This window comes from Somniosus microcephalus, chromosome 9, assembly GCF_052327205.1.
Source record: "Somniosus microcephalus isolate GS21.2 chromosome 9, FLI_Smic_1.0, whole genome shotgun sequence".
Taxonomy (NCBI): Eukaryota; Metazoa; Chordata; class Chondrichthyes; order Squaliformes; family Somniosidae; genus Somniosus; species Somniosus microcephalus.
Window position 1 is genome coordinate 216,082,196 of NC_140995.1, and position 288,358 is coordinate 216,370,553.

General features: G+C 45.6%; 1 protein-coding gene and 2 long non-coding RNA genes across 3 annotated transcripts; 1 reads left to right on the forward strand and 2 right to left on the reverse strand.

The window, feature by feature from the left end:
• Positions 1 to 3,502: 3,502 nt before the first annotated feature.
• Positions 3,503 to 28,075, reverse strand: LOC147113023 (uncharacterized). Its single transcript, XR_015079458.1, has 3 exons — positions 27,964 to 28,075; positions 7,087 to 7,234; positions 3,503 to 3,616 (listed from the first exon to the last, which is right to left on the reverse strand). It is a non-coding gene; the product is annotated as an uncharacterized LOC147113023 (long non-coding RNA).
• Positions 28,076 to 38,606: 10,531 nt separating this feature from the next.
• rmdn2 (regulator of microtubule dynamics 2) lies at positions 38,607 to 237,205 on the reverse strand. Its single transcript, XM_085997891.1, has 10 exons — positions 236,634 to 237,205; positions 150,563 to 150,782; positions 143,956 to 144,058; positions 128,636 to 128,696; positions 83,802 to 83,877; positions 80,237 to 80,314; positions 69,099 to 69,197; positions 58,907 to 58,960; positions 58,694 to 58,771; positions 38,607 to 39,266 (listed from the first exon to the last, which is right to left on the reverse strand). Exons 1-10 carry the CDS (start codon positions 237,110 to 237,112, stop codon positions 39,213 to 39,215), a joined length of 1,302 nt encoding a protein of 433 aa, XP_085854017.1. The 5' UTR covers positions 237,113 to 237,205; the 3' UTR covers positions 38,607 to 39,212.
• On the forward strand, positions 107,547 to 115,616 carry LOC147113025 (uncharacterized). Its single transcript, XR_015079617.1, has 2 exons — positions 107,547 to 108,196; positions 113,507 to 115,616. It is a non-coding gene; the product is annotated as an uncharacterized LOC147113025 (long non-coding RNA).
• Positions 237,206 to 288,358: the final 51,153 nt, after the last annotated feature.

Sequence of the window (288,358 nt, forward strand, 5' to 3'; positions counted from 1 at the left end):
AAAATGAACACTAGAATGGCAGAAAAGATCCCTATTGGACTCGATTGTTTTCTTTCCCCCATCAGACAAAGCCTTTTCCATTTATCAAAATCTTATGCTCTCAATAAATCGTTAATCCAGCTAGCCAACTTGGCAGAAGTTCCAAACAACTTTAATCTCCTTGATTCCTTCTGTTGTGGAAGTTTATCAAATACCTTCTGCAATCCAATTATAGCCCTTGTCCACCAGTTAGTTATCTCAACAAGGAATTTAGCTGAAATGAAACACCTCCTACCCCTTGCTAAAGCTACCTCTAAGTAACTTGGTTTCCACTTTCATGCCAAGCACTTTATTCCCTCCTCAACAACCCTTCACAGCCACTGCTAATGGTGAAAACTGAAGTCATCAAAAATTCTACTGGCAAAATAACAAGAGGTGACATGCGGAAACATTTTTTTACACAGCGGGTTGTTGTGATCTGAAAGGGTGGTGGAAGCAGATTCAATAGTAATATTCAAAAGAGAATTGGATATAAATATTTGAAGGGAAATAAATTACAGGGCTATTGGGAAAGAGCAGGGGTGTGGGATTGCCTCCTTCTGTGCTGCATTATTCTATGATTCTATGATCTAACTCAGAGGTGGGATGCTAGCACAAAGCCAAAGGCTCACTCCTCACACTGCTGGTACTATGCTGAAGTACTGCCCCAAGTTTATCTGCAGCAGAAATGAGCATGTATGAGCATTTCACGTCAAATATTAATACCATAAATTTTTTTATTTATTGCCGTTAATCTGTTTGACCAAATGATGATTTGGTATTGGAATAAATTCAAGGATTCCAGTGCGGGTAATTCACTTCACCATGGCTAATCAGCCAATCAGATACCCATTGCTGTCAGGTGGCCTATTGTTGTAAAGACATGCATTGAACCCAGTGATGCAACAGTGGGCAAAGGGAATGTTTGAAAGAATGTTGCTGGAGCGCAGATAGTTCCAAACAAACCTCTGTTCAACAGAAAAGTTAAAGCCTTGACCAAAGGAGCTCACTGACAGCTCAAGTGAACACCTTCAGGATGGGATGACCATAATACTCTCTAATAAAGAGTTATTGCAGTATCTGATATCTTTAAACCTCAGACTGAAAGCTGGGAGGTTTGGTGCGGTGGTGAAAAGGACCACTTCTAAACCTGCACAGGTTTATTTTTAACTGTGATGTGGAGATGCCGGTGTTGGACTGGACTTCACCTGACGAAGGAGCAGCGCTCCGAAAGCTTGTGATTTCAAATAAAGCTGTTGGACTATAACCTGGTGTTGTGTGACTTCTTACAATTATTTTTAACTATTTCTGAAATTACAGGTTATTTTTGAATACCCCAGTAGAGAGCTATTTAATGAATTGGTACTTGAGATACTTGTTAACTAAAATAATGTGGAAATTAAATGGATATATGGCTTGTGACTAAAGTGAGTTACTATCTTGAACTGTGTCGTGCAGCTGTCAGTTTGTAGCAGTTATGTCATTCTATGTCACCTGCTTAATATAGATATGGGGGTTCCAATTTTGGATTGTTGTAAAGTGCAAAATGTGTAATTAGTTTTAAATTAGCTAATTAGTTTTTTTAATTAAAAGTGAACCATACATCTTTGCGCAGATCCTTTCCTTATTCAGTAAATATATTTATATTTTACTGAAAACTAGCCTCCATTCAGAAAATGAATGGAATATGATTAGAAGTTGGGCAAAAGAGAGAGTAAAAATGAGGTGGGGTGTGTATATGTGAGCTAACTAGCCACCATTTTATAGCCTGAATTTGTATAGTGCCTTGCACATAACAAATGTATAGGCGATTAGAGGAATATTAAGCAGGAAACAGGAGAGTGAGTATGGGAGCCCTTGATTGTTCCCAGAATGTGAGTGAAGGTGCAAAGGCTGGATTTATTGGCCATCCTTAGCTGCCCCAGGAAGGTAGAGTTGGAACGCTTTCTTACACTGCTCCAGCTCCTGTGGACGATGGTGCTGCTGCGATGGTGGTAGGTAGGAAATTACAGGATATTAACCCAGCAGAGATGAAGGAACAACTGTGGCAACAAGAACAGGTCAGAGGCTAGGTATTCTGCGGTGAGTGTCTCACCACCTGACTCCCCAAAGCCTTTCCACCATCTACAAGGCACAAGTCAGGAGTGTGATGGAATACTCTCCACTTGCCTGGATGAGTGCAGCTCCAACAACACTCAAGAAGCTCGACACCATCCAGGACAAAGCAGCCCGCTTGATTGGCACCCCATCCATCACCTTAAACATTCACTCCCCCCACCACCGGCGTACCGTGGTTGCAGTGTGTACCATCTACAGGATGCACTGCAGCAACTCGCCAAAGCTTCTTCGGCAGCACCTCCCAAACCCGCGACCTCTTCCACCTAGAAGGACAAGGGTAGCAGGCGCATGGGAACACCACCACCTCCAAGTTCCCCTCCAAGTCACACACCATCCTGACTTAGAAGTATATCACCGATCCTTCATCGTCGCTGGGTCAAAATCCTGGAACTCCTTACCTAACAGCACTGTGGGAGTACCATCACCACACGGACTGCAGCGGTTCAAGAAAGTGGCTCACCACCACCTTCTCAAGGGAAACTAGGGATGAGCAATAAATGCTGGCCTTGCCAGCAATGCCCAGATCCCATAAGCGAATTTTTTAAAAAATGCCTAGGTCAGGATGGTATGTGACTTGGAGGGGGAATTGGAGGTATGGTGATCACATAATCTTGTTGTTCAGAGGTCTTGAGGCTATCAAAGTAAGCTTGTGGAGTTGCTGCAGTGAATTCTGTAGATAGTACATACTGCAGTCACAGTGCTGGGTGTGAATTTGAGTCCAATAGCAACGGTGCAGATCAAGCAAACTGCTTTGTCCTTGATGGTATTGAACTTCTTGAGTGCTGCTGCAGTTGCACCCATTCAGGTAAGTGGCGAGTCTTCCATCACACTCCTGACTTGAGCCTTGTAGATGGTGGAGAGGCTTCGAGAGGTCAGGAGGTGAGACACCTGTTGCAGAATACGTAGGCTCTGCCCTGCTCTTGTAGCCACTGTGCTGATATGGCTGGTCCAGCTGAGATACTAGTCAGTGGTGACCATCAAGATGTTGATAGTGGAGAAGTTAGTGGTTCCTTGAAGGAAGTGAGAGAGTTGGTTGTACTTTTTTGTGTTGGAGATGGTCAAAGCCTGGCAATTATGTGTTACGAATGTCGCCTGCCACTTGTCAGACCAAGCCTGGATGTTATCCAGATCATGCTGTAGTCTGGTATGGGCTACTTCATTATTGGAGGAATTGTAAATGAAGCTGAACCCTGTGAAATCATTAGCGAACACGCCCATTCCTGACTTTCAAACACGTTTCTTCAGAACAAGTATTTGGATTATCTTAGTCCACACACACACATAGAACTTGACAAGCTTACACGAGCAGTTTCCACTATAAACACGGACATAGGAATTTATAATGGGAAAAATTGACAGGGAGCGCTTACAGATGTAAATCTTTTACTATATTATAGCAAATAGATAGATTGTTGATAAAATGAATATCTTGTTGATTGCTTCATCTTCTGTGCATTGCTTCGTTTATTGCCAATACAACCTAGTTGTAAAAGGAAAGATAAACATTAGCGACTGTACATTTACTACAACCTAACATTTTACCAGATTCAGTGTTACAAGGTTTGTGACCTCATAGAAACATGGAAACTTAGAAAAATAGGAGCAGGAGTAGGCCATTCGGCCCTTCGAGCTTGCTCCGCCATTCAATATGATCATGGCTGATCCTCCATCTCAATACCATATTCCCGCTCTCTCCCCATACCCCTTGATGCCTTGTGTGTCTAGAAATCTATCTATCTCCTTCTTAAATATATTCAGTGACTTGGCCTCCACAGCCTTCTGTGGTCGAGAATTCCACAGGTTCACCACCCTCTTGAGTGAAGAAATTTCTCCTCATCTCAGTCCGAAATGATCTACCCCGTATCCTGAGACTGTGACCACCCCAGCCAGGGGAAACATCCTCCCTGCATCCAGTCTGTCTAGCCCTGTCAGAATTTTATACGTTTCAATGAGATCCCCTCTCATTCTTCTAAACTCTAGTGAATACAGGCCTAGTCGACCCAATCTCTCCTCATGCGACAGTCCTGCCATCCCAGGAATCAGTCTGGTGAACCTTCGCTGCACTCCCTCCATGGCAAGTATATCCTTTCTTAGGTAAGGAGACCAAAATTGCGAATGGTGCCAGGAAAATAAATGAGATTCAGCACCCTTAAGTACAGATTCTGTGAGGTTGTGACACAAACGCCCAATGGTATATTCTAGAGTAGGTAAGACCCATAGCTTTTGTAACAAATCTTTTGCTATACTTTAACTCATCCCACATGAACTGAGAGAGGGATTTTCATGGGAGCTAGTTCTAGTGCTGAAATGAATGTGTAATGTAGACAGGTTATTGAGCTGACAATTTATAGGGCATCACCTGGCACTTGCAGGTCGTGACTTCATGTTGCATGGAGTCACTCCTTATCATATATAAATAATAGTCCCTTTAGATTTGCAGTGAACAGCAAATACCTTGCAGATTTCTGGGGGTCATAGTTAAGCACCACCAGATGTACCCAAACACCTCCAGCTATGTTTCAACATTTCAAATGTGCCCTCTATAACTGATGGGAAGTGTGGTTTTACAGATTGATTATAACGCTTCTCATCCTGTGTACGGTTGGTGTCAATAGCCGTAGTTTTAGTAAATGTATTTAATCCACAGGAGCCATCCAGTCAAATGGTTGTCTTTCTTGAATATAGATAGCAATCAAGGATGAATTCATTGTGCAAAGTGGCAGTAACATTATAATGTTCTGTACGTAACACACGATTTGTGTGTTCATGAAGTGGAATAATTTCTTGTTGAAGTAGAGGGGTGCCCATATCTGAATATATGTGCAGTCCCAGACTCCCTGCACTCGAAGAAATCCTGCAAGTGCATGAAAGTTTTGCTGCTTTACTACCTGTCAATCGTCATTCTTTGAGAAGCGAACAAACCATGAAGAATGCACTATTAGAGCTTCAATCACCTGCTATATACACCAAAACATTGTGCATCTTGTAACTCCAGTATAATCTTCTCTAGTAGCTTGGTTGGACCTTTCATAAAGAAACTGAGTGACAGCTGCAACCTTACCTGCCACAAGTAGACCTGTGGAGTTGATAGAAATAGTGTTAAGCTCTGTAGAGCTCTGTGATGATCCCCCACCCATTCCTTGACTATAGCAACCTACTCTTTGTAGAGGCCAAAATGGTTCATTGCTAGCTAATATATCTTTTCACCTGAAATATTTCTTGCTATCTCTGTGCGCCAATGGATTGCAATGCTCCTCCTCAACAAGAACAATCCCAGCAGCAATCCCATTGATGGCATCTCTCCAATGGCAAGAATGAAGGTGGAGATTTGTCTGTGTGGGTTTTTCTTTGGAAAAGCTTAGTCATTCTGGATCATTAGCTTGAATATAAAGTAGACTGGATCCATCCCTTAATAATTGGCTTAATTGGCAGATTTTATGACTGTACATTAAAATATTTCTGCCTGGTTTCACATTGGGTAGACGATATGGACTGGAAATTTGACCAAAATCTAAATTTCTTCACAAAACTTGCTTTGCCCCATGGAAGGTGCGTGAGTCACTGAGAGCTGGGTGATTTCCACCCCCCACCCCTGCATATGTGTCTCATGTCGGCGAGGGTCTGGAATGGGTTAAAAATATTTGTGTCACAGGAAAGGCTCTCCATTATAAGAATTGGTCGATGCAGCAAGTTCAACAGCTGATGACATGTAGCCTGTGTGTAAGTACACACTTTTACTGTTTATTCCAGTGCAGGATTTTTAAATAGTTTCATGGCCAAACAAAAGATATACAGTGCATGTTTTGCATTTAAGAAAAGTGCACAGGTGGGTGTTGCAATGGTAAGCTCATGTTGGTACCTGTTTTCCATATAATCATGCTTCTAACGCATGTGTTGCTTTATCTACACTACAGCAAGTGTGCCCAGCAGGGGCATAATTTGGATAGGCTTTCCAAATGGCACGGGAACAAAAAGGAAATGTTTAAGATTACCTCCCTTGTATAATGTATTATCTTTTTTGTTCAGTACATCCTGTACATTATCAACACGATGCTCTAAGCCAACCATCAGACTCCAATTGCGTGACAGAAGGCGATGCAAGCAAATACAGATAAGCTTTAAAAAACTTTTTCCCAACCTTTGTTTCAGAATAGTCATTGTGAACAGCATTGAGGGCAATAAAAGTTATCACAGACTTGAAAGCCTGCAACTATAAGTATTATACAAAAGGGTGTTTGCATGTGCAGTCAATTAGTCTGCAAACATTTGTTAATGATCTAGACCTCTTAGTAGTTTGACTGTTTGAGGTACCCATAGAACATGAATCTAGAGTCACTAGAAAATACTTAACATATCATATAGTTGCAGTAGGCACCAAGTAGTGTGAACTTTGCACTATTACTGAGCTAGCTTGCTTTCAAGATTACAGGAACAGGATTTTGCAAGCTTACAATATAACAAAATATGTGACCAAATTGTTCTAGAAAAATCTTTGTAACTTTTAACATTTCATAAAGGATTGTAGAATACTAGATTTAATTGCATCTTAAAAGCATGCTTTGTAAAATTCAAGGTTGGAGGATAAATCAATGCACAAGTTTGCAGAGACAGAGTGCTTAAGGATAAGAAGCTTTGGTGATTATTCAAACCTTGTTTGAGATTAGATAAGGGGGGTGGGGAAAGAGAGAGAGAGAGATAAATAGAAGGGCAGACAATTTCTCCCCATTAAGCCTGAGAATATTGACTCCTTCTTGGGGTATACTTCCATCGGCCATCCTCAGTGGTTATTACTCCTGTATAAGCTTAGACACAGGCCTAGAAATGCGTGGCCGCCACGAGAGTTGCCAGTGTCACCGCGGCCTCGGGTTAACGGCCACTGAAAATGGTCGCGGCGGTAAGAGAGAAAAATTTGCGCTGGGGATTAAGATTTTTAGCCCAGCACTAGCTCACCATGTAACGCCCTCCTTGTGGCGTTAGTGCAGGTATCGGAGGCGAAGTTGCTGTCCAGAAGCGGCGTTCCATCTTCCAACAGCCTCTGGAAGCGACGCAATGAGTTCGCTAGGCATTGTAGGACATTAAAAGGGCAATGCCTTCTGAACTAATAAAGAAAAAATGAAGTAAGAAGATGCAGTTTTCAGCCCTTACTGCCTTTTAAAAAAAAAATTAAAAAGACCCAATTGGGAGTCTTCAGCTCTTAAAGCAGAATTCCTTTTCGCACCTCAAAAAATGGGAAAAGTGCTTCAGCACCAGCACAAATGGCTCAGCAAGCCAGGGAAGAGGCACCAGGGTCTCGCACGCAGCACTCCAGCTTTGTGCAGGGTGTCAACACTGCAAGAGAGGTCCTCTACCCACAGGGGCCAGGAGGCCCTCCAGAAAGAACGATATGGGACCACATCACCAAGGCCATCACTGCCAACAGTGTTGCCCCCACCACCTGGCTCCAGTGCCCAAAGAAGCTTCATGACCTCAGACCATTGGTCAAGGTCAGTGAATGTATCTTCAAAAGCCATCTCCTACCAACTGAATCACTAGCATCACACACTTCTCAATGCATGACTCCCCGCTCCCACTCACCTACGAGCAATCTGTACCAATCATGAGGCACACCTCCCATTCCTAGCCTCACCTCACCCCCCTAGAGGAGACGGTGCTGGCCATTTTTGTCAGGAGCATGGCTGAGCCCTTGGCCAGCGGCGGGGCTGAAAGGATACAAGATGCTGGTATCCTCATACATTATCCTCCTTCTGGCATGCACCTCTTGCTTTCCTGCCCTCCCCTCACCACAACTCCACCCTTGTGCCTTCCTGATTTCACACACCCAAGAAATGCAGCCTGCCCAGCCAGTGGTTGACCAAGAAGAGGGAGAGGAGAGTGAAGAAGAAACACCAGCACTTGATTTCACACTCCCAGCCACCAGCTCCTCAAGGTCAAACAGCAATGCCATTTGCAGTGTCTCCCACTGAAAATCAGCAGCCTTATACCAGCCATGCTGCAGCCACTGGGGTAGCACTGCATGGCATCAGTAAAATAGGCAAAGGCACATACAAGACAGTCACTAAGACAATGCATAAGTGTGATGAGTTGATTTCTTGATATCATATTGGATGGATAGATGTATAAAGTTGGATTGGAAAGTTTGCTTTGTGGTGGCTTTTATTTCAGCATCGTGGCCAAGAGGATGCTGTGATGGTCAGTAACAGAGGGAAGGTAAGGTGTGGGACTAATGTTGAAAGGGGAATTGGGGTTGTGGTCACTGGGACCAGAGGCGGATCAATCCATCCTGGATATCCTGGCCAGAAAGTTGCTGTCTGGGTTGCATCCTTCCTTTTGTACTCTTCCTCCTCTTCGGCGTCTTCCTCTTCTGCGTCTTCCTCTTCCCTCTGCGAGCGGATGCTGTAAATCTGAAATTACATCATAAAATGCTGGAAATACTCAGCAGGTCAGGCAGCATTTCGACCTGAGATGTGAACTCTGTTTCTCTCTCCACGAATGTTGCCTGACCTGCTGAGAATTTGCAGCATTTTCTGTCTTCCCAGTGGCCTTCCTTTACCATCTGAGGCCTTGCAAGCATCCAGCAACACTCCCTACACACTTAAAAAACCTTTAACATGAATTGCAGCAAGCTACCATTTCAATAAAATCAAAAAAAATCCAGTAAGAAGCTTAAATGCAAACTTACCTGAAAGATGTGTGTGTCCCTTTAAGAGGTGCTGACAGGGCGAGATTAGGACCCAGCGCTGAACTCAGCGCTAGGGTCAAAGTTTGCCACGGTGACATTAAGTCGGTGTTGCACGCCGACTGACGTCACCTCTCCCTCATTCAAATCCACAGGGCCAGCGATCTTACCGGCAGCGCTGCAGGGTCTCGGAAAATGGAGGATGCCGCGGGAACTGCCAGCAGCTGGCAAAAGAGCGACGGCCGCCCTCTTTTCACTATTTTTTTACCGGTAACGGGTGGCGTAAAGCCCCTGAATTTTTAGCCCACAATTTTGATTGGCTATTCTACCACATGAAGCATCACAACTAAGTCTAAACCTATCATTATTTGACCTCCAACACTCCCAGCAGGCAGGGATTATGGCTAGTGATTGGCATCGAGAACCCTGACCGATTCTCCTCACCCTAACTCAGAGATACTGAGGCCAACTATAGTTCCCACTACTGCAGGGTTGAGCTGAGATCAGCTAACAGACTGGGAATTGATTCTGCCTTTTCCTAGTCTTTACATAGTATTTGCAGCACAGAAACAGGCCATTTGGCTCAACTGGTCTATGCTGGTGTTTATGCTCCACACGAGCCTCCTCCCACCTTACTTCATCTCACCCTATCAGTATAACCTTCTATTCCTTTCTCCCTGATGTGCTCATCTAGCTTCCCCTTAAGGTGAGATAGGAGGTTGAAGGAAAGGGGGATAAAGGGATAGGGATATGGGAACAGGATGGGCCGAATGACCTGCGTCCGTGTTGTGATTTCCACGTAAGACATGGCTTTACAGTTCAGCTACTCACTGGATAAGCTCACCAAGCTACGATTTACTTTCGTTAGTGAAAATGGCAAGTTTAGCAAGTCTCATTTTTCTCTTCCAACACAACGCAACACATGGTTGTTAATGAGAGAATTAAACCGTTGAACTACCATACCCATGATTAGCATATGGCATTTACAAAACTTTATAAAAGTGATTCTGTGCTGATATTATCGTAACACAGCTTTTGGTGGCACTTCTATGAACTAAATGCCACAAACAATTACCTTCTAATAAAAATAGAAGTACTCTGTCCCAAAATATTTCAAGAATCTAACTATCACCTTTAATTATGGCCTCTTGGGCATTCGTGATTCCTTTGCTCTGCCATTGATGGCCGTGCCTTCAGCTGCCTCGACTCTAAACCACCCCGCCTCTCTACCTCTCTCTCTGCCTTGAAGCGCCTTGGGACAGTTTTGAACATAGAATCGTCATAGAATAAAATCACTTATGTTCAATCTAAAACACTTCAATAAATTGTCAAAACCCCAAGCCTTCAAAATTGGATCAACCTTTCAACGTGGACTTGCTTAAGTGCAAAAAACACTGTATGATCATGATTGCTCTGATCCACACCTTCCTCGCTGTCTCCATTATTTCAGATATTGCTCCAATGCATGGAGAAGGCAGTATCAACAGAGAGGGATGCTATTTAGCATCTGCGCAGCTAAAAGATGACTTGCAATGTAAGTAAGTCAACAGTTATCTAATTTATCCCTTTGTTTTGATGATGTTGGTTGCAGATTCCCTTGAGACCATTCAGTTCTGCATCAAAACTTTGTTGTCACTTAACAGTTCTATTGAGTTAAGTATGTGTAGTTAACATTGACTCCCCAATAGTCTACCTTTGGGGAGGAGGGTGATGCATGAAGTTGCAGCATCGTCTAAGAGGATAGGATGAGCATTAATGGTCTTTTCTGGCTCTTCTTTTCATACGTCCGTATGTACAGAACTCCTTCAGTTCCTCCTCCACTCAACACCGAACATCGGAAAATACAGAAATAGAAAAGGCTCTGCAGTTAATCTGGCTGGTTCCAGAAACTGATAACAGCCTCTGGGAATAGTCTCCTTCACTAGCCACAGCGATTCATCAGTTAGCACCTCTAATCCTCTTTAATCTTGACTTAACATCAGTCTTCTAGGTTTGTCTTTTACCACTCCTACTGTCAGGCCTTTCGTCAGCTTTTGTGATGGCTTCTCTATTTAGGGCTGATATTAAATGGTAACACGGTTATTCAGCTGGCTATATCCAAGTTTCACAATTGTGCTGCTGAAATATCCATCCCGATATCTTCTGGCTTATCCTGCTTTAGTTTCAACAACTGTTTCTTCTCTCCTGCATAGCTGGATATCTGCGCCCCTCCAATTCTGGCCTTTTGCGCATCTCCGATTTTAATCGCTCCACCATTGGTGGCCGTATCTTCAGCTGCCTGGACCCAAAGCTCGAGAATTCCCTCCCTAATGCCTCTTCGCCACTCTAGCTCTTTTGCCCCTCTTCCTGTCCTAATATATCCTTATGTGGCTCAGTGTCAAACTTTGTTTATTAATGCTCCTGTGAAGCGCCTTGAGACGGTTTACTACATTAAAGGCGCTTTATAAATGCAAGTTATTATTGTTGTAGTTAGTTAACTCACATTTGATCTCAGTCAAAAGTTTTGAAGGACACTAACGTCTTATTAGTCTCAATAAACTCATTAGTTTTAAAAGAACTAAGGGCATACAGGGCAAATTTGCAGATGACACAAAACTTGGAAGTATAGTGAACAGTGAGAAGGATAGTGATAGACTTCAGGAAGACATAGACAGGCTGGTGAAATGGGCGGACATGTGGCAGATGAATTTTAACGCAGAAAAGTGCGAAGTGATACATTTTGGTAAGAAGAACGAGGAGAGGCAATATAAACTAAATGGGACAATCCTAAAGCGGGTGCATGAACAGAGTAACCTGGGGTATATGTGCACAAATCGTTAAAGGTGGCAGGGTAGGTTGAGAAAGCGGTTAAAAAAGTATACGGGATCCTGGTATAGAGTACAAAAGCAAGGAAGTTATGATGAACCTCTGTAAGACACTGGTTCGGCCTCAACTGGAGTATTGTGTCCAGTTCTGGGCACTGCACTTTAGGAAGGATATGAAGGCCTTAGAGAGGGTTGAGAAAAGATTTACGAGAATGATTCCAGAGATGAGGGACTTCAGTTACATGGATAGACTGGAGAAGCTGGGGTTGTTCTCCTTCAAGCAGAGAAGGTTGAGAGGAGATTTGATAGAGGTGTTCAAAATCATGAGGGGGCTAGACAGAGTAGATAGAGAGAAACTGTTCCCATTGGTGGAAGGGTCGAGAACCAGATGACACAGATTTAAGGTGATTGGCAGAAGAACCAAAGGCGACATGAGGAAAAACTTTTTTTTTTACGCAGCGAGTGGTTAGGATCTGGAATGCACTGCCTGAATGGGTGGTGGAGGCAGAGTCAATTGTGGCTTTCAAAAGGGAGTTGGATAAGTATCTGAAGAAAAAAAATTTGTAGGGCTACGGGGAAAGTGCGGCGGATTGGGACTAGCTGAAGTGCCCTGCAGAGAGCTGGCACAGGCTCAACGGGCCGAATGGCCTCCTTCTGTGCTGTTCCCATTCTATGATTCTGTGATTCTAAGAATTTTAGACTCAATTATATATTGGTGCAGTTGTCATATGTTTGTAAGAACCATAAATTACTGTCTGAGTAAGTGGGTATGGTAGTGATTATGGTGGTAAACTAGCGACCCAGAAGTTGTGAGTGCTAATTCCACCATGGCAATCTGTGAAACTGAATGACATGAACATTGCCAAACTGTCTGGCTTACCTGCCACCCTGATCCAGTCTGGCCTACACGTGATTCCAGTCCCAAACAGTTGCTACTCGGTTGTAAAAATTCCATCTGTCACACCTGGTGTTATCAGTCTGAAGTATCCTAAGCCAATGTTATGTCTGCTTGTAATTTCTGTAGATCTGCTATAACAACAACAACTTGTATTTATATAGCGCCTTTAACATAGTAAAACGTCCCAAGGTGCTGCACAGAAGTATTTTAAGACAAAAAATTTGACACTGATCCACATAAGGATAAATTAGGGCAGGTGACCAAAGCTTGGTCAAAGAGGTACGTTTTAAGGAGTGTCTTAAAGGAGGAAAGAGAGGTGACGAGGCGGACAGGTTTAGGCAGGGAATTCCAGAGCTTAGGGTCTAGGCAACAGAAGGCATGGCCACCAATGGTTGAGCGATTATAAGCAGGGATCCTCAAGAGGGCAGAATTAGAGGAGTGCAGATATCTCGGGGGTTTGTGGGGCTGAAGGAGATTACAGAGATAGGCAGAGGCAAGGCCATGGAGGGATTTGAAAACAAGGGTGAGAATTTTGAAATTGAGGTGCAGCTTAACCGGGAGCCAATGTAGGTCAGCGAGCACAGGGGTGATGGGCGAACAGGACTTGGTGTGAGTTAGGACACAGGCAGCGGAGTTTTGGATGACCTCAAGTTTACGTAGGGTGGAATGTGGGAGGCCAGCCAGGAGTGCATTGGAATAGTCAAGTCTAGAGGTAACAAAGGCATGGATGAGGGTTTCAGCAGTGGATGAGTTGAGGCAAGGGTGGAGACGGACGATGTTACGGAGGTGGAAATAGACGGTCTTAGTTATGCTGCGAATATGTGGTCGGAAGCTAATTTCAGGGTCAAATATGACACCAAGGTTGCGAACAGTGTGGTTCAGCCTCAGACAGATGTTAGGGAGAGGGATGGGGTCAGTGGCTAGGGAATGGAGTTTGTGGTGGGGACTGAAAACAATTTATACACCGTGGAGGGGTCAAGAGAAGAAGTAGTGAGGTAGAGCTGGGTGTCGTCAGCGTACATGTGGAAACTGACACTGTTTTCGGATGATGGCGTCAAGGGGCAACATGTAGATGAGAAATAGGAGGGGGCCAAGGATAGATCCTTGGGAGACACCAGAGGTAACAATGTGGGAGCGGGAAGAGAAGCTGTTGCAGGTGATTCTCTGGTTACGATTCGATAGATAAGAATGGAACCAGGCGAGTGCAGTCCCACCCAGCTGGACGATGGTGGAGAGGCGTTGGAGGAGGATGGAGTGGTCAACCATGTCAAAGGCTGCAGACAGGTCGAGAAGAATGAGAAGGGATAGTTTACCTTTGTCACAGTCACAAAGGATATCATTTATGACTTTGATGAGAGCTGTTTCGGTACTGTGGCAAGGGCGTAAACCTGAATCACTAAACACAGTTTTATTGAAAAGAAGTAGCAGCTGTTATCTTCCTAATCCTACAGTGCAACAGAGATAGAACACTACTGACATGTGCAATATTTGGGGCAAGTTTACTCCAAAACTCCTAAATCTGGAGTTAAGGCTTAACCTGACTTTGGAGTGATGTGGACTGAAGACGCCCCTCCTCCGATTAGATCCTGACCCTGGACTTAAGCTGCATTTAAACTATAGGGTAAAGTTGGAAGGGCCAGTGTTGCTGGCGAGAGCTTGCAGAATTTACCATTATAAGTGTCGCATTAATATGAAGTGAAATTGTAGTTGTGGCGTAAATCAGCTATAAAACTCCAGGGCCTAGAAATTGAGTTGACGCCGCGCCAGGGCTTTAGCGCCAGAAATTTAGCGCCGGCGCTAATTCCCTTGCGCGCGCCAAAAATTCAGTAGCGCCGCGCCCAGACGGCTGCCGGCGCTACTGGCGGGCGTGAGTGCCTCCCAATGGGCGCTGAGTGCCGCATTGCGGTGCTAATCCGGCGCTGCGGCACCCGATGCGGTGCGGCAGGCTGGGGAAGTGCAGGCCTCCTCCTCCCGTTAAGGAGGCGCTGCCTTCACCCGATCGCTGGCCGTTTGATTTTTTCAAAAATGAGCCCGGCACCTCGGACAAGTGCCGGGCTTGCAGGCCAGACGCATCTGTTCCGCGGGGGGGGGGGTGGAGGAGTCCGGGGAGGGAGGTGCGGGCAGGCGGCTGGCGGGAAAGCGGCCGGCCGCCGCGCGACCTTAATGCGCCGGCGCTAACTTGTGTAAGACTCGGTTGCCAGAGTCTTAGTTGCGGCTGCCACAGGCGAGGCGGCCGCAACTGAATTTCGGCGTTCGGGCGCGTTGCCACGGCAACCGGGACACTGCGCACACCGATGACGTCATCGGTGCCGGCGCAGCGCAACCGGCTAACGCCGATGGCAGCGCCGAAGTGAATTTCAGAAACGGCTATCATTGCGGCGCTAGGCCCTCTAGCGCCGCAAAATGGGCGCTAACCCTACTGAATTTTCAGCCCCAGTTCTCTTAAAGTTGTGTCTACAGGTTAAGACGTAACCATTTTCAGACATGCATTAAGCAAGTACTTGTTAATTTTCAATTCATAATTTCAGAAAACCTTCAGAATTTATTTCAAAAAGACAGTAACAGTATGCAACAGTTAACAATATTATATGAGTTAATTTATATACAAATACCACCCACTCAGTAATTTAACAGAAAGTTAAGTAGAGCAGGCGTTATTTTCAAGCAACCTATTTTCTCTTATTTTGAAGCCTGACCTGATCAATGCAATTCCCTTTCTCCCCCCTTTCTTTCCTTTCGCTCAATCCCTCTTCTGAAAGTGCTAACTCAGGCAGGGGTGTGATTCCACGGGGGTCAGCAGTCCTTCAATAGCTTGCCTAAGTGGCAACTCTTCATGTGTGAGAATAGAGAGTAATTGTTGACAGTCTTTTTTAAATACAAGGGGAGGATTGCAGCTCAGGTGAGCCGCGCACCTGCACTTTGCAGCAAGTGTCACCGAACAGTTATCGGGGCGGACTCCCGAGCTGGATTCTCCCCCTTTAACCCACAGGCACTGAGATCAGCTAAGGGGTCAGAGAGGGGAAGGCCAGGAATTAAACCGAGGACATTGATAGCCCACAGAAAACGCTGGAAAAACTCAGCAGGCCAGGCAGCATCCGTGGAGAGAGAAACAGAGTTAATGTTTCATCTTCATTCCTTTCAGTTTCCCTTCTCGTGTTTGATCAGGTATCTGCCAAGGCTCGGTTTCACAGCCACATCTCTTTCCTCAGCAACTGTCTCCGGTTCTGAATTATTCCACGTGAATTCCAACTAAACTTCCACCCTTCGTGTTTCGGATCCATCCAGGATTACAAATATCTCCAAGATATTCATCGTTCCTCGAACTACTGCTCTCGCCGCATCTTGAGATCCACGCTCAACGCCATGTGGCGCCACATGAACACTCTCGACCTCTCTCTTCAGCAGCACTGACGCACTCTATCTCAAAGCTGTCCGGGTCCACAGTTCCATTTCATCCTTCGACTCATCCGACGCTTCAACAAAAAAACTTTTTTTCTTCCTTTCTGATGTCAAGGATCGCAAGCTTCATCAGCTCTTGGACACCAATGCACCTCCGGAACCTTCTTCCCCATCACTTTCCTCTGACCCCATTCCTTCTTCCAATCTCACCCCCTGCCGTGTTTTCACTATCCCCTCTGACCTTCCCCTCTCTGACCCCGAACGATCAGTCCTCAGCAAAGGCCTGAGCTTCATACCCTTACGCCCCCATCTCAATGAATTTCAAGCTGGGCACGATGCTGAGCTCTTTTTCCGTCACCTTCATCTCCGTGCCCACTTCTTGGGCCAGGAGTCATCCCCCCACACAACAGACCCTTTCTCCGGCTTTCAAAATTCTCATTCTACCTGACGGTTTGCACCTGGGCAGGACCAGGACCGATGTCCTAGGGGGAGCGTTTGCTAGTGCTCTGGGGGAGGGTTTAAACTAAAATGGCAGGGGGTTGGGAACCTGAGCAGGGAGACAGAGGAAAGGGAAACAAGGATAGAAGCAAAAGACAGGAAGGAGAAAAACAAAGGTGGCAGTCAGAGAAATCAAGGGTTTAAATCAAACATGGCCACAGTAAATAATAATTCTAAAAGGTAAGAGTGTTAAAAAAACTAGCCTGAAGGCCTTGTGTCTTAATGCGAGGAGCATTCGTAATAAGGTGGATGAATTAGCTGCACAAATAGAGGTAAACGAATATGATATGATTGGGATTACAGAAACATGGTTCCAGGGTGACCAAGGCTGGGAACTCAACACCCAGGGGTATTCAATATTCAGGAAAGATAGGCAAAAAGGAAAAGGAGGTGGGGTAGCATTGCTGGTTAAAGAGGGGATTAACACAATTGAAAGGAAGGATATTAGCTCTGATGATGTGGAATCTGTATGGGTAGAACTGAGAAATACCAAGGGGCAGAAAACATTAGTGGGAGTGGTATACAGACCTCCAAACAGTAATGCGGAGGTTGGGGATGGCATTAAACGGGAAATTAGAGATGCGTGCAATAAGGGCACAGCAGTTATCGTGGGTGAATTTAATCTACATGTAGATTGGGTTAAACAAATTAGTAACAATACTGTGGATGAGGAATTCCTGGAGTGTATACGGGATGGTTTCCTGGGCCAATATGTCGAGGAACCAACTAGAGATCAGGCCATCTTAGACTGGGTATTATGTAATGAGAAAGGATTCATTAGCAATCTTGTTGTGCGAGGCCCCTTGGGTCGGAGCGATCATAATATGATAGAATTCTTCATTAAGATGGAGAGTGAAGTAGTTGACTCAGAGACTAGGGTCCTGAATTTAAATAAAGGAAACTACGATGGTATGAGGCGCGTATGAGGTAGGATTGATTGTGGAATGTTACTCAAAGGGTTGATGGTGGATAGGCAATGGCAAACATTCAAAGATCGCATGGATGAAGTACAGAATTTGTTCATCCCAGTTTGGCATAAAAATAAAACAAAAAAGGTGACTCAACCATGGCTAACAAGGGAAATTAAGGATAGCATAAGATCCAAGGAGAGGACATATAAATTGGCCAGAAAAAGCAGTAAACCTGAGGATTGGGAGCAGTTTAGGATTCAGCAAAGGAGGACAAAGGGATTAATTAAGAGGGGGGAAATAGAGTATGAGAGTAAGCTTGCAGGGAACATAAAAACTGACTGTAAAACCTTTTATAGATATGTGAAGAGAAAAAGATTGGTGAAGTCAAGCGTAGGTCCCTTGCAGTCAGAATCAGGGGAATTTATAATGGGGAACAAAGAAATGGCAGACCAATTAAATACATACTTTGGTTCTGTCTTCACAAAGGAGGACACAAATAACCTCCCAGAGATGTCAGGGAACATAGGGTCTAATGAGAGGAACTGAAAGAAATCAGTATTTGTAGGGAAATGGTGTTAGGGAAATTGACGGGATTGAAGGCCGATAAATCCCCAGGGCTTGATAATCTACATCCTGGGGTACTTAAGGAAGTGGCCCTAGAAATAGTAGATGCATTGCTGGTCATCTTCCAAAATTCGATAGACTCTGGAACAGTTCCCATGGATTGGAGGGTAGCTAATGTTACCCCACTGTTCAAAAAAGGTGGTAGAGAGAAAACGGGGAATTATAGACCGGTAAGCCTGACATCGGTAGTGGGGAAAATGCGAGAGTCCATTATAAAAGGTGTAGTAGCAGAGCACTTGGAAAACAGTGACAGGATCGGACAAAGTCAGCATGGATTTACAAAAGGTACATCGTGCTTGACTAATCTACTGGAATTTTTTGAGGATGTAACTGGTAGAATAGATAAGGGAGAACCAGTGGATGTGGTGTATTTGGACTTTCAGAAGGCTTTCGATAAGGTCCCGCATAAGCGATTAGCGTGTAAAGTTAAGGCACATGGGATTAGGGGCAAGGTACTGACTTGGATAAAGAACTGGTTGGTAGACAGGAAGCAAAGAGTTGGAATAAACGGCTCTTTTTCCAAGTGGCAGGCAGTGACTAGTGGGGTACCGCAGGGATCGGTCCTGGGACCCCAGCTATTCACTATATCTATAAATGATGTAGACGAGGGAACTAGATGTAATATCTCCAAAATTGCAGACGACACAAAGCTGGGTGGGCGTGTGTGCTGTGAGGAGGATGCCGAGAAACTCCAGTATGATTTGGACAGGTTGGGTGATTGGGCAGAAGCATGGCAGATGCTGTATAATGTGGATAAATGCGAGGTTATCCACTTTGGTGGCAAAAACAGGAAGGCAGATTATTATCTGAACGGCAATAGATTGGGAGAAGGGGAAGTGCAACGAAACCTGGGTGTCTTTGTGCACCAGTCGCTGAAGGTAAGCATGCAGGTGCAGCAGGCGGTTAAGAAGGCAAATGGTATGTTGGCCTTCGTAGCGAGAGGATTTGAGTACAGGAACAAGGATGTCTTGCTGCAGTTGTACAGGGCCTTGGTGAGACCACATCTTGAGTATTGTGTGCAGTTTTGGTCGCCTTCTCTGAGGAAGGATGTTCTTGCCATGGAGGGAGTGCAGCGAAGATTCACCAGGCTGATACCTGGGATGGCAGGAATGACGTATGAGGAGAGATTGGGTCGATTGGGCTTGTACTCACTGGAGTTTAGAAGAATGAGAGGGGATCTCATTGAAACTTATAAAATTCTAACAGGACTAGACAGACTAGATGCAGGAAGGATGTTCCCGATGGTCAGGGAGTCCAGAACCAGGGGTCACAGTCTAAGGATAAGGGGTAAGCCATTTAGGACAGAGATGAGGAGGAATTTCTTCACCCAGAGAGTGGAGAACCAGTGGAATTCACTACCACAGAAGGCAGTAGAGGCCAATTCATTAAATATATTCAAGTAGGATAGCAAAATACTGCAGATGTTGGAAATCCGAAATAACAACAGAAAATGCTGGAAAAACTCAGCAGGTCAGGCAACATCCGTGGAGAGAAATTTGAGTTGACGTTTCGGGTCGAACCCTTCTTCAAAACTGGAAAGAAAAGAAACTAGATCGAAGGCAGGGCTGCGATCGGACAAAAGAATAAAAGAAACAAAAGAAGTAAAAGGTATTAGAAGCTAGACGAGATGGTAATAGGCTGAGATTAGGTGTAAAGTGTACTGGCAGGGCAAGAGATAGCTGCCAGGTGTGAGAGAGAAACAAAAGGAAAGGGGGGGGGGGGAAAGGAGTGGAAAAATTACAAGAAAAAATGAAATAGGGGCCGAGCTTATGATCTGAAATTGTTGAACTCGATATTGAGTCCGGAAGGCTGCAGAGTGCCTAATCGGAAGATGAGGTGCTGTTCCTCGAGTTTACGTTGAGCTTCTGTGGAACAATACAAGAGGCCAAGGACGGTGAGGTCCGAGTGGGAATGGAGTGGTGAATTAAAATGACAGGCGACCGGAAGCTCGGGGTCACCCTTACGGACTGAATGGAGGTGTTCCGCAAAGCGGTCACCCAATCTGCGTTTGGTCTCCCCAATGTAGAGGAGACCGCATCGTGAGCAGCGAATACAGTATACTAGATTGTGAGAAGTACAAGTAAATCGCTGTTTCACCTGGAAGGGGTGTTTGGGGCCCTGGACAGTGGGAAGGGGGGAGGTATAGGGGCAGGTGTTACATCTCCTCCGCTTGCACGGGAAGGTGCCAGGCGAATGGGAAGGGCTGTTTGGGGTGATAGAGGAGTGGACTAGGGTGTCTCGGAGGGAGCGGTCCCTGCGGAATGCTGAAAGGGGAGGGGAGGGGAAGATACGTTTGGTGGTGGGATCACTTTGGAGGTAGCGGAAATGCCGGAGGATGATCCGTTGAATGTGGAGGCTGGTGGGGTGAAAGGTGAGGACAAGGGGAACCCTATCGTGGTTCTGGGAGGGAGGGGCAGGGGTGAGGGCAGAAGTGCGGGAGATAGAACTGACACGGTCGAGGGCAGTGTCAACCACGGTAGAGGGGAATCCTCGGTTGCGGAAAAAGGAAGACATGTCGGAAGCACTGGTGTGGAAGGTGGCATCGTCGGAGCAGATACGGCGGAAACGGAGAAACTGGGAGAATGGAATAGAGTCCTTACAGGAAGCGGGGTGGGAGGAAGTGTAGTCCAGGTAGCTGTGGGAGTCAGTGGGCTTGTAGTGAATATTGGTTGATAACCTATCCCCAGAGATGGAGACGGAGAAGTCGAGGAAGGGAAGGGAAGAGTCAGAGATGGACCATGTGAAGGTGAGGGAAGGGTGGAAATTGGAGGCAAAGTGAATGAAATTGTCAGGTTCAGGGCGAGAGCAGGAAACGGCATCGATACAGTCATCAATGTATCGGAAAAAGAGGTGAGGGAGGGGACCCGAGTAGGACTGGAACAAAGATTGTTCCACATAGCCCAAGAAAAGGCAGGCATAGCTAGGACCCATGCAGGTACCCATGGCAACACCTTTGATTTGGAGGAAATGAGTGGAGTTAAAGGAGAAGTTGTTCAATGTGAGAACAAGTTCAGCCAGGCGGAGGAGGGTCGTGGTGGATGGGGACTGGTTGGGCCTCTGTTCAAGGAAGAAGCGGAGCGCCCTCAGGCCATCCGGGTGGGGGATGGAGGTGTAGAGGGATTGTACGTCCATGGTGAAAAGGAAGCAGTTGGGGCCAGGAAACTGGAAACTGTTAAAGTGGCGGAGGGCGTCAGAAGAGTCGCGGATGTAGGTGGGAAGAGACTGGACAAGGGGAGAAAAGATAGTGTCAAGATAGGAAGAGATAAGTTCCGTGGGGCAAGAACAGGCTGAAACGATGGGTCTACCAGGGCAGTCCTGTTTGTGGATCTTGGGAAGGAGGTAGAAGCGGGCTGTGCGGGGTTGGGGAACTATGAGGTTGGTGGCAGCGGGGGGAAGATCTCCAGAGGAGATGAGGTCAGTGACAGTCTTGGAAATGGTGGTTTGATGTTCGGTAGTGGGGTCATGGTCCAGGTGGAGGTAGGAGGAGGTGTCGGAGAGTTGGCGTTCAGCTTCCGCTAGGTAGAGGTCAGTACGCCAAACAACAACAGCACCACCTTTGTCAGCGGGTTTAATGACAATGTCAGGGTTGGATCTAAGAGAATGGAGTGCTGCAAGTTCAGAGGGAGGTAGGTTGGAGTGAGTGAGGGGAGCAGAGAAATGGAGACGGCCGATGTCACAGCGGCAGTTAGCGATGAAAAGATCTAGAGAGGGTAAGAGGCCAGGGGGAGGGGTCCAGGTAGAACGGGAATTCTGCAAGCGGGAGAAAGGGTCAGTTGTGCGGGGGGGAAGACTCCTGGCCAGAGAAGTGGGCACGAAGACGAAGGCGGCAGAAAAAGAGCTCAACATCGTGCCGAGCTCGAAATTCACTGAGGTGGGGGCGTAAGGGGATGAAGCTCAGGCCTTTGCTGAGGACTGATCGTTCAGGGTCAGAGAGTGGAAGATCAGAGGGGATAATGAAAACGCGGCAGGGGGTGAGATTGGGAGAAGGGGGGTCAGAGGAAAGTGAAGGGGAAGAAGGTTCCGGAGGGGCGTTGGTGCCCAAGAGCTGATGAAGCTTGTGATCCTTGACATCGGAAAGGAAGAAGAAAAGTTTTTTGTTGAAGCGTCGGATGAGTCAAAGGATGAAATGGAACTGTGGACCCGGACAGCTTTGAGATAGAGTGCGCCGGTGTTGCCGAAGAGAGAAGTCGAGTGTGTTCATGTGGCGCCACATGGCGTTGAGCATGGATCTCAGGATGCGGCGAGAGCAGTAGTTCGAGGAACGATGAATATCTTGGCGATATTTGTAATCCTGGGTGGATCCGAAGCACGAAGGGTGGAAGTTTAGTTGGAATCCACGTGGAATAAGTCGGAACCGGAGACAGTTGCTGAGGAAAATGATGTGGCTGTGAAACCGAGTCTTGGCAGATACCTGATCAAACACGAGAAGGGAAACTGAAAGTAATGAAGATGAACAAGTTTGAAGAGCCAAACGGAGATCCTGTCGAAGAGAAGAGCAGAACTTCTTCAAGGTAGGCATTCCTAGAAGAGGTGTGGCAGTGAACCAAACACTAGTACGATAGCAAAATACTGCAGATGTTGGAAATCCGAAATAACAACAGAAAATGCTGGAAAAACTCAGCAGGTCAGGCAACATCCGTGGAGAGAAATTTGAGTTGACGTTTCGGGTCGAACCCTTCTTCAAAACTGGAAAGAAAAGAAACTAGATCGAAGGCAGGGCTGTGATCGGACAAAAGAATAAAAGAAACAAAAGAAGTAAAAGGTATTAGAAGCTAGACGAGATGGTAATAGGCTGAGATTAGGTGTAAAGTGTACTGGCAGGGCAAGAGATAGCTGCCAGGTGTGAGAGAGAAACAAAAGGAAAGTCGGGGGGGGGGGGGGGAAGGAGTGGAAAAATTACAAGAAAAAATGAAATAGGGGCCGAGCTTATGATCTGAAATTGTTGAACTCGATATTGAGTCCGGAAGGCTGCAGAGTGCCTAATCGGAAGATGAGGTGCTGTTCCTCGAGTTTACGTTGAGCTTCCGTGGAACAATACAAGAGGCCAAGGACGGTGAGGTCTGAGTGGGAATGGGGCGGTGAATTAAAATGACAGGCGACCGGAAGCTCGGGGTCACCCTTATGGACTGAACGGAGGTGTTCCGCAAAGCGGTCACCCAATCTGCGTTTGGTCTCCCCAATGTAGAGGAGACCGCATCGTGAGCAGCGAATACAGTATACTAGATTGCGAGAAGTACAAGTAAATCGCTGTTTCACCTGGAAGGGGTGTTTGGGGCCCTGGACAGTGGGAAGGGGGGAGGTATAGGGGCAGGTGTTACATCTCCTCCGCTTGCATGGATAGGGTTCCCCTTGTCCTCACCTTTCACCCCACCAGCCTCCACATTCAATGGATCATCCTCCGGCATTTCCGATACCTCCAAAGTGATCCCACCACCAAACGTATCTTCCCCTCCCCTCCCCTTTCAGCATTCCGCAGGGACCGCTCACTCCGAGACACCGTAGTCCACTCCTCTATCACCCCAAACAGCCCTTCCCCTTCGCCTGGCACCTTCCCGTGCAAGCGGAGGAGATGTAACACCTGCCCCTATACCTCCCCCCTTCCCACTGTCCAGGGCCCCAAACACCCCTTCCAGGTGAAACAGCGATTTACTTGTACTTCTCGTAACCTAGTACACTGTATTCGCTGCTCACGATGCGGTCTCCTCTACATTGGGGAGACCAAACACAGATTGGGTGACCGCTTTGCGGAACACCTCCGTTCAGTCTGTAAGGGTGAGCCCGAGCTTCTGGTCGCCTGTCATTTTAATTCACCGCTCCATTCCCACTCAGACCTCACCGTCCTTGGCCTCTTGTATTGTTCCACGGAAGCTCAACGTAAACTCGAGGAACAGCACCTCATCTTTCGATTAGGCACTCTGCAGCCTTCCGGACTCAATATCGAGTTCAACAATTTCAGATCATAAGCTCGGCCCCTATTTCCTTTTTTTCTTGTAATTTTTCCACTCCTTTTTCCCCCCCGCCCTTTCCTTTTGTTTCTCTCTCACACCTGGCAGCTATCTCTTGCCCTGCCAGTACACTTTACACCTAATCTCAGCCTATTACCATCTCGTCTAGCTTCTAATACCTTTTACTTCTTTTGTTTCTTTTATTCTTTTGTCCGATCACAGCCCTGCCTTCAATCTAGTTTCTTTTCTTTCCAGTTTTGAAGAAGGGTTCGACCCGAAACGTCAACTCAAATTTCTCTCCACGGATGTTGCCTGACCTGCTGAGTTTTTCCAGCATTTTCTCTTGGTCTATTCAAGTAGGAGTTGGATATATTTCTTAAGGCTAAAGGGATCAAGGGATATGGGGAGAAAGCAGGGACAGGGTACTGAGTTTGGATGATCAACCATGATCGCATTGAATGGCGGAGCAGGCTCGAGGGGCCGAATGGCCTACTCCTGCTCCTATCTTCTATGTTTCTACGTTGAAGTAAATATCTCACCGTAGCATTTTTCCAGCTGTAGCCTAAACTCAATATAAAACATTAAGGCCTAGAAATTCAGTTGTTTGCGCCAGCCGCTAGTGCCTTATGAGGAGGAGATGTGGGGCGCTAGGCGGCTAGCGGCCGGGCGCAGCGCGATCTGCACCTCTCCCCAACTTCAGTAAAGATTTAGCGGCGGCGCAAAGCCTTTGCGAGCGCAGCTGAGCGCGCAGATCCTGACGTCATTTCATCGTGCAACGCCCTTTGTGCGCCCCGAACCGGAAATTCAGTGGCGCCGCCCTTCTTTGCGCCTGGCGCCCACAGCGACTGGTAGAGGGGAACGGTTCCCAGTCGCTGCGGGGCACGGGGCGCGCTATTTAAAGGGGACTCCTCCTGCAGTATAAGTGGCAGCCATTTTGTGCCAATCCCTCTGTGTGAGAGGCGGATATTTGGAGAGAGACAAAGGCAGAGAGCTTTCTGCTTTGACTCAGCACTTGCACAGGTACTTGTGGCTTCAGGCCAGAGCTTTGCACTTGAATTTCACTTTCAGTGCCATAGCCTTGAGTCGCCACAGAAAATGGGGGCTGCAATGGGTGGAAACGTTGGCTTTCTGCATTGCATTCAAAGGGATCAGAGACGCCGTGAGAGAGTGCCAGTCATGGCCAGATGGAGATTGGCCAACAGGCGTCGGCACAGGAGGCCTTACCCACCCAGGGTATACCGCCAGCAGTTCTCATATCTGAACATGTCTGAGGAGCAGTGTGTTCGGAGGATGCGATTCAGAAGGGAGGTGGTCACTGAGATCTGCCACCTGCTTCGCAGAGATCTGCAGCCACAGCTGAGGAGCAGGACGTCTCTGTCAGTGGCAGTGAAGGTGGCTCTCAACTTCGATGCCACTGGCTCCTTCCAATCCGCTACTGGGGACATTGCCAACATCTCCCAGTTCGCGGTACATTGCTGCATCCGCCAGGTGAACAATGCCCTTTTCAGAAGGAGACGTCAGTACATCTCCTTCCCCATGACCCTGGACAAGCAGCAAGAGTGTGCAATCGGCTTTGGAAGAATAGCGGGCTTCCCCATGGTTGAGGGCGTAGAACTGATGAACCAGCAATGGTCAGGCCTTGCTTCAGGGCTGCAGTGCGCAGGGCATGGCAGCCAAACAAGTCGACCCTTCCCCTTTAAGAGCTGACCGGCGCCAGCGTGTCTGCCTTCATTGAGCAACTCGCCGCACCTGCGCTGTGCCCGTCCTCGGTGTTAGCGCCCCGGATCGCCGGCTTAGCGCCTAATGATAGTCGTGCATCGCCTGCTTTAGCGCAGCAGCAACCTCTTGGGGCGATGCCACTGAATATCGGCGAAGGTGGCGCGAAGTTGCGCCGGGCGCAAACTTTAGCGGCCGCCCGGCTGTAGCACCCCAAACGTGGCTATACTGAATTTCTAGGCCTAAGACTGAACAGTACGGTTCAATTGAGAATGCAATTGGAGTTTGCACATTCTCCCCGTGTTTGCGTGGGTTTCCTCCGGGTGCTCCGGTTTCCTCCCACAGTCCAAAGATGTGCAGGTTAGGTTGATTTGGCTATGATAAAATTGACCCTTAGTGTTAGGGGATTAAATACGTGGGGTTACAGGGATAGGGTGGAATATGTGTTGGTGTAGGGGTTACGGGGATCGGGTGGGATATGTGTCGGTGCAGGCTCGATGGGCCGAAATGGCCTCTATCTGCACTGTAGATTCTGTGAATCTGTGAAAAAAAAAGGAACAGACCAACCCAACATATCCGAGTATCGTCTCTCTATTTCACGGCTGTATTTGTCCAGTAATTCCAGCAGCCGGCACCAACAATTCAGTGATTCCTGCTGTTTCTCCATTATTTATGCAAACAGCACTCCCGTAGCCAATCCCTGGCTTCCAACATTATAAACATCAGGCCCTAACGTAACATTTCTGACAGAGAAACTTTAGGTGCAAAAGACCATATTAATTTGAAATTTAGTTTCACCCCTTCTATCAGTTTTCCTCATCTTTTGATTCGATTGCCCATAAATTTACAACCATTTTACAATCAGCGCTTGAAATCTGCATTTCTAGGACACTCTTATTTATGTCTTCTATTCCAGAACACAAAAGCGATGGCCTCCGATGCAAAATACTGAATTTGGCTAGAAATTGTTACCAATGCTTCTAATAAAAGAGCAGATAACATGGTATGGGAGACAGAAGAAATAGGAGCATTTTTGAATTTATGCAGTGTTTAACAATAATAATAAAACCAGAATATAAACATGAAACTCACAGAAGCGTAGAAATTACAACGCAGAAGTACAGTTGGTTATCCAATTGTGCCTGTGCTCTCCTGGCCGGCTTTCCATCTTCTACCCTACATAAATTTGAGCTCATCCGAACCTCTGTTGCCCGAATCCTAACTTGCACCAAGTCCCGTTCACCCATTACCTCTGTGCTCGCTGATCTATATTGGCTCCTGGTCGGGCAATGCCTCAATTTTAAAATTCTCATCCTGGTTTTCAAATCCCGACATAGCTTCGCCCCTCCCTATCTTTGTAACCTCTCCAGCCCTACAACCCTCCAAGATCTCTGCGCTCTTCCAATTCTGGCCTCTTGTGCATCCCCGATTTTAATCACTCCATCAGTGGCGGCCGTGCCTTCAGCTGCCTAGGTCCTAAACTCTGGAATTCCCTCCCTAAACCTCTGCACCTCTCTCACCTCCTTTAAGACAGTGTCAGTGTCATATATGTCTGATAATGCTTCTGTGAAGCGCCTTGGGACGTTTTACTATGTTAAAGGCATTATATAAATGCAAGTTGTTGTTGTTGTTGCTAGCTCTTTAATTGTGGCTTGTATTCTAATCCCATTTCTTTACACATTCCCCATGACTTTTATTTCTCCCTTTTCAGATACTTACTCAGTTCCTTTAAAATTATATTATAGTTTCTACCTCAATAGCCACTCGTGGTAAAGCACTGCACATTCTAATAATTTTCTCAATACATAAAATAGGAATTCCATTTGAAATCTGCATCCACTGTCACTGGAACCATTGTGGTTTCTGGGCATCAAATATAGATTCAAACTGCAATGACACTGTACTGTGTGACTTCCTATAGTTCCACTGTTTTATTTTACTATACAGGGTAATAGCACACCTTGTGCTTATTACATGATGATAAACCATCTTGATAACAAGTAGTCAGGCACAACAGTTCTTTGAAAATAATTTTCATGTAATACCTAGGCACTTAACTGCACATTAAGCTTTTGAGGACTGAGCAGTGGGCTTTCAAATTAACCATTTGAGCCATTTTCGAAATACTATATTACATCTGCAGAAATATTCTGAGAATTTCTATTCTGTAGAGCTCAAGAAACATATGGAGGCAACAAATCTGCCTTTATGTTTAACATTCTCTGAATAAACAGGAAAAAAATGTAATCTTATTCAATTCACTATGTTGGTGTAAAAAAAGTTACTGTAGTGTCCAACCATTTTCCATGGTTTCATGTCTAATTTGTTTTTATCATGTCTTAACACAAATTTTTACCAGTTACTTTATATTTCTTCCAATGTAAGTCGGCCACGATTTTTTCGATCGATGCAGCTTGGGAGCGGTTCAGGTGGCTTCCGGGTTCCAATCCCGCCCCCAACTACATCCAGCCCACAGAAGTGATTTAATGTAAATTGGCCTTGTTAAGCCTGCCCTGCAGGCTTGCTGGCTAATTAAGATGAAGCCGGTCAGATGACGTCATTTCATGACGCATCATCTGCTGGTTTTCTTAAAGGGAGCACGCACAATTTTTTTTACAGATGATTTCTCAGTGTTTGACAGCATTGAAGTGCTGCAAACACTGACAATCATTGTACAAAGGTGAGCTCTTGCACCCAGGCTCTCCAGTGACTCCCTCCTTAGGCTAGAACAGATGGCAGCTGCAAGTGAGGTTACAGAAGTGATCTGTCACTGGTGAGAGAGGTTCTCCCAATGAGGTGGGACTAGACATACAATTCAAAACTTGTTACCTACAGAAATGTCTAAATGCATTAAAAATGAATTTCCCAACATATTCTTACCTCTGAAACTCACCAGTGCACCATTGGATCCTTCACACCACTTCTGCAGATGTCATCAGTGTAGAAACACTACAGCAGACTCACAACACACCACACTTACCTGGCATGATGTCCGGACGTCAGGAAGCCCGAAGTAGAAGTGTCAAAATTGAAAAAGAGCCTGTTAACCTTTAACAGGCAGTTAAGTGGATATAATCCTCTTCCCGCCACTAGGTGTCGGGTCCATGCGCAAATCGGGGACCCGACACTTGGGAAGATTGATTGGAGGTGGGTTAACAGCGGGTTTCCTGCCCGCTGTCAATCTTTGCGATTTTGCCAGAGGTCCCACCTCCAAACCCGCCCCGAGCGCTGGCAAAATTCCAGCCTATTATAGTGTTTCACCTGCTTGTCCAGTCATTTTCATTGCAGCCATACAGTGCTTCTCTGCCTCCTTTCTATAATGACCATCATTGAGATTGACTTTAGGTGAACCCCTAATGCAGATTCAAGTTTTGTTTATTTATTTATGGCTAAGATTGATATTACATAGTCTATGTGCAAGTGGTCATGTTCTTCTTTCTGGCATTTTGCAGCATAAGTGAAATACATTGCCCTGATTTTAACCTAACCTGCCCAGCAGGAACCAGGTGGGTTTGGGTTGGACGCCCGTTTTACACCCTGCCTGATTTTACGTTCCATTGAAGTCAATTGGGCGAGATCTAAAATGGCCATCCAACCTAAACTATCCCCATTCCTGCGGCGACTTTGTAATTGACAATAATGGTAATGGATATTGGTTAGTGCTATTTGCTCAATTTAAACGATTACCTGATTTAAACGTGGGCGGTTTAAGTGATGGGGCGGGACTAAGATACTCACATGACTTAGTTCAAGGTATGATATAACAGAAACCATCACATTGCCTGGGGAACAAAATATGACACAAAGACATCAATCATAATTTAATACTTCAAAACAACTAAAGTTGTCAGTTTTTATTCATAGGATATTTGCAATACTAGACAATAATACTTGTTCCAGGTTATTAGCAATATTTTATTCCCACTATCGTTTACACTCTTAGAAAGGGAACATAAGAAAATACACTTTAATTAGTTTATTTCTTTGAGATGAAAACAATGGCAGGAGAATACGATCCAGGGCTCTCCTGTTACCAAGAACAAACCTTGTTTGAGCACATTGTGCTGTAGCGATGGCAATTAATGCAATCGTTTGACACACATGCAGGTCCGAAACACAAAGCAATGCAACATTAGCAAAAGTTTCTTAGTTATTACCTTGGGAATTGTTTGACACTTTTGTACCTAAACATTAAAAATTCTATTTTTTAATCATTTTAATTTTACTATACAGTTTATTTTTACTTTCCAATTTTTTTTCTTCTAAATATGCACCTTTTAAAGGGCGGATTTAACATAATACTACCAGGAGACATCTGGAGAATTACACTTGTGATTATAAATTTAGGATTAGTAATAGAAGCAAAATTGAGGGAGGATAGAAGAATTGTTTTCATGCAAATGGTAATTAGAATTTCGGAATGCATTACTAAAAATGACTATTGAAGCCAAGTCGATCACAACATTTAAGGAGAAATTATATTCTTCAACACACATGAAGAAAAATATTGCAGGATACAGGGAGAGAAATTGGATTAGAGTAGCTCGCTCAACTGTGGAGCTAGCGCTGGCAGTGATAAAATGGAGCCAACAGTTTCCTGCGCTGAAATTTCTACAAATATTATAGGGCCGTTGTACTAGTTTGCACCAATGATTCAGACTTTGCATATAGATAAAAAAAAATGTGCAACTTATTTGGATTTAGATGCTAAATCATCCAAATCCAGTTTACTGAAGTGTGAGGCTCCCACGAGGAGGTAAGCTCATGTCACTTCAACTTTTCGACAATATTCTGCAGTCCTGTTCCAAAGAAAGTTTAAAACGTTTGCAGGTGATCCATTGGGAACTTTAAAAAGATTTAAACTTCATTTTAATCATATCAGACACCAATAGGGCTCACTGCTGGTAATAGTATATAACTAGAGTTTAGAATGGCAGTAAATCGTCTTGTTTGTCGCAGCCCGAGAGCAAAGCAGGAGGCAGACCAGTTGCTGTATTTGGCATTCTGTTCGTAATATTATGTAACCAGATTTTAGAATGGCAGTGAGTGGATTCTACTTTTCATAGCCAGAGAGAGACACAGGAGGCAGGCCACTATCTGAAAACAATGGCAGGAGAATATGATCCAGGGCTCTCTTGTTATCTGTAGTATAATAAACGCCTTGATAATTGTCATTTCTTCCAGTTACCTATAAGCTGACAGCCAGGACAATAGATGGTTGCTGGCACTTTACATTTCTATTGGGACGGTTTAACAACTCTGTATTTTCCCTCAAACTCACTGGATCCTTCAGACTGTGTTGAGGGGGTAGGCAGGTAACGTACTCCCAAGTAACAGCCAGTGCTGCTCAGAGCCGCCTGCCAGGAGGAAGGTGAGAGCAGTCTAGGATGAGTCTTTGTGTTCTCTTCTCCCCAGAACAGCAGTGTCGAGATCATGGGGGTGAATCAAACTTTCACTCCTCCACTTCATGATGCTACTGATTGATATTCTAACCAGTGGTGTTAATTTAACAGTGTACTGACAATTGATACCAAAGTTTTGTAAAGAAAAACACCCCAGTCTTCTATTACACAAAGGTACTTCCTCATTACCATTTATAAAATGAAACTATAATCAGTTCAGTTTGCTATCAAAGCTATATTTCAAGCAGCACTCCAGCATTGCATGGAAGAATGAGATTTGAAATAATCAGCCATTGAAAATGATCACTTTCCTACATTTAATCTTCAAAGCACTACTTCATTCGATTCTTTGTAGCCTTTATGGAAAGAGGTTTATTTTCATAATTAATGTCATAAATGTTTCATGTGGCACACACAGACATCTGGGATTACCTCACTTCACAACTATTGTGAAAAGATGTTTTAAATACTGATCGTGTTGCACCATACCCACTGCACTAGTTGTGTAACTATGATCTAAGTTTTGTGCTTTGCTCATCATGTTGTTCTGCAGAGTTAATAGTGGGCTGATCCACTGTTCAGTTCTCTGTGTGAATCAAGACTCAAAACGATAAAAGGATACAACAGTATGCAGAACTGAATGGTTAATTCTAACTATTGTACAGTAATAATCAAAGCAATTTCCATTTACACAATGAGGAGGTGTTTCCACATTGTGTGCATTTTAAATTACTGATGCTCAGATTTATAGAGTATCTGCCCAGTGTGCTACAGATAGTTTGATAGCAAAATACTGCGGATGCTGGAAATCCGAAATAACAACAGAAAACGCTGGAAAAACTCAGCAGGCCAGGCAACATCCGTGGAGAGAGAAACAGAGTCAACGTTTCGGGTCGAAACCCTTCTACAGAACTGTAGAAGGGTTTCGACCTGAAACGTTGACTGTTTCTCTCGCCACGGATGTTGCCTGGCCTGCTGAGTTTTTTCCAGTGTTTTCTGTTGCTAGATAGTTAATTGATAGCCACTAATTACTTGTCTGCAGCCTTGCCACCACCCCTGAAGTATGTGATAACGTCATTGTTCTATGCGGATTACAAATGGTGCGTCATTAATTTAATAATAAAGTTTGGTTTGTAGTCAATGAATTGGAATTTAACAGAGGGACAGACTTCAATGCTGTAAATCCGCAACTGTCCTCAGAACCCTTGGGCAAGGGATGGGAAAATCAGCCAGTTAAAATTGATGTGGATGGTAGCCATTATTGACATTTTTTAGGAGAATAATTTTGAGAAGATTCAAATCACCTAATAAAATGCCTGATGAATGCTGAAAAAAACTTTTTTTAAATTTGGATCTATTGGTACCATAATTAACCTTTTTGTTCAAATTCTAATTTACTGATTAGACGTGAAAGGCAAACTCAATGATAAAGTTATTGAGACTTGCAAGAAAACAATTGTTCAACCATGACTGCAAAATACGAAGGGGCATTCTGTGGCGGGGGGCTTTGGACAGACCCCTTCGCACTGTTCGGGAGCAGGCATGCTGCCAATGTTGAACATTGCAAACTGTCCTAAAGGGTTTGACCCTTATGTAATTTTTGGTAGTAGAATGTACCCCAGTCAAACCCACACTGTATGGTGGATAAGATATGGAGAAAAAAGTGATTCTGCTTGTGCTGGTGTTAAGAAGAGGCACTGCCTTAGCAACCAGTACAAATCTTGATATGTGCCCAGAGACTTCACAGCTGAAGATATGGATTCAAAGTCAGGCTTTGAATCCATAAGTAGGTTCAGAAGAGAATATTTTTGATTCACAAATTCACACTGTGATTCCAATGGTATGTTGACAGTATAATTTACTAAGGCGCTGCTGATCCTTATCCTGGGATTCCTATATGATGGTTATTTCAGGAGCACAATCAATTATGATTGCAATCTTGATCTGCTGCTGACTGCATTGGAGCAGCACAATGATTACATGCAGGTTAAAGACTTTGGTGCTTTAGCCACTTTCTACACTAAAGGTCTATTGGAGCCATGAGTCTCAATAGATGTGTGGTTGCAGCTGTAGTAGGTCATTGGAAGTCAGGGAAATTCTGATGTCTTCTCTCCAAAACTTTGGAGACAAGTTCAGTTCAGTTCAGTTCAGTTCAAATGCTTTATTGGCATGAAAGTTTACAGAGAACCATATTGCCAAAGCTTACATAGCAAAAAGGTACAGTTTTCCAACATTCTGTAGGTGTCAATCGATTTGACATTTGTTGGGTATATACAATATTACTTTTAAACAATATTAATTTTAAACAGTCTTTCTACTTCATTTGGTATGTTCAATATTAATTTTAAACAGTCTTACTTTTAAACAGTCCTCAGGTTGTGACATGTTGTTACATATTTAGCCCCAAGGTATGGTCTGTCTCCTTCTCCTAGGACTAATCTCAATTTTGACAGATCATCCAGTTCCTTGAAATCTGGGGTTGTTTGGCTTAGCTTGTTGAATAATATGTTTCTTGATGTGTTGAATTTTTCGCATTTTAGGAGGAAATGCATTTCTGTTTCAACCTCGCCAGCCAGACATTGATCGCATATTCTATTCTCTCTAGGCTGCCAGGATTTCTTGTATCTGCCTTTTTCAATTTCCAGTTGGTGGTCGCTTAGTCTGTACCTGGTGAGGGTCTGTCTCTGTTTTGTGTCTCTGATGGTCGTGAGGTAGTCTGCCAGTTTATATTCTCTTTTTAGGGCCCGGTAACATTCTAATCTGCTTTGGCTTTCGGTTATTTTGTTCCAATGTTCCAGGTAGGTTTCTTTGCATTTTTTAATGATTTGGTTCACTCGGATTGGTGTTTGGACGGCTGTGTTGGTCTGGGGCTGGTCAGGGTCCGGCTGAGTACTTAGTTTCAGTAGCAGCTGACTCAGGGGACTCTTTTCTGGGTTTAGCTCTTGGGTCTGAAAGGCTTTGAAATGAAGGGTGTCTGGGGAGCTAGATTTGAGGTGATTTAGGAAGTTTAGTGCTCGTTTTTGGATGTTTATTATCAGTGGGTATCTGCCTAGTTCGGCTCTGCATGCATTTGTTGGCGTTTTTCTTTGGGTGCGAAGGATGCTTCGGCAGAATTCTGCATGTAGGGCTTCTATTGTGTGTTTTTCCCATTTAGTGTAGCTTTGGTGATTTAGCGGGCCCCATACTTCACTACCGTACAGTGCAATGGGCAGGATTATGCTGTCAAAAATTTTGAGCCAGATTTTGATTGGGATTTGGATGTTGTAGAGTTTTCTTTTTATTGCATATAGGGCTCTTCGGGCTTTTTCTTTTAGTGCATTCACTGCTATGCTGAAGCTCCCTGATGCTGTAATAGTTAGACCAAGGTAGGTGTAGCTCATAGTGTGTCCTATAGTGGTATCACTGAGGGTAAACTGGTATTTGTTTTCCTGACATCTGGGTCTTTTCTGAAAAATCATGATGTTGGTTTTCTTTAGATTTACTGTTAGAGCCCAATTTTGGCAGTATTTGTCGAGTAGGTCTAGTTGTTGCTGTAATCCCTGTTCTGTGGGAGACAGCAGAACCAGGTCGTCCGCATAGAACAGGGACTTCACTTCTCCATCCAGGAGACGGAGACCTGGTGACTCGCTTTGCTCCAGCATGTCTGCTAATTCATTTATGTATATGTTGAACAGGGTCGGGCTCAAATTGCAGCCCTGCCGGACGCCTCTTCTCTGGGTGAAGAAATATGGGCTCTATCGATACTACCTTTTTAAAAAAAGTCCTCACCTGCACTGGATTCACTTTTTGATGCATATCGGAGGTATAGATGAATACTCAAAAGTAAGTTTTCCATATTGTTAGATACCGTGTCATGAACTTGACTTCCCACATACAATATAAATATCCTCATTCCACGCATTTTTTTTTGAGCAGCAGAGGGAAAAATCTATCATGATTACTAATCTATGCAATAAAGAGCTCTTCCAATTCATGAACATAGGAACAGGAGTAGGCCATTCAGCCCCTGGAGCCTGTTCTGCCATTCACTGAGATCATGGCTGATCTGCGACCTATCTCCATATACCTGTCTTTGGTCCATATCCCTTAATACCCTTGGTTAACAAAAAGCTATCAATCTCCGATTTAAAATTAACAATTGATCGAGCATCAATTGCCGTTTGCGGAAGAGAGTTCCAAACTTCTACCACTCTTTGGCCGTGATTTTATCGGCACTGAGGGGGCGGGTTTGGAGGCGGGTCAAAGGTTAAAATAGTTTTGATTGATGGCGGGGTCCAATCCCGCCATCAACCTGCCTCCAAATAATTTTCCCAATTGTCGGGTCCCCGATTTGCGCATGGACCCGACACCTAGCAGCGGGAAGAGGATTAAAGCCACTTACCTGCATGTTAACAGGTAGTTGAGAGTAGTTAACAGTCTATTTTTTAATTTTGCTGCTTCTGCCTTGGGCTTCCCGACGTCTGGACACCACACCAGGTAAGTGTGGCATGTTGCGAGTCTGCTGTAGTGTTTCTGCATTGATGACAGCTGCAGAAGTGGTGTGAAGGATCCAATGGTGCACTGGTGAGTCTCAGAGGTAAGAAAATGTTGGGAAATGCATTTACACATTTATTTAGGTAACAAGTTTTGAACACGATGTCCAGTGCCACCTCATTGGGAGAACCTCTCTCACCAGTGACAGAGCGCTTCTGTCACCTCACCTGCAGCTGCCATCTGTTCCAGCCTATGGAGGGAGTCACTGGAGAGCCTGGGGGCAAGAGCTCAGCTTTGTACAGTGATTGTCAGTGTTTGCAGCACCTCAGTGCTGTCAAACACCGAGAAATGAGCTGTCAAAAAAAATTGTGCGTGGTCCCTTTAAGAAAATGACGCGTGATCAAATGACGTCATCTGACCGGCTTCCTCTTAATTAGCCGGCAAGCCCGCAGGGCGGGCTTAACAAGGTCAATCAACATAAAATCACGTCCATGGGCCGGATGCAGTTGGGGGCAGGACTGGAAGCCAGAAACCACCTGACCCACTCCCAAACGCATTCATTGACAAAATCACGGCCTTTGTGTGTAGAGGTGTTTCCTAATTTCACTCCTGAAAAGTCTGGCTATAATTTTTAGACTATGTCCCCTAGTCCTAGAATCCCCAACCAGCAAAAATAGTTTCTATCATTTCCCCTTAATATCCTGAAAACTTGGATCAGATCACCCCTTAACCTTCTAAATTCTCGGGAATACAACCCTAATTTGTGTAATCTCTCGTTGTAACTTAATCCTTGAAGTCCAGGTATCATTCTGGTAAACCTACGCTGCACTCCTTCCAAGGCCAATATATCCTTCCTAAGGTGTGGTGCCCAGAACTGCTCACAGTACTCCAGGTGTGGTCTAACCAGGGTTTTGTATAGCTGCAGCATAACTTCTATCCCCTTTTACTCTAGTCCTCTAGATATAAAGGCCAGCATTCCATTAATTTTTTGATTTTTTTCTGTACCTGTTCATGACATTTTAATGATCTATGTACCTGAACCCCCAAGTCTCTTTGAACATCCACTGTTTCTAGCTTTTCACCATTTAGAAAGTACCCTGTTCTATCCTTTTTAGGTCCAAAGTGGATGACCTCATATTTGCTTACATTGAAATCCATTTGCCACAGTTTTGCCCATTCACGTAATCTATCATTATCCCTTTGTAATTTTATGCTTTCATCTACACTGCCTACAACACCGCCTATCTTTGTGTCATTGGCAAATTTGGATATATGACTTTCTATGCCATCATCTAAGTCGTTAATACATTGTGAATAGTTGAGGCCCCAACACAGATCCCTGCGGGACACCACTAGTCACATCCTGCCAATTTGAGTACCTACCTATTATCCCTACTCTCTGTCTCCTGCCACTCAGGCAATTTCCTAACCAGGTCAATAATTTGCCCTCAACTCCATGGGCTTCTACCTTAGTTAACAGTCTCTTATGTGGGACTTTATCAAATGCCTTCTGGAAGTCTGTAAAGATAACATCCATAGACCTGTCCACTACTTTAGTCACCTCTTCAAAAAATTCAATCAGGTTTGTCAGGCATGACCTACCTTTCACAAATCCATGCTGGCTTCCTCTGATCAACTGAAAATTTGAGGTGTTCAGTCACCCCATCCTTAATTACAGACTCTAGCAATTTATCCACAACAGATGTTAGGCTAACTGGTCTATAATTACCTGGTTTCCCTCTCTCACCATTCTTAAAAAGCAGAGTGACATGTGTAATTTTCCAATCTAAAGGAACAATTCCTGAATCTAGAGAACTTTCGAAGATTATAGTTAGGGCATCTGCAATGTGCTCACCTACTTCCTTTAAAACTTGGGATGGAAACCATCTAGCCCTGGGGATTTGTCGCTCTTTAGTGCCATTATTTTCTTCATTACTGTTATTTTACTTACGTTAATTTTATTGAGTCCCTGTCCCCGATTCAATATTAGTTTTTTGGGGATTTCTAGCATGCTATCCTCTTCTACTGTAAATACTGACACAAAATAATTATTCAACATGTCCGCCATTTCCCCACTGTCATTGACAATATAACCACTTTCAGTTTTTAAGGGGCCAACATTGCTCCTGACCACCCTCTTTTTCCTAATGTAATTATAAAAATTCTTTATATTAATTTTGATATCCCTTGCAAGTTTCTTTTCATATTCTCTTTTTGTAGCTCTTACTATTGGTTTTGTGACCCTTTGCCGTTCTTTGTATCTTTCCCATTTGCCAGGATCTGTGCTATTTTTTGCATTTTTGTATGCCCTTTCCTTTAGTTTTATGCTGTCCCTTACCTCTTTAGTTGTCCATGACATTTTTTTGGGGCAAGTAGAGCTCTTGCCACTCAGGGGTATAAACTGGTTCTGTATCACGTTAAATTCTTTTTTAAACATCTCCCACTGATCTTCTGTCATTTTACCCATCAACAGATTTGCCCAATTTACTTTGGACAGTCTCTGCCTCATCCAGTTGAAGTCGGCCTTACCTAAATCTAGAATCTTAGTAGCTGTTTTGCGTTTCTCCCCTTCAAACACTACTTTGAACTCGATCAGGTTATGATCGCTATTGGATAAATGTTCATGCACAGTTAGGCTGTTAACTAAATCTGGCTCATTACTCATTACTAAATCTAGTATGGCTTGCCCCTTTGTTGCCTCTAGGACATATTGTTGTAGAAAACTATCACACACTCAAGAAATTCACTACCTTTCTGATAGGTGCTAGTCTGCTTTTCCCAATCTATATGAAAGTTAAAACCCCCCATTAAAACCACACTGCCTTTACTACATGCTTGTCTAATCTCTGCATTTATACAATCTAGCACTTCAGAGCTGCTACCAGGGGGCCTATACACAACTCCCACTACAGTCTTAGATCATTTCCTATTTCTTAATTCAACCCATAAGGTCTCCATTGGCTGCTTATCTCTTTTTAAATCCTCTCTTTTCATTGAAGTGATTTCATCCTTAATCATGAAGGCTACTCCTCCCAAATGACAAATTTGTATTTTACCTTCTCTAGTACGGAAGTGGCCATAATAATTTTTTGTAACTCAGAAAACAGAAACTTCACAACCAGTATACTTTGATACTTTTTTATTAATCTTTGGAAAAACTGATCAAATATTTATATACTTTTAATGCAGCATGCTTGTAGCTAAATGTAGTTCTTTTGAAAATCCATTATACATGTTGATATTCATGCCTTTCTTTCCATCAAATGTAAAAAAAGGTCAATATTTGAGTCACCTTTACTGTCTTTGGAACTCGTAATATTTTTGGTAAAAGACTCAAGTACTGTAGTGGTTTCTGTACATTACTAAAAATAGCCATTTCTTGGACTTTGTATAGATATTATAGAGATCATAAATCTACTTAAAAAAACTATATTTGCAGACATAACCCATCATCATTTTTTAAATTATACAATTAGGTACCATTGATATTTTCAGTGTTAAGAATCTTAACTAGATTAACTTCAGAATCTGTGAACTCAACATGATTCAATGAATAAATCTATTGAAGCAAAATTTGAGAGAATGTCAGAAGAAATGGTCTTCAGTGCTTGTTCTCAATGTCATTTGTCATGTTCCTTTTCTCAAACAAATATTACAGTGCAGTTATGTCACTCATGAGCACATTCAAATGTTTAAATCATTTTCATAATTGGAAGGAAAGAAATAAAATTTATTGCTTCAGGACAGAGAGCAGGTTTTCTAATTCTTCCTGAGTTTCTTGTTCCTGCAGAGAGGAAAGGAAAATGTACATAAGCATATTTTATAAATACTCCTTCCCTTTAAACTGGCATCTTTTATATACCAATAATTATTTTTGTCATGCTCATGTACAGGAAGATGTCTCAAAGTGCTTAATATTGATAAAAAGCAGTGGACATTTACAGGATGGAAAAAGCGAAAATGGAGAGGGTGGGGTGGGCAGTGAGAGAGGGAGCATGCAGAGGGATCTAGAGAAGGAGTTGCAGAGAACAGAAAAACTGTGGCTGAAATAGCAGCTAATGGTGGAGCAGAGGGAGTAACCCAGTGTCAGAGGAGCTGAAGGTTTGTGTGTAGGCAAGCAAGCCTGGAGGACATTGCTGAGGCAGGGCAGGGCAAGACCATGGAAGGATAAAAGTCAATTTTCTTGAACCATTCACATGAAAAGTTCAAAAGTCTCCAAAGTTTCTGCAACATTCTTTGACTGACACATTGGAAGGAACATTGGATGCCATATGTATACAATGCATGGTCTAGAAATAGCTAAAGGTGAAGTGGAAAGGGATCTGGGGGATAGATTCAGCATGACAAGAAATCTATGGAGCAAAAATAAACAACATGAACAGAATGGTTAATTATATTTCTAGGTCAGTTGATTAATCAGAAGATGCCAAATTAAAACTGTACAGTCGTCTGGTCAGACTGCACCTTGAGAGCTGCGTTCAGTTTTGGTCACCAAGACATAAGGGAAATATTGAAGCAACGAAGACAATGCAGAAAATAGCCATGAGGTTGATCCTAGAGTCAAATGATTGAGTTACGTGGAAATACTAGTAAGATTGAGGTTCTTTAGTCTTGAAAGAAGGTAACTGAGAGGGCACCTTACAGACATGTATAAGCTATTACATAGCATAGATATGGTTAATTGGGAGTACTACTTCAAGGGGTGCCAAAATACCAGAATAAAGGGAACATTAATTAAAACTAGTGAAAGGAAAATTTGGGAAAGATGTCAGGAAGAACTTCGCGCAAAGACTGATCAACAGTTGGCCTTTTGATTAGGGTCGCGGAAGTGAAAACCACAGCCCCATTCCAAATACAGCAAGATCATGTGAAGGGAGTAAAGGAAGTTTTTCTTTATTCTGGATGGATGAGCTAAGATTGACTGAGTGGCCTCTCTCAAGAATATTGTGTCAAAAATCTACACTATAAATAGTAAACAGTTATATTGATACCCGTTTTCCAAGTGTTTCCCATTGTGGACCCAACAACAAAGTTCATGCTATCTCTTCCCATCACTGCATTTTTATATAAGCGCAAAATACTGTGGATGCTGGAAATCTGAAATATATATACACATCAGTATCAGGTCACAAGGATAAATATACTTCAATCATCCATCCTTTATTTTATACACAGCATTTTAGATTTGTAGCAAGTTACATTATTTGGTTTTGTACTGTCAATGTCATAAAAAAGGATGGGTGAGTCAGCTCTTTCAATTTGACACACAAATGTTGTCATGTACTTTTAAAAAGGGTCAATTATTCACCTGAGGATCCTCATTCACCAAATCAACGTCACCTCTATGTAGCATGGGTTAATCCCTAAAATCAATACTCCAAATTGAAGAAATTATACACAGAACTCTTCAAACGTTGTACCAAAATATCCCTAGGCTATTACAATATTTCAGGCAATTTCCTCGTGTACTTCATATTCACCTTTCCACACCCACACAGAGTCCTATTTCAGTCAGATGTGAACATTTGATATCACTGGTGTTAATGATGAACCTCCAGCACCAACACGTGATGCTGAGGAAGCCAAATGTAAGCACACATTATGCTGCTCCTTGTTCTCAGCCACAGAGAAATAAAGATACAAATAGTGGATTTAATAGGCGCTCATTTCCTTATTACAGATAATAAGCACTTTTTAATTCAACTGCTCATAACCACTCCCTGATGACAGGGATATAAACCAGTGAAAGTGTCCTTCAGTATAGTGCACAGGCACAGCATATTGTTGCTGTTCAATACTTTCTAAGAGCTGTCAAATAGTAAAGCCTAACATTGGCTATGGTACACTATATGGCATATTAATCTGAATGTTTCCATGTTATAAATTAGTTTTATGAGTTCCATTTCTCTTTCTTGCTACAACAGTGACTATACATCAAAAAGTACTTCATTGGCTATAAAATGATTTTGGGACATCCGGTGGTCGTGAAAGGCGTTATATAAATGCACAACTTGCTTTCTCGCCTATCTTTGTATCATCAGCAAATTTGGCTACATTACACTCAGTCCCTTCATCCAAGTCATTAATATAGATTGTAAACAGCTGAGGCCCCAGCACTGATCCCTGCGGCACCTCACTAGTTAGTTTGCCAACCTGAAAATGACCCATTTATCCCGACTCTGTTTCCTGTTAGTTAGCCAGTCCTCTATCCATGCTAACATATTACCCCCAACCCCATGAGCTCTTATCTTGTGCAGTAACCTTTTATGTGGCACCTTATCGAACACTTTCGGGAAATCCAAATACATCTACTGGTTCCCCTTTATCCACCCTGCTCGTTACATCCTCAAAGAACTCTAGCAAATTTGTCAAACATGATTTCCCTTTCATAAAAGCATGCTGACTCTGCTTGACTGTATTATGATTTTCTAAATGTCCTGCTACTACTTCCTTAATAATGGACTCCAGCATTTTCCCAATGACAGATGTTAGGCTAACTGGTCTATAGTTTCCTGCTTTCTGTCTCCATCCTTTCTTGAATAGGGGTGTTATAATTGCGGTTATATTACCAATCCACTGGGACCTCTCCAGAATCCAGGGAATTTTGGTAGATTACAACCAATGCATCCACTATCTCTGCAGCCACTTCTTTTAAGACCCTAGGATGCAGGCCATCAGGTCCAGGGGATTGTCCATCTTTAGTCCCATAAGTTTGCCTAGTACTTTTTCTCTAGTGATGGTGATTGTTTTAAGATCCCCCCTCCCTACAGCCCCTTGATTATCTATTATTACTGGGATGCTTTTAGTGTCTTCTACCGTGAAGACCGATACAAAATATGTGTTCAAAGTCTCTGCCATTTTCCTGTTTCCCATTATTAATTCCCCAGTCTCATCCTCTAAGGGACCAACATTTACTTTAGCTACTCTCTTCCTTTTTATATACCTGTAGAAGCTCTTACTGTCTGTTTTTATATTTCTTGCTAGTTTACTCTCATAATCTATCTTCTTCCTCTATTATTTCTTTAGTCGTCCTTTGCTAGTTTCTAAAAATGTCCCAATCCTCTGGCCTACCACTAATCTTCGCATCATTGTTTTCAATTTGATACCATCCTTAACTTCCTAAGTTAGCCACAGATGGTTCATTCTTCTCTTAGAGTCTTTCTTTCTCACTGGAATATATCTTTGCTGAGAGTTATGAAATATCTCCCTAAATGTCTGCCACTGCTTATCTACCATCTTACCCTTTAATCTATTTTCCCAGTCCATTTTAGCCAACTCTGTCTTCATACCTTTGTAATTGCATGTAATTAAGTTCAGGACCCAAGTTTCTCACCCCCAAACTGAACTTGAAATTCTAACATGCTATGATCTTTATTCCCTAGAGGATCCTTTACTATGAGATCATTAATTAATCCTATCTCATTACACATTACCAGATCTAAAATAGCCTGCTCCCTGGTTGGTTCCTCAACGTATTGTTTTAAGAAACCATTCCAAATAGACTCTTATGAACCCTTCCTCAAGGCTACATTTGCCAATTTGATTTGTCCAATCTATAAGAAGATTAAAATCACCCATTATTATTGCAGTACCTTTCTTACAAGCCGCCATTATTTCTTGATGTATACTCTGTCCTACAGTGTAGGTACTGTTAGGGGACCTATAGACTACTCCCACCAGTGACTTCTTTCCCTTATTATTTTTTATCTCCACCAAAACTGATTCTACAACTTGATCTTCTGAGCCAATATAATTTCTCACTACTGCACTGATCTCATCCTTTATTAACAGAGCTACCCCACCTCCTTTTCCTTTCTGCCCATCCTTCCGAAATGTCAAATACCTCTGAATATTCAGTTCCCAACCAGGATCGATGTCCTAGGGGGAGTGTTTGATAGTGCTCTGGGGGAGGGTTTAAACTAAAATGGCAGGGGGTTGGGAACCTGAGCGGGGAGACAGAGGAAAGGGAAACAAGGATAAAAGCAAAAGACAGGAAGGAGAAAAACAAAAGTGGCAGACAGAGAAATCAAGGGTTTAAATCAAACATGGCCACAGCAAATAATAATTCTAAAAGATCTAAGAGCGTTAAAAAAACAAGCCTGAAGGCTTTGTGTCTTAATGCGAGGAGCATTCGGAATAGGGTGGATGAATTAGCTGCACAAATAGAGGTAAATGAATATGATATGATTGGGATTACGGAAACATGGCTCCAGGGTGGTCAAGGCTGGGAACTCAACATCCAGGGGTATTCAATATTCAGGAAAGATAGGCAGAAAGGAAAAGGAGGTGGGGTAGCATTGCTGGTTAAAGAGGGGATTAACACAATTGAAAGGAAGGATATTAGCTCTGATGATGTGGAATCTGTATGGGTAGAACCGAGAAATACCAAGGGGCAGAAAACGTTAGTGGGAGTGGTATATAGACCTCCAAACAGTAATGCGGAGGTCGGGGATGGCATTAAACGGGAAATTAGAGAAGCGTGCAATAAGGGCACAGCAGTTATCATGGGTGACTTTAATCTACATATAGATTGGGCTAACCAAATTAGTAACAATACTGTGGAGGAGGAATTCCTGGAGTGTATACGGGATGATTTCCTGGACCAATATGTCGAGGAACCAACTAGAGATCAGGCCATCTTAGACTGGGTATTATGTAATGAGAAAGGATTAATTAGCAATCTTGTTGTGCGAGGCCCCTTGGGTCGGAGCAATCATAATATGATAGAATTCTTCATTAAGATGGAGAGTGAAATAGTTGACTCAGAGACTAGGGTCCTGAATTTAAATAAAGGAGACTATGATGGTATGAGGTGCAAGTTGGGTAGGATTGATTGGGGAATGTCACTCAAAGGGTTGACGGTGGATAGGCAATGGCAAACATTCAAAGATCACATGGATGAACTACAGAATTTGTTCATCCCAGTTTGGCATAAAAATAAAACAAAAAAGGTGACTCAACCGTGGCTAACAAGGGAAATTAGGGATAGCATAAGATCCAAGGAGAGGACATATAAATTGGCCAGAAAAAGCAGTAAACCTGAGGATTGGGAGCAGTTTAGGATCCAACAAAGGAGGACAAAGGGATTAATTAAGAAGGGGAAAACAGAGTATGAGAGTAAGCTTTCAGGGAACATAAAAACTGACTGTAAAAGCTTTTAGATATGTGAAGAGAAAAAGATTGGTGAAATCAAGCGTAGGTCCCTTGCAGTTAGAATCAGGGGAATTTATAATGGGGAACAAAGAAATGGCAGACCAATTAAATACATACTTTGGTTCTGTCTTCAAAAAGGAGGACACAAATAACCTCCCAAAGATGTCGGGGAACATAGGCCTAGAAATTCAGTGGCCTGCGCCACCAGTGTGCGCCCAAAGAGGGCACTCAGTGGCTTTTGCGCCACTGGCCACACCTACCGCGATATTTAGTGGGGCGCTAATGGCGGCGTTAGCCTGTAGCGCTGCGCCGCCACCGATGACGTCATAGGTGTGCGCAGCGCCCCGCTCCGATGACCATATTTGGTCGCGCCCGCCTCTTCAGCGCCGGCCGCAAATAGCGACCGGTACACAGGGGCCTACCTGTGGCGGTAGTGGCGCTAGTTAAGGTGGAGGTGCGGCCGGCCGCTTTTTTGGCGGCCGCCTGCCAGCACCTCCGTCCCCGTCCTCCTACATCCCCCCCCGCGGCATTGCCAGCTGTTTCCCGAGAGCCCGGCACTTCTCCTTGGTGCCGGGCTCTTTTGCCGGCACTCGCGAGCGCAGATCGCGCTGTTGCAGGCACCTCCCCCTTAACAGTGGGAGGAAAGCCTGCAGTACCGCAGCGTGCCGTGCCGCAGCGTGTGGCGCTGCGGCCCTTAGCACGCCGATATTCAGTTTCAGCGCCCCAAGCGGGGCGCGGGAAGCCTCAATTAGCGGCCCGCTTCCATTTGGGGCGCAGAAACTGAATATCCGGATGGCGCAAGTGGCTCCGCTCGCAGCGGTAATTCCGGCGCCCAGGCGAGCTTGGCGCCCCAAACGGCGCCCAACTGAATTTTTAGCCCATAGGGTCTAATGAAAGGGAGTATTTGTAGGGAAATGGTGTTAGGGTAATTGATGGGATTGAGGGCCGATAAATCCCCAGGGCCTGATAATCTACATCCTAAGGTACTTAAGGAAGTGGCCCGAGAAATAGTAGATGCATTGCTGGTCATCTTCCAAAATGCGATAGACTCTGGAACAGTACCCATGGATTGGCGGGTAGCTAATGTTACCCCACTTTTCAAAAAGGGTGGTAGAGAGAAAACGGGAAATTACAGACCGGTAAGCCTGACATCGGTAGTGGGGAAAATGCTAGAGTCCATTATAAAGGATGCAATAGCAGAGCACTTGGAAAAAAGTGACCGGATTGGACAAAGTCAACATGGCTTTACAAAAGGTAAATCGTACTTGACTAATCTACTGGAATTTTTTGAGGATGTAACTGGTAATAGATAAGGGAGAACCAGTGGATGTGGTGTACTTGGATTTTCAAAAGGCTTTCGATAAGGTCCCGCATAAGAGATTAGCATGTAAAATTAAGGCACATGGGATTGGGGGCAAGGTATTGACTTGGATAGAGAACTGGTTGGCAGACAGAAAGCAAAGAGTTGGAATAAACGGCTCTTTTTCCGAGTGGCAGGCGGTGACTAGTGGGGTACCGCAGGGATCGGTCCTTGGACCCCAGCTATTCACAATATATATTAATGATCTGGACGAGGGAACTAGATGTAATATCTCCAAGTTTGCAGACGACATAAAGCTGGGCGGGCGTGTGTGCTGTGAGGAGGATGCCGAGAAACTCCAGTATGATTTGGACAGGTTGGGTGAGTGGGCAGAAGCATGGCAGATGCAATATAACGTGGATAAATGCGAGGTTATCCACTTTGGTGTCAAAAACAGGAAGGCAGATTATTATCTAAATGGCAATAGATTGGGAGAAGGGGAAGTGCAACGAGACCTGGGCATCCTCGTGCACCAGTCACTGAAAGTAAGCATGCAGGTGCAGCAGGCGGTTAAGGCGGCAAATGGTATGTTGGCCTTCGTAGCAAGACGGTTTGAGTACAGGAACAAGGATGTCTTGCTGCAGTTGTACAGGGCCTTGGTGAGGCCACATCTTGAGTATTGTGTGCAGTTTTGGTCGCCTTATCTGAGGAAGGACGTTCTTGCCATGGAAGGAGTGCAGTGAAGATTCACCAGGCTGATACCTGGGATGGCAGGAATGACGTATGAGGAGAGATTGGTTCGATTGGGCTTGTACTCACTGGAATTTAGAAGAATGAGAGGCGATCTCATCGAAACTTATAAAATTCTAACAGGACTAGACAGACTAGATGCTGGAAGGATGTTCCCGATGGTCGGGGAGTCCAGAACCAGGGGTCACAGTCTAAGGATAAGGGGTAAGCCATTTAGGACAGATATGAGGAGGAATTTCTTCACCCAGTGAGTGGTGAACCTGTGGAATTCTCTGCCAAAGAAGGCAGTAGAGGCCAATTCATTAAATATATTCAAGAAGATCGAAAGGCAGGGCTGGGAGAGAACAAAAGAAGTGAAGAGACATTAAGAGGTATTCAAAGCGAGACGAGATGGTGATAGGACTAGTGGGGACAAAAGACGGCTCCAGATTAGGTGTGAAATGCTCTGGCAGAATGAGAGACAGCTGCCATGTGGGAGAGAAAAAGAGGGGGGAGTGGGGGCGGGAAAGGGCCAAAAGAAGATGTGGATAAAATATAAGCAAAAATGAAATTAAACAGATTGGCCTGTAGTTGCTGGGTTTATCCTTACACCTTTTTTTTTTGAACAAGGGTGTAACATTTGCAATTCTCCAGTCCTCTGGCACCACCCCCGTATCTAAGGAGGATTGGAAGATTATGGCCAGTACCTCTGTGATTTCCTCAACTTCACTCAGCATCCTAGGATGCAGCCCATCCGGTCCTGGTGAATTATCAACTTTAAATACAGACAGCCTAGTTAATATCAGAAATGGCTCCTTCGCCTCAGATGCTTTCCCGCTCCCTTTCAAATCTGCCGCCATCACCCCCTTCCTCAAAAAACCCACACTTGGCCCCTCTGTCCTTGCAAACTACTGTCCCATTTCCAACCACTCTTTGTCTCCAAAGTCCTTGAATGTATTGTTACCTCCCAATTCCATTGTCATCTTGGCGAGGGGCACAACTACTTCTGGAGTACACTGCACCCGGATGCTGTGGAGGTCACTAGGCTTTGCTGGGTCCAGTGTACTCAGCTGTTCCTTGATATCAAGTGGAGTGAATCGTATTGGCTGAAAACTGCCATCTTATGATGATTGGGACCTCAGGGGGAGGCTGAAAAGGATCATCTACTCGGCACTTCTGGCTGAAGATGGTTGCAAGCGCTTATCGTTTCCACTCACGTGCTGAGCTCCACCATCGTTGAGGATGGGGATGTTCATAGAGCCTCCTCCTCCAGTTAGTTCTTGATGAGTGCAGCTCCAACAACGCTTAAGAAGCTCGACACCATCCAGGACAAAGCAGTCCATTTGATTGCCACCCCATCCACCGCCTTAAACATTCACTCCCTCCACCACCGGCATACCGTGGCTGCAGTGTGTACCATCTACAAGATGCACTGCAACAACTCGCCAAGGCTCCATCGGCAGCACCTCCCAAACCCGTGACCTCTACCACCTAGAAGGACAAGGGCAGCAGGCTCATGGGAACACCACCACCTCCAAGTACCCCTCCAAGTTACACACCATCCTGACTTAGAAGTATATCACCATTCCTTCATCGTCGCTGGGTCAAAATTCTGGAACTCCCTCCCTAACAGCACTGTGGGAGTACCTTCACCGCACGGACTGCAGCGGTTCAAAAGGGCAGCTCACCGCTACCTTCTCAAGGGCAATTAGGGATGGCCCAGATCCCATGAATGAATAAAAAAAGTTACGTAATTGTCCAACCACCATTCACAACTGGAAGTGGCAGAGCTGCAGAATGTTGACCTCATCTGTTGATTGTGTGATCCCTTAGTTTTGTCTATAGTATACTGCTTTCCCTGTTTAGCATCCATGTAGTCCTGTGTTGTAGCATCACCATTTTCATTAAACCAGTGTTGGTCATCTGGATTGATGTTGGAAGAGCGAGGGATATGCCGGGCTATGAAGTTACAGATTGTAGTGATATATAATTCTGCTGCTGCTGATGGCCCACAGTGCCTCATGGACGCCCAATTTGAACGGCTAGATATGTTCTTATTCTATCCCACTTAGCACGGTGGTACTGCCACATAACACAATGGAAGGTAATATCTGTGAAGATAGGACTTGGCCTCCACGAGAACCTTGCGCTGGTCACTCTAAACAACGCTGTCATGGACAGACGCATCCGAGACTGGTAGATTGATAAGGATGATGTCAAGTAGGTTGTTCCCTTGTGTTGGTTCTCTCACCATCTGCTGCAAGCCCAGTCTGGCAGCTATGTCATTCAGGACTTGGGCAGCTTAGTCAGTGGCGGTACTACCGAGCCACTTTTGGTGATAGGCATTGAAGTCCCCCACCCAGAGTATATTCTGTGCCCTTGATGCCGAGTGGTCTCCAACATGGAGGAGTATTGATTCATCAGTTGAGGGAGGGTAGTAGGTGGTAATCAGCTGGAGATTTCTTTGCCCATGTTTGACTTGAAGCCATGAGACTTTATGGGGTCCAGAGGCAATGTTGAGAACTCCCAAAGCCATTCTCCAGCCCCCTCCCCCCAACTATATACCACTGTAGCCTATCTCTGGTGGGTCTACCCTGCTGATGGGACAGGACATTGTAATGGAAGAATCTGGGACAGCATTGAAAATCTTGTTGGCATTGCTCAACCATGGGTTGGGAACTGAAAATATTATCTCCTCAATAGTGGACCAGGTATAAAAGGAAGCATAACTTTAAAACAACATTTTAACTTTGCACTCCACTGAAATAATTGACTAGTTGCAGTAGAGGCATTAATATAAGGGTGGGGAAACACTGTGTGTATGTAGCTAAACCTGTATAATCCCCTTTTAACTGCTGTATTCCCCTCCCCCCGCAAGACAGCTGCAAGCTGAGAGGAATAAGGCACGTTCAGACTTGCCTGCTGCTGAGAGAAGGAAAACCAATCAGGTTCCAGCAGGTGACCAATCCGTGAGTCATCACAGGTTCACGGGCTTCACGAATTCAGTACTGTATTGTGAGAGTTGGAGTAAAGACCTATTTCTTGTAGCTCGCTGTGTTGCCTATTTCTTTACGCGGGAGACCGTAGTCCCCCACATTGATGACCCCGAATGTCGGCGGCCGAAGCCCCCGACTCACGCAGCCCTACAGAGGCCAGCAACGACCCGATGGCAACCAGCAGCAGCCTGATGTCGGCCGGCGCCGCGTCCTTGAAGCTCCCCACTTTCTGGGAACACCAAGCATCAGCTTGGTTCGCGCACTCGGAGGCCCAATTCACCCTTCGCAGGGTTCAAGACGATGAAGAAAGGTACCTCCACGTAGTCTCAGCACTAGCAAGCTCTACCGCCGCTGAAGTTCTCGACCTGCTGGGGAACCCACCACAGACCGGCAAGTACTCAACCATTAAGGGCCGCTTGCTGCAGGCTTACGGCCTGGCCGGGGAGGAGAGGGCCCGCAGGCTTCTCTCACTACCAGGCCTCGGCGATTCTACCCTGACCCAGTTGATGAGCCGGATGCTTGCGCTCCTGGTCTCTGAACCGCAGTGCTTCTTGTTTCGGGCCCTTTTCCTCAGCCTGCTTCCTCAGCAGGTACAGACTGCCCTCGTGGGGTCCCCGATCACGGACTGCGTACAACTGGCAGCCGCCGCGGACAAAGTCTTCGCTGTCGCCCAACTCGGCTGTGCAGCCGCGAGGCTCCCCGACACCACCGAGCGCGCGCCGCCATGCCAGGCCGCAGAACTATGCTACTACCATGCGCGTTTTGGCCACAAGGCCCAACGCTGCAGAGTACCCTGCTCTTTCGATCAAACCAAGATGGCCGCCCGGGCCAACGCACAAGCCCCGTGCCGCCGACTAGGCCCGCTTGACCGCACCCCCGCCGCCACAATGGCCATCGGCACCGCAGGTAAACTGCTGTACATAACCGACTCTCGGGGCGCAGATTCCTTTGCGACACCGGAGCCCAATGCAGCATAATTCCTGCCTCCCAGCTCGACATCCAGGCAGGCCGCAGCGGCCCACCCCTCGTGGCGGCAAATGGCGCAGCCATCGCTACTTTCGGAAAGCGACGGGCCGAGGTTTGTTTCAACGGCCAGCGATTTACGTGGGATTTCGTGACGGCCTCGGTGGCACATCCCTTGCTGGGCGCCAATTTTCTTTGCGCCCACGGACTCCTGGTCGGCGTCCGCGACAGGCGCCTGATCGACGCAGCAACTTTCGCTTCACTGGCCTGCCAGCAGAGCAACAGCCCGGCCCTCGTCGGGTCCTGCTCCGCCCCGGCGCATGACGACTACGCCCACCTACTCACAGATTTCCCGAGGCTCACACAGCCGACCTTCTCAGCCGCGACAGCCAAGCATGGGGTCGAGCACCACATCGCCACTACGGGACCACCAGTGTTCGCTCGAGCCAGACGCCTGGACCCAACCAAGATGGCGGTGGCCAAGGAAGAATTCGCCACGATGGAAAAACTGGGCATTATCCGCCGCTCGAACAGCTCTTGGTCGTCCCCCCTCCATATTGTGCCCAAGCCGGGCGGTGGCTGGCGCCCCTGCGGCGACTACAGACGGCTCAACGACGCCACCACGCCCGATAGATACCCCATTCCGCACATCCAAGACTTCTCGGCACACCTAGCAGGAAAGTCCGTCTTTTCCAAGGTCGACCTGATTCGCGGCTACCATCAGGTCCCCATCCACCACGCAAACGTCCAGAAGACGGCGGTCATCACCCCCTTCGGACTGTTCGAGTTCCTGCGCATGCCCTTCGGGCTTAAGAACGCCGCACAGGCCTTCCAACGGCTCATGGACTCCGTCCTACGGGACCTGAGCTTCCTGTTCGTCTATCTGGACGATATCCTCGTGGCCAGCACCAGCAAGGCCGAGCACATCGCGCATTTGCGCTCCCTTTTCCAGCGCCTCAGCCAACACGGGCTAATCGTCAACCCGGCCAAATGCCAGTTCGGAGCAGCCCAAATTGACTTTCTCGGCCACAGAATCTTGCCAAGGGGAGCCATTCCCCTACCTTCCAAGGTGCAGGCGGTGGCGGACATTCCCCAGCCCACCTCGGTCAAGGCGCTGCAGGAATTTTTGGGGATGGTCAATTTCTATCACCGGTTCGTGCCCAAGGCCGCCGCACTCATGCACCCCCTGTACGAAGCCACCAGGGGCAAAACGGGTAAAGAGCAATTCACCTGGTCCAGCGAGATGGCGACAGCCTTCCACCAGACCAAAAGCGCCTTGGCCAACGCCACACTACTGGCCCACCCCATCCCGGGCGCCAAGACCGCCCTCACCACGGACGCCTCGGATTACGCCGTCGGCGCCATCCAGCAACAGTGGGTCGAAGGCGCGTGGCAGCCACTGGCATTTTTCAGCCGACAGCTGCGCAAGAACGAGCAGGCCTACAGCACGTTCAACAGAGAGCTCCTGGCCCTGTTCCTGGCAATCCGGCACTTCCGTTTCCTCCTGGAAGGCCGGCCGTTCACCGCATTCGTGGACCACAAGCCGCTCACTTTCGCCATGGCCAAAGTAACCGAACCCTGGTCAGCACGCCAACAGCGCCAACTCAACTTCATCTCGGAGTTCACCACGGACATCCGCCACGTCGCCGGCAAGGACAATTTGGTGGCCGACTGCCTCTCAAGACCCTCGCTCCACGCAGTGCACCTGGGCGTCGACTACGCCAGCATGGCGAGAGACCAGGCCGCCGACGCGGAGATCCAGGCCCTCAGGACGTCAACTACCAGCCTCACCCTGGCCGACATCCACTTCCACGCAGCCGGCACAACCCTCCTGTGCGACGTCTCAGTCCCCTTGCCTAGGCCGGTCATCCCATCCGCCTGGCGCAAGCGAGTTTTCGACATCATCCACGGCCTCTCACATCCAGGGATGCGTGCGTCTCAGAAACTTATGTCCGCCAAGTTCGTCTGGCCTGGACTCCACAAGGATGTGAGAGACTGGACCAACACATGCGTGGTGTGTCAGTGCGCTAAGGTCCAGCAGCACACCAAGGCGCCATTGGAGTGTTTCCCGGTGCCCGAGAGGCGTTTCGACCACGTCCACGTCGATCTGGTAGGCCCCTTGCCGCCATCGCACGGTTTTACACACCTGCTCACGATCGTCGACCGCACCACCAGATGGCCCGAGGTGGTTCCCCTCGCCTCCACCACCACGACCGACGTCGCGCGAGCATTCGTCTCGACATGGGTGGCCTGGTTCGGCGTGCCGACCGACATATCCTCGGACAGAGCCCCCCAGTTCACCTCCCACTTGTGGAATGCCATCACCGCCGGCCTCGGCACCAAGTTGCACAGGACAACAGCCTACCACCCGCAGGCCAACGGGCTCTGCGAGCGCTTTCAGCGTTCTTTGAAAGCCTCCCTCCGCGCCAGCGTGGCCGACACCAGCTGGATCGACAAACTACCCTGGGTTCTCCTGGGATTGTGCACCGCGCCCAAAGAGGACCTCCGCGCCTCCGCGGCCGAGATGGTCTACGGCCAACCGCTCAGAGTACCAGGCGACTTCCTCCCCCTGACAACGGAGCCGTGGTCGGCCGCTAGACAGCTTTCCCTGCACCAGGTCGTGGCCCAGCAATTCTGTCCAGTGCCCACTTCGCAACACGGCCCGCAGCCGTCCTACGTGCCTCGAGACTTACGACATGCGGAGTTCGTCTTCGTGCGCCGGGACGCGCAAAGAGGCCCGCTGCAGGCACCATACACCGGCCCCTTCCCAGTATTGGAGACGGGGGACAAAGCTTTTCTTATCGACATCGGCGGGAAGCCGGACCTTATTTCAGTAGACCGCCTCAAACCGGCGCACCTGGACCTCAGCGTCCCATTTCGGCCGGCTCTTCCCCCACGGCGGGGCAGACCTCCCGCGTTGGCGGCGGCCCCACAAGAGGGCCAAGACACGCCAGAACCTTACTTCCCGGGCACCGACCCACCTTCGCCGGCAGCCAGCCCACCGGCAGACCAGCCGCCAGACCAGCCGACGAACCAACCGGCCGACCTCCCAGACAGCCCTCCTCACACGCCAGATGGCTACTACAGCCGCTTGATCAAACCTCCGCAGAGACTGACTTTTACAGTTAACGAGGATTCTGGGGGGGCGTATGTGGCGTTGCCACATTGGGAAAACACTGTGTATGTAGATAAACCTGTATAATCCCCTTTTAACTGCTGTATTCCCCTCCCCCCGCAAGACAGTTGCGAGCTGAGGAATAAGGCACGTTCAGACTTGCCTGCTGCCAAGAGAAGGAAAACCAATCAGGTTCCAGCAGGTGCCCAATCCGTGAGTCATCACAGGTTCGCGGGCTTCACGAATTCAGTACTGTATTGTGAGAGTTGGAGTAAAGACCTATTTCTTGTAGCTCGCTGTGTTGCCTATTTCTTTACGCGGGAGACCGTAGTCCCCCACAAGGGGATCTTTTCAGTCAAGAAAGAGATTAAAATAAACCTCTCCAGTGCACTTATAAAATCTGACTGTCCGCTGTTAAATTGTTTGCTATTGAAACTTCAGTAGAGTACTGATTCTTCTTCTCCTTCAGGGTGATAGAAAAAAACTACAGATATTTTACACTGATAAGAAGTCCTTAGGAACAGGATTAGGCCATTCAGCCCCTCAAGCCTGTTCTGCCATTCAGTTAGATCATGGGTGATTATCTTAACTCCATTTACCTACATTGGTTCCATATCCCTTAATAACCTTACCTAACAAAATTATACCAATCTCAGTTTTCAAATTTTCAATTGATCCCCAGCTTCAACAGCTTTTTGGGGCGAGAGTTCCAGATTTCTGCTAGTTTAGGGGATTTAACCTTCTGACCTTTTTTGCTGTACTGGTAAATGAAAGACAAAACCACCACATTGGCCACGATTTTGTCATTGGATGCGGGTTGGGAGCGGGTCAGGTGGTTTCCAACTTCCAGTCCCGCCCCCAACTGCATCTGGCCCACGGTCGTGATTTTGCCTTGATTGACCTTGTTAAGCCCGCTCTGCGGGCTTGCCGGCCAATTTAGAGGAAACCTGTCGGATGACATCATTTGATGATGCGTCATCTGCCGGTTTTCTTAAAGGGATCATGCACAATTTTTCTTTGACAGCTCATTTTTCAGTGTTTGACAGCATTGAGGTGCTGCAAACACTGACAATCACTGTACAAAGGTGAGCTCTTGCACCCAGGCTCGCCAGTGACTCCCTCCATAGGTTGGAACAGATGGCAGCTGCAGGTGAGGTTACAGAAGCGATCTGTCGCTGGTGAGAGAGGTTCTCCCAATGAGGTGAGACTGGACATCGATTTCAAAACTTGTAACCTACATAAAAGTGTAAATACATTAAAAATGATTTTCCCAACATTTTCTTACCTCTGAAACTCACCAGTACACCACTGGATCCCTCACACCACTTCTGCAGCTGTCATCAATGCAGAAACACTACAACAGACTCAACACGCCACACATACCTGGCGTGGTGTCTGGACGTCGGGAACCCCGAGGCAGAAGGGGCAAAATAGAAAATGAGCCTGTTAACTACTATCAAGTACCTTTTAACAGGCAGTTAAGTGGCTTTAATCCTCTTCCCACCGCTAGGTGTCGGGTCCATGTGCAAATTGGGGACCTGACACTTGGGAAAATTGTTTGGAGGCGGGCTGACAGCGGGATCGAAAGCCGTCGTCAATCAAAACAATTTTGACCCTTGACCCACCTCCAAACCCGCCCTCTCAGTGCCGATAAAATCGCGGCCATTGAAACTGCAGTACAGATCATAATGGAAAAGAATCACAAACGGTTAAAATAAAATGCACCTCAGAAGTATTTTTTATTAAAGACGAAGGAGAACAACAAAAGAAAGCTCATGTAAGTGCCAGTGACGGATTAAAGATTAGGAAAAGCGAAGAAAGACTAAAAGCAGGAGAAAGAGGCAAAAAGAAGTCTAATGTCAGGTATATATTTTTCCTCCTCCTCTGATGTTGACACCGTGCCACTGGTGTTGGTAACTCTCAAATTCACACAAAAGTGCCCATTGTTCATGTGTGAATTTGACTACAAGTGATGTCACAGCCAAGCTAGAACCTATCCACTCCTGACATCCACATTTATACACTTCCATAGTTATTAGGAACCGGAATCTTGGACAATTTTCCCCTCCCTAACTTAAGGACCCAACGATACAAAAGCCAACTGTAACACCCTTATTGCCACCCAAGTGCAGAGGATGTTACAGCCAAGCCAGATCCTATCCTGCCCCTCCCTCCCGGAACCACGATAGGGTTCCCCTTGTCCTCACCTTTCACACCACCAGCCTCCACATCCAACGGATCATCCTCCGCCATTTCCGCTACCTCCAAAGTGATCCCACCACCAAACGCATCTTCCCCTCCCCTTTCAGCATTCCGTAGGGACCGCTCCCTCCGAGACACCCTAGTCCACTTCTTTATCACCAACAGCCCTTCCCCTTCGCCTGGCACCTTCCCGTGCAAGCGCAGGAGATGTAACACCTGCCCCTATACCTCCCCCCTTCCCACTGTCCAGGGCCCCAAACACCCCTTCTTGGTAAAACAGCGATTTACTTGTACTTCTTGCAATCTAGTATACTGTATTCGCTGCTCACGATGCGGTCTCCTCTACATTGGGGAGACCAAATGCAGATTGGGTGATCGCTTTGTGGAACACCTCCGTTCAGTCCGTAAGGGTGACCCCGAGCTTCCGGTCGCCTGTCATTTTAATTCACCGCTCCATTCCCACTCGGACCTCACTGTCCTTGGCCTCTTGCATTGTTCCACGGAAGCTCAACGTAAACTCGAGGAACAGCACCTCATCTTCCGATTAGGCACTTTGCAGCCTTCCGGACTCAATATCGAGTTAAACAATTTCAGATCATAACCTCGGCCCCTATTACATTTTTACTTATATTTTTTTCCACCCCTTTGTTTTGGATCTTCCCTTCCCCCCCCCCTTTCCTTTTTTTTCTCTCTCCCACACGGCAGCTGTCTCCCATCCTGCCAGTACACTTCACACCTAATCTTGCCGTCTTTTGTCTCCACTGTCCTATTACCATCTTGTCTGGTTTTGAATACCTCTTAATGTCTCTTTTACTTCTTTTGTTCTATCGCAGCCCTGCCTTCGATCTATTTTATTTCCTTTCCAGTTTGAAAAAGGGTTAGACCCAAAACGTCACTCTAATTTCTCTCCACAGATGTTGCCTGGCCTGCTGAGTTTTTCCAGCATTTTCTGTTGTTATTTAAGATCCTATTCTTATCTGACATCCACATATGCACACTTCCAGGACAATGTCCCCATCCCCAACGCAAGGTTACTGAAGCCAATTGTAATACCTAACTACCACCCATCTCAGCCCACACTGGGGTCAGTCTCAGCTATTCACAGGAGAAATTCACTGAATCACTTGGTAAGTGCTTTGTAAGCAATGTTAACCAAAGATTAAATTCTAACTGCAAAATAAAGTCACGTGAACAGATAGGCAGTTCATGGCCCAGAAATTCGGGTCGGGGGCTTCCCGCGGGTGCAAGCCCCCGACCTGCACTTACCTTGCGTGCCGGCAGTTGAGCTGTAGGGCCCCGTGGAATTCCGATCTGGGGCCTGACCCAACTGCCGGCGCGCAGTGCTTGCGTGTCCCAGGGGCGCAGTTAGTTCGATGCGTCCCCTGGGATCACGTGGGCCATGGGCAGCCAATCGGAGGAGGGAAAAGCCCATTCATAAGTTTCGACAGGAAGAGCTGTCAAGACTTATAAATACTACGGCCCCAAAATAGCAGTAAACCTTCAAATAAACTTTAAAAAAACCCACACTTTTTAAATAAACTATAAATTACATTAAATAACTATTTTAAACAATAATTTAAATTTTTGAAAAAAATAATTTTATATTCTAACGGGGCTAAAAATAAACTTACCTTGCTTTAAAGTATTTAAAAATAATAAACCTGTGGAAAAAATGTTTTAATTTTAATTAATTGACCACTTACCTTGTAAAAAGCAGGCCTTACGCCTGATTTTTAAATTTCTAAATTCTAAAGACTTACCCTCACGGAAAAACCTGTAAAAAAAAACGTAAGTTCAAAGCGCACGCGCAGACTCCCCTGCGCACGCGTTTGACCTCTGAACCCCTTCGTTCAGAGGAACGGAAGTGCCGGTTTCCCGTGCATGCACGAAACCGGCACTTCCATCGGGCTTACAGGTGAGTACCCAGCGCGTACTCACCCGTGGAGACCCGAATTTCTGGGCCCATGTGTTCTCCACAATGGTTCTATATATATAATAAAAAAGAAAAATTGGTGGTCTGATGATACTTTCGGGGAAAAATTCGGTTCATTTGCGCCTCCCTAAGAGGGCGCCAACGGGGCGCAAAGCAACTAGCGCCTGGGCGCGGCGCTGCCAACGCCTCCCGCAAAATTCAGCGGTGGCGGTAACCATTAGCGCCCCATGGCACTGCCCCTCCGGCGATGACATCATCGCTGTGCGCAATGCCCCGGCTGCGATCTTCGGTTGCGCTCCCTGATTTACCACCGGACGCTATGTCCGACAGGGTCAGGGGAGCCTACCTGCGGCCAGGGCAGTGCAGATTAAAGGGGAGGTGCCGGGCGGCCATTTTTGTTGCTGGCCACCTGCCAGCACCTGCCCCCCGCTGCTGTCCTCAGCCTTATGTGCAGCACCCCCGCGGGGTGCCAGCTGCGCTCTTTTGCCGGCACTCCGATCCCTGGTGGCCCAGCTGGGCCCCGGGTTGTGCTGCGCAAAGCCTCTCCCCTTTAATAAGGGGAGGAAGGCCTGCAGTACCATGGTGCTACGTGGTGCTGCGGCACGTAGCACCGTGATATTCACTCGTAGTGCCCCAAAGAGGGAGGCGGGCCGCTTCCAGTAGCACCCCGCCTCCCTCTTGGGGCACTACTAATGAATTTCGGGCGCGGGGGTGCTTATTTTTTCAGGCCCGGCGAAATTAGCGCCCCAAAGGGGTCGCGACCCCATTTTCCCCCCTTTAATTCTTAACTGCATGAATTTCAAAGATGCCGGTTAAGTACCTCTGTAGTGTCAGGAAAGGATGCCGCCACGTCATACCACATTTGTGCATTGGTGTTCTGTCCAAGTTCTCTGTAACACTAAAGGTAAAACAATGGAATTTGCAGAAATGGAACTTAAACAGCTTTGAACATCATAACTCAGAAATTGTTTTGTGCTTTAAAAACAAAACTGCTTATAATATTTCTAAGGGACAATGAAGACATAGTACCTACCTTTGTTAAATATACACTATTAGCTTTGGAATACCTTGGGTGTATTTCCTCTACCTAGAAAACAGGAGATGAATACACAGTTACATACAAGTTAGACTCAAGAATTACTGTAAGAAGTCACACAACACCAGGTTATAGTCTGGGAGTAGATTGAAATGGGGTGGCATTCAGAATTCAAACCCAGCATGTAGCAGCTAATTTACAAGGCAGACCATGCGACTCTGCTACAGAAGTAAACAGACTGATTAGCAGATCTCCCATGGTGCCGCTCATGGATCTGAAGGTTGGCTGAATTGCATTAGAGAATACAGGCCTAGAAATTCGGTGGAGGCCCAAACGGGGCGCCAAGCTCGCCTGGGCGCTGGAATTACCGCTGCGATCGGAGACGCTGTGCCCGCCGGAAATTCAGCTTGAGCGCCCCAAGAGGGACGCGGGGCGCTGTTTGAGGCGCCCCGCGTCCCTCTTGGGGCGCTGAAACTGAATATCGCAGCGCAACGTGCTGCAGCGCCACACGCTGCAGCACGGCGCGCTGCGGTACTGCAGGCCTTCCTCCCCTTCTTAAGGGGGAGGGGCCTGCACCAGCGCAATGACCGATCGCGAGTGCCGGCAAAAGAGTCCAGCACTGAGGAGAAGTGCCGGGCTCTCGGGACACAGCCAGCATTGCCTGGGGGGGTGGGGTGGGGGGAGATCAGGAGGCCGGGGACGGAGGTGCTGGCAGGCGGCCACCGAAAAAATGGCCGCCCCGCACCTCCACCTTAATTTGCGCCACTACCGCCACAGGTAGGCCCTGTGAACCGGGCGCGATTTGCGAACGGCGTTACAGAGGCGGGCGCTACCAAATATCACGATCGGGGTGGTAGCGGGGCGCTGCGCACACCGATGACGTCATCGGTGGTGGCGCAGCGCTACAGGCTAACGCCGCCATTAGCGCCCCGCTAAATATCGCGGGAGGCGTGGCCAGTGGCGCTAAAGCCACTGAGTGCCCTCTTTAGGCGCTAACTGGTGGCGCAGCCCACCGAATTTCTAGGCCACAGTCTTTAGTCATTCCACCATTGGTGGCCGTGCCTTCAGCTACCTAGGCCCTAAGCTCTGGAAATTCCTCCCTAAACCTGTCTGCCTCTACCTTTCTCTCCTCCTTTAAGACACTCCTTAAAACTTACCTCTTTGACCAAGCTTTTGGTCACCTGTCCTAATATCTCCTTATGTAGCTGGGCGTCAAATTTTGTTTGATAACGCTCCTGTGAAGCGCCTTGGGTTGTTTTACTACGTTAAAGGTGCTATATAAATACAAGTTGTTGTTGTAAATTGTTTGGGCTAAACCCAAAATATTGTTTCAATGTAAGGGAAGCTAGTAAGACCAGAAAACACAGGTTTGAAGTAAATTTAAAACAGTTAATATGAATAATTTATTTTCATTAATGCCTGGGATAATTAGCCAGGCAGAATGGTAGAGATTATGGGCTGGTCAAAATGCTGTTGCATGCTGAACTAGTAAGACAAGATGGGTTAAATTAGAGTCGGGAGAGCGAGGAGCACCACGGGAGCGGCCTTGAGAATTTAAACCGAAACACGGCAGAGCAGCAGCAGAGAGTCGGGAGAGCGAGGAGCACCACGGGAGTGGCCCCGAGAATTTAAACCGAAGCGCGGCAGAGCAGCAGCAGAGGTGAACTGCACAGAAAAATTAAAATTGCAAGTGATGTCATAGCACAAGAGCGGTGGTAAGTTTACAGGTAAACATTTTAGTTAACCTACCTATAACTTAAACTAATTGAGTAATTAGCTTAAAAAAATAAAAAATAAGCCAAATTGAATAAATAAACTTTATTTAATTAACTAAATAAAACAAGTTTAGATAGAGATCGCAGTGCAGGTGGTCTGCCGCAACTGTAGCATGTGGGAGTTTGTGGAGAGCATCGCGATCCCGGACAACTACATCTGCAGCAAGTGTCTGCTCAGAGTTGTTGAGCTGGAATCCAAGGTGCAGACATTGCGGGGCATTAGGGAGGGCGAGAGTTACCTGAACACTTTAATCCAGGAGGCACACCCCTTAGGTTAGGTATTGGTACAGGTCTGGTTACTGGTTAGGGACAGGAGGGTGTGACTGCAAGTCAGGCAGGAATGGGGACCCCGAGTGCAGTGCTGGAGGGGCCTCAGCCTTTGCCTTTATCCAACAGATACGAGGTTCTTGCTGCCTATGTGGATGGGGGCAAACTCTGCAGGGTGGATGAGCAAACTGACAACGGAACTGTGGTGCAGGAGTAAAAACAGAAAATGCTGGAGATACTCAGCAGGTCAGGCAGCATCTGTGAAGAGAGAAACAGAGTTAACGTTTCAGGTCAATGACCTTTTGTCAGAACTGGAAAAAAGCAGGAAATGGAACAGATTTTAAAGCAAGTGCAGGGGCTGGGAAAGGGGGAAGGGGATGAAAGAACAAAAGGGAAGGTCTGTGATAGGATAGAAGGCAGGAGAGGTTAAGAGACATTAAGAGATATTCAAGGCAAAAGGAGATGGTAATGGGACAGGTTAAGAAACAAAGGATGGCTCTAGATGAAGTGTGAATTGCGCTGGCAGAATGAAAGACAGCTGCCATGTGGGAGAGAAGAAAAAAAGACACAGACAAAAAGTGTGGATGAAAAATATATATATGATAGGGGCCGAGGGTATGATCTGAAATTGTTGAACTCTATGTTGAGTCCAGAAGGCTGCTAAAGTGCCTAATCGAAAGATGAGGTGCTGTTCCTCGAGCAACCGCTGAGCTTCAGTGGAACAATCCAAGAGGCCAAGGACGGTGAGATCTGAGTGGGCGTGGTGCAAAGAATTAAAGTGACAGGCGACCGGAAGCTCGGGGTCCCCCTTACAGACTGAACGGAGGTGTTCCGCAAAGCGGTCACCCAATCTGCGTTTGGTCTCCCCAATGTAGAGGAGACCGCATTCTGAGCAGCGAATACAGTATACTAAATTGCAAGAAGTACAACTAAATCGCTGTTTCACCTGGAAGGGGTGTTTGGGGCCCTGGATGGTGGGAAGGGGGGAGGTATAAGGACATGTGATGCATCTCCTGCGCTTGCACGGGAAGGTGCCGGGCGACGGGAAAGGGGTGTTGGGGGTGATAGAGGAGTGGACCAGGGTGTCGCGGAGGGCACGGTCCCTTCGGAATGCTGTTCCATTTCCTGCTTTTTTCCAGTTCTGATGAAAGGTCATCGACCTGAAAGGTTAACTCTGTTTCTCTCTTCACAGATGCTGCCTGACCTGCTGAGTATCTCCAGCATTTTCTGTTTTTATTTCAGACTTCCAGCATCTGCAGTATTTTCTTTTTGTATTAGTGGTGCAGGAGGTCATTCAAGTGGGGGGAGTGAAAAGGAATGTGGCAGTGGTAGGGAACAGTATAGTCAGGTGGATAGATATTGTTCTCTGCAGCCTCGTCCGGGAGTTCCAAAGGCAGTGTTGCCTGCCCGGTGCCAGGGTTAAGGATATCTCCTCACGGCTGGAGAAGAACGTGGAGTGAGAGGGGGAGGATCCAGTTGTCGTGGTCCACATAGGAACCAATGACATAGGTAGAACTAGAAATTAGGTTCTGCTGAGGGAGTTTAAGGAGCTAGGGTCGAAATTAAAACAAAGAACCTCACAGGTAATAATCTCTGGATTCAGGAAAGAGTAAATTCAAAAGCAGTAAGGGAAATGTCAAGGCTGTAGAGTAGAGTAGCGATTTGGGTAAAAATAAGCAGAGTGGTACAGGAAAGGACAGAGAGCTTAACAAAGGTAAGAGGGCATTATTGATCAGGGAAAAATAGAAAAAGTTAAAGCTAAAGGCACTATATCTGATTGTGCGAAGCATTCACAACAAAATAGATTAATGAATTAATAGCTAGAAATAAATGGGTTTGATCTAATAGCCATTTTGGAGACGTGGTTGCAGAATGGCCAAGGTTGGGAACTAAATATTCCAGGATACTTGACTTTTAGAAGAAATAGGCAAAATGGAAAGCAGAGGGGAGGGACAGCTAGCCCTGATAATAAACAATGGGATAAAGACAGTAGAGAGAAAATAAGGATGTAGAATTACTTTGGGTGGAGCTAAGAAACAACAAGGGGCAGAAAACACTGGTGGGAGTAGTTTATAGGCCTCCTAACAGTAGTTGTAGTGTCGGGCACAGTATAAATCAGGAAATCAGAGGTGCAAGTAACAAGCAGCATCGGGGGGGCCGGTATCGGGCGGGGGGGGCGGTGGAGATCAGAGAGGGTCTGGAGGTAGAGTCGGGAGTGAGTTTGGAGATGATTATCATAAGTACTTACCTTTTTTTCCATTTGGTGCTATTTAACGTTTGTTTTCCCGGGAGTAAACATCGCTGGCTGTCTCAGACACAAGCCAAATTTGCAAGAGGGAGCAGCAGCAGCCGTTAGGTCATTAACATATTCAAATAAGGGGCCTAAGGCCTGCTTCAGACAAAACTATACATCGCCTCTTTTTTGTCCTCACCAATATGGCGTTCGGCGCATCCAGAAGTGGGCGGAAGCAAGGTGGACGCCATTTTTCCTACAAAACTGGTCTTAACAGCCGGCGCTAAATCTCCGAAGTTCTAGGTCATATTCCCTTAAGGAGTAAGAACCCCATGGGAAAAATGGTCCAACCGTGGTTAACAAGAGAAGTTAAAGATAGTATTAGATTAAAGGAAAAGACTTATAATACTGCCAAAAAGAGTAGTAACCCTGAGGATTGGGAGGATGTTAGAATTCAGCAAAGGAGGACCAAGAAATTGATAGAGAGAAAATAGAATACGAGAGTAAACTAGCGAGAGACATAAAAACAGATTGTTAAAGCTTCTATAGGTATGTAAAAAGGAAGAGATTAGCAAAAGTAAACGTGGGTCCTTACAGCCAGAGACAGGAGAAATTATAATGGGGAATTAAACAAATACTTTGTATGTCTTCATGGAAGAAGACACAAAAAATATTCCGGAAATAGTAGGGAATCAAGAGTCTAGTGAGAATGAGGAACTTAAAGAAATTAGTATTAGTAAATAAATAGTACTGGAGAAATTAATGGGACTAAAAGCCGACAAATCCCCTACATCCTAGGGCATTAAAAGAGATGGCTACAGCGATAGTGGATGCATTGGTTTTGATCTTTCAGAATTCCCTAGATTCTAGAACGGTCCTTGTGGATTTGAAGGTAGGAAATTTAACCCCGTTATTCAAGAAAGGAGGGAGAGAGAAAACAGGAAACTATACATCAGTAGTGGGGAAAACGCTAGAATCTATTATTAAGGACATGGTAACAGTGCACTTAGAAAATCATATGATTGGGCAGAGTCAACACGGATTTAGGAGAAGGAAATCATGTTTGACAAATCTACTAGAGTTTTTTGAGGTTCTAACCAGCAGAGTAGATAAGGGGGAACCAGTGGATGTAGTGTATTGGATTTTCAAAAAGTATTCAATAAGGTGCCACACAAGAGGTTATTACACAAAATTAGGGCTCATGGGATTGGGGGTAATATATTAGCATGGATTGAGGATTGGTTAACGGATAGAAAACAGAGAGTAGGAATAAACGGGTCATTTTTGGGTTGGCAGGCTGTGACTAGTGAGGTACCGCAAGGATAATGCTTGGGCCTCAGCTATTTACAATCTATATCAATGATTTAGATAAGGGGACTGAGTGTAATGCTACAAAGCTAGGTGGGAAAGTAAGTTGTGAGGAGGATGCAAAGGGATATAGACAGGTTAAGTGAGTGGGCAAGAACGTGGCAGATGGAATATAATGTGGAGAAGTGTGAAGTTATCCATTTTGGTTCAGAAAAATAGAAAAGCAGAATATTTTTTAAATGGTGAGAGATTGGGAAATGTTGGTAATCAGAGGGACCTGGGTTATCCTTGTATAGGAGTCACTGAAAGTTAACAATACAGGCACAGCAAGCAATTAGGAAAGCAAATGATATGTTAGCATTTATTACAAAAGGATTGGAGTATGAGTAAAGATGTCTTACTGCAATTATATAGGGCCCCGGTGAGACCACACCTGGCGTACTGTGTACAGTTTTGGTCTCCTTACCTAAGAAAGGATATACTTGCCTTAGAGAGTGCAACGGAGGTTCACTAGACTGATTCTTGGGATAAGGGGATTGTCCTATGAGAAGGGACTGAGTATATTAAGCCTATATTTCCTAGAGTTTAGAAGAATGAGAAGTGATCTCATTGAAACATATAAAATTCTTAAGGGGCTTGACAGGATAGATGCTGAGAGGTTGTTTCCCCTGGCTGGGGAGTCTAGAACTTGGGGTCACGGTCTCAGAATAAGGGGTTGGCCAGTTAGGACTGAGATGAGGAGAAATTTCTTCACTCAGAGTTGTGAATCTTTGGAATTCTCTACCCCAGAGGGCTGTGGATGCTCAGTTGTTGAGTATATTCAAGACAGATTGATAGATTTTTGGATACTAAAGGAAGGGATATGGGGATAGTACGAGAAAGTTCAGTTGAGGTAGAAGATCTTATTGAATGGCGGAGCAGGCTTGAAGGGCCGAATGGCCTACTCCTGCTCCTATTTCTTATGTTCTTAAATGGCCTTTTCTTGTCCTAGGCTTTTCTATGTTATTACAATTAGAAAATTAAGACAGCCAAAGTTTCTATTCTTGATTGCTCTCCAGTAACCCTTGCTGGAATATGCATTTGGGGAACTTGGGCAAGGACATCTGAAATGCCTCATCGCTGAAATTGCCGGCACTTGCATTTTAAGTTGACACGTAAACTTGGAAGGTTGACAACACCCAATGAACTGTATTCCAGAATGTGACACCACCTTCAGAAAAGGAAGGTTGAGAACCAGGGAAAAATGTAAATATTAAAAGTTGGGTCAAAGTAGAGTCATAGAGTTTTACAGCACAGAAAGAGGCCCTTCGGCCCATCGTGCCCGCGCCGCCCATCCACCCCTGTCCTGTCTAATCCCATTTTCCAGCATTTGGTCCATAGCCTTGTATGCAATGGCATTTCAAGTGCTCATCCAAATGCTTCTTGAATGTTGTGAGGGTTCCTGCCTCTACCACCCTTTCAGGCAGTGAGTTCCAGATTCCAACCACCCTCTGGGTGAAAAAGTTCCTCCTCAAATCCCCTCTGAATCTCCTGCCCCTTACCCTGAATCTATGCCCCTTGTTATTGACCCCCCTACTAAGGGGAAAAGTTCCTCTTTATCTACCCTGTCTATGCCCCTCATCATTTTGTACACCTCAATCAGGTCCCCCCTCAGCCTTCTTTGCTCCAAGGAAAACAACCCCAGCCTGTTCAGTCTTTCTTCATAGCTGAGGCGCTCCATCCCAGGTAACATCCTGGTGAATCTTCTCTGCACCCTCTCCAAAGCAATCACATCCTTCCTATAGTGAGGCGACCAGAACTGCACACAGTACTCCAGCTGTGGCCTCACCAGCGTTTTGTACAGCTCCATCATAACCTCCCTGCTCTTATACTCTATGCCTCGGCTAATGAAGGCAAGTATCTCATATGCCTTTTTAACCACCTTATCTACCTGTTCCGCTGCCTTCAGAGATCTATGTACATGTACACCAAGGTCCCTCTGACCCTCTGTACTTCCTAGGGTCCTACCACTCATTGTGTATTCCCTTGCCTTATTTGTCCGTCCAAAATGCATCACCTCGCACTTTTCAGGGTTAAATTCCATTTGCCACTTTTCCGCCCATCTGACCAACCCGTTTATATCGTCCTGTAGCCTGAGGCTTTCCTCCTCGCAATTTACCACCCCACCAATTTTCGTGTCATCTGCGAACTTACTGATCATACCTTTTACATTCTCATCCAAATCATTTATGTAGATCACAAACAACAAGGGACCCAGCACCGATCCCTGAGGTACCCCACTGGACACAGGCTTCCAGTCACAAAAGCATCCTTCGACCATCACCCTCTGCCTCCTGCCACTCAGCCAGTTTAGGATCCAACGCGCCAAGGCACCCTGGATCCCATGGGCTCTTACCTTCTTGACCAGTCTCCTATGCGGGACTTTGTCAAAAGCTTTACTGAAGTCCATGTAAACCACATCCACAGCATTTCCCTCATCCACCCCACTAGTCACCCCCTCGAAAAATTCAATCAGATTTGTCAGACATGATTTACCCTTGACAAAGCCATGCTGACTATCCCCGATTAATCCTTGCCTCTCCAAGTGGAGACTAATTTTGTCCCTCAGAATTTTTTCCAATAATTTCCCTACCACAGATGTTAGGCTCACTGGCCTGTAATTCCCTGGTTCATCCCTGCTACCCTTCTTGTATAATGGTACTACATTAGCTGTTCTCCAATCCTCTGGTACATCCCCTGTGGCCAGAGAGGTTCTGAAAATTTGTGTCAGAGCCCCTGCAATCTCCTCCTTTGCCTCCCACAGCAGCCTGGGATACATCTCGTCCGGGCCTGGGGATTTATCCACTTTTTGGCCTGCTAAAACCGCTAGCACCTCCTCCCTCTCGATGCTAATATGTTCAAGTATGTCACAGTCCCCTTGCCCGATTTCTATGTCTGCATCGTCTCTCTCCATAGTGAACACAGATGCAAAAAATTCATTTAACACCCCGCCTACATCATCTGGCTCTACACACAGATTGCCACTTTGGTCCCTAATGGGCCCTACCCTTTCCCTGGTTATCCTCTTGCCCTTAATATACTTATAAAACATCTTAGGATTTTCCTTTATTTTGCTCGCCAGTGTTATTTCATGGCCCCTCCTCGCCCTCCTAATTTCTTTTTTAAGTATGCCCCTGCACTTTTTATACTCCTCTAGGGCTTCTTCCGTCTTTAGTCTTTTGTAACTGCCAAAAGCCCCCCTTTTATTTCTAATGCATTTTTGTATATCCCTTGTCATCCAAGGTTCCCTTTGCTTGTTGGTCCCACCCTTGACCTTTACAGGAACATGTTGGCGTTGTACTCTCTCTATTTCCCTTCTGAAAGTCTCCCACTGTCTTGATGTGGATTTTCCTATAAGTAGCTGCTCCCAGTCCACTTTGGCCAGATCCTGCCTTATCATATTAAAATCGGCCTTCCCCCAATTTAGAACCCTTATTTCCGGGCCGTCTTTGTCTTTTTCCATGACCACCTTAAATCTCACCGAATTATGGTCACTATCGCCAAAATGCTCTCCTACTGACACTTCCACCACTTGCCCGGCTACATTCCCCAGAATTAGGTCCAGTATCGCCCCCTCTCTTGTAGAACTTTCTACATGTTGGCTCAAAAAGCTCTCCTGGATGCACTTTAAGAATTCTGCACCCTCTAAGCCTTTCACACTCTGACTATCCCAATTTATATTGGGGAAGTTGAAATCCCCCACTATTATTACCCTATTATTTTCGCACTTTTCTGAGATTTGCCTACATATCTGTTCCTCTATCTCCCCCTGACTGTTTGGGGGCCTATAGTACACTCCCAGCAAAGTGCTTGCCCCCTTTTTGTTTTTAAGTTCTACCCATATGGCCTCATTAGAGGAACCCGCTAATATATCATCCCTCCTTACAGCAGTAATTGACTCCTTAATTAATATTGCAACACCCCCTCCCCTTTTACACCCCCCTCTGTCTCGCCTGAAGATTCTATACCCCGGAATATTGAGCTGCCAGTCCTGACCCTCCCTCAACCACGTCTCCGTGATAGCAACAATATCGTACTCCCATGTGTTCAACAACAACTTCAGTTCGTCCACCTTATTTGCAAGACTCCTTGCATTAAAATAAATGCCTTCCAGCCCTGCCATATTCCCTTTTGCCTTCGCATATTTGCTCTGCCTTGTTTTTTTCTCTGTATTTGGCTGTAAATCACCCCCTGCTATAGCTCCACTCTGTACCCCACCCCCCTGCCAAGTTAGTTTATGCATTTCTCCACTTCACCTGAAGAAGGAGCAGCGCTCCGAAAGCTTGTGATTTCAAATAAAGCTGTTGGACTATAACCTGGTGTTGTGTGACTTCTTAAGTTAGTTTAAAGCATTTCATCCTATCCTTGCTAACTGTATCAATCGATCCCTGTCTCTATACCTGCCTAATACAAATGATACATGATAGTGAGGGATAAATGCAGTATTCAAATGACCTGAGGTCTCTGCTTCACTCCAAAATGTTTTAAAATAAACACCTCCATCTGATTCAACAACTATACAGCAAGCAGGATACTTAAAACTGAATAACTGGCAGAAGTTTATTACCTTGAGGAAACATTGCAAAGCATCCTGTATGGTTGAATTTGGTGGCTCTTCAAACAATGTTGCAGCTACCTTTCTTTCAATCCATGACAACTGAGAAGCCTGCAAACCAAGGTACTCAAACATTATTAGCAAGTATAACACTGAGACCAAATATAGATTCACATTTCAGAATCAGTTTAGTGTGACAAATTAATTTCAGATTTTGAAAACGCACAGAACCTTTTCCATAAATATGGGAGTAATTTTAACTCTAAAAACAATTAACAGAGGTAAACCTCAAAATGTGTGAACTTTATTCTGTTTTAGATGTAGTTTAAATGGTTTGAAAATAGTTTGACTTACATTTGTTTATGTAAAATCGTTTTTTTATATATAATTTAAAGGAATGCATCAGGTAACATGAAAGAAAAAACTTTGCATATATTAAGCAGCTGCTAATACTTTAAGACAGTGAAAGGTTTCAGTGAAGGGAGATGCAAGGTGTACAAAAAGTGGTAGCTATCATATGCACATATCTAACTTCAGCACTCTTGTTCAGCTCATTTTTAAACCAGTACTATTGTGGTAGAGGGCTTATAGCAAAGCAATAAAACGTTTATTTCCCAAAGACGGTCAGCCACGGTCCGCTTCTGGGTGAGTTATCAGTTCTTGGCTGGGCTACCAGATGGAGTGTTGCATTGAAGTGAGGCATTCCTTGTTTTGTGAAGGTGGGGGAGATAAGAAAGGGAGTGAGGAGAGGCAGTCTGGTTACTCTAATTGCATGTTTCTCTGCTTGGCTAGCCAAAGAGCAACACTGATGGTACTTGTCAGAAATAGTAAATTACACCACCAAATGAAGGATACACAGTGAGCAAGAGTTCTGGAAACATTAATGAAGCAAAAGAAACTCAAAGCAAAAACAGTTCCATCAGTAAAGCTTTCCAGGACACATTCTTAAAACATGATTTCTACTTTTTCACGTGTAGAAAATGTTGTTGTTCTTGATTTAGCAAGTTATTACCTTACTGTGTAGTAAGAACAAAGAGAAGGCAGAAAAAACATATGGGAGTATCAGGTTGTTTTACCTAACTACTTTGATGAAGCCACATTTCTGGTACATAAGAGGTTGAAAGGTGTTCTCCTCTAATGTAAATTAATATTACTTGTAATGACTCAGAATTAGACATCTCTAGTACTGAAACTTCTCTTTCTCATGCCTACAGTGAGATTACAAAAAATATTTAATGGGTGTTTAATAGCGTAAATAATTCACAAGTGAGTTGCTGATAACTTATTGGTGCAGGAGTTAACTTGGCAGAGTTATTTGCAATTTATATAAAGAATGCGAAGAGGGAGAAAAAAGCTTGGCAGTACATTTAAAAAACATTTCCAAAGCAAAAGATAATGAACACATTAAAGAACAGAAAATATTAGAATCAAGAATCTTACATCACAGAAGGAGGCCATCCGGCCCATCGTGCCTGTGCCGGCTCTTTGAAAGAGCTATCTAATTAGTCCCACTCCCCTGCTCTTTCCCCATAGCCCTGCAAATTTTTGCAGCCAGGAAAGTTCCAACGTCCTGAAGCGTGGTTGCTTCAGTATTTTTATATGAAGAAACCCATTCCTTAGCGCATGTGGTGAAGCCCTAGTTGCATATTAACTTCTGGCAATCATAGTCGTGTTGAGAGAAGCATATCACAGCACCTGGGGGTGTTGGACCTGGCAGTTGGAGTCAGGAGTGCTCTGGGTGTGAGGAGTCAGTTGCATGAGTGGGGATCACAGAATTATTGAGCGGAGGGAAACGAGGACAGCACAATGTACTTTGATCATCAGAGGTCTAATGGTGTTCATTATGCTGTTTGTGGAAAAGGAGTATTAAATGGAGATGGATGAGGAACTGTGATAGCAGTTGTAAGATTTTTCTGTGATTGGGTGTTTTGTGATTGGGGGAAAAATTGAATTTGGTGAGGATATTTCTGCTTCCTTTGTGATTATTGAACAACAAATCAAGAAATAACCAATTAGAAAAGGGACAATCAGATTTAAACAGAACGAATGAAGAAAAAGAAAATGGATCACTAGCTTAATAGTCAGAACATAGATGACAGACAAGAAATTTTATTATAAAGATTGGGTACCTTTGTTGAAATTAATGTGGGAACACAAAAAAACAGTTGCACAGATTGGTGAGCTACAAGCACAATTAGCCGTGTGGCAATATGATGTTGTGGCAATAACGGAAACGTGGCTTAAAAACGGTGAGGACTGGGCACTTAATAGTCAAGGGTACAAGGTGTTCAGAAAAGATAGGGAAAGGAAAAAGGGAGGTGGGGTGGCAGTGCTAATCAAGGAAGACATTGTAGTGTTGGAAAGGGAGGATGTTCTTGAGGGGACAAGGACAGAATCCATTTGGTTAGAGTTGAGGAGCAAAAAGGGTATGATCACGCTACTGGGGGTATTCTACAGACCTCCAAATAGTGAGAGGGAGGTAGAGGAGCAAATCTGCAGGGAAATCGCAGAGATATGCAAGAGCTATAGAGTGGTGATATTGGGGGACTTTAATTACCCAAATATCGATTGGGATAATGCTAGGGTAAAGGGAATGGAGGGGGAGGAATTTCTGAAATGTGTTCAGGAGAATTTCCTTGACCAGTGTGTTCTTGGCCCAACTAGGAAGGAGGCATTGCTGGATCTGGTGCTGGGGGATGAGGTGGGCCAGAACAACCAAGTGTCTGTGGGAGAACACTTGGGTACGAGTGATCATAGAGTCACAGAGTTATACAGCACAGAAAGAGGCCCTTCGGCCCATCGTGTCTGCGCCAGCCATCAAGCCCTGTCTATTCTAATCCCATTTTCCAGCACTTTGTCCGTAGCCTTGTATGCTATGGCGTTTCAAGTGCTCATCTAAGTGCTTCTTGATGTTGTGAGGGTTCCTGTCTCTACCACCCTTTCAGGCAGTGAGTTCCAGATTCCAACCACCCTCTGGGTGAAAAAGTTTTTCCTCAAATCCCCTCTAAACCTCCCGCCCCTTACCTTGAAACGATGCCCCCTGGTTACTGATCCCTCTACTAAGGTGAAAAGTTCCTTTCTACCTACCCTATCTATGCCCCTCATAATTTTATACACCTCAATCAGGTCCCCCCTCAGCCTTCTCTGCTCTAAGGAAAACAACCCCAGCCTGTCCAGTTTCTCTTCATAGCTGAAGCGCTCCAGCCCAGGTAACATCCTGGTGACTCTCCTCTGCACCCTCTCCAATGCAATCACATCCTTCCTATAGTGTGGCGACCAGAACTGCACACAGTATTCCAGCTGTGGCCTAACTAGCATTTTGTACAGCTCCATCATAACCTCCCTGCTCTTGTATTCTATGCCTCGGCTAATGAAGGCAAGTATCCCATATGCCTTTTTAACCACCTTATCTACCTGTCCTGCTGCCTTCAGGGATCTATGTACATGCACACCAAGGTCCCTTTGATCCTCTGTCCTTCCTAGGGTCCTACCATTCATTGTGTATTCCCTTGCCTTGTTAGTCCTCCCAAAATGCATCACCTCACACTTTTCAGGGTTAAATTCCATTTGTCACTGTTCTGCCCATCTAACCAACCCGTCTATATCGTCCTGTAGCCTGAGGCTTCCCTCCTCGCTATTTACCACTCCACCAATTTTTGTGTCATCTGCGAACTTACTGATCATACCTCCTATAATCATATCTAAATCATTAATGTACACTACAAACAGCAAAGGACCCAGCACCGATCCCTGCGGTACACCACTGGACACAGGCTTCCAGTCACAAAAACAACCTTCGACCATCACCCTCTGCCTCCTGCCACTAAGCCAATTTTGGATCCCATGGGTTCTTACCTTCTTGACCAGTCTCCCATGTGGGACTTTGTCAAAAGCCTTACTGAAGTCCATGTAGATTACATCAACTGCACTACCCTCATCCACACACCTAGTCACCCCCTCGAAAAATTCAATGAAATTGGTTAGACATGATCTCCCCCTGACAAAGCTATGCTGGCTATCCTTGATTAATCCTTGCCTCTCCAAGTGGAGACTAATTCTGTCCCTCAGAATTTTTCCCAATAATTTCCCTACCTATCATAAGATTTAGATTAGCTATGGAGAGGAGCAAGGAACAATCTAGAGTGGAACTTCTAAATTGGAATAGGGCTAACTTCAATGGGATGAAACAGGATCTAGCCAGAGTAAAATGGAACCATTTGAGTAAATGTTTTAGAAGTAACTAGAGTTAAGACAGTACTGTATTATCTTTTCTTAGTAAAATTTTAAATGTAGACTGAAGTCCAGCTGTTCTAAGACATAGGCAGGTTCTTTGATCTGTAGATTAGTCAGTATGCAAAAACATGGTTCTAGGCACTAATCAAATTATTGGTCCTTGGAATGGCTTAAATTGGACTGTACAAATAACATACCCACTAACCTTCAGGTAAGTGTCAAAGTATGTAAGCTTACAAACAAATGCATTACATCCTAAATGACCAACAAGGGGACTTTGTTCTAGAGTTCAAATATATACATTAGTTAAAGCATTAACAACCCATAATAGGTAGCTGGTGCATGAACCCTAATTCCATTTGTATCGAATGCAAACATATCCTATCATTGTGCCTTTGAAATGAATTGATTGACAGCTTTTTTATTTGAAGCCCTTTTGGTCGAGAACATATATATTGAAGACATTTCTTAGTATCTTTACTTCAGTTCAGTTTCTAGAATTGATGTGTGGACTCTGTAGGCAAGCACAGGAATTGCATCACTCATGTCTTGTACTGCATTAGTAAAGTTTTGTGAAAGACTTTCACCCAAAAGCTTTATCACTTAACCGACAGTTTAAGAAGTACATTCTAGAATGGGGTACTGTAGTCCTTGTTTTCTAAGTTTTTTTAAAATTCGTTTGTGAGATGTGGGCGTCGCTGGCAATGCCAGCATTTATTGCCCATCCCTAATTGCCCTCGAGAAGGTGGTGGTGAGTCGCCTACTTGAACCGCTGCAGTCTGTGTGGTGAAAGGTGCTCCCACAGTGCTGTTAGGTAGGGAGTTCCAGGATTTTGACCCAGCAATGATGAAAGATCGGTGATATACTTCTAAGTCAGGATGGTGTGTGACTTGGAGGGGAACTTGGAGGTGGCGGTGTTTCCATGCGCCTGCTGCCCTTGTCCTTCTAGGTGGAAGAGGTCGCGGTGGGAGGTATTTGTATGATCAGTATCTGGTTGTGACTCACTGCTTCTATGTAATTAATTTACTTCTAAATAATTTTGATTATTAATTTTAGTCTTATGCATTGGCCTGATGTTGTACTTACCTCCTCTTGGGGTAGACAGATGTGGTACCGTGCAATGTGGTTTCTGATGTAATATACCATAGACAAGGGGTAATTGTTAGTTCTGTGGAATGCCTTCCCACTACAAATACTCTTAAAGTTACAGATTTTGGTTCATAGGAGTTTGATCCTGTAGGAGAAATGCTGTAAGAATTGTCTTAAATCTGTCCTCAAAATGGAGTTAGTTGTCTGAATTCTGGGAAAGGGATAATGCTAATTAAAGCATCAAGACTTATACAAACAAAACATTCCATACCAGTAATAGTATACAAGCCATCAATACTACAGGCCAGGGGACAGCTCATTAAGGTAGTAAAGATGTCCTGACTTATCTGAATTGTGTGCAACCCCTTTGTTAGCCAAGACTTGAGAACCTAGACAGGCAGTAAACAACCATGTCTAAGTGCCAAAGCTTCATTTATTTGGAGGTCATCAAAGGTACCAATAGGGTTGTATGAGGTGATTGACACCAAAAAGGCTGAATTCTCTATCACTCAGATTGGTCAATAGAATTGAAGTTTAAAAAAAAATTAAGGATATATATTACCACTAAAGTTCAGTCTTCAATCCTTTGTTTTTAATTTGGAACTAGTTATTTTACTAATTCCTGCAATAGTCTTTGTAGCAGAAGGTGTCGGAATTTTGTAGAAGGATATCTCTGTCAAATCGGAAAGTGTATCCCCGGCAATGAAAGCAAAAGGTTACAGAAATTAAGATTTTATGACTACCAGCCAGATGTAAATGTGTCACATAGATGCACAAGTTTCCCCGAGATCAAGAGAGGTGAGATTTAAACCAGCTAGTCCAGATACAGCTAGCAGCACAAGGTGAATTTACCCAGATGTGGAGGATCCAGAAGGAATGGACAGCACTGTTACAGAGAGGATCATCACTGACTTCTCAGAAGGCTAACACCATCCTCCCAGAGGAAGGTGAGACAAGCATGTTCATCCACGCCAGTACATAGGGACGAGGTTGTATATGTTCTGGAAACATTGCAAATACAAGCATAGACTTTAATCTATTCAATAAACTGACTATCTAATACGAAAATGACCAGCTGGTCCACAACTTGTCAGCTATCCAAGAAGTCTAATCCTAAATTAATCTCACCAATTTTTTATCAATCTCAGACACTGATTTTAACTCTAAATTTATAATCAGCAAGCAATTGCTACTGAATTGCTGTGACATAATTGAACTTTGTGTCCTCTTATTTATTTAATCATTTAACCCTATTTACTAATTACTGGCATAATCAATGTTTAAATGCTGCTAATGATGATTCAAAGGTTAATAAACAATTGCTAGTTCATGACTTTTGTTATCTGACTTCTTTGACAATTGACGAGAAAGGGTTAATTCATTCACTCAGTAGCTTGCGCAGATCCTCATAAGAGGTTGGTTGTGTAAATACTAATACAACAGTCCAAAGATGTGTGGGTTAGGATGATTGGCTATGATAAATTGACCCATAGTGTTAGTGGGATTAAATACGTGGTGTTACGGGGATAGGGTGGGATATGCGTTGGTGTAGGGGTTACGGGGATCGGGTGGGATATGTGTCGGTGCAGGCTCGATGGGCCGAAATGGCCTCTATCTGCACTGTGGGGTTTCTGTGATTCTGTGAATCCAAATTGGTTGATATAACAGTTCAGCGAGCCAAATTTAAGCATCATTAACTCCTAGGCATAAACTGGGTGATAAACCCCAGACAGTTCCTTGACAAGGAGTTAAGTAAAAGGGGTTAAGGATTTGTCTGGTGCTCTTAATGAATATTCGTGTCATGGTATCGATCCAATATTCTTATAGATTTCTACCAAAAGTGATGAGAGACAGCATGCCTGTAACAGCTACTATGTGAAGAGGAACTACAGTAATTAGGGTTGCAAAAACACATGGCTTGGTATCGCTAATCCACTCAAAATTTCAGGTCAACTATCTCCTGGTACATCATTAAAGAATGATTAAACTCAATCAGTTCTGTAACGACAGGATACATGGATTCTGGCCACATATTCCAAACTGAACTATAAAATACAGTAAAGAAGAAGTGGCATAACTGCTACATATTATTTTCCTTAAATATTTCACTGTAATTTAATAATTCTGACAGACTTTTTTAAAGAAAAGATTACACAGATATCTTTACTTACATCCTATACAGAAGTAAAGTTTAGTATGACACAACAGGGAAGCGGGGCAATGCACTAAGTTAATTAATGTGAGCGGATAATAGAGCTGCAAGTAAAAATGTTTTAAAAAGCCCTACTGAAATGCTAACCTGTCTTTTCTCTTTTCAGATGCTGATGGATTGACCTGGTGTCTATTTCCTTTTTGATCGTGGCCTCAATTCCAGTTATATTGTAGCGCTTAAGGACATCATTGTTAGGCACCCTGACTTGCTACTTGATGCCAGTGATACGTCATAAACAGTGCAAGTGAAAATGATCAAGTTGCTTGATGTGACAGCAGTAACAGATCCATGACTCTAATCCATATAGTAGGGCAGTGAGAAAACAGCTTGGTATATAGTAACTTTTGTTGGCAGAATAATCCCCTGTTTTTGCTAGAGTCTTTGCTCGAGTTTGCCAAAGATGGAGCTGCCAATCTGATGAGTGACATCATCATCAAGTGTGGAGTTGTGCAAGAGAATGATACCGAGGTAGCAGAATTTGCCCATGATCTTAAGTGATACTTTATTGATCATAACCACTTGGGTGTGACTGGATGGCCAGGTATGGGTGGTACAGGGTAGGAATGGGCAATTCCACCAGTATTTAAAGGGGCACTCACCTGCTATAATTTAAATCGATATAAACGCTTAGCAGACATATTGCTTGTATTTCTCAGTCATTTTTGGTGCAGAATGACTGTTTTTGTGTTTTTGGTGGCTGGACAACCTTCAGGAAGATTCAGGGATACTGGCCACAATCTCTGAAAATGGAAATCCTTTTGGCCAATCAATTCTTGCTAGAGGGAGGAAAAGGAGCAACAGGTGGAAGGACCACATGGAGCTACAGCTACATGGAGACTACTGAGGAGGAGCAGAGCTCGCAGATATCTTTACCCTCCTAAAAGAGTGTATAGGCCCAGGGTTACATACTTGCAATTCTCAGAGGAACAGTGCATAGAAGGCTGCACTTTTCCAGAGTGACCGGCACAGATCTGTGTTGCCTCCCGATGTTGCTGTTATCCTCTGTTGCAGCGGAGAAGGAGCCAGAGCAAAAATGTTGAGGGTATAATAACTGTGCCTGTTGCAGTCAAGGTTTCCACGCCAGCAGCCTCTTTGCCTCCGTTTCCTTCCAGCAGAGGATAATAGCAACATCAGTCAGTCTGCAGTTCATGTTTGAATTAAGCAGGATGCTATGTTTGCTACAGCAAATGATTTCATCACTTACCCATGGACAAGTGGAACCAGCTCTACTTATAGGGCTCTGGGGTTTGCAGCGATTGCAAACTTCCCCCAAGTCTACAGTTTCATTGACTGGATACACATAGTGATGAGCTCTCTTGCAAATGAGCCACTGCCTTCATGAATTGCAAGGGCTTCTATTCCATTAACGTACAACTGGTGTGTGAACATTGCAACATGCAGGTCTGGGCCCAAGATACTTCCACATTCTTTGTCCCAGGACAGTAGGGCTGGATTTTCTCAATGGAGATGCACTGGAGGCGGGACTTCTGGTTTCCGGAGTTCAGTCCCGTCCCCAGCGACGTCTGACCAACCCACGCTATTTTCCCTTGATTGGCCTCGTTAAGCCTGCCCCGCCCCTGCGGGCTTACCAGCCAATTAAGGGAAAGCCAGTGACAGATGACGTCTGCATATGACGCTTCATCTGTCGAAAATGTTTTGACAGATTAATTGAGAAGCTGTCAAACACTGACAATCTCTGTTCTAAGGTGAGCCCTTGCACTCAGGCTCACCAAGACCTCTCTCCTCAGCAGAAAGCAAATGGCTGCTGCATCTGAGAATGCAGCAGCCATTCTGTCATCTCTGCTGTTGAGATGAGGCACCACCAGATCCTCAAAGGTTGAAGCCTGCAGAAAGAAGCAAAGGTAAGGAAATTTTTTCCAACACTTTACACTCACCTCTCATACTCACCTGTCCACACTTGCACCCATCACTCACCTCTGCTGCTGACATTTCGACCCCTCTCACCCCCGCAGACCCACTGCTCGCCTCACTGACCCTGGTGAGGTTCGCAGCCGTCGGAAAGCCCGCAATTGCATGCGTAAAATGGGGAAAAGCCTCAAAACTGCCTGTTAACTACCTGTTAACAGACAGTTAATTGGCTCTAATCCCCTTCCCGCTTTGAGGAGATGGGTCCCTGCGCGGCTCGGGGATCCGCCTCCCGGGAAGATGGCACGGAGGTGGGTTGGGAGCGGGGTCGGTTCTCGCTCCCAGTTTCTGCCATTTTCCCGGCAGTCCCGCCTCCTCGGGGCTGGGAAAATTCCCCCCTAAGTGAGAGGTTGGCTGCTTATGGACAAGGGGTTTCCCTGAACACTTGATCCATGACTCCTTTAAGAAACTCATGCTTGCTGGCTGAATTGCACTACCAGCAGATCAACATCAACTAGAGCCCTCATTAAGCAGACCATTGGAGTGCAATGCTTCTGCTGTCTGTACAGATTAGTGGCTTTATCTAATAGAGGTCAGAGAGTGTCTCTACTCATAGTATTTGCTGCGTGCTGCATAAGATTGCTGTGCAATAGGGAACAGCATATGGAGACACCATTGGGCGAGGACCTTCAACCAGATCACGAAGATGACGAAGACGTGGGACGGCATCACAGTTTATAATTTTACTGGCTTACACAAATGCTATCGAACTAATCAGCCTGCAGCCAGTACTCTTTGGCAGCAGAACATAAGAATTAGGAGCAGAAGTAGGCCATACAGCCCTTCGAGCCTGCACCGCCATTCAATAAGATCATGGCTGATCTTCGACCTCAACTCCACTTTCCCGCCCGATCCCCATATCCTTGATTCCCCTAGAGTCCAAAAATCTATCTATCTCAGCCTTGAATATACTCAAAGACTGAAGCCCCTATTCATTCCGTCTCCCAGCCTATCCATGGCTGGGGAGATGGTGCAGTCCAGAGTATAAATCCATGTTTCTAATAACTTGTGATGTAAGAAAAAGGAGACTTACCATCAAGTAACTTTAAAGTAAGCTTTAAGTAACTTATAAACACACTATATACACAAGAGAGGTCTTTACCATGCCTCTGGTAGAAGCCTCTTACAATACTGAACAGACCAGTATTTATACCAGTCCAACAGGAAGTGACATATGACAGGAAGTGAGGTATGTACACCGTTCATAGTTCATAGTTCACAGGAAGTGATGACATAACTTCCCGGAAGTTATCATTTTTATCACAACTTGCATATCTCAGGTTGCTGATACCAACAGAGCTCAGTGTTCTGATTTAGGATTTATCCACCGATGATGCAACAGCTTTAAAAATAGCCCTTTCCAATTCTCCAGGCCCACAAAATTTAAACAGGACAAACCAGCAAATAAGAAACTTAAACTCAAGTATTATTCATATTATTATTCATATGATGGAGAGGAAATGGGATCATAAACTCAGCTCTGGGTTGAGTGGAGGCTGAGGTTGCGAACAGTCACTGTTCTCACTCTAGAGTTTCTTGTGTATGTTCCTGGAAGAGACAGTCTCTCCATGATAGAGAAGCCATAGGTAGTGTGATGCAATAACCTTGAAAATTATCAAGATAATTTGGATGGAAAGAACATTCCACCTCTTCCCCGCCCAGCGATACTTTACAAAATTCACCAACTTACTGCATAGCACCATCTTCCTAGTAGGTAATACAATTTGGGATCTTGTGGCCTCAGTTCAATTGCTTTGTCTATATGATCCTATATAAAAAAAAGAAACAGTAATTACAGCAATTAGTCAGTACAGAATATCACTGTGTAAATATTGCTTGAAATATAAAAATAACTTTCATAATTTCAAAAAATGTGTATAATTATTCACTTTTCAAAATCCTCCTCTGTTTAAAAATTCTTCGATGTCCTTGCCCCACATTCTCTTCTCGTCTGTGTCTCCCTTCCCTTTCTCCAATATCGGTGGCATAGCCTTCAGTCATCATACGCAGGACTCTGGAATTTTCTTCCTAAATCCTCTATTTTCAAAAATGTCTTCAAAATCTACTTCTTAAAATGTGCCTTCAATCACCTTGCCTAACCCTTCTTTGGTAGAAATTGGAGTGGGCCATTCAGTCCCTCCAGCCTGTTCTGCTGTTCAATTAGATCATGGCTGATTTGTATCTTATTTCCATTTGCCCGCTTTGGTTCCATATCCCTTATACCCTTACCTAACAAGAATCTCTCACACTCACAAACCAGCTAAACATACCTTTTTGAAAACCTCACTCATAACTAAGGAGTGACTTTGAAAATGTGCTCGTTTTATACAGGCTATCAACGATGAACCATTTTTGTACCAAACCATGCAAAATGATGGGTAAAGAAGTCCTACCCTGATCAACATAATTTTTGAATTCATAAGCAAAAATTGGAAATTGTCTTTAACAAACATTTTCCAACCTTTCACTCTGACAATATCCAGTACAATATTCCAATGTTTTCTTTAATACTCAAAACTACATCAGTTGTAAAAACTTGGGTTATACAGTCTTGGTGCTGTGTAGGTACAAAGCCTAGTACTGTAATATGATTTTCTGGACAGCTGCTTTTCACCAGTCACGTCATTCCCCGGGGATAGGTTGCATCACATTGTAACATTTACTTATGCATCAAATTTATTAAGAAGCAAAATTAACAGAAACAAGATGAAATAAAATAGCAGATTTAGCCAACAAAGCTCTAGCATAAGAACATAAGAAATAGGAGCAGGAATAGGCCACTTGGCCGCCTGAGCCTGCTCCGCCATTCAATAAGATCATGGCTGGTGGGCTCAAAGCCACTTCCCTGCCGGCTTCCCATAATCCTTCACTCCCTTATCTTGCAAAAATGTGTCTATCCCCACCTTAAATGTATTTAATGACCCAGCCTCCACGGCTCTCTGGGGCAGAGAATTCCACAGATTTATGACTCTCTGAGAGAAGAAATTCCTCCTCATCTCAGTTCTAAAAGGGCGACCCGTTATTCTGCAACTATGCCCCTGAATTCTAAATTTCCCCACGAGGGGAAACATCCTCTCTGCATCTACCTTGTCGAGCTCTCTCGGTATATGTTTCAATAAGATCACCTCTCATTCTTCTAAATTCCAATGAGATTAGGCCCAAACTGCTCAACCTTTCTTCATAAGCCAACCCCCTCATCTCTGGAATTAACCTAGTGAATCGTCTCTGAACTGCCTCCAGTGCAAGTATATCCTTCCTTAAATAAGGAGACCAAAACTGTACACAGTACTCAAGGTGTGGTCTCACCAATACCTTGTACAGTTGTAGCAGGACTTCCCTGCTTTTATACTCCAACCCCCTTGCAATAAAGGCCAACATTCCATTTGCCTTTTTGATTACTTGCTGTACCTGCATGCTAACTTCTTGTGTTTCATGCACAAGGACCCCCAGGTCCGTCTGAACTGTAGCATTTTGTAATCTCTCCCCATTTAAATAATAATTTTCTTTTTTATTTTTCCTGCCAAAGTGGATAACCTCGCTCTTTCCCACATTATACTCCATCGGCCAAATGTTTGCCCACTCACTTAGCCTGTCTATATCCCTTTGCAGATTCTTTGAGTCCTCTGCACAACTTGCTTTCTCACCCATCTGTGTATCACCACAAACTTAGCTACATTACACTTGGTCCCTTCATCCAAGTCATTAATGTAGATTGTAAATAGTTGAGGCCCCAGCACCGATCCCTGTAGCACCCCACTAGTTACCGTTTGCCAACCGGAAAATGACCCATTTATCACGACTCTCTGCTTTCTGTTAGTTTGCCAATTCTCTATCAATGCTAATATATTACCCCCAACTCCGTGAGCATGTGGTGGTAGTACTTTTAGTTTGGACCAGCGAACTGGTGAACTGGCAAAACCATATCATGATTATATCCAGTTTCAAGCAGCTTCTGCCTGGGGAACTGTCAATCAATAAATTTCAAAAGCTACCAAGGCTGCCCTCTCAGAAGTTGGTCTCAAGCCATTCATCAACCTTCAGAACAAAGCAGGGCTGCTAACAGGGCCCACTGTGAAGATGGGCATCACAGCAAGTTGTCCTTCAAAGGCTTGGTACAATATTAAATTAAACAGATTAAGTAATGGAATATTACAGTCCGGTGATCAATATTAAATTTCTACCATTTAGGTAAACTATGTGTTTTTATTCTCACTATTTAAATAATAGGATGAGAACTTCCATTCCTTATACTGTAGCTGATTCCAGTCTTAAATATTTCCTCAAAGGTAATAAAAGCATCCCAAAGTCCCACTATTGAAATGGCTGTGACCCAATGATGCCTGGAGGGTAATTCGGACCGTATGATCGTGTAAAGCGGTCGATAGTGAATCAGCAGACCGGTTTACATCTCTCCCCATTTTCTTTTCATTGATGTAAAACAGGCTGCCGAATTTCTATCACCTATTTTACACTATCGCACAAGGTCAAAATGATCCCCCTGAAGTCCTGTTCTAAATAAGACGTGCATTCCATCTTTTTTTTATATTCATTCATGGGATGTGGGCATCACTGGCAAGGCCAGTATTTATTTCCCATCCCTAATTTCTCTCGGGAAGGTGGTGGTGAGCCGCCTTCTTGAACTGCTGTAGTCTGTGTCGTTAAGGTACTCCCACAGGGAGTTCCAGGATTTTGACCCAGCGACGTTGAAGAAACGGTGATATATTTCCAAGTCAGGATGGTGTGTGACTTGGAGGGGAACTTGGAGGTGGTGGTGTTCCCATGCGGCTGCTGCCCTTGTCCTTCTAGGTGGCAGAGGCCGCGGGTTTGGGAGGTGCTGCCGAAGAAGATTTGTCGAGTTGCTGTGTTGCATCTTGTAGATGGTGCACACTGCAGCCACGGTGCGCCGGTGGTGGAGAGAGTGAATGTTGGAGGTGGTGGATAGGGTGCCAATCAAGCGGGCTGCTTTGTCCTGTATGGTATCGAAATTCTTGAGTGTTGTTGGAGCTGAACTCATCCAGGCAAGTGGAGATTATTCCATCACACTCCTGACTTGTGCCTTGTAGATCTAGACAGGCTGCTGCCAGCAGTGCAATACCCAGTTTCAGGGGGCCATAATACTGGCATAACTATAAGCTTTAACCACTGCGCCCCCTCCCCCCCCAAAAAATGATTGTGCTATTAAACAGATAGCCTGCTGATCTCTTGTCATAAAAGTATTGTAACATTTAGTCAACTGACATAACTGCCTAACTTACCCTGAACAGAGAGCCATTCTTGATTTTGGTCTGTACACTTCCATACTCCGAAAGATGGCCACAAATAATTGCAAGCCTGCATATAACAGAAATCAAAATCATTCTATTGAAAAACACAACCATAACAATATTTTGGTAGTCTGATAAAGAGAACAATGAACAGGAAAGAGGAAAATATAACCGTAAACACACAAATTAATGCAAGCACATGGCAATATTTTTTCCATTGATTGTTTACAGGCATTACATTAATATAACTTGGAATTCATGAGCAATAAATTAAAATTACCATTTTTGAACAAACAATATTTCACTATTTTCCTTAAATATCCAAATTATATCATCACTCAAGAATGTAATGCTAGTCAAATATTACCAGAAGTGCTGACTTGGGGGAAGCTATTCTCTGATGACAACCTTGAGAGTATAATGTCCCAATTTACAACTTGTGCAGTCCCGATCAATGCAAAATAACGAGTGCCATCTTTCGGCGTACGGAAGTGTACAGACCAGAATCAACATCTATGAGTACTAAGGGTCAATATGCTGCATTAAAGGGGAACTATATTTGCTTGAATTACTAAATAATCCTAAAATTCATAACAGGAGATTGCTGTGCATTTTTCAGTGGCCCTCAAGCTTCACCTGTTCCTCGATCTCATTCTTAAACTACTGATTGAATGCTGTTGCCACCAAGATACATTTGTACAGCACACCTTATGTAACAAGCACCTTATAATTAGATGCAGGGCAGGATGTACAGGAATTTGGTGAAAGTGGGAGAGGGAGAAAAGCTTAAGGTTCAATCAATGAGGTTTTTGAAGATAGGGACAAGACAAAAGGGTTTTGGATAAGTATTCTGGGGCAGGTCTGAGACGGAGTCCAGCGTTGCCTCGCAAGGGGTTGGAGGACAGGCTCGATGAGGAGTCAGGGAATACGAGCTGGGAGATTATCCAAATGGTACAAGACAGTAAAAGGATTTGTGAAAAAGGGCAGGAATTTTGAGGTAGAATCTCAAAGCCAGACGAGGAAAGGGCTGATGGATGTACAGGAGAGAATTTGGATCAGAGTTCTGGATAAGCTGACGTTTGTGAAGGTGGAAATAGGAAGGCTAGTCAGGAGAGCGTTCGAGAAACTGATCCTCGAGGTGAATATAACATAAATAAGTGTTTTGGCTCAAGAGAGGGCATGAGACAGTAGCGTAAGCATGTAATGTTCTAGAGGTCGAAGGCACCAGTTTTGGCAAAAGATCAGATATGGGGTAGAAAGCTTAGTTCAGAGTTCAACAGAACTCAGAGGCCATACGTTTTCTGATTTTTCTTTGAAGCTTGGTCCCTGGAGTCCAGTTTAGATTGAGTATTTTGTGCTTTACATAGTGGACATATTTTCTTGCCTTATTAGTCTTGGGTAAGCTAAAAGTTTGATTTATTTCAAATGAATTGCCAATGGTAGAACCCCAAAGGAATATATCATTAAGTTATTTACTTAAAATGCCTGCATTTGTGGCATTTTGGGAAAACAAGAACAAAAAACAGAAGAAAACCATAACTATTCACAGAACAGCTGACTTCACATGAAAGGAACCTTGAAGTAGAAACTGGATGTAGGAGTCTGAGTGGACCCACAATCCTAATTTCCAATAGCAGGACTATCTGAAGAAAACATTTGTATAAAGCAATAGCAGTAATGTGCTAGCATACTGGAAAATACAGAAACCTGATGAACCTCAGGGACTGGCTTGCAGATCCCCATGGGTCCCAGGACTCAATTTGATCAGCTATAATGTAAATTTTAAGGGGTAATTTTGTGAATTTGAGCTCTCAGTGCAGAGCTTCACCCATAAAGCCCTGAAGTAAAAACTCTCAACAGCACAATTCATATTTTTGAATCTTTTGCAATTCCCATTCATACTCAAAGATTTAAGATTCAACGGTTTCATATCCATATCCTTTCAATGTGAAAGTGGGATACAGTTGATTCAGTAAAGACAAGAAAAGAATGAACATTCAAGCTTTAATAATTTTATAGTGTACAATTAGTACAAGAAATAACTCAATTTTTCTGCTACAGAACTACAATTTATTCCAGCACCTTACATTACCTTAGCTGATTTTGACAAAACTGAACTGCACAGCTAGTGGTGCCGACTGTTGACATATCAACAGGCTGCACCATGGCATGTAAGGAGCATCTATATTCTGATAGGGTGTGTTGGTATCACAGGTTCTGATTGGGAAAGTGGGATTATACAGAATTAGGGGAGTAGACCTGATTTGTACTGCATGCAATATCCCAATGGATAAAGGGTGCTCTCTCACAAATCATGCGAGAGCCAGATTAAAGCCCTGAAGTTCATGTAAATGAATGTAAATTGTTGACAGCTGCAATTTCTTGAGCCTTTTGTCAGGAATATGTTGACAACTTGGCTCGCCCATATAAAATAGATGCTGAAGTGAAGGCCCGTACTGGCTCGAGAGTTGGATTCTTAAATGTGTGTTGCTGTGCTTCCTGTTGGAGTTGCAGTTTATTTTGCTTTTTGGATTCTTTATGCTGCATTTTCATTGTTACATCACTTGCAGTTTTTGCTTATAGACTTTTTATTGAAAAAGCATTTTCCCCCCACCACAGTACAGATGCCATTTCAGTTACAGCAACCAAATAATCGGAGGATGGAAATTCCTGTTGTACGTAGAGATTTGGAGAAGAGGAGTTTCTGTGGACCATAGGAACATTAGCAACAGGAGTAGGCCGTTCAGCCCCTCGGGCCTGCTCCGCTATTCAATTAGATCATGGATGATCTGCATCTCAACTCCTTTTTCCCGCCTTTACTCCATATCCCTTGATACCCTTATGCAACAAAATTCTACCTATCTCAGTCCTGAAAGCTCCAATTGACCCAGCATCCACAGACTTTTAATGGAAATAGTTCCAAATTTCTATTACCATTTGTGTGAAAAAGAGCTTTCTAATTTTGCTTCGAAATGGCCCAGCTCTAATTTTAAGTTTATGACTCCTCGTTCTTGATTCGCCCACCAGAGGAAATAGATTTTCCGTATCTACCCTATCAAATCCTTTTAACATTTTAACACCTTGATCAGATCATCTCAATCTCAAACTTAAGGGAATACAATGCAATCTGTCCTCATAATTTAACCCTCTTAGCCCTGGTATCATTCTGGTGAATCTGCGCTGTACCCCTCCAATATACCTTTTGAAAAACCTTTGAGCTCTTCTCTCTCTATTTTATCAATGATCTCCAGCCCATGATTTAAAGGCCAAGCTCCTTGAACAAAGTCAAGAAGCCCCCCCTCTGGTAGGCTTTCACTCCTTCTGGAGCAATTTAAGGTTAAAAGCAGATACAAAAATTGCAGATGTTGAAATTTGTAAATGTAGAGAGACAATGGCCTAGAAATTCAACTGCGTGTGAAACATGTGCCATGGGTGGGGGTAGGGTTTTTAAAATTTGTTTTATGGGATGTGGGCATCGCTGGCAAGGCCAGCATTTATTGCCCATCCCTAATTGCCCTTGAGAAGGTGGTGGTGAGCCGCCTTCTTGAACCGCTGCAGTCCGTGTGGTGAAGGTACTCCCACAGTGCTGTTAGGGAGGGAGTTCCAGGATTTTGACACAGCGACGATGAAAGATCGGCGATATACCTCCAAGTCAGGATGGTGTGTGACTTGGAGGGGAAATTGGAGGTGGTGGTGTTCCCATGCGCCTGCTGCCCTTGTTCTTCTCGGTGGAAGAGGTCGCGGGTTTGGGAGTTGCTGCAGTGTATCTTGTAGATGGTACACACTGCAGCCACGGTATGCCGGTGGTGGAGGGAGTGAATATTTAAGGTGGTGGATGGGGTGCCAATCAAGCGGGCTGCTTTGTCCTGGATGGTGTTGAGCTTCTTCAGTGTTGTTGGAGCTGCACTCATCCAGGCAAGTGGGGAGTATTCCATCACACTCCTTACTTGTGCCTTGTAGATGGTACAGGAAACTTTCGATTAACCGGCCCCTAAATAACCAGAACGCTCTATCCACCGGCAAAATTCAGGAGTCGGTTCAGGTAACTTTTTTTTACTTTTAGTTACTTTTTTTTTTAATTGATTTGTTGCTGTGCAAGGGTGTAGCTGAAGCTGTTGCTAAGCTACAGAGACGCTTGCAACTTGTGCCGATTGTTTTGAAGCCAACAGGGTTTGTTGCTTTATACGGAGCTCTGAGCTCCGTATCTTTTACTATAGCGTTCGGTTATCTGGAATTGTTGATGAACCGGCAACACGTCGGTCCCGTCCGTGCCGGATACCAGAAAGTTTCCTGTAGTAGGGTTTGGGGAGTCAGGTGATGAGACACTCGCCACAGAATACTTAGCCTCTGACCTGCTCTTGTTGCCACAGTATTTATGTGGCTGGTCCAGTTAAGTTTCTGGTCAATGGTGACCCCCAGGATGTTGATGGTGGGGGATTCGGCAATGGTAATGCCACTGACTGTCAAGGGGTGGTGTTTAGATGCTTGCTTGTCGGAGATATCATTGCCTGGCACTTGTGTGGCGCGAATGTTACCTGCCACTTATCAGCCCAAGCCTGAACGTCGTCCAGGTCTTGCCGCATGCGGGCATGGACTGCTTCATTATCTGAGGAGTTGTGAATGGCACTGAACACTGTGCAGTCATCAGCGAACATCCCCATTTCTGACCTTATGTTTGAGGGATGGGTGCATGGTCTATCCGTGCCAGTTGGGATACCTAAAGGCAGCACGTAATATCTGTGCTGCCTGCTTATTATAATTATTTGTGCATGCCAGCCACCACTATCCACACTATTCATGGGCTGTATGCCTCTCAGAAGGGCCCTATGTCGGGAGGTCAGGATGCTACCTACAGGCAGCCAGCACCTCTCACAGAGGAGGGGCATTCTGGCTGCAAGACCTGTTCTGCAAGTACTTGTTAAGGAAATGGCTGAAGGAGGGAGAGAGTGGGCACCAAGGTTTTCTGATACTGCACTGGAAGCCTTAGTGCAGGCAGTGGACAGGAGGAAAGACAGCCCATTCCCCCCAGGGGGAAGGAAGTCCTCCAGGCATCTGATGAGGAGGAAGTGGGAGGAGATTGCTCACACCATCAATGCCAGAAAACATTGCTCCAAGAACATGGATGTAATGCAGGAAAAAGTTGAATGATTTGACTGGAATTATCAGTTGAAATACTTTGTCATCACAGCTGCACCATTCACAGTCTCATTAATTGCAACACTCAACACTCCTCTCCCCCGCCAACCTGCACTGTGCTGCAATCAGTGCACCACACTTCACTAAACAGTCTTCTCCTCATCTTCACATACTCAGCACTATTACAAACTTCACTTACCCACAAGTCACATCTCACACACACACAATCCGCTATTCGACCATGACAACCACATTCCTCAAACACCTCAAGACTCTCAACAAAACACCTTCCTTTTTCTTGCAGGAGTAGGTGGCATACAACACCAGGCAACAGGCTGCTACTGAAGAGCGTCCTGGCGATAATAGTAAGGGGCAGAGTGGAGGCTATGGCCACTGGCAACGCTGAAGGAGACACCTGACTTCTCCCTCACCCTACACAGTCTGCATGACAGAGAAAGAAGTGGGTGTTGAAAGCATCTGCAGCTGGTCATGCAGAGTGAGAAGCTCTGATACTCCTCCTGTACTTGCTGGTTCCCAGAAGGTGGTAAGGGTTGATCCTTCATGATAGAGCATTCAGCACATAACCACAAATCTGGATACCCGGAGGTGTATGGCAAAGCTACTTTGGAACAGTCCGGACAGCGGAAGCATTGCTTAAGCACTCCGATTGTTTGCTGGATGATGTTCCTTGTGGCACCATGGCTTTCATTGTAGCCATGCTCTGGAGCTGTGTGCAGGCTCCTAACTGGAATCATGAGTCATGTCTAGAAGAGATAACCTGTGTCGCCCACTAGCCAGCCTGTAACTGGGCAGCCTGGTTGATATAAAGGCGGCACAGAGGACTGGTGCAGAATGAAAGAGTTGTGACTGCTGCTGGGATAGTGGGCAGATCTGCGTGATGTGCTGCCTGTGGCCGCAAACCAGTTGTACGTTAAGACAGTGGAATCCCTTTCGATTGGTAAATATTCCAGGCTAGTTATAGGGAGTAGGCAAGGCAATGTGCATGCAGTCAATGGTACCTTGCACCATGGGTAAGCCTGCCATGCGGGTAAAACCACATGCTCGCTCGTCCTGCTTCGCTTTGTCAATAGGGAAGGAGATGTAAGTGTTTCTCCTGGTGTAGAGCGCCTCGGTGACCTCCCTGATACATTGGTGAACTACAACCTATGAAATGTTGCTGATGTCATCTGTTGCAACCTGAAAGGCGTCTGTAGCATAAGAGTTGAGGGGGATGGTGACTTTGACAGTACAGGCAGTGTATCTTCTGTGGATATACTCTACTCTTCTGGCAGTTTCTCCTGCTGTGTGGTATCTTCCTCGCTGTTCCCAATCGTCGTCTATTCCCAAAGGCAGCTCTAGCAGACCATCCATGTTTGTAGCCAAACAATTTGTGGAACAAAGGAACAATGACAGTGAAAAAGCAGCAAAACCTATCTCTGTGCATACAAATTGAACTTTCAAGAGTGCTAGAACTCAGCAAAAAAAAACTAGAAGTCAAATATTAGCCAGAAATTGTAAACCAGCAATCTGTAAGTACTGCATGATACCTTTAAATAGTGCTGGCGAGAGGGCCTTCATGCCGGTTAGCGTTATGTTCTGCTGAGCGAGGTCAGCACTTGGCGCGTGAAGTGCTGGGGTGGTCCAATATGGAAAATGGGTCCTGTGCGAAGCAGAAACAGTTTCTCCACATCCACCCTAGTGAAGCTCTTCAACATTTTAAAGACCTCTATCAGGTCTCCTCTTACTCTTCTCTTTTCCAGAGAAAAGAGCCACAGCCATCTCAATTTTTCCTGATAGTTACATACCTGAATATCTACATTACTGATCCATGTTCACAACGCCACGCATGTGGAAGATTCTAATCTAAGCTAGGTTCTTTGGAGCAGAGTCATGCATGGAAAGTGCTCACCCACAAAGAATTAAATAACAAAAGGGCAAGTTAGCCCAGAACTTTTTGCATATCTAGTAATGAAAGAAAAACAGATAGACTTGCATTTATATAGCGCATTTCACGACCACCAGACATCCCAAAGCGCTTTACAGCTAATGAAGTACTTTATGAAGTGTAGTCACTGTTGTAATGTAGGCAACACGGCAGCCAATTTGCACACAGGAAGCTCCCACAAACAGCAATGTGATAATGACCAGACAATCTGTTTTAGTGATGTTGATTGAGGGATAAATATTGGTCAGGACATCAGGGATAACTCCCCTGCTCTTCTGCAAAATAGTGTCATGGGATCTTTTATGTCCTGAGAGCAAACGTGGCCTCAGTTTAACGTCTCATCTGAAAGACGGCACCTCCGACAGTGCAGCACTCCCTCAGCACTGTAATGGATTGTCAGCCTAGATTTTTTGTGCTCAAGGCTCTGGAGTGAGACTTGAACTTGCAACTTTCTGGCTCAGAGGCGAGGGTGCTACCAACTGAACCACAGCGGACACCAATGGGTCACAGTGGCTCTGGTAGGGGTCACCTGTCAACCTCCTTCCACTGGGCAACAACCTAAACAGATCACTTTTTAGTTAACTGACATAAAGTTAAGTTTCACCTGCAACACAACTAAGTATTAAATATATACATTGAAGGGAGGAGAAAATAGATCAATTATAGCATAATATTCCCTTATGTTGGATAGTCTTGTCTTCCTGCCTCTTACATTCACTTCTGTTAATTCTGACAGGAAAGTTTGTCTTTTCCTGGTTCTAACATGCCAACAAACCATTATATGTAAAATTAAACAATGTAATCTGCCAGCTCAATGTTAGTACACATTAAAACTAATCAACATTAATTCTGTTGTTTTTACAAGCTTTGATCTGCAGTTGAAAATGGCAAACTCGATATTTTTTTCAAAATTTATTTTGGCACTCAGGAAATAAATCGCTATGTAAAGTTCATAAAGTAAACACAGTAGTTTGGTTTGCGTGAGCCTGTGGTAGTTTGTTAAACAATGTCAAGCAAGATGCACGATCTGATCAAAGCAGTGAAAAGAATCTAGCTAATCCTGCTGGCACTCTTGTCAACTGCAGCAGCAGGGCACAAGTACCTCTTATGCAACGGCTTGAGTTCAGAAGGTCACAAAAGGTCATTTGGATGGATGGTTGGGGGGGGGGGGAGGGAAGGAAGAAGTTATCTAAAATCCAATTTGCCAGACATAGTCCAGAGTAGCAAAATCTTTTTTTTAAACTTATTCACTAATTTACTTTGTACTTCTACCAGATTTCAAGCCATTTGAAAACAAAAAATATATACAAACATAAATCTTGAATGATAGTCAGGCCAAAAATGTACATTGTACAATGTTTGCCACAGCACAGATAAATGCTCTTGGTATAGTAGGAACAATAACTATTTTTTAACTCTAAAGAGTAGAGTGCAACAATCAAAACCAGCTCTATTTACAATACAGTCACAACAGGGCAAGTCTCCTCAATGATAACAGTGCATGAGCACACAAGCAATTACAATTAAAATGCAGCATACTAACCATGGAGTGTGCTAGTGCTGGTTAGATGGCAACGTGTAATGCCCTATTGGTTTAGTCAGCACACTAGATTCCTTACTTCCACAGCTGTGCAAGGGATAGTTTCACATTATTTGTCTGCTTATATTTGTGTATTTTTAATACAATTTTTGTGATGCATTTACACATGTATAAGCATAAAAATGCAGTGCTAAAATTCTAGTAGAGCTTCTGAATCCCAAATTACTGCACTTGCATTTTGTCCACAAAGACTCAACCAAGGTGATGGCATGACAGTGCAGTAATTTGTAGGTTCTAGTGTAGTAGGTGAATCCAATACTGTACAAAGTTTCAGAATCCAAGGGCTTATGGCCCACTTTGATATTGCCTTGTTCCTACCAATTGGCATGATTTCAACCTTAGGCCAGGAGACTTACACCACTAGGTAGATAACCTGTAGACAATTGTTGTTGTTGCACTTAATAGGTGCTTGGAATTCCACTGTGCATGGCCAAAAGCAATAAAGTGACATGATGCAGTAATGCTTTGGGTGTTGAAGGAAACCCAAACACTTAATTCTGTGTAATGATAATAATCTGGCCAGCTTAATTGTGATGTAGTATTTTGCATGGCTCACTTGGAATGGGCAGGTTAGACAGGGCAGCAGCATTGGAAGATAGCTACATGAAACCCAGGGCCCAGAGGAGATATTTTGTCCTGGCTTCAGATGGTTGGGAGGTTTACACCAGAGTGCATTTCAATGTGCTTTCATGCCAGTGTAAAACTGTTTGCAGTATAAACTGTGCTGATAGGTAATCAGACAAAAAAAATGTGCCATGGCTAAGCAGACTGCTTGCTGTCTGAAAAGCTAAATGAAAAATAAACTAGTTCACCTAGTCTCTTACAGTACATGCATGACAAAATTCTGAGTTGAACTGTCAATTGAAAAGCTAGAGTGCTTTTCTGCTATGTACAGTATGTGTGAAATTCACATCATGCATTAATGGATAAATCTTAGATGTGATTAATTTCATTATTTTAGAACTACAGCTACAGGTCTCACTTTTAAACATTGCCAGAGATAATTTTTTACAAGAAATTGGTTAGGCCACAATTAGAGTACTGTGTGTAGTTTTAGGATCCCCATTTCAGAAAGGGCATTAAAGCTATAGAGAATGTACAGCGTAGATTCACCAGGATGATGCCAGAGATGGGAATCTATAGTTATGAGTAAAGTCTTGAGAAACTGGGACTATTTTCACTGGAGCAGAGAAGGCAAAGAGGAGTTTTAATAGAGGATTTTAAAATTATAAAGAGTTTTGATAGAGTTAAAAAGACTACTTTCTCTGGTTGGCGAGTCGGTGATAAAACTGTTGTGGAGAGTGAAAAAAGAGGGGTTAGGAGTCTAGTGGGTTGTTGGAACATGGAATGCTTTGCCACAGGGAATGACTGTGGCAGAGGCCATTGCACTTGTACTAAATAAATATTTGAAGCAGAGTACGATACAGGGCTATGGAGAGAACACAAGGCAGTGGGATTAGTTTTGGATTGTTCTAGCATAGAGCTGGCACAGATAAGATGGACTGAATGGTCTCTGTCTGTGCTATCAAGTTCTATAGTTCTAGGGATGGGCAATAAATGCCAGGCTTGCCAGCGAAACTCACATCACAGAATGAATAAAACAAAAGAATCAGAGTGAGCATAGTTATACCTCTGTCCCTTTGTGTTTATATGTTTCTATATTAAATTTTTATTACTTTTAAATTAATATTGGAAATGAATTTCTCTTCACATGACAGGCATTTGCCAGATCTATCTCTTGTTCCCTTTTCTTTGCTGGAATTTCAAGTTACTTTTGCTTGTCCTTTATGATCACTTGTGCGACTCTTGAATATTTTTTCTGTTGGTCTTAGTGAACCTTTTTACTAACCCCTTGTGTTTGTACAGCAGGCCCACTGAACCATGCATCATTGTATCCTGTATAGTTCTGCTGTACTGGCCCCATGGATGCTTATAACACCTTGAAACGCCCATTTTTACAGGCATAGATGTCTTAGAATGTTATATTTTCAAAGTTAGCATCTCTACACGGAACTAAACGAGCACAATATGTGCTCGAGTTCCACTATGTTGTTTTTGAACCCTCTCGATATTAACCCCACGACGGGCAGGAGAAGGTCACGGGGTGGGAGGTCAGGGAGTTAAAGAGTTAAATATGGGGAAACGTGATCCCAACATACCGTGCACCTACCCACTGCCTTTTTTATGATGGCGGATGTCGAGGCGTCCAAGTGTCTCATTGTTGGGGGGGGGGGGGGGGGGTGGGAAGGGGGACTTAATTATCGTATTTAAATTGGGCTCCCACACTGCAATTGGGAGCCCAATTTAAAATTGACTGTTGCTGTATGGGTTTCCCAGGCATCTGGAATTTGCAGCATTTTCACATCTTTATGTCGTCCCAAACCGCTTTAGAAGAAATGGATTACCTTTTTTGAAGTGCAGTTACTTTTGCTATGTCGGCAAATATTGTAGCCAGATTTTGCACACAGAAAATTAGATAAATGACCAGTTATTCTGTTTTTTATGTTGGTTCAGGGATAAATGTTGGCCATGAACATACGGGAGACTCCTTGCTCTTGTTCAGTTTCATGTCTCATCTGAAAGACAACACTCGCAATAATGCAGCCTCCTTCAGTACTGCACTGAACCGTCAGACTAGATTATGTGATCAAATCTCTAGTGGAGCTTGAACCCATAATCTTTTTAAAAAAAAACTAAGTGAGCCAAGCTATTCCTAATACTGCAATATACCATTTCTTTTAAGAGGGAACAAAGAAGTTTAACTCTATCTCAGCTTTTACAATCTAATAATTTGTTTAAGGCCATCATTGACTCAGAATTGTGTTATGCCATCACTCTATTTTGAGTAGATAGAATTACATGATTACGGGATATCTATTGCAAATTTATTTGGTACTGTATTAATTTTTCTGTGAAGTATATTATTTGTTTTACAGTGCAAAGAAATCGTTTGAATAAATTGCCCTGCAATTATGGATAACTTTAGGCAGTACTTCTCCACTCCTCAGTTGCTCTTGCAGTAGTAGTTTGCCTTAACTGTCACAGCTATACCAGTAGAGGGCGAGTTTTACCAATCTCATTTGAATTATCAGAAGATGGAGACAGAGGCCTGGGGGGAAAAATTTGGTTGATTTGCGCCTCCCATAGGGCACTAACAGCGAAATCCAGCGGGAGGTTAGCGGTGGCGGTAACTGTTAGCGCCCCACAGCGCTGCACCTCCGGCGATGATGTCATCGCCGTGCGCAGCGCCCTGCTCGCACCCTGGCTGCGATCTTCGGTAGCACCCCCTGACTTACCACCAGACGCTATGTCCAACAGGGTCAAGGGGGCCTACCTGCGGCCGGGGCGGCGCAAATTAAAGGGGAGGTGTCGGGCGGCCATTTTTGTTGCTGGCCGCCTGCCAGCACCTGCCTCCATTGCTGTCCCCGGCCTCCTGTGCAGCCTCTCCCCCCCCCCCCCCCACCACACGGGGTGCCGGCTTCGCTCCGTGAGCCCAGCACTTCTCGAGTGCTGGGCTCTTTTGCCGGCACTCCAATCCCTGGTGGCCCAGCTGGGCCCCGGGTTGTGCTGCGCTAGGGCCCTCCCCTTTAATATTCAAGGGGGGGGGGGGCGCGCTTCCAGTAGCGCCCCCCCTCCCTCTTGGGGCGCTACCAGTGAATTTCGGGCACGGGGGCGCTAACTTTTTCGGGGCGCTAGGTTGCTCTGTATTTTTCAGCGCAATTCGCCTGAAATTGGCCAAACCAGCGGAAATGATTGCAGAATTTCAAGCACAAATTATGTCCAGCGCAAATGGAGTTGTTGCAATCTTTTGCACTGGTTTAAAAAACATCATGCGAGATGCCGGCCCCGCCCACAAAACTGGCCACGCGCCCAGATTGAATTAATCACCATTGCGAGTTTCCGCAAATTGCGCCGGTTTACGGAGGCTCTTAAACTGGTTCTTTTGGGCGCAAGGACTCTAATAGGCATGTTTTAAAAGCTTTTGAATATAATCCGGAGCCCCACCCGATCCATTTACCTGACTGCCGCGGAACGATCGCGTGCATTTCTGGCAGCAGCCTCCTGTGGGTTGGCACCGCTCCAACCTTCCAGCCACCTCGTCATTCTCACCGCGTTCAGGCGGGAGCTGGACCTGGGCTATGTTAATAAGGTCCGGGAGTTAAAATGGCCTGGGCCTCATGTTGATGAATCAGGACGAGCCTGCCACTTGCTTCGCCGGCACCATGATGATCTCTCATCTCAAGTTAAAATTGGGGCTTTAGAGGATTCTTTAATTGTACAATTACTTAAGAGTGAAATCACGTTCAGGGTGTTATGAGGCATTTAACAACTCCCATGAGCTGAAAACAGAGGGTGCAAGCTATTTATTTTGAGTAACCTTTCGACCTCACGCATATGTTAATATTACACTTTGTGGTGAGAATATTAAAAACATTCTAGAGGTAATGGACAAGAATAACAACATCAGTTTAATCCCAAGTAACTCCAAACTGTAACCTGAACACATTAGAATATATTTTTACAATATTGAAATATATTTAATTGATTTAGTGTTTTTGAGTGAAAATTTGAATAAATGAGCATACAGGAAACTTTCGATTTACCGGCACCTAAATAACCGGAAATCTCGGTTAACTGGCAAAATTCAGGAGTAGGTTCAGGTAAGTTTTATTACTTGCCTTCCTCGATCTGTTGCTGTGCAAGGGTGTGGCTGCAGCTGTTGCTAAGCTACAGAAACGCTTGGAACTTGTGGCCATTATTCTGAACCTGTTGCTAAGTAACAGGGTTTGTTGCTTTATACGAAGCTCTCAGCTCCGTACCTTTTACTATAGCTTTCGGTTATCTGGAATTTTTGATGAACCGGCACCACGTCGGTGCCGGATAAAAAAAAGTTTCCTGTAATTAGTGGCATGGAACCACAATTTACAGGCCCCGATTTTAATCCTCCCGCCTAGTGGTAACTGGACTGGGGGGGGGGGCGGAAATAAGGGGCGATTAAAAAAAAGGCCAGTCACTTAACCCCTCCGCCACCACTACCTTCCCGCCATATCCCAATCTTAACCTGCTCTTTTGAGCAGGTGAGTGGGACACTCAGTGGATGGCCTCACAAGGAAGCCTTGGGGCTCCCTTGCCCCCGGCTTCCCCTTCCCTAACCCTGATCACGACCAGAAAGCCCACCCAACTGATCGCAGCCAGAAAGCTCCCCTCTGATCGCAGCCAGAGTCCCCTTCCCCATCAACTGTTTGCTGGCGATTGCTCCCTTAAGTTACTGGCTGCGTCCTCCTACCAATGAACTCCTGCTCCTACCCACCAGCCAGATAGTGGATTTGGTTGGTTTTAGGCAGGACTCCAGGAAAATCTATTTAAATGAGGCACAGCCATTAAGATTGGCCGGGCTTCCACGTCCCCAGACTCCCTGGTTCGCTGTCCGTTCAAATTAGGGCCTGTATGTCCGGTCAATGGTCATAAAACTAGTGAGTTAAATTAATAGGTAAATTCACAATTATTCTACATCTGTAATTCTATTAGAGGACTGCTTTAAAGAGATCTGAATGGCTAAAATTTGCATCCCTTCCCAAGATCGTCTCGCCCCTCCTGCCTTTAAGAGACTGTTTCCTTGTGTCCCTGACGGCGGTACCCTGATGCATCACCCAGCTCCCGCCTGCCTGCCTCACATCATTCCAGCCTTGTTTGGGTGGGAGTTGGGCCTAGTTTATGTTAACGAGGCCTGGGAGTTAAATTGGCCCGGGACTCACGCAGGTGAGTCACAAGCGTACTGCTTGCCACACCAGCCCCACACTGACCTCTCACCCAGGTTATAAGTGGGGCTCGTTTTTGCTAGGACTAGAGAAAAGTGTTGTAACAAGAAGTTTCTATCAAAGTTTAATCATCAAAAGTCAGTCAATTTCACTGACTACATATGAAACTACTTCAGAACCAGGAAGTGGTTGAGGCAAATAGCTTAGATGCATTCAAAAGGAAACTAGATAAGTACATTTTTTTTATTTGTTCATGGGATGTGGGCGTCGCTGGCAAGGCCAGCATTTATTGCCCATCACTAGTTGCCCTTGAGAAGGTGGTGGTGAGCCGCCTTGAACCGCTGCAGTCCATGTGGTGAAGGTACTCCCACAGTGCTGTTAGGGAGGGAGTTCCAGGATTTTGACCCAGCGACGATGAAGGAACGGCGATATACTTCCAAGTCAGGATGGTGTGTGACTTGGAGGAGAACTTGGAGGTGGTGGTGTTCTCATTCGCCTGCTGCCCTTGTCCTTCTAGGTGATAGAGGTCGCGAGTTTGAGAGGTGTTGCCGAAGAAGCCTTGGCGAGTTGCTGCAGTGCATCTTGTAGATGTTCACACTGCAGCCACGGTACACCGGTGGTGGAGGGAGTGAATGTTTAAGGTGGCAGATGGGGTGCCAATCAAGCGGGCTGCTTTGTCTTGGGTGGTGTCGAGCTTCTTGAGTGTTATTGGCGCTGCACTCATCCAGGCAAGTAAGCAGAAAAGGGAAAAAAAGATTCTTCTCCCCCTTCATAAAATTGGCATCTTTAAAATTCCATTTGTCCCACTGCAACTCCTCTCAGAGGATCGAGTGTTTGCAATATAATAAAAACAATAAAAGCAAGTATTCCATCACGCTCCTGACTTGTGCCTTGTAGATGGTGGAAAGGCTTTGGGGAGTCAGGGAGGTGAGACACTTGCCGCAGAATACCCAGCCTCTGACCTGCTCTTGTTGCCATAGTATCTGTGTCTGGTCCAGTTAAGTTTCTGGTCAATGGTGACCCCCAGGATATTGATGGTAGGAGATTTGGCAATGGTAATGCTGTTGAATGTCAAGGGGCGGTGGCTAGTCACTTGCTTGTTGGAGATAGTCATGCCTGGCACTTGCGTGGCGCAAATGTTACCTGCCACTTATCAGCCGAAGCCTGAATGTCGTCCAGGTCTTGCTGCATGCGGGCATGGACTGCTTCATTATCTGAGGAGTTGCGAATGGCACTGAATACTGTGCAGTCATCTGCAAACATCCTCACTTCAGACCTTATGTTGGAGGGAAGGTCACTGATGAAGCAGCTGAAGATGGTTGAGCCTAGGACACTGCCCTGCAGCGATATCCTGGGGTCGTGATGATTGACCTCCAAGCACCACAACCATCTTCCTTTGTGCTAGGTATGACTCCAGCCAGTGGAGAGTTTTCCCCCCGATTACCATTGACTTCAGTTTTACTGGGGTTCCTTGATGCCACACTCGGTCAAATGCTGCCTTGATGTCAAGGGCAGTCACTCTCGCCTCACCTCTGGAATTCAGTTCTTTTGTTCATGTTTGAGGTCTGGAGCCGAGTGGTCCTGGCGGAACCCAAACTGGGCATCAGTGAGCAGGTTACATGAGAGAAAAGGGAATAGAAAGATATGCTGAAAGGCTGAGATGAGCTACATGGAATGGGAGGAGACTCGTGTGGAGTATAAACACCAGCAAAGACTAGTTGGGCCGAATGGCCTGTTTCTGTGCAATATAGTCTATGTAAATCTATGTAAACAAAAATGAAATAAAACTTGCTATTGGTGTTACATGTTGCTTAGTAATTACTAAAGGATTACAAAATAATCCTTGTGGGCTGAATTATAAAAGTAGTATCAAGTGTTTCCGCATAAATAATGCTCTGAAGGCCAAATAACTGCTATAAAACAAACGTCCTATGTTCTCACTATAAAAAGAGTTGTGTTACGGCATGAGTTTCGGCTGAAAAAATTAACAAATGACAAACTTGAGATGGATGTTAAACAGGTATGAATGATTATGCTGACATCGCCTTGTTTGAGTGATAAATGTTTCCCTCTTCGAAGACTGAAAAAAATTGCACCAGTACAAACAAGTATCAGGATTTCACAATCTTATTAAACACAGTAACAAAAAAATTGCAAAATGTATTGAATTTTTAGCAGAAAACCAGAAAAAAATTGTACATTGTTAAATTATTGTACCAGTCCGTTCAGAATGGATGCTAATTGTGCAAATAAAAGTTTCAGTATATTATTATTTCAGATGCCAATGAACTTGCTGTGTATTTGCAGCAATTTTTATTTTAGTTGAAAGTTTCAAAAGAAAAAAAGACTTGCATTTTTAGTGATGTTGGTTGAGGGATAAATATTGGCCAGGACACTGGGGATAATTCCCCAGTTATCCCCAGATACTTCTTCGAAATAGTGCCATGGGATCTTTTATGTCTACCTGAGAGAGCCGACAGGGACTCAGTTTAACGTCTCATCTGAAAGACGGCACCTCCAACAGTGCAGCTCTCCCTCAGTACCGCACTGGAGTATCAGTCTAGATTTTCATGCTCAAATCTCTTCAACAATGTCATTATCTGACATCCAATAGTCAGAGATTTTCTACATGGGAATAAATACATATTTACCATGCAGTAAAAGAGAAGCTAAAAACGTCAGTGTAAAAATGCTGCATTTTAGCAAGATAAGCCTAAAAAATAACTGTGTAATTATGAACAAAAATCCCTCTGCTGTTAAGCTCACAAATAAATAAATTTGCAACAAATGTAATTTTGTAGCACTGAATGTTATTAATCATGTTTCATCCTTTCTGGAAGTTACTTGTCACAGCAGCAGACTTCTGACATATTGGTATGTGTATGAACAAGACAAGGCCAGATATGTACAAACTTCGAGCCAACAGGAAGAAATAGCTGACAGAACAGCTTAGCAAAACTAGTCATGTGGTGCACAATTTGTTATTCCTGGTAATCAAGGTTTCTGTCCAAATTGAAATGTTGAGATTAAGAACTTTGCAGTGTACCAATGTAAAGCACAACAAAAATATTAAGACTCACTCCAATTCAAAAGCAGTCAGCTCAGGAAATATGCCTTGGGGGGTAATTTAAACTTGTGGCGATAGTGTGAAATAGGTGATATCAGATCAGCCGCCCATTATACACCCCGCCCTATTTTCATTTCCATTGAAGTTAATGGTAAGGAAAATCAGGCAAGGTCATAGAGTCATAACTGGTGTATAATGGCTGGCCAGTTTGATATCGGCCGGTTCGATATCGCCCGTGTAACACTATCGCCAAAAGTGAAAATTACCCCCGTTGATTTTTTTGCATTGTCTATTGACACTAACATTGCTGTCCATTATAAACCAACTTTAAATTTTCAATGAAACACATTATAGGTAATCAAGACATAACACTGAGCAAAATAAAATTCAAAACTCAATTGGAAAAATGCCTTGTGCTAATCAAGCATCCCCAGTGCATAGAAGAAACTAGTTATTAGCAGATTAGTAAAGTTAGAATTCACATGCAGCCAATGTCATATATTTTGGCATTTCTAGCTGTTTACAGTGTCAGCTGTGGCTCAGTGGGTAGCACATTCGCCTCTCAGTCAGAAGGTTGTGGGTTCACGTCCCACTCCAGTGCAGTGCTAAGGGAGTGCTTCACTGTCAAAGGTGCCATCTTTTGGATGAGATGCTAAACCGAGACCCCGTCTGCTCTCTCAAGTGGACGTAAAAGAACTCATGGCACTATTTTGAACAAGAGCCCCTGGGAGTTATCCTTGGTGTCCTGGCCAATATTTATCCCTCAATCAACAGAACAAAAACAGATTATCCGGTCATTATCACATTGCTGTTTGTGGGACCTTGATGTGTGCAAATTGGCTGCTGCTTTTCCCACATTACAACAGTGACTACACTCCAAAAGTACTTCATTGGCTGTAAAGCGCTTTGAGATGTCCGGTGGTCGTGAAAGGTGCTATATAAATGTAAGTCTTTCTTTCTTAAGTCAGTGTTCATTTCTAAGGCTAAGTTTTATTGAACTCAACACTGTAGGTTTCAAAACTTGCAATCTACATGGGTACATAATTGTATAATACTGGGAAGTTTGTACAGATTTTAATTAGAATGAACTTATTCCCATAACCTGTAAATAAGGGAATGTGGAATGCTGATTTTCTTCCTTCCTCACCAAGAGCCTTGGTGAGACCACAGCTGCAGTACTGTATATAGTTTTGGTCTCCTTACCTAAGGAAAGATATACTTGCCATAGAGGGAGTGCAACAAAGATTCACCAGACTGGTTCCTGGGATGGGGAGGATTGTTTTATGAGGAGAGATTGAGGAGACCAGGCCTATATTCACTAGAATTTAGAAGAATGAGAGGTGATCTCAGTGAAACATATAAAATTCTTACAGGGCTTGATAAGGTGGATGCTCGGAGGATGTTTCCCTGGCTAGGGAGTCTAGAACTAGATGTCACAGTCTCAGAATAAGGGGTCGGCCATTCAGGACTGAGATGAGAAGACATTTCTTCACTCAAAGGGTTGTGAATCTTGGGAATTCTTGAATGCTCTACCCTAGAGAGCTATGGATGTTCAGTATTGAGTATATTCAAGACAGAAATTGATAGATTTTTGGATATTAAGGGATATGGGGATAGTGCGGGAAGATGGAGTTGAGGTAGAAGATCAGCCATGATTTTACTGAATTGCAGAGCAGGCTCGAAGGGCCTACTCCTGCTCCTATTTCTTATGTTCTTACCTTTGGTGTGGTCTTCTGTGAATGAAGTTCAACCTCTACAAATGACTATGCCATCATCCAAACAGGCAAAACCACTAGAGCGCTATCTCTTTAAAATTCTGAGATCACACGACAGCCATGCAAGCACGTCTTCCCCAAAATCTCATTCTGATATTTCACCTTTTCTGAAGGGAGGTAGCAGTGCAAGTCCATGCAACAAGGGAAGAATCGTACACAAGAAAAAAAGTCGCAAAAAGTCCAGATCAGAGAAGGAATCAAAGGTAGTCATGAAAGGAAATTTCTATGTGAAGCTGTAGCTACATTCAAGAACAAGCAAGACTATACAAAGCTTAAATAAAATTAATATTCTACTTCACTCATTCTATTTCCACATACAAATGAATAATGCCACAGCATTACAAATAGGCGGAGAGAGTTGATGAATTATTACTTGCATCGGTGCTCCAGGCTGACTACAGAATCAAGACCATTAAGCTTCATGAAAACCTACAAATTGTCTGTAAAACAGCTGCTTATATTAAAAGTGAAGAGAAACCTTTTAAATATTGACCCATGATGTTGCCACAACATGAGAAGGAAGATTCTTAACATTTCCTGGTGGATTGCAACCAACTAAACAATAGTTGGTACATTCTGATACTTGGAGCGCTATTTAGTGATAGGAACAAAAAATTAGACAAAATCAAATGAAGCAATTGTTTACGATAGCAAAATACTGCAGATGTTGGAAATCCGAGATAACAACAGAAAATGCTGGAAAAACTCAGCAGGCCAGGCAACATCTGTGGAGAGAAAATAGAGTCAACGTTTCGGGTCAAACCCTTTGTCAAGACTGAAGGCCAGGCTGGGAGAGAACAAAAGAGAAGTGAAGAGACATTAAGAGGTATTCAAAACGAGACGGTGATAGGACTAGTGGAGACAAAAGACGGCTCTAGATTAGGTGTGAAATGTGCTGGCAGAATGGGAGGCAGCTGCCATGTGGGAGAGAAAAAAAGGGGGGGGAAAAAGGGTCAAAACAAAGGTGTGGATAAAAAATAAGTAAAAATGTAATGGGGGCCGAGGTTATGATCTGAAATTGTTGAACTCGATATTGAGTCTGGAAGGCTGTAAAGTGCCTAATCGGAAGATGAGGTGCTGTTCCTCGAGTTTACGCTGAGCTTCCGTGGAACAATGCAAGAGCCCGAGTACAGTGAGGTCTGAATGGGAATGGGGCGGTGAATTAAAATGAAGCAATTGTTTAGATTGGCAGATGTCCTTGGTTCTCCATGTACAAGATCACAAGGCCTTATAAACATTAAAACTATAGCATTGTGCCCAGAGAGGAAGCACACAATGGCAAGTAAATTTTAACATGGAGATTTCCCGATATAAAAGAAAGAAGGGTGCAGTTTTAGGAATAACTTTTTAATGTGGCTTTTCTATCCAAATACCAAATGACACAAGATACATACAACACTAGAGTATTAAGGTGCAGAAATGAATGCAAGCTATTTCTGATCCATACTTAAAATACACAAAACTATGAATTTAACTGTTCAGACAAAAGCTGATGAAGGTCAAGATGCAAGTCCCAGGTAACCACGACTAATGGCCGCGATTTTCCCTACCTCGACAAGTCCGGTGCGGCCGGGGTCGGTGGCCGGTTGTGACCCCGCTGCTGGCTCCAGCCCGCTGTCCAAAGTGATTTTACGTTGATTGGGCTTGTTAAGCCCGTCCAACACGTTTGCCGGCAAATTGAAGGAAGCGGGTTTGATGACGTCACTTGATGATGCGTCATCAGCCGGTTTCCTTACGCAAATTGATTTTGACAGTTGCGCTGTCAGTGTTCTACAGCACTGAGGTGCTGCAAACACCAACAATCACAGCACAGAGGTGCACGGCTGCACCCAGGCTCTCCATATACTTATGGAGGGGGTCACAGCACGCAGGGAGGTCCTTTTACTTTCACATGGACGGAGGAGACCTCCCCAGGACATCAATGCAGCCTAGTTGCACATTGCACAGGAGGACACAAGCAGGGATGTCATTAGGAGGACCAGGCTGCAGTGGCGCAAACCTTTCAATGATCTCAGTAGATCACAAAATGTTACTGCAAAGCCACACTCAACCTCATCCTGCTGTGCCACGCATTACATCCCCATCACTCTGCCTTCCCTACCCTACTCCTGCACATCCTTACTCACACCAACTTACCTTGCAGCTCCACCCATCCCTCTCTATCTACATTATCACTTCCCCATCTCACTAGCCACCCCTCACACTCGCCCTCATCCTAGTCCAATCATGCCAACTAACACACAAACGTAGGCACTTGTGTGTTTTAGCCAATGTTCATGTGAAGTTTCTGTTAATGTGCTGTCATACTTTGAAATCTTTATTTTCAACACTTTGCATTCTTGGACAGATTTGTGTGCACCTTTGGAAGTGGCTTAGTGAGTTGCAGTGAATGGTGCGACATAACGGTAACCCCCCGCAATGGCGAGGAGTGTGAAAGGAATGGCTTGACCATTGTAGGGATGCTTAATGGTGTTGGTGTGGGGTGGTGCCAATCTGGCGCATCATGTGGCAGCCAGGGTGTACAGTGTAAAGTGAAGTAAATCTGGGTATGGCGAGGCCATCCCTGGCCTCCTGGCCAACAATGTGCTCGGGTGCTGATGCCCTTGCCCTTGCCCTGTGCAGCATCAGAAGGTTGGTTTTGTTGTAGATGCTGCTGGTGTGCCTGATGCTACTGGTGTTGGGCTAATCGTGGTGGGATTATGAGGACCAAGATGAGATCGTTTCCAAGTGCACCGATGCTGCTGTAATAGATGGCAGGTGAAGTTGAGATGACAGAAGCGATCTGTCAATGGTAAGAGAGGTTGTTCCAATGAGGTGACACTGGATACAGAATTTATTCCAAATGCTTGCAACCTGCATAAAGCTCAATCTGTCTTCCAAATGCAGTAAGCAACAGCTTCTGACCTTGGAAAGTGAACAGCTATGAGATGGGAGCTTTTATAGCACGTTTGCAGTGGTCAAGTAGAAATGATTTCATGGTGACACAACTTCCGACCTGCTGAGCTGACGTGATCCCCGAGCAGCTTGGAACCCATGGGCAACCTTGTAAAATTTAAAGGTGAGCTCAAAATAGTTTTTAAGCGGCTGTTAACAAGCACTTAGTCACCTAAATTGCCTCCCCGCCGATTGGTGTCGGGTCTATTCAGCGATGATAGACCCGACATCTGGGAAACTAGCGTGGCAGCGGGTTCTTTGCCCCTCCATTCTTGATGGCTATTTGGTTATCTGTTACATCCTTGTTTCTTGTAATTCTGAGGATCTGCCTGGGCTCATCTCCTTAAGTTTCCATTTATTGTTTCAAAGGTTAGTAAGATGTGCCTTCTGTATATTTTATATGCAACATTCCTTTCTTTTTGATGGTTGGCGTACTTTTCGCTGCTGGCATTTTTTCTATAATTCTTGAATGCTCAAATGTATTAACCCCTAGTTGAACAGCTATGCAGGTTGTCCTATGCATCAAGATTAATGATTTGCTCCAGGGGGTCTTTAGAATGTTGCTTCTGACCTCATGGGCTCCATTTGCCGGTTTTCAGCATCACAGAGGACTCACTCTGCTAATTTATCCTTGCTCATTGAGAAAATGAGGCCTGTCCATCTCAGTTGTGCCTGAATCAGTATAGACCAAATACAATTAGCCCCCAAATGAGTGGGTATCGTGGTGTTTGGGATTTTGCCCTGCCACTTTAAGTTCATGAAAGTACGAAAGGCGCTGTAGATGGAACTCATTGAGTTGAACATTTCTTCCTAGATTGGACATTGCTTATTACTCCAGACTTGATGGGAGCAATTTTCAACTGCTGAACACCCCTTTCTTGCCTGAAAAATGGTGGTCAGCAATTGAAAATTGGGAGGGCGGGTGGGCATCTTGGCTGTCCCATTGAAGCCCAAGGCCAATCTGATGCAATTTTCAGGTGGGCTTGTAAATGGGCGAGCAACCCGCCCACTTAAAAAGGTGGTAGGCTGCTTAAATATACAAAATGGAATCCTACACTGGTTGTAGGACTTCAAATGCAGTTTTTCCAGTTACAAAGGGGGTAGTGTGCGTTCTACTTATTTGTACCAGGTATTAAGCAGGCTAACCAGCTGTCCTTTAGAGACCGCTGGAGGGTGTTCACAAAATGGCCCAAAAAACTTTCATTTTTTTTGGTGGGTCCAGGAGGGCCCTCCCCGCTCTTCCAGACTTGACTCAGTGTGGGATCCAGCTAAATTCCCACTGTACCTCAACCGGCGAGCCCCAAATATGTATGGACAGTAATCAGGTTTATTCAACCTATATTTCTGACTTCTGGTTCAGAGTTCTGTTCTATTACTACACAGGCATTACCTGCAAATTATTTTAGTTTGGCATACTATTCTGATTGTTCTACTAACTGATTTATTGAAATTTACAATTAAAAGGATACAAGAATAGAATGAATAAACTGTTTTTATGGACCATAATTGCCAACAATTCACTTACCATGTTCTGAAAGGATTGTGGAAATATAGAAAAAGGGGCAACTATAGATTGCAAGGCTTGCTGGGATATTATATTCGGTCAACTTAGAATTAGAGCTTACCTCAGCAACTAATACCAGACAAGCTGTCAGCAGCTGTAACAACAATGAGGATGTGATAACCGAAACCAGACACAACAATGAGTAAGGGTCGAGAAAAGGCTAGTCCCTATAAGGAGATGGTAACTGTTACTAGGCAAAGACGAGTGTTAATTTGATAACACTGTTAAAGTGGTTAATTAGATAAGAATAACACTGCTGAGGAACTTGTTTACTTAAGTGTATAAATATGCTGCGATTACTGATGTTTTTTGGAGTTGCTAGCCTAGCCCTTGACTAGGCACTCTCCCCTTGTGCACAAGTAAAATAAACTAACAATCTGACGGTACTGCTTGTGTGTTAGAGTCTTACTCGGAGTCGAGATTTCGACTGGACGGTGCGCGAGTGTAATCTGTTTGTCTTGGCGAGAGTACTGCAATCTGTAAGACTCACTTCAGGGTTGAGTTGAAATTTTTGTAATCACTTCCTCTTTCAGCTTGACGGTAAAAGGAGACAGATTCCGAAAACTTGAACCCTGAAACAGACCAGGCAGATTGTATAAGGGGAAGGTAAGAAAATACGTCGTTAAGAGGTCCCTGTTTCTTGTGTGATAGGATAAGTACCCTTGTGTGATAGGGTAAAGGTGAAAAGGGACAGAGTCCGTGTGTGATCGGACCGATCCTTGTTGGATAGGATCTTAGAATGATTAAATAACTAGGTTCGTTAAGAGGTTCCTGTTTCTTGTGTGATGGAAACAATTACCCTTGTGTGATAGGGGAAAAATAAGAAGGGACGTGATCCTTGTTTGATAGGATCTTAAAGTTGTTGCTGTGTTAAGGACTCAGTCTGTAGGGGCGTACAACGCAGACTGAGAATTGACTATATGTTTAGTTAGAGCATAAGGATTATGATCTGTATACCCCTTTGGGTTTTCGCGATTTTTATTATCTTCGTAATATTATTACAGGTATGTGCATATTTTTGTGCGTCAATTGTCTGTGAGCTAATAGGAAGACATAACAGGGAACTCAATAAGGGAGGTTGTGTCTCAGAAACACTTAAATTGGTGGAGAGTAAACAGTGATCGGTTGATCGACACACCTGTGGTCCGTGTCCAACAGTATCTCACACCCAGACTGAGCCCGAATTAAGAGCCCAAATGGGTCACGTGATGGCCAGGTGAAGTGGGCGTAGAGAACTCGATTGGAACGGAAGGATTGTGATACCGAATACCTGTGATAACCTCAACCATTAAGAATGGGTGCCAGAGCAAGCAAAATACCAGAAAAGGGCACACCAGCCTGTTATATGCTCCAGAATTGTGGTCAGACATCAATAAATGACTTACCAAAATGGGTAAAATGGACCAAAGGGAAATAGGCCGTTTCCACCAGATGGTACATTTAACCTAGACAGGATAACGTGTCTCGAGGAGTGCCTCTTAAATAGGGACCCAGGAAGGAGTGGTAAGAAGGTGAATTGGTCAGCATTTGGGGACTGGAAACGAGAAGCTGAGAAAAGACGTGAGCGAGTATCGAGGCTAGTAGTGCAGGCCGTAGAAAGAAAAAGCAAGTCGAGGAAGGTAAAGGGGATGTAGGAATTCATAAACAAATGATATTAAGGGGGACACGAAGAAATAGACCAACTGCCCCTCGTTGGACTGACGAGGAGGAGGAAGAAGTAGAGGAAGAAATATATAATCCCTATCCACCGCCACCATACCTACCCCAACCAGTCCAAAATCCAGGTGGGCAAAATCAGGGTCCAGTAAACAATCCTCCAGCCCCGGTTCAACAACCAGGCAACAACCCTAATGGGGATGGTCACGGCGCCGCAGCACAAGTAGGTGGGTCAGGCGCACCCGCAAATAACACTAGGGCTCAGGAACGTCTGAGGCAACAACAGCAGCAAGAAAAACAAGCACAGTCACTAGGACAACAAAGACAGGAATTGGAAGGACAGGGCGCGACGGGACATGACGGCCAGGCAACTGGGTCAGTAACTCCAATAGTGGCCGTACTGACATTGGATCCTGGCCCACCTGGAATGTTCCCGCTCAGATATTTTCCGAATACCCAACAAGCGGGAGGGCCACCAGTGGCGGTCCACCGACCTTGGACCCCAAGTGAATTAAGAACTATGGTGGATGAGCTTCCAGACCCAAAATTAGAATTAGAAAAGGCTCTGGAACAGTTAAAAACAATTGTCCTTTGCCATGAACCAAGTATTTTGGATGGGGAAATATTGATGAAAGCATGGTTAAAGGAGTCTAAGTTTAGAATGTTAGAGCAGCATTTTGATGGTTTCTTAAACCATCGTCAGGATCAAGCTGCAGGTCCTACCACAAGACCACAAGGTGATTTCTGGACAAATTGTTGGACTGCATTGCATACAGCATTCCCGAAAAAGACAAATTGGGCACAAGATGAATGCATTTAAACATCTGAGGGAGTGTGGGTTCACCATGACGGCATCGTGGTGGCACCCAGATCTTTGCTCCCATGGATTGCCCGCTGTGTTCATACATAAGAACATAAGAAATAGGAGCAGGAGTAGGCCAATCGGCCCCTCGAGCCTGCTCCACCATTCAATAAGATCATGGCTGATCTGATCCCAACCTCAAATCTTCTATCACTCTCTATCCGACCCAAACCCATGTGATCTCCCGGGAGAGGCGAAAAACCAGATAAAAAACCCAATGGCCAATTTGGGAGAAAAAATCTGGGAAATTCCTCTCCGACCCATCTAGGCGATCGAAACTCTTCCAGGAGATCACTCTGTCCCTATATTTTCTACAGTACTTACCTTCTGTAAAGGCGATCTCCACCCCAGCCAGGAACAGGAATAAAACCATCTCCTGAAATCTAACACAGAATTAGAACACAAGGGGGGAGAAATTGGGTGAGTAGCGCCACCTGTTAGCGCCTAAAGAGGCAGTCAGTGGCTGTAGCGCCACTGGCTGCGTCTGCGGCGATATTCAGTAGGGGCGCTAATGGTGGCGGCGCAGCGCAAATGCCTATGATGTCATCGGTGTGCGCAGTGCCCCAATCGTGCCCCGTTCGCGATATTTGGTAGCGAACACCGCAGTTGCGCCGCTCGCTACCCGCGCCCGGTTCACGGGGCCTTACTGTGCCGGCAGCGGCGCAAGTTAAGGTGGAGGTGCGGGACGGCCGCTTTTTTGGCGGCCGCCTGCCATCACCTCCGTCCCCGGCCTCCGAACCCCCCCCCCCCCCCCCCGCGGCATTGCCGGCTGTTTCCCGAGAGCCCGGCACTTCTCCTTGGTGCCGGGCTCATTTGCCGGCACTCGCGATCGGGGCTCGTGCTGTTGCAGGCACCTCCCCCTTAACAGTGGGAGGAAGGCCTGCAGTACTGCAGTGTGCCGTGCCGCAGCATGTGGCGCTACGGCACGTTGCGCTGCGATAATCAGTTTCAGCGCCCTAAGAGGGACGCGGAGCGCCTCGAGCCTCGCCCCGTGTCCCTCGAGCGGCACTGAAACTGAATTTCTGGCGATCGGTATCACTCCGATCGCTGCGCTAAATCCTGCGCTCCGCCGACTTTTGCCCCACTTTGGCGCCCCAACCCAATTTCTAGGCCAAGAAGTAGGAGCAGAACCAGGCTACACGGCCCCTGGGCCCGCTCCGCTACCCACAGGGCCATGACCATTCCGAACCTAGACTCATGTCCAATTTCCTGCCCGCTCCCCGTAACCCTTAATTCCCTTTACTTCTAGGAAACTATCTATTTCTGTTTTAAATTTATTTAATGATGTAGCTTCCACAGCTTTCTGGGGCAGCAAATTCCACAAACCTACCACCCTCTGAGTGAAGAAGTTTCTCCTCATCTCAGTTTTGAAAGAGCAGCCCCTTATTTTAAGATTATGCCCCCTAGTTCTAGTTTCACCCTTCATTGGGAACATCCTCACCGCATCCACCCGATCAAGCCCCTTCACAATCTTATATATTTCAATAAGATCGCCTCTCATTCTTCTGAACTCCAATGAGTAGAGTCCCAATCTACTCAACCTCTCCTCATATGACCACCCCCTCACCCCTCATCCCCGGGATTAACCGAGTGAACCTTCTTTGTACTGACTCGAGAGCAAGTATGTCTTTTCTTAAGTATGGACACCAAAGCTGTATGCAGTATTCCAGGTGCGGTCTCACCAATACCTTGTACAACTGCAGCAATACCTCCCTGTTTTTATATTCTATCCCCCTAGCAATAAAAGCCAACATTCCATTGGCCTTCTTGATCACTTGCTGCACCTGCATACTAACTTTTTGAGTTTCGTGCACCAGGACCCCCAGATCCCTTTGTACTACAGTACTTTCCAGTTTCTTGCCATTAAGATAATAACTTGCTCTATGATTTTTCCTGCCAAAGTGCATAACCTCACACTTTCCAGTATTGTATTCCATCTGCCAAATCTCTGCCCACTTACTTAGCCTGTCTATGTCACTTTGCAGGTTTTTGATGTCCTCCTCACTCACTACTTTCCCTCCCATCTTTGTATCATCTGCAAACTTTGATATGTTACACTCGGTCCCCTCCTCCAAATCATTACAATCTATATTAAAGAGTTGGGGACCCAGCACTGACCCCTACGGAACACCACTAGTTACTGATTGCCAGTCTGAGAATGAACCATTTATCCCAACTCTCTGCTTTCTGTTAGAGAGCCAATTCTCCACCCACGCCAGAATATTACCCCCAATCCCGTGATTTTTTATCTTAAGCAATAATCTTTTGTGTGGCACCTTGTCAAATGCCTTTTGGAAGTCTAAATACACTACGTCCACTGGTTCTCCTTTATCCACCCTGTATGTTACTTCCTCAAAGAACTCAAGCAAATTTGTCAAACATGACTTCCCCTTCATGAAACCATGCTGAGTTTGTCCTATTAAATTATGTTTATCCAAATGTCCCATTACTGTTTCCTTAATAATGGACTCTAACATTTTACCAACCACAGATGTTAGGTTAACAGGTCTATAGTTTCCAGCCTTCTGCCTACTACCCTTTTTAAATAAGGGTGTTACATTAGCAGTTTTCCAATCTGCCGGGACCTTTGCTGAGTCCAGGGAGTTTTGGAAAATTACCAATGCATCCACAATCCCTACCGCCACTTCCCTCAAGACCCTAGGATGTAAGCCTTTCACACATGTGGGCAAAGGGGAGTGGCAGACTATATTGCATAGACATGGTACGCACCGGGTATTTTGGCAATTACAAAACAAATTAGTGAAAAGTGTACTACCTGTCAGACGATGAATCTGGGAAAAACGGAGAAAGTACAGTCTGCCTCCCACCCAAATCCAACAGGACCTTTTGTAAATTTGCAAATGGATTTTATTGAATTACCCGCATGTATGGGTTTTAAGTATGTATTGGTTATTATAGATGTGTTTTCTAAATGGGTTGAAGCTTTTCCATGTAAAAAGAATGACGCTGTTACTGTCGCTAAATATTTGTTAAAGGAAATTGTACCACGATTTGGTATACCTGTACAACTCTCGAGTGACAATGGGTCACATTTCACTGGGACAATTATGCAAGAGATGTGTAAGGCTTTGCAAATCAATCAGCATTTTCACTGCAGCTATTACCCACAGTCAGCCGGGCTGGTGGAGCGATATAATGGAATGTTGAAAAATAAGTTGTGATGAGACTGGACTCAAATGGGTCGAACTGTTACCCCTGGCATTGATGGCAATGCAGTCAGCAACAAATAGAACAGGATTATCACCACATGAAATCGTCATGGGACGTCCCCAACGTTTGCCTTTTTCTGCACCGTTTACTGCTAAACAAATGGACATTCACAAAATGGAAGAAAATATGCTAAACTATTGCATTGCTCTAACAAAATGTATTTCTAGTTTCCATTCGCAGGTAAAAGAAGCCCAAGTTGACCCTGCTGAAGGAAGATGCCATAGCTTGGAGCCTGGCGAGTTCGTTTGCGTAAAGGTGTTCAAGAGAAAGAGTAGCCTTCACCCAAGATTTGAGGGTCCGTTCCAGATCCTGTTAACCACCAATACTGCTGTAAAGGTGAAAGAGAGACCAACATGGATCCACGCCTCGCACTGCAAAAGAGCTCCAGAACACGAGGAAAAGGAATCACCAACCCCATCAGTAAATGGAAATGGACATTAGGACTATGTTTCCTTGTGACACTTATAATACCTGTAATGCCCGGATTGCATGTAAACACCTTCTTGTATATGTCCCTCAAATACGCTACGGAAAACAATAAGGAAGGAGGTTGTTGGGTATGTACCCAAATCCCTATCCACTCTAAGGGAGGGATTCCTCTTAGACCTGTCCCACTTAATCTGTCAGAAGTAGTAGAATGGTATATATACCAGAGCGGCACACGCCAATCCCCTAGGATGATAAGAGTTGCATCTGTGGTAACAGACGGAAAGAGAGAGGCATCCTCGAGTTTGTCATTTTACCTCATATCTGCAGAGCCCTGGAAAGCAGGGGGATATTATCTGAACACCTTCGAAGGGTGGTACCAACCAAGGTATGACCGCTCCCAACAGCCTCCCTTCCTCACCCTCACCAAGGCCACAGGTATGGGAAGGCTACCGGGGACAATATATTTAGTAAGGAACTTGGCTGGGGGAATATTCGTAGGCACTAGTTGGTGCGAGTATAATTTTACAATAACTGGTACTGCTGACGGGTTCCCCCTTTCTACGTCCTCTCAGTATTATGGTTGTACACTGGAAGTCCCATACGCCAACCAGACAGGTACTTTCAACTACTCCCTGGTATCCGCAGGGTTTGATGTTGATAAAACCACCTCGTACAATGGGACATACTTTATTTGTGGCCACAAGGCATACCCCTGGTTGCAAAGGGGCTGGACAGGATCATGTTACCTGGCATATGTGGTGCCATACATTCATCACTTGCCCTCTCTAGCGAATCATCACCATTATCGATCCAAAAGAGCTATTACAGAAACAGAACGGTTCTTCGCTATCCTATTCCCCGGGTATGGAACAGCCAGGGCAATAAAAGAAATTCGGCTTGTAGCCTCGATTCTTGAGGAAGTAGCCAATGACACGGCTAAGTCACTGAGTAAAATCGACACCGAGATGGTGGCAATACGCACAGTTGCCCTACAGAATAGAATGGCTCTAGACTATTTGCTAGCAGAGAAGGGTGGAACATGTGCCCTGATAGGATCCGAGTGTTGCACATACATTCCTGACAATTCTGAGGAAATAGGTGATTTAGTGGACCACATCCGAAAGAAATTGAAAAGTTAAAAGAACCAGGTTCTTGGGGCATATTTGATTGGGCAGACGGATGGTTAGGGCCTATAGGTCAGTCCTTTGTACAAGGGCTGATCATATTCCTGATCATTATCTTTGCCCTATATTTGGTATTTGTCCTGATAAAATGCCGCTGTGCGCGACTAGGGGCTGCAGCCGCACCGGAGGGGGCGGCCACTATGATGATAGCAACAACCCCAGAAACCTCAGAGAAGGTAGAAACCATGGAGATGGAAAGACTCTGTAAAATTCAGTTAGACTAAAGTTATTGTCCTTGTAAGGACAAAAGGGGGGAATGTGGAAATATAGAAAAAGGGGCAACTATAGATTGCAAGGCTTGCTGGGATATTATATTCGGTCAACTTAGAATTAGAGCTTACTTCAGCAACTAATACCAGACAAGCTGTCAGCAGCTGTAACAACAATGAGGATGTGATAACCGAAACCAGACACAACAATGAGTAAGGGTCGAGAAAAGGCTAGTCCCTATAAGATGGTAACTGTTACTAGGCAAAGACGAGTGTTGATTTGATAACACTGTTAAAGTGGTTAATTAGATAAGAATAACATCGCTGAGGAACTTGTTTACTTAAGTGTATAAATTATGCTGCGATTACTGATGTTTTTCGGAGTTGCTAGCCTAGCCCTTGACTAGGCACTCTCCCCTTGTGCACAAGTAAAATAAACTAACAATCTGACGGTACTGCTTGTGTTAGAGTCTTACTCGGAGTCGAGATTTCGACAGGATGAGTACACAAGAATTGCATAAATCAAATGAATGATAGAAAGTGCGGACTTAACAAACACACATCAAATGTAATATTGTCAATGCAACTCACTTGCAACTGTGGAACTTGTTAAATATGTGGCATATCAACTTAGTGGCACAGCTTTCAGCACCTATCCATATCAAGTATGCCCCATTCACTGAGTGAGATAATAGTTTTAAACATACATGAAATAAAATAAACAGAAACACACATACTCCATTCATGCTGAGGATGAAGCTGAAAGAGTGCGAGGAGTGTTAGTAGACTCAACTTGCCCAGTGCAGCAATCAACAAAGCCAACAGAATGCTGAAATACATAGAAAAACAGTAGAATATATGTCAGCAGTAGCTGTGCCCAAATATACAGTGCTGTAGTCATACTACATTTCGATTACTGCATCCAATTATCCCAATTCGTGGTGGTCTGTTGCATCTCCACAACTTGGCCATCCAACTCCACAACGCAGCCCTTGCTACCATAGGTTCCACGACAAGAGGAAGAAGAGGAGGAAAAAGAGGCAGAGGAGGGCTGTCCGTAAGCACATCAGACTCTGGTTCTCCTGAATAAAACCCCAGATCCCCGTTGCTCAACACTTCCCCACCTTACCATCCCGCTGTCACGGAACATCACAGCGTCCTCTTGGCCACAATGCTGAAATGAAAACTACCACAAAACAAAGTACAGATGGCCTTGAAGGATGACTTCGAGCAGCTCTGAGCCTAGAAGGCCCGGCAGTGGACTGCACCACCTCGGCATGGGCGGCAGCAGTCTGAGCTGGCTGGCTGGCACGCAACAGCAAGGGCACTGGCACAGTGGCAGTTGTGGGAGGATGAATGCGGTCATCCTGAGAGAGGACAACAGGCTCTTGCTCCAAGGAGCCACTGCCACTCCCCCAGGGAGGCGCTTCAGCAATCCTAGTAATCTGTCGGAGGACAGATTGCCGGACTGCTGTGACACCCTGTAAGCCCATTTCAACAGTGGTAAACACATCCAAGATGGCAGTAGTCGGAGCTTGCGTGGCAGCAAGCTGAGCCTGCATGACAGATGTTTTAGCTTCCACTGCGCGCTAGATGTTGGGTCGCTTCCGCTTGTGCTGCAATGGAAGCCGAGACATCAGCCATTAGACCCTGCATCATGGTTGGGTCCACAAGTGCGCTGAATTGCCCATCACTTCCATCCTAGAAATCATGGGCTCCAAGCTCTGAGAAAAGCCCTATGCAAAGTTGGTGCCGGACTCCTCCATGCTCCTTAACATTGACAACACACTCTCTGGCAGGCCTGCTAATGCACCAAGCATTTGTGTGTGCATGCCCATCACCTTTCTTCTGTAGGCCGTCCCATTGAAGATCTCATCTGAGTCCTGTGCAGCAGAACTCGTATATGGCCTTGCCCTCTGGGGAGCTGGCACCTGCGTTACCCTTTCCCCCTGCCCTGGCTGCAGGCCACTCGTGCCTGATGATACACCACGTGCAGATCCCACCTCTATGCTACCCTCTAAAGTACGTGCCAGTATCTGAGCTGGTGCCTACGAATGTGAGATCGCGTGATGGTGTCTCTTCTTCTCAATCACTCTTCTCTTGCTCTTCCTGCACTGGCTGGCCAGGTTGGAGTTCTTGGGTATTTGAAATGAGAAAGGCACCAGGGTTGTGGTGAGGGGAGGGGGTGAAAGCAAGATGTGCATGCTTATACCACCAGCAGCTTATGATAAGAGATTGTGGGATGTGAGAAGGAGAATTAGCTATGAGCATACCCTCATCTTCAATGGTTTCGGCCTCGCCACTCGCCACGGCCCCTCCAATAATGTCGAGCACCGTCTCCACCAGTTGGATAAGGATATGTAGGCTTGCCTATCTCCCGCCGGTTAGCTAATGCTGCCTGTGGTTATGAGCCATCTTGCTCTGTAAGACAGAGGGAAGTGTGTCAGTGAGTGTGGTGTAGTGTGTTTGGGTGATGTGCTTGTCATGGTTGAATAGCTGGCAGTGTGTGCAAGATGCGAGTGTGGGTGTGAGGCTTGTAGCAGTGATAAGTGTGAGAGAGTGAGCTGAAGCTATGAATGTGAGGTTTGAGTTGTGATTGATGGAAATTGTTAGTAGGCTTGTGATTGGGGTGTGGTGTAATGAGTAATGTGTAAGCCTAGTGGTGCAGTTGGTGGGAGACGACATTTGAAGATGCATTCAATAACCTTGACCACTTGTGTGGCAACAAGCTGAGTCTGCATGAGAGCAGTCTGAGTTTGCATGACAGAAGTCTGAGCTTCCACTGCAGCACTAGACGTTGGGCCGCTTCCGCTTGTGCTGCAATGGAAGCTGAGACATTGGCTATCAGACCCTGCATCATGGTTGGGTCCACAAGTGCGCTAATGGAGTTGCCCATCACTTCCATCCTGGAAATCATGGGCTCCAAGCTCTGTCCAAACCCTGTGCAAAGTTGGTGCAACTCCTCCATGCTCTTGACCATGACAACACGCTCTCTGGCAGGCCTGCTAATGCACCAAGCCATGTGATGGAGGTCATTGAACTTCTTCAACACTGCATCCATGTCCTCGGGGCAAGACTGCTGGCACTGATCTCATCAGCTATCTGCTCCCACTGCCTTCACAGTGTGTATTTGGAGGGCTTCCTGCAGATAGAGGACCTGTCTTCTCCTTTCCATCCCCTGCACTAAGGCCTCTAGTGCTGTTGCCGAGAACCATGGAACCCTTTCTCTGGCTTGTTGTGCTATTATTCACTCTACTTCTTTCTGAGCCTTGCCTCCACAACCAATTGCATGAGCTGCTGCAAGCTGAATGCACCTCTCCTTTAAGAGGTGCAAACTGCCTTTAAGAAGTGGAGGCTAGCTTTAATTGGAGCTAGCCATGCACAAACTTTGGCCCCCCTGCTGAGCGTTCAGCCACTCAGCAGAATGTTCAGCGCTGGGCTGAACTCTGTAATCATTATAATTAGTAAGCAGCACGAAGTTTGCATACTGCTTGCATTCCTTTCAATGGGCGTGGGCCGAATGCGCATCGTGATCCCCAAACACGTTTTCAGGGGCTTTCGAATTTTTTACCCTTGGGCTTTTCAACTTGGAAAGGAGGCATCAGATAGGCATATAAGATAATTAAAGAATGGAAAAAGATAAATCCAGAATTTTACTATAAAATAAATTGAGAGTAGGGCAAGGTAACAGGTTCAAACTAGTAAAAGGTGAATTTCAGACTGATAAAAGAAATTATTTCACACAGTGATTAATGTATGGAATAGACTTCCAGACAGAGTAGCAGAGGCAAAAACTCTGGAATTATTTAAGGAGCAAATGGATGCTGAAATGGTGAGACTTTAGGATCTTTCAGGATGGATGAATTATGATAGACTGAATCTAGAATTATCTCATGATCTTGTGAATTATGAAAGCAGATAGAACAGAATGTGATGCAATACAGATGAGAAGGGTACTGAAGTACATTAGTGCTGTATCAGTGGCAGGAGTAAAACTTTCATTTAAATTTAATTTTGTACTAACTTAAACTCAATTCTCATTTACAACTTTGCAGTATACATCAACCAGGACCTGCAGTGCTCATAAACCTTACATAGAATAACTTAAGTGTTCTGAATTGAACAAGTGTTATAAATTATTTGTTTGAGCAATTGGAGGAAATCATGTTTGGTCTAGTCACAGATAATTGATGTTCCCTTCTTACTGCCAGTTGGTAAATGTCACATTTTTGGCTTAGTACTCTAGATGCTTTTATCAGGTTTAAAGACTTCTTATAAGTGAGCCATCATACCCATGACCCAAAGCATACCTTTACCGGCCCAGTATCTAGGTAATTTCTCGTGAGCCCAAGGATTTAACAGAAAACTTTTGGCTGCTGATTATCAAGCACCCCCATGTGATCTTCCTCAACTTCAGAAGGTAGCTGAAATCATCCAGCTGTGGCGGAGAAGCCTTGAGGGGCCAGGAGGTGAGCTATTTATTGCAGAGTATCCAGCCTCTGCATTGCTCTTGTAGCCACAGTTGATATACCTGGTCCAGTTATGGTTTTGGTCAATGTTGATAATGGGGGACTCTGCGATGGTGGTATATATCGAGTTACATCAAGTGTACAGCACAGAATCAGGCCATTCAGCCCAAGTGGTCTATGCTGACGTTTATGCTCTGCACGAGCCTTCTCCCACCCTAATTCATCTAACCATATCAGCATACCCTTCTATTTCTTTCGCCCTCATGCTTATCTAGCTTCCGCTTAAATGCATCTATGCTATTTGCCTCAACTACTCCTTGTGGTAGCGCGTTCAACATTCTTACAACTTTTTGGGTGAAAAAGTTTCTTCTGAATTCCCTATTAGATTTATTAGTGACCTCTAGTTTTGGACAGCCCCACAAGTGGAAACATTTTCAATGCATCTACCTTTCATTATCTTAAAGACCTCTTTCAGGTTGCCCCTCGGCCTTCTCTTTTCTAGAGAAAAGAGCCCCAGCCTGTTCAACCTTTCCTGATAAATATATCCTCTCAGTTCTGGTATCATCCTTGAGACTTTTTTGCACCTTCTCCAATGCCTCTATATCCTTTTTATAATATGGAGACCAGAACTGTGCACAGTACTCCATGTGTGGTCTAACCAAGGTTCGATACAAGTTCAGCATAACTTCTCTGCTTTTCAGTTCTATCCCTCTAGAAATGAACCCCCAGTGCTTGGTTTGCTTTTTTGATGGCTTTATTAAACTGCGTCACTACTTTGTGATTTGTCTATCTGTACCTCTAGATCCCTTTGCTCCTCTACCCCATTCAGACTCTTATTATCCAAGCAGTATGTGGCCTCCTTATTCTTCCTACCAAAATACAGCAACTCACACTTATATGCACCACCTCACGCTTATGTGTACCACCTCACACATTACATTTCATAAGGAAGTGGCTGGGTTTTTTTTGTTGGAGATGATAATTACCAGGCACTTATGTGGCATGGTGTAAATGTTACCTACCATTTGTCAGCCCAAGCCTGGATTTTAAAGAACTGTAATTATCCAACATGGCACTAAACAGCATGTTCTATTTTATTCTGTAGAAAAAGTATTTAAATTTTAATATATTTCCAACCTTGGGCCGTGATTTTACCATTGGCGGCAGATTGGAGTTGGGTTGGCTGTTCGACGGGTTCCGGTCCCGCTGCTGGTTTCAGCCGTTCTGAATTAACGATTTTCCCTTAACTGGGCTTATTAAGCCCGTCATGCGCGCTACCCGGCCCAATCAGTGGATTTGGACCTGCTGCTCGCCTCTGCTGACGTCTTCCATCCAGCTGCATTTAAGGAGCCCATGCAACCTTGTGGTTTTTCATTCATATTCTGATGCTTCTCAGTGTGGCAGACAGCGAGATGTCAGCTTCAAGATCAAAGGCCTCTCCAAGATTCGAGGATGACTCTCTTCATGCTCTTGTGGAGGGAGTGAGAGGGTGCAAAGAGGTACTGAATCCCTCAAATGGATGGAGGAAGCCTCCTCAGCAAACCAAGGCAGCCTGGCTGCAAATTGCTGAGAAGGTGAGCACCAGGTCTTTGTACGCACGCACCTGGGTTCAGTGCCGCAAAAGATTCAATGATCTGCTACGTTCAGCAAAAGTGAGTATAACATCACACTTACCTTCAATCTGCTCCCCATCTCCTCTCATCACCAGCACTCTGCATTGTCAACCTACTCCTGCACATCCCAATTTACCCTTACATCCCTTGCACCCTTAACCATCCCTCTCTATGTACAGAATTGTTTCACCATTCTACTATGCACACTCACACTCGCTATCACTGTTACGCAATGACAACAACTAACAACGCACAGGGAGGGACCTTGGTATTGGCACCTCACTCCATCTTTGTCTCCCTCTAAGCATCTATGCTATGGATTCTCTATACTCACTCCAACATTCTCACTCAAACTCCACTTGTGTCCCTCATTGCAGGAAAAGAGAGCCCACAATAAGAGGGAGAGGAGGAGGACAGGAGGAGGGCTACTTTCTATGGCGCACTTGACCACTGCTGAGGAGGCTGCTCTCAACATCGTCGGAGGTGCTGAGGAGCTGGAAGTGGGGGACAGAGAGAGAGAGACGGGTGCAGTAGAGCAAGCTGGTGACGGAATAGATTTGTAACCCTCTCGTTTAGATTGCATGAGTGACTGATATGTCATCTGATGTTCATGCAGATTGAGTTCTGATCATCTGCACAATTAGATATGTCTGCTACATGTCTAACTCATGCCTTTACTTCCCCACAGGACCATCGAGAGCCCCCCTCCCCACTGTCCAGGAGGAAGAGCCGGAAGACTCCTCAGAGGAAGCTGCAACTGCTGAGGGTGCAGTGTCAGCAGAATTGAGCGCACCCAGCACCAGCGCAGAGACGCACACTTCAGTGGTCATTCGCGAGATAGATTAGTTTTGTCACCTGGTTAATCACAGCTCACAAGTGAGCATCAGCAGATGGTGGAGACAGGGACAGCAGTGGAGTGTCCTCGTCGGAGGCCACAGGGTGCTCCTAGCTCTGCTCAGCTGCATGTGGACCCTGTGCCTCTGGGGCCATCCAGGAGGAGAGTGGTGCTGGAATTTCAGGAACAAGTGCAGGAGGAGTCTCTGACAGGGTTTGCAACCACTGTAACTGCGAGTGTGCAGAGAATAGAGGAGTCCATCTCAAACATGAGCAATGCCGTGGTGCACTCAATGGCGAATGTAGGTGCTGCCATGGAAAAGATGGCAACCTCCATGGAGGACATAAATCACCAGATGCAAATGAACATGGTGACTCTTCTAAATAGATGGTCTGCTATGGAGGATTGATGGCCATCTATTGAGGAGAGGAACCAGAGGTACATGAACATCCCCGTTATGAGGACTGTCAGTACAGAGATGTGTCCTCATGGCCCCACTGATGTGCAGCAAGGTGTTCTTCAGCTACTTGCTAGCAGTGAAATGCAGGCGACCCATGAGAGGGATGTTGGTGGTCGACAACAAAGAAGTGGGGGCTCCTCTCCAAGCGCTCACACTCCCATGCCACTGCGGAGCTCTCGGTCAGAGCCCCAGATTCCTCACCCAAATGAAATGGCCATCTCAGCCCCTGCACAGCCGCAGGAGGAGCAGACTGTTGCTGAGCCCTCCCAGGCTCCCAAACCCAGAGGACGCCCGCCAAAGGTGTCGAAGCAGGCGCAGCATGAAAGTGAGTAAGGTGCCTCAACATCTGCTGAAGCCACAGGGGAAGCACCATGTAGAAGCACGCGCAAGAGAAAGTTAACACACAAATAGTCACAAGGGTAGTCACTTGGGTATTTTGATCGAATACAAGTGAAGAATGTCATCGTTATTTCAATTGTAATAAAGAAATGCAATGGCAAAGATTCAAAGAGTTGGCCTATGTGTGCCCAGAAATGGAAGTGTCAGAGTGAGGGCGCCATTCATCTGTAATGACAGTGGGGAGAGTGATAGGAACCCACAGTTTATTGTACAGATGCTGTATGGTGTGTTAAGAAGGTCGGCCAGGCACTCATTTCCATGTGGCAGCCACATGTGTTTGCTTCGTAAAGTTACGCAAATCTGGCATGGATTAGTGCATCCCTTGCCTCATGGCCAGCAATGTGCTCGCATGCTGGTGGAACTGGCACATCCACCTCCGCAAGGTCTTCCTCCTCCTGAGGAGGAGGCTGCGCACTGAGCCACTTGTTTCTCAGGCAGTGGTAAGCCACGCTGCTGTGCGGTGTGCACAGCAGACCACGATGATTCTGGAGACCCTGGCTGGTGAGTACTGTAGGGTTCCACAGATATGTCGAGGCATCCAAATCGCATTTTGAGCAAGCCAATGGTTTGCTCTATGCTTCTGGTGGCAATGTGGCTCACATTGTAGCACTCCTCAGCTTCGTTTGATGTTCTCCACATCGGTGTCATTAGCCAAGTCTTCAGGGGATAGCCATCCAGAAAGTTGGGTTGGCGGATTGAACAGCTGAGGTACAGTAGACTGCCGCAGGATGAACAAGTCATGGCAACTGCCAGGGAACTTGGCGCAAACATGCATAATGTTCTTCCTGTGGTTACACACCAGCTGGACGTTAAGGGACTGGAAGCCCTTGTGGTTGACAAATACAGCTGGGCTGTGTTGGGGTGCTCTAATGGCCACATGTGTGCAGTCTACGACGCCCTGCACCCTTGGGAAGCCTGCCATATTTGCAAAGCCAAGTGCGGTTACACTTGCTTCATCCGTGGAGAAAAAAAAATTGAAACTGAAATTCATCCGTGGAGAAGTGGATGTAATTGTGAACCTCTGCAAAGAGGGCAACGGTAACCTGCGTGATGCAAGCGTGTGCAGTCGACTGGGAGATGCTGATGATGTCTGCTGCTGATCCCTGGAAGGACCCTGAAGCAAAAATGTTGAGTGCAGTGGTGACTTTGACAGCCACTGGTAAGGAGTGTCCACCCGCTCCTCTGGGCTCCAGGTGTTGGTGCAGCATTGTGCAGATGTCAGCAACTACCTCTCGCGAAAGTCTCAGCTTCCTTTGGCACTGCTGCTCACTCATGTTGAGGAAGCTCATCCTCAGTCTGTCAACCCTGTGTTGGGGGTATCTCCTGCGGCGCGGTGCAGCCTTGCGCTGACGCCCTCTGCAGCATCAGGTGGATGAGGAGAAGGTTGGCGCTCCTGTTGTTGCTGCTGCTGTTGTGCCTGGTTCTGCTGCTAATGCGGCTGCTCTTCCTCCGATTCTGTGGACCAGGATGAGAGGGTATAAATGGTTCCCATTCCGCTGGTATATCTCTCAGTTGAGGAATAGATGTTATAAGTGCTCAGTCAATGTGGGGAAAGGGTTTTCCAAGGAGGTCACAATGCATATGGATCTCAGCTTAAACCCTTACAAGCTCAATAGACCTGCAAAATGTGTTCCAAAACCTCAAAACACAAAGTTCTGGCATCTGAAAGTCAGCCATGTTACAGGTCCGCTTTTATGCTGCAGGAACAGCTGTCAAGAACTCAGCCACTTGCTGAACCCGGAACAATCAGCTGGCGTGTTTGGCGTACAATATGCAACACGCTGAAAAAGTTGTAAAATGGGAAGAGCTTGTTGAAATGGGATTATGTAGGCAAGTGCCTCTCCCGCGACTCGCATACTCGACACTTTGCAAAGTTGCGTGGAGGTGGGATGGCGGCGGGTTCGCAACCCGCCGTCATTCATTTAAATTTTCACTCCTGACCCGCCTCCAAACCCGCCCTCTGAGCAAAATCGTGGCCTTGGTGTCAGATATTTAGAATGGATAAATAAGTCATTGCTCACTAATGGGCCTTATTGGTTACAATCCAAATTATTCTAATTTTGGTTATGTTCAAGTAGACTTGCACTCAGTTTGACAAATTCAGCTGCAAAAATCTTGAATGGGTGAGAATGATTTCAGGGTATGCAGTCCCAAGTTACTTTGGAATCATTGGGTATATGCATGGCTCTACCACTCTTGCACAAACTAAAAACAGACATGTTGAATTCATTCGAATAGTCCATCATTTTACAACCAATATGCAAATTCCTTTCTCTTTTCCTCAACCCGCATTGATTCCATTTAATGAAAAATTGCTGTCATGTAGACTGCACAAGTTGAGGAGTTGGCTCATTATAAATAGTAAGCACGTAATGTCAGAGGCGCAGCAGTATAATGAATGTTTTGGAAACGGTGATGACACTACTTAGCTCATTTGAAAATGAGTTACTGAAAATTTAATTTCCGAATCAGATTTTATTGAATTCATTGCAGCTTCATGGGGAAACATGCAACTCCTGTTGCAGATCAATTAATCACAATACAGAAAAGAACTTTTCATTATATTTTCAATGTGACTGTAATGATACAGCTTTAACCTAGCATTTTCAAAGTAGCTTCCATATCTAGAATGTACTCAGTAGGACAAAGCAGCAACCAGGTACACGTATTAGCTCCTTTTGAAGTCACATTATGTTATAACAGTTAATCATAGCTGAAGTAGAGATATTCATGGATATATCAGCGCAAGCTGAGTTTGTGGTGGCCTAGTGAGAAAGTCCATGTGCACAATATATAGTTCCTGTAACCAGACAAGACATCTAGACAGATCCACATACTGTTAACTTGTCACTATTTTTTCAGTTTTATTAACAAATTATTTGGGGGCTCTATTTACAAAGTGGAAAACTGCCCAGGTATGTCCTGTCCACAAAAAGCAGGACAAATCCAATCCGGCCAATTACCGCACCATCAGTCTACCATCAATCATCAGCAAAGTGATGGAAGGTGTCATCAACAGTGCTATCAAGGGCCACTTACACACCAATAACCTGCTCACTGATGCCCAGTTTGGGTTCCAACAAGACCACTCGGCTCCCGACCACATTACAGCCTTGGTCCAAACATGGACAAAGGAGCTGAATTCCAGAGGTGAGGTGAGAGTGACTGCCCTTGACATCAAGGCAGCATTTGACAGAGTGTGGCATCAAGAAGCCCTAGTAAAACTGAAGTCAATGGGAATCGGGGGGGAAAACGCTCCACTGGCTGGAGTCATACCTAGCACAAAGGAAGATGGTTGTGGTGGTTGAAGGTCAATCATCACAGCCCCAGGACATCGCGGCAGGTGTTCCTCAGGGCAGTGTCCTAGGCCCAACCATCTTCAACTGCTTTATCAATGACCTTCCCTCCAATATAAGGTCAGAAATGCGGATGTTCGCTGAAGATTGCAATGTTCAGCGCCATTCACAACTCCTCAGATAATGAAGCAGTCCATGCCCGCATGCAACAAGACCTGGACGACGTTCAGGCTTGGGCTGATAAGTGGCAGGTAACATTTGCGCCACAGAAGTACCAGGCAATGACTGTCTCCAATAAGCGAGAGTCTAACCACCGCCCCTTGACATTCAACGGCGTTACTATCGCCGAATCCCCCACCATCAACATCCTGGGGGTCACCATTGACCAGAAACTTAACTGGGCTGGCCACATAAATACTGTGGCAACAAGAGCAGGTCAGAGGCTAGGTATTCTGTGGTGAGTGTCTCACTTCCTGACTCCCCAAAGCCTTTCCTCCATCTACAAAGCACAAGTAAGGAGTGTGATGCAATACTCTCCAATTGCCTGGATGAGTGCAGCTCCAACAACACAAGAAAATCGACACCATCCAGGACAAAGCAGCCTGCTTGATTGGCACCCCATCCACCACCTTAAACATTCACTCCCTCCACCACCGGCATACCGTGGCTGCAGTGTGTACCATCTACAAGATGCACTGCAGCAACTCGCCAAGGCTTCTTCGGCAGCACCTCCCAAACCCACAACCTCTTCCACCTAGAAGGACAAGGGTAGCAGGTGCATGGGAACAGCACCACCTCCAAGTTCACCTCCAAGTCACACACCATCCTGACTTAGAAGCATATTGCTGATCCTTCATCGTCACTGGGTCAAAATCCTGGAACTCCCTCCCTAACAGCACTGTGGAAGTACCTTCACCACATGGACTGCAGCGGTTCAAGAAGGCGGCTCCCCACCACCTTCTCGAGGGCAATTAGGAATGGGCAGTAAATGTTGGCCTGGCGAGCGATGCCCACATCCCATAAAAAACAAATTTTTAAAAAACTCACAAAGGCAAACACACTCTTGAAGTAGTAAAACATAACATTTTGATAATCCCCCCACTAATGTACATTTCAGCAACAATTACTTTAGTGTTCTTTATCTGGAGAGCATGAGTACAGTCTATCTAGTATAAAATTCTCTCCAGATCTCCCAAGTTAATAAAATAATAATGGAAATACATACATTAAATTTCTAACATTTTTAACTGCATGAGTATTTGTTAAATATCAGTAATTTTGCTTAAAGGACCTTAAAGATGTCCTCATAGCTAAATTGTGCAGGTGCGCAATGACATTAATATACAATAGTATATAATAATTATTTAATTAAAATTAAGGTGAAAACGGAAGCTATAAAACGGGTCTATGCTGGTGTTTATGCTCCACAAGAGCCTTCTCCCACTCCTATTTCTTATGTTCTTATGTAACCATGTCAAAGGCTGCAGACTGGTCGAGAAGGACGATGAGGGATAATTTACCACGGTCACATTTCTGACATTGATATGGGCCGTTTCAGTGCTGTGGCAGGGACAGAAACCTGATTAGAGGTTCAAACTGGAGTTGCAGGAGAACAAGGCATGGATTTGGGAGCAGACAACGTGTGGAACGACTTTGGAGGGGAAATAGAGCTTGGAGATGGAGCAGTAGTTTGGAAGAACATCGGGGGTCAAGGGTGGGTTTTTAGCGGAGGGGGATGATGACAGCAGATTTGAAAAGGAGGAGGGCAGTACCAGAGGAGAGGGAACAGTTACATAGATTACACAGAATTTACAGCACAGAAACAGGCCATTTGGCCCAACGGGTCTATGCCGGTGTTTATGCTCCACACGAGCCTTCTCCCACCTTACTTCATCTCTCCCTATCAACATATCCTTCTATTCTTTTCTCCCTCATGTAATTATCTAGCTTCCCATGAAATGCATCTCTGTTATTCACCTAAACTACGTGGCAGGAAGCCAATCGTATATACTGCTGTTCAACATACTATCAAAAAAATGGTGTGCAGCAGCACTGCAATGCAGCTATATTTCTCCACATCGGCTTATTTCAAACAGTTTTAAAAACAAGTCAGGTTTTGCATTAAAAAAAAATACATCATATTTGTACAAATGGTTACCGACAGAATCATAAAGTGATACTCCCAATAATAACTTGATCTTGCTAGGATGGTACAGTGAAATTCTAGGTTTGAGGTATAGCAACTGTGATAATTTGACAATGAAGGGTTCCTTATAACATAACATGGCCTCAAATGGATAGATAGAAATGGTTTGGAGTTTTAGAATTTTATAATAATTAATGGCGTAACAGGCATTCTCTGCTGTACATTCAATATTTGCTGTTGAGTTATTCAGACTTACCACATGTGGCTATCAGCACTCTGGGGGCCCAGATTAACTGCATCCATAGCTATCTCCTGACCTGGAAAGGATATTGTGAACACTTTAATTTCATCATGCTGTGTCTACAATTTATCAAAGCTGGAGGATTTAGGATTTACTCCAAAATATATTTATATAAGTGAAAACAGACCAAGTCAAATTATAGATGTGTTTTCAGTTATTTGAGGCAATAGCTTTCAAACTGTGAAGCATGAGGCTTATTCAAGTGGGGCACATTTGTGATGCTTTGCTCCAGCCTCCTCAATTTACAAATAATGAAACCAAAAATAGATACCAATGATAAGAAAGCTTCTTGAGAACATTGATAGGATAGAAATCAGCACCAACCGCAGGGGAGAGAAAGGAAAATCACAAACAAATATTTTGGACTTAAGCAAGGCCAACTGGAAAGGTTGAGGAAGGAATTGACTGCAATAAGTTTGTTGGAAAATCTACAGACCCACAGTACAATCCATTCAAGTAGGTAATTGGTGAATTATGAAAGGCAAAAGGCTACAAGAGTGATTAGAATCAGTATTAAACAAAAGAAGGCTACTCTCCAGCAAAGATGGATATGCAAGCTATATGGAAGGAGGTGGTTGAAAAAATGAATGCACTCTCCCAGGTTCATCATGCTTGGGAGAAAATGTGGACAATATTTCAGAAATATCTGGAGAAGTGCCATGGTATTTATATCCCCCTTTAAATACATGTTTACTCTTCGTCTATGGCCCCAAAAGAAATATTTCTTTCCTGCACCCTCAGGGAAGACGCATGCAGAGAACCTTTTCTCAGGATGTGGGTGGTGCTCGCAAGACTACATTTATTACCAATCCCTAGTTTCTCTGGGAGGATGGTGGCGTGAACCGCTGCAGTCCTTGTGGTGATGGTGCTCCCAAAAACAACAACAACTTGTATTTATATAGCACCTTTAACGTAGTAAAACGTCCCAAGGCGCTGCACAGGAGAATTTTAAGACAAAAAAATGTGACACCGATCCACATAAGGATAAATTAGGACAGGTGACCAAAAGCTTGGTCAAAGAGGTAGGTTTTAAGGAGCATCTTAAAGGAGGAAAGAGAGGTAGCGAGGCAGACAGGTTTAGGGAGGGAATTCCAGAGCTCAGGGCCTAGGCAACAGAAGGCACGGCCACCAATGGTTGAGCGATTATAATCAGGGATCCGCAAGAGGGCAGAATTAGAGGAGCGCAGATATCTCGGGGGGTCGTGGGGTTGAAGGAGATTACAGAGATAGGAAGGGGCGAGGCCATGGAGGGTTTTGAAAACAAGGATGAGAATTTTGAAATCGAGGTGTTGCTGAACCGGGAGCCAACGTAGGTCACGAGCACAGGGGTGATGGGTGAGCGGGACTTGGTGGGAGTTAAGACACGGGCAGTCGTGCTTTGGATGACCTCAAGTTTACGTAGGGTGGAATGTGGGAGGCCAGCCATGAGTGCGTTGGAATAGTCAAGTCTAGAGGTAACAAAGGCAAGGATGAGGGTTTCCACAGCAGATGAGCTGAGGCAAAGGCGGAGACGGGTGATGTTACGGAGGTGGAAGTAGGCGGTCTTTGTTATGCTGCGGATGTGTGGTCGGAAGCTCAGTTCAGGGTCAAATATGACACCAAGGTTGCAAACAGTGTGGTTCAGCCTCAGACAGATGTTAGGGAGAGGGATGGAGTCAGTCGGCTAGGGAACGGAGTTTGTGGCGGGGACCGAAAACAATGGCTTTGGTTTTCCCAATATTTTATTGGAGAAAATTTTTGCTCATCCAGAACTGTATGTCGGACAAGCAGTCTGACAATTTATACACCGTGGAGGGGTCGAGAGAATAAGTAGTGAGGTAGAGCTGGGTGTCGGCAGCGTACATGTGGAAACTGACGCTGTGTTTTCGGATGATGTCGCCAAGGGCAACATGTAGATGAGAAATAGGAGAGGGCCAAGGATAGATACTTGGGGGACACCAGAGGTAACAATGTGGGAGCGGGAAGAGAAGCTGTTGCAGGTGATTCTCTGGTAACGATTAAATAGATAAGAATGGAACCAGGCGAGTGCAGTCCCACCCAGCTGGATGACAGTGGAGAGGCGTTGGAGAAGGATGGAGTGGTCAACCGTGTCAAAGGCTGCAGACAAGTCAAGAAGATCGAGGGAGGGATCATTTACCACAATGGTGGTAGGTTTGGAATTCCAAAATATTGACCCAAGAACAATGAAGGGGTGGTGATATATGTCCAAGTCAGGTGCACAACTACAGGGAGATTATTAGGATAGATAGGAAACCAGTGCCATTAAGTAGCTGATACAATATGAGGAGTTGGCCCTTATTCTTTTCCCTGGGAAACTGTGGAAGGAATTAGTGAGGGCCAATTTGGAGGTGTGGTGTCACCACCCAGCAAGTATCCCCAATTAATTAACTTTCCCACTCAGTTTTTTTTACTTCTTACTGCTGGGTCTACACTTGCTAAGCAGCTGCATGATGCACAAAATGTCTTATGATCTCATTTCTCTTTAAAGGCATTTTTTGGGGATGCAGTGTAAATATTTTCCCTTTTCTCATTCCATAGGTTCTTCCTAAGCTGAGCAGGCAGTTCCAAGTGATGCCATGGACTACCATACATCATAGCAGGTGGTGTCAAGAACTCCCCATGCTTCCAGCACCAATACAGCTACTAGCACTACTGAGAATTTAAGGAAGGTGCAGTAAGTGAATCACAACTGACAAGTGAGGACCAAATGGAAGTGGATGCACAAGTGGCAGCAGTTCAAGAAGCCGGCCCAGCACCACCTTCACAGGGCAATTAATAACGGGCAATAAATGCAGCCTTACCAGCATCACCCACATTCCATGAACAAAAAAAAGTAGTACATAAGGAAAACAAAAGACCTGGGTAGGCTGCATGCCCACGTTATATCTCAATTATATGGGTAAGGGATTAGTATCTTATTGGGTCTTCCTTCAAATGCAAATTGATGCAGGAGCACATTCACTACATTCTTTGAGTGCATCTCGGACATCACTGCAGGATGGAAAAGCAGGAATACGGAGCAAGTGGCATCTTCATGGCCTTTTGCAGGGTAACCCCCGAAATCATGAGGGAAAAGGTGCAGAACTGTGACTAGTAGTGCTACAGAGATCCTTGGCACCTAGTCACATGAGTCTGTGACTGGTAGATTGCATGAACTGGGTGAAGATCTTTGAAAGTACAAACAACAATTTGTTTCATCTATAGTGAAGATATCCTATGGGCTGCTTTCATGCAGATTGCTGATCTCCCAGCCTGGGGTGCCTAACACCAGCTACATGGCAGATGAAGAATCAGTTGAGTTGACTGCCTCTCAAGATAGCCGCACATCTTCCCACTCAAGCTAGGCCCCTTAAAAGACTAAAATGCCTGACAGTGGGCAGGTGCGTGTAAGGCTTAAGAGCATGGGATACTTGTAAATAGCAAGAAATAAATATTAAGTGTTTTTAACTGAACTTCATATGGACTTGGGTCTGACCATGGAAAAGTGCTAAGCACGGAGCGGGGTAAAAAGATGGCAGTTCCGTTTCAGTCGGGACAAAATTCTTGCAGGGCATGGAAAATATAACAAGAAGTAAGGTGGCAGGATGTGCCCATTACTAGAAGTAGTTCTCAGAGTTCTGCACCAAACTCCCAGCCTGTACATCAGTTCCCTCCATGTCATCCACCTCATCCTTTTTCTCTTCCCGTGGGCCTACAACCGACTGAACCTTCTCCACACCCTTTTGCATGGCATGCCTCATATGGCAAAACTAAGGTATGCAGTAGACAATAATGATTTTGAAGACTTTGGCCAGTCTGTAGAGTCATACCCTGCCTAAGTGGTCCAAGCAAAAGGATTGTTGCTTGTGTGTCCCAATGGAGTGTTCGACGATAAGGAATATATTTTTGAGCTGCTGCTGTGCAGGGGTTTCTAACTGGTTCTGGTCATTCTGTCTGCATCCTAAAATGATGCAGGTACCATAGATAGCTGTATAATAAAGTGTCATGGATGCTGCCTGGATAACAGGATGAATTTGAACCCTTCCTTTTCATGTATGTATTTGAGTTGCCCTGAGAAGGTCCTTCTCCTTGAACTGCTGTAATCATTGTGCTGATGGTGCTTCCACAATGGTGTTAGGTAGAGAGTTCAATGATAATGATTCAGCAAAGATGGAAGAAACAAATGATATACAGGAAACTTTCTGGTATCCGGCATGGACGGGACCGACGTGTTGCCAGTTCATCAACAATTCCGGATAACCGAACGCTATAGTAAAAGATACGGAGCTCAGAGCTCCGTATAAAGCAACAAACCCTAACAGCTTCAAAACAATCGGCACAAGTTGCAAGCATCTCTGTAGCTTAGCAACAGCTTCAGCTACACCCTTGCACAGCAACAAATCAATTAAAAAAAGTAACTAAAAGTAAAAAAAGTTACCTGAACCAACTCCTGAATTTTGCCGGTGGATAGAGCGTTCCGGTTATTTAGGGGCCGGTTAATCGAAAGTTTCCTGTATGTCCAAGTCAGGGTGGAGTGTGATTTGAAGGGGAATTTGGAGACAAAGGTGTTCCCATGATCTTGCTGCTCTCGTCCTTCTCAGCGTTATAATTCTAGGGCTGGTAGTTGTTGTCAAAGGTGTGTGATTTGCTGCAGTGCATCTTATACATACATAGCATATACTGCAGTCACAGTGCACTGGTGGTTACTTAGTTCTTAGGCACCTACAGGACAGCACGACCTTCTAGATTGGTGCAGGCGGATGTCGGTTAGAATGAGTAACATGGAGTAGGAACAGGACTATTCTCTTTGTTTATGTCAAGATCTACTACACAAGAGACTAGCTGTATGTGAACAATGCCAAACACTGACACAGACCTATGTAAGCCTATATTACTACACAGCAGCAATAGCTTTCAGCTGCCATGAGATTATCAAAGCAATTACATTTCTGAATATGAAACATTAAAAAAAAATCTCAGAATACACTGCATTTAAATCATCATTTCATTGAAAATTTTCCCCCCAGTCTGACCTAGAATGGCTGCAGTGCCTTAGAGGAAATTTTGTTATTACTGCAATGCAATTGGGGAGATTTTATTTTTGGTATATGTTTGGAGGGGGAGAATGAAATTAGAGATAAGCTTTGCAAAGTACAGTTGGTGAATAACTAAAATAGAAAATAACAATAAGAAAAGAGAAAAATAAAGACTTAACCAGTACCCACAATTACAGTTGACACAAACATTGGTTACAACATAAAGAGATGCAAGAAATTTCCTCTGCACCCTCTCTAAGGCCTTGACATGCTTCCTAAAGTTTGGTGCCCAGAGGAGGTTTAATTTATTATCTTAAATATTGTCAGCTTGGCTTAGTTGATGACATTCTCATCTCTGGGTCAGACGGTTATATATTGTAGTAAACAGTAAGGAGGATAATAGCAGACTTAAGACATAGACAGGCTGGTGAAATGAGCAGACACATGGCAGATGAAATTTAATGCAGAGAAGTGTGAAGTAATGCATTTTGGCAGGAAAAATTAGATGCAATATAAATTAAATGCCATCATTTTAAAAGGGGGTGTAGGAAGAGAGATCTGGGGGGTGTATGTACACAAATTATTGAAGGTGGCAGGACAAGTTGAGAAGGCTGTTAAAAAGCCAATGGAATCCTTGGCTTTATTATAAATAAAGGCATAGAGTAAAAAAGCAAGCAAGTTATGCTAAATCTTTATAAAACACTGGTTAGGCCCCAACTGGAGTATTACATACGAACATACGAATTAGGAGCAGGAGTAGGCCACTCAGCCCTTCAAGCCTGCTTCGCCATTCAATAAGATCATGGCTGATCCGATTACTCCACATTCCCGCCTACCCCCGATAACTTTTCACCCCCCTTGCTTATCAAGAATCTATCTACCTCTGCCTTAAAAATATTCAAAGACTCTGCTTCCACCGCCCTCTGAGGAAGAGAGTTCCAAAGACTCATGACCCTCAGAAGAAATTTCTCCTCATCTCTGTCTTAAATGGGCGACCCCTTATTTTTAAACAGTGACCCCTAGTTCTAGATTCTCCCACAAGAGGAAACATCCTCTCCACATCCACCCTGTCCAGACCCCTCAGGATCTTATATGTTTCAATCAAGTCACCTCTTATTCTTCTAAACTCCAGTGGATACAAGCCTAGCCTGTCCAACCTTTCCTCATAAGACAACCCGCCCATTCCAGGTATTAGTCTAGTAAACCTTCTCTGAACTGCTTCCAACGCATTTACATCTTTCCTTAAATAAGGAGACCAATACTGTACACAGTACTCCAGATATGGTCTCACCAATGCCCTGTATAACTGAAGCATAACCTCCCTACTTTTGTATTCAATTCCCCTTGCAATAAACGATAACATTCTACAGTTTGGTATCCGGCATCGACGGGACCGGAATGGTGCCGGTTGATTAAAAATTCCGGATGACGGAGAGGGTTATCTACCGAGGCTATTTTTAACAAACAAAAATTAAAAAATCAAGAAATGAGCAGTTAACAGTAATTGGGTACTACTGGCAGCGCGGAAGAGTCAGACTCCTGTTATTGAGGTGTTCGGACTTCCGACAGCGCCAAGAAGCCGAGTAGTGGCAGTTTGGAGAACTACCCCCACTGACTAACTCGGCCACTGCGGGAGACTTGGACTCGGCAACATTTCTGGTTATTGAGGTGTTGTTTTCGGAGTATGAATTTTGCCGGTTAATAGAGAATTCCGGATATTTAGGTGCCGTTTAAACGAGAGTTTCCTGTATTAGCTTTCCTAATTACTTGCTGTACCTGCATAGTAACCTTTTGCGATTCATGCACTAGGACACCCAGATCCCTCTGTATCTCCGAGCTCTGCAATCTCTCACCATTTACATAATATGCTTCTTTTTTATTCTTCCTGCCAAAATGGACAACTTCACATTTTCCCACATTATACTCCACTTGCCAGATCTTTGCCCACTCACTTAACTTATCTATATCCCTTTGTAGCCTCCTTATGTCCTCTTCACAATTTACTTTCCTACCTATCTTTGTGTCATCAGCAAATTTAGTATCCATACCTTCGGTCCCTTCATCCAAGTCATTTATATAAATTGTAAAAAGTTGAGGCCCCAGCACTGATCCCTGTGGCACACCACTTGTTACATCTTGTCAATCAGAAAATGACCCATTTATGCCTACTCTCCATTTCCTGTTAGCTAGCCAATCTTATATCCATGCCAATATGTTACCCCCTACACCATGAGCTTTTATTTTCTGCAATAACCTTTGATGTGGCACCTTATCAAATGCCTTCTGGAAATCGAAGTACAGTACAGCACATGTTACTTCCTCAAAGAACTCCAATAAATTGGTTAAACATGATTTCCCTTGCACAAAACCATGTTGACTCTACCTGATTACTTTGAACTTTTCTAAGTGCCCTGCTATAACGTCTTTAATAATAGCTTCTAACATCTTCCCTATGACAGATGTTAAGCTAACTGGCCTGTAGTTTCCTGCTTTCTGTCTCCCTCCCTTTTTGAATAAAGGAGTTACATTCGCTATTTTCCAATCTAATGGAACCTTCCCCGAATCTAGGGAATTTTGGAAAATTAAAATCAACTATCTCACAAGCCACTTCTTTTAAGATCCTAGGATGAAGTCCATCAAGACCCGGGGACTTGTCAGCCCGCAGCACCAACAATTTGCTTAGTACCACTTCCCTGGTGATTATAATTTTCTTGAGTTCCTCCCTCTCTTCCATTTCCTGATTTACAGCTATTTCTGGGATGTTACTTGTATCCTCTATAGTGACGACCGATGCAAAATACCTGTTCAATTCAACTGCCATCTCATTTCCATTATTAATTCCCCAGACTCACTTTTTATAGGCCAACGCTCACTTTGTTAACTCTTTGCTATTTTAAATATCTATCGAAACTCTTACTTATCTGTTCTTGTATTTCTAGCTAGCTTTCTCTCGTACTCTAATTTTTCTCTCTTTATTAACCTTTGTCATTCTTTGCTGTTTTTTATATTCTGTCCAATCTTCTGACCTGCCACCCATCTTTGTGCAATTATATGCTTTTTCTTTAAGTTTAATACTATCTTTAACTTTTTTAGTTAGTTAACCACGGATGGTGGGTCCTCCCCTTGGACTTTTTCTTTCTTGTTGGAATGTATATATTCTGTCTACTTTGAAATATCCCCTTAAATGTCTGCCACTGCAACTCTATTGACCTATCCCTTAACCTAATTTGCCAGTTCACTTTAGCTAGCTCTGCTTTCATGCGCTCATAATTGCCCTTATTTAAGTTTAAAATACTAGTCTTGGACCCACTCTTCTCTCTCTCAAACTGAATGTAAAATTCAATCATATTATGATCGCTGCTACCTAGGGGCGCCTTCACGAGGAGGTCATTAATTAATCCTATCTCGTTGCACAATACCAGGTCTAGTATAGCCTGCTTTCTGGTTGGCTCCAGAACGTGCTGTTGTAAGAAACTATCCCAAAAACATTCGATGAACTCCTCATCTATGCTACCTTTGCCTATCTGATTTTTCTAGTCTATATGCAGATTAAAATCCCCCATGATTATTGCCGTACCCATCTGACAAGCTCCCATTATTTCTTCCTTTATACGCCATCCTACCATGTGATTACTGTTAGGGGGCCTGTACATCACTCCCACAAGGGACGTCTTGCCTTTATTATTTCTCATCTCTACCCAAACTGCTTCTACATCCTGGTTTCCTGAACTTAGGTCATCCCTCTCTATTGTGCTAATACCATCATTAATTAACAGAGCCACCCTTCCACCTTTTCCCACCTTCCTAAATGTCATGTACCCTTCAATATTCAGGTCCCAATCTATGTCATCCTGCAGCCATGTTTCTGTAATGGCCATCGGATCATATTTATTTATTTCTATTTACGCTATCAGTTCATCTGTTTTGTTTCGAATGCTACGTGCATTCAGATGCAGAGCCTTTAGTTTTGTCCTTTTATTATTTTTGTAACCTCGAGCCATATCTGTTGATTTGCTCTTAGATTTGTCCTCTCTATCCCTTCCTGTCACAGTCTGTTTATCATTTCCCATATTAATACCTTTCTCTATTGCCTTGTCTCTAATCTTTGAATTACCACATCTTCCCAAATTTGATCCCATGCCTCCAATATTTAGTTTAAAGCCCTCTCTACCGCCCTAGTTATACGACTCGCCAGAACACTGGTCCCAGCACGGTTCAGGTGAAGGCCGTCCCAACGATACAGATCCCACTTTCCCCAGTACTGGTGCCAGTGCCCCAGGAATTGAAACCCATTTCTCCCACACCAGTCTTTGAGCCCAATTGGGTATCTATTGTACCCAATTCTGGGCACCAAACTTTAGGAAGCCTGTCAAGGCCTGGAGAGGGTGCAGAGGAGATTTATTAGAATGGTATCAGGGATGAGGGACTTCAGTTACATGGAGAGAGTGGAGAAACTCAGGCTGTTCTCCTTAGAGCAGAGAAAGTTAAGAGGAGATTTGATAGAGGTGTTCAAAATCATGAAGGGTTTTGATAGAGTAAATAAGGAGAAACTGTTTCCAGTGGCAGAAGGGTTGGTAACCAGAGGACACAGATTTAGGGTAATTGGCAAAAGAACCAGAGGGAACATGAGTGAAAAATATTTTATGCAGCGAGTTGTTATGATCTGGAATGAATGCCCTGCCTGAGAGGGTGGTGGAAGTAGATTCAATAGCATCCTTCAAAGGGAATTAGATAAATATATGAAGGGGGAAAATTTGCAGAGTTATGGGGAAAGAGCAGAGTGTGGGACTAATCGGATAGCTCTTCCAAAGAGCTGGCACAGGCACGATGCTATATAATTCAGGCCCCAAATTGGGACTTGAGCTCATAAACAAAGCTAACAGTATTGAACGAGTACTGCAGTCAAAGGTGAGGTTTAGAAGAGATAGGGGAAATGGAAAAGGAGGAGGGGTAGCCCTGATAATAAAGGATGGGATAAAGACAGTAGAGAGAAAGCATCTTGGGTCCGAAAATCAAGAAGTAGAATCAGTTTGGGTGGAGCTAAGAAACAGCAAGGGGCAGAAAACATTGGTGGGAGTTGTTTACAGGCCCCCAAACAGGAGTTGTAATGTAGGGCAGAGTATAAATCAGGAAATTAGAGGCGCATGTAACATGGGTAATACAGTAATCATGGGGGACTTTAATCTACATACAGACTAGGAAAACCAAATTTGCAGTAATAGTGTAGAGGACAAATTCATGGAATGTATGCAAGATAGTTTTCTAGATTAGTATGTTGAGGAACCAACTAGGGAACAGGCTATTTTAGATCTAGTATTGTGCAATGACAAAGGGTTAATTAATAACCTTGAAGGGGCCTTTAGGGAAGAGTGACCATAATATAATATAATTTTATATAGAGTTTGAAAGTGATTTAGTTAAAGCCGGAACTAGGGTCTTAAATCTAAACAAAGCAAACTACGTAGGCATGAGGGGCAAGTTGGCTAAGGTAGATTGGGAAACTACATTAAAAGGTATGACGGTAGAGAAGCAATGGCTAGTATTTAAAGAATTAATACATAATTTACAACAAATATACATTCCTTTAAGGCACAAAAACCCCACAGGAAAAGTGGCCCAACCGTGGTTAACAAGAGAAGTTAAAGATAGTATTAGATCAAAGGAAGAGGCTTATAATGTTGCCAAAAAGAGTAGTAAGCCTGAGGATTGGGAGGATTTTAGAATTCAGCGAAGGAGGACCAAGAAATTGATAAAGAAAGGGAAAATAGAATGAGAGTAAACTAGTGAGAGACATAAAACAGACTGTAAAAGCTTCTGTAGGTATGTAAAAAGGATTAAGATTAACAAAAGTAAATGTGGGTCCCTTACAGGCTGACACAGGAGAATTTATAATAGGGAATAAGGAAATGGCAGTTTGTGTCTGTCTTCACAGACGAAGATGCATAAAACTTCCCCGAAATAGTGGAGAACCAAGGCTCTAGCGAGAATGAGGAACTGAAAGAAATTAGTGTTAGTAAAAAAAAAATAGTACTGGAGAAATTAATGGGACTGAAAGCCAATAAATCCCCTGGACCTGATGGCCAACATCCTAGGGTTTGGAAAGAGGTGGCTATAGAGATAGTGGATGCACTGGTTGTCATTTTCCAAAATTCCATAGATTCTAGAACGGTTCTCACAGATTGGAAGGTAGCAAATGTAGCCCCACTATTTAAGAAAGGAGGGAGAGTTGGATATATTTCTTAAGGCTAAAGGGATCAAGGGATATGGAGAGAAGGCAGGAACAGGGTACTGAATTTGGATGATCAGCCATGATCTCATTGAATGGCGGAGCAGGCTCGAGGGGCCGAATGGCCTACTCCTGCTCCTATCTTCTATGTTTCTATGAGAGAGAAAACGGGGAACTACAGGAAACTTTCATTTATCCGGAGGTTAAATGTCCGGAAAGCTCTATCTACCGGCAAAATTCAGGAGTCGGTTCAGATAATTTTTTTTCTTTTCATTGCTTCTTTTCTCCAGTCCTGGCTCTGCAAGCGTCTCTGTAGCTAAGCAACAGCTTCAGCTAGAAGCTTGCAAGCTGCGCCGACTGTTTTGGAGCTGTTGCTAAGCAACAGGGTTTGTTGCTTCACACGGAGCTCTGAGCTCCATATGTTTTAACATTAGCACTGGTTTCAACAGCAGTTTTGATCTAACGGCACCAGCTTGGTCCCGTCGGTGCCAGATACCAGAAAGTTTCCTGTACAGACCAGTTAGCCTGACATCAGTAGTAGGGAAAATGCTAGAATCTATTATTAAGGATGTGGTAACAGGGCACTTAGAAAATACTGACAGGATTGGGCAGAATCAACACGGATTTATGAAAGGGAAATAGTGTTTGACAAATCTATGAGAGCTTTTTGAGGTTGTAACTAGCAGAATAGATAAGGGGGAAACCAGTGGATGTGGTGTATTTGGATTTTCAAAAGGCATTCGATAAGGTGCCACACAAGAGGTTATTAAACAAAATTAGGGCTTATGGGATTGGGGGTAATATACTAGCATGGATTGAGGAGTGGTTAACAGACAGAAAACAGAGTAGGAATAAACGGGTCATTTTTGGGTTGGTAGGCTGTAACTAGTGGGGTACCGCAAGGATCAGTGCTCGGGCCTCAGCTGTTCACAATCTATATCAATGATTTGGATGAGGGGACCAAATGTAATATATTCAAGTTTGCTGATGATACAAAGCTGGGTGGGAATGTAACATAGAGGATAGGAGCAGGAGTAGGCCATTCGGCCCCTCGAGCCTGCTCCGCCATTTAATGAGATCATGGCTGATCATCCAAATTCAGTACCCTGTCCCTGCTTTCTCCCCATATCCCTTTAGCCTTAAGAAATATATCTAACTCATTCTTGAATAGATTTAATGAATTGGCCTCAACTGCCTTGTGTGGCAAAGAATTCCACAGGTTCACCACTCTGGGTGAAGAAATTCCTCCTCATCTCAGTCCTAAATGGCTTACCCCTTATCCTTAGACTGTGACCCCTGGTTCTGGACTCCCCCGCCATCGGGAGCATCCTTCCTGCATCTAGTCTGTCTAGTCCTGTTAGAATTTTATAAGTTTCAATGAGATCCCCTCTCATTCTTCTAAACTCTAGCGAATATAAGCCCAATTGACCCAATCTCTCTTCATACGTCATTCCTGCCATCTCAGGTATCAGTTTGGTGAATCTTCGCTGCACTCTCTCCATGACAAGAACATCCTTCCTCAGATAAGGTAACCAAAACTGCACACAATATTCAAGGTGTGGTCTCACCAAGGCCCTGTACAACTGCAGCAAGACATCCTTGCTCCTGTACTCGAATCCTCTTGCTATGAAGGCCAACATACCATTTGATTTCTTAACTGCCTGCTGCACCTGCATGCTTACCTTCAGCGACTGGTACACAAGGACACCCAGGTCTCGTTGCACTTCCCCTTTTCCCAATCTATTGCCGTTCAGATAATAATCTGTCTTCCTGTTTTTGCCACCGAAGTAGATAACCTCGTATTTATCCACATTATACTGCATTTGCCATGCATCTGCCCAATCACCCAACCTGTCCAAATCATACTGGGGTAAGTTATGAGGAGGATGCAAAGAGGCTTCAAGGAGATATAGACAAGCTAAGCGAATGGGCAAGAACATGGCAAATGGAATATAATGTGAAGAAATGTGAAGTTATCCACTTTGGTAGGAAAAATAGAAATGCAGAGTATTTTTTAAATGGTGAGGGATTGGGAAATGTTGGTGCTCAGAGGGACCTGGGTGTCCTTGTACACAAATCACTGAAAGTTAACATGCAGGTACAGCAAGCAATTAGGAAAACAAATGGTATGTTGGCCTTTATTACAAGAGGATTTGAGAATAAGAGTAAAGACGTCTTACTGCAATTATATAGGGCCCTGGTGAGACCACACCTGGAGTATTGTGTACTGTTTTGGTCTCCTTACCTAAGGAAGGATATACTTGTCATAGAGGGAGTGCAACGAAGGGTCACCAGACTGGTCCCTGGGATGGGGGGATTGTCCTATGAGGAGAGATTGAGTAGACTAGGCCTATATTCTCTAGAATTTAGAAGAATGAGAGGTGATCTCATTGGAACATACAAAATTCTTACAGGGCTCGACAGGGCAGATGCAAGAAGAATGCTTCCCCTGGCTGGGAAGTCTAGAACCAGGGGTCACAGTCTCAGAATAAGGGGTCGGCCATTTAGGACTGAGATGAGGAGAAATTTCATCATTCAGAGGGTGGTGAATCTTTGGAATTCTCTACCCCAGAGGGCTGTGGAGGCTCAGTCGTTGAGTATGTTCAAGACAGAGATCGATAGATTTTTGGATATTAAGGGAATCAAGGGATATGGGGATAGTGCAGGAAAGTGGAGATGAGGTAGAAGATCAGCCATGATCTTATTGAATGGCGGAGCAGGCTCGAGGGGCCAAATGGCCTACTCCTGCTCCTATTTCTTATGTTCTTATGACGCCCAGCTCTGCCTCTCCATTCCCTCTCCCCTGCATCTGCTCTGTCAAACTGCTTGTCTAGCACCCAATCTAAAATAAGCCATAAATTCCTTCAGTTAAACACTAGGAAGATTGAAGCCCTCATTTTTGTTGCCCTCCACAAACTTTTGCCACTGACCCCATCCTCCTCTCGATCACTGCTCACGCTGAACTAGATTGTTTGCAATTTCGGTGTACTGCCTAACCCTGCAGCTGAGGTTCCAACCAAATATCCTCTCCATTAAGAAAGACTTGCATTTATATAGCGCCTTTCACAACCACTGGACTTCTGAAAGTGCTTTACAGCCAATGAAGTACTTTTGGAGTGTAGTCACTGTTGTAGTGTGGGAAACGCGGCAGCCAATTTGTGCACAGCAAGCTCCCTCAAACAGCAATGTGATAATGACTAGATAATCTGTTTTTGTTACGTTGGTTGAGGGATAAATATTGGTCAGGACACCGGGGAGAACTCCCCTGCTCTTCTTCGAAATAGTGCCATGGGATCTTTTATGTCCACGTGAGAGAGCAGGTGGGGCCTCGGTTTAATGTCTCATCCAAAAGACGGGACCGCCAACAATACAGTACTCCCTCAGCACTGTACTGGAGTGTCAGCCTAGCTTCATGTGCTCAAGTCCCATCATCGTTGGGGGAGTGTGGGGTGGGGGTGGGGTTCTCCGATCGTGGTGGGGTGGGTTAGGTAGGGATCCTGGATCCAGGAGGTAGGTATAAATCCACTTACCTCCTGGATGCAGTACTCCCCACCTCTGCTTAACTGCTGGGTTTCACGAATTGTGTGAAATCCGTCCACAGGCAGTTAAAAACAAAACGGAGGGGAAAATAGAGGCTTCCAGTCTCATTACAATATTTCGATTGTGGTAAAGACCCCTTGCAGTGGGCTGGCTGCCCGCCCCCCCCCCCCCACCTGCCTCTAGGAAAACCGGAAGTGGGCAGGTTGGAGCCGGGATTCACATTTTTAACAATTTAACTGCCCTCACGTTCCAAACCCACCCGTGTTTTGATGGGAAAATTCCTCCCAAAGTGAACTTTTGTGCTTTGATCTACACTATATTTGAAACCAGGTTGCAAAAGGTGAGAAGAAATTGTTCAGGCTCAGTAGAGCACGGTGTGTCATTTGTTTGCAACTTCTTAAAAATCATTAACTAGCCGACAAATTAACTGTAGCTTGCACTTTATTTCTTAAAATAAAAGAGCGTGCAGAAACAAATTAAATTTCACATCTTACCAATTATAGCATAGTTTTTCTTGTCTTCTTTATCCAATGTAATGTCATGCATATCACCATATGCCCGTGCTAATCGCCACAGAAATTCCACCTGGTCACAAAACTTGAAAAACAAACAATATTTATTAAGTATTTGTCATGTCCCTTACATTTTATCATTAAATAGTACATGCAGTAATCCTTGAAAACAACTGCAATGTAAGGCTAACAAACCAAATATGGCTGGCATGATCAAGTTCATCCCAAAATAGTATACATTTATTAATAACTGCACTATTTAAACTGTCAAATTCTAATTTCTGGGGAGGGGATCAGAAGAAGAGCAGTTTTAAAACATAGAGGTTGTGTTACTGGACTAATAATTCAGAGGCCTGGACCGATAATCCAGAGAATGTGAGATCAGCTTCAAAAAAAGAAAAAAATCTGGAAATAAAAAGCTGGTATCAAAAAAAGTAACCATGAAGCTGTCGGATGGTCACAAAAACCCATTTGGCCAACGAATGATGGGCAACTGCCAGCGGCGTCCACATCACGAGTGCTAGTTGCATGAGAAAGATTCTATGGACACACACAGATCCAGTAGCCAAGAACATTTTTTTTAATGCTCTGTTCATTATCCTGCACATATATCAGAATGTGATTAGGTATAAAGACCACAAGGAACTAAGAATTGCCAATGAGAGTAATCCAAAATACCAAAGCTGAAGCAGAAGGGGAGAAAAAACCTTGCATAAAATAGGCTAGTTGAGTGGACCAGAGAGCTGCCAGCTCCAAAGAAACCATGCTCTAGGATGATCCAATATTATAGATGGTAGAAAAGGAGAACATTACTTAGTTTCATTGTGCATTAGGAACTAGTATTATGGCTTAGGTGGCCAACTAAAAATAAGAGCAAATACCATCATCCTTGTGTATTATTGCCTCGTGTTCAGTCTGGGGGTTGCATGTTGTTCCATTGCTGCTACATTTACAAATTTTGGCATAACTTTTGGCTAGCGCAATCCGTAGAGCACGAGATGCTTAATCTCAAGGTTCTGGGTTGAAGCTTTGACTGATTCATTTAGCTGCCTAATTCCAAACGAACAACCTTTCTTGCAAAATGAACTATATGTTCTTGAGTCATGGAAAAGACTACAATGGTGTGATGAGCCCATGCAACTGTAAAGTTAAACTATATTTTAAAAGACTTTGGGGTAAAAATTCAGTATCGCCCTGTTTGGGGCGCGATTATCGGCCGTGTGCAAAGTTTAGCGCCTGGCACTAATTATCGCCTCCGACTGAAAACTTGGCTTTTATCGCCCCTGGAGTTGATTGGAGCACTAAATCAGGCGCTACACACCTCTCTTAAGGCGCAAAGGCCGAGGAGCGAGGCGCTACCTCAGAGCGCTGGCGAAGCTCATGTGATGTCAGTCAGCAATGGAACACAGACACACTGGCGCCAGCCAGTTCTTAAAGGGGAGGATCGATCTTGCTCTCCATCCAAACCCTGCTCATTGCAGCCTTGAATCTTGGCCTGGAGAGACCTGTACATCAAATCTGCTGGAAAGAACAATGGTGAGGCCCAGGGAAAGAGCTGAGAGTGCAGCCCCCACAGTCTCTTCTAAATCGATACAAGGAAGGGCAAATCAAAATGAACCTGCAAAGTGCTGCTCAGTACCCAAAACTCTTTCACACAGCGTTGAATCTCTCCAGAAGTCTCTCTCTCTCTCTCAGAATGCGTGGTGCAAAAATGTCACCAACAAAAAAAGGCAGGAAGTGGTTGCCTTTAAATAGCGCTCCCCCAGTCCCTTCCTGACTGCAAAATGCTCCCCTCAACCTGTCGTTGCTAGCGGCAGGCGTCACCACTCAATATCTGGTCCGGGGCGCTGCGCACTCGACGGATGTCACGATCTGCCGGCGCAGGAGATCGTGGCGGTAGTGTTTAGCGCCGCTGCAAAATGTCTAGTTAATTTCGTGAGCGGCGCAAACATCGCCGCGCCCGGGCGCCAGTTGCTTTGCGCCCCATTAGCGCCCTCTTAAGGCACTAACGGGAGGCGCAAACCAACTGAATTTTTCCCCCTTTGTATGAGGGCTATCCAGTATGTAATTTAAAAAAACCATTCAACTAAGAATTTAAAACAAAGCATGTTCTCCCTTCCTCTCCTCTCCTAAAGGCACTGACCATTCAGGGGTATGGTTCAATGGGTGCTGGGCGCACTCTGGTACCTTGCCCATGTGGTCATTCTGGATACAATAGCAAAATACTGCGGATGCTGGAAATCTGAAATAACAGAAAATGCTGGAAACACTCAGCAAGTTCTCCCAGTTTCTCCGTCTCCACCGCATCTGTTCTGATGATGCCACCTTCCATACTAGTGCTTCCATTATGTCTTCCTTTTTCCTCAACCGAGGATTCCACTCTACTGTGGTTGGAATGACCTTCGACAGTGTTCATTCCATTTCCTGCACTTCTGCTCTCACTCCTTCTCTCTCCCAGAACCACAATAGGGTTCCCCTTGTCCTCACCTTTCAACCCACCAGCCTCCACATTCAATGGATAATCCTCTGCCAATTCCGCCACCTCCAGTGTGATCCCACCACCAAACGCATCTTCCCCTTTCAGCATTCCGAACGGACTGCTCCCTCCGCAACACCCTGGTCCACTCCTCAATCACCGCCAACAGCGCCTCCCCTCTCCACAGCACCTTCATGTGCAAGCGCAGGAGATGCAACACCTGCCCTTTTACCTCCTCCCTTCCCACTGTCCAGGGCCCCAAACACCCCTTCCAGGTGAAACAGCGATTTACTTGTACTTCTTGCAATTTAGTATACTGTATTCACTGTTCACGATGCGGTCTCCTCTACACTGGGGCGACCAAACGCAGATTGGGTGACCGCTTTGTGGAACACCTCCGTTCAGTCCGTAAGGGTGACCCCGACCTTCTCCGCTCCACTCCCACTCTGACCTCTCTGTCCTCAGCCTCTTACACTATTCTAATGAAGCTCAACGTAAACTCGAGGCACAGCATCTCATCTTTCGATTAGGCACTTTACAGCCTTCTGGACGCAACATTGAGTTTAACAATTTCAGACTATAACCCCGCCCCATTTTTTCAAATGGCAGCTGTTGATGATTCTGCCATCCCCATTTGCAACATTTAATCTCTCCTGCCTTCCACCCTAGCACAGGCCGTCCTTTTTGTTCTTTCCTCCCCTCCCCCCTTTCCCTGCCTCTGCACCTGCTTAAAACCTGCTACATCTCTAACTTTTTTCCAGTTCTGACAAAGAGTCCCAGACCTGAAACGTTAACTCTGTTTCTCTCTCCACGGACGCTGCCTGGCCTGCTGAGTGTTTCCAGCATTTTCTGTTGGTCATTCTTGATGCAAGTCTGAACAATGAGTAGGGCAGTTTATTCAACCATGGAGGATATTACAGCCAAACATAGGAACTGGGTGAGGGCATTCAGCCCCTTGAGCCTGTTCTGCTATTCAATTAGATCATGGCTGATTTGTCGCTCAAATCCATTTACCCTCCTTTGCTCCATAACCCTTGATACCCTTACCTAACAAAAATATGGCGATCTTAGTCTTGAAAATTTCAATTGAACAAAAATCCACAGCCTTGTGAGGGAGAGTCACTACACTTTGTGTGAAAAAGTTCTTCTTGATTCCGCTCTGAAATGGCCTAGCTCTAAGTTTAAGATTATACCTTCTATTCCCCCACCAGAGATACGTTTAGCTGTATAGACCCTATCAATTCCCTTTATCATTTTAGAGATCTCAACCTTATAAACGCAGGGAAAAACAAACCAAGTTTATGTCCTCATAATTTAACCCCTTAAGCCCTGGACCATCCTGGTGAATCTGGACTGTACCCTGCTCGAAGGCCAATATATCTTTCCCGAGATAAAAACAGAAAATGCTGGAAATACTCAGCAGGTCAGGCAACATCTGTGGAGAGAGAAACAGAGTTAATGGGGGGAATTTTCCTAGGAGTCAGCGGGTGCGATTGGTGGCAGGTCGGGTGGGAAAATGTTTTTCTTGGACAGCGGGTCAAGACCCCGCTGTCAACCCACCGCCATGCGCCTTTCCCAAATGTCAGGTCTGTCAGTGATATTGCCCGCCACGGACCCGCTGAGGTTGCTGGAATCCAGCCCAACGTTTCAGGTCGATGACCTTTTGTCAGAACTAGAAAAAGTTAGAGATGTAACAGGTTTTAAGCAAATACACAGAGGCAGGGAAAGGGGGGAGGGGAGGAAAGAACGAAAGGGACAGTTTGTGATAGGGTGGAAGGCAGGAGAGATTAAATGACAAAAAGGTTGTTGGTGCAAGGTGAAAGGAGATAGTAATGGGACAAGTAAAGAAACAAAACATCTGTCCAGAGGAAGTGTAAATGGGAATATCAGAATCATCAGCAACAACTGCCGTCTGTAAAAAGGGGGGCAGAGGTTATGATCTGAAGTTGTTGAACTCAATGTTGATTCTGGAAGGATGTAAAGTGCATAATAGAAAGATGAGGTGCTGTTCCTCAAGCTTCCATTGAGCATCATTGGAACAGTGTGTGAGGCCGAGGACAGAGGTCAGAGTGGGAGTGGGGCGGAGAATTAAAACTTCAGACGATGGGAAGCTCGGGGTGGTCACGCTTGCGGTCCCTTCAGAATGCTGAAAGGGGAGGGAAGGGGAAGATGTGTTTGGTGGTGGGATCCGTTGAATGTGGAAGCTGTTGGGGTGGAAGGTGAGGAGAAGGGGAACCCCATCGTGGTTCGTGAAGGGAGGGGAAGGGGGGAGAGCAGACGTGCGAGAAATGGAACAGACACTGTCGAGGGCCCTGTCAACCATGGTGGAGGGGAATCCTTGGTTGAGGAAAAAGGTAGATATATCGGAAGCACTGGTGTGGAAGGTGGCATAGTAAGAACAGATGCGGCAGAGATGGAGAAACTGGGAGAATAGACTAGAGTCCTTACAGGAAGCGTACCTTCCCCATCGCAGCCGCCTCGAGGACAGTGTGCGGTGGCGCTGAGATGCCAGGTGTGCATGAAAGATCTGACGGGGAAGGCCCTTCTCACCACCAGCCAAGCTAAGTCTTGGTACTTGTTTGAAAGTTGCTGAGGTTTAGTGCCCGAAACTGAATGCAGTACTCCAGGTCAGGTCCGACCAAGGCCAATAATTTATGCCCATAAAAGACTCCCAGAGACAAGCACCGTTCCTCGTCTCCCATTATTTGAATCATTGTTAACCACATCTTTAGAAAGTATTTATGTCAACTGCCATATTTTATAACCAAAAACACCTAGGGGGGAATTTTCCAGCCCTGGGGAGGCGGGACTGCTGGGAAAATGGTAGAAACTGGGAGCGGGTACCGACCCCGCTCCCAACCCGCCTCCGTGCCATCTTCCCGGGAGGCGGGTTCCCGAGTCGCGCAGGGACCCATCTCCGAGAGACAGGAAGGGGATTACAGCCAATTAATTGCCTGTTAACAGGCAGTTTTGAGGCTTTTCCCCATTTTACGCCTGCAATTGTGGGCTTCCCGACGGCTGCGAACCTCGCCAGGGTCAGCAAGGCAAGCAGTGGGTCTGCGGGGGGTGAAAGGGGTCAAAATGTCAGCTGTAGAGGTGAGTGATGGGTGCAAGTGTGGACAGGTAAGTATGAGAGGTGAGTGTAAAGTGTTGCAAAAGTTTCCTTACCTTTGTTTCTGCAGGCTTCAACCTTTGAGGATCCGGAGGTGCCTCATCTCAACGGCAGAGATGACAGAATGGCTGCTGCATTCTCAGATGCAGCAGCCATCTGCTTTCTGCTGAGGAGAGGTGTCTTGGTGAGCCTGTGTGCAAGGGTGCACCTTAGAACAGAGATTGTCAGTGTTTGACAGCTTCTCAATTCATCTGTCAAAACATTTGCGACAGATGAAACGTCATACACTGACATCATCCGTCACCAGCTTTCCCTTAATTGGCCGGTAAGCCCGCAAGGCGGGCTTAACAAGGCCAATCAAGGGAAAATAGCGTGGATTGGTCAGACGTCGCTGGGGGAGGGACTGAAACCCGAAGTCCCACCTCCAGCACGTCTCCATTGAGAAAATCCAGCCCTATTGTCTGGAATCATTGCACCACAGCAAAATTTTAAAGCACTCAGTTCGCACTATAGCCTAAGACGAGGAGGCCAGAAAGATCACTTTGCAACATGCCTATATAAAAACAGACGTAGATGCAGAATTCTATAGTTCGTGCTCATCTGTGTTTACCTTGAAACAAGGGAGAGTTTATTGCCGCACTATAATATTTGCATTTATATAATGCCTTACCACGTCAAAATGCTTGAAATGCTTCACATGAAAGTAATTCACATTTTGTAATAGTTATGTATGCAAACCAAACATTCGGAGCCAAAGATTAAAATTGCTTCCCGCTTCCAGTATACAATTTAACTGCAATGACTGTTTGAAAGCACCATCTTTGCTATAAAGTTAAGGCTTTGCTCCTATTGTTATCCATTTGATAATTTTACATTTTGGGACATGTTACAGTACACATTTGGTTAACCACAAACTGTGCATCTACCTAGAACCAGATCATGATAAAGGTTCACTATATTTACAGAAATGTAATTGAAGATACACAGTAGTGTGCAGCTACCTGGTCCTTTTTTTCAAGCAGTAACTGGAATCCTTCTTTCTTCTCCAATTCTGAACTCCCATGTAGATTATCTGCTTTCTGCAATAGGACATCAAATTCGCTGGCCTGATTGTCCTCATGTACGTCTTCCGGTGAAGATCCAAACACAGTGTTTACTGTAGAATGTATCACCTTTTCCTCTTCAGATTCTTCTTCTGTATCTGTATGTGCTGTGATATAGCTGCAAATTAAAAAGTTTGCAGGTTTACTACAATGTGTATGCTATAGACTAATCACTGAACATTGTTTTACATGACAAATCAAAATGTCACTGTAAAAATGTACAGTGTCAGAATTAATAAAGTTGGAACACCAAGAACAAGCCTTTAAATGGTTGTTATGCTGTATCAGCACGTGCACTTTCACCATAGAGTCCTTTGTAAACTTTTTTTTTATAGCAGCAACCAGCAAATCTGTTCTTTAAAACTAAAAAAGAACTCAATTATATTACACAACAATAAGGATAGCTGGGATTGTGATAATCACAAGCAACTTCAAAATTCAAATGACATTTTATGACAATTCAAGCTTCACCCTTGTGAGTTAGGATTTCATTTGACAGTTTGGCTCAATTGGTAGCATGTCAGAAAGTTGCAGGCCCCAATACAGAACATGACCAGATAATGCATATTGACACTCCAATGCAACATGGAGGGAGTGTTACATCTTTAGGGTGCCACCTTTCAGACAAATACTGAACAGAGGTTCAGTATGCCCGGTCAAGTGTACATTAGTAATCCAATGGAACTTTTTGAAGAGTTGAGAGTTCTCTTGGTGTTCTAGCAAATATTTCACTCTCAGCAACGAACACCAAAATAATGGATGAAATGATCATCCAGCTTATTGCTATTTGTGGGATCTTACTGTGTGCAAAGTGGCTGCTACATTTATCTACAATAGTCATGGCACTTCAAAGTGATTTGAGTATTTTTGAGATGCGATAAGATGCTAGATAAATGCAATTCATTCTTTTGAGTACTTTATCACAATGTACCAATGATTCTATACTCCTTCCAATTGTACTAGTCAGAGATTGATAAACCTGAAATTATTTACATCCCAGTGTTTTACATTTTGCATTCACCTATCTCAAAAAGCGAATCAAGATTGGGAGATGCAAGTCTTTCAATCTAGTTTTTCAAAAGCGGAGTTCCTTTGTTTGTTTTTAAAGCAAAACTGAATTAAAAGAATGGAAATCCTTGGAATACACACTCAATAAAAATGGAGAAGTTCCATCAACAACAACTTGTATTTATATAGCGCCTTTCCAACAAAATAAAACGTCCCAAGGCGCTTCATAGGAGTGTTAAAAACAAAATTTGACAGGAAAGAGACAAAGTTATAATGATACGGTCATAGAGCACATTTCTAGTTAATCTTAAAAAAATAGCATTCCATTGAGCTCAATGGATATAAAAATCGGGAGATAGCAAATCGGCAGCCCGTTTTACATCACCCATTCTACACAAAGTTCTCAAGGGCAACTAGGGATGGGCATCAAATGCTGGTCTTGCCAGCGACGCCCACATCCCATGAACAAATAAAAAAAAGTTAAAATTACTCCCTGTGTAAAAGAGTCTGGTAAACAACAGAAAGGTTGGTAAGGGGAGAGTGCTTCTGCCTAGCCTGAAGGACAGGGTGCAGAGAGAGGTTGTGCTTTTAGGTTGACTTAGACAACTCATCAGAGTGGGCTATCACTCATGTTCTTTATTTGTGTCAAAGTTGTACCAATTGAATCAAGTAATTCTCATCGATCTCACTGTTCGATGTGTTTATCTACTGTGGAATAAAGCAGCTTATGACTCAAACCAAACTTTCATCTCACCCAGTGTTAACTGCCCACACTCTTGAGTAATTGAAAGAATTCACATGCATAAGAGAGCGATCTGGTCCTGCGCACAAGGGCGCTTCATTGTTACACTCCCAGGTCCTATTAATCTGCTAGTAAATATAGGGCAGTAGAGTTGAATTTTCAAAAGAAGGTGGTGACCAGACGATTTAAGGGAATGAGTAACACCACTGAACCCAAATAGGTATCTGCAGCAGACCAAAATTTGTAATACAATAATTTGAAATAAAGTAAGTGAGCCTTTAGAAATAATTGATTTAATCAAGGACAGCCGGCACAGATTTGTTAAAGGCAAATCTTGTTTGACAAACTTTTTATAGCTTTTTGAAGAAGTGACTGATTTGACAGATAAAAGAAATGCGATACAGTGTATATGGATTTTCAGAAGGCATTCAATAAGATGACAAGATGTAAGTGGCTTGTGAGAAACACTTAGATGTATGGTTTAGAGGAAATTTAGGGGCATTGATCAATCGTGTTGCTCATTCTGGAGAAGGGTTTGAAGTGGTGTTTCCCAGGAGTCAGTGCGGAGTCCACTGTTGTTCTCGGTAGATATAGATGATTTGCAGTTGAGTATAGGGAACACAATCTCAAAATTGTTGACAACTGCTGAGGTTTGGCAAACAGCAAGGAGGACTACAAAAGACTTTAGTAAGACAGACAGGTTAATAAAATGGGCAGATAGGTGAAATATGCAATTTAATGTGAGTAATACACAATCAATGGGAGTACACGCTCAACAAAAAGACATTGAAGGGTATGGAGGAACAGTGAGACCTAGGGGTCCAAATACATAATTGCCAGCAAGTGTGAGTGCAGGTAGATAAAGTCATAATAAAAGGCCAACAGAAGTTTTAGTTTTATAAATAGGTGCATTGAGTACGAGAGTAAAGAAGTAATGAGTAACTTATACAGGACATCATTTAGGCCACAGTTAGAGTATGGGTGCATTTTTCACCATCCAATTATAGAAAGGACATTTAAGGCATAGAAAGCATACAGCGTAGACTCACCAGAACGATGCCTGGAATGGGAAACTATAGCTATGAGGAGAAACTTGAGACATTGGGACAGTTCCTGCTGGAGTAGAGAAGGATAAGAGGAGATTTAATAGAGTATTTTAACATTATGATGGGTTTTGATAAAAGGAATGGGCAAAGACTATTTCCTCTGATTTTGGCCCCATTGTCACGACGAAGCTGACAGATAGGACGTTAGTAGTAGTAGTATTTCCTCTGGTTGCAGAATCAGTGACAAGGGGCTATCAATTTAGAATTGACAGTAAGAGAGTGAGGAGAGGGGTTAGGAACATTTATTTTACGCAGAGAGTTGTTGGAACATAGAATGCTTTGCCATAAGTCACCATTTAAGATAATGTACATAGAATCATAGAATGGTTACAGCACAGGAGGCCGCCATTCGGCCCGTCGAGCCCGTGCCAGCTCGCTGCAAGAGCACTTCAGCTAGTCCCACTCCCCTACCCTTTCTCCTTAGCCCTGCAAATTTTTTTCCTTCAGGTACTTATCCAATTCCCTTTTGAAAGCCACCCTTTCAGGCAGTGCATTCCAGATCATAACAACTCACTGCGTAAAAAAGGTTTTCTTCTTGTCGCCTTTAGTTCTTTTGCCAATCACCATAAATCTGTGACCACTGGTTTTCGACCCTTCTGCCAATGGGAATAGTTTCCCTCTATCTACACCCCTCATGATTTTGAACACCTCTATCAAATCTCTGCTCCAAGGAGAACAACCCCAGCTTCTCTAGTGTATCCACTTAACAGAAGTCCCTCATCTCTGGAACCATCCTTGTAAATCTTTTCTGCACCCTCTCTTAAGGCCTTCACAATCTTCCTAAAAAGTGCGGTGCCCAGAATTGGACACAATACTCCAGTTGAGGCCGAGCCAGTGTTTTATAAAGGTTCATCATAACTTCCTTGCTTTTGTACTTGTGCCTCTATTTATGAAGCCCAGGATCCCATATGCTTTTTTAACCACTTTCTCAACTTGCCCTGTCACCTTGAACGATTTGTGCACATATGCCCCCAGGTGTCTCTGTTCATGCACCCCCTTTAGGATTGGGCCCTTTAGTTTATACTGCCTCTCCTCGTTCATCCTACCAAAATGCATCACTTCGCACTTTTCTGCATTAAATTTTATCTGCCACATGTCCGTCCATTTCACCAGCCTATCTATGTCTTCTTGAAGTCTAACACTATCCTCCTCACTGTTCACTATCCTTCCAAGTTTTGTGTCATTTGCAAATTTTGAAATTGTACACACATTAATATATATCAAGAAAAGCAGTGGTCCTAGTACCGACCCCTGGGGAACACCACTGTATATCTTCCTCCAGTCTGAAAAACAACCGTTCACCACTACTCTCTGTTTCCCGTCACTTAGCCAATTTCGTATCCATGCTGCCACTGTCCCTTTTATTCCATGGGCTTCAACTTTGCTGGCAAGCCTATTGTTGCGCCCGTGTATAATAAGACACAGACTGCGGAGAACGGTACAACAGGTGTTTACTCAACTTGGCTCACAGTGGAACTGATCTGTACAGATTACTACTCAGTGCTATATACAGGTGTGGTCACTGCCGGTACTGCAGTATACATGAGCTGTAAAACATAGTTCCCCCCTTAAAGTATATACATTACAATTCCTCCCCTTTTAGATTAACAGTACCATAACACTCATTTAACAATTAAATATCAAACTAATTACAATTAACACTTTTAACATGCAACATTAGTTGAAAATAGTCTATTTATATATTCAGTCTTTGGGGAGACTTCCTGATCCTTTCTGGATAGCGCCTTTCCCAAGTGTCTTGCTCTTGGTGCGGAGGCGATTCTGGCTCCCCGTCGTCGGTTGGTTCATCAGCTTCCGATGCTACTGTTTCTGGGGTAGATGCGACCTGTACGTCGGGTTCATCACCAGGTACGTATGGGCGAGGCATGGGGTTGACTTGTTCCTGTGACTCTAGGATCTGGTCAGCATGGCGTCTCACGATGCTCTCCCCAACGTCCACTGTGTACATTAGTGGGCCCTGCCGTGTGCATATCGTTCCTGGCTGCCATTTTACTGTTCGGTAGTCGCGGGCCAAGACTGGTTGCCCTACATTGAAGCTCCTTGTTGGCTTCTCATGGATGTGCTGGAATTGCTTACTCTCAACATCTCTTCGTACGTTTGGTCTGAGCAAATCCAGGCGATATCTTAACCTTCGGTTAAAGAACATCATGGCTGGGGCCTGGTTGGTGACTGCATGTGTTGCATTCCGGTAGGCGAACAGGAAATTGTCCACCTTGTGCTGCAGCGGAATGTTGTCATTGTACATAGCCTTTATTGCCTTCTTAAAGGTTTGTACGAACCTCTCAGCCAATCCATTTGTGGCTGGATGATACGGGGCGGATGTGTATGCCTTACCCCATTCTTTTTCAAGAACCTCCGGAACTCTTCGGACACAAACTGTGGTCCGTTGTCGGAGCAAATCTGTTCTGGCAAGCCATTCCTGGCAAAAATGGTCCGTAGGACTGCAATAGTTTTCTCCGTGGTGGTGGAGGACATTTTGATGACCTCAGGCCATTTCGAGTGCGCATCCACGGCTGGGGCAGCACGGTGGCATAGTGGTTAGCACTGTTGCCTCACAGCGCCAGGGACCCGGGTTCAAATCCGGCCTCGGGCAACTGTCTGTGTGGAGTTTGCACATTCTCCCCGTGTTTGCGTGGGTTTACTCCGGGTGCTCCGGTTTCCTCCCACAGTCCAAAGATGTGCAGGTTAGGTTGATTGGCTATGATAAATTGACCCTTAGTGTTAGGGGGATTAAATACGTGGGGTTACGGGGATAGGGTGGGATATGTGTTGGTGTAGGGGTTACGGGGATCGGGCGGGATATGTGTCAGTGCAGGCTCGATGGGCCGAAATGGCCTCTATCTGCACTGTGGGGTTTCTGTGATTTCTGTGATTAAAAACATTGAGTCCATGAATGGACCAGCAAAATCAATATGCACCCGTTGCCATGGAGATGAGGGCCACTCCCATGGGTGTAGAGGGGCCTGTGGTGGTGCATTTTGGACTTTCTGGCATCCTGAGCAGCTCTTGGTCAGGTCCTCGATTTGTTTATCGATTCCCGGCCACCACACATAAGCCCTGGCTAGGCTTTTCATTTTTACCCCTCCCAGATGACCCTCATGAAGCTCATTGAGCACTCTATCCCTTAACTTGGGTGGAATTACCACTCGGGATCCACACATCAAGGTCCCCCGGCACACTGACAGCTGTTCTCTCCTTGTCGAGAATGCTGGCAACAGTGAGTCGCCATGTGCTGGCCATCCCTTCACCGTCAAATCATATACCCGAGACAGTGTCGGGTCATTTCGGGTTTCCTTTTCGGTACAAGCGTTAGTTACCGGTAGGTATTCAACTATAGTCGAATGGAATATTTCGACAGGGTCCACTGCTGGTGCTTCCTCCGCAGTAGGCAGTGGCAGGCGTGATAGCCCATCAGCATTTCCATGCTGTTTCGTGCCCTTATATTCAATCTCATGGTGGTGCGCCCCTAGAAAAAGTGACCATCTTTGTAGTCGTTGCGCAGTCATCACCGGAACGCCCTTCTTTGGATTAAAAATGGAGACAAGAGGCTGGTGATCAGTCAGCAAGGTGAATTTCTGCCCGTGCAGATAGTGATTGAAGTTTTTCACTCCCCACACTAGGCTGAGGGCCTCCCTGTCAATCTGGGCGTAGTTACGCTCGGCTGAGGTTAGTGATCGTGACGCAAAGGCTATTGGCCTCTCTGAGCCGTCCGAGAATTTGTGCGATAGCACCGCTCCAATGCCGTAGTGTGACGCATTACATGCCAACCGAATTGGTAATGCCGGGTTGTGATGGGCCAATACCTCTTTCGATGTGATTAGTGTTTTGCTCTTCTGGAAAGCTCGTCTACATTCGTCACTCCACTTCCATGGCACCCCAGTTTGCAGTAGGGTGTTCAGTGGGTGTAGTATTGTAGACAAATTTGGCAAGAACTTATGGTAGTAGTTTACCAGCCCGAGGAACGACCTCAGTTGTGACACATTTTCCGGTGCTGGTGCCTTGACTACTGCCTCAATCTTCTCTGGGGACTTATGTAACCCCTCTTTATCGATAACGTGGCCACAATAAGAGATCTGTTTTCTAAAAAACTCGCATTTGGGGCGGTTAGCTCGGAGCCCATATTCCTGCAATCTAGTGAGCACCTGCTCCAGGTTGGCAAGGTGATCACTGTCATTTTCGCCCGTGACCAGGATGTCGTCCAAATAACACTGGGTCCCTGGGATCCCTTGCAGGACTTGTTCCATTGCCCTCTGCCAAATAGCCGGAGCTGATGCTACCCCGAATACCAGCCGGTTGTATTGGTAGAGACCTTTATGGGTGTTGATTGTGAGGTATTTTTTTGATGCTTCTTCTACCTCCATTTGCAGATACGCCTGGGCCAGATCAATCTTAGTGAAGCCTTTCCCTCCAGAGAGCGAGGCAAAAATATCTTCAATCCGCGGAAGTGGATATTGTACGGTGTGAAGGACCGGGTTCACTGTTACCTTAAAGTCCCCACGGGTGCGAACCTTCCTTGGTTCCCCAGGCGTGCTGCTCAACGACGTTTTCATCACAGGGACGATGGGTGTAGCCCACTCGCTCCAGTCTACCTTGGACAGTACACCTGAACGTTCCAGACTCTCCAGCTCTGCTTCGACGGCTGGGCGGATCGCATAAGGTACCGGTCTGGCCTTAAAAAATTTGGGGCTTGCGTTTTCTTCAATTTTAATCGTCGCTGTCATGCCTTTTAGTGTTCCGAGTCCTTGCTGGAACGCTTCTTTCGCGTCAGTTAGGATCTTTGACAGTCGCCCAGGTGTGACGTCGTCATCCTTTTTGTCAGCCACAGTCAGTGCCTGTATGGAATGCCAATCCAGTTGTATTTTCCGGATCCATTCACGACCCAGTAATGGTGGTCCTCCATCTTGCAATACATACAGGTCTAGTTTTGGTGTTTCCTTACCGTTATATATAACGGTCACCCTTATTTTTCCTTTGGGGTAGACTTTTTGCCCCGTGTACGTCTTCAAAATAATTTTTGTCTCTCTCAAGGGTATGTGTGAGAATAGCCGCTCGTAGTCCCATCGGTTTATGACTGTTAGGGCTGATCCTGTGTCCAATTCCATCTTTACCTGGACTCCTGCTAACTTGAGAGTGTGACCCAAATGGTTCGGTGATCCTCCGTTGTGATCACATTATGTAGTTTCAGACAACTCAGTTCCCTGCTTTCGGAGTCGTTATCACTCTTTTGTTCGTCTGAACTATTCTCCGTCATCTTATGTACCTTCTTGTACTTTCCTTTGGTAGGTTTCTTATTGCTGGTTTTCTTTCCCGACCTGCAGACTCATGCTATGTGTCCTACTTTTCCACACTGTCTGCACACTTTGTCTTTGAACCAGCAATCATTCTGGTCGTGTGTTGTTCTGCCGCAGCGATAGTACTTCTCTGTTCAATATGACATTTCATTTGTGCCATATTCTTGCGGTCTCTGTTGTATCTCTGCAGCGCCCCGTGCTGCTGCTTCATATGATACCGCAATGCTGAAAGCCTTTTCCAGCGTAAGGTCCTTTTCAGATAAAAGCCGTTTCTGGGTTCCTTCACTTTGAAGCCCACACAAACTTGTCCCTTAAGGTATCTGCCAGTCCCGCTCCAAACTGGCAGTGTTTCGATAGTTTGCGCAGTTCTGTTAAATAATCAGCATTGCTTTCATCCTTATGCTGGTTCCGTTTGTGAAACTTGAATCTTTCTGCTATCAGCAGCGGTGTGGGGTTTAAATGTTCCTTTAGTATTGTTACTATGTCTTCAAAACTCTTTTCCATTGGCTTCGTTGGGTTACTAGATTTCGTAATAAACCATACGTCTTTGCACCCATTAAATTTAACAATATCGACGCTTTCTTGTCATCTGACACCTCATTTGCCTTGCAGTACACCTCTATTCGTTCGACATATGTAGTCCAATCTTCGACTTCATTGTCAAATGCGGTGATACTGCCACTCTTCGGCATTTTGGGTGTGGTTTAAAATGGCATCTCCCAATGGCTTAAAATGGCGTCTCCCGCGCTTTCCTTCCTCCCCCGCTGCTGCTAACGCCGCTCCCGGCGGTTCTCGTGGCAATGGCGGCGCCCTGTAGGTTTCGCGCGCTTCTCCTGCGCTGCTGCCAACGCCGCTCTCGGCGGGCCTCGTGGCAATGGCGGCGCCTCACGTGTTTCTGTGCGTCTCTCTCTCCCTCTCTCCGACGCTGCTCGGCCCCTGAACACCGGCTGCGCCCTGCCCTCTCTCTCTCTCCCCCGTCGACGCTGCTCGGCCCTTTGCTGTGCCGCTCGGTCGGGCTCTAGCCCGCCGCTGTCTGGGAAGGGTCTGCGCCACTACCTGTTGCCAGCCCGTTTCGCTGGACCACCTCGACTGGAAAGCCAAGCCTGGCTCTCGACAGCCTCCCCCGCAATTCTCGAGTCTCTGCTGGATGACTGGGCGGTTGCCCGTGGTCGACGCCCGAGTCTCTGGCCTTGACCTCCAATCCACTGATCTCCAGGAACGAATCCCCAGGAGGTAATGCAGAGTTGCAGGTAGGTTCGAACCTGCCTCGTCGCCAATGTTGCGTCCGTGTATAATGAGACACAGACTGCAGGAGAACGGTACAACAGGTGTTTACTCAACATGGCTCACAGTGGAACTGATCTGTACAGGTTACTACTCAGTGCTATATACAGGTGTGGTCACTGCCGGTACTGCAGTATACATGAGCTGTAAAACATAGTTCCCCCCTTAAAGGTATATACATTACACCTATTATGTGGCACTTTATCAAATGCCTTTTGGAAGTCCATGTACACCACATCAACCGCATTGCCCTCCATCCACCCTCCGTTACTTCATCAAAAAACTCGATCAAGTTAATTAAACACTATTTACCTTTGACAAATCCGTGCTGGCTTTCCTTCATTAATCCACACTTGTCCAAGTGATTGTTAGTTTTGTCCCTGATTATCATTTCTAACAGCTTCCCCTCTACCAAGGTTAAACTGACTAGCTGGTAGTTGCTGGGTTTATCCTTACACCCTTTTTTGAACAAAGGTGTAAGGATAATTTGCAATTCTCCAGTCCTCTGGCAACAATCCTGTATCTATGGAGGATTGGAAGATTATGACCAGTACCTCTGCAATTTCCACCTTCACTTCCCTCAGTATCCTAGGATGCATTCCATCCGGTCCTGGTGATTTATCTACTTTAAGTACAGCTAGCCTTCCTAGTACCTCCTCTTTATCAATTTTTGTCCCATCCAGTATCTCCACTACCTCCTCTTTCACTGTGACTTTGGCAGCATCTTCTTCCTTGAAGACAGATGAAAAGTATTCATTTAATACTTGCTCTCTGCCTCCATGAGTAGGTCTCCTTTTTGGTCCCTAAATCAGCCCACACCTCCTGTTACTATCCATTTACTATTTATATGCCTATAGAAGACTTTTGAATTCTCAGATACCCAGATTATTTTCAACTCACTCAATATAAAAAAAAAACAAAATGCCTGAGGGGAGAGAGAAAGCACGTTAAGATTGACATTTGAAGTTATTGAGATGAGAAGCTATTATTCAAGCACTGAATGTTTACAGACAATTCACTGACAGTTCTTGGCATGTCCGTTTTTAAAAAGAACCACAAGACAATGAGGAGGTCATTTGACAAATTGGTGAAAAGCCAAAAGTGATTACAGTGTATTAGGGTGGTGCATTTCTTCTCATTGCATAAAAATGCCTACATTTGTTAAGGATACTTAAGTTTTGCTAACATTTTCTAAACCACTTACAAATTACTGGGATGACTACCTAAGGTTCATAGATAGCTGGTTGGATTGCACAATTACACTGTATTGTCTTACTAGCAGTGGTCAGGAGTCCAAAAAGTATTTTGAGTATAAAAGGTACATTCAGGATGCCAAATTGCACTCTTAAAATATTCCACTGAACACACTAGAGCAAAAATGAAAAGCATATCTTGACAAAAAATTTAAGGGAAATAATAGTTGAAGACATTTTACCTTACACATGTTTCTATTTTGCAAAAAGGCGCAATATAAATACAAGTTGTTGTTGTTGACAGCAAGTATAAGGCTATTCAATATAAAATCTTTGTACGGCTCAGTCAGCATTTTTAATATTTCTTGTCCTACAGAGATTACTGCATTATCGGATTTGATTACTGTAGTACAGTAGGCAAACATCAACATAGTGCTGGAACAGAGAAAGGAAAACTCTTAAGCTGCGCCGGAAGCATTTTTAAGAACATAATAAATTACAGAAACTCTGCGTATGGGATATGCATCACAATATGCTAGTCGGAAATACCACATCTCGGTACAAACCAGTTAACAATGAAGTGTCATAATGGTATTTTTCCACAAAAGCGTCTATGTTCAAAATTTCAGCTTTTAAGCTATTCCTACACTTCAAAAATTGAGGACAAGTGAGTGGAACAATACTGTAACATTGATGCAAAAAATAATGGCTGGCAAGATTTTAAAAACACTATAGATACAGTACCATGATACAGTATTTTCATAAGTATTATCCATGAATGATCACCCAAGTAATGACTACTAATATCTAGATTCACAGAAATGTAACCAATAACATTACTTCAATTGTTAACAGGTCACAACCTACTATAGAGTGATTACGGACGATATAATCACGGATGAATGATTGGGTGGGGTGGGGGGGGGGGGGGGGGACGGTGGAGAGAGAATCTGTCTTTAGTAAAAAGTAATCACTGTAACATTGTAAACTTACATCCAGAAGTATTTACTTTACAAAAGAAAATTCTTTATAAGCAGTGTTTATGATTATCAAAGGGACTCCTAAAAGAAAAACTTAAGTGTACAGAATAAGATTCTTTCAGCTTCTCCATGTTGAAGGCAAGCTTTTCCAAAGACAGCAAATACCTTCCTAATCAAATCATGTTGAAATCTGATAACACGGGTGGAGATAGACAGATTTTATCAATGCGCTTATTAGAATTAGGAACATATTACTGTACATGGATGCCAAGTAGCATATTTGATTTTCCTTTATCTTTTGATGTACAGCTGGGAGGTAATGGAGGGAGAGAAAATTCTGCACGTACTGAACAAACAATTCACATGCAATCACTTTTGTTGCAAGGTGGTTGTTGTGGGGTGGGGAGATGGGAATAAGGGAAGAAAAAATATTGACAGCTCCTGCCACTAAAAGTATTTTTCAGGATATTTATAGCATTAGAGCAGTAGATCATGGAAGATACCAAATCACCTTCCTGGCTGTTAAAAAAGCCAATTGATACTGAGCTTTGTAGACCAACAAGGCTCCGGGTTCAATCTGCAATCTGTGTTGAATCAACTGATCTCAGCCAGGGTAGCAAGTGGATGGTACAATTGGCTCCAACATCCGTGGACAATGGAAGACTTAAAATAAAGCAACATTTACATTCACCATTAATATCCACAGGCTCCTGCTGAAAAGTGCAATTACGCTCAGGTGAGGACAGTATTGTGCTCCCACCATAGTCAAATAATCTGGTGACATTCTCGAGACCGACTGTAAAATACTTTGTTTGCAGTTTTAAATAATTAAAAATACTTTAAAAAAAATTCTGCAGATTAAAAAGTGCTGCAAAGCACACTGCAACATTTACATGCAAGAAACCTGAAACAAGATCTATTCTAAAAATCACAAACTATACCTGTCTCAGGGATTGAGCCAAGTGCTTTGGCACAGTTGTTGGAATCAGCAACAGCTTGCATTTATAAAGCAGATTTCCACCACTGAAACGGTTCGAATCAGTCACAAATAACATCCTCTGTGACTATGATGTACTATCCCTCCTCATCCTTCTGAACATCTCGGCAGTCTTTGACATGGTTGACCACAACATCCTCCTCCAAAGCCTCTCCTCCATTGTTCAGCTGTGGGACGGACCTCACCTGGTTCCACCCTTACCTATCCAGCTGTATCCAGAGTATCTCCTGCAATTGCTTCCCTTCCCGCCACCACACCATTACCTCTGGAGCCTCCCCAAGGATCTATCCTTATCCCCCTCCTATTTCTTATCTACATACAGTTCCTCTGCGACATCGTCCGAAGACATGACATTAGGTTTCACATGTATGGCGACAGTCAGCTCTAACGCACCGTCACCTCTCTCGAACCATGCACTGCCTCCGAGACTGATTGTCTGACATCCGGTCATGGATGAGCTACAATTTCCTCAAATTAAACATTGGGTAGACAGAAGCCATTGTCACAGTTCTCTTGACACCAATTCCACCCCCTCCTACTGGCCATTGTCGCAGGCTGAATCACACCGTGGTGTTTTATTGAACCCTGAGCTGAGCTTCTGACCCCATATCCTCTCCATTAACAAGACTGCCTACTCCGTCCCCGAAGCAGTGTCCGACTCCATCCCTGCCTCAGCTTATCTGCTACTGAAACCCTGATCCATGCTTTTGCTACCTTCAGTTTTGATTATTCCAACGTTCTCCTAGCCGGCGTGGGGGAGCAGGACTTGTGTGCGACAGGATGAGATTTGGATAAGCTTAAGTTTATAGAGGATGGAAAACTGACCAGGAGATCATTGGAATAGTTGAGACTGGAGAGATGGGCTGCGGCAGGGGTGGAGACGGTCAATGCTATGGATGTGGAAGTAGGCAGTCTTTAAGATGCCGAGGAGATGAGGTCAGAAGCTCAGCTTGGGGTCAAATAGGACACTGAGGTGGTTAACAGTCTAGTTCAAACCGACTATAGTTGGGGAGAGGGTTGGAACCAGTGGCAAGGGATTTTATGGCAGGGGCCAAAGACCATGGCTTCAGTCTCCCCCGATGTTAAACTAGATGTTAAATTGCGCTCAAATAGGCAGGATGTCAGACACGCAGTCTAACAACACAGAGGCAGTGGAGGTGTTGAGAAAGGTGGTGGAGAGGATGGTGTGGTCCACCGCATCAAAGGCTACAGAGAAATCGAGAAGAATGAGGAAGGATAGTGCACCAGTCACAGGCACAGAGGATGTTATTTGAGACTGAGATTAGGAGTGTTTCAGTGCTGTGGGAAGGGCGGAACCTGATTCAGAGAGATTCAAACATGGAGTTATGGGAAAGTTGGGCATGGATTTCAGATGTGACAACACAGTAGAGCACTTTGGAGAGGAAAGGAAGGTTGGAGATGGTCAGTAGTTTACAAGGACAGAGAGGTTGGGTAGGTTTATTTTGAGGAGGGGGATGATGGCGGCGGTTCTGAAAGGAAGGGGGTTAACACCGGAGGAGAAACAAACAGTTACAATGTCAGCTAACATGGGGGCCATGAAGGGAAGTTGGGTGGTCAGCAGTTTAGTGGGAATGGAGTCAAGCGACCAGTGAGCGGTTGGTAGAGGAGAGCAAAGTCCCATTGTGCTCCAGCCAGATCTGGCGATGGATGGCTAAACCAGTTGTGTGCCAGATACGTACATGTCTGCGCCCCTTAGACTTGAGAGAGCAAAGATGGGGGCCATACCAGGAGGAACGATCAGGGGGGAAAAAAGAAGGGATTTTAGTGGGAACAAGGACATCAAAAGTTGAGGTGAGGGAGTGGTTGAGCAGATCGACAGCTGCAGAAATATTGAGACGAATGGGGGACCAATGGCTAGACAACAACAACTTGTATTTATATAGCACCTTTAACGTAGTAAAATGTCCCAAAGCGCTACACATGAGTATTTTAAGACTAAAAATTTGACACCGATCCACATATGGATAAATTAGGGCAAAGAGGTAGGTTTTAAGGAGCGTCTTAAAGGAGGTAGCGAGGCGGACAGGTTGAGGCAGGGAATTCCAGAGCTTAGGGCCTAGGCAACAGAAGGCACGGCTGCCAAAAGGTTGAGCGATTATAATCATGGATGCTATGGGAGGCAGTTGGAAGTTTGAAAATGCTATTGTAAGTGTTTCTTTCCCCAGAGGCAGTCGCAGAAGGAATTGGGTTTGGAAAGGAGTAGGGAAATGTGCATTGTTAGCGATACCAGGATGTGGTCGGAGATGGCCATGTCTGTAATCAAGAGGGAGTAGAAACATAGAAGATAAGAGCAAGAGTAGGCCATTCGGCTCCTTGAGCCTACTCCGCCATTCAATGAGATCATGGCTGATCGTCCAAACTCAGTAACCTGTCCCTGCCTTCTCCCCATATCCCTTGATCCCTTTAGCCTTCAGAAATATATCGAACTCCTTCTTGAATATATTTAATGAGTTGGCCTCAACTGCCTTCTGTGGTAGAGAATTCCACAGGTTCACCACTCTCTGGGTGAAGAAATTCCTCCTCATCTGTCCTAAATGGCTTACCCCTTATCTCCTGTGACCCCAGGTTCTGGACACCCGCGCCATCGGGAACATCCTTCCTGCATCTAGTCTGTCTAGTCCTGTTAGAATTTTATAAGTTTCAATGATATCCCCTCTCATTTTTCTAAATTCCAGCGAGTATAAGACCAATCGACCCAATCTCTCCTCATACGTCATTCCTGCCATCCCAAGTATCAGTCTGGTGAATCTTCGCTGCACTCCCTCCATGGCAAGAACATCCTTCCTCAGATAAGGCGACCAAAACTGCACACAATACTCAAGGTGTGGTCTCACCAAGGCCCTGTACAACTGCAGCAAGACATCCTTGTTGCTGTACTCGAATCCTCTCGCTACGAAGGCCAACATACCATTTGCCATCTTAACCACCTGCTGCACCTGCATGCTTACCTTCAGCGACTGGTGCACAAGGACACCTAGGTCTTGTTGCACTTCCCCTTCTCCCAATCTATTGCCGTTCAGATAATAATCTGCCTTCCTCTTTTTGCCACCAAAAGTGGATAACCTCACATTTATCCACAGTATACTGCATCTGCCATGCACCTGCCCAATCACCCAACCTGTCCAAATCATACTGGAGTTTCTCGGCATCCTCCTCACAGCACACACGCCCGCCTAGCTTTATGTCGTCTGCAAACTTGGAGATATTACATCTAGTTCCCTCGTCCAGATCATTAATATACATTGTGAATAGCTGGGGTCCAAGGACCGATCCCTGCGGTACCCCACTAGTCACTGCCTGCCACTCGGAAAAAGAGCCGTTTTTTCCAACTCTTTGCTTTCTGTCTGCCAACCAGTTCTCTATCCAAGTCAATACCTTGCCCCCAATCCCATGTGCCTTAACTTTACATGTTAATCTCTTATGTGGGACCTTATCGAAAGCCTTTTGAAAGTCCAAATACAAGGTCCCACATAAGAGATTAACATGTAAAGTTAAGGCACATGGGATTGGGGGCAAGGTATTGACTTGGATAGAGAACTGGTTGGCAGACAGAAAGCAAATGGACATGGGCCCAGCTGGACGAGTTGGCACTTTAATCAAGCCGCTTCTCTGTTTCTCCAAATGAAGCTAGTTGATGGGCTAAGCCGCAGGCCAAACCCAGACTGTGCTTCTGCCTTTTTATTTAGCAGGAAACTTCTTCGGAGTGCAGTTACAGGAGATCTAGTGAGTGAGCTTAGAATGTCTTGAGGTAGACACATGTCCTGCAGAGCTTAAGTCTGAAAACCTGGCCAATAGCAGTATGTTGAAATGCTGTGTTCATGAGTAAAGGCGGGGCTTTTTATAATTTTGTATCCTGTTAGGCTCATAATGCATAGTCCAGATAGTAACAATATATGCAAGCAGATGCAAGACAGCAAGGTGGAAAAGCATATGCATTAATGACTGACAGTAAATCAGTCTAATAGGCAGCCATTTTTGGATTAATAGGGATTTGCCAGTTGATTCACTTTGGTCTCGGAGTGCAAGGTTTTTGGATTATCCAGTATGCTTATAATGGAAGCTGGATATCAGAAGAATGAATGTTTGGTTTAATGAATTATGGATAAACCAGGTCTGACTCTGTATTGTTTTATGCTGTACTTCAAATGATTATTGTATTGTCAAAATATATTGATATTTATGCTGATGTATAAAAATTTAAAACAAAGGCACAAAGGTGATTGAAGTGCCTGCCAAACTTTAATGAAAGTAGAAGAAAAAGAAACATTCTTCAGCAAAGCAACACAATGCACTAAAGTCTTAAAGTATGATGGTTGCCAAACCATGAAAATCCCTTATTTGTATGTGACGTGTATGGTATGATGTGTCTGGATGTTGTATAAATTGCCAAATTTAACCTGTTCAGTGACAGATCTTCAAATCAAGCTGGCACAGACACGATGGGCTGAATGGCCTCCTTCTGTGCCATAAATTTCTATGATCTATGATCAAAGAGTTGGAATAAACGGCTCTTTTTCCGAGTGGCAGGCAGTGACTAGTGGGGTACCGCAGGGATCGGTCCTTGGACCCCAGCTATTCACAATATATATTAATGATCTGGACGAGGGAACTAGATGTAATATCTCCAAGTTTGCAGACGACACAAAGCTGGATGTGCACTTGCAAAATGGACAAAGGGTTTTCTTCCGACCAGTAAATGCCAGGCAACGTGCCGAGGAACCTCCAAAGACAAAACTGACAGCATTCTTTGAGTTGTGCAAAACCATTGACTTTGCCAAGACACTTTTGTATCATCAGGTGTCCAAGTACTACACCTGGCAGCCAAACAAGACATGGCGGGCTCGGCGCCCTGGACCAGGTCAGGAGGAAGTTCCTGGTCATACAGGGGCGTACTCATCTGATGCACTTGGCAGAGTCTACACAGTCCATCCAAACAACACAGAGTGCTTTCACCTTCATCTACTCCTCCATGAGGTTGCTGGCCCAACATCATTTAATGACCTCAAGAATTTCAATGGCCATCTCTGTGCCTCCTTTCAAGAAGCTTGCCGCAGGAGAGGACTCATTGAGGATGACATTCATTGGCATGCAACGATGACAGAAGCTGCTCTGTCTTACTCCCCCAATAGGCTACGAAATCTCTTTGCCATTATAATTGCCCTCTGCAGCCCTTCCAACCCGATGCAGTTGTGGGAAGATCACAAAGACAGCCTGACAGAAGACATCTTACACCAACTCAGGAGAGCCAGCCCCGCAATGGAGTTGAAATTCACTGATGCAATGTACAATCAGGTATTGATCCTTTTGGAGGAGACGACTTTGGCATTGGCTGGCAAGTCTCTGACTGAGTTGAACCTTCCATCTCCCTGTAGGAATACTTCTCCAGGTCTCAGCAGAGAGGTACTCATGGAAACCACCTACAATGTTGAGGAACTGACCTCCTTTGTCACCGTCACTGAACCTAAATTGGTTCCAGACCAGAAACAGACATACAGGTTGGTTGTGGATATGGTGGAAAACAATGCTGGTGGCATTATCTTCCTCGATGCACCTGGTGGAACAGGAAAGACATTCCTGATCAATCTTTTACTGGCCATGGTTCGCTCTAAGGGATGCATTGCACTGGCTGTTGCCTCATCAGGAATCGCTGCAACTCTTCTCCAAGGAGGTCGCACTGCCCACTCAACCGTTGCTCTCCCTCTGGATCTGACAAGACAAGAACACCCAAGTGTGTAACATTAGCAAAGGAACTGGTGCTGTTAAGTTGCTTCAAAAGTGTAGACTCATTGTGTGGGATGAGTGTACAATGGCCCACAAGAGGGCACTTGAAGCACTCAACAGAAGTCTTCAAGATCTGAGAGGCAACAATAGGCTGATGGGTGGCATCACCCTGTTGCTGGCAGGTGATTTCCGCCAAATCCTGCCAGTTGTCCCCAGAGGAACACCAGCAGATGAACTCAATGCATGTCTCAAGGCATCGCATCTGTGGCCAGCTGTGCAAACAGTCCATTTGACCACAAACATGTTCATATGCATGGTGACGAAATGGCAGGGTCCTTTACCCGACTGTTGCTAAATTTGGGAGATGGAAAGTTGCCAATTGACAGCAGTGGTCAAATTACAATTCCTCCAGGCTGTGGCAGTCAAGTCAGAACAGTTGCTGAGTTGATCTCAAAGGTGTATCCAGACCTCCTCAATCACTTCAAAGATCCCAAGTGGCTGTGTGAACGGTCAATACTTGCACCCAAGAATGATACTGTCAACAACATCAACATGCTGCTTTTTCAAAAACTCCCTGGCCAAGAGCGAATTTATAAAAGTGTTGATACTGTTTGTGACAGTGCTGATGGGGTACACTACCCCACTGAGTTCCTCAACTCATTGCAGCCTTCAGGAACACCTCCTCACAAACGCGTACTGAAGGAGGGCACCCCCATCATGCTCTTAAGAAACATTGATCCAACAAAGTTGTGCAATGGAACCAGACTGGCAGTCAAAAAGCTCATGCCAAATCTCATTGAGGCTACCATCATATCAGGCTGCGCCAGAGGTGAGGATGTTCTCATTCCTCGAATTCCAATGATACCAAATGACTTGCCATTTCAATTTAAAAGGCGACAGTTTCCTGTAACAATTTATTTTGCAATGTCAATCAACAAGACACAGGGGCAGACTTTGAAGGTTGCTGGCATCAACTTACGCCCTGTTTTTCACATGGCCAGTTGTACGTGGCATGTTCAAGAGTTGGTGCATCAAGGAATCTGTTTCTTTTAACACCCTCAGGAAAAACAGGAAATGTTGTATATCAATGGGCTCTCCAATAATGCCATCATTAGGGAAGGAAAACAGGTATATAGCACCCCTGCCTTCCAACACACAAACTGAAACTTAAAGAAAATGCTGTTATCATGTTAATGCACAACATTAATCCACCTCAATTATGCAATGATACACGCTTGCAAAATTGAAAAAAAAATTTATACAGATTATACCGAATTTGGTATTTTTATTTAGATTAAAATTCTGTCAAAGCCACTAGTGGCCTAGGAATTCGGTATAGCTACGTTTGGGGCGCTAGTCCTGGCAATGCGCAAAGTTTAGCGCCAGGCGCAATTTAGCGCCACCTAGCGCGATATTGGGTTGCAGCGCCCCTAAAGGTGATTGCGGCGCTAAACGCTACTCTTAAGGAGCTAACCCGGCGGCGCAACCCAATTTCGCGGCGGCGGGGCGTAGCGAGGGTGCTGTCAATAATCACTTTCCCTCAGACACACTGGCGCCGGCCAGCTCTTAAAGGGGCAGGTCAATTGGCATCACCAGACACACTCACTGCCTTGTAGGCCTTCAAAGCGGTGGGAGCCTACCTGTGGTGCACCAGCGTAGCAAGACATGGAAAGGGTGAGGCAGAGGGCGGAACGCCTCACTGATGGGGCACTGGATGCTCTGGTTAGCGCAGTGGAATCAAGGCCAAGGAAGATGGTCGGAATGTGATTTATGTTTTGGACAGTCTCCCGGGTGTGAGAGGCAGTTATGTGTCAGTGTATTAGTTTTGCTTTCTGTTGCCGTAGCTTTCTCATGTTTGAAGGAACCACATTTTGTGTAATGAAACACTTTCTTCATTTACAATGGCCATGCCTGCTATTTACATGCATCTTGCCCTTCACAGGCTTGGGGGTATCAGACCTGTTCCATTCCTGTTCTTGGAATGGCAGCAAGCATTCCATGAGAGGGGCGTAGAAGCTACTTCTGATCAGCCTCTGACGCGCAGCCTGAGAAGAGCCGCTCGCGTAGAAGTTCAGGCCAGCAGGCATCTTCTCAGCCACCGACAGAGATGTCCTGCACCTTATCTGAGGCTGCAGATCTGGCTGAAGCAGCTGGCACAGCTCAGTCACCACCTCCTTTCCAAATCACAGCCTTCTGACACACTGCTCCTCCGGCACGTTCATGTAGGAAATCTGCTGTCGGAAAACCCTGCCAGCGTAAGGTCTGCTGTGGCGACGTCTGTTGGCCCTCCACCATCTGGCCATGCCCGCCGCCCTCTCCCAACGTCTCAGTGCCCTTTCCAGATGATTCAGCAGCAGGTCGTTCCCCTCCAATGCAGCCCCCATAATAAGTGCCCACAGGAAGGTTCCCCGTTGTCAGGGCTCACCAACAGCAAGGTGATGGTCAGAAGGCTGAAGATCATCTGCCTGCACTGGCTCAGTGGTCAAATGGCTCTCAGTGTGCAGCTCAGCAACTCTTTGTAGCTCTCGAGGAAGTTGTGCTCCAAAAAAGGCTGCCGCTTTTAAACCACACCAGTCCCCTTTAAATAATGCTCCTCCAGCCCGAGAGCGACTTGGTAAGGCCCAGGTAAGCTGTCACTATTAGCACCAGGCGCTACGGAGGGGGGCGCCACTGAATTTCCGGTCCGGGGCGCCCAAAAGGCATTGCACACTCAAATGACGTCATAATCAGCCTGCGCCTATGAGCGGGCGCTAAGATTTAGCGTCGGCGCTAAATGCATGCTCAATATGGGGCGAGGCGCTAGGCACCTTGCGCCCGCCTAGAAATTGGCTAGCGCCCCACTTCTCGGCCTCTTTAGGCGTTAATCGGTGGCGCTAACAAACGAATTTCTCCCCCACTATATTTTACGCGCTGCCAAGTAACGATGGGAAGGGCGTAGAGAAAGAAAATATACTCCGCCATCAATACCTGTCCATCAGCGTTGTATTAGGCAAATAGTTGGCGCATTTGGTGAAGAAATTATCTCTCAATAAAAATACCAATTCTGGGAAACTTAAAAAAACAAAGCCATGCAATTTCCTCCTGGGTTGGCTATGGAAAATTGCATTTTTAAATCATAATCATTGTTTGAGTCTTTTTTTAAGCGGAATGTGGTCCTCTCATTAAAAATGTCAACAATTTTATTGCTTTTTACAATAATGCACAATTATATGATCATGACACATTAATGTCAATGATAACATTGCAAAATTATAATTCTGCTTGTTACCACCAAAGTGACATAGAAGGAAAATTGTAAAAACTTGAATTTTAGGCTACTGTTTATCCCCATTAACAAAAAACTAAGTTAAACAACCATCTCCTGGGTGCTTAGGAAGAGTTCTTCAATCCCAACAGTTTTATAAACAGTTTTATAAACATGGCAGAGGGTTCTTCAGTTCCCTCGGCAATGCCGGGTACTCCAGCTAGTCTTTTATAATGGACTCTAGCATTTTCCCCACTACCAATGTCAGGCTTACCGGTCTGTAATTCCCCGTTTTCTCTCTACCACCTTTTTTGAACAGTGGGGTAACATTAGCTACCCGCCAATCCATGGGTACTGTTCCAGAGTCTATCGAATTTTGGAAGATTACCAGCAATGCATCTACTATTTCTAGGGCCACTTCCTTAAGTACCCTAGGATGTAGATTATCAGGCCCTGGGGATTTATCAGCCTTCAATCCCGTCAACACCATTTCCCTACAAATACTGATTTTTCTCAGTTCCTCCATTTCATTAGACCCTATGTTCCCCGACATCTCTGGGAGGTTATTTGTGTCCTCCTTTGTGAAGACAGAACCAAAGTACGTCTTTAATTGGTCTGCCATTTCTTTGTTCCCCATTATAAATTCCCCTGATTCTGACTGCAAGGGACCTATGCTTGACTTCACCAATCTTTTTCTCTTCACAGATCTATAAAAGCTTACTCTCATACTCTATTTTCCCCCTCTTAATTAATCCCTTTGTCCTCTTTTGTTGAATCCTAAACTGCTCCCAATCCTCAGGTTTACTGCTTTTTCTGGCCAATTTATATGTCCTCTCCTTGGATCTTATGCTATCCCTAATTTCCCTTGTTAGCCACGGTTGAGTCACCTTTTTTGTTTTATTTTTATGCCAAACTGGGATGAACAAATTCTGTAGTTCATCCATGTGATCTTTGAATGTTTGCCATTGCCTATCCACCGTCAACCCTTTGAGTGACACTCCCCAATCAATCCTGCCCAACTCGCGACTCATACCATCGTAGTTTCCTTTATTTAAATTCAGGACCCTAGTCTCTGAGTCAACTACTTCACTCTCCATCTTAATGAAGAATTCTATCATATTACGATCGCTCCGACCCAAGGGGCCTCGCACAAGATTGCTAATTAATCCTTTCTCATTACATAATACCCAGTCTAAGATGGCCTGATCTCTAGTTGGTTCCTCGACATATTGATCCAGGAAACCATCCCATATACACTCCAGGAATTCCTCCTCCACAGTATCTATCTATCTTATCTTATTATATATATAAAAAAAGCGGTCCGTCTTTCTGTCCGCTATACACTCAAAAGTTATAGAGCGTACCTACGCATATGTTATATCAAAAGAAAGCTGATGATCAGGGGAGTGTCATAGGCATATTTACTTTTTGGTCAGACAAAAATTGTACCGACAGTATACAAAAAACGTTCAAAAAGCCGCTCATTAGCGGTTGACCAGTCCTACCGCTCATTAGCGTTGAGTGACGTGATGGTTGACCAATCCTACAGTTCAGTGACCTGATGGTTGACCAATTGGTGCATCACAGGCGGTACCTAATCCTGCAGCCTCCCGAAACTTCGCCGCCATTTTCCCCCCTGCTTTTCCTCCACAGCGAGTGGGGCAGCTGCGTCGGCCCGCCGGAGCAGCAGGTGAGTTGGGGTCACTCGGGCTGGGCCTCACAACCGCTCGGCCCGAGACACACAGCGGGGGACCGGCAGCGGCCAGCCGTCAACCCCGCGGCCCGACACACAAAGCGGGGGAACGACAGCGGCCAGCCGTCAACCGCGCCGCCCGAGACTGCGTCGGCCCGCCGGAGCGGGAGGTGAGTTGGGGTCACTCAGTCCGGGCCTAACAACCGCTCGGCCCGAGACACAGAGCGGGGGAGCGGCACCGGCCAGCCGTAAACCGCGCAGCCCTGTAAACTGCCGTTTTACAAAAAAGCCTTGGCAACGCCAGACCCCCCAGCTAGTTGTTACTAATTTGGTTAGCCCAATCTATATTTAGATTAAAGTCACCCATGATAACTGCTGTGCCCTTATTGCACGCTTCTCTAATTTCCCGTTTAATGCCATCCCCGACCTCCGCATTACTATTTGGAGGTCTATATACCACTCCCACTAACGTTTTCTGCCCCTTGGTATTTCTCAGTTCTACCCATACAGATTCCACATCATCAGAGCTAATATCCTTCCTTACAATTGTGTTAATCCCCTCTTTAACCAGCAATGCTACCCCACCTCCCTTTCCTTTTTGCCTATCTTTCCTGAATATTAAATACCCCTGGATGTTGAGTTCCCAGCCTTGGCCACCCTGGAGCCATGTTTCCGTAATCCCAGTCATATCATATTCGTTTACCTCTATTTGTGCAGCTAATTCATCCACCTTATTCCGAATGCTCCTCGCATTAAGACACAAAGCCTTCAGGCTTGTTTTTTTAACACTCTTAGATCTTTTAGAATTATTTGCTGTGGCCATGTTTGATTTAAACCCTTGATTTCTCGGTCTGCCACTTTTGTTTTTCTCCTTCCTGTCTTTTGCTTTTATCCTCGTTTCCCTTTCCTCTGTCTCCCCACTCAGGTTCCCAACCCCCTGCCATTTTAGTTTAAACCCTCCCCCAGAGCACTGGCAAACACCCCCCCAGGACATCGGTCCCAGCCCTGCCCAGGTGCAAACCGTTCATTTTGTACTGGTCCCACCTCCCCCAGAACCGGTTCCAATGTCCCAGGAATTTGAATCCCTCCCCGTTGCACCATTCCTCTAGCCTCGTATTCATCTGAAATATCCTTCTATTTCTACTCTGACTAGCACATGGCCCTGGGAGTCCTCCACATTGACTCCAGACCCCATGAAGTCTCATGGCTTCAGGTCAAGCATGGGCAAGGAAACCTCCTGCTGATTACCACCTACCGCCCTCCCTCAGCTGATGAATCAGTACCATGTTGAACACCACTTGGAAGAAGCACAGAGTAGCAAGGGCACAGAATGTACTCGGGGTGGGGGACTTCAATGTCAATCACCAAGAGTGGCTCGGTAGCACCACTACTGACCGAGCTGGTCGAGTCCTGAAGGACATAACTGCCAGTCTGGGCCTGCAACAGGTGGTGAGAGAACCAACACGAGGGAAAAACCTACTTGACCTCATCCTCACCAACCTACTTGTCGCAGATGCATCTGTCCATAACAGCATTGGTAGCAGTGACCACCACCCAGTCATTGTGGAGACGAAATCCCGTCTTCACACTCAGGGCACCATCCATCATGTTGTGTGACACTACCGCCGTGCTAAATTGGATAGATTCAGAACAGATCTAGCAGCTCAAAACTGGGCATCCATGAGGCGCTGTGGACCATCAGCAGCAGCAGAATTGCATTCCACCACAATCTGTAACCTAATGACCCGGCATATCCTTCACTCTTACCATCAAGCCAGGGGACCAACCCTGGTTCAATACGGAGTGTGGAAGGGCATGCCAGGAGCAGCACCAGGCATACCTAAAAATGAGGTGCCAACCTGGGGAAGCTGCAACACAGGCTACATGCATGCTAAAAAGCAGCAACATCATGCTATAGACAAGGCAAAGCAATCCCACAATCAACGGATCAGATCAAAGCTCTGCAGTCCTGCCACATCCAGTTGTGAATGGTGGTGGACCATTAAACAACTAAATGGGAGGAGGAGGCTCCATGAATATCCCATCCTCAATGATGGTGGAGCCCAGCACGCGAGTGCAAAAGACAAGGCAGAAGCGTTTGCAACCTTCTTCAGCCAGAAGTGCCGAGTGGATGATCCACATACTCCCGAGGTCCCCACCATCACAGAAGTCAGTCTTCAGCCAATTCGATTCACTCCATGTGATATCGAGAAACGGCTGAGCGCACTGAATACAGCAAAGCCTATGGGGCCCGACAATATCCCAGCTATCGTGCTGAAAACTTGTGCTCCAGAACTAGCTGCGCTTCTAGCCAAGCTGTCCCAGTACAGCTACAACATTGGCATCTATCTGACAATGTGGAAAACTACCCAGGTATGTCCTGTCCACAAAAAGCAGGACAAATCCAATCCAACCAATTACCGCCCCATCAGTCTACTCTCAATCATCAGCAAAGTGATGGAAGGTGTCATCGACAGTGCTATCAAGGGGCACTTACTCACCAATAACCTGCTCACAGATGCCCAGTTTGGGTTCCGCCAAGACCACTCGACTCCTGGCCTCATTACAGCCTTGGTACAAACATGGACAAAGGAGCTGAATTTCAGAGGTGAGGTGAGAGTGACTGCCCTTGACATCAAGGCAGCATTTGACCGAGTGTGGCAACAATTGCCGTAGTAAAACTGAAGTCAATGGGAATCGGGGGGGAAAACTCTCCACTGGCTGCAGTCATACCTAGCACAAAGGAAGATGATTGTGGTGGTTGAAGGTCAATCATCACAGCCCCAGGACATAGTGGCAGGAGTTCCTCAGGGCAGTGTCCTAGGCCCAACCATCTTCAGTTGCTTCATCAATGACCTGCCCTCCAACATAAGGTCAGAAATGGGGATGTTCACTGATGACTGCACAGTGTTCAGCGCCATTCACAACTCCTCAGATAATGAAGCAGTCCACGCCCGCATACAACAAGACCTGGACGACGTTCAGGCTTGGGCTGATAAGTGGCAGGTAACATTTGCGCCACAGAAGTGCCAGGCAATGACTATCTCCAACAAGTGAGAGTCTAGCCACCTCCCATTGACATTCAACGGTATTACCATCACTGAATCCCCCACCATCAACATCCTGGGGGTCACCATTGATCAGAAACTTAACTGGACCAGCCACATAAATACTGTGGCAACAAGAGCAGGTCAGAGGCTGGGTATTCTGCGGCGAGCGTCTTACCTCCCGTCTCCCCAAAGCCTTTCCATCATCTACAAGGCACAAGTAAGGAGTGTGATGGAATACTCTCCACTTGCCTGGATGAGTGCAGCTCCAACAACACTCAAGAAGTTCGACACCATCCAGGACAAAGCAACCCGCTTGATTGGCACCCTATGCACCACCTTAAACATTCACTTCCTCCACCACCGGCGTACCGTGGTTGCAGTGTGTACCATCTACAAGGTGCACTACAGTAACTCACCAAGGCTTCTTCAGCAGCACCTCCCAAATACACAACCTCTTCCACCTTGAAGGACAAGGGCAGCATGCACATGGGAACACCATCAACTCCAAGGTCCCCTCCAAGTCACACACCATCCTGACTTAAAAGTATATCGCCGTTGCTTCATCATCACTGGGTCAAAATCCTGGAACTCCCTCCCTAACAGCATTGTGGGAGCACCTTCACCACACGGACTGCAGTGGTGCAAGGTGGTGGCTCACCACCACCTTCTCAAGGGCAATTAGGTATGGGCAATAAATGCTGGCCTTGCCAGCTACGCCCACATCCCATAAAAAAACAGCAGCAGCGGCAGAGTGGACCTGGGAGGAGCGGCGAGGTGGCAGCGGCGGTATAAAGAGAGCCCGAGGTGCATGTAGGCCCCACAGCAGCAGCGGCGGCAGTGCGGACCTGGGAGGAGCGGCGAGGCGGTGGCGGTTGTATAAAGAGAGCCCGAGACACAGGTAGTTCCCACAGCAGCAGCAGCGGCCACAGTGCGGACCTGGGAGGAGCGGCGGCGGTATAAAGAGAGCCTGAGACGCAGGTAGGCCCCACAGCAGCGGCGGCGGCAGAGCAGACCTGGGAGGAGCGGCGAGGTGGTAGCGGCGGTATAAAGAGAGCCTGAGGCGCAGGTAGTTCCCACAGCAGCAGCAGCGGCCACAGTGCGGACCTGGGAGGAGCGGCGGCGGTATAAAGAGAGCCTGAGACACAGGTAGGCCCCACAGCAGCGGCGGCGGCAGAGCAGACCTGGGAGGAGCGGCGAGGTGGTAGTGGCGGTATAAAAAGAGAGCATGAGGCGCAGGTAGGCCCACAGCAGCAGCAGTGGCGGCAGTGCGGACCTGGGAGGAGCGGCGAGGCGGCGGTACCAACTCAGCGCATGCAGAATTATCAAAGAGTGATGTCAGAAGTCAAAAGTGACGTCGGCACAAGGGGAGGGAGCTGATTGGTGAGTATCTGGTAAGTGTTTTTACTTGGCTTTCTTAAAGTTTTTAAGGTTATTCCAGCTAGGTTAGTAAATAGTCTGTTAATTAGAGGTATGGCAGGGCAGCTCACACCCGTGGAATGCACATCCTGTGCCATGTGGGAAGTCCTGGACACCGCCCGTGGTCTGGACGACCACATGTGCGGGAAGTGTCACCAGCTACAGCAGCTCAAGCACCGGGTTGCGGAGCTTGAGCGGTGGCTGCAGTCACTGCTGTGCATCCGCGAGGCTGAGAGCTACGTGGATAGCACGTTTCGGGAGGTGGTCACCCGCAGCTTAAGACTGTGCAGGCAGAGAGGGAATGGGTGACCGTCAGACAGAAGAGGAGGACCAGGCAGGTAGTGCAGGAGTCCCCTGAGCCCATCTTGCTCACCAACCAGTATTCGGTGCCGAGTACTGCTGAGGGCGATGATTCCTCTGGGGAGTGTAGCCAGAGCCAAGTCCATTGCGCCATGGAAGGCTCAGCTGCACAGGCTTGGGGGGGGCGGGGGGGGGGGGAAAAGAGGAGAGGGAGAGCAATAGTGATAGGACATTCAATAGTTAGGGGAGCAGACAGGCGTTTCTGCGGCTGCAGACGTGACTCCAGGATGGTATGTTGCCTCCCTGGTTCCAGGGTCAAGGATGTTACTGAACGGCTGCAGGGCATTCTGAGGGGGGAGGGTGAACAGCCAGAGGTCATGGTCCATATCGGTACCAACGATATAGGTAGGAAGAGGGATGAGGTCCTGCAGGCAGAGTTTAAGGAGCTAGGAAAGAGGTTAAATAGCAGGACCTCAAAGGTAGTAATCTCCAGATTACTACCAGTGCCACATGCTAGTGAGTTCAGAAATAGGAAGATAGAGCAGATAAATGCGTGGCTGGAGAGATGGTGTAGGAGGGAGGGCTTTGGATTCCTGAGGAAATGGAACCGTTTCTGGGGGAGGTGGGTCCTCTACAAGCCAGACGGGTTGCACCTCAACGGGAACGGGACCAATATCCTCGCGGGAAGGTTTGCTAGTGCTGTTGGGGAGGGTTTAAACTAGCTTGGCAGGGGGATGGGAACCTAAGTGTAGAGTCAGTAGGGAGGGAAGAAAAACTGGAATTGGAAAAAACGTAGAAAGTAAATTGGAAGGACAGAGGAATCAAGGGCTAGATAGTAGTCAACAAGGAGGTTTGCCTGTACTAAATGGTATACACTTCAATGCAAGGAGTATAGTGAACAAGGCAGATGAGCTGAGGGCACAGGTAGATACTTGGGACTATGATATTATTATAGCTATTACAGAGACGTGGCTGAAAGAAGGGCAGGTATGGCAGCTTAACATTTCTGGTTACAGGATTTTCAGACGGGATAGAGAGGGAGGTAAAAAGGGAGGGGGGGTTGCGGTATTGATTAAAGAAGCTATTACAGCTGTGAGGAAGGATGATATGTTGGAGGGATCATCAAACGAGGCCATTTGGGTCGAATTGAAAAACAAAAAAGGGGCGATCACACTGCTGGGAGTGTACTACAGACCCCCAAACAGTGAGAGGGAGATAGAACAACAAATATGTAGACAAATTTCTGAGAAGTGCAAAAACTATAGGGCAGTAATAGTAGGGGATTTCAACTACCCCAATATTAACTGGGATAAAATTAGCGTGAAGGGTATAGAAGGTGCGGAATTCCTAAAATGCATCCTGGAGAACTTTTTTTTAAGCCAGTATGTAGCAAGCCCAAGGGAGGGGGCAGTTCTGGACTTAGTTTTAGGGAATGAAGCTGGGCAGGTAGAAGGCGTATCAGTGGTCACTAGCATTTTGGTGCTAGTGGTCATAACTCAGTTAGATTTAAGGTAGTTATGGAAAAGGACAAGGTTAGGCCAGGAATAAAAATTCTAAATTGGGGAAAAGCAAATTTTGCTAAGCTCAGGGGGGATTTAGTCATATTGGACTGGAAACAGCTACTTGAAGGTAAATCAGTGTCAGAGCAGTGGGGGGCTTTCAAGGAGGAGATCCGGAGGGTTCAGACCAAACATGTGCCCTTAAAGAAAAAAGGTGGAACTAACAAATCTAGAGCCCCCTGGATGTCTAGAGACATACAGGGTAGGATAAAGAAAAAAAGGGAGGCGTATGACAGATACCGAGGGCTAAATACTCCATAATCTTTAGAGGAGTACAGAATTAAAAATGATATTAGGAAAGCAAAGAGAGAGCATGAAAAATTCTTGGCAAGTAAAATCAAGGAAAACCCAAAGATGTTTTATAAATATATTAAGAGTACGAGGATAACTAAAGAAAGGGTAGGGCCTATTAGAGATCATGAGGGTAATGTGTGTGGAGGCGGGAGACGTCGGTAGGGTTCTTAATGAATACTTTGCGTCTGTTTTCACAAAGGAGGGGTGAAGCAGACATTGCTATCAGGGAGGAGGAGTGTGAAATATTAGATTAAATAAACAGTGAGAGAGGAAGTATTAAGGGGTTTAGCAGCTTTAAAAGTGGATAAATTCCCAGGCCCGTTATAAATGTATCCCAGGCTGTTAAGCGAAGCAAAAGAGGAAATAGCAGAGGCCCTGACCATCATTTTTCAATCTTCTCTGGCTTCAGGTGTGGTGCCAGAGGACTGCTAATGTGGTACCCTTGTTTAAAAAGGGAGAAAAGGATAGACTGAGTAATTACAGGCCAGTCAGCCTAACCTCGGTGGTGGGAAAATTATTGGAAAGAATTCTGAAGGACAGGATAAATATTCATTTAGAAAGACACGGATTAATCAAGGATAGTCAGCACAGATTTGTTAAGAGAAGGTCGTGTCTGACAAACTTGATTGAACTTTTTGAGGAGGTAACAAGGAGGATAGATGAGGGTAGTGCGTTTGATGTAGTGTATATGGACTTTAGCAAGGCTTTTGATAAGGTTCCACATGGCAGGCTGGTCACAAAGTTAAAAGCCCATGGGATCCAGGGCAAAGTGTCAAGTTGGATTCAAAACTGGCTCGGAGACAGGAAGCAGAGGGTAATGGTTGATGGGTGTTTTTGTGACTGGAAGGCTGTTTCCAGTGGGGTTCTGCAGGGCTCAGTACTAGGCCCCTTGCTTTTTCTGATATATATCAACAATCTTGACTTGAATATAGGGAGTATGATTAAGAAGTTTGCAGATGATACTAAGATCAGCGGTGTGGTTGATACTGAAGAAGGAAGCTGTAGACTGCAGGAAGATATCAATAAATTGGTCAGGTGGGCAGAACAGTGGCAAATGGAATTCAATCCGGAGAAATGTGAGGTAATGCATTTGGGGATGGCTAACAAGGAAAGGGAATACACATTAAATGGTAGGACACCGGTAGTGTACAGGAACAAAGGGACCTTGGAGTGCATGTCCACAGATCCCTGAAGGTAGCAGGCCAAGTAGATAAGGTGGTTAAGAAGGCCTACGGAATGCTTGCCTTTATTAGCCGTGGCATAGAATACAAGAGCAGGGGGGGTTATGCTTGAACTGTATAAAACACTAGTTAGGCCTCAGCTAGAGTACTGTGTGCAGTTCTGGTCACCACATTACAGGAAAGATGTGATTGCACTAGAGAGGGTACAGAGGAGATTTACAAGGATGTTGCCGGGAGTAGAGAATATTAGCTATGAGGAAAGACTGGATAGGCTGAGTCTGTTTTCCTTGGAACAGAGGAGGCTGAGGGGAGACCTTATTGAGGTGTAAAAAATTATGAGGGGCATAGATAAAGTGGATAGAAAGGACCTATTTCCTTTAGCAAAGGGGTCAAAAACCAGGGGGCACAAATTTAAAGTAATTGGGGGAAGGTTTAGAGGGGATTTGAGGGGAAATGTCTTCACCCAGAGGGTTGTGGGGGTCTGGAACTCACTGCCTGAAAGGGTGGTAGAGGCAGGAACCCTAACCACAATTAAAAAGTACTTGGATGTACACTTGGGATGCTCTAACCTGCAGGGCTACGGACCAAGAGCTGGGAAGTGGGACTAGGCTGGATAGCTCTTTGTTGGCCGGCACGGACACGATGGGCTGAAATGGCCTCCTTCCGTGCTGTAACTTTCTGCGATTCTATGAAAAAAAAATATATATCTCGGTGAGAAACTCGGGGTGGGACTTGGGAGGGGCAGTACAGAACAAGAATTTTGAAGAAGTGTAAGGGAAGGAAAAGGTGCCACAGGAGTAGTGGGACAGACCAAAGTGTAATTTGGTGATTAAGGGCCACACCACCATCGCAGCAGTTTAGCGTAGCTGGTGGTAGAAAGTACAGTGCAATGTCTATAGCGTTTCTGGGCTTCCAAAGAACAAATTTAACATCTCACTTCTATGACAATACTCTACAACAGTATTGCACTGTGTATAATATCATATGTAAATTAATTGTAACGTATTAATAGTGCTAGTTACCCTTCTCAAGCCCTAGGAAATGTTATTTGTTTATTCAAGTGGTTGTCTGGAAGTCATTGACGCCAACAGTTTGCCAATATATATTTCTGCATTGCATTGTATTGTATTATACCATATGCCGTGTTGTTAGAGAAATCATACTTTTCTAACTTATTCTTTCCTCCACTACCCTATTTTAGGAAATCTATTTGGAGCAGTTGTGGACTGATTTTAGCTATGTGTTGTGCTGTTGCATCCACCCTATCCAATAAATAGACACTTTAAAATCATGGAAAATCAAATTCTTAAAATGTCAAATTAAGACTCTCACTGTCTCTTTTCTTTCTTTCTCTCTCTCTCACACACACACACACACACACACACACACACACACATATGCAGAACCTTTTCTGCATTATGCCTGCACAGATCGTATTGGTAAACATTGCTCATTTTTAAAACCAAACATTGGGAAAAAGTTTACTGTTTTATTTCTAATAATGTATGCAATTACATGTATGAGTACAGCATAACAGGACTGTAGTTTAGTAATAAGTTAACAATTAGTATGCTCACAGGTAACAATGGCCTACAATTTCCTTGAAGGACACGATCTGCGACTTACACTATAAATTACGTAGTTTCACACCTGACCTTCCCGTTCCAAACTTACTCCAAAATTTCCTGGGAAAAGTAATTTGAATCTTCTGCAGCGAGCATAATGGTGAATCAGGGACCACGTAGTTGGCACAGAAAATGGCTTACCCCATATGCTAATGAACTAAGAGTCAACCACATTGGTGGGGGACTGGGGTCATATAGGCCAGACCGTGTAAGGACAGCAGCTTTCCTTCCATAAAGGACATTAGTGAATCAGATGGGTTTTTAACAACAATCAGACAGCTTCATAATCACTCTTTACTGATACCAGCAATGTTCCCCCTAATTTTTTTTTGGGTGCGTGGCCCCTATAAAGGGGCTGCACAGTCCATTCACAGTTTTGCGCATGCGTGAAATTTAACATTGAAAAAGCCGGTCCCAGGCTGTGCGGGACCAGCAGAGATCTGGATACCAGCTTTTTATTTCCATATTTCTCTTTAAACTAAATAGTAGGGGGGGGGGGGGGGGGAGGGGGGAGGGTCCAGGTGAGCGGACATTTAAAAAGTCAATGAGTAATGAGAAAGTAATAGAGCAGGATAGAGATGGGGGAAATAATAAAGAGTGTGACAGGAAGGGACAGAATGTTTAAAAATAAGTGTGCAACAGAAAATAGGGCCAAAACAAGGAGGAATGGTAAAAAGACAAAGTTAAAAGCTCTATATCTGCATGCACACAGCATTCGTAACAAAATAGATGAGTTGATGGCACAAATAGATACAAATGGGTATGATCTGATCGCCATTACAGAGACGTGGTTGCAAGGTGGTCAGGGCTGGGAACTGAATATTCCAGGGTATTTGACAATTCGGAAGGATAGACAGAAAGGAAAGGGAGGTGGGGTGGCTTTGTTGGTAAAGGATGGGATCAAGATGTAGAATCGATTTGGGTGGAGATAAAAAATAATAAGGGGAAAAAGTCTCTGGTGGGCGTAGTCTACAGGCCCCCTGATCAGTAGCAATACTGTTGGACAGAGTATAAATCAACAAATAATGGAGGCCTGTAAAAAAGGTACGGTAATAATCATGAGTGATTTTAAATATTGATTGGACAAATCAAATTAGCCAAGGTAATCTTGAGGAGGAGTTCATAGAGTGCATCCGGGATGGTTTCCTAGAACAGTATATAATGGAACCAACCAGGGAGCAGGCTATCTTGGATCTGGTACTGTGTAATGAGACAGAATTAATAAATTATCTCATAGTAAAGGATCCTCTGGGAAAGAGTGATCATAGCATGGTTGAAATTCAAATTCAGTTGGAGGGTGAAAAAGTAGTATCTCCAACCAGTGTCCTGATCTTAAACAAAGGCAATTACAGTGGCATGAGGGCAGAATTGGCTAAAGGGTAAGACATTTGGGGGGAGGAATTGAGTATAGCCCCGTTTGGGGCGCCAGCCTCGCCAGGGCGCTAAAAGTAGCGCCCCGGAAACATTCACGCCCCTGCACCGGAAATTGAGTGGTTGCGCCTCAAAGGGAAGCACGGCGCTACTGGAGGCGCCCCGCATCCCTCTTGGGACGCTGCGAGTGAATATCGTGGCGCAACGTGCTGCAGCGCCACACGCTGCTGCACGTCGCGCTGCGATATTGCAGGCATTCCTCCCCTCTATTGTGCGCAGTTTTGGTCGCCTTATCTGAGGAAGGACGTTCTTGCCATGGAAGGAGTGCAGCGAAGATTCACCAGGCTGATACCTGGGATGGCAGGAATGACGTATGAGGAGAGATTGTGTCAACTGGGCTTATACTCACTGGAGTTTAGAAGATTGAGAGGGGATCTCATCAAAACCTATAAAATTCTGTCAGGCCTGGACAGACTAGATGCAGGAAGGATGTTCCCGATGGCAGGGGAGTCCAGAGCCAGGGGTCATAATCTAAGGATAAGGGGTAAGCCATTTAGGACTGAGATGAGGAGGAATTTCTTCACCCAGAGAGTGGTGGACCTGTGGAATTCTCTGCCACAGAGAGTGGTGGAGGCCAGTTCATTAAATATATTCAAGAAGGAGTTGGATATATTTTTAAGGCTAAAGGGATCAAGGGATATGGGGAGAAGGCAGGGACAGGGTACTGAATTTGAATGATCAGCCATGATCTCACTGAATGGCGGAGCAGGCTCGAGGGGCCGAATGGCCTACTCCTGCTCCTATCTTCTATGTTTCTATGTTTCACGGAATTGGGGGTAATATATTAGCATGGATAGAGAATTGGCTAACTAACAGAAAGCAGAGAGTCGGGATAAATGGGTCATTTTCCGGTTGGCAAACGGTAACTAGTGGGGTGCCACAGGGATCGGTGCTGGGGCCTCAACTATTTACAATCTACATTAATGACTTGGATGAAGGGACCGAGTGTAATGTAGTCAAGTTTACAGATGATGGGTGGGAAAGCAAGTTGTGCAGAGGACTCAAAGAACCTACAAAGGGATACAGACAGGCTAAGTGAGTGGGCAAACATTTGGCAGATGGAGTATAGTGTGGGAAAGTGCGAGGTTATCCACTTTGGCAGGAAAAATAAAAAGCAAATTATTATTTAAATGGAGAGATTACAAAATGCTGCAGTTCAGAGGGACCTGGGGGTCCTTGTGCATGAAACACAAGAAGTTAGCATGCAGGTACAGCAAGTAATTAGGAAGGCAAATGGAATGTTGGCCTTTATTTCAAGGGGGTTGGAGTATAAAAGCAGGGAAGTCCTGTTACAACTGTACAGGATATTGGTGAGTACTGTGTAGTTTTGGTCTCCTTATTTAAGGAAGGATATACTTGCATTGGAGGCAGTTCAGAGACGATTCACTAGGTTAATTCCAGAGATGAGGGGGTTGGCTTATGAGGAAAGGTTGAGCAGGCTGGGCCTACATGCATTGGAATTTAGAAGGTGAGGTGATCTTATTGAAACATAAAAGATACTGAGGGGGCACAACAAGGTAGATGCAGAGAGGATGTTTCCCCTCGTGGGGAAATCTAGAACTCGGGGGCATAGTTTCAGAATAAAGGGTCGCCCTTTTAGAACTGAGAGGAGGAGGAATTTCTTCTCAGAAGGTCGTAAATCTGTGGAATTCTCTGCCCCAGAGAGCTGTGGAGCTGGGTCATTAAATACATTTAAGGTGGAGATAGACACATTTTTGCAAGAAAAGGGAGTCAAGGGTTATGGGGAGCGGGCTAGGAATTGGCTTTGAGCCCAAGATCAGCCATGATCTTATTGAATGGCGGAGCAGACTCGAGGGGCCAAGTGGCCTATTCCTGCTCCTATTTCTTATGTTCTTATCTGAATTTTTTTTTAATCTCAAATTCCCATGGTCGATTTGAAACTCACATTCTCCAGATTACAAGTCCAGTAACATAACTACACTGCCGTATCCAATTAAATTTTACTAAACAAAGGTTTAATGCTCAAATCAAGATTTCCACGTCAGTTGGTTTGTTCTTTTGCACTAAAAGTTCTACTGCTGAATGACTTATAAAAGTCATTCTGATGAAATATCAAACCTCTAGACTTGACTATTTCAATGCACTCCTGGCTGGCCTCCCACATTCTACCCTATGTAAGTTTGAGGTGATCCAAAACTCGGCTGCCCGTGTCCTAACTCACACCAAGTCCCGTTCACCCATCACCTCTGTGCTCGCTGACCTACATTGGCTCCCAGTTAAGCAACGATTCGATTTCAAAATTCTCATCCTTGTTTTGAAATCCCTCCATGGCCTCGCCCCTATCACTGTAATCTCCTTCAGACCCACAACCACCCCACCACCCAGAGATATCCGCACTCCTCAGCATCCCTGATTATAATCGCTCAAACTTTGGTGGCTGTGCCTTCTGTGCCTAGGCCCTAAGCTCTGGAATTCCCTGCCTAAACCTCTCCGCCTCGCTACCTCGCTTTCCTCCTTTAAGATGCTCCTTAAAACCTACCTCTTTGACCAAGCTTTTGGACACCTGCCCTAATTTTTCCTCATGTGGCTTGGTGTCAAATTTTTTGTTTTTTAATACCCCTGTGAAGTGCCTTGGTACGTTTTACTGCTTTAAAGGCGCGATATAAATACAAGTTGTTGTTGTTGAATTGCCACAAACTGTATTTGCTTAAAAGCTGTTCATCACCAGTATCTTCCAGTTCTGATTCCTGAATCGTTAACTCTGTTTCTCTGTCCACAGATGCTGCCTGACCTGTTGAGTGTTTCCAGCATTAAGAGGCATGGATATGTTAAAGTGGCAGAGGGTTTCATGGAGGTACCAGCACTGGAATATTGGGAAGCTGGGGAAGGCCACCAATGCTCAGGGCAGTGGAGTGGTACAAAAATCTTCGAAAGAGCTCGATGGGCCGAATGGCCACCTTCTGTGCTGTATTATTCTATTCTGATATACTGAGAGGAAGCAGTAAACTGGGGGGGGGGGGGGGGCGCGGAGTTGGGTGAGACCATCGCCACTCACGGCAGGCAAAAGCAGCCATAGTTTGTATTGGGCGCGAGGTCCAATTTTCACAGACCACAGGCCAACGTTGCTGTGAAGAACAGTGCCACCCAGCTCAAAGACACAAATGGGAGGCAGGAAGGACCAGAGCTCGAGTCAGTCATGTAGAAAGAATGAGCCAATAAAAGGCAAGTATAACAAACTAGCTTAGAGATTTTTATTTTAAGTGCAGGAGTCAGGTGTGATAGAAGAGTGTTACAGAAAATGCTGCACTTACAGGAAGTATGCACTACATACAAGATTTTTGATATATTAAAATAGATACACAAGTTTTGCACTTCGCATTAATAAAGTTTACTGACAAAGTAGAAATTGTTTAAATTCACTGCATTTACCACAGGCATAAGTTCTCTGGAACAGTTCCAGGAAATCAATCAATGTTATTCTGTCCTGTTCCTATCTGGCTGCAGTTGAAACACCAGAAAAGTGTGGTAAGATTGTGAGAAACAGAAATTTGCAAGTAATGACAAAAATAATTGCTTAACTGTTGATTTGCAAATATGCCGGGGGCTAAATTGGGCTGTGTAGACCCCGTTTTCAAGCACTACGCAGCAACCTAACAATCGAAAATGGGGTCCAAGATGCACGTGCGTACACTTCCGAAGGGAAGTGCACAGGATGCCATCTTGGTAAAGGGGTTTGCGCGTGCACACACCCAACGACCACCAGCAGCATGCAGAGGAGTCAGATTATGATGTCATAGAGTCAGAACGGCACAGAAGGAGGCCATTCGGCCCATCGAGTCTGTGCCAGCTCTCTGTAGAGCAATCAAGTCAGTCCCATTCCCTCGCTCTATCCCCGTAGCCCTGCAAGTTTATTTCCCTAGTGCCTATCCAGACTTCCGTCGGCAGCGAGTTCCAGGTCATCACCACTCGCTGCATAAAAAAGTTTTTCCTCACATCCCCCCCTGTATCTCTTGCCCAAAACCTTAAATCTGTGTCCCCTAGTCCTTGTACCATCAACTAGTGGGAACAGCCTTTCCCCATCTAGCCTATCCAAACCTGCCATAATCTTGTACACATCTATCAAATCACCCCTCAACCTCCTTTGCTCTAATGAAAACAAATCCAGCTTCTCCAAGCTGTCCTTGTAGCTAAGATCCCCCATCCCCAGAACCATTCTGGTAAATCTCCTCTGCACCCACACTTCCTAAAGTGTGGTGACCAGAACTGGATGCAATATTCCAGTTGTGGCCTAACCAGCGCTTTATAAAGGTTCAGCATTACTTCTCTACTTCTGTACTCAATACAGGAAACTTCGCGATATCCGGCACCGACGGGACCGGCGTGATGCCGATCTATGAAAACTTCCGGACAGACCAGCGCTAATGTTGAAGGATACGGAGGTTTTCATCTCCGTATCTGACAACAAACACTGTTGCTTAGCAACAGCTTGTAAACAGTCGGCCCGTACCTTGGAAGCATCTCTGTAGCTTAGCAACAGCTTCAGAGACTGACTGTTTAAAAAAAAAATGCTAGGAGAAGAAAAAAAGCCTAACAAAACGGCTGCTGATTTCTGCCGTTAGATTGAGGTTTCCGGACATACAACCTCCGGATAAACCAAAGTTTCCTGTACTTCTATTTATGAAGCCCAAGATCCCATATGCTTTGTTAACCACTCTCTCAATATGTCCCGCCACCTTCAGGGACCTATGCACATCAACTCCCAGGTCACTCTGTCCCTGCACAATCTTTAAAACTGTGCCATTAAGGTGTATATTATCTCTCCCTGTTCCTTCTGCCAAAATGTATCACCTCACAATTCTCTGTATTAAATTCCATCTGCCAGTTGTCTGCCCATTCTGCGAGCTTTTCTATGTCCTGTTGCAGTCGATTGGTATCATCCTCGCTGTTTACCACACCCCAAGTTCGGTGTCATCAGCAAATTTAGAAAATCTACTCTTTATTCCAATATCCAGGTCATTTATATATACACATCAAAAAAAGCATTGGCCCCAGCACTGACCCTTGGGGAACACCACTGTCTACCATCCTCCAGTCTGAAAAACATCCATTTACCACAACTTGCTGTTTTCTGTCCCAAAGCCAATTCCTTATCCAAGCTGCCACTGACCCACCTATTCCATGAGCCTCAATTTTGTTAACCCGCCTTCGATGTGGTACTTCGTCAAACGCCTTCTGAAAATCCATGTAGACAACATCCATTGCATTCCCTTCATCAATCCTCCGTTACTTCATCAAAAAATGCAATTAGATTAGTGAAACACTATCTGCCTTTTACAAATCAGTGTTGGCTCTCTTTAATCAGCTTAAACCTCTCCAAGTGCATGTTAATTTTTTCCTTGATTATTGTTTCTAAAACTTTATCCACCACCGATGTTCAACTGACTGGCCTGTAGTTACGAGGATTGTCCTTACACCCTTTCTTGAACAATGATGTCACATTTGCCACTTTCCAATGCTCAGGCACCTCACCCGCATCTAGGGAAGATTGGAAAATTATGGCAAGCCCTTCCGCTATCTCCTCCCCCAATTCCCTTAGCAACCTGGGATGCAAGCCATCTGGGCCAGACGACTTATCCACTCTCATACCCGGCCTTTCTAGTACATCCTGCCTATCAATTTTCACCCCTTCCATTGCTTCTACCTTTTCCACTTCTACCGATATTTTGTCAGCATCCACCTCCTTAGTAAACACCGATACAAAGTACTCATTGAGTAGTCTAGCCTTGCCCTGCACCTCTAAGCATATATCACCTTCTTTGTCTCTAATAAGCCCCACCCCACCTCTTACTACCCACTTACTGTTTACATGCCAGTAAAAGATTTTTGGGTTCCCTTTTATGTTAACCATCATTCTACTCTCATATTCTCTCTTTGCCAATCTTATTTTCATCTTCACTTCCCCTCTCAACTTATTGTATTTGGTCTGGCTCTCCCTTAAAGAATTCACCTGACATGCACCATACACTCTCTTTTTTTGTTTCATCATCTTCTCTATTCTCTATGATTTGACGCCAGCGCTGTCATTTTTGAACTCCACACTCCAACCAATGCCCTGTCTAAACCTCCACACAGCTGAACACGACATTAAATGGAATGAAGGACCAGTGCTATTTAAAGAGATCATGAATTACTTTCAAGTTAGTTGCTGGATTATTTCTTCTGACTTGTGTACTGTATGTATTTTTGGAGCTTTCCTATACTTGGGTAAAGTTTGAATAGGCTACAGGGAGTAGTCTGGCTGGTACATTTCTGTTCATTTAAAACCTTGCGCTGAAAGATGTTGCTTCCAGACATGGTCTGATAGGGCTTCCTCTAGGAATTGAGAATGATTGGTAGAATGAAGAGAGGCCACGCAGAGCAGGACAAGCTGCTAGAAGAGGGAGGAGGGGGAGAAGGGCTCTCAGCAGGAGGCCATATCTGCCAAGGGTCTTTAGGGAGCAATTCTTGTACTTCAACTTCAGTGAGGACCAATGCATGAGACGTCTTCGCTTCATAAGAGGTTGTGACTGAAATCTGCCAACTGCTGCAGCCACAACTGAAAACTCAAAGCAGGGCAAGGGCAGCATTGCCTGGTGACCGTGGCTCTTAACTTTTATGAGACTGGCTCCTTCCAGGCTGCTGCTGGAGATTATAAGCAACGTTTCACAGTTTGCAGTGCACTGCTGCATAAGGGACATCACTGAGGCTCTCTATACACAGAGAAACAGTTTAATCTCATTCCCTCTTGCCAGAGGCAAGCAGGCAGAGTGTTTGAGGGTTTGAACAGTGCCAGATCCAGCAGACATGAATTGCAGGCACAAATTCAATTTGGAGGGTATGATATGGTAGCAGTTACTGAGACATGGCTGCAAGACGGTCAGGACTGGTAACTAAATATACCAGGTTATAAGGTCTACAGGAAAGATAGGGAAATGGTAGAGGGTGAGGGAGTAGCCTTAGTGATTAACAATGAAATCACTTCAATGATAAGAGAGGATATAACGAGAGGTAAGCAGGTAGTGCAGACTTTATGGGTAGGGTTAAGAAATAGAAAAGGATTTAAGACTGTAGTAGGAGTTGTGCATAGGCCTCCTGGTAACAGCTGTGAAGTGGTAGAATGTATAAATGCAAAGATTAGACAAACATCTAGTAAAGGCAGAGTGGTTTTAACTTTCATATAGATTGGAATAAGCAGACTAGCTCATGTCAGAAAGGTAGTGAATTTCTTCAGTGTGTGCAGTATAGTTTTCAGCAACAATATGTCCCAGAACCAAAAAGGGGCAGGCCATATTAGATTTCATAATGAGTAATGAGCCAGATTTAGTTAACAGCCTAACAGTGCATGAACATTTATCTAATCGTGATCATAATATGATCGAGTTCAATGGAGTGTTTGAAAGGGAGAAACGTAAAACAGCTACTAAGATTCTAGATTTAGGCAAGGCTGACTTCAATGTGATGAGACAGAGACTGTTCACAGTAAACTGGGCAAATCTGTTAATGGGTAAAACAACAGAAGATCAGTGGGAAGTGTTCAAAAAATAATTTAACATGATACAGAACCAGTTTACACCCCCAAAGGGCAAGAGCTCTACTTGCCAAAAAAAACAGCCATGGACGACTAAAGAGGTAAGGGACAACATAAAACTAAATGAAAAAACATATAAAAATGCAAAAACTAGCATAGATCCTGGCAACTGGGAGAGATACAAAGAACAACAAAAGGTGACAAAACAGACAGCAAGAGCTCCAAAAAGGGAGTATGAAAAGAAACTTGCAAGGGATCCTATGTAATCAAAATCAACACTTTTTTTTACAATTATATTAGGAAAAAGGTGGTCAGGAGCAATGTGGGCTCCTTGAAAACTGATAATGGTGATATTGTAAATGGAAATAAGGAAATGGAGGACATGTTGAATAATTACTTTACATCAGTATTTACAGTAAAGGCTGCCTTGACATGCCGGGCATTCCAAGGAAACTAATATTGAATCAGGGACAGGGACTCACCAAAATGAATGCAAGCAAAATAACAGTAATGAAGAAAATAATGGCACTAAAGTGTGACAAATCCCCAGGACCAGATGGTTTCCATCAGAGGGTTTTAAAGGAAGTAGGCGAGAACATTGCGATGCCCTAATTATAATCTTCCAGAGTTCTCTCGATTCGGGAACCGTTCCTTTAGATTGGAAAAATGTGCACGTGACTCTGCTATTTAAGAAAGGTGAGAGAGGGAAACCAGGGAATTATAGACCAGTTAGCCTAACAGCTGTTTTCGGGAAATTACTAGAGTCTATAATTAAGGACAGAGTGACTGAACACCTTCCGAAAATTTTCAGCTGAACAGAGAGAGCCAGCACGGATTTGTAAAGGATGGGTCATGCCCAATGAAGCTGACTGAATTTTTTGAAGGTGACTAAAGTAGTGGACAGGGGAATGTCTATGGATGTCATTTATATGGACTTCCAGAAGGCATTTGATAAAGTCCCTCATAAGAGACTGTTAGATAAAGTTGAAGCTCATGGAATTGAAGGCAAATTATTGACCTGGTTAGGAAATTGGGTGAGCGGCAAGAGAGAGAGAGTAGGGATATTGGGAAAGTACTCTAATTGGCAGGATGTTACTAGTGGTGCCTGCAAGGATCTGTGTTGGGGCCTCAACTATTCACAATATTTATTAACGACCTAGATGATGGCATAGAAAGCCACATATCCAAGTTTGCTGATGACACAAAGATAGGTGGCATTGTAAGCAGTGTAGATGAAAGCAAAAAATCACAAGAAGATATGAATAGATTAAGCAAATGGGTAAAACTGTGGCAAATGGATTTCAATGTAGGAAAATGTGAGGTCATCCACTTTGGACCTAAAAAGGATAGAACAGGGTAACTTTCTAAATAGTGAAACGCTAGAAACAGTGGAGGTCCAAAGAGACTTGGGGGTCTATCTATATAGATCATTAAAATGTCTTGGACAGGTACAGAAAATAATCAAAAAGGCTAATGGAATGCTGGCCTTTATATCTAGAGAACTAGGATACAAGGGGGTAGAAGTTATGCTCCAGCTATACAAAGCCCTGGTTAGACCACACCTGGAGTATTGAGAGTTCGGTGTACCACACCTTAGGAAGGATATACTGGCCTTGGAGAGAGTGCAGCATAGAATGAAACCTGGACTCCAAGGGTTATATTACGAGGAGAGATTACACAAACTAGGGTTGTATTCCCTGGACTTCAGAAAGTTAAGGGGTGTTTTAATAATAGCCAGAAATGGTGCAACACCTACAGGTGTTCACTTTCTGATATCTTTGGCGGCTACCCCTTCCAACAAATGCATTTGTCCTCATTCTTCAGAGCAAGGTGTTCTTGGAGGACAAATAATTGCAGCAGACTACAGTACTACTTTAATGCAAGGTTAACATCTCAGGTGGTGACCTATCTTTAGATGCTGGTATTTCCAGCAGTTTCTGTTTTTGTAGCAGATTTCCACCACAGTTCAGTTTTTGTCGCTGGCAGAAAGTCCTGTCTAAAGACAATTAAGAACTGGCAAAAGTTGGTGATAGCTGAATAAGAACATCAGTTTGAGGCTAGGATTCACATCCAGGTCCCCAACACAGCAGCCATCCTAAATTTTAAGATTTATTTTTTGAATTTACTTTAAGTATCAGCCAATTGCTCACCTTAATTTACTGTGCCTGCACCATTGCTATTTGCTGATTGTGAGCAGACTGTGGCCAATTGTTCATATATTCATTAATCCATACCCTCCCCCTCCCCACTCTTATGTTCATTAATAAATAGACACTTATTATGAACACAGCTAGCGTTTGCTAGACATTTTTATTGAGCACATGTGGACTAGGTACAGTATCTGTAGAGGCATCCATCTTGACTGTTGCCTTGTGGGTAGCCTAGTGCCTCATGGGTAATGCAGTCTTAATATACATACAACTGGGTAGTGTAGTCTTATATACAGCTCTACGGCTCCACCTAGTGTCCACTATAGAATGACATGTTATTGATCATTACATCCCCCTTTCTTTGAGGTTTAACAAAATCAATATCAATCAACTTTCAAGAAAACAATAAAGATAATATCAGTAACACTTTTGTTAGTGCTCTATAAACAAACATTTTCAAAACAGTCAACACATTTTCAAAGCTTTACATTGTACTCAAAGATTAAGTCTATCAGGCTTTTTTACTTCACGCGTGGATCTTCTCAACACGGGTAAGTCTGATGTGTCTTCATGAGATTGTTCTGGCGGTGAATGACAAGATGCAGTTGCGGCATTGTCATCAATCTGCTCTTGAATAGTCTCTTGTGTTTTTAGGAGGGAACGGCGGTTCCTCCTGAGAATCTGTCCTTCCTCAGTTCTAACAGTGTATGACCTTGGTCCTACTTCCTCAAGAACTGTAGCTTTCCTGTTCCATGCATCTGGATCCTCAATCCTGACAACATCATCCCTTGTCAATGGTTTTAGAGTTTTGGATGACATGTCATAGTATGATTTCTGTTTCAGCTTTAACAGTTGAAGTCTCTGTCAGTTCCTCACTTTGCTGTTCTTTTGCACAGCAGGGTAGCGTGGTGCGCAACTTGCGACCCATTAGTAGTTCAGCAGGTGAAGAACCACAGTCTAAAGGTGAGGCTCGGTAGCTCAGCAGGGCGAGATAAGGATCAGACTTGCTTTCTGTCGCTTTCTTCAGTAGCTGCTTGAGAACTTGAACACCTTTCTCTGCCTTACCATTTGACTGAGCATACAAAGGACTGGATGTGATGTGCTGAAAGTCATAATGTGCTGCAAACTGTTGCCACTCCTTACAGTTGAAGCATGGACCATTGTCGCTAACGGCAATCCTGGGAATTTCATGTCAGGCGAAGATGGATTTCACATGCATTAGGACACTGCTTGTTGTGGTGCTTGAGAGCAGCGCCATCTCAGGATAGTTAGAATAGTAGTCAATCACTATTAGATAGTCTTTACCATTTAAATGAAAAAGGTCCATACCAACCTTTTGCCATGGTGCTGTTGGTATGTCAGCTACTATCATTGGTTCCTTTGCTTGTTTGTTTTGTGTTTCTGACATGTCTCACATTTGCCTATCATGTTCTCAATGTCCTTATTTATGCCAGGCCAATAAACAGTGTCTCTTGCCCTCCTTTTGCATTTTTCAATTCCGAGGTGTCCCTCATGAATCCTTTTGAGCATGTCTTGACGTAGAGCCTGTGGAATGACTATTCTGTTCTGTTTTAGTAATAGTCCACTTGCGACACTCAATTCTGACCTTGTGAAAATATTTTGGACAGGAACCTTTTGGCCAATCATGATGAATGTTCTCTATTACTGTTTGTAATACTGTATCTTTTACTGTTTCTTCTGCTATTTGCTTTGATTTTGTGTCTGACACGGGCAGCGCAGCAGTGACCATGCTCACATGAACATCCACGTCTTCTTCAGTAGAGCTCACATGACTCATTGTGGGTGCTCAGGATAGTGCATCTGCTAACACTATGTATTTGTCTGGTGTGTAGATCAGTTCAAAGTCATATCTTTGCAGCTTCATCATGAGTCGTTGAATCCTTGGAGACATCTCATTCGGGTTTTTTTTTATGATGGCAACCAGAGGGCTGTAGTCTGTCTCAACTGTGAAGGTGGGAAGTCCATATATGTAGCCATGAAACTTTTCTAGTCCAAATACCAAGCCTAGACATTCCTTTTCAATCTGGGCGTATCGACACTCAGTATCAGTCATAGACCTGGAGGCATAGGCAACAGGCTTCCAATCTTCACCCTCTGCTTGTAGCAAGACCGCACCTAGGCCATCTTTTGATGCATCCGTTGACACTTTGATTCTTTTTGTTGGGTCAAAGAAGGTGAGTACAGGTGTGGTTGTCAGCACTGTTTTGAAGTTTATCCACTCTTGTTCATGTCTTTCTGTCCATGCGAACTCATTTGTTTTATGTAGCAGGTCTCGCAGACAGGCTGTCTTGGCTGACAAGTTAAGAATGAACTTTCCAATGAAGTTTATCATCCCCATGATGCGTAGCACTCCTTTTTTGTCAGTGGGTCGGGGCATTTTGAGGATGGCGTTTACTTTTTCCATATCTGGCTCTATTCCTTTATCAGATAATCTCCTAGGAAAGTGACTTCCTGGACGCCAAACTGACACTTGGCTTTGTTGAGCTTCAGTCCATTCCGGCGTATGCTCTGTAGCACTTTAGTCAGTCTCTCATTGTGTTCTTTCAGTGTGGAGCCCCAGATGATGATGTCATCAACATAGACCAGAACTCCTTCCAGACCTTCAATTATGTGTTCCATCCCTCTATGAAAGATTTCAGATGCAGATATTATCCCGAAAGGCATTCTGAGGAAACAATACCTGCCAAATGGTGTGTTGAAGGTACAGTATTTGGTGCTCTCTTCATCCAGTTTTAGTTGCCAAAATCCTTGTGAGGCATCGAGCTTTGTAAAGTATCTGGCACCTGACATTTCACTGGTGATTTCTTCTCGCTTGGGAATCTGGTAGTGTTCATGCTTTATGGTTGCATTTAAGTCCTTTGGATCCATGCATATTCTTAGATCATAGTTCTTTTTCTTTACACATACCATGGAGTTAACCCAGTCTGTTGGCTCTTCGACTTTCCTGATGACTCCTAGTGTGGTCATTCTGTCCAGTTCATTCTTGAGCCGGTCACGCAGGGGTGCTGGAACTCTTCGTGGAGCATGTACCACTGGCTGAGCATCCTCCTTTAGCTGGATCTTGTAAGTGAATGGTAGAACTCCAAATCCTTTGAACACATCCTGGAAATTATTCATTACAGAATCCACCGAGTCATCTGGTCTGCTTATGGCACAGTTTATACAGTAGACTCTCTTGACCAGTTCTAAGTCCTCACAAGCTTTGTCACCCAGTAGTGAATCAAGTCTTTCAACCACAACAGAAAACATGAAATGATGCACTTTGTCTTTGACTGTCACTTTAAGTCTGCATACACCTAAGCTATCTATTTTCTATCCATTATAGTCCTTCAGTAGTACTGACTTTTTCTGTATTTTGGGCTTTTCTTTCATATTGTTAATGTCACTCATACTGATTAAGTTTGCTTTTGCCCCAGTGTCTAGTTTCAAGGTAACTAATGCTCCATTTACCTGCAGTGGGATCATCCATTTGTCCTCTTTTACTGCATTAACTTTATGTTCAACATTGTCCATTTCTGAGGGCTGCACATTTTCTGTATCCTTTTTGATATTGTCACATGACACCATTCCTACAAAAAATGTCTCACTTAAATCAGTGTCCTCAATTGCATTAACTCATTGCCCTTTCTTAGTTTTTACTTTTGAATAGCATTGTTTGGCAAAGTGATTCTTTCCATTACACTTTGTGCACATTTTTCCAAACGCTGGGCATTGTCTTAACTGGTGTTTGTAACCACAGCATTTACAATTAAAAATTTCATCCTCCGATTGCTTTTCATTTCTGTTCTGCCTACGTTTCTTCCCCTTGTAGGACACAGCACCGACAGCAGCATTATCACTCATTACAATCGCATCATTATTGATTTCACTGAAAGTCTTCGCGTGCTTTCGAGCTAGCTCGTTGGCTTGGCATATTTTCACTGCATTTTCCAAATTTAGTTCGGTTTCTCTCAACAGACGTTCCCTGACTTTTTTATCATGAATACCAAACACAATCTGGTCACGAATCATGGATGATTTCAGCTCAGAGAAATTACATGTCTGTGCTTTCAGTTTCAGATCAGTTATAAAGCTATCAGAAGTCTCATTTTGCTGCTGTGTCCTTGAACAGAACATGTATCTTTCATAGGTCTCATTCTTTTTGGGAGAGCAATGTGCATCAAATTTTTTTAGCACATCTTCTCATTTTTCTCTGTTCTCCTCTGGATTAAATACAAATGTATTAAATACCTCTATCGCCTGTGGGCCTGCAACCGTAAGCAGCAACGTTATTTTTCTTGCGTCTGGCTTCGTACCGAATCCGATGGCAGCAATGTAGCGTTCGAATTGTTGTTTAAAAATCCGCCAATTGTAGTCGGCATTTCCCTCGAGATTCAAACGCTCTGGTGGCTTCAAATTCTCCATGTCGCTTTTCACAATTTTTTAGCAGATATTTACAACTCTTGGTATCCTGGTACCATCTTATGTTCATTAATAAATAGACACTCTTATTATGAACACAGCTAGCTTTTGCTAGACACTTTTATTGAGCACATGTGGACTAGGTACAGTATCTGTAGAGGCATCCATCTTGACTGTTGCCTTGTGGGTAGCCTAGTGCCTCATGGGTAATGTAGTCTTAATACATACAGCTGGGTAGTGTAGTCTTATATACAGCTCTACGGATCCACCTAGTGTCCACTATAGAATGACATGTTATTGATCATTACACCCACCACCCTCAAACCATATTTCCAATATTGCTATATCACTAATAGCTCTTATGGCATAACATATTTAGGCTTTTACCTCATTTACAGCTCTCCTTAATCTTTTACAGCTGGGAAAATGTAATCTACAAACTGCATAATATCAAGAAAATGCTGGAAATACTCAGCCGGCCAGGCAGCATCCGTGGAGAGAGAAACAGGGTTAACGTTTCAGGTCTGGGACCCTTCATCAGAACTGGAAAAAGCTGGAAATGTAACAGATTATAAAAGTATTGGTCTGTTTTGTTAATGTTCTGAGGGAGTTGCTGGTATGTTGCCACAAGGAATCTCAATCTAACTTGACCAGAAATGGCAATAGTTTGCTTTGATAAGTTTTATTACAGTCAGGCAATTTTCCACACCATCAAGTCAAACAAAAAAATCAGTGGGCTCTTCAAAATATTTCAAACTGTCCACTATGTACACAACAGGAGGAGGATGTGAACAAGCTTGCATGATGTTAATTGCAGGGTACAAGCATAAATCCATTCATCCCTTTGTGTTTTTCCATTTTAATCCCACTAGTACCAAAATTGATTAGCAATTAATTCAGAGAACACTTGTCATTTCACATACTGTCAAGTTTACCATGGAGTTAAGGGGAATAATTTTCCCTGGTTCAGTCTTCACAATGTTATCTACAGTAATATGCAAGTTGTACCAATGTAGTTTTATCCTTTCACAAGTGCAAACCTAAATCTAGCTTTAAGCAAAATTTCTTCTAGGCACCATTAACCTATATGTTCCATTTATATGGCCAAGTAACTTTCACATCTACCTCACATTTTGTGATTTAACTACACACGAAACAAATGCACGATAACAGATCATTTTCATCTTTTTTGTGGATGAAGTTACCACCCAGTGTACTGCTAAGCCACATTGGTCAGGGCATTCCTGATCTGGAAACAGCAACAGAACTCGAGAGCAAGAAAGCAGCTCTATAGACGCCTGAAAGCCGAGGTCCAACAAAAAACTTGCGACCTAAACAACAAATGGTGGGTGGAGAAAGCGCAGGAGATCCAGCAGCTAGCCGACAACCACAACGTGCGTGGATTCTTTAGCGCAGTCAAGACCACCTACGGCCCAAGCACCCAAGGTCCTACCCCACTGCAGGCCAAGAATGAAGAGGTACTCATCAAGGACAGAGAGGCAGTCAGTGCCACTGGAAGGAGCACTTCAAAGATCTCCTTAACCGAGACTCTGTCTTCGACGCAAGTGTCCTCAACTCCATCCCACAGCATGCTACCCGCGATCACCTCAGCACAACCCCAGCCCGGCATGAGGTTGAAAAGGCCATCTGACAACTGAAGAACAAGACCTCAGGAGCAGATGGAATCCCTGCCGAGGCGCTAAAACATGGCGGAGAAGCACTATTGGCGTGAATACATGAACTAATTTCTCTTCTTTGAAAGGAGGAGAGCATGCCAAGGGATCTCAGAGATGCCGTAATCGTGACCATCTACAAGAAAGGTGACAAGTCCGATTGCGGTAATTACAGAGGAGTGTCCCTGCTGTCTGCCACAGGGAAAGTCATTGCAAGAATCCTCCTCAATCGCCTTCTCCCAGTGGCTGAAGACCTCCTCCCACAGTCGCATCTCCCAGTGGCTGAAGACCTCCTCCCACAGTCGCAATGTGTATTCCGCCCACTAAAGGGCACAATGGACATTATCTTCACCGCGCGTCAACTACAAGAGAAATGCAGGGAACAGCACCAACTACTGTACATGGCCTTCTTTGACCTCACAAAGGCCTTCGACACTGTCAAATGTGAGGGATTATGGAGTGTCATCCTCAAATTCGGCTACCCTCAAAAGTTTGTCACCATCCTCCGCCTGCTTCACGACGACATGCAAGCTGTGATCCTGACCAACGGAGCCACCACAGACCCAATTCACGTACGGACTGGGGTCAAGCAAGGCTGTGTCATAGCACCAACACTCCAAGGTCAAACTCCAAACCATCGTCAATACCTTCACTGAACCGTACGAGAGCATGGGCCTTACACTAAACATCCATAAGACAAATGTCCTCTACCAACCTGCCCCCGCCACACAGTACTGCTCCCCGATTATCAAAATCCATGACGAGGCCTTGGACAATGTGGACCACTTTCCAAACCTCAGAAGCCTACTGTCAACAAGGGCAGACGTCGATGACGAAGTCCAACACCGCCTTGAGTGTGCCAGTGCAGCCTTCGGTCGCCTGAGGAAGTGTGTTTGAAGACCAGGACCTCAAACCCAGCACCAAGCTCATAGTCTACAGAGCAGTAGTGATACCCGCCCTCTTGTATGCTTCAGAGACAGGGACCATGTACAGCAGGCACCTCAAAGCACTGGAGAGGTACCACCAACGCTGCCTCCACAAGATCCTGCAAATCCATTGGCAGGATAGGTGCACCAACGTCAGTGTTCTCGCTCAGGCCAGCATCAAAGCTTTGACCACACTCGATCAGCTCCAATGGACGGGCCACATCATCCACATGCCCAATACGAGACTCCCAAAGCAAGTGCTCTACTCGGAGTTCTGACACGGCAAGAGAGCCCCAGGTGGCCAGAGGAAACGCTTTAAGGACACCCTCAAAGCCTCCTTGAAAAAGTGCAACATCCCCACCGACATCTGGGAATCCCTGGCCCAAGACCACACAAAGTGGAGGAGAAGCATCCGGGAAGGCGCCGAACACCTCGAGTCTCTTCGCTGGGAGCAAGCGGAAGCCAAGCGCAAACAGCGGAAGGAGCGCACGTCAACCCAAGCACCCCACCCACCCGCCCCTTCAACCACCGTCTGCCCCACCTGTGACAAAGACTGCAGGTCTCAGTCACCTGAGAACTCATTTTGTGTGGAAGCAAGTCATCCTCGGTTCCGAGGGACTGCCCAAGAAGAAGCCACATTGGTCAGGAGGTGCCAGGTTCAATCTCCAGACTGTACTGAGTTAACTTATTTCAGCTTGGACATGAGTTGGGGCACTACAGCTGGTCTCAGGATTACTGTGTTACAAAGGAGGGAGAAAAAAAAAGTCAAACAGGGTACTTATTCCTATCCAGTGACCCCCCTTATAGAATTATGGACATTGAGTGAGAACAGAATCGGGGTCATCTCAGCTGAGACACTTTCATGGTTAAGCAGCCTACTGACATTTACCGACTAAGCTCCCACATCAAGAATAAACACATGGCCAAGAAAACAAAGGGTCTGTGCCCATTGGAGTGTAATTAAGGAATGTGCAGCACCTTCAGGAAGTGGGAAGAAATAAATGTGGAAAAACTGCACTTTTGACAAAATTTAACAGTAGGCAGATATTTCTTTGCTGTATTTGAAAGTACAGTACTCAAAGCATTGAAAAAAGATTCACCAAAGCATAAATATGTAGAATGTTCCATTAACCTTACTCACTACCGTGCAAAAAATCTTTAGAAACATAGAAAAATAGGAGCAGGAGTAGGCCATTCGAGCCTGCTCCGCCATTCAATATGATCATGGCTGATCCTCTATCGCAATACCATATTCCCGCTCTCTCCCCATACCCCTCGATGCCTTTTGTGTCTAGAAATCTATCTATCTCCTTCTTAAATATATGCAGTGACTTGGCCTCCACAGCCTTCTGTGGTAGAGAATTCCACAGGTTCACCACCCTCTGAGTGAAGAAATTTCTCATCTCAGTCCAAAATGTCCTACCCCGTATCCTGAGACTGTGACCCCTCGTTCTAGACCCCCCCAGCCAGGGGAAACATCCTCCCTGCATCCAGTCTGTCTAGATCTACCCTGTCAGAATTTTATACATTTCAATGAGATCCCCTCTCATTCTTCTAAACTCTAGTGAATACAGGCCTAGTCGACCCAATCTCTCCTCATACGACAGTCCTGCCATCCCAGGAATCAGTCTGGTGAACCTTCGCTGCACTCCCTCTATAGCAAGTATATCCTTTCTTAGGTAAGGAGACCAAAACTGCACACAGTACTCCAGGTGTGGTCTTACCAAGGCCCTGTATAACTGTAGTAAGACATCCTTGCTCCTGTACTCAAATCCTCTTGCAATGAAGGCCAACATACCATTTGCCTTCCTAACTGCTTCCTGCACCTGCATGTCTGCTTTCAGTGACTGGTGTACAAGGACACCCAGGTCCCTTTGTACATCAACATTTCCCAATCTATCACCATTTAAATAATACTCTGCCTTTCTGTTTTTCCTACCAAAGTGGATAACTTCACATTTATCCACGTTACACTACATCTGCCATGTATTTGCCCACTCACTCAACTTGTCTAAATCGCCTTGAAGCCTCTTTACATCCTCCTCACAACTCACAATCCCAACTGGTTTCGTGTCATCAGCAAACTTGGAAATATTACATTTGGCTCCCTCATCCAAATCATTGATATATATTGTGAATAGCTGGGGCCCAAGCACTGATCCCTGCAGTACCCCACTAGTCACCGCCTGCCACCCTGAGAAAGACCCATTTATTCCTACTCTCTGTTTCCTGTCTGTTAACCAATTTTCAATCCATGCCAGTATATTATCCCAAATCCCATGTGCTTTAATTTTGCACACTAACCTCTTATGTGGGACTCTATCAAAGGCCTTCTGAAAATCCAAATACACCACATCCACTGGTTCTCCCTTATCTATTCTACCAGTTACATCCTCAAAAAACTCCAGTAGGTTTGTCAAACACAATTTCCCTTTCATAAATCCATGTTGACTTTGTCTAATCCCATTGATATTTTCGAAGTGTCCTGTTATCACATCCTTTATAACAGACTCTAGCATTTTCCCTACTACTGATGTTAGGCTAACCAGTCAGTAGTTCCCCGTTTTCTCTCTCCCTCCTTTTTTAAATACTGGGGTTACATTTGCCACCCTCCAATCTGCAGGAACTGTTCCATAATCTATAGAATTTTGGAAGATGACAACCAATGCATCCACTATTTCCATGGCTACCTCTTTTAGTACTCTGGGATGCAGATCATCAGGCCCTGGGGGGTTTATCGGCTTTCAGTCCCAATAATTTCTCCAGCACTATTTATTTTACGAATACTAATTTCCTTTAATTCCTCCTTCTCACTAGACCCTTGGTTCCCTAGCATTTCTGGGAAGTTATTTGTGTCCTCTCCGTGAAGACAGAACCAAAGTATTTGTTTAATTGCTCAGCCATTTCCTTGTTCCCCATTATAAATTCTCCCATTTCTGACTGTAAGGAACCTACATTTGTCTTCACTAATCTTTTTCTTTTTACATCTGGTTCACTAATGCCCTTTAGGGAAAGAAATCTACCGGCCTTACCTGGTCTGGCCTACATGTGACTCCAGACACACAGCAATGCCGTTGACTCTTAACAGGCCTCCAAAATGGCCGAACAAGCCACTTAGTTGCACCAAACCGTTCCAACCTCCACCACTTTGCCAACCCCGCGTCAGAGCCACAGATGTCTCCCTGGACAGCGATGGCTGAGTCTGCACATGCACAGTCGCAGGAGGAGCAGACTTTGGCAGAGCCATCAGTGGCTCCAAAACCCAGAGGATGACCGCCAAAGGTGTCCAAGCAGGCGCAGCACAGAGATGAGCAGGCTGCCTCCACCTCGGCTGAAGCCACAGGGGTAGCACAACGTAAAAGCACCCGGAAAAGAAAGATCCCACACAGAGTCACTCGGGTGTGTCTTTCTTCATAGAATACTAACACGACATTGATAAAGTGCTGTTAATAAATCATCTATTTGTCACACTTGGAGGTCGTTGGCAAATTTGTGATATAAAATGGAAGTGGCAGAGTGAAGGGTCAGGGCTCATTTCACACCCAGCAATGGTGGAGAGTCAAAACAAGGGACGAATCATTGTTTGACTGCTGCATGGTGTTGGGTGATACAAACCTGCATATGCGGGTGGCAGCCACATGTATGAGATGCATGAAGTTATTGAAATCTGCCATTGATAAGGGTATCCCTGGCATGACGGCCGGCAATGTGCTCGCGTACTGGTCGCAGTGGGACCGCCGGCTCGTCCAGGTGTTCCCGTAACCAACCACATGGTGAGCCTCCTCGTCCTCATCCTCCGATAAGAACATAAGAAATAGGAGCAGGAGTAGGCCAATCGGCCCCTCGAGCCTGCTCCGCCATTCAATAAGATCATGGCTGATCTGATCCTAACTGCCAATCCACTATCACAGAACCATCTCCTAAATCTAACAGAATTAGACACACGAAATAGGAGCAGGATCAGGCTACACGGCCCCTGGGCCCGCTCCGCTCCCCACAGGGCCATGTCCGATCCGAACCTAGACTCATGTCCAAATTCCTGCCCGCTCCCCGTAACCCTTAATTCCCTTTACTTCTAGGAAACTGTCTATTTCTGTTTTAAATTTATGTAATGATGTAGCTTCTACAGCTTTTTGGGGCAGCATATTCCATGGACCTACCACCCTCTGAGTGAAGTAGTTCCTCCTCATCTCAGTTTTGAAAGAGCAGCCCCTTATTCTAAGACTATGCCCCCTAGTTCTAGTTTCACCCATCATCTGGAACATCCTCCCCGCATCCACCCGATCCAACCCCTTCACAATCTTATATGTTTCAATAAGATCGCCTCTCATTCTTCTGAACTCCAATGAGTAGAGTCCCAATCTACTCAACCTCTCCTCATATGTCCATCCCCTCATCCCCGGGATTAGCCGAGTGAACCTTCTTTGTACTGACTCGAGAGCAAGTATCTCCTTTCTTAAGTATGGACACCAAAACTGTACGCAGTATTCCAGGTGCGGTCTCACCAATACCTTGTACAACTGAAGCAATACCTCCCTATTTTTATATTCTATCCCCCTAGCAATGAAAGCCAACATTCCATTGGCCTTCTTAATCACTTGCTGCACCTGCATACTAACCTTTTGAGTTTCGTGCACCAGGACCCCCAGATCCCTTTGTACTTCAGTACTTTCCCATTTCTTGCCATTAAGATAATAACTTGCTCTACGATTTTTCCTGCCAAAGTGCATAACCTCACACTTTCCAGTATTGTATTCCATCTGCCAAATCTCTGCCCACTTACTTAGCCTATGTCCCCTTGCAGGTTTTTTATGTCCTCCTCACTCACTACTTTCCCTCCCATCTTAGTATCAGCTGCAAACTTTGATATGTTACACTCGGTCCCCTCCTCCAAATCGTTAATATAGATTGTAAAGAGTTGGGGACCCAGCACTGACCCCTGCGGAACACCACTAGTTACTGATTGCCAGTCTGAGAATGAACCATTTATCCCAACTCTCTGCCTTCTGTTAGATAGCCAATCCTCTATCCATGCCAGAATATTACCCCCAATCCCGTGATTTTTTATCTTAAGCAATAATCTTTTGTGAGGCACCTTGTCAAATGCCTTTTGGAAGTCTAAATACACTACGTCCACTGGTTCCCCTTTATCCACCCTATATGTTACTTCCTCAAAGAACTCCAGCAAATTTGTCAAACATGACTTCCCCTTCATAAAACCATGCTGACTTTGTCCTATTAAATGATGATTATCCAAATGTCCTGTTACTGTCTCCTTAATAATGGACTCCAAAATTTTACCTACCACAGATGTTAGGCTAACCGGTCTATAGTTTCCAGCCTTCTGTCTACTGCCCTTTTTAAATAAGGGTGTTACATTTGCAGTTTTCCAGTCTGCCGGGACCTTTGCCGAGTCCAGGGAGTTTTGGAAAATTATTACCAATGCATCCACAATCCCTACCGCCACTTCCCTCAAGACCCTAGGATGTAAGCCATCAGGTCCAGGTGATTTATCCGCCTTGAGTCCCATTATTTTACCGAGTACCACTTCCTTAGTGATTTTGATCGTGTTTAGCTCCTCCCCCGCTATAGCCCCCTGTTTGTCCAGTGTTGGGATATTCTTAGTGTCCTCTACTGTAAAGACTGATACAAAATATTCATTCAGTGTTTTTGCCATCTCCATATTTCCCACCATTAATTTCCCGGTCTCATCCTCTAAGGGACCAACAAGATTCTCGTCATGGAGAGGCCCAGGATCGGAAATGGCCGGACCTCGGGAGCGCTCAGGTAAGGGCGTAGATTTTTTCCGGATAGGAGACATCCGCACGCAGGAAGCCTCCTATCGGAAATTACGGGCCGATGTGTTGAGCAAAAGGGAACAAAAATAAAATCAGAAAATACTGGAAACACTCAGCAGGTCAGGCAGCATCTGTGTAAAAGGGAAGGTAGGGTTAAAATTTTGGTCTTATGACTCTTTTCAAGAACCGTAGCAAACAGATAGCAATGAAGGTGAACAGGGTAAAAGATACAAATGAAAATCACGTGGAAGAGAAAAGACAAACTTCTTCAAGGTGGGCATTCCTGGAAGTGCCAGTGAATTAAGCAATAAAACAAAAAGCAAAATCCTGCTTAAAGTCAAAAATAAAAATAGAAAATGCAGGAAACACTCACCACCTCTGGTTTGACATATGCCTGGAGGTTTGTACATCTGATATTTGATCATGTGACATTTGATCTCACGGCATTCAATCACGTGACATCGCTCACATTATGCTTATTTACATGACATTCGATCACGTGACATTTGCCCACTCTTTGCAAATGTTGTTTCATTTACTTTAGTTGAGTGTCTCATTATCATCAAGGCCCGAATTAAATATTTGTGTTTTTGTTTTGTAGCGAGATGAATTATAACCTAATTTATAAATCAAAGAACACAGAAGAATAGAAAGATTTAAGGATAAGTAATGTTTAAATAAAGACTACTTCTGTGATGTTTCTACAGTATGAACCACAATGATGAGAAGCACCAAGTAAATTCCACTGATTCAATAAAAGTATCAATATAACAAACTTCTAATTAACATTTTCATACAAATTTATGGGTGAGAAATTCGGATCCGTAACGCCCGTTTCTTGGGCGCAAAGAGTCCCCTTAGAAGTCCACAATGGCATCCATGGTGCGTGCGCACTTGTTCAAAAAAAGCGTGTAAGGATAAACCCAGCATCTACAGGCCAGTCCGTTTTTAACCTCGGTAGTGGGGAAGCTTTTAGAAACGATAATCCGGGACAAAATTAACAGTCACTTGGGACAAGTGTGGAATAATTAAGGAAAGCCAGCACGGATTTGTTAAAGGCAAATCATATTTAACTAACTTGATTGAGTTTTTTGATGAGGTAACCGAGAGGGTTGGTGAGGGCAATGCGGTTGATGGACATCCAAAAGACATTTGATAAAGTGCCACATAATCGGCTTGCCAGCAAAGTTGAAGCCCATGGAATAAAAGGGACTGTGGCAACATGGATACGAAATTGGCTAAGTGACAGGAAACAGAGAGTAGTGGTGAACGGTTGTTTTTCGGACTGAAGGAAGGTATACAGTGGTGTTCCCCTGGAATTGGACTAGGACCATTGCTTTTCTTGATATGTATTCTTGTGCTTGCCATAGCAATTTGCTGTTCTTGTAATAGCAAGCATCAGATTTATCACTATAATAAATAAATACCCAGAGGTCCTTCTAATCCTCATTACTGACAGTATAAAAGCACAAACCCTTGTAGAGGTCGTTGTAAATTCAACTAAATTGCAAGTCAATGAACGATTAACCTTTTTATCCATTTTGCAATTACCACCTATACTTTCACTTCCTAAAAGTCAAACAAGAAAATGCTAGTTTATATAAGAGCAGCCAGTTACAAAAAACTTTATTCCCCCAGACAAGCAATGATCTTTTCAGACAGAAATTATTCAATTCTCAAGAAATTCTTCATTCCAGTTAATCATTCTTACACGTATACTTAATTTGGCAAGCCATATATGCACACATACCATTACTGCCTTTTCAATAACACTTGAAGAATCATGTGTATTTTACAAGATTTATAATTCTACAAAAAACTATCCTATATGTACAGTAATCCTTTCCTCCTCTTCCCAATCGTCCTCCATAACCAATTCCCTGCAACTGAACTAAATTATAGAATGACTTCTGGGCATTTCTAATCATAAATGTCTGCCTGTCATTACAAGATTAAACTGCTTATGGCAAGTACAACAATGGAATATACTTTTAACTTTATAGTTTAACCCAAAAATTATAAATAAAAATGGCTAACTCAATATAGTAATGATCACAGTAAATGTTTGATATAATACATTTGTGAGCAAATGGGGATATATGTTTGGTAATAAACTTTAAGACAAATGCCATATTTAACTATCAGTTATTTTTACTGTCACTGAACTTAACAGGTTGGGGCTATGGGACTTCTACTGCCATCTACTGATGATTACAAATAATTAACAGCACTGCTGGTTAGTTTACCCCAGATGAAGATATGATGTGCTTCTTAAAATAGAATATCCCATGGTAGAACAAGCACAGAAGGACTCTGGATGGAGTAGTTCTTAAGTACTGCCAAGTTCAGTACTGACCTGAGAAAGTAAGTGGGAAAAATTGAGTTTCGCCCCTTTGGGGCGCTAACTTAGCCCGTGTGGCCGAAATTCATCGGTAGCGCCCCAAGAGGGAAGCGGGGCGCTACTGGAAGCGCCCCGCCTCCCTCTTGGGGCACTGCGAGGGAATATCGCGGTTCTACATGCAGGTCTTCCTCCCCTTCTTCCGCAGCGCAACCCGGGACCCAGCTGGGCCACCGGGATCAGAGTGCTGGTAAAAGAGCCCGGCACTTAAGAGAAGTGCCAGGCTCATGGAACGCAGCCAGCACTCCACCGGGGTGGGGTGCTCAGGAGGCCAGATCCGGCAATGGAGGCAGGTGCTGGCAGGTGGCCAGCAACAGAAATGGCCGCCTGGCACCTCGCCTTTAATTAGCGCTGCCCTGGCCACAAGTAGGCCCCCCTGATCCCATTGGGCATAGCGTCCGGTGGTAAGTCAGGGGGCGCTATCGAAGATCGCAGCCGGGGCGCTGCGCACAGCGATGACGTCATTGCCGGCAGCGCAGCGCCACGGGGCGCCAACGGTTGCTGCCGCCACTAACCTCCCACTGAATTTCGCGGGAGGCATTGGCAGCGCCACGCCTGGGCACTAGTTGCTTTGCGCTCCGTTAGCGCCCTCTTAGAGCACTAACAGGAGGCGCAAAGCCACTGAATTTCTCCCCCTAACAGTTTAGGTTATGAAGCAACGTGTGCTATTAATACTCAGCAAAGTCTTGTATCTAGCATACTTCAGACACACCTCAAAGCCTCTTTCTTACACTTGAGTTATCTAAACACCATTCAAATTAATGAATGCTACAGCATAGAAACAGGTAATTTGGCTCATCTAGTCTTATGCCAATGTTTTTCTCCACGAGCCACCCACTCTCCTGCTCGCTTCCCGTACCCGCTTCCCGTACCCTTTAATATTAATTTTTTCCAAGCAATTTTCCCTCTTAAAATAATTTATGGACTCTGCTCCAACCGTTTATGGCAGATAATTCAACACACTGGCCCAGATTTTGCGGTCAGCAGCAAGTGAACAGTGCTCGCCATTCATTATGCTTAGAGCTGCCCACAAACTTTTCGTGGGCGTTTGAGCGGCAACATAGTCATCGGGAGTCTGATACAGTGCGGCATCCTCTACTGAGGATCTGGGACCTGTGTGAACAACAGCGTGTCTCTTTAACCAACCAGATTGTAGAATCCTCACTGAGGCACGCAGTCTAAACTAGGAAGTGCAAGTTAGAATATTTAATTCAATGTAAATTCATGTACACAATGCAAAATACAGAGAGGGAAAGAAAGATGGGATGAAGACAGAGAGAGAGAAGAGACAGAAAGAAAAAGTAATAAAGAATTTTAATTTTTTGAAAAATCTTCAATAACTAAAATCAGAAAAAAGACGTCGTGCTTGTAAAAGTACATTTTTAGTGCCAGAGAGGTTGTTTGGTAGTAATTAAGACTTATCAACTGTTAAAAATTCAGTTGAATAGACAAGCCCCAACTTTTTCTGGTGCGTTTAGTGGGTACGTACCGTAACTTCACCCCCTTCATGTGTTTGAATGCAGAGTCTCATTGGCAAGATATCGGTGTAGCAAAGCTTGTGAAGGAGCAACATTAAATTTCATCTGCCACGCGTCTGCCCATTCCACCAGCCTGTCTGTCCTCTTGAAGTCTATATTCTCCTTAATCAATACTGCCACCCCACCTCCTTTGTTTCCTTCCCCATCTTTCCTGAACACCTTATATCCAGGAATATTTAGTACCCAATCCTGCCCTTTTTTGAGCCAGGTCTCCGTTATTGCCACATCATATTCCCATGTGGCTATTTGTGCCTGCAGCTCACCAACCTTATTTACCACACTTCGTGCATTTACACACATTCACAAAGCTCAGAAACTGGATTTTGCACTCCGGCAGAATCAAGCACCCATTTAACAGAGCAGGAGTTCTGCGTACCCCAACGATGCACCCGTAAGTCTGGCCCATTTTCCAGAGTCAGGGTAATTGGCATTTCTAGGCCGAGTTCCTGCTGCAACATAGTGTGGCTAATTGATTCAGTGCGGCCTGCAAAAAAAATTCAAAATTGAAAATTTAAAGAGGTACCAAAGCATATGCAATTGATAGCCTTGTGATCATTGGGTAGGACTTTTAGACCTTCAAAACTTAAAAGGCTTCTCTGATGACGAACCTGGCAGCCTGTGTTGCTTTGACACAGATAACCAAAAATACATTGAGATGGATTTACATAATTTGCACATTGCAATATGCCCATCCACATACAAGTTGATGTTGTGAATTTGCATAATTTCTGTTGTGAAATCCCAGAAGCAACAGGGGAGAGGGAGTAGCTGGCGAAGCAGCTCCCGAAGAATTTCCTGCCCAAGGTATGCCTGGGAGTCAGTTTAACCAAGTAGAAAATTTAGGCTCAGATATCCAGATACCACCAAAGTTAACTAATTTGAACTCAATATGGCAAGGGAAGTGAAGGATCAGAATAAAAAGTGTAAGTATATGAAAAGAAAAACGAGGGATGGAGTGGGGCCATGGAAAGTGGGATCCGTTGAGGGCATGATAACTGATGCTACACAAGTTGCAAACGTGCTAAATAAGTTTTTGCCTCCTTTTTTTTAAACCAAGGAGGAGATAGGTAACTTATTTGCTCTGAAAAGTGAACGAGAGGGTGTTGGAGAGTTAAGTTGTGATACTGTTTGCATTACTACCAGCATGGGTGGTGAACAGACGCAAGGTAAATAATGTTCAGGGGCCAGATAAGATACATCTGAGGATCCTTAAGGAACTAAAGGAGAAAACTGTTGGAACTCTTGACACAAATCCTCCAGAAATCACTGAATACTAGGTACCACATGGGCCTCTTTTATGAAGATATTAAGCAAAAGAATCCCAAATGATCTGAAGCTAGTTACAAGCACACGATACAAGTCTAATGAAGGAGGTAGACTGTAAAGCTGAACAGGATAAGCTACAGGAGGAGTTGAATACACTTGGAAATTGGGCAGCCAGGTGGCAGATAAATTTCTCTGTATAGAAATGCAAAATTATTCACATAGGGACAAAAAATCCAGAAAGGGAATATTACCTAAATGGAAAGAAAATGTGTCTGAAAAATGAAAGAAAATTGGGTGTTTGATTGACAATAAATTGAAGCTATCGCAACAATGTTCGGTGGCAGTAAGGAAATACAAGATTCATCAGGATGATACCAAACATGTCATCGTTGTAAATGATATTTGAGATAATGTGAGAATTTCCGTTGGAACAGAGATGGCCAAGTTTTTTTTAAATTCGTTTATGGGATGTGGGCATCGCTGGCAATGCCAGCATTTATTGCCCATCCCTAATTGCCCTCGAGAAGGTGGTGGTGAGTCGCCTTCTTGAACCGCTGCAGTCCATATGGTGAAGGTACTCCCACAGTGCTGTTAGGGAGGGAGTTCCAGGATTTTGACCCAATAACGATGAAGGATCGGCGATATACTTCTAAGTTAGGATGGTGTGTGACTTGGAGGTGAACTTGGAGGTGGTGGTGTTCCCACGCGCCTGCTGCCCTTGTCCTTCTAGGTGGAAGAGGTTGCGGGTTTGGGAGGTGCTGCCGAAGAAGCCTTGGCGAGTTGCTGCAGTGCATCTTGTAGTTGGTACACACTGCAGCCACGGTACACCGGTGGTGGAGGGAGTGAATGTTTAAGGTGGGAGATGGGGTGCCAATCAAGCAGGCTGCTTTGTCCTGGATGGCGTCGAGCTTCTTGCAGCTGCACTCATTCAGGCAAGTGGAGAGTATTCCATCACACTCCTTACTTGTGCCTTGTGGATGGTAGAAAGACTTTGGGGAGTCAGGAAGTGAGACACTCGCCACAGAATACCTAGCCTCTGACCTGCTCTTGTTGCCACAGTATTTATGTGGCTGGTCCAGTTAAGTTTCTGGTCAATGGTGACCCCCAGGATGTTGATGGTGGGGGATTCGGCGATGGTAATGTCACTGAATGTCAAGGGGCGGTGGTTAGATTCTCGCTTGTTGGAGATAGTCATTGCCTGGCACTTCTGTGGCGCGAATGTTACCTGCCACTTATCAGCCCAAGCCTGAACGTCGTCCAGGTCTTGCTGCATGCGGGCATGGACTGCTTCATTATCTGAGGAGTTGTGAATGGCACTGAACACGGTGCAGTCATCAGTGAACATCCCCATTTCTGACCTTATGTTGGTGTTGGATGAAGGTCATGTGGAGATTTAACAGTGGTTTTCAAGATTTCAATCAGGTTAATATGGAAATACTATTTCCTCTGGTTGGGGAGTCAGTGATGAGGATCCATCAATTTTAAACCATCACTAAGGGAGTGAGTAGAGGGGTTAGGAAAATTATATTTACAGGGAGACCATGGAATGCATTGCCACAGGGAATAATTGTGTCAGAGACTATTGCATCTTTTAAGGCAAAAGTGGATAATCATTAGAAGCAGGGGAAAATTCAGGGCTATTAGGAGAAAACAAGGCAGTGGGATTAATTTCGGAATACTTTAGTAAAGTGCCAGCACAGGCACAATGACCAGAATTGTAATCAGGAGGCGGGTTTGGAGCAGGGGAGCTCGGAAGCGGTCGGGAAACCCGGGAGAACAGGTTTCCCGCAGGCCCTGTTGAATTTAACAGCACGGCCTGATTTGCATTTGAAACCTCTGTTTCCCACCCACAACCAGCCAGATGGAAAGGCTGGCTGTCTGCGGGCGGGTAGACCTGCGGCTCTAGGCCGTAGAGAGGAGGGACAGAGGGAGGGATTGTTTAAGGGCTGGACTCGAGCATTGGGGGTGGGGGGGGGTGCGGCGGGGTGGGAAGAGAACATCAAGGACCGGCATCAAGGGATCATGGTGGAGGTGAGTGGAGGGAGAGATCATTACTGGATACAGATATGGATACAGATTCTGGTCCCCTACTGGCGAATTATATGTATCTCGGTAATACTGCAATAGGAGATGCCAATCTCCTTCCTAGAAGGAGGAAAAGGGTCTTCCCAGCCACTCTCATGCACCATCGAGTTATTAGCTATGAATAGCATCAGCAAAGGATGGGAGTAGGTTACCCATCTGCTCAGGCACAGGGAGTGCACGACCTAGGAACTGGAAGGAAAGTTTAGATTGCAACTAAGAAACACTTCCCCTCCATAGTCCCTGTCTGTAATATTGCTTTCTCATGGCAAGTCTACCTAATCTTAGCCATACCTGTTGCATATAGCCATATCTCCTGCAATGCAGTCTCCTCCTGTGTCCACATAGTAACATCCAGCATGCCTCAAGGTTGCATCTTTGACTCCCTTCTATTCCTCATTTATATGTTCTCCTCAAAAATATTATCCAGAAGCATGGCTACTGTTTTCATATGAATGCAGACAATACACAACTTTTGCATTCTTTGCCGACTCCAGAGCTCCACCCAATATAAACTTCAGCTTATCCAAAGCTCCACCATCTATATCCCATGCCAACCTAAATCCCTTTTCCTTGCCAACCCCTATTGGCCCCCTCCTACACTAGCTTCAACCTTCACCAGCTCTATGAATGTCAGACTCTAGAATACTGTGGTCCTCCCTCCCCTAGTCACTATATTATCAAAAGGAAAAGCTTTCAGTAGTTACATCCCTGCACTCTGGAATTCCCTTCCAAAACCCATGCTACTTCTCCTCTTATTGTCAAATGCTATCTTTTTGATTACACCTTATCACACAACCTATTTAGCATCAATAGATTCTTCATGCAAAAAGCATAATATTTTTGACTCAGCAAATGCACAATACAAACTCACAATTACACAGACATTATTTTTTCTCCTGCATACAAGTTTTGCAAAAGGATCAGACAAGACTGATATACTGTACATCAATGCCATCCCAAACAAATAGGTAGTAACCATGCATAGCACTGACTTACTCTATAATCATGCAGTCTGCTGGGAGAGGCAAAAACAACAGAAGAAACACCTGCGGCTAATTCAGGAAGTGCTGGGAATTTATTTCTGAATTCCTAAGCCAATCAAACAAAGCTCTACGAGTTAGCAGTAGCCGATAACTCCTCCTAACCCTAGCTAACCAACAACTTACCCTCTAAAACTAGAAATGTCCTATTTACTCAGGAACCTGTCAGGTTCCCTTTTTAAAAAACTATCAAATCCATATCTACTATGTCTTCAGGTCATCTGTTCCAGAGGGCAATGACTGGAAAAAGACTTCCGTGTCCATTTACTTTATATATGCCTCATGACCTAAATTGGGCTGTGCAGCTCCCGATTTTTTAGGCGCTCTGCAGCCACCTAACGATTGAAAATGGGATCCAACGGGAAGTGCGCAGAATGCTATCTTGGTAAAGGGGCTTGCGCACCCAACGACCACCGGCAGCATGCAGAGCAGGCAGATCATAACGTGAATCATTTGACCTCAGCACTGCCATTTTTCAACTGCACACTCCAGCCCACGCCTGTCTTAACATCGCACAGCTGAACATGACAATAAATGGAATGAAGGACCTCCCACCAGCGCTATTCAAAGGGATAATGAACTACTTACAGCTTGGTTGCTGGATTATTTCTTCTGGCTGTTGGTGCAATTGTATGTTTTTGGAGCTTTCCTATACTTGGCTAAAGTTTGGATAATCTACAGGGAGTGGTCTGGTTGGTGCTAAAGTACTTTACTGTTCCTTTGAAAGCTTGTGCTGAAACAAGTTGCTTCCAGACAAGGGGGGCCTGATAGGGGAATTGAGCATCATTGGGAGAATGAAGAGAGGCCACACAAAGCAAGACAAGCTGCTAGAAGAGGGAGGGGGAGGAGGAGGAGGAGAAGAGCCCTCAGCAGGAGATAATATCCGCTGAGGGTCTTTACGGAGCAATTCTCTTAACTCAGCTTCAGCGAGGATCAATGCACAAGACATATTCGCTTCACAAAAGAGATTGTGACTGAAGTCTGCCAACTGCTGCAGCCACAACTGCAACCTCAAAGCGGGGCAAGGACAGCATTGCCTGTGGCTATCAAGGCGACCATCTCTCTCAACTTTTATGCGTCTGGCTCCTTCCAGGCTGCTGCTGCTGAAGATATAACCAACATCTCGCAGTCTGCATCGTGCTGCTGCATAAGGAAGTCACTGAGGGTCTTTACACACAGAGAAACAGTTTAATCTCATTCCCTCTTGCCAGAGACAAGCAGGCAGAGCGAGCAAATGGGTTTGCACGAATTGTTGGTTTCCCCAGGGTGCAGGGTGCCATTGACTGCAGGCACATAGCCTTGCATGCACCTCATGTACACTCACCCATTTTCATGAACCGAAAGGGATTTCACTCTCTCAATATGCAGCTGGTGTGCCACCACAGGCAGCACATCATGCAGGTGAATGCCCGCTATCCTGGCAGCAGTCACGATTACTTCATTCTACGGCAGTCCTCTGTGCCACTTTTATTTGACCCACCACAGCAAGTCAAAGGCTGGCTACTGGGCGACAAGGGTTATCCACTCATGACATGGCTCATCACTTCGGTCTGGAACCAATGCACACGGCAGACCTACAATGAGAGCCATGCTGCCACAAGGAACATTATAGAGCACACATTTCCGTTGCCTGAACAGCTCTGGAAGAGCCCTGAAGTACTCAGCTGAGCGGGTATCAAGATTTGTAGCAGTGTGCTATATGCTGCACAACCTCGCCATTATGAGGGAACAGCCATTGCCACCACTATCAGGCGAGAAGCTGAGGAGCAGAAGCATGTGGAGGAGGAAGTGGAGGAGGTGCAACAGGACATGGAGGAAGGGAGGTTACAACGTAGACAGCCCCTTTTTGCCTGGGGTCTGCATGATCAAATTATTTAATGAGCTATACCAGTAACCTCAACCACACCTCCCTATTCACCAACAGTCACACACTCCTTACTTTTTCTCTTTCTCTATCACTGACGAGCACATCGTCCTCTTTCCACAACACAAAAATAAAAATCACCAAAATGCACATTCCAGTCCAATTTTATAAATTCAGCCATTACATAATGGATAAAAAATAAACAAATCACCCTTGTGCATTCCCTCAGTGCCTTTGCCTATACTAGTGCTCCTACAAGGTGCTTCTCCAGTGGCTGCAGCATGGGTGGTGGAATGCTGCTGACCTTCAATCAAGCATCTCTGGGCCTGGAGGGCTCGGCTTCAGCTTGCACCATCTTGGCCAGGGCTGCAGCAGTCTGGGCTGGCTGACTAGCAGCAGCAAAGGCACTCGTGGAGTGGCAGGGGTAGAAGCAGGAATGCGGTCATCCTGAGAGAACAGCAGGTTCGTGTTCCATGGAGCCACGGCCACTCTGCGGAGGCAGTGGTTCAGCTATCCTACTGGTCTGTTGGAGACCAGATTGATGGACTGCTATGATGCCCTGGAAGCCCCTTTGAACAGTGAAATCTTGAGCCATAACGTCACCAGTCTGAGCTTCGACTGCAGCACTCAGACCGTTGATGGAACCTGTGACATCGGCCATCAGACACTGCATCATGGTGGGGTGTACAGATGGAGGTGACCACCCGTTCTATGCTGGAAAGGATGGGCTCCAAGCTCTGTGCAAAGCCCTGTGCCAAGTTGGTGCTAGATTCCTTAATGCTCCTCGACAGTGTGTGCAGGCTTTCTAGCGGGCTTTCCAGTGCACCAAGCATTTGGTTATGTACACCCATCAGCCTTCTTCTGTAGCCTGGCCCATCAAAGTCCTCATCTGACTCCTCTGCAGCAGACCTAGTGTGCGACCTCGCCCTCCAGCGAACTGGCACCTGTGCTATCTTGCGCACTCGTGCCCGGTGTCTCACCACATGCAGATCCCTCCTACATCCTAGCCTTTAAAATACATGCAATGACGGGCTCTGAGCTGGTATAAGATCGAGTGACAGTGTCTCTTCATCTTCACGGTCTTCTTCCGCTACTGACTGGGAAGGTTCCAGTTCTTGGATATCTGAAATGAAAAAGTAACAGGGGTTGGGCTGTGGTGAGAGGAGAGGAGAAAATAAGTCAGTGCTTACACCATCTGCTACTTGTGACTCAGAAGAAATTGTGGGATGACGGAGAAGTAAGTTGAGAGAAGGAGGATTAGGTATGCAGATACCCTCAACAACAATCCCTCTAGCCCTGCTAGTGGCCACAGCCTCAGCGATGTCCCTTCTCATGATGGCCTGCACTGTCTCCTCCATGGAAGTTAAAACATGCAGCCCTGCTTGTCCTCCTCCAGTTCTTTCTGACTGCCTCCTGTTATGCGCCACTTTCTCCTGCAAGAAAGAGGGAAGTGTGTCATTGAGCGTGTGCATTGGATCCAAGATGGCTCCTGGGCTGGCAGCTCCTTACTGAGCTGCTCTTCTCTGCAACTGTATCCTTAGTCACCCATTGCTATCCTTTGCCCTTTCTTCCCCTAATCTCCTTTCCTCCATTGCTTAAGATACCCTGTCTGATAGTGAATGCATTTCAGCCCAAACTACAAGAATAAAGCCACCCCATCAGAGCCCACTACCCATCCCCCGACCCTGCTTGTCATTGTGTGGAAATGCCGGAGTTGGACTGGGGTGGACAAATGTAAGAAATCACACAACACCAGGTTATAGTCCAACAGCTTTATTTGAAATCACAAGCTTTCGGAGCGCTGCTCCTTCTTCAGGTGAAGTGGAGAAATGCATAAAGACACAGCTTATATAGTCAGAGAATCATGTCAGATGTTTACAGGTAACCTTTCCAACTGCCATTTATCACACCTCGGCAGAGAGATAATCACAGCAGTCAAAGGTGTGAATGGTGTCCAAACAGGTCAGTCAGGGAAACATTACATCAAAGAACAATGAGGTGGGGTCACAAGGGGTCAAATATTGCAGATGCTGGGGTCTGTATGAAAAACAAAAAAAGACAAAAAACATTTTTTTGGGCTGGAAATCACAGCAGGTCCGGCCGCATCTGTGTAGAGAGAACAAGCCAATGTCGACTCGAGTCTGGATGACCCTGCATCAGGTGGGGTTACATGTAGCATGACATGAACCCAAGATCTCGGTTAAGGCCGTCCTCATGGGTGCGGAACTTGGCTATCAGTTTCTGCTCGACGATTTTGCGTTGTCGTGTGTCTCGAAGGCCACCTTGGAGAATGCTTACCCGAAGATCGGAGGCTGAATGTCCTTGACTGCTGAAGTGTTCCCCGACTGGGAGGGAACACTCCTGCCTGGTGATTGTTGCGCGGTGTCCGTTCATCCGTTGTCGCAGTGTCTGCATGGTCTCGCCGATGTACCATGCTCCGGGGCATCCTTTCCTGCAACGTATGAGGTAGACAACGTTGGCCGAGTCACATGAGTATGTACCATGTACCTGGTGGGTGGTGTCCTCACGTGTGATGATGGTATCTGTGTTGATGATCTGGCATGTCTTGCAGAGGTTGCTGTGGCAGGGTTGTGTGGTGTCGTGGTCGCTGTTCTCCTGGAAGCTGGGTAATTTGCTGCGAACGATGGTCTGTTTGAGGTTAGGCGGCTGTTTGAAAGCGAGTAGTGGAGGCGTGGGGATGGCCTTAGCGAGGTGTTCGTCGTCATCGATGACATGTTGAAGGCTGCGAAGAACATGGCGTAGTTTCTCCGCTCCGGGGAAGTACTGGACGACGAAGGGTACTCTGTTGGTTGTGTCCCGTGTTTGTCTTCTGAGGAGGTCTATGCGATTTTTCGCTGTGGCCCGTCGGAACTGTCGATCGACGAGTCGAGCGTCATATCCCGTTCTTACAAGGGCGTCTTTCAGTGTCTGTAGGTGTCCATCGCGTTCCTCCTCGTCTGAGCAGATCCTGTGTATTCGCAGGGCTTGTCCATAGGGGATGGCTTCTTTAACGTGGTTAGGGTGGAAGCTGGAGAAGTGAAGCATCGTGAGGTTGTCCGTGGGCTTGCGGTAGAGTGAAGTGCTGAGGTGTCCGTCTTTGATGGAGATTCGTGTGTCCAGGAATGAGACTGATTCTGAGGAGTAGTCCACCATCAAACTCACCATGGACTACTCCTCAGAATCAGTCTCATTCCTGGACACACGAATCTCCATCAAAGACGGACACCTCAGCACTTCACTCTACCGCAAGCCCACGGACAACCTCACGATGCTTCACTTCTCCAGCTTCCACCCTAACCACGTTAAAGAAGCCATCCCCTATGGACAAGCCCTGCGAATACACAGGATCTGCTCAGACGAGGAGGAACGCGATGGACACCTACAGACACTGAAAGACGCCCTTGTAAGAACGGGATATGACGCTCGACTCGTCGATCGACAGTTCCGACGGGCCACAGCGAAAAATCGCATAGACCTCCTCAGAAGACAAACACGGGACACAACCAACAGAGTACCCTTCGTCGTCCAGTACTTCCCCGGAGCGGAGAAACTACGCCATGTTCTTCGCAGCCTTCAACATGTCATCGATGACGACGAACACCTCGCTAAGGCCATCCCCACGCCTCCACTACTCGCTTTCAAACAGCCGCCTAACCTCAAACAGACCATCGTTCGCAGCAAATTACCCAGCTTCCAGGAGAACAGCGACCACGACACCACACAACCCTGCCACAGCAACCTCTGCAAGACATGCCAGATCATCAACACAGATACCATCATCACACGTGAGGACACCACCCACCAGGTACATGGTACATACTCATGTGACTCGGCCAACGTTGTCTACCTCATACGTTGCAGGAAAGGATGCCCCGGAGCATGGTACATCGGCGAGACCGTGCAGACACTGCGACAACGGATGAATGGACACCGCGCAACAATCACCAGGCAGGAGTGTTCCCTCCCAGTCGGGGAACACTTCAGCAGTCAAGGACATTCAGCCTCCGATCTTCGGGTAAGCATTCTCCAAGGTGGCCTTCGAGACACACGACAACGCAAAATCGTCGAGCAGAAACTGATAGCCAAGTTCCGCACCCATGAGGACGGCCTTAACCGAGATCTTGGGTTCATGTCATGCTACATGTAATCCCACCTGATGCAGGGTCATCCAGACTCAAGTCGACATTGGCTTGTTCTCTCTACACAGATGCGGCCGGGCCTGCTGTGATTTCCAGCCCAAAAAAATGTTTTTTGTCTGTTTTTTTGTTTTTCATACAGACCCCAGCATCTGCAATATTTGACACCTTGTGACCCCACCTCATTGTTCTTTGATGTAATGTTTCCCTGACTGACCTGTTTGGACACCATTCACACCTTTGACTGCTGTGATTATCTCTCTGCCGAGGTGTGATAAATGGCAGTTGGAAAGGTTACCTGTAAACATCTGACATGATTCTCTGACTATATAAGCTGTGTCTTTATGCATTTCTCCACTTCACCTGAAGAAGGAGCAGCGCTCCGAAAGCTTGTGATTTCAAATAAAGCTGTTGGACTATAACCTGGTGTTGTGTGATTTCTTACATCTGCTTGTCATTGTGCTCAGAGCTCTTTTCAACTGCTGGGACTCTGCGGAAATTTGACTTCCATTACCTGGATTCCTCTGCCATCAGGACTACGCTGCTCTACTGACTACACTGTTTGACTCAGCTGCTGTGAATCTGCTCTGCTATTCAGTTGCTTCAAGTTTTCAAAGTTGAAGCCCGTGGAATAAAGGGAACAGTGGCAGCATGGATATGAAATTGGCTGGGTGACAGGAAACATAGAGCAGCGGTGAACAGTTGTTTTTCAGACTGGAGGAAGGTACACAGTGGTGTTCCCCAGGGATCGGTACTAGGACCACTGCTTTTCTTGATATATATTAATGATTTAGACTTAGGTGTACAAGGCACTATTTCAAAATTTGCAGATGACACAAAACTTGGAAGTATAGTGAACAATGAGGAGGATATAAATAGACCTCAAGAGGACATAGACATGCTGGTGGAGTGGGCGGACACGTGGCAGATGAAGTTTAACGCAGAAAAGTGCGAAGTGATACATTTTGCTACGAAGAACGATGAGAGGCAATATAAACTAAAGGATTATATTCTAAAGGGGGTGCAGGAGCAGAGAGAGCTGGGGGTATATGTGCGCAAACCGTTGAAGGTGGCAGGGCAAGTTGAGAAAACGGTTAAAAAAGCATACGGGATCCTGGGCTTTATAAAGGCATAGAGTACAAAAGCAAGGAAGTTATGATGAACCTTTATAAAACACTGGTTCGGTCACAACTGGAGTATTGTGTCCACTTCGATCACCACACTTTAGGAAGGATGTGAAGGCTTTAGCGAGGGTGCAGAAAAGATTTACAAGAATGGTTCCACGCAGCGAGTGGTCATGATCTGGAATACACAGCCTGAAAAGGTGGTGGAGGCCGATTCAATTGTGGCTTTCAAAAGGGAATTAGATAAGTACCTGAAAGAAAAGAAAATTGCAGGGCTACGGAGAGAGGGCAGGGGATTGGGACTAGTTGAAGTGCTCTTGCAGAGAGCCGGTATGGCCGAATGGCCTCCTACTGTGCTGTAACGATTCTATGATTCTGTCATCTCTACTTCACCTACCATCTATTTCATCAGCATGGGTGCCCTTGAAACACGCTCACCTTGGTCCTCAGAATCCCACCACGGTCAGCCCCAACACCAGCAGCACCAGGCACACCAGCACAAGCACAGAATTTTTTAAGCTGCTGAATTCTTTTCTCAAATTGGTTTCTGATCTCCTGGACTTCTCTAGACATTTAGACTACGGGTTGATTTTACAAACCTCGCCGTGTCCATGGCGGGCGATGTCGGTGGTGGGTCCCGGCCCCACTGCTGGCTCCAGCCCGACCTCTGAAATGAATTTCCCCTGACTGTGGTTGTTAAGCCCGCCCAGCACGTTTCCCGGTCAATTAGAGGAAATGGGTCTGGTGACATCATTTGATGATGCGTCATCTGCCGGTTTCCTTAAAAGGGACCAAGTCCAAATTTATTTTGACATTTGTACTGTGTGTGCTACAGCACTGAGGTGCTGCAAACACTGACAAGCATTGCACAGAGGTGCAGGGCTGCACCCAGGTTCTCCCATGACTCCCTTCATATACTTATGGATGGAGTCACAGCACACAGGGAGGTCCTCTTCCCTTCCCATAGCCAGAAGAGACCTCCCCAGGAGATCAACACAGCCTAGTTGCACATTGCAGAGGACGACACAAGCAGGGATGTGGTCAGGAGGACCAGGCTGCAGTGCCTCAAACCTTTCAATGATCTCAGTACATCACGACACGTTAGTACAAAGTCACACTTAACCTCATCCTGCTGTGCCTCTCATCACATCCCCATCACTCTGCCTTCCCTACCCTACCCTACTCCTGCACATCCTTACTCACACCAACTTACTTTGCACCTCCACCCATCCCTCTCTATCTACATTGTCACATCCCCATCTCACTAGCCACCCCTCACACTCACCCTAGTGCAATCATAACAACTAACAAAACATAAGGGTAGGCACTTGGGTGTTTTATGCAATGTTCATGTAAAGTTTCTGTTAATGTGCTGTCAAACATTGAAATCTTTATTTTCAACATTTTGCGTTCTTGGATAGATTTGTGTGCATCGATGGAAGTGGTTTAGTGAGTTGCAGTGAATGGTGAGACATAACGGTACCCCCCGCAATGGTGATGAATACGAAAGGAATGGCTTGGGCATTGTCGGGATGCTTTATGGTGTTGGGTGATGCCAACCTGGTGCATCATGTGGCAGCCAGGGTGTACAGCATCAAGTGAAGTAAATCTGGCCTCCCAGGCAGCAATGTGGTCGGATGCTGATGCCCCGTGACTGTGCAGCATTAGTTGATTGCGGAGAAGGTTGCTGCTGTTGTTGGTGCTGCTGGTGTGCCTGGTGATGCTGGTGTTGCGGCTAATCGTGGTGGGATTCTGAGGACCAAGGTGAAAGAGTTTCAAGAACACCCATGCTGATGGAATAGATGGCAGGTGAAGTAGAGATGACAGAAGCGATCTGTCAATGGTGAGAGAGAAGCGATCTGTCAATGGTGGGAGAGGTAATGAGGTCAGACAAATGGAGACTTGTATAAAGACTTGCAGCATCCTGAATCTCTAGTAGAAATGCAGTTTGGAGAAGCTAGTGGTTAAGGGAACATTTCTCAATCAGCTGGGAGCTTTGAATTGACATTTGAAGCGGTCAACTCATCAGCTAATTCAATGGCCACTGACCTCCCGCCTCAGCTTCACAGACGAGGCACAGCGGGAAACCGGTGGGCGACGTGTCAAATCAAAAAATCTGGGGGAAAAAATTGCTAAGTGGCTGTAAACAAGCCACTAATGATTTTAATTGCCTCCCCGCCGCTGCGTGTTGGAGCTGCTCAGCGCTGACAAACCTGACATTTGGTAAAGGCGCGTGGCGACAGGTTCCCAAACCTCTGGGGGGAAAAAAAACTTTCCCACCTGACCCGCCACTGATCGCGCACGCTGACCCCCTGCAAAATACAGCCGTACGTTTCTGCTTTGAATTACACTACTACGCTTCTGCACTGGATTACACTAAGACTTACTTGCTGTGTCTCTAATTCTGTTGCTAAAAGATTTTTTAAATAACTTCTAAACTGCGTCTGTCTCTCTGCTGAACTTTTCAGCTTTGTTGGCTTCTGACTAGAGACAGCTTCACTGCTTTCCTCCCTCAACCTCTTCACCAAGTGACTTCTCATCCCTGGTGATTTCAACCTCCATCTCAATTCATCATGCACTCTCTTCTGAGTTCACTAGCCTCCTATCCTCCCTTAATCTCTCCCTCCATGTAAACTCCCCAACCCATATTCACAGCCACCCCCTCGACCTTGCCATCTCTCGTGGCTTCGCTACTCCCATCGTGTCAATCGCAGATAATGCCATCTCTGACCCACATTCCCCTCCCCCAATCCTACTGCCTTCTGTGTCCGCCCCGGGAAAAAACTCTCTCCCAACTCTCTTACAACTGCACTTATGAAATCCCAACTGTCCAGTCTTTGGCCCTCCATGCACCATGACATTTCTGCAGCTATTGATCTGCTCAACCACACCCTCACCACCACTTTTGATGCCCTAGTCCTTATTAAAAACAATTACTCTCTCTCTCTCTCACCCTGGCCGTTGCCGCTGGTACGGCCCTCATCTTTCCTCCCTTGAACGCAGACTTGAACGGATATGGCGGACAACTGGTTCAGCCATTCACCGCCAGATCTGGCTGGGCCACAAAAAGCATTATCGAGTCCTGCTCTTGACTGCCAAAACTACTCACTATTCCAGGATCACTCTGGACTGCAAAGATAACCCCGGCTATTTTCTACTGCTAACCGTCTTCTTAAACCCCTCTCCCCTGACATCTGACAAGTGTGAGGAGCTCATGGACTTCTTTGTCTCTAAGGTTGAGGCCATCCATTCAGCTACCTCTGCCACTTCCCTTCCTTCCTCTAGCCTACCGGACCACATTTCCTCCAAAGTTCCCACCTGCCCTAGCCCTGAACTTACATCTTTCTCCAGTTCCTCTCCAATCTCCCCTCATGACCTCTTTGCGCTCATCTTGTCCATGACACCCACTTCCTGCTCCCTCGACTCTATTCCCACCAAACTTCTGACCACCCAACTTCCTTTTCTGGCTCCCGTGTTAGCCGACATTGTTAACAGTTCTCTTTCCTCAGGTACTGTCCTCCTCTCCCTCAAATCTGCCGTCATCACCCCTCTCCACAAAAAATCAACCCTTGACCCCGCCATCCTTGCAAACTACCACCCCATCTGCAACCTCCCTTTCCTCTCCAAAGTCCTTCAATGTGTTGCCGCCTCCCAAATCCATGCCCATCTTTCCCACAACTCCATATTTGAATCCCTCCAATCAGGCTCTCATCAAAGTCACAAATTACATTCTTTGTGACGGTGACAAAGGTAAACTCTCCCTCCTCATCCTTCTTGACTTGTCTGCAGTCTTTGACACGGTTGATCACTCCATCCTCCTCCAATGGCTCTCCGTCATCCAGCTGGGTGGAGCACCTTGGGACATTTTATGACATTAAAGGTGCTATATAAATACAAGTTGTTGTTGTTGTCCGGTAATATGTTTGGGTGACGTGGCTGTCATGGTTGAATAGCTGCCAGTGTGTGCAAGCTGTGAGTTACGGGTGCGAGGCTTGCAACAGTGCGAAGTGTGTGAGGGCGAGAATAAGCGTATGAATTGAAGGGTTGAGTGCTGATTGATAGAAATTGATGGTAGGTGGGTGTTGGGGGTGTAGCGAATTGAGCAGTGGATGAGGCTAGTGGTGCAGTTGGTAGAATATGCCATTTGAAGATGAAGTCACTCACCTTGACAATTCATGTCAGATCGTTAAACTCCTTCCTGTACTGCATCCATGTTCTTGGAGCAACACTCCTCATACTGACCTCCACCGCTGCTTCTTCCCACTGCCTCCTGAGCATATGTCTGGAGGGCCTCCTGCCCCCCCCCGTGGATACAAGATGTCTCTCCTTCGCTTCACATCTTGCACCAAGACCTCCAGTGCATTGTCAGAAAACCTTGATGCTCGCTCTCTCGCATGTTCAGCCATTCCTCAAAGTATCACAGCCCAGATTCACTTTACAAGAAAACTCTCACCACTTCTTGCAGCCACAATGCACCTCCCTTGCAGGCTGCCTTTAAGTAGCGCTAGCCACTTGCGATATCGGGCCCCCCTGCTGATACGCTGGCTGCACGCAACATCTAACAAATTAATTTATACATATGACCTCTATTTCAATGGTTTATGATGACAGTTGGAACTTTTTTGCATCACATTAACCTTATGTAATGTCAGGCATAAACATCAAATATGACAGAAATAACACAAATAGCAAACACATTATATATATATGATGCAGCGACAGCAACACACACACAACCCCACAACCAATCAAATCAGGATTTTTTGTTGAGCTCTGCTTTGTCAGCAACAGTGCTTGGACCTCAAATGGAACACAATGTCCAGGACTGTAGTAACTGACCTCAATAATATCACTCCACTTTCAGAACATTTACAACTACCTTAAAAAAAAATTAAAACAAGTTTAAACATTTTTTTAAATGACGTATTCTATTTATGTACTAAATAGGGCCTATGTTAAGGATAAATGATTTATGGAAAATAAACAACCTGTGTTCCCACTTATAGAAACTTACCCTTACCTCTAGCACTCAAACTGAACATACAGTATACTGACTTCTCAAAGCAACTCAAGTCCCCTCAGTATATTCATTACCGTCAACCACTAACCTATACTTTAATTCTTGATTTAACTTCATAAAGCAAATCCAAATTTATGAGGCCAGTCATTGTTTGAAATAATATTTTAATGTTGTACTAACTGGTTGATTCAGCTTAAAAATGTTTCAGATTCCCACTGAAATTAATGAATATGAATGTTCCTTGTCATCTTTAAATAAATTACAACTCCAAGTGGTTTTCCGAGGCAGGGTTCAAGCAATGGCAAATCAAGATTAGTTTATAAGTTTCTGTGCTGTATATTCTATGTAATAATAGGAGTAGTGGGAAAATCATTTTATTCTATTGATGAGCAAAATTTTCATAACTTTACTTATTAGGTCATCCTCGCTTGTGGCCTACAGTCCTCAATCCAGCAATATTGGTCCCTGCTCACTGAATTAGGTCTCTTTCAACAACAACAACTTGCATCTATATAGCGCCTCTAATGTCTCATTTTGTGCTTCACAGAGGTGTAAATCAGAAATAAATGGATGCCGAGCCAAGGAGGAGATATTAGAAGCTTGATCAGAGGTTGGCTTTAAGGAGGAGAGGGGGGAGCAGAAGCTTAGGCAGGGAATTCCTGGGGCCTAGGCAGCTGAAGGCACGGCTGCCAATGGTTGGGCGAAGTGAGGAGGGTTATATTGTTTGGTCCATCAGATCTATTAATCATCATGAATAATTTTTAACAGAACAATTTCTGTTACTTTATACAGACACATAGCACATTGAATGTTTTAAACCCCAACAGCTACAGATCACATGCTGTAGATCATAGACTAAACAAGCTAACGTTTTTTATAACATCGGTGTGACACATCACTTTAAATTAGTAAAAAGCGTACCTAAGTTTTATTCCTATCTTCCAAACTATAAAATATATTTGTATCTAACATATATGCTATAAATAAATAGAAAACATATTAAAGATTTGTCAAATACAGTAATTATCCAGTGGCAGACCAACATCATAAATGCATCTGCCACTTTGGTGCCCGTGTATTATTCAGTCAATTCTGGCCAATGGATAGATAGCTAATCTATCAGGTTTTGCAAAAGTCTCCTATCAACACACTCTGCAATGACAACAGAATGTAGTGGAACAGTTTGTGATGCTGATGCAACAGAACTGCAGGAATCATGGTCCCCATTTCACAAAAAAGATATAGCACTGGAAAAAAGTGCAAAAAAGATTTACAAGGATGGTACCAGAACTAAGTGGGTACAACTATCAGGAAAGAATGGCTCTTTTCTCTAGAAAAGGGAAGACTTCTCTTTGTGTCTTCTCACTGTTCCCAGTGTGACGTAGTAGAAGGATTCGCAGGCTGATTAACAGTCTGTCCGACCGTGTTAACGCTCCTTCCATGGTCATAACTATCTTTATACCAGCTGATAGGTTGGTTAGTCCTATACGGCAGGAGGGTTTTATGGGCTCCCACAACCCATACGATGAGGGGGCGCCACCCACACCAACAGGGCCCCAGTATCCCGCTGGGTGTCAACCCAGAATTCAAAGCCAGAGCTCAGACTCCACTCGCCGGGACTATCTGGAGTGGGGTTCAAACCCTGCACCTTTTGGCCCAGAGGTGGGAATGCTACCACTGCGCCAAAGGCTCGCTCCTAAGAGAAGACGGAGAGCTGACCCAATAGAGGTTTTTAAAATTATGAAGGGCTTTGATTCTGCCGTTTCCCTCCCTTCCCCAGCCCACTGAGCCAAACTTCCCCTAAGCATTCCCCCCTACCCTAACCCTGAACTCGCATCTTTCTCTAGTTTCTCTCCTATCTCCCATCATGTCCTGTCCGATCTCATCTTGTCCACAAGACCCACCTCTTGCTCCCTCGACCCTATTTCCACCAAACTGCTGACCTCCCTGGCCTCCATGTTAGCGGATATTGTTAACAGTTCCCTCTCCCCTTCAAATCTTCAAAAATCCACTCTTGACCCCTCTGTTCTTACAAACTACCACCCCATCTCCAACTTCCGTTTCCTCTTCATAGTCCTTGAACATGCTGTCGCCTCCCAAATCTGTGCCCATCTTTCCCGCAACTCCATGTTTGAATCCCTCCAATCAGGTTTCCGCCCCTCCCACAGTACTGAAATGGTCTTTATTAAAGCCACAAATTGCATCCGTAGTAAACGATCCCTCCTCGTCCTTCTCAACCTGTCTGCAGCCTTCGATACGGTTGACCACACCATCCTGCTCCAAGGCCTCTCCTCCGTCATCCAGCGGGACTGCTCTCACATGGTTCCATTCTTATCTATCCAGTCATAGCCAGAGAATCACCTGCAATGGCTTCTCCTCCCACTCCCAGTTACCTCTGGAGTCCTCCAAGGATCTTCAATTTCTCATCTATATGCTGCCCCTCGGTGACATCATCCAAAACCATAACATCAGGTTGCACATGTACGCTGACAACACCCAGCTCTACCTCACCACCGCTCAGTCAACCCCTCCACTGTCTCTGATTTATTACACTGCTGATCAGACAACCAGTACTAGATGAGCAGAAATGTCCTCCATCTAAATATTGAGAACACTGAAGCCATGGTCTTCAGTCCCCACCACAAACTCCGTTCCCTAGGCGCCGACTCCGTCCATCTCCCTGGCAACTGTCTGAGGCTGAACGAGACCGTTCGCAACCTTGCTGTCGCATTTGATACCGAGATGAGTTTCCGACCACATATCTGCTCCATCACCAAGACCATCTACTTCCAACTCCATAACATTGCCCAACTCCGCTCCAGCCACAGCTAATCTGTAGCTGAAACCCTCACCCATGCCATTGTTACCTCTATACTTGACTATTCCAATGCACTCCTGGCTGGCCTGCCATCTTCCACCCTTCATAAACTTATCTAAAACTCTGCTGCCCGTATCCTAACTTGCACCAAGTCCTGTTCACCCATCACCCCCGTGTTCGCTGACCTACAATGGCTCGCGGTCCGGCAACGCCTCAATTTTAATATTCTTATCCTTCTTTTCAATTCCCTCTGTGGTCTTGCTCCTCCCGAACTCTGTAGACTCCTCCAGCCCTACAAGATCTCTACTCTCCTCTGGCCTCTTACACATCCCCAATTTTCATTTCTCCACCATTGGCGGCCGTGTCTTCAGCTGCCAAGGCCCTGAAGCTCTGGAAGTCCCTCCCTAAACTTCTCCGCCTCTCTCTCCTCCTTGAAGATGCTCTTTAAAACCTACCTCTTTGACCAAGCTTTTGGTCACCTGTCCTAATAGCATCTTGTGGCTCGGTGTCAAATTTTGTTTGATAACATTTCTGTGAAATGCCTTGTGATGTTTTACTACATTAAAAGGTGTTATATAAATGCAAGTCGTTGTTGAAAGTGTAGACGTGGAGAGGATGTTTCCAGTTTGCTGGGGGGGGGGGGGGGGGGTCAGTCAAAAACTAAGCCATAAATACAAGGTAGTCACTAATAAATCCAATAAGGAATTCAGGAGAAACATCTTTACTCAGACAGTGGTGAGAATGAGGTGACTAGCATAGATGCATTTAAGGGGAAGCTAGATAAATACGAGGGAGAAAGGAATGGAATATTATGCTGATAGGGTGAGATGATGTAGGGTGGGAGGAGGCTTTCATGGAGCATAAACACTGACGTGGACCAGCTGGGCCGAATGGCCTGTTTGTGTTGTACATTCTATGTAATACAAGATACATGTGGCTCCATCCAGTGTTGTCCCCAGAATTGACTAAAGCGTAATGATGGGTATGAAATATTCATGCTATGTCCAAGTGAATGGTGAAAGAAGCATCCAGGAGTTTCCTTCTACATTTTATCCTTTCAATCTTAGGTAAGGATTACATTTGAAAAGAGCGAGAGCGGGAGAACAGTTTGAAAAGAGCGAGAGCCGGAGAGGAGAACAGTTTGAAAAGAGCGAGAGCGGGAGAACAGTTTGAAAAGAGCGAGAGCCGGAGAGGAGAACAGTTTGAAAAGAGGCTGGAGTAATCTGGTTAACCGGGGCTCAGCAAGTCTTTGTTTCAGGGCCTATAAAAGCAGGCTTTGAAGTGCGATTTTGCAATGAGTGCGATTTCAGCAGAGTGCTGAGAGTTGGGTGAGTCAGGGAGTTAGGTGAGGCAAGGCCTCAGAGCTTCGGCGGGTGCTTCAGCAGTAGAGCGGGCCTACAAAGGGCTCCAGAAACCAGGTAGGGCTTACTTTGATGGTGGTATTGAATTATTTTAATTTGGATTGATTAAAAGGGTAGGTCATGCCAGGAGAGCCCAGCCCCGTGATGTGCTCCTCTTGCTCTATGTGGGAATTCAGGGACGTTGCCAGTGTCCCTGACCAACACGTGTGCCAGAAATGCATCCAGCTGCAGCTACTAACGGACCGTCTTGGGACGCTGGAGCTGCGGGTGGATGGGTTGTGGAGCATTCGCGATGCTGAGAGGGTCACGAATTACTCGTACAGTGAGTTGGTCACGCCGCAGGGTAGGGCTGCAGAGGCAGAGGGGAAATGGGTGACCACCAGGCGGAACAATATAAGCAGGCAGGTAGTGCAGGGGACCCCTGTGGCCATCTCCCTTTCAACCAGGTTTACCGCTTTGGATACTGTTGGGGGGGGTATGACTTATCAGGGGAAGGCGGCAGCAGCCAACTTCCTGGCACTGGGGGTGCTCCTGCTGCCCAAAAAGGGAGGAAAAAGAGTGGGAGAGCAATAGTGGTAGGGGATTCTATAGTTAGGGGAACAGATAGGCGTTTCTGTGGCCGTAGACGTGAATCCAGGATGGTTTGTTGCCTCCCTGATGCCAGGGTCAAGGATGTCACTGAGCGGCTGCAGGGCATTCTGGAGGGGGAGGGCGAACAGCCAGAGGTCGTGGTCCACATTGGTACCAACGACATAGGTAAAAAGAGGGATGAGGTTCTGCAGCAAGAATTTAGGGAGCTGGGTAGAAGATTAAAGAGCAGGACCTCAAAAGGTTGTAATCTCTGGATTACTCCCGGTGCCACGTGCTAGTGAGTATAGGAATAGGAAGATAGAACAGATGAATGAGTGGCTAAAGGGATGGTGCAGGAGGGAGAGCTTTAGTTTCCTGGATCACTGGGTCTGCTTCTGGGAAAGGTGGGACTTGTACAAGTCGGATGGTTTACACCTGAACCAGAGGGGGACCAATATCCTTACGGGGAGGTTTGCTAGCACTGTTGGGGGGGGGGGGGGGGGGGGGTTTAAACTAACTTGGCAGGGGGATGGGATACAGAGTGGAGCTATAGTAGGGGGTGAATTACAGCCAAATACGGAGGAAAAAACAAGTCAGCTGGGAAGGCAGAGCAAATATGTGAAGGCAAAAGGCAATATGGGAAGGCTGGAAGGCATTTATTTTAATGCAAGGAGTCTTGCAAATAAGGTGGATGAACTGAAGTTGTTGTTGAACACATGGGAGTACGATATTGTTGCTATCACGGAGACATGGTTGAGGGAGGGTCAGGACTGGCAGCTCAATATTCCGGGGTATAGAATCTTCAGGCGAGACAGAGGGGGGTGTAAAAGGGGAGGGGGTGTTGTAATATTAATTAAGGAGTCAATTACTGCTGTAAGGAGGGATGATATATTAGCGGGTTCCTCTAATGAGGCCATATGGGTAGAACTTAAAAACAAAAAGGGGGCAAGCACTTTGCTGGGAGTGTACTATAGGCCCCCAAATAGTCAGGGGGAGATAGAGGAACAGATATGTAGGCAAATCTCAGAGAAGTGCGAAAATAATAGGGTAATAATAGTGGGAGATTTCAACTTCCCCAATATAAATTGGGACAGTCAGAGTGTGAAAGGCTTAGAGGGTGCAGAATTCTTAAAGTGCATCCAGGAGAGCTTTTTGAGCCAACATGTAGAAAGTCCTACAAGAGAGGGGGCGGTACTGGACCTAATTCTAGGGAATGTAGCCGGGCAAATGGTGGAAGTGTCAGTAGGAGAGCATTTTGGCGACAGTGACCATAATTCAGTGAGATTTAAGGTGGTCATGGAAGAAGACAAAGACGGCCCGGAAATAAGGGTTCTAAATTGGGGGAAGGCCTATTTTAATATGATAAGGCAGAATCTGGCAAAAGTGGACTGGGAGCAGATACTTATAGGAAAATCCACATCAAAGCAGTGGGAGACTTTCAGAAGGGAAATAGAGAGAGTACAACGCCAACATGTTCCCGTAAAGGTCAAGGGTGGGACCAACAAGTAAAGGGAACCTTGGATGACAAGGGATATACAAAAATGCATTAGGAAAAAAAGGGGGGCTTTTGGCAGTTACAAAAGACTTAAGACGGAGGAAGCCCTAGAGGAGTATAAAAAGTGCAGGGGCATACTTAAAAAAGAAATTAGGAGAGCGAGGAGGGGCCATGAAATAACACTGGCGAGCAAAATAAAGGAAAATCCTAAGATGTTTTATAAGTATATTAAGGGCAAGAGGATAACCAGGGAAAGGGTAGGGCCCATTAGGGACCAAAGTGGCAATCTGTGTGTAGAGCCAGATGATGTAGGCGGGGTTTTAAATGAATTTTTTGCATCTGTGTTCACTATGGAGAAAGACGATGTAGACATAGAAATCGGGCAAGGGGACTGTGATATACTTGAACATATTAGCATCGAGAGGGAAGAGGTACGAGAGGTTTTAGCAGGCCAAAAAGTGGATAAATCCCCAGGCCCGGATGAGATGTATCCCAGGCTGCTGTGTGAGGCAAAGGAGGAGATTGCAGGGGCTCGGACACAAATTTTCAGAACCTCTCTGGCCACAGGGGATGTACCAGAGGACTGGAGAACAGCTAACATAGTACCATTATTCAAGAAGGGTAGCAGGGATAAACCAGGAAATTACAGGCCAGTGAGCCTAACATCTGTGGTAGGGAAATTATTGGAAAAGATTCTGAGGGACAAAATCAGTCTCCACTTTGAGAGGCAAGGATTAATCGGGGATAGTCAGCATAGCTTTGTCAAGGGTAAATCATGTCTGACCAATCTGATTGAATTTTTCGAGGGGGTGACTAGGTGTGTGGATGAAGGAAATGCTGTGGATGTGGTATACATGGACTTCAGTAAGGCTTTTGACAAAGTCCCGCATAGGAGACTGGTCAAGAAGGTAAGAGCCCATGGGATCCAGGGTGCCTTGGCACGTTGGATCCTAAACTGGCTGAGTGGCAGGAGGCAGAGGGTGATGGTCGAAGGTTGCTTTTGTGACTGGAAGCCTGTGTCCAGTGGGGTACCTCAGGGATCGGTGCTGGGTCCCTTGCAGTTTGTGATCTACATAAATGATTTGGAGGAGAATGTAAAAGGTATGATCAGTAAGTTCGCAGATGACACGAAAATTGGTGGGGTGGTAAATTGCGAGGAGGAAAGCCTCAGGCTACAGGACGATATAAACGGGTTGGTCAGATGGGCGGAAAAGTGGCAAATGGAATTTAACCCTGAAAAGTGCGAGGTGATGCATTTTGGACGGACAAATAAGGCAAGGGAATACACAATGAGCGGTAGGACCCTAGGAAGTACAGAGGGTCAGAGGGACCTTGGTGTACATGTACATAGATCCCTGAAGGCAGCGGAACAGGTAGATAAGGTGGTTAAAAAGGCATATGAGATACTTGCCTTCATTAGCCGAGGCATAGAGTATAAGAGCAGGGAGGTTATGATGGAGCTGTACAAAACGCTGGTAAGGCCACAGCTGGAGTACTGTGTGCAGTTCTGGTCGCCTCACTATAGGAAGGATGTGATTGCATTGGAGAGGGTGCAGAGGAGATTTACCAGGATGTTACCTGGGCTGGAGCGCCTCAGCTATGAAGAAAGACTGAACAGGCTGGGGTTGTTTTCCTTGGAGCAAAGAAGGCTGAGGGGGGACCTGATTGAGGTGTACAAAATGATGAGGGGCATAGATAGGGTAGATAAAGAGGAACTTTTCCCCTTAGTAGGGGGGTCAATAACAAGGGGGCATAGATTCAAGGTAAGGGGCAGGAGGTTTAGAGGGGATTTGAGGAGGAACTTTTTCACCCAGAGGGTGGTTGGAGTCTGGAACTCACTGCCTGAAAGGGTGGTAGAGGCAGGAACCCTCACAACATTCAAGAAGCATTTGGATGAGCACTTGAAATGCCATTGCATACAAGGCTATGGACCAAATGCTGGAAAATGGGATTAGATTGGACAGGGCTTGATGGACGGCGCAGACACGATGGGCCAAAGGGCCTCTTTCTGTGCTGTATAATTCTATGACTCTATGACTCTATTACATAAAAGGTACAGCACAGAAACAGGCCATTCGGCTCCATGCCAGTATTTATGCTCCACACGAGCCTCCACCCATCCTTCTTCATCTAACCCTATTAGCATAACCTTCTATTCCTTTCTCCTTCATGTGTTTATCTAACTTCCCCTTAAATGAATCTGTTTTTTGCCTCAACTAGTCCCTGTGGTAGCGAGTTCCACATTCTCACCACTCTCTATAGTGTCTGGGGAGAACACACTGAGCTGGTTAACACTCAAGTGGCCACAGATTGATCACTGATGCTGGTAGTGATCCTACCTCGGTTCCAAGGGACTGCCTAAGAAGATTGGAGCAGACTGAGTTTTTCCAGCATTTTCTGTTGTTATTAAAACATTTTGGGTGGAATGCAGTTTTTGTGAAGAGCACTGATATCAGTAAGCCAGATAAACCTGGTGACAGTGCTCTCGTCACTAGAAATTTACCAGAACAAGAAATTTGCATCTCATTTATACCTAAAACAAACAACTGGACTTTGCTGTAATGTGTGTATATAACATGTAAACGAGTTAAGTGCCTCACCCTCCTTCACTCTCCACCTCCTCCGAACCATATCCAGCACCTGCAGCAGCTCCATCCTCCGGGTCCCGCTCGCTCCTCTTCCTCTTCCTGGGCGCTATGTGGCTGGGGCCGGGGCCGGGGCTGGTTCTCTTTCTCGGACTCCGATCCGGGGCGACCTGACCCAGTTCTTTTCGCACCCGCTCCTCTAAGCGAGACACGGTGTCCTTCAGGGTTTTCACCTCGCTCTTCACCTCTTCCAAGCTGCGGGTCAGCTCGTTGAACTTCTCCAAGATGTCGGTCTGCCGTAGGAAGAGCTGGCGCTCTGCCCCGGAACCCGAGGCTTTTAAATCGTTGCGATGGTCGGTCGGGCTCCTTGGCCTGAAGATGCTGCTGCTGCTGCCCTTCTGTGTTCTTTGGTACCAAGCAACGGCGAGCGTGACGCCGGCGGCCCCGGCTAACAAGCCCAGTGTCAGGGCCTTGCCTTCGGATGACTGCGCCATGTCCTCGAGCGCAGGGCGGCGCGAGAGAGAGCGAGCGAGCGCCGGGCTCCAACTGACGTAAACTGAGCGCGCCGGACTCCAACTGACGTGAACCGAGAGCCGGGCTCCAACTGACCTGAACCGAGCGCGAGCGGCGTCTGAAGCCAAACCGAAAGCTTCTGGGCCTATGCGTGTGTGTCCCAACACCTTCACCTCCTCTCCGACAAACAGCTCGGTTTATTCGTTCTTACATCAAAGTATTTTTTTCTCTCTCTGCTATTAGACGGGATTCATAACCGCCCACTGGAGTTTGTGTTCTGCCGGGTTCAAAAAAAGTCAATTTTGACTGATGATGATCAGGAGTCGAAAGGCCACTGAGCAGGGCCAGTGAGTTGATTTATTTATTTTTTGCAACCAGGTATTGACAGTCTCAGAATTGTTGGTCTACACAGCGAATACATTTGGGAAATATTTTGTGTTCAAAACACGTTTCACAATAATATTGCAGTGTTTTTTTTTACCTGTTTTTGCTCTTGTGTACCATTCCGCCCCAGGGGCCAATTATTGACGCATCTGGGATCAGCTAGAATAGAATACCCAGCTGCATTGTCATCTTTACTCAACAACAACTTGTATTTATATAGCGCCTTTAACGTAGTAAAAAATTCCAAGGCACTTCACAGGAGCGTTATCAAGCAGAATTTGACACCGAGCCACATCAGGAGATATTAGGACAGGTGACCAAAAGCTTGGTCAAAGTGGTAGATTTGAGCTCCCAGGCTTCATTTCCATATGAAAGATGAGACCATCACCCGAACCTAGCAAGAATCACTGCTAGGCTGGTGAGCAAGAATTCGGGTGGCAGGAGCCACTCGGCACAAGGTAAGTCTATCGGAGGACTCCAGAAGGGTCGGGGCAGGGTGAAGGGTTAATTGCTGTCCTAGCTCTTTTGGGCCATCCCAGACCAGACGTTCACCTTCAACTTAAGTTAGAGATAGCCGAATTCCATAAGACGCTTAAATGGGTCTAAAGGTTCAGGCTGCCTCTCCCTAAAGGAAAAGAATGACTAAAGATGTTACCGTCCTCCGGATAGTACTTTTGATAAGCTGAATTAGACTGTAACCTTACGGATATTGGGGCAGTAATTCCTCCCCAAACGCGTGAGTACGGAAGGGGCACTCACGCGTCTGGCCGGAGGAAATGCCGGTTTTCAGCATGCACAGCGCATGCACTGAAAACCGGCATTTCCTCTCCTCTAACCCAAGAGGTGAAGAGGCTAGCGCGTGTGCCGTAGGGGGCAGCACGTGCGTCTTGGATTTCCTCTGTTTTGGGGGATTTGCGCATGTCTAAAGGCCTCCGGTCTTTACGCTTGTAAAAAGCACACGTAAGTATTTATTTTTACAGGTAAGTGGTGTTTTAGTGTAATTTAGAATTTTTTTTCCCCACAGGTTTATTATTTTAAAGAATCTACAATAAGGTAAGTTTAGTTTTAGACCCTTTATATTAAAAATTTATTTTTTTCAAAAAAAAATTATTGTTTAAATTATTTTTTTTAACTTATTTATACTTAATTTAATGGTTGGGATGTTTTTTAAATTTTTATTTAAAGTTTAAATAGTGTTTTGGGCCACCGTAGTTTTCATGAGTTTGACAGTTCTTACTCTCAAACTCATGAATGAACCTTCCCCTCCCCTGATTGGTTGTACAGTGCTCACCTGATCCCAGCCGGCACATCGCACTAACTACGCCGCTGGATCAGGTAAGCACTGCGCGCTGACATCTGAACCGGGCCTGTGACAGGAAATGCAAGCAGGCCCGGGCTTCAGATGTCAGCGCGCAGGGTGAGTGCAGATCGGGGGCTTGCACGCGCGGCAAGCCCCCAACACCAAGTTCTGGGCCATTATGAGGGTCCAGAATACACCCCAGAATTCTGCAACTCCTTACAAAAAAGTGTACAGAATTTGTGGGTTTGCAAGTCTATACAGAATTACTCGTTGAGACAATTCTAAAAATATATCGTTTTATTTAAGAGCCGACATTCAGTTAACATCTGTTGAATCAGTCGCAACATTAACAATTCAAATACAATTAGCTTACATTTCTTATTTTTCAGAGATCCTTATTCTCAAATCTTTACTTCGTTACATTTCTTATTTCTTACTTATTTCTAAATCCAGAACATCCACCAAAAATCAATACCTTGATTTACCCGAGACTCAAAGTTAAATACTTGCAGAGATGCCTCTGGAAAGCTGAGAAACACCCTGCCCGTTCAGCGTGTTCTGACGTTCTGTTTGAAAAGCTTATTTTTATACCCTTTTGGCTTTGGTTTCTTCTTTGATGTTCTCTGCTGATGTCAGCTAATTCTCTTTATTGATACCTCTTTCGAATGCTTTCTATTTATTATCAATTCTACTATTGCATGCATAATTATTTCTCTACTTTTAGGTGTTCCAAATACGTGTCATAAAATAGCTACTATCGATTTATCTCCTTGATGTAATTTTTATTATCAGACATTGTGTCTCCGTGGTTTTCCACGTTCAACACAAAAACAATGCAATTGCTTGGTGTATCTATTGAAGTCATATTTTCAAAGCCTTCTTGTTGGTATGGTATTTACTATGTTGTGGCGGAGCCACTAAGGGACTCCAATCAATCATTGTATATAATTCCCTTTAATAATATGTTGGCTACAGCCTGAGTCTGTATCTTTGTTTTCACTGTTTACATGTACAGAGCACGATCACTTTAATAGCGCGGGTAAACGCGATGACGTCACGCTGTTCATCACGTGATCCCCCACCGGCGAGAAAAACGTCATGACGTCAGCCACGGGACCGCCCAAGCAGTCCTCGTGGAGCCTCCGAACTGACTAGACCTATATTCGATGTTCTCCTGTAGTTATCTGTTAAACTCTGTTAGTTTTCATTAAACCTCGTTTATTTGATCGCCTGAGTGGACCTCAGTCTTTTGGATAGGAACTAGACATTCCTACATTGGTGACCCCGACTTTTGCGAACGGTTTTCGCAGAAGTTACTGAACATGGTATCGAACGCCGTTGCTTTGAAGTTACCACAGTTCTGGGAGCAACAGCCAGCCGTGTGGTTCATCCAGGCTGAAGCCCAGTTCGCAATCAGGAACATCGTTGCGGATCAGACCCGTTACTATCACGTGGTCTCCGCCCTCGACAGCGCCACAGCCTCGCGGATCATCGGCCTGCTTGGTAATCCACCAGAAGATTGCAAGTATGATACGATAAAGGCGCGGTTGTTACAGGTCTTCGGGCTCACCAAGTCGGAGCGCGCCCGCCGGCTGCTCAGTATGCCCAGCCTCGGGGACTCCAAGCTGTCCGAGCTCATGAGCCAAATGCTCACGCTCCTGGGCTCCGAACCGGAATGTTTCCTCTTCAGGGAGCTATTCCTCAGCCAGCAACCGGAGCAAGTTCAGGCTGCCCTAGCCAGGTTGGAAGTCACCGACTGCGCAGAGCTGGCTGCCGATGCGGACAAGATCTTCGCGGTGACACAGCAGTACTGCGCTGCCACGAGGCGCCCATCCCCCACAGACGCCGCTCCAGCCCCTCAACCTGCGGGGTTGTGCTTCTACCACACCCGTTTTGGCGCGAAAGTAAGATGCTGCCGCCCTCCCTGCAGCTTTTCGCTCAAAAAAAAAAAAAAAAAAAAAAAAAAAAAAAAAACAGTAGCCACCCTGTCGAAAGAGGACCAGTTATAACGAGCACTCCGCGGCTGCGATGGCAATCGGTAATTCGGGAAAACTCCTCTTCATCAACGACTCCCTATCTGGTCGACGTTTCCTCTGCGACACCGGGGCGCAGTGTAGCATCCTACCCGCGTCAAATCTTGATCTACAAGCCATGGGGCACGGCCCCTCCCTCCAGGCGGCTAATGGCGGGGCCATTTGGACCTTCGGAAGCCGGCGGGTCCAGGTGTGCTTCGGCGGCCGGCGGTTTTACTGGGATTTCATCATGGCCAAAGTCTCAAGCCATCCTCGGGGCGGATTTTTTGTGCGCCAACGGCCTCCTGGTGGATGTACGGCACCGCCCATTGATCAATGCAGCCACTTCTCACTCCATCCCGTGTCACTGCGGTAACACCGTGGCGCGCACTGTCTCCTGCACGTCCCCACCTCCAGATGACTTCACTCGCCTCCTCGGAGATTTCCCAGACCTGACCAGACCTACTTTAATTTCCACGGCCACAAAACATGGTGTCGAACATCACATCACCACTACTGGCTCCCCGGTCTACGCACCGGCCCGGCGCCTCGAACCTGGCAAGCTCGCGGCTGCGAAAACGGAGTTCGACACAATGGAGCGGCTAGGGATTATTCGCCAGTCGAATAGTCCCTGGTCTTCGCCTCTCCACATTGTTCCGAAACCTGATGGCGGCCTTGCGGCGACTACCGACGCCTGGACGACGCCACTACTCCTGATCGGTACCCGATCCCTCATATTCAGGATTTCTCTGCACATTGGGCGGGAAATACCATTTTTTTCAAACGTCGACCTTGTCCGTGGCTACCATCAGGTCCCCGTACACCCGCAAGACGTCCCGAAAACTGCAGTCATCACCCCATTCGGCCTGTTTGAATTTCTGCGGATGCCGTTTGGATTGAAGAACGCAGCACAGGCTTTCCAGCGCTTGATGGACTCCGTGCGTCGGGACCTCAGGTTTCTATTCGTCTACCTCGATGACATCCTCATCGCCAGCCCTAATAAAGAGCACATCTGCCATTTGCGCACCCTCTTTAGACGCCTCAGTCAACACGGCTTGATCATCAACCCGGCCAAATGCCAGTTTGGCCTGCAGCAGATTGATTTTTTAGGCCATCGCATCACATCGGACGGTGCCATTCCCCTGCAAACAAAGGTGGAGGCAGTTACTTCGTTCCCGCGCCCGCAGACCGTCAAGGCCCTGCAGGAGTTCGTCGGGATGGTAAATTTTTATCAGCGGTTCGTCCCTAATGCAGCTCTGCTCATGCAGCCCCTGTACGAGGCCCTCAAGGGCAAGTCCAGCAAGGATCCGATTAGCTGGACGGTCGACAAGGACCGGGCGTTCGTCGACACAAAAGGCGCTTTAGCCAACACAACCATGCTGGCACACCCGCTGCCAGGTGCCACCACCGCCCTTGCCACCGACGCATCAGACTACGCCATCGGTGCAGTGCAGGAACAGTGGGTGCATGGGACGTGGCAACCGCTGGCATATTTCAGCCGTCAACTACGGCGAAACGAACGAAAGTACAGCACGTTCGACCGGGAGTTGCTGGCCCTTTTTCTGGCCATTCGCCATTTCCGGTTCTTGCTAGAGGGACGTCCGTTCACGGCTTTTGTGGACCATAAGCCACTAACGTTCGCTATGACCAAGACCGCCGAACCGTGGTCAGCTCGGCAACAACGTCAGTTGATGTTTATCTCAGAATTCACCACTGACATTCAGCATGTGTCCGGTAAGGACAACCTGGTGGCGGATTGCCTCTCCCGCGCGACTGTTCATGCAGTCCAGCTCGGCATCGACTATGCCCTCATGGCTGCGGATCAAGCCTCGGATCCGGAGGTCCAATCTTACAGAACCAACCCCTCTAGCCTCCAAGCGGCCGACGTCAAATTCCATGCCGCGGGCACTACACTACTCTGCGACGTCTCTGTAGGAGATCCTCGCCCTATCGTGCTGGTCGCCTGGTGCCGAAAAGTTTTTGACGCCATCCACAGGTTATCGCACCCTGGCATGAAGGCCTAGCAACGGTTGATGTCGTCCAAATTCGTGTGGCGGGGCATGCACATGGATGTTCGCGACTAGGCCAACACCTGCGTGGTCTGCCAAAAGGCCGAGGTGCAGCGTCATGTCAAGGCTCCATTGGCCACTTTCGCCATTCCGGAACGTAGGTTTGATCATGTGCATGTGGACCTGGTGGGGCCACTTCCGCCTTCGCACGGGTTTACTCATCTTCTTACAATGGTGGACCACACCACTCGATGGCCGGAGGCGGTTCCTCTGTCATCCACCACTTCGCAGACGTCGCCAGGGCATTCATCTCCTGTTGGGTCGCCCGCTTCGGGGTACCGGCGGACATCTCGTCCGATCGTGGGCCGCAGTTTTCTTCAGAGCTCTGGAACGCTGTGGCTCAGGGGCTCGGCGTCAAGCTACATCGCACCACTGCCTACCATCCACAGGCGAACGGCCTGTGCAAACGATTCCACAGGCCGCTCAAAGCCGCACTGCGAGCCAGCCTTCAAGGCGCGGGTTGGGTGGACAGGCTTCCATGGGTCCTTTTGGGTCTTCGTACGGCACCTAAAGAAGATCTTCAATCGTCCTCGGCGGAGCTCGTATATGGCCAGCCGCTACGCATACCCGGGGATTTCCTTCCGACTCCAACAGAGCCATGGTCCGCGTCCCAGCAGCTCATCAGGCACCAGGAGGCAGCCAGAAGTTTCGCTCCAGTGCCTACCGTCGCATCACGGCTTGCAGAGCTCCCACGTCCCAGCTGAACTGAAGAACGCCGACTATGTGTTTATCCGCCACAACGCTCATCGGGACCCGCTCAAACCCCCTTACACTGGTCCTTTCCGTGTGATAGCGCCGGGAGACAAATCTTTTTCGGTCGATGTCGGAGGTAAACCGGACCACATTTCGGTTGACCAGTTGAAGCCGGCTCACTTGGACCTTAACCACCCAGTCGCGATCGCACAACCGCCGAAACGTGGCCGACCGCCCACAGTCGCCGTGCCAGCTCAAACACCGCCAGCTCTCCCGCCGTCCATCAGCTTCCACTTCAAGGCTACAGAAGTCGATCTGACAGGCTTGTCAGGCCTCCTCGCCGTTTTACTTTTGCTATTAAAGACAATTCTGGGGGGGCGCATGTGGCGGAGCCACTAAGGGACTCCAATCAATTGTATATAATTCCCTTTAATAATATGTTGGCTACAGCCTGAGTCTGTATCTTTGTTTTCACTGTTTACATCTACAGAGCTTGATCACTTTAATAGCGCGGGTAAACGATGACGTCACGCCATTCATCACGTGATCCCCCACCGGCGGGAAAAATGTGATGACGTCATGACGTCAGTCACGGGACTGCCCAAGCAGTCCCCGTGGAGCCTCCGAACTGACTAGACCTATATTCAATGTTCTCCTGTAGTTATCTGTTAAACTCTGTTAGTTTTCATTAAACCTCGTTTATTTGATCGCCTGAGTGGACCTCAGTCTTTTGGATAGGAACTAGACATTCCTACAATGTATATATTAAAGGCACTTTGACCAGAGTGGTTCATGCATTTCTAGCTATCTCAATTGGTTGCATATTTAATCTTATGGTTCCTGTTTTCCAAGTTTAACATAAAACTATTTGACCAGCAGATGTTTTATTACTTGATGTCATGTTTTCAAAGGCACATGCCTCTTTTAATGTTTGTGTTTCTGTTCCAACATGTTAGCTCTTCACACTTAAACTGGGTCTTCCATTGTGTTACACCCAAACTCTAGACCTTTCGGAAGCACCAATAGTTTGCTTCAATCTTGCATTGTTTTAGTATATTTAACTAATTCCCATTTCAAAGCTTGTTTACAACTTTGTTATCAACTGACCTTTATCTCAGAAGCCTGTATTTCTGTTTACAGCCTTGTCTGCTGAGACTTGTGTCTTTGAGGCTTTAGATTTTTAAACCCAGTATGTCTTTTATTAATATCAGAATTCTGTTCATAGTATCGTGTATTTCTCTGAATCATGGCTATTCCTTCACAAGGGGAGGCCTCAGGTATCCTGTGGGGTCTGGAGGAGCATCCTGCTCCTCCTAGCCCACAAAGAAACTTAAAAAAAAAAACCTTTTGGGCCTCTTCTGGCCCTGGATCCTATTCCTGGTAGGTTTGGCCTGGCAGGGATGCCACCACTCTTCCCTGCTCATTGCTCAGATTAAGATGACAGATTGGGCCATGACATTATTGGAGCCGATCTGCCTATTTAAGGAGGACCCCACTGGCTTATGTGGGTGTCTTTGCCGCTTGCAATTTCAAATTAAAGTTGGCCAGATTGCGGCGGAGAAGGAGTGGGTAAATCTGCTGCTCCATGTTAACTGCCCCATTGCCCAGTTTCCCTCGGGCAGTGGGAATTAATATTCACCCCATAGATCTACCAGGATAGTCCTGCTTGTTTATTTTGGGGATGAGGTAGAAGCAGCTGTGTGAGGTCAGGAGCTTTGAAGTGGGGACAAGATCTCCAGAGGAGGTGAGGTCAAAATATTACGGTGGCTTTGTAGTTGTAGCAATGTAGTTACATACTCGTATGCTAAAATCCTGATTCAAGTTCTATCCTCAGATTATTTGGGTTCAGCTATTCGCACTGTCTGTTTTTTGGTCAAGTTAGATAGATCACCTTGTAGTAGTCCAGACTCTTAACATTGGGGAAGAGGGAAGAAAGAAATCAGTAAAAGACTTACACCATCCCACATAATGTGCCTCTTGTCCGCTGCCATAGAAAAGAATGACAGTAGACGCAAAGACATGAAACCCCCAGACTGGCCTTGCCTCCTGGTTAAAGCGGAATACCATGAAGGTGAAACACTGCAGAGACAGCTAAATGCTAAAATCATCATTATTGTTTATAATGCAGATAAAGGATTTGGCCTTAACTTCTGAGAAAAAGAAACCTTGAATTCCAACTATAAAACATTTGTTATAGTGGCAGATGTCCAGATTGCATGGTTACTTCCCTTGATAAAAATCACAGCCTTGAACATCCATAGATGTCAGTGTGCACAGCCTTCACTAAATCAATGGCTTTGAATTTCAACACGGTTGTTATCTATTTTAGAAGGTGAAAGATATTAAGTAGATAATAACCAAGATTATAACACACTTCATAAGATCAGATGACATTACAAACCAAGAGAAATGTGTTACATGATGTGGCCCTGAGCCATACACAGTAAGAAGGTCCTAGGTTGATTTGTGATCTGTTTGAATTATTCAATTTAAAATGGCTGTAAGTGGAGCTGCAATAGTTGTCCTTGGACTGAGGAGAGATGGAAAAAAAATCAGCAAAGGTTCTGCTCCTGTTTTCTATCTAGGAACCTAAAAATCAACCAGAGGTTCGTTCTGCTCATGTCCAGATATTTCTGCTGGAATTACATGTGTATGGATTCACGGACATGATTGGCTGAATGGCGTCCTTCTGTGCTGTAAACTTATGGCTGCCAGATGACAACAGGCTTGAATATAAAAATGGTTGAAAAAATAGCCAATTGATATTTAGTGCCCAGGCTCACACAAACTTCACCCACTCAGATGAGGCACTTGATAGCTTCTGTTAGAAGTTGAAGAGAGAAAAAAATGTCTGCAGCTTACTTCATTTTACAAAAACAGAAAATGCTGGAAATGCACAGCAGGCCAATCAGTATCTAAAAGAAATAAATAAGACATTTTAGATGCAAGACGCCATCAGAACTGGTCCTGTCAATTTAGTTTCTCATCTACAGGATAAGCGCATTCCCCTCAATGAATGTACTTGTCCTGTGAATGAACAAATAAATTCTGTATTAGTGTGGTCATTATCATTCGTATTGTACACCACTTTTGACATTTTCTGCAGTGCCCCATTGGTTAATTTGTATTTTTTTTGTTTTAACACTGGTTGATCTCCTATGTCATTGTACACGGTAAGTTGGAGACGATGGTCCCTCTGTTACCTGTCTTTGTTCAGGTGTTTTTCTCTCTTTCGTTTACTCTTCTTCTTACACAATGAACTCTTTTTTTGCTTTTCTCTCTCGTTCCTTCTTTTCAGGCAGGTGTCAGGGGGCAAGGTTTAGTGTGATGGGGAAAGAAGCAACCAATGACTGCAAGCTGAATTTGGCATGTGGGTTGCAGTGAAAGTGTGCCCCGCAGCAGCTCCCTTCCCATTCCCTTCCCAATTACTTGTGCTTGCCCCCATCTCTTAGCTCCTATCATGTTGCTGCAGAATAGAATGCTTTGCTGCAAGCAGTAGTTATGTCAGGCTACTGCAACTTTGAGCAAAGTTGATAAATATTTGAAGGAGAGAAAGATACAGGGCTACAGAGAGAGAGAGCGACAGAGATGTTAGTTTTAGATTGCTGTAGCAACGAGCTGCATAGACACAATAGGCCAAATACCTCCTTCTGTGTTATAATCTTCTAATGTTCTGTGTTATAAACATCCATGGTTCTAAGGTGTTGAATGAGGCTTATGCAGAAGGCATGTTCCACCTGCTACTATATTACAAGCCTGACACCAATTGTACTCTCCTGCTACGTCACCCCATCAATCAAAAGTAGTATGGGATGGTCCACAGTAGCAGATGAGTAAGACTACGCCAGATATAAGGCACTTTTCAATGTGTTACTGTATACCTTTATACATAAACATACAATTATCTTGGAAATACTGCTGTCAACTAAGGTATTAACCTCAATGTAATGTCACTGTCCCATTGCAGTCTAAGAAGTTCATTATATTCATATTAATTCATTATTCGCAACGAATATACATTCCCTTAAGGAATAAAAACACGACGGGAAAAATGGTCCAACTGTGGCTAACAAGAGAAATTAAAGATAGTATTAGATTAAAGGAAGAGGCTTATAATGTTGCCAAAAAGTGTAGTAAGCCTGAGGATTGGGAGGATTTTAGAATTCAGCAAAGGAGGACCAAGAAATTGATCAAGAAAGGGAAAATAGAATATGAGAGTAAACTAGTGAGAGACATAAAAACAGACTGTAAAAGCTTCTATAGGTATGTAAAAAGGAAAAGATTTGCAAAAGTAAACTTGGGTCCCTTACAGGCTGACACAGGAGAAATTATAATATGGAATAAGTAAATGGCAGAGAAATTAAACAAATACTTTGGGCTGGATTTTGTCAATGGGGACGTGATGGAGGCGGGACTCCCACTTTTTGGGTTGTAGTCCTGCCTCCATCGATTTGTGGCCAACCCACGTGATTTTCCCTTGATTGACTTTGTTGAGCCCGCCCAGAGGGCTCAGCAGGTCAATTAAGGGACACCCGGTTACAGGTGACGTCAGGGATTGACATTTCATCTGTCAAGAGCTTTTGACAGCTGAAATATCAGCGTTTGACAGCTCTGTGAAGCTGTCAAACACTGACACTCTGACTTCTAACTTGAGTCCTTCTCCACAGGCTCAGTTAGAAATCTCTCCAGAACAGAAAGCAGAGGCTGCAACTTTTGACAGCTCGCGGCCATTCTGCTTTCTGTGCTGGTGAGATGAGGGACTCCCGAGACCTAAAGGAAGGAAGCCTGCATTAGTAAATAAAGGTAAGTGAAACTTATTTAAACACTTTATACACACACCAAACACACTTACCTCTGCACTCATGCACCCATCACTCACCTGAACACCGGACATCTCAAACCCTTCAGCCCAACGGTCTGCCTCGCTAACTTGGCGTGGTTTGGAGCCTTCGGGCAGCCCACACTTCAGGGCTAAAAATAGGGATTAGGCCAAAAACTGCCTGTTAATTACCTGTTAACAGGCAGTTAATTGGCACTAACCCCCTTCCCGTCTCTCGGAGGGAGCTCCCAGCACAGGTCAGGTACCCGCCTCCTGGGAAACAGGCATGGAGGCGGGTTGGGGGCGGGAAGGGTTCGTGCCCCCAGATTCTGCAATTTTCCCCCCACTCCCGTCTCCAAACCTGCCTCCATGGGGCTTGGAAATTTGAGCCCTTTGTCTGTCTTCACAGAAGAAGACGCAAAAACCTCCCGGAAACAGTGGAGAACCAAGGGTCTAGCGAGAATGAGGAACTGAAAGAAATTAGTATTAGTAAAAAAAATAGTATTGGAGAAATTAATGGGACTGAAAGCCGATAAATCCCCTGGACCTAATGGCTTACATCCTAGGGTTTTAAAAGAGGTGGCTATAGAGATAGTGGATGCATCGGTTGTCATCTTCCAAAATTCCATAGATTCTAGAACAGTTCCCACGGATTGGAAGGTAGCAAATGTAACCCTACTATTTAAGAAAGGAGGGAGGGAGAAAACGGGGAACTACAGACCAATTAGCCTGACATCAGTAGTAGGGAAAATACTAGAATCTTATTAAGGACGTGGTATAAGGGCACTTAGAAAATAATAATAAGATTGGGCAGAGTCAACACTGAATTATGAAAGGGAAATCATGTTTGATGAATCTGTTAAGAGTTTTTTGAGGTTGTAACTAGCAGATTAGATAAGGTGGAACCAGTGGATGTGGTGTATTTAGATTTTCAGAAGGCATTCGATAAGGTGCCACACGAGGTTATTAAACAAAATTAGGGCTTATGGGATTGGGGGTAATTTACTAGCATGGATTGAGGATTGGTTAACAGACAGAAAACAGACAGTAGGAATAAACTGGTCATTTTCAGGTTGGCAGGCTTTAACTAGTGGGGTACCGCAAGGATCAGTGCTTGGACCTCAGCTATTCACAATCTACATCAATGATTTGGATGAGGGGAACCAAACATAATGGCTCCGATTTTCGGCTTGTGTGGGAAATGGTCGGGTTTCCCCGAATGTGGGGTTTCTGACACACATAAAAAAGTGTCAGCCAGCTCCACGCAATTTTCCCTCAATTGGCCAATTAATTCCCAGCATGTGGGAAGCCTTGCTAATTGTCTAATTCGAGTCAGAAATCCCCACAGTATGATGTTGTGGGGGAAACACTGTGTGTATGTAGATAAACCTGTATAATCCCCTTTTAACTGCTGTATTCCCCTCCCCCCGCAAGACAGTTGCAAGCTGAGAGGAATAAGGCACGTTCAGACTTGCCTGCTGCTGAGAGAAGGAAAACCAATCAGGTTCCAGCAGGTGACCAATCCGTGAGTCATCACAGGTTCGCGGGCTTTATGAATTCAGTACTGTATTGTGAGAGTTGGAGTAAAGACCTATTTCTTGTAGCTCACTGTGTTGCCTATTTCTTTACGCGGGAGACTGTAGTCCCCCACATTGGTGACCCCGAATGTCGGCGGCCGAAGCCCCCGACTCACGCAGCCCTACAGAGGCCAGCAACGACCCAATGGCAACCAGCAGCAGCCTGATGTCGGCCGGCGCCGCGTCCTTGAAGCTCCCCACCTTCTGGGAACACCAAGCACCAGCTTGGTTCGCGCACTCGGAGGCCCAATTCACCCTTCGCAGGGTTCAAGACGATGAAGAAAGGTACCTCCACGTAGTCTCAGCACTAGCAAGCTCTACCGCCGCTGAAGTTCTCGACCTGCTGGGGAACCCACCACAGACCGGCAAGTACTCAACCATTAAGGGCCGCTTGCTGCAGGCTTACGGCCTGTCCGGGGAGGAGAGGGCCCGCAGGCTTCTCTCACTACCAGGCCTTGGCGATTCTACCCCGACCCAGTTGATGAGCCGGATGCTTGCGCTCCTGGGCTCTGAACCGCAGTGCTTCTTGTTTCGGGCCCTTTTCCTCAGCCTGCTTCCTCAGCAGGTACAGACTGCCCTCGCGGGGTTCCCGATCACGGACTGCGTACAACTGGCAGCCGCCGCGGACAAAGTCTTCGCCGTCGCCCAACTCAGCTGTGCAGCCGCGAGGCTCCCCGACGCCACCGAGCGCGCGCTGCCACGCCAGGCCGCAGAACTATGCTACTACCACGCGCGTTTCGGCCACAAGGCCCAACGCTGCAGAGCACCCTGCTCTTTCGATCAACCCAAGATGGCTGCCCGGACCAACGCACCAGCCCCGCGCCGCCGCCTAGGCCCGCTCGACCGCACCCCCGCCGCCACGATGGCCATCGGCACCGCAGGTAAACTGCTGTACATAACCGACTCTCTTTCAAGGCGCAGATTCCTTTGCGACACCGGAGCCCAATGCAGCATAATTCCTGCCTCCCAGCTCGACATCCAGGCAGGCCGCAGCGGCCCACCCCTCGTGGCGGCAAATGGCGCAGCCATCGCTACTTTCGGAAAGCGACGGGCCGAGGTTTGTTTCAACAGCCAGTGATTTACGTGGGATTTCGTGACGGCCTCGGTGGCACATCCCTTGCTGGGCGCTGATTTTCTTTGCGCCCACGGACTCCTGGTCGACGTCCGCGACAGGCGCCTGATCGACGCAGCAACTTTCGCTTCACTGGCCTGCCAGCAGAGCAACAGCCCGGCCCTCATCGGGTCCTGCTCCGCCCCGGCGCATGACGACTACACCCGCCTACTCGCAGATTTCCCGAGGCTCACACAACCGACTTTCTCAGCCACGGCAGCCAAGCATGGGGTCGAGCACCACATCGCCACTACGGGACCACCAGTGTTCGCTCGAGCCAGACGCCTGGACCCAGCCAAGATGGCGGTGGCCAAGGAAGAATTCGCCACGATGGAAAAACCGGGCATCATCCGCCGCTCGAACAGCTCTTGGTCGTCCCCCCTCCATATTGTGCCCAAGCCGGGTGGTGGCTGGCGCCCCTGCAGCGACTACAGACGGCTCAACGACGCCACCACGCCCGATAGATACCCCATTCCGCACATCCAAGACTTCTCGGCACACCTAGCAGGAAAGTCCGTCTTTTCCAAGGTCGACCTGATTCGCGGCTACCATCAGGTCCCCGTTCACCACGCAGACGTCCAGAAGACGGCGGTCATCACCCCCTTTGGACTGTTCGAGTTCCTGCGCATGCCCTTCGGGCTTAAGAACGCTGCACAGACCTTCCAACGGCTCATGGACTCCGTCCTACGGGACCTGAGCTTCCTGTTCGTCTATCTGGACGATATCCTCGTGGCCAGCACCAGCAAGGCCGAGCACATCGCGCATTTGCGCTCCTTTTTCCAGCGCCTCAGCCAACACGGGCTAATCGTCAACCCGGCCAAATGCCAGTTCGGAGCAGCCCAAATTGACTTTCTCGGCCACAGAATCTCGCCAAGGGGAGCCATTCCCCTACCTTCCAAGGTGCAGGCGGTGGCGGACTTTCCCCAGCCCACCTCGGTCAAGGCGCTGCAGGAATTTTTGGGGATGGTCAATTTCTATCACAGGTTCGTGCCCAAGGCTGCCGCACTCATGCGCCCCCTCTACGAAGCCACCAGGGGCAAAGCGGGTAAAGAGCAACTCACCTGGTCCAGCGAGATGGCGACAGCCTTCCACCAGACCAAAAGCGCCTTGGCCAACGCCACACTACTGGCCCACCCCATCCCGGGCGCCAAGACCGCCCTCACCACGGACGCCTCGAATTACGCCGTCCAGCAACAGTGGGTCGAAGGCGCGTGGCAGCCACTGGCATTTTTCAGCCGACAGCTGCGCAAGAACGAGCAGGCCTACAGCACATTCGACAGAGAGCTCCTGGCCCTGTTCCTGGCAATCCAGCACTTCCGTTTCCTCCTGGAAGGCCGGCCGTTCACCGCATTCGTGGACCACAAGCCGCTCACTTTCGCCATGGCCAAAGTAACCGAACCCTGGTCCGCGCGCCAACAGCGCCAACTCAACTTCATTTCGGAGTTCACCACGGACATCCGCCACGTCGCCGGCAAGGACAATTTGGTGGCCGACTGCCTCTCAAGACCCTCGCTCCACGCAGTGCACCTGGGCGTCGACTACGCCAGCATGGCGAGAGACCAGGCCACCGACGCGGAGATCCAGGCCCTCAGGACGTCAACTACCAGCCTCACCCTGGCCGACATCCACTTCCATGCAGCCGGCACAACCCTCCTGTGCGACGTCTCAGTCCCCTCGCCTAGGCAGGTCGTCCCATCCCCCTGGCGCAAGCGAGTTTTCGACATCATCCACGGCCTCTCACATCCAGGGATGCGTGCGTCTCAGAAACTTATGTCCGCCAAGTTCGTCTGGCCTGGACTCCACAAGGATGTGAGAGACTGGACCAACACATGCGTGGCGTGTCAGCGCGCTAAGGTCCAGCAGCACACCAAGGTGCCATTGGAGTGTTTCCCGGTGCCCGAGAGGCGTTTCGACCACGTCCACGTCAATCTGGTAGGCCCCTTGCCGCCGTCGCACGGTTTTACACACCTCACGATCGTCGACCGCACCACCAGATGGCCCGAGGTGGTTCCCCTCGCCTCCACCACCACGACCGATGTCGCGCGAGCATTCGTCTCAACATGGGTGTCCCGGTTCGGTGTGCTGACCGACATATCCTCGGACAGAGGCCCCCAGTTCACCTCCCACTTGTGGAATGCCATCACCGCCGGCCTCGGCACGAAGTTGCACAGGACAACAGCCTACCACCCGCAGGCCAACGGGCTCTGCGAGCGCTTTCATCGTTCTTTGAAAGCCTCCCTCCACGCCAGCCTGGCCGACACCAGCTGGATCGACAAACTACCCTGGGTTCTCCTGGGATTGCGCACCGCGCCCAAAGAGGGCCTCCGCGACCGAGATGGTCTACGGCCAACCACTCAGAGTACCAGGCGACTTCCTCCCCCTGACAACGGAGCCGTGGTCGGCCACCAGACAGCTTTCCCTGCATCAGGACGCGGCCCAGCAATTCCGTCCAGTGCCCACTTCGCAACACGGCCCGCAGCCGTCCTACGTGCCTCGAGTCTTACGACATGCGGAGTTCGTCTTCGTGCGCTGGGACGCGCACAGAGGCCCGCTGCAGGCACCATACACCGGCCCCTTCCCAGTATTGGAGACGGGGGACAAAGCTTTTCTTATCGACGTCGGCAGGAAGCCGGACCTTATTTCAGTAGACCGCCTCAAACCGGCACACCTGGACCTCAGCGTCTCGTTTCGGCCGGCTCTTCCCCCACGGCGGGGCAGACCTCCCGCGTTGGCGGCGGCCCCACAAGAGGACCAAGACACGCCAGAACCTTACTTCCCGGCCGCCGCCCCACCTTCGCCGGCAGCCCGTCCAGCCAGCCCACCGGCAGACCAGCCGACGAACCAACCGGCCAACCTTCCAGACAGCCCTCCTCACACGCCAGATGGCTACTACAGCCGCTACGGCCACTTGGTCAAACCTCTGCAGAGACTGACTTTTACAGTTAACAAGGATTCTGGGGGGGCGTATGTGGCATTGCCACATTGGGGAAACACTGTGTGTATGTAGATAAACCTGTATAATCCCCTTTTAACTGCTGTATTCCCCTCCCCCCGCAAGACAGTTGCAAGCTGAGAGGAATAAGACACGTTCAGACTTGCCTGCTGCTGAGAGAAGGAAAACCAATCAGGTTCCAGCAGGTGACCAATCCGTGAGTCATCACAGGTTCGCGGGCTTTATGAATTCAGTACTGTATTGTGAGAGTTGGAGTAAAGACCTATTTCTTGTAGCTCGCTGTGTTGCCTATTTCTTTACACGGGAGACCGTAGTCCCCCACAATGTCATCATTCGTGGTGCTATCAAGGTCCATAGCAAGCACTGCATCCTCTGAAGACTTCCAAACGAACCATACAGGATGGCAGAGGAGCCTGCAGCAGCTGTGGCCAGTGCCAGACCCCGAGCTGCCTTCAAATTCGACAAGGCTTCACTGCAGGCATTATTGGATGGGGTTAGGGCCCACAGGGAGGTCCTCTTCCCTAGGTCAGGGAGGAAGAGGCCTCCCACTGAGACCAATACTGCATGGATGCAGGTGTCAGCAGATGCCAACTCGCTGGGAGTCACCAGAAGAACCTTGGCATTACATCTCTAACTCCTTCCTTTACTCCCCCACAGTACCATCCAGAGCCCCCGTCCTCACTGTGGAGGAGGAAGAGGCTGTGCAGCCAGACTCCGAGGAAGCTCCAACCTCTGAGGGCACAGCGTCAGCAGAAGTAAGCGCACCCAGCACCAGCACAGACACTCACACCTCGGGGGGACCTTCGGGACATAAAGTAGTGTTGTCACCTGGTGTTTCACAGCTCACAAGTGAGCCTCAGCAGATTCTGGAGACAGGGACAGCAGTGGAGAGTCCTTGTCAGAGGGCGCAGGACTCTGCCAGCTCAGCTCAGCTGCGCTGCATGTCGACACTCTGCCTCTGGGTCCATCCGCAAGAGAAGAGGTGATGGATCTCCATGCACAGATGCAGGAGTCTCTGGCAGGTTTTGTCTCCAGGGTCGCTGCGAGTGTGGAGCGAATGGAGGAGTCCATAGCGACCATGAGCAGAGCCTTTGTGGAGTAATTGGCGCATGAACGCATCACCATGGAAAGGTTGGCAACCTCCATGCAGGAGATAACTCGCCAGGGTACGGAAAACATGGTGAGTGCTCATAAGAGAATGACATCTCTTGAGGAGCGTTGGCCATCTGTTGAACAGAGAAACCAGATCTTCATGGAAGTCCTTCTGAGTAGGACTGCCAGTGCAGAAACGGGTCCCACTGGCCCCCTAAAGCGCAGCAAGATGCTCTCAAGCCACTTCCAAGCGCTGGCCCCTTCTGGCCTGTGCAGCTTCAGGTGAGTGAGCAGCCTCCTGGTGCTCATCCTGCTGTTCCTGGTTCTGCTGCTGCCGCCTCTGCTGTTGGAGATCCTCTAATGCCAGGAAGGGAAGGTACCAAAGGCCTCCCATGCTTCTGGCAGATGCCTCCGTTGAGGGGGCGCTGAGTTAGGGTGGTGAGAGAGGCTTCCCAGGAGCTCACACTGGAGAAGTGTGTGAGGCTCCAACTTTCTACAGCTGTGCCTAAGCCTTCAAAAAGTTCCCCCAAGCCTTCATCAACAAGGTCCTGCAGCCTGCAAATGCTGCCTCTTTAAATCTCTTCAGCCCTCATTGACCTGCAGCTGACAGCAAGCAAGCCAACTGTTTTCACGCCAGCTCTCATCAGCGGGGTTCCCTGCAGGCGTGTTTGATGTGGGGAAAGCCCCAAAGTCGCATCGGCCCCGGAAAATCTACCTCAACAAGGAGATAATTGCTCATTACTGCTCCGACGACCAGTCCCGCCAGCGGTGGCCGGGACTCAGGCGGGTCGCGTAGAAACGGTGGTCTGAAAGTTGGATGGGGCAGGGAATCAGGCAGGGGGGGTCCTGACCTGCTTTTTCGCCGATTTTTGGCCCCCGGCCGCCTGGATAGCCGCCCGACGGCGGCCAGAAAATCGACTCCAATATATCCAAGTTTGCTGATGATACAAAGCTGGGTGGCAATGTAAGTTGTGAGGAGGATGCAAGGAGGTGTCAAGGGGATATAGACAGGCTAAGTGAGTGGTCAAGAACATGGCAAATGGAATATAATGTGGAGAAATGTGAATTTATCCGCTTTGGTAGGAAAAATAGAAGTGTAGAGTATTTTTTAAATGGTGAGAGATTGGGAAATGTTGGTGTTTAGAGGGACCTGGGTGTCCTTGTACACGAATCACTGAAAGTTAACATGCAGGTACAGCAAGCAATTAGGAAAGCAAATGGTATGTTGGCCTTTATTACAAGAGGATTTGAGTGTAAGAGTAAAGACGTCTTGGCCCAGAATTTCGGATCTCCACGGGTGAGTACGCATGGGGTACTCACCCGTAAGCCCAATGGAAGTGCCGGTTTCGTGCATGCACTGCGCATGCGCGGGAACCGGCACTTCCGTTTCCCTGAAAGAAGGGGTTCAGAGGTGGAACGCGTGCGCAGGAGAGGCAGCGCGTGCGTATTGAACTTACGTTTTTTTTGCAGGTTTTCCCGGGAGGCCTGCTTTTTATAAGGTAAGTGGTGAATTAATTTTTTTTTAAATTAAAAATTCCACAGGTTTATTATTTTTAAATACTTTAAAGAAAGGTAAGTTTATTTTTAGCCCCGTTAGAAAATGTAATTAATTTTTTCAAAAATTTAAATTCTTGTTTAAAATTGTTATTTCATGTAATTTATAGTTTATTTTAAAAATGTGATTTAAAAAAAAATTATTTGAAGATTTAGTGATATTTTGGGGCTTATAGTATTTATAGGTTTGACAGGTCTTCCTGTCAAACTTATGAATGAAGCATTCCCTGCTACCATTGGCTCTCCATGGCCCACGTGATCCCAGGGGACGCATTGAACTAACTGCGCCCCTGGGATACGCAAGTACTGTGCGCCAGCAGTTGGAGGAGGCCCAGGATTGGAATCCCACGCGGGCCCACTGCTCAACGGCCGGCACAATAGGTAAGTGCAGGTCGGGGGCTTGCACCCGCGGGAAGCCCCTGACCCGAATTTCTTTGACCTTACTGCAATTATATAGGGCCCTGGTGAGACCACACCTGGAGTATTGTGTACAGTTTTGGTCTCCTTACCTAAGGAAGGATATACTTGCCATAGAGGGAGTGCAACGAAAGTTCACCAGACTGATTCCTGGGATGGGGGGATTGTCCTATGAGGAGAGATTGAGTAGACTAGGCCTATATTCTCTAGAGTTTAGAAGAATGAGAGGTGATCTCATTGAAACATACAAAATTCTTACAGGGTTTGACAGGGTAGATGCAGGGAGGATGTTTCCCCTGGCTGGGAAATCTAGAACCAGGGGTCACAGTCTCTGAATAAGGGTCGGCCATTTAGGACTGAGATGAGGAGAAATTTCTTCACTCAGATGGTGGTGTATCTTTGGAATTCTCTACCCCAGAGGGCTGTGGAGGCTCAGTCGTTGAGTATATTCAAGACAGAGATCGATAGATTTTTGGATATTAAGGGAATCACGGGATATGGGGATAGTGCAGGAAAGTGGAGTTTAGGTAGAATATCAAGCATGATCTTATTGAATGGCGGAGCAGGCTTGAGGGGCCGAATGGCTTACTCCTGCTCCTATTTCTTATGTAAGTTATATATCTGAAGCCATGGCTTATGCTTCCAGTGCAAATTTTCACAAATCATACCAAAGAGAGTTATCATAGGTCTTGCATTACCTCAAGCTTGTCCTAAATTGAGTTAGAAATGAGAGTATAGATAATACATAAATGCATCCAGCACAGCATAGCAACATTCTGTAGTGCCACTGTTGAGCTGTAATATGCAACAGCAAGTGTCAGATTGTGCAGCTGGTGACAGCAGGGTACACAACAATAACATTATTTAATTATCATCACCAATAATCACTTTTCCTAAGGTACAATATCACAGTAAATACATTCTGTGTATTTTAACAAGTAGCAATGATATGTAATATGATGTACAGTGTCAACTTTTGCTATACTGAGGGGCCAAATACCAGGCAATGACATGCATTTCCATGTAAAGTTATGATTTGCCATGTAAATTTTATCTCCAAATGGAAGGCATTTAATTAGCCAATAGCCACATCTTAATTGATATTTTTACCTGATTTACATGCATATTTTTCCTTTATATTGTAAAATACAAAATGCCAATATACAGTTGTACCAGAATTGGTGCTAGTGACACAATAATAAACAGATCATATTCTGTCAACTATGTAGTTACTGTAGTGCTGTATAAATATGTCACATTTATACTCGGTATAGTTTTGGTCAGATACCTTTGTCACACTAACAGGATCACTTATCAGGTATGGCACCCACTAAATTCTAACATTAAATTACCTACTGACGGGCATAGATCAAATTAAAGTTTTGCTGCTGATTACTTGATTAAGTACCTGTTTTATTTTCACATGCTCTACATATTTGAGTGCTCCAAATGGCACAAAACATGAATTATTTAGCCTGATGTGCAGAATTACTATCAGCAATGTTATTGTACAAGCAAACAACATGCTTGTATCAAATTCCTTTCACTGCTAGCTTAATGAAATTTGCTTTTCTCAAATTTTATTTTAAATTAATTAATGCATCAGAGGTTCGTACAATAAAATTGGCAATGTAATTTCTACCCTGTAGTTCCTGGATTTAACTGTTCCATGTGGGTGTTTTATACTATGGGTTCTGTTTTAATTAACATAATATGAACAAGGTGGTTGAGAGCACACTGTCTCACAAACAAATAATAATTCTTGGGTTTATACAATGCCTTATCATGTTGAAACATGTTAAAGCACTTCTCACAACAAATTACTTTTGAAATATAATAGTTATTATGTAAGCAAATATAGCAGCTGATTCTGCACCAGCAACATCCCACAAAAACCTATTTTTTGATAATAGGTTAGAGGATTATTACCAAGGACACCTGGAGAACTCCCTGCTCTTCTTTTAAAATGTCAAGGATCTTTAAAATCCACGTGAATGACTGGACAAGGCCAGACGGGACCCAGTGCATTGTTTCTGTTTCGATTTGAATCTTCTCCGGATATTTTTCACTTGTACCTCATGCAATAGTGAGCATCCATAGGCAAACATGCATTTCCTCTGAACTAAAACTTGACCTTGTTTGTAAAGTATCTGGGATTAGAGGCTTCCAAGTGAATAATGAACCTATTTACCATTGAGGAATGCATTGGAAATAGTACATGATACCACCATGCACTCGTGTTATCTGTAATTTTTATGGAAAACCATAACAATTCAGGATAAAGGTGACTAAATCGTTTTTAGGAAGATACAGAAGTAATATAGGAGCAAAATGGATCAGTCAGCAGAATGAATACAGTAATAGAATATTTGATTTCACAAGAAATCAATTAAACAATAAAAGTCCCAAAGCTGCAGTAATTCTCATTGTCTTGAACTACACATCTGTGAAGAAAAGATTTTACCTGAGAAACACAACCCACAAAGTCCTCTGCTTGCCTCTGGCCCATATAGTAATGCGGTGAGAAGGAAACTAAAAATCTGGAGACCACTGCTGATAATGAACCTCTTCTATTTTGATGTCCTGCCAATATAACAGGAAAATAATGATGTACCTTCAAGATGAATTAAAACTGTCAATTAAGAATACATTTTTTAAAACATCAGGATGGCCTCTCAAAATCCTGACGAGCAATTTACACAGCTTCAGGCCAAAGTAAAACTGCAAGAGTCCTGCAGGATTCTCAATGGGACAATTCCAAAGGCCATAATCTGCAAAAAATAGGCAGATGACAGTCTGGTGATTAATGTTGCTCATTTCTATCCTCTTAGGCAGTCCCTCGGAACCGAGGATGACTTGCTTCCACATTAAAAATGAGTTCTCAGGTGACTGATGAGTCCAATGTGGGACCCACAGTCTGTCACAGGTGGGGCAGACGGTGGTTGAAGGAGTGGGTGGGTGGGGTGCTTGGGTTGATTTGCGCTGCGTGTGCTTGGCTTCCGCTTGCTCCCGGCGAAGAGACTCGAGGTGTTCGGCGCCTTCCCAGATGCTTCTCCTCCACTTTGTGCGGTCATGGGCCAGGGATTCCTAGGTGTCGGTGGGGATGTTGCACTTTTTCAAGGAGGCTTTGAGGGTGTCCTTGAAGTGTTTCCTCTGCCCACCTGGGGCTCTCTTGCCGTGCCGGAGCTCCGAGTAGAGCGCTTGTTTTGGGAGTCTCGTATCGGGCATGCGGACAATATGACCCATCCATCGGAGCTGATCGAGCATGGTCAAAGCTTCGATGCTGGGGATGTTGGCCTGAGCGAGAACACTGACGTTGGTGTGCCTATCCTGCCAATGCTTTGAGGTACCCGCTGTACATGGTCCATGTCTCTGAGGCATACAGGAGGGCTGGTATCACTGCTGCTCTGTAGACCATGAGCTTAGTGCCGGGTTTGAGGTCCTGGTCTTCAAACACTCTCTTCCTCAGGTGACCGAAGGCTGCACTGGCACACTGAAGGCGGTGTTGGACTTCGTCATCGACATCTGCCCTTGTTGACAGTAGGCTCCCGAGGTATGGAAAGTGGGCCACGTTGTCCAAGGCCTTGTGGATTTTGATAATCGGGGGGCAGTATTGTGTGGCAGGGGCAGGTTGGTAGAGGACCTTTGTCTTACGGATGTTTAGTGTAAGGCCCATGCTCTCTTACGCTTCGGTGAAGGTGTTGACGATGGTTTGGAGTTCGACCTCCGAGTGAGCGCAGACGCAAGCACCGTCTGCATACTGTAATTCGACGACAGAGGATGGGACAACCTTGGATCTGGACTGGAGGCGAAGGAAGTTGAACAGTTTCCCGTTTGTTTTGTAAGTTAGCTCCACTCCAGTGGGAAGCTTACTGAGGGTGAGATGGAGCATTGCAGCAAGGAAGATCGAGAAGAGCATTGGTGCGATGACACAGCCTTGCTTGACCCCGGTTCTTACGTGAATTGGGTCTGTGGTGGAACCGTTGGTCAGGATCACGGCTTGCATGTCGTAAAGCAGGCGGAGGATGGTGACAAACTTTTGAGGGCAGCTGAATTTGAGGAGGACACTCCATAATCCCTCACGGTTCACAGTGTCGAAGGCCTTTGTGAGATCAAAGAAGGCCATGTACAGCGGTTGGTGCTGTTCCCTGCATTTCTCTTGTAATTGACGTGCGGTGAAGATCATGTCCATTGTGCCCCTTAGAGGGCAGAATTCGCATTGCGACTCTGGGAGGAGCTCTTCGGCCACTGGGAGAAGGCGATTGAGGAGGATTCTTGCAATGACTTTCCCTGTGGCAGACAGCAGGGAAGCTCCGCTGTAATTACCGCAATCGGACTTGTCACCTTTCTTGAAGATGGTCACAATTACGGCGTCTCTGAGATCCCCTGGCATGCTCTCCTTCCAGATAAGAGAAATGAGTTCGTGAATTCACGCCAATAGTGCTTTTCCGCCATGCTTTAGTGCCTCGGCGGGGATTCCATCTGCTCCTGAGGCCTTGTTGTTCTTCAGTTGTCGGATGGCCTTTTCAACCGCATGCCGGGCTGGGGTTATGCTGAGATGGTGGTGGGTAGCATGCTGTGGGATGGAGTTGAGGACACTCGCTTCAAAGACAGAGTCTAGGTTAGGGAGATTTTTGAAGTGCTCCTTCCAGCGGGCACTGACTGCCTCTCTGTCCTTGATGAGTACCTCTCATCAGCTTCAGGCCAAAGTAAAACTGCAAGAGTCTTGCAGGATTCTCAATGGGACAATTCCAAAGGCCATAATCTCCAAAAATAGGCAGATGACAGTCTGGTGATTAATGTTGCTCATTTCTATCACCTGGATGGACTTGGTATCTTCTACCCTTTGTTAAGCAATATGAAAAGTTCCATCCTAAGCAACATCAGTGTCTGCCAAAACAGTCAAACTCTTTTGTTTTGACAAGGGCTGCTTATAGGCAATCAACACAAACATGGATGAATCATTTCACCTTGGGAACTGCAGACCACTTTGTGTAATTTACACTTCCTACCTGCTCCCCCCCCCCCCAATTGAGAAACCGATACAGCCCTTCCACTAACAAGATCCAGCAATCCATCTTAAAATTGTCACATTATTGGCAAGCTACAAATAAAAGATATATTATAGAAACTCTTCTGCATTGAATCACAGAATCCCCACAGTGCAGATAGAGGCCATTTCAGCCCATCGAGCCTGCACCGACACACATCCCACCCTATCCCCGTAACCCCACGTATTTAATCCCCTAACACTAAGGGTCAATTTATCATAGCCAAATCAACCTAACCCGCACATCTTTGGACTGTGGGAGGAAACCGGAGCACCTGGAGGAAACCCACGCAGACACAGGGAGAATGTGCAAACTCCACACAGACAGTCGCCCGAGGCCAGATTTGAACCCGGGTCCCTGGCGCTGTGAGGCAACAGTGCTAACCACTATGCCACCGTGATATATTGGTTCACCATAGAAATGGAGCTAGATTTTCCTCTTAATTACCGCCCATTTTGGGGCAGTAAAATAAGATCGTAATATCTACTACCTCAAAATCGCCAGTTTAAGATCTTACCAGAATTATCCTTCCCAGAAAATTGCCAGTCTCCTTTAAGGCTTACAGGGAAACTTCCCTGCCACATTGAAATGGGATGAAGTGGACACAGTTAACCCCGCTGACCCATTTCCCCAACTTCCATCCCAAACTTGTGTCAAACCTGTTTCCGGTTCACATCAGGAGCTTGCCGTGGCAAATTCATTCAGGTTCTGTAACAAAGTGTGACATTGTACAACATGCAAGTGTTCAGCTGTGTAAATGGTTTGATATATAATACCAAAGTGTGAATTGTTGCTCATGTATTCACATTAACATTAACAAGTTTTACTTGTGTGATAGCAAATTTTCAGATTGTGTTATCTTGCTCTCAGTATTTTTATAAATTCTGTGTTCATGCAATATTATAACAATCAGGTAACTTACATCACAAGGTTAGAATAGGAAAAGATTATATTATCAACAGTCCATAATTCTCCAGATCCAGAGCAGCATGAGAGGAGGCTCATGAAAGGTCTTTCATCCCTAGGAAAGAGACCTGGAGAGTAGGTGAACTGACAGTGACACTAGCAATGCCATTCTTAATTGCTATCAGGAGATACAACTGAGTAGCGCACTGAAGATTTCCTTCTGCTCAGCATCAGTGTAGTGCAGTTGAGATAATAAACACAGAGGAGCAGGGCCCAAGGACCTGGATGCAGCGCCACAAGAAGTTTAATGACCTCACACGAGTGGTCAAGGTCAGTGAGTGCATTGTAAAATGCCATATCTTACCAATTGCACCACTAGCCTCAGCCACTGCTCAAAGCACCACAACCCCATCACTCACCTACCAACAATCTCTATCAATTACGACGCACACCGAACATTCATATCCTTCACCTCACCCTCACACACTGTTGCAAGCCTCACACCCACTTCTCACAGCTTGCACATACTGCCAGCTATTCAACAGCCACATCACCCAAACATATTGCACAACACTGACACACTTCCCTCTCTCTTGCAGGAGAAGGTGGTGTACAACCGAATGCAACAGGAACTATCCGGAGGGGGAGCGGCGCGCCTGGCATGCTCTAACCAACCTTGGAGAAAACGGTGCTGGCCATTATCAGAAGGGCCATTACTGCGACTGTGGCCAGCAGTGGGGTTGAATCCATTGACGATAATGGTATCCTCATACCTAATCCTCCTTCTCGCATCCTACTTCCCCCTCATCCCACAATCTCTTCTGACTTACAAGCTGCAGATGGTGTAAGCATGCACCTCTTACTCCCCCGTCCCCCCACCTCACCACAACCTTATCCTTGTGCCTCTTCCTTTTCAGATACCCAAGAAGTGCAACCTGATCAGGCAGTGGAGGCAGGCCAAGAAAGGAGTTATGATGAAGACACAGTCGCTTGATTTCACACACGCAGCCACCAGGTCAGATATTGACATTGCCTATCGTAGAAGATAGCATAGAGGTGGGATCTGTACATAGTGAGACACCGGGCACATGTACGCTGCAGCCAAGGCAGGGGGGAAAGATAGCACAGGTGCCAGCTTGCCAGAGGGCGAGGTTGCACACGAGTACTGCTGCAGTGAACTCAGATGAGGACTTCAGAGGGCCAGGCTACAGAAGAAGGCAGTTCTGACGAAAGGTCATCAACCTGAAACGTTAACTTTGTTTATCTCTCCACAGGTGCTGCCTGACCTGCTGAGTATTTCCAGAATTTTCTGTTTTTATTTCAGATCTCCAGCATCCACAGTATTTTGCTTTTGTTCACAGAAAAAGACTGATGGGTGTACACAATGAAATGCTTGGTGCATTGGGAAGCCTACCAGAAAGCCTGTCAATGTCGAAGAGCATGGAGGAGTCCACCACAGGGCTTTGCGCAGAGCTTGGAGTCCATTCTTTCGAACATGGAACTGGCAGCCAACTCCATCAACACACTTGTGGACCCAACATTGATACAGTGTCTGATGGCCGATGTCTCAGCTTCAATTGCAGCACAAGCAGCTTCCACCAAAAGTCTGAGTGCTGCAGTAGAAGCTCAGACTGAAGTCATGCAAGCTCAGACTGTTGCCAGGGTGTTACAGCAGTCCAGCATTCTATCCTCCAACAGATTACTAGGATCGCTGCAGCGCCACCCCAGGGGAGTGGCAGTGGCTCCATGGAGACCAGCCTGCTGTGCTCTCTCAGGATGACAGCATTCGTGCTTCCACCCCTGACACTCCACCAGTGCCCTTGCTTTTGCCTGTCGGCCAGCCAGCCCAGACTGCTGCCAAGATGGTGTAATCTGAAGCCGGGCCTTCTAAGCCCAGAGCTGCTTGAGGTCATCCTCCAAGGCCATCTGCAGTCTCCTCCACTGAAAGTCAGTAGCCTTCCATCAACCATGCTGCAGCCACCGGAGTAACACTGCATAGGAGCATTAGGACAGGCAAAAGCACACAGAAGACAGGCATTAAGGGAATGCACAAGGGTGAGTAGTTTAAGTTTGTATGCAATATGGCATGATTTCATTAATAAATTTGGTTTGTCATGTTTATACTGTATTGTGTTGGCTTTTATTTGGCATTGTGGCCAAGTGGACGATGTGATGGTCAGTGATAGAGGGAAGGTAAGGAGTGTGGGACTGTTGATGAATGGGGAATTGGGGTTGAGGTTACTGGTATCACACTTGAATTAATTCTTCATGTACAGCCCGGACAGAAAGGGGCTGTCTAGGTTACAGCCTCCCTTCTTCATTCTCCTCTTCCTCGCCTGATAGATGGTGGCAAGGGCTGGCCCCTCAGAAGAACATATGAAATAGGAGCAGGAGTAGGCCATTCGGCCCTTCGAGCCTGCTCCGCCATTCAATGAGATCATGGCTGTTCTGCCTCAATGCCATTCACCGGCTTTATCACCATATCCCTTGATGCCCTTACTAGTCAGAAATCTATCGACTTCTGTTTTGAATATACCCAATGACTGAGCCTCGACAGCCCTCTGGGTTAGAGAATTCCAAAGATTCACCACCCTCTGTGTGAAGAAATTTCTTCTCATCTCAGTCATGTGTGGCCTACCCTTTATGCTGAGGCTGTGGCCCCTGGTTCTAGACTCCCCAGCCAAGGGAAACATTCTCCCAGCATCCACCCTATCAAGCCCTGTAATAATTTTGTATGCTTCAATGAGATCCCCTCTCATTCTTCTGAATTCAGGAGAATACAGGCCTAGTTTACTCAATCTCTTCTCATACGACAGTCCCACCATCCCAGGAATCAATCTCGTGAACATTCGTTGCACTCCCTCTAATGGCAATTATATCCTTCCTTAGGTAAAGAGACCAAAATTGTCCACAGTACTCCAGGTGTGGTCTCACCAAGGCCCTATATAATTGGAGTAAGACTTTTTTACTCCTGTACTCAAATCCTCTTGTAATGAAGGCCAGCATACCATTTGCCTTCCTAATGGCTTGCTGCACCTGCACATTCACTTTCAGTGACTCATGTACAAGGACACCCAGGTCCCTTTGAGCATCTGCATTCCCCAATCTTTCACCATTTAGGAAATACTCTGCCTTTCTGTTTTTTCTACCAAAGTGGATAACTTCACATTTATCCACATTATATTCCATCTGCCATGTTCTCGCCCACTCACTGAGCCCGTCGAGATCCCCTTGAAGCCTCTTCACATCCTCTTCGCAACTAACACATCCACCTAGCTTTGTGTCATCAGCAAATTTGGAAATGTTACATTTAGTCCCCTCATCGAAATCATTGATATAGATTGTGAATAGCTGGGGCCCAAGCACCGATCCTTGCGGTACCCCACTAGTCACAGCCTGCCATCCTGAAAAAGGCCTGTTTATCCCTACTCTTTGTTTTCTGTCTGTGAACCAATTCTCAATCCATGCTAGTATATTACCCCCAATTCCATGTGCCCTAATTTTGTTCACCAACCTCTTGTGTGGGACCTTATCGAAGGCCTTCTGAAAATCCAAATACACCACATCTACCGGTTCCCCTTTGTCTACTCCACTAGTTACATCCCCAAAGAACTCCAATAGGTTTGTCAAACAGGATTCCCCTTTCATAAATCCATGTTGACTCTGCCCAATCTTACTATTAGTTTCTAAGTGCCCAGTTATTGCATCCTTTATAATAGATTCCAGCATTTTCCCAACTACTGAGGCTAACAGGTCTGTAGTTCCCCGTTTTCTCTCTCCCTCCTTTCTTAAATAGCGGGGTTACATTTGCTGTTCTCCAATCTGCAGGAACCGTTCCAGAATCTATAGAATTTTGGAAGATGACAACCAATGCATCCACTATCTCAATGGCCACCTCTTTCAAAACCCTAGGATGTAGGTCATCCGGTCCTTGGGATTTATTGACTTTTAGTCCCATTACTTTTGCTAGTACTGTTTTTTTACTAATAATAATTTCTTTAAGTTCCCCATTCTTGCCACACCCTTGGTTTTCTCGTATTTCTGGGAAGTGTTTTGTGTCTTCCTCCATGAAGACAGAAACAAAGTATTTATTTAATTTCTCAGCCATTTCCTCATTCCCCATTATAAATTCTCCCGTCTCTGACTGTAAAGGATCTACATTTACCTTCACCAGTCTTTTCCTTTTCACATACCTATAGAAGCTTTTACAATCCGTTTTTATATTTTTCGCTAGTTTGTGGTCATATTCCATTTTCCCTTTATCAATTTCTTGGTCCCCCTTTGCTGATTTCTAAAAAGATCCCAATCCTCAGGCTGACCGCTTTTTTTGGCAACTTTATAAGCTTCCTCCTTTGACATAATACTAGCTTTAATTTATTTTGTTAGCCATGGTTGGATCACTTTTCCTTTTGGGTTTTTATGCCCTGGAGGAATATATGTTTGTTGCAAATTATGCATTATTTCCTTGAATGTTAGCCATTGTATGTCCACTTTCATACCTTTTAGTGTAGTCTCCCAATCTACCATGGCCAGTTTGTCCCTCATACCCTTGTAGTTTCCTCTGTTTAGATTGAAGACCTTAGTTTCAGATTGGACTACATCACTCTCAAACTTAAAATTCAATCATATTATGGTCATGTGTCCCTAGAGGCCCCTTTACCACAAGATTATTGATTAGCCCTTTCTCATTACATAGTAACAGATCCGGAATAGCCTGTTTCCTGGTTGGTTCCTCCACATACTGATCCAGGAAACCATCTTGCATGCATGCATTCCAAAAATTTGTCCTCCACACCATTAGATTTGCCCAGTCAATATGTAGATTAAAGTCCCCCATGATTACCGTATTGCCCTTGTTACATGCACTTCTAATCTCTTGATTGATACTGTGCCCTACATTACCACTACTGTTTGGTGCCTCATGATTGCAAGATTGTGCAGCATGCAGGACACAACCATGAATCTTGAGACCCGGTCAGCCGAATTTTGCAGGGCTCCTCCAGAGCAGTCCAGACAGTGGAATCATTGCTTCAGCTTGCCAATGGTCTGCTCTATCACATTTCTTCTGACAGAATGGCTCTCATTGTATGCATGCTGCGCACGTGTGCATGGGATGCGAACCAGAGTCATAACCCATGTTGTCAGCGGATAGCCCTTGTCGCCCAGTAGCCACCCTTTGGTTTGCTGTGATGGCTGAAATACAGCTGGCACAGCAATCTGTTGCAAAATTAAGGCATCATGACTGCTGCTGCCAGGATATGATGATGCATGATGCACTGCCTATGCTCACACAACAGCTGGACTTTGAGGAAGTGGAATCCCTTTCGGTTCCGGTACATGGCAGAGTTGACAAGTGGCGCCCGCAAAGCAATGTGCATGCAGTCAATGGCACCCTGCACCATGGGGAATCCTGCAAACCTTGCAAACCCTCGTGCTCGCTCAGCCTGCTTGTCTCTAGCAAGAGAGAATGACATTGGCCCAGTAATTTGGGTCCCAACGCGTGAGTAAGCACCGTGTACTCACGCGTGGGCCCGATGGAAGTGCCGGTTTTCAGCATGCACAGCGCATGCGCGGAAAACCGGCATTTCCTTTCCTCTGAACCAAGGGGTTCAGAGGTGGAACGCGTGTGCGCAGGAGTCTGCGCGTGCGCGCTGAAATTCTTTTTTTTACAGGGTTGCCCGTGCGATAAGGCCTCCAGTTTTTGCGCGAGAAAAAAGCAGACGTAAGTGCTTAGTTTTAAAAGGTAAGTGGTCTATTAATTAAAGTTAGAAAGTTTTTTCCACAGGTTTATTATTTTTAAAGATTTTACAGTAAGGTAAGTTTATTTTTAGACTCGATTTTTAAAAAAATTATTTTTTTCAAAAATTTGAATAATTGTTTAAATTTGTTTTTTACAGTTATTAATAGTTCATTTAATTAGTGGGATTTTTTTAAACTTTTATTTGAAGTTTAAGTACTGTTTTGGGCGCCCGGAGTTTTCACGAGTTTGACAGTTCTTACTATCAAACTTGTGAATGAACTTTTGCAACCTCCGATTGGTTGCCCAGTGCTCACGTGATCCCAGCCGGCTCATCGAACTAACTACGCTGCTGGATCACGCAAGCACAGCGCGCCGGGAGCTGAACCGGGCCACTGACAGAAAATCCACGCAGGGCCAGGCTTCAACTGTCGGCGCGCTATGTAAGTGTAGGTCGGGGGCTTGCACCCGCGGGAAGCCCCCGACACCAATTTCTAGGCCATTAAGTTATCTCTTTTTGAATAGAGAGCCTCAGTGACCTCCCTTATGCAACTGTGGACTGCATACTGCGAGATGCTGCTAATATCTCCAGCACCAGCCTGGAAGGAGCCAGACGCATAAAAATTCATAGCCACATCACCTTCACAGCCATTGGCAATGCAGTCCTTGCCCTGCTCTGGTTGGAGCTGTGGCTGCAGCAGTTGGCAGATTTCAGTAAGGACCTTCTTAGTGAAGCACAGGCGTCTCAAACATTGGTTGTCGTTGAGGTTCAAGTATGAGAATTGCTGAACACCCTGGGCAGATATGGCCTCCTGCTGAGAGACCTTCTCCCACTCCTCCTCCTCCCTCTTCCGGTAGCATGTCCTGCTCTGCATGGCCTCTGCTCATTCTCCCAGTCACGCTCGATTCCAAGAGGAAGTTCTACTAGTACACCCACGTCTTTTTTTTTTGTTCATGGGATGTGGGCGTCGCTGACAAGGCCAGCATTTATTGCCCAGTACCCTTGAAAGGTGGTGGTGAGCCGCCTTCTTGAACCTCTGCAATCCCTGTGGCGAAGGTATTCCCATAGTGCTGTTAGGGAGGGAGTTCCAGGATTTTGAATCTGCGATGATGAAGGAACGGCGATACATTTCCAAATGAGGGTGGTGTGTAACTTGGAGGTGGTGGTGTTCCCATGCACCTGCTACCCTTGTCCTTCTAGGTGGTGGAGATCATGGGTTTGGGACGTGCTGTCGAGCCTTGGCGAATTGCTGCAGTGCATCTTGTAGATGGTACATACTGCAGCCACGATACGCCAGTGGTGGAGGGAGTGAATGTTTAATGTGGTGGATAGGGTGCCAATCAAGCGGGCTGCTTTGTCCTGGATGGTGTCGAGCTTCTTGAGTGTTGTTGGAGCTGCACTCATCCAGGCAAGTGGAGAGTAGTCCATCACACTCCTGACTTGCGCCTTGTAGATATTTGAAAGGATTGGGGGAGTCAGGAAGTGAGACACTTGCCACAGAATACCTAGCCTCTGACCTGCTTTTGTAGCCACAGTATTTATGTGGCTGGTCCAGTTAAGTTTCTGGTCAGTGGTGACCCCCAGGATGTTGATGGTGAGGGATTCAGTGATGGTAATGCCGTTGAATGTCATGGGGAGGTGGTCAGATTCTTGCTTGTTGGAGATTGTCATTGCCTGGTACTTGTGTGGCACTAATGTTACTTTCCATTTTAAGCCTGAATGTTGCCCAGATCTTGCTGCATGCAGGCATGAAATGCATCATTGGCCCAGATATTGCGATCCCTACGGGTGTGTACGCGCTGTGTACCCACCTGTAGGGACATCGGAAATTCTGGTTTCAGGCATGCACAGCGCATGCGCTGAAAACCGGCATTTCCGATCTGTCAAGAATGGTCTTGACAGATCCTCCGGCTGCCCTGGAGAAGGGCCTCTGTGGGTGGATAGTTCCACTTTTTGGAGACCCTCCACCTGCAGAAAACCGTTACAATTCTTATGCCTGGTAAAAGCCTGCTTTTATTTGACAGGTTTTCCTGTCAAATGTATGAAGGGAAATTCCCTTCTTTGATTGGCTCTCCATGGCCCACGTGATCCCAGGGCCGCTGCGAACTACATGCACCTCTGGGATACGTGGGCCCTGCGCACTTCAAGTTTGGTGAGGCCCAGGAGTGGAAGTGTGTGCACCCCGGGAGCCCTCAGGTAAGGGCGCAGATTTTTCCAGATCGCAGGTCTCCGCCCACGGGAGGCCTGCGATCGGAAAATACTGGCCATTATCTGAGGTGTTGCAAATGGAACTGAACTGAACACTGTGCAATCATCAGCGATTATCCCCACGTCTGACCTTATGATAGAGGGAAGGTAATTGATGAAGCAGCTGAAGAGTTGGGCCTAGGACACTACCCTTAGGAACTCATGCAGCGATGTCCTGGGGCTGTGATGATTGGCCTCCAGCAACCACAACCATCTTCCTTTGTGCTAGGTATGACTCCAGCCGGTGGAGGGTTTCCCTCTGATTCCCATTGAGTTCAGTTTTACTAGGGTTCCCTGATGCCACACTCGGTCAAATGCTGCCTTGATGTCAAGGGCAGTCACTCTCACCTCACCTCTGGAATTCAGCTCTTTTGTCCATGTTTGGACAAAGACTGTAATGAGGTCTGGAGCCGAGCGGCCCTCGCAGAACCCAAACTGAGCAGTAGTGAGCAGGTTATTGGGGAGTACGTGGCACTTGATAGCACTGTTAACAATACCTTTCATCACTTTGCTGGTGATTGAGAGTAGACTGATGGGACAGTAATTGGCTGGATTGGATTTGTCCTGCTTTTTGTGGACAGGACATACCCAGGCAATTTTCTGCATTATTGGGTAGATGCCAGTGTTGTAGCTGTACTAAAACAGCTTGGCTAGAGGTGCGACTAGTTCTGGAGCACAGGTCTTCAGCACGACAGTTGAGATGTTGTCAGGGCCCATAGCCTTTGCTGTATCCAATGCGCTCAGCCATTTCTTGATATCACGTGGAGTAAATCGAATTGGCTGAAGACTGGCATCTGTGATGGTGGGGACCTCAGGAGGAGGCACTCAGCATTTCTGACTGAAGATGGTTGTAAATGCTTCAGCCTTGTTTTTTGCACTCGCATGCTGGGCTCCTCCATCATTGAGGATGGGGATATTCATGGAGCCTCCTCCTCCTGTTAGTCTGGGAGCAACTGGTTTGTGCAGAAGCCAGCAAAACGTACTTCAGCACATGCCACACCACTCCCTGTACACTTTTGAAACTTGAAACAACTATGGAAAGCAGCAAAAACATGTAGAATGTAGCAACAGCCAGAAGAAATCAACCAACCACTAACCTGTAAATAGTTGATGATCCCTTTAAATAGCGCTGGAGGAGGGGTCCTTCCTGCTGCTTAACATGCGTTCGGCTGTGCAATCTTAAGAGAGGGCATCGGCTGGAGCGTGGAGCTCAAAAATAGCAGCACTGGCATCAAATCAGCGTTGCCTGCTCGGCATACCTCCAGTGCATGTTAACTGCACGTGTGCCAATGCCATTTGGTGTCCAGCGCGCTTCACGTCAGAAGTGTGCGCATGCCGTGGACACCATTTTTGATCCTAACGGCACTCGTAGCGCCCAAAAAACGGGCATTACCAAGCCCAATTTCTTGCCTGGTGGCTCTTCTGCTAAGCACTATCAATACTTCTTGTTCTTGGATCCTAGCCTGACCTTTCTTCAGACTTTTGCTCCCTAGTATCTCAAAAAGTCTCCCTCAAGCTTAGCTTGACAGAAACTGACTCTAAACTCAATGTCCCATGCGCTGCTGGTCACCATGATGCTACCGAGCATTGATAAATTATGCAGTGACTCTTTGAAGATCAAAGTTAAATGTTGGTCCAGCTGTTATTAACTGTAAAATCTACCACTGAAACAAATGTCATGAAGGCTGTATGATTAGCATAGCATAATTACAGAGACTCTTCAATTTATAACCTTCAAGTCATATATACTTAGTCAAGTATATGACCTACAAAAAAAACACTATAAACTTAAATGGGCCAAATTTATGAATTAAAAACAGAAAATGCTGGAAATACTCAGCAGGTCAGGCAGCATCTGTGGAGAGAAAGAAACAGAGTTAATGTTTCAGGTCGAAGACCCTTCGTCAGAATTTACGAATGTTTGCTACTGGCAGCCAGCTGCACATTCATTAAATTGGCCCTAATTTGTGACATATTTACTCTAAAAAGCAGGTAATAATAACATGGGAAATTCCAATCCACAAAACAACATTCTGAAATAGCAAAAATACAGCCTAAAAATGTACGACGCAAATCTGTACATGTGATTTTTAAAGTGTCCTGAAGAGTAAAAATATTATAAACAATTAGAAAAAGTGTGTGAAGCATACAGAGAAACAGTGGAATACAAACATAAAGATGGAGAAAAGGAAATATAAAGAACTAGAGAGTAGTAAACAACATAGACAGTTGCCCATGATCAATGCCATATGAACTCAATTTATATATAGTAATGTAGGAGTCTCTGCACTCCTAACAAAGAATCTATAACTTACTGGAAGTTAACAAACTGAATTTATTGTCTAAGAACTTTACAAAACAAGAAACTACAGGAGAAGCTCAAAACAGGTCTTTTCTCTTTCAATCCACATGAGGACTGGCTGGTCCCACCCTCTACCTCTGACGTCATGACGTCATCACGTTTCCCGCCGAAGGGGACGTCACGTGACCCACGTGATGACGTCATCGCGTCAGATCGCGATGTTGTCGATCTAGCTCTGTTTAACCAGAGCCAACTTGAAAGGTAATAACATTGGTTACAGACAATTAATGCTAGAGGTAATAACATTGGTTACAGACAATTATGTAAGTCACTTAGTGGTTTTGCCACAGTAACATATATAAATGGGCATGTGACATCAGAGAGGCAACATTGTAAATGACAAATGAATAATCAAAACACAAATGCTGGAAATGCACAGCAGTCAATCAGCAGCTAAAATAGAAAAAGAGATAGGTTAATGTTTCAGCTATGACTCTTCACCAGTTTACCAGATGGGTTATGCCCTAAGCGTTGGTCCAAAAATTGCTGTGGCAGGCCAACGATAGTTGCCCATCATTAGTTGGACTTGCCCTTGCCGATTTAATGTTGACAATGGCCCAGATATTCCAATCCCTACGGGTGAGTACGCGCTATGTACCCACCTGTAGGGACATCGGAAATGCCAGTTACAGGCATGCACTGTGCATGCGCTGAAAACCGGTATTTCCGATCTGTCAAGAATGGTCTTGACAGATCCTCCGGCTGCCCGAGAGAAGGGCCTCTGCAGGCGGATAGTTCCACTTTTTGGAGACCCTCCGCCCCCAGAAAACCAGTACAATTCTTACGTCTGGTAAAAGCAGGTGTAAGGCCTGCTTTTACCAGGATAAGTGTTGAAAAAAAGTTAAAAAAAAAAAAATCATGGATTTATCATTTAAAAATACTTTTAAAAAGGTAAGTTTATTTTTAGCCCCGTAAAAAACGAATTATTTTTTTCAAAAAATTGAATTTTTGTTTAAAATACTTAATTTATTGTAATTTTAAGTCATTTTTTAATTTATTTAAAGTTTTACTATGTTTTTGGAGCGATCTCTATTCATATATTTGACAGGCCTTCCTGTCAAGTGTATGAAGGGAGATCCCATTCTTTGAAAGCTTCCCATGCCCCACATGATCCCCGGGATGCTGCGAACTGCATGCGCCTCTGGGATACGTGGGCCCTGCGCACCAGCAGTTTGGAGAGGCCCAGAAGCGGAAGCGTGTGTGTCCCGGGAGCCCTCAGGTAAGGGCACAGATTTTTCCAGATCGCAGGCCTCTGCCCTCGGGAGGCCTGCGATCGGAAAATATGGGCCAATATTTTGCCCTGCAAGTAGCTGGAAGTGCGAGAAGGAAACAGCATGGCTCCCTCTACAGGGTATCTGAGATCTGAGTGAACTGAGCAAGCAACTGTGTATCTCCTTAACCAATCAGATTGAAGGATTCTGAAATAAACAGTGCAAAGACTGAGAAGGAAGTGCAATTTAGATTGGTGAATTCAATATCAAATGAGGTACAGGAAGAGAAATAACGAGAGGGACAGAAAGATTGGATTAAGAGAGAGAGAAAAAAGACAGAAAAAGTTTTTAAAAAAAAGTATTACATTTTTAAAAATCTCCAACAAAAATTAAAACCTGAAGGATTGAGACTCCAGATTGTAATCGTTATTTTTCAGTGCCAGAGAGATTGACTGACAGTAATTAACATGTATCAAATCATTAAAAGGCTACTTAGACTTGAAATGACGACTTAACTTTTGGTGACGAGTTTACTTCGTATCTACTGTGCAAGTAGAGGAACTTCACGTCATTCAAAACATTTGAATGGGGAGCCAGATAGTGAGATGCTGTTTTCACAAAGCTGATGGGGGAGCAGCGCATTTCCGATAGCAAGTTTTTAATTTCCGCATTTAATGCCGCATCTGCCCTCGCCTGAAGTGTCTATGGCATTTGCACATAAATAACGACATGTGCTATTAGCATCGCCATTATTTTGACAGCAATTTTTGGTCTGTTAACCTTATTAACCTAACTTTCTCAGGTGCTGATCAATCTGCTGAGCACTTTCTGCATCTTCTGTTTTATCACAAAAGGACCTCTGATACTGAAGGCAGAAAATTACAGGAATATAAAACATACACTTGGACATAAGAACATGCAGAGTACAGGTATATAATTTTCAGATAATGAAGCTTGCTAAAGGAGCTTGTACATATTCAAATATTTTTACATATTACTCAGAGGTAACCTTTTGCAGAAATGTGCAACTCTTTCATAATAGTGCATTGAGCTTATTATATCCTTCAGATCTTTACCCTCTTAATAGCAACATTTTCTTTGGCAATGTGTAGCTGATGTTATCAAGACAAGTAACCGCATTCTGTCCTTGGGAACATAATTAGTCAGTTCACAAAGTAACGGAAACAAAGAATTGTGAAAGGTGATATAATATGAACGAAGGGATACATAACTTATGTACGTGCAGTTTCGCATATCAACAATATTTTCACACTTCATTCTCGGGAGCGTGTATATAATAAGGGTTATTGTTTCGGCCCCCATCCACCATTCATCAAATTTAAATGGCACATGCATTTCTAAATAATCCCTTCACATAAACCTCAGCAGCCTTGAGGTTGTTTGGCATTAGATACCAGGTGATAATAGAACTGCATCCATCCATGAACAACCATGTAGTAGGTCAATGCCAATGCCACATGATGCTTGGTGCAAACTTTGTTTCACACAACAGCTGGCTGAACCTTCTTGAGGTACTCCCCTTCTAGGAACATAATAACGCTACGGATGAATTCTTTGAAAGATATGGTCGAATAATAAGTTCTGACATGTTTAATTCACTCTGTGCAGGTGAAGGATGGTGGTCCAATATGCTTGTCAGTCTTTACAGAAATTCAAGTGTTTGTAGTTCGTGGTCCCAGAAGTTTGACATTAGATTTGGATCATTATGATAGATGCGATACAAGTGCTATTTGATCTTCCCCAGCATTTATGTGACACATCCTCCCCAAACCAGTTTGTGCGTAGGACTTGTATTGCAAGTAGAGTGAAAGCTAAGAGGCTATTGTGCAGGCTTTGCTTACTTGGATAGGGGATTTTCACTTAGCGTTCTCAAATCATTAAACAGGAACCCTAGGTCAGTCTATAATCAGTAAGTAGACTATGAGCCCAAAATACTCCCTCCCTATGCCAAAAAACATTCTCCTGAAAGTGCTCTGTTCGTGCACCATAGTTAATTTCAGCTGATTGACAGTAGGAAATATTAAAAGCCTTTTTTGTTGTTTTAATATCTGTATTAAAAATCTTTTGTATGTTCACTTCCTATCCAATTCCAACTACTTGTTGCTGTCACAATTTTTTTGTCAAACTTTCATGTCAACATTTAACATGGAAACTGCCTATGTAATCATTTACCATTGAAATCCTGTATGTAAACAGCTGCTGCAATGCTGCATACTGGCCAGCTCTACCAGTTAGCTCTTTGGAGTAATGTTCTTAGTCTTTTTCGCAACTCTGTCACCAACTAAACAAAAAGCAAAACAAATAAAATCTGCAGATGCTGGATATCTGAAACAAAAACAGTAGGTTAAGTTAATCTCACTGGCAGTGCACCAGCTGCATTTAAATAAGGGGATGGCAGAAAACCCAGGGAATTCCCCTTTCTGCATTGCCAGTGTAAAATGTGCTGAGCAAAATGCACTTGCACCACCCGTGTGCCCGAGTGGAATTGCAGCCCCTTAAGTCAGTATTCAATAAATATGTTAGAGCTGACTGCATTTATAAATGATCATAATACATGGAAACTCTGCACTTGCTACAAAAAGTCAGCTAAAAATGCATCTAACCATCCCCGAAAAACATATCCGCAAAATCGTAATTAAGAGATTAAAGCCACAAAATATACAGTATTCACAAACTTTTTGCAGATTTAAAGCTTTCTGCAAATTTTCTACAACCATTTTGAAAAAATACCATTAAAGGATCTGATAGGGTAGATAGAAACTGTTTCCTCTGGTGTGGGAGTCCACATCAAGGGTGCATAACCTTAAAATTAGAACTAGGCCGTTCAGTAAGCGCTTCTGCATACAAAAGGTAGTGGAAGTCTAGAACTCTCTCCTTCAAAAAGCTGTTGAAGCTAGGTCAATTGAAAATTTCAGTAAAAGAGATTGATAGATTTTTGTTAGGTAAGGGTACAGGAAACTCTTTTTTTATCTGGCACCGACGGGACCGGCGTGGCGCCAGTTGATCAAAAAGTCCGGATTACAGAGAGGTATACTTACCAAGGTATGAGAGCCCCGTACACGGCCACAGGTGCAGGAGCCCCAGTTACACAGCACTTGTGCAGGAGTCCCGGTTACATGGCCACAGATCCAGGAGTCCCTGTTGCACAGCCACAGGTGCAGGAACCCCAGTTACACGGCCACTAATATATAGTAAAACTTACCTGAACCTACTCCTGGATTTTGCCGGTTAAGAGAGATTTCCGGATTTTAGGTGTCGGTTAAAAGAGAGTTTCCATATAAGGTGGGTAAATGGAGTTAAGATACAGATCATGATCTAACTGAATGGCAGAACTGGCTCGAGGGGCTGAATGGACCACTCCTGTTCCTATGTTGTGGAAAAACTGCAGAAAATTGTATTTTATCTTTGGTGTCCCTTGAAGGTTACGGGAAAATATATTATACTTTGATTGAGGGAACAATACCAAAAACAATTGCATTTGCAACTAGTGCACTGTTACCTGTGTTCTTTCAATTATAAGAGATATTTCATAAGTTACATATAATATTTGTGTAACAGGTCATTTCAAGCTGAAGAAAGAACAGTGCAATATCGATCAATGACTTTTTAAGGTACTGTAGGGCCTTCGGCAATTATACCAGCAAACCACCCAACTGAGATCCCGCTCAGCAACTTTTCTGAACCTGTGCCCTGTATCGTGTCACCAGCATTCTCTGTTTAATGGCTAATTGTAAAGGATTGTTGACAAAAGTCTAGGGAGCAAGTTACCTGCCTGCGCTCTGACTTAGAGAATGGTCAAGCGTATGGCACAGGGGAATCTAAAAGGGTAGAAACAAATACCAAAAAAGGACTCCAAATATTTTTTCAAAATCACAAACATACACAGACTTACAACAATAAACTCAAGGGCATACAGTTATCGGAGTTCCAGCATGCCAGGAGCTGTGTGAGTCTGTGTAATTTCCTCCAAACCAAACAATCCTTGACATGGAAATGCCTGGCCAAATAGCTAGGTTAATCATTGCCTGAATCATAACTATAGCAAAAGATAGTTTCATGGCTTAGAGGGTAGAATTACATAGAATTTACAGCACAGAAACAGGCCATTTGGCCCAACTGGTCTGTGCCTGCATCTATGCTCCACACAAGCCTCCTCCCACCCTACTTCATCTAACCCTATCAGCATAACCTTCTATTCCTTTCTCTCTTATGTACTTATCTAGCTTCCCCTTAAATGTATCTATGCTATTCGCCTCAACCACTCCATGCGGTAGCAGGTTCCACATTCTAACCACTCTGGGTAAAGAAGTTTCTTCTGAATTCTTTATTGAATTTATTAATGACTATCTTATATTTATGACCCCTAGTTATGGACTCCCTCAAAAGTGACAACATCCTCGCTACAGCTACTCTATTCTTTTAAAGAATCTGCTTCCACCAGCTTTTCAGGCAATGCATTCCAGATCACAACAACTCGCTGTGTAAAAAAATATTTCCTTATGTCGCCTCTGGTTCCTTTGCCAATCACCTTAAATCTGTGTCCTCTGGTAACCAACCTTTCTGTCACTGGAAGCAGTTTCTACTTATTTACTCTATCATAACCATGCTGCTGAACTTCTGTTGTTGCAGCTGCACCCTGAAGGGATATTTACTAGTCCTAGCCCCTTTGGGGCTACCCCAGATCAAGCATATTTCTCAGACGTTCACTTTCAACTAAAGTTTGAGGTAGCCGAATCTTAAAGACGCTTAACTGGGTCTAAGGGTCTGAGCTATCTCTCCCTAAAGGAAAGGAACAACCCGAGAATGTTACCGTCCTCCAGATAGCGCTTTTAATAAGTTTAGCTAGACTGTAACGTCCTGGATATTATGAGGACCCAGAGAACTCCTTCAGAATTATGTAACTCTTCACCAAAGAGTATACAGAGATTGAGTTCGCGAGTTATTGATACAGAAGACTTATGTGAGACAATTCTAAAAATATATAGAGATTTATTAAAGAACTGACATGCAATTTACAGTTGGTGAATCAGTCAATCGCAATGTTAACAGTTCTAAAAAGAGAAAAAATACAATATTTTTAACAGAGAATCTTACTTTTAAATCTAAACTTCGCTACAGTATTACAGTTCTTAAAGTTTTCTATACAGAATATCCATCAATATCAAATACCTTTGATCACCAAGGTACAAAGAGTTAGAGACCACAGTGCCACCTCTGTGGTCGAGAATCGCTTTGCCCGATTAAAGCAAGTCTGATATCCCATTTGAAACTTCAATATTTATACCCTTTCTCAGTGGTATTTCCTTTAAAGTTTCTGCTGACGCAAGTCAATTATCCCTATTCATCTTTCTGCTGACTTCTGCAATTCTTATTGCTACATCAGCTTGTAATATTCCAGAATCTTGTCTCATCTCCAGGTGTTCTGGGTTGACCATGTAAAATGATGTGAAAGGCAGGTGTTCCTTATTTTATGTCATCTTTATGAGGGCAGATGTTCCTTATCTTATGTGCCATCTTTACAAAGTTTAAATTAAAACACCTTAACCCAATATGGATCATTGTTTTGTTCCCAAAAGGTCAGCCACTCGGAGCCATGCACCTTCTGTTTCAATAAGGTTATTTATTCAGGGTCAACAACAGTCTTATCTCAATAGCCAGAATTCTTTCATAGCTATTTCATCGTTAGGTTTCTAAATTTCCAAACCCAGTTTGTCATGTTTTAAAGAATTTATAAGGTAGAGTTCCTTATATAGTATATTCCTTCACAACTCATCTAGGCAAGTAGAGACTATCCCATCACATTCCTGACTTATACCTTGTAGGTGGTGGAGAGGCTTTGGGGAATCGTGAGGTGAGCCACTCGCTGCAGAATAACCAGACTCCAAGCTGCTTTAGTAGCCAAAGTATTTATGTGGCTGGTCCAGTTGAGTTTCTGGTCAATAGTGACCCCCAGGATATTGATGGTGAGGGATTTGGCGATGGTAGTGCCATTGAATGTCAACGGGTGGTGGTTAGATTCTCTCTTGTTGGTGATGGTCATTGCCTGGCACTTATGTGACGCAAATGTTACTTGCCACTTATCAGTCCAAGCCTGGATGTTGTCCAGGTCTTGTTGCATGTGGGCATTGACTGCTTCATTATCTGAGGAATTATGAATAGAACTGAACACTGCAATTCATGAGTGAACAGCCCAACTTCTGACCTTATAATGGAGAGAAGGTTATTGATGAAGCAGCTGACTATAGTTCAGCCTAGGATGCTGCCCTGAGGAACTCCTGCAGCAATGTCCTGGGCCTGAGGTGATTGGCTTCCAACAACCACAACCATCTTCCTTTGTGCTAGGTATGACTCTACCCACAGGAGAGTCTTTCCCCCGATACCCATTGATTTCAGTTTTACTAGGGCTCCTGGGTGCCACACTCAATCGAATGCTACCTTGATATCAAGGGCAATCACTCTCACTTCACCTCTGGAATTCAGCACTTTTATCCATGATTGGACAAAGGCTGTAATGAGGCCTGGAGCCAACTGTTCCTGGTGGAACCCAAATTGAGCATCTGTGACCAGGTTATTGGTGAGTAAGTGCTACTTGATAGCATAGTTAATGACTCCTTCCATTACTTTGCAGATGTTTAAGGGTAACCTAATAGGACGATAATTGGCCTTGGTATAGTAGGTCCAGAAGGGTGTGTTGCCAAGCCGGTGCCAAGGTAAGGGATATCTTGAGGTGGATGGAGAGGAATTTGGAAAGGGAGGGGGAAAACCCAGTTATCGTGGCCCATGTCGGAACAAACGACATAGATAGGAACAGGAGGAGGTCCTGCTGAGGGAGTATCAAGAGTTAGGAGCTAAATTAAAAAGCAGGACCTCGAGGGTAATTGTCTGAGCTACGTGCAAATTGGCATAGAGACAGGCAGATCAGGAGAGTTAACACGTGGCTAAAGGGCTGGTGTGGGAAAGAGGGGTTCCCTTTCATGGGACACTGGCACCAGTACTGGGACAGGAAGGAGCTGTACCGATGGGACAGGTTCCATCTGAACTGGAATGGGACCAGTGTACTAGCGGAAAGAGTAAATAGGGAGGTGACAAAGGCTTTAAATTAGTATGGTAGGGGGAGAGATCTACAAGAAATTAAACAAGCCTAAATACATGAAACAGGAAAGAAGAGCATAGGACAGACTAAACTAAGGGAGTGTGGCGGAGCCACTAGGGGACTCCGATCAGTTGTATATAATTCCCTTTAATAATATGTTAGCTACAGCCTGAGTCTGTATCTTTGTTTTCACTGTTTACATGTACAGAGCGCGATCACTTTAATAGCGTGGGTAAACGCGATGACATCACGCCGTTCATCACGTGATCCCCCACCGGCGGGAAAAGCGTGATGACGTCATGACGTCAGCCACGGGACCGCCCAAGCTGTCCTCGTGGAGCCTCCGAACTGACTAGACCTACATTCGATGTTCTCCTGTAGTTATCTGTTAAACTCTGTTAGTTTTCATTAAACCTCGTTTATTTGATCGCCTGAGTGGACCTCAGTCTTTTGGATAGGAACTAGATATTCCTACATTGGTGACCCCGACTTTTGCGAACGGTTTTCGCAGAAGTTACTGAACATGGAATCGAACGCCGTTGCTTTGAAGCTACCACAGTTCTGGGAGCAACAGCCAGCCGCGTGGTTCATCCAGGCTGAAGCCCAGTTCGCCATCAGGTACATCGCTGTGGATCAGACCCGTTACTATTACGTGGTCTCCGCCCTCGACAGCGCCACAGCCTCGCAGATCGTCAGCCTGCTTGGTAATCCACCAGAAGATCGCAAGTATGAAACGATAAAGGCGCGGTTGTTACAGGTCTTCGGGCTCACGAAGTTGGAGCGCGCCCGCTGGCTGCTCGCTATGCCCGGCCTCGGGGACTCCAAGCCGTCCGAGCTCATGAGCCAAATGCTCATGCTCCTGGGTTCCGAACCGGAATGCTTCCTCTTCAGGGAGCTATTCCTCAGCCAGCTACTGGAGCAAGTTCAGGCTGCCCTAGCCAGGTCGGAAGTCACAGATTGTGCAGAGCTGGCTGCCGATGCGGACAAGATCTTCGCGGTGACACAGCAGTACTGCGCTGCCATGAGGCGCCCATCCCCCACAGACGCTGCTCCAGCCCCTCAACCTGCGGGGTTGTGCTTCTACCACGCCCGTTTTGGTGCGAAAGCAAGATGCTGCCGCCCTCCCTGCAGCTTTTCGCTCAAAAAAAAAAAAAAAAAAAAACAGCAGCCACCCTGTCGAAAGAGGACCGGTTATAACGAGTGCCCCGCGGCTGTGATGGCAATCGGTAATTCGGGAAAACTCCTTTTCATCACCGACTCCCTATCTGGTCGACGTTTCCTCTGCGACACCAAGGCGCAGTGTAGCATCCTACCCGCGACAAATCTTGATCTACAAGCCGGGGGGCACGGCCCCTCCCTCCAGGCGGCTAATGGCGGGGCCATTTGGACTTTCGGAAGCCGGCGGGTCCAGGTGTGCTTCGGCGGCCAGCGGTTTTACTGGGGTTTCATCACGGCCAAATTCTCTCAAGCCATCCTCGGGGCGGATTTTTTGTGCGCCAACGGCCTCCTGGTGGATGTACTGCACCGCCGGTTGATCAATGCGGCCACTTTTCACTCCATCCCGTGCCACCGCGGTAACACCGTGGCACGCACTGTCTCCTGTGCGTTCCCACCTCCGGATGACTTCACTCGCCTCCTCGGAGATTTCCCAGACCTGACCAGATCCACTTTCCCTTCCACGGCCACGAAACATGGTGTCGAACATCACATCACCACTACTGGCTCCCCGGTCTACGCACGGGCCCGGCGCCTCAAACCTGGCAAGCTCGCGGCTGCGAAAGCGGAGTTCGACATGATGGAGCGGCTTGGGATTATTCGCTGGTCGAATAGTCCCTGGTCTTCGCCTCTCCACATTGTTCCGAAACCTGGCGGCGGATGGCGGCCTTGCGGCGACTACCGACGCCTGAACGATGCCACTACTCCTGATCAGTACCCAATCCCTCATATTCAGGATTTCTCGGCCCATTTGGCGGGCAATACCATTTTTCCAAAGGTCGACCTTGTCCGTGGCTACCACCAGGTCCCCGTACACCCGCAAGACATCCTGAAAACTGCAGTCATCACCCCATTCGGCCTGCTTGAATTTCTGCGGATGCTGTTTGGATTGAAGAACGCTGCACAGGCTTTCCAGCGCTTGATGGACTCCGTGCTTCGGGACCTCAAGTTTCTATTCGTCTACCTCAACGACATTCTCATCGCCAGCCCTAACAAAGAGGAGCACATCTGCCATTTGCGCACCCTCTTTAGACGCCTCAGTCAACACGGCTTGATCATCAACCTGGCCAAGTGCCAGTTCGGCCTGCAGCAGATTGATTTCTTAGGCCATCGCATCACATCGGACGGCGCAATTCCCCTGCAAACGAAGGTGGAGGCAGTTACGTCGTTCCCGCACCCGCAGACCGTCAAGGCCCTGCAGGAGTTCCTAGGGATGGTAAATTTTTATCACCAGTTCATCCCTAATGCAGCTCTGCTCATGCAGCCCCTGTACGAGGCCCTCAAGGGCAAGTCCGGCAAGGGTCCGATTAGCTGGACGGTTGACATGGACCGGGCATTCGTCGACACAAGGCGCCTTAGCCAACGTAGCCATGCTGGCACACCCGCTGCCAGGTGCCACCATCGATCTTACCACCGACGCATCAGACTACGCCATCGACGCAGTGCAGAAACAGTGGGTGCATGGGACGTGGCAACCGCTGGCGTTTTTCAGCCGTCAACTACGGCGAAATGAATGGAAGTACAGCACGTTCGACCGGGAGTTGCTGGCCCTTTTTCTGGCCATCCGCCATTTCTGGTTCTTGCTAGAGGGACGTCCGTTCACGGCTTTTGTGGACCATAAGCCACTATCATTCGCTATGGACAAGACCGCCGAACCGTGGTCAGCTCGGCAGCAACGTCAGTTGACGTTTATCTCAGAATTCACCACTGACATTCAGCATGTGTCCGGTAAGGATAACCTGGTGGCGGATTGCCTCTCCCGCGCGACCGTTCATGCAGTCCAGCTCGGCATCGACTATGCCCTCATGGCTGCGGATCAAGCCTTGGATCCGGAAGTCCAATTTTACAGAACCAACCCCTCTAGCCTCCAAGCGGCCGACGTCAAATTCCACGCCGCGGGCACTACGCTGCTCTGCGACCTCTCCGTAGGAGATCCTTGCCCTATCGTGCCGGTCGCCTGGCACCAAAAAGTTTTTGACGCCATACACGGGTTGTCGCACCCTGGCATGAAGGCCTCGCAATGGCTGATGTCGTCCAAATTTGTGGCGGGGCATGCACATGGATGTTCGCGACTGGGCCAACACCTGCGTGGTCTGCCAAAAGGCCAAGGTGCAGCGTCACGTCAAGGCTCCATTGGCCACTTTCGCCGTTCCGGAACGTAGGCTTGATCATGTGCATGTGGACCTGGCGGGGCCACTTCCGCCTTCGCACGGGATTACTCATCTTCTTACAATGGTGGACCGCACCACTCGATGGCCGGAGGCGGTTCCTTTGTCATCCACCACTTCCGCAGACGTCGCCAGGGCATTCATCTCCTCTTGGGTTGCCCATTTCGGGGTACCGGCCGACATCTCGTCTGATCGTGGGCCGCAGTTTTCTTCTGAGCTCTGGAACGCTGTGGCTCAGGGGCTCGGCCTCAAGCTACATCGCGCCACTGCCTACCATCCACAGGCGAACGGCCTGTGTGAACGATTCCACAGGTCGCTCAAAGCCGCACTGCGAGCCAGCCTTCAAGGCACGGGCTGGTTGGACAGGCTTCCATGGGTCCTTTTGGGTCTTTGTACGGCGCCTCAAGAAGATCTTCAATCGTCCTCGGCGGAGCTCGTATATGGCCAGCCGCTACGTGTACCAGGAGATTTCCTTCCGACTCCAACAGAGCCACGGTCCGCATCCCAGCAGCTCATCAGCCATCAGGAGTCAGCCAGAAGTTTCGCCCCAGTGCCTACGTCACATCACGGCTTGCAGAGCTCCCACGTCCCAGCTGAGCTGAAGAACACTGACTATGTGTTTATCCGCCACGACGCGCATCGGGATCCGCTTAAACGCCCTTACACTGGTCCTTTCCGCGTGATAGAGCCGGGAGACAAAACTTTTTCGGTCGATATCGGTGGTAAACCGGACCACATTTTGGTTGACCAGTTGAAGCCGGCTCACTTGGACCTTGACCGCCTAGTCGCGATCGCACAACCACTGAAACATGGCCGACCGCCCACAGTCGCCGTGCCAGATCAAACGCAACCGCCCGCCAGCTCGCCCGCCGTCCATCAGCTTCCACTTCAAGGCTACAGAAGTCGATCTGACAGGCTTGTCAGGCCTCCTCGCCGTTTTACTTTTGCTATTAAAGACAATTCTGGGGGGGGCGCATGTGGCGGAGCCACTAAGGGACTCCGATCAGTTGTATATAATTCCCTTTAATAATGTTAGCTACAGCCTGAGTCTGTATCTTTGTTTTCACTGTTTACATGTACAGAGCGCGATCACTTTAATAGCGCGGGTAAACGCGATGACGTCACGCCGTTCATCACGTGATCCCCCACCGGCGGGAAAAGCGTGATGATGTCATGACTGTTATGTATTGTGTGTTCTCCTCCCACCTGTGGTGGCGCTGTCACAGGAGATAAAAGATTGGGTGTTCTCTCGGTTAAGTTTAGCTCTCTTTGTTCGGAACTTTCCAGAACTTCCTTTCCTTCCAATAAAGCACTTTATATTTGAATCTCTGAGTTCTGAGTCCTAAATTGTCTCTAGGTAGAAAGGTACTGACACAACAAGTGGCGATGAGGATCGGATGAATCTGTGTTGTGGGAACGTTCTTGTTTTCGACTACAAAACACTCGGAACAGAGATTGCAGCATCACATTAACGTTACGGCAGTGAGTAAACAGAAATTTTAATTTGAAACGTGAGATGGCTACTATATTAGGAAACATCGGTGATTTTGATGAAAATGTGGAGCAATGGAGCGCTTATACGGAACGTTTTGACTATTTTGTATTGGCGAATGCGGTGGCAAATGAAAAGGTCGTGCCTACCTTTTTGAGTGTAATCGGGCCGAAGACATTCAATTTACTTCGCAGCCTCGTGCAGCCAGATAAGCCAGGAACTAAAACATATAAGCAACTAGTGGAAACTCTTAGAGCACATTTTTCACCAAAAATGAGAGATTTAGATTTCACAAACGGAATCAAGAGGAGGGGGAATCAGTGACAATGTTTATTGCTACTTTAAAAAGGTTATCAGAACACTGCGAGTTCAAGGAGGTGCTGAAGGACACCATTAGAGACAGACTTGTGTGTGGTCTGCAAAATGCAGCCACACAGAAGCGCCTTCTTACTGAGGACAACCTTACTCTTGAAAAGGCCATTGAAGTTAGTGTCTCCATGGAGATGGTGGAAAAGGAGGCTCACCAGTTGAGTTCAACAGGGAGAGTTCACAAGGTGTCGTCTGAGCCTAAAGGTGCGCGGAACGGCACATGTTACCGTTGTGGGAAAACGGGCCATCACGCTAATGACTGCTGGTGTACGGAGCTGGAATGCCGAAATTGTGGCAAAAAGGGTCACATTGAACGTGCCTGTAGAGGTAAAAAAAAGAACAGACAGAGCTGGGAAGCATGGAAGCAAAATATCTGTATTTGGACAAGAGAGGAAAAAGAGTGTTCATTCAGTGCAGTATGATGGAACAAGCAAAACAGAGGGGAGCGACACCTCTGAGGAGGAAGAGGTGCACATACTGACGGTTGCAGGTGATTCAAATGGCTACTGGGTGTCACCACTGGTGGAGGGACAATCAGTGCGGATGGAGGTGGACACAGACGCGGCTGTGTCCCTTGTTTCAGACACTGTCTACAACAAAATGCTAAAGCATCTTACCCTTCAGCCAACAAACATTGTGCTAAAGACGTATACCGGCGAACCTGTGGCCATGAGAGGCGCCATTGAGGTAACAGTTAAATTGAATGGGCAGACCGCAAAACTACCACTATGTGGTAAAGGGAAATTACCCATTGCTACTGGGACGTGCGTGGCTAGAGAAAATCACACTGGACTGGCCTGCAGTCCGCATGATGTCAAAAGGGGAGTCAGGTCTGACTGCAGTGTTAAACAAACATGCAGAACTCTTCAATGGGGAACTTGGGAGCATGAAAAAGATCAGCGTGAGAGACTGGACATTAAACCTGACAGCAAGCCGAAGTTTCACAAAGCCCGACCTGTACCCTATGCAATTAGGCCAAAAGTTGTGGCTAACTTGGAGGCCTTAGTCGAGAATGGAGTCCTGGAGCCTGTGAGCATGAGCAAATGGGCCACACCCATTGTTCCTGTTCTGAAAAAGGATGGATCTGTTCGAATCTGCGGGGATTTTAAAGTGACTATTAACCCGGTGCTGTCTGCGGAACAGCACCCTCTTCCCCTCATTGATCTTTTTACGGGCCTGGCCGGAGGGCAAAAGTTCAGCAAAATAGACTTATGCCAGGCTCATCTACAAATGCATGTCGATGACAAATCAAAGGAGCTGCTGACAGTTGTGACACACAAGGGGCTATACAGGTACTGCCGCCTTCCGTTTGGAATTACGTCAGCCCCTGCTCTATTCCAAAGGGCAATGGATCAGATTTTTAGTGGACTGCC

What these genes read in the sequence shown, in the direction of transcription:
- rmdn2 (XM_085997891.1), bottom strand. Translation starts at nt 237,112, where the DNA reads ATGGCGCAGTCATCCGAAGGCAAGGCCCTGACACTGGGCTTGTTAGCC. An exon ending in TAGGAAGATGGTGCTATGCA is followed by an intron (nt 69,198 to 80,236) that starts GTAAGTTGGTGA and finishes CTTGGTTTGCAG; the next exon opens with GCTTCTCAGTTGTCATGGAT. An exon ending in ATAGTGTATATTTAACAAAG is followed by an intron (nt 58,772 to 58,906) that starts GTAGGTACTATG and finishes TTTTACCTTTAG; the next exon opens with TGTTACAGAGAACTTGGACA.